Source organism: Amia ocellicauda, chromosome 19 (assembly GCF_036373705.1).
Source record: "Amia ocellicauda isolate fAmiCal2 chromosome 19, fAmiCal2.hap1, whole genome shotgun sequence".
Classification (NCBI taxonomy): Eukaryota; Metazoa; Chordata; class Actinopteri; order Amiiformes; family Amiidae; genus Amia; species Amia ocellicauda.
In genome coordinates, this window is record NC_089868.1 from 13,719,063 (window position 1) to 13,951,883 (window position 232,821).

Genomic DNA, 232,821 nt, shown 5'->3' on the forward strand with positions numbered 1-232,821 from the left:
AAATACAGCATTTAACAATATGGGAGCTGCAAATTGACACATTTTATTATTATTATTATTATTATTATTATTATTATTATTATTATTATTTTCATTTTGTATTTAGGTCAGCATTCATGGTTGTAAAATGTAAATGCATTCTGTGCACTGTTAAGAGATGGGAGTTGAATAAAAGTGTCCTTGACTTTTTCTTTTACTTGCTGTCTACAACAATACAAATAAAATAGACCATACACTCCCTATAAAAAGAAGTAATACACTACAGTCTGCAAACTATTATCCACAGCTGTAAGATTTAAAAAAAAGGTTTACAGTTGAATTACAATAAAAAGAAAACCCCAAGTAATGCATCATTCATATCAATACCCACATTTAGAAATTTAAATCATGATTATGCTGTCAAAAGTTCTTATGTTCTCAATTTCCTTTTTTCGGGGTGTAAATTGTTGCAAGAACCCAGACAAACATAACAAACAAACAAAAACAAAATCGCTCGACATTTTATTGTTTGTTTATTGCTTTTATCTAATCGTTTAAATGGCAGATTTATCGTTAAACGCAGGCCCTGGTGTGCTCTAGACAGAAGGGACTGTACCTGCCTACAGGCTGGAAACGATATGAGTAGATTGTAAAACTGAGATACCAAGGTTTCAGCCTTAAAGAAAAGCTCTGAAATGACAGGGGGGGAAACCCATCTAGATACTTCAAACATCAGGCAATGCATTCTTTATTTCAATCTTTTATTAATTTTAAACTGCTTTATAAGTGTTTTTTGTGCAAGTTAAAAGGCTTATGTTAACAACAGGCAAATATGCAAAATAATTAGTTTCTTTAATCCCAATTTCTTGATAATAAAATACTAAATAAAAAAACATCACTTTGACTCAGCAGCTGTGTATATCACAAACACACTGTGGCATAACATGACTACCTGTGTTTACACTGAAATAAACAGCTCACTCGACTGGCTTGGGGTTCATCCAATAGCTAAACATAGGACCAAACAGAGTACCTGACTGAACAGAGTAACCACATTTACACAGTGGTTATGCAGACAGTGAACGGAATCATTTTAACAAGAAATCAGCTACATTAAATCTAAAAACAAAACCAACAAAGTGTGTATCTGTTTACGTGTGAAAAAGTGATTCATTTGAATCAAAACTGCCCTGTGAAGCTTTTCAAACACAGCTGTTAGTTTCTTGTGTCATGCGTGACTATAAATATTTAAAACAAATTAAACATCCTATATCTTGTACTTCCTTAAGAATAAACATCAGTGATTGTGTTTGATGGGCGATTTGCAACTGTGGTGTCACTGGGTTTAAAACACGCAGTTTGGAAGATGGGGAGAAGTCTCTTTCTCGCTAAACTCCATCACAGCATGAAAAATACAAATATGCATCATTGTTAGAAATAAGAGTAATGTAATTACTGCTCCTTATCTGGGCTTTTTCATTACTATCTTATCAATGAAAATGGTTTTGCATCAAGGCTGTGCGTCTCAGGTCTCGCACATGTGGAAAGGTCTTAAATGTCCTTATAACTTTTCTCAAGAGACTTTTGTAATGATCAGAAAATATCATCCTTGGCCTGTTTCCAATATCACAGTTGGTCTGTTTCCAACTCTCCTTACACTGAATGGTATATAATAATAGTGTTTTCTTATTCAGGATTGAGGTACTTTACAAAAAATCATTATTTATTTTCTTATTTTACTAAGAAAAGGCTTGATGTGATCCCTGCCACTCAGAGTGAAGTAGGAGATTACTGATTAACAAACCGCCATACTTCCTCCTTTTGTTGGTGAGTAAATCAGTAAATCAGATTTCTCATTTCTTTTCACGAGGATCAACAGTTTGTCATAACATAACCTTTTCAGCACAGGCAAGTCAGAGACACTTTGTGTAGATGAATGTAAGATATGAGGGCCTTCCTAGAACTAATGTGTCTGACCCTTGGTAATTCTGTATAAGAAGAAGACTGATTTAAAGTTAAGATATTTGTTTTTAATAGCAAGCATAAAGAAGAGTCAGACATTTAAAGAAGATGAAAGATGTGTTATAATATCCATTATTTGTATTACGGCAATTGTTTGTTGGTTTAACTAAACTTGTCAGGGTAATTAATTGGTCCCTTAACAGCTCTCAAAAGTACTTTGTTTTCCTCACCCAAAGCCAAGCACTGGTGGAGTTTGAAGGTGATGATTGCCTGTTGAAACACTTCCATTGTGAGACAGCGGCTCAACCAGGAACACTTACTTCTCCGCTGCAATGATACAGTATCAATCTTTTCTCTAGTCAGAAAATAAACGTCTTTAGCCTTCTTTTCCCCCCAGGCAACTTCCTGAGACTTAACCCACACCTCATGGCCATTTTGTCTCCTGAGACTGCAGTAATTTACAGTGGCATTCTCTTGCCCTTGAGCTGTGGAATTGCCTGTACGTTGACCTCAGGCCTTTCTGTTTCCAAAACTTCCTGAGCCTCTGTTTTCGCTGAGACGTTGCAATACACTGACTTTTATTTGATTCCATCAGGCTGCCATGGTTATCTGTGAGAAACAGTGGGCTTTAAGATGTTAATGAACCTCCCCTCACCCAAACCTGTGGAATTTTATTCCAATTAATGTCTGGAATGCTGGAATCCTTTAAATCCAGATCAAAGACATTTTTCTTAACATTGAATTAACTGCATTATAAAGTAAGTTTTGCTTCCCAGGACTACTGTCTTTTTAAGAGTGTTGAGCAAATCATTGGCCGGTAACTGAGATGAGCACCTTCAGCCTTTGACTAGATTCAGATGATGTTGGGGGAAATCCCATGCTCTCCACTCCAAATGTTTAATAGATTCTTCACTGGGTGTCCATCTGTGTTTTAGACTATTTGTGGAAGAGGTAAACACAGACAGATGACACACACAGCCGATAGATATGCTGTCTAATGTATTCACTGTCTGGTTTAACACCACAGAAGAAGGGCTTTGACAACAGATTGTCAGTAATATGTGTTTCGTGTGTTCTTGTTTTTGTTGTTATTGTTGTTATTTTTATTACACTATGATTATATGTTCCTTCAGCATCTGATTATTAAACAAGGATATGACTTGGGTAGGCTATCCCTTTGATTGAATGGATCATTCTTTCACATATATTCAATGAGGAGAATTTCCTTGTGTCTTGGATACGGCATAAGTGTCAAAGCAAGTGATTTTCCTCTAATGAGCCGGAGTCTTTGAAAGAGGAAGGAAAAATTTGTTTTGGAGCACCTTGACGCTTTACAAAAATATTGATGTACATTGAAGTTGGCTTTGAGCATCTACACATGCACGTTCAAAGGTTTCAAACGACATTTACAACTCATGCATATATACATTTTTACAGTTATATATCTGTTTGTGTGTTTTTGTTTGTCTGTTTTTCCCATGCACAGGGAAACTGTACAATCTCTGATGAAAATTTAAATAAAGAATAAAACTGAATAGGGTTACCTTTCAAAAGAAAAAAAAAACACTTTTGTTGTTTATTTGATTTAATTAATGTAGGCCTTTGCCAGAAGCAACACCAGAGTGATTAGAACACTGCATTCCTGAAGTTGGATGGATGCAGCAAACTGTTTGTTCTGGCCAGTGGGTTGCAAATAAAAATACAGACCCTTGCCAGTTGTTATGAGCCGAGAGATGAATACTTCACTGTCTTTTGGTCACGTACTGTAGCCACAGGCAATTTGTCATGTTTCATAATCAAGTCAACATTCAACTATCATTTGTGAATATTAAGCATAAGGCCTAAAATGGCATAAAAGCACTTCCAAATGTTTGGCCACCAGCTATTGTGCTAGAATTTAAATTTGGAATATGCAATACACAAGGAAAAGCTAATACGAGAATTAGTACAATGTCTTTGAACCCTGGGATTGTGTGAAATAAGTTTATTTTTGATCAAAAGCTCTAGAGCATATTTATTTCTTTGAAGGATGTTGATGTCTACATGAGCCAGTTTTGTGTTGTGTACAACTGTTTCAGCCTTTATTATTGGATACATTATTATTATTTAAGTATTTATTGATGGAGTTCATGAAGCACCAATGCTGCATGTTGCACTTCATGATCATATGCAGGCAAATAATTTTCCACACCAGTATTACAATACAGCCAGTACAGAATATTAAACAATTTCCCTTTTAAAGGATTTGGTTCAAGCATGGCTAATATCACAGCTTTTTAGATCAATAAACAGAGGCTCAAGGCTGCCATGTCTCCCAGTGTTCCTCACAAACTAAATTATACTTGACTTTGAAATACTTCTTTCATTATGAATGGTTGAAAGCTATTCAAATGACAATAAGACTATGACTCCTCCCCGGAACTAGAACAAATCACTTCGGGTGAAATCGCTACACAATACCATACAAGAGAGTAGATAAAGCAGGAACACTGTGCAGATCTGTGGACTGCTGTCAGCCCCTGTCATTTCCCCAAAAGGCTGTTGAAATACGCTTGCAAATACAACCCAAAGAAAACAAGCGCCCGGCAACAATGCAAGTCCCTTTGGAACACTTTCAAAACAAAGTGGAGGTGCCTGGAGTGCTGGGGGGGAAATCTCTGGTGTGACACTTCCTACCACTGAGGTCCCCCTTTCCCCTCAGTGATGGAGTCCAGGCGGTCTAGGAATCTTGTGCAACCAAGGGGTGTGAGTTCCAGTGTTGTCCCTCTGTGATCTCTGTCTAGAATAGCATTGGTGTTTTAGATTCGCATCGTCAAATTCTTGGCCTCTGCTGGCCTCTCTTTGAGATCTGTACTTATGCTGAAAACAGATCCTGGTTTCTCAATGTTTTTGCTTTGTTTGGTGTGTTTCTTTGTTTATTTGTTTGGCCTGATTCACAGATGTGCCACAAATTATAACAGCAAATGAGGGAGTTGCTGACAAACATTTTTTTAAAGCTTGATTTATGTAACCACATCATTCATTTATATCATGAAAGATACAAAGAGGGGATGCACGACATGTTCTTCGAAACCATCTGGTTTTAGAGGTTCTAGAAATGACTTTGCCTCCAACTTCTGTTTTTGCCCCTGTTGAAAATCACAGATTGAAGTATTCTTGTTATTACTATGACAATGTATTTTCTAACGGGCCTGTTTCTGAAAGTAGTGCACTAGAGTTACGCTTGCAAAAAAAACATCTTGCATCAATGGCTGTGGAAAAAAGGTTTCTCAGCCACCCAGTCAGACTTAGAACTGCGAAGGATCAATTCATGTGTTTTAAATCCGAGACACTGAAAACCCACTACAGGGAGAGTTCTTCACACACAGAGGGGTAGGCGTATGGAATATGTTACATAGACATTTTTCTGTTTCTGAGTAATTAGGAACCAACATGCATAATGTTCTTGCTCTTAAAAAGTGGACTGTGCCAAATATTTATTATACTGGCATTACACTGTTTAATTATTATTATTAGTTTCTTATTCTTATTAATATTCTAATTCGTATTCTTATTTGACTGAAACCATTATATGGTATCACAAGAGATACAACACAACACTCAAGTGAGTAATTTTCTGTATATAGGCTTGATCACTATTTAAATTAAATTGACAAGTGTTTATAAGTCTAACTTTTCAGCAAGCAGCAGCAACAGCAGTCATGATGGTAAATTGCTCAGTTATAGCCAAGAAACAGTATGGAGTAGACATTGGAATCGAATAACAAATTCATATTAATCTTGCTGATATATTTGCAGCTTGCTGTCAATTTGGTTAGCATGCAATAAACAGCAGTGTCCAGACAGCAGCCCCTGAGCTTTCACGGGACAGAGTGCAATCTCCCAGGAGTCATTTCATTCTGGCTAGTGGAGACAGAAGCCAAATCTGAAACACAGGGAGGTGAACTGCAATGGCCTGCTGAAGATTAGCTGAGATCCACAAGGTTTTGATGGTTCTTTAGATGGTTTCTAAGTTCTTTATTCCTGGGAATAAATGCAAGGTATTACTAAATTTACATATGCCATTTCCTTAGCACTAAAAAACATAATTACCTGCCCTCCTCCTTGGCATGTAATGATGATAAGCACAACTGTGACAACTGAGTTAGCTGCAAAATAAACAAATACATCAATTAAATAAATATATAATCACGAATATTGTAAAATCTGAAGCTATATTCTTCTTTTTAAGAATTGGCAAAACAATTTTAACAAATATGGTAAATTTGTTACATACTTGAAGCAGTCTAATTGGTTTGAATTTGTTTGATCAGAAGTAATTCTCAATAATGTTCTTATGGACTCAGGTACAGTTTTTTGGTTTTTGTGTGTGGTTTTGTTTTCAATCTGGCCTTTAAAAAATATTTTCGGAGGAAATCCTGAAGTAGAATTCATTGCAATACATATAATTATTCAATTATATGAGATGATAAATATACCAATTAATAAATCTGTCCACTTGCCAACATAAACGTTAGAATTGTTACCCAAACAAATCAGTTTCATGGCTACTAGCGCCCTCTTCTTGTCACATGTAGTACTGAATGGGCATAAACCACACTATAATAACCCTCATTGTCAGGGCTGAATCTGTACTGTGCGTTGGTATTTTTGGACAAGTAGTGACTTGGGGCACACTGTCTCCGGAGAGGAAGCTGCTTTACTCCCACGGATAAAACTGACCTTAAATGACAGCAATCTGGAAAAAAGGCAAAGTGACATTGGCGTGTCTTAAAATATATTAAATATAACAGTGCCACCTGGCCTACAGGCACATCTCCACATCTCCTGGTGCTCTCAGCTTTCAGGAGTTAAAGAGTGGAGCCCTGGCCAATACCGAGGGAGCCCAGTAGCCATGGGGGCTCAAGAAATGGTACAGGTGTTACAAAAGGGTTTTCAGTCCCAGCACTGGCCTAGTGAATCAAACAGAAATAAAAAAAAACTGAGAAGATTAACATGATGGGAAGTACGAGGCCTAAAATTAGAGCATCAAACCTCAGAATGATTTGTTGTTTGTTTATTTCTCCTTATTTCATTTCTTGCAAAGAAAGCAGTTCAATCATTAGAAGTCAAAAAATATGGTTGTTTCTTTTTAAATGATTGCAGCTCTGTTTTTTTCCTTCCCTGTACTGCTTTAATGGGTGCTGTACATGCCATCAATATGTAATTTTCCATTGCAGCTCCAGCTATAGCACAGACACCATATATGACGTGAAACGTAGCTACTCAAATGCTCTACCAGAGTTAGAGAGGAGAACCAGGGGTAAAAATCACACCCTTATACAGCTGACTGAAGAAAACAAGATGATTAACACCACAAAGCCAATTACCCTGGGCTAATTTATCCTGCTGTAAAGTAAAATATGCCCCACAGGGACCCCTTAACATGAACCTTCTGTTCATCTGTCTTTTCTCTTCTGAGCAAAATACATAGAGACTTCAGGGTGGCACGAAGGGAACAATATAACCTGTACTTAGCTGTAGACTTCAGTCAGAATAAAGTGATTAATATGGGACAGCACAACCAGGGTGTATTTGCCAACCCTACCTCATCTTTTACAGACTTCTCTAGATACTAAAATAACCCTGTTTGTCTAATAATTTATAACTTGCAGGAATTGAATACAGTTTGCACTCTGTAACAATTTCCAAAAGGCTTATCCAACCAGCCAACTCTATTCATTTATTTAACTATCATGTCATTGTCTGCATTGCCCAGAGAGCAACTGAAAGTTCAGAAAACAAACTGGAAAAGAAGGTTGAAGGTTCCTGTTGCTTGTATTGTCTGATATCATCTTTTGTATACTTACAGCACTATCAGTTGTGTCATCATTATTTGCAGCTGTAAACTAATATATCTTTTGGACTATATGTGAAGCTTAACTGTTGATAGCTACAGCTGCATGACACTTCTTCTAACTTTGCAGTATTAACGCAAAATTGCACAGAATGTCCTTGCACGGTTTTCAGATTTGTCTGATGTTATTTAACAGGCCAGAGAAATTAATAAATCTAGCATATAATTCGAGCTGGAAGAGAGTTCAATTTATTTTGTTCTTCTCTGACTGTTTTCCCAGCTGCGAAAGTGAATGTTGTTTGTTTTGATTCATTGAAAATATCTCCGCGTCCAGACTTCCACATAGCTTCAGCACTATTTTATGTCTGTCATCAATTTAAACGGATCAAGATGCCAAACAATGTTAAAACTCCATCTTAACAGACTTTCTGCCTTGGGAATGCACAGAAATAGCATTTGTCATACCGCGCCGTGCTCAAAGTCCCATGCAGACGTCTCCTTGTGTCTCGTTTCGCATTCACTTTGCTAAAGATGTTAATTTGTAGAAGTTGTTTATCCACACAAGATTTCTTTTTCTCAGTCCAATATTACATCAGCACTGTGTATCTGGACGAAGTCTGGGACACTGCAGAATGTTAATTCCTTATCTCTATGACCATCCCATTAAAATGCTTTTGAATCCAATGTGTCAGTGTTTTTTTCCGGCTTATTGACACAGCTGCATGCACTGATCCTTATCTGCAAATTCACACATTATTTCCTCAGCATACTGCAGATTATAAAGGGCATGTAACCACATATAATACACTGTGGACAGCTGTTGCTGAGGGATTCACCGATATTTGCTGGCATTTACAATTTATTGTTTGCCTCATTTACTTTCCCTTTCTTGACTTCTTATTTTTGCCCAACTAATATTTTGTCAGGAAAGAAAGAAAAAAACTAAAAGTAAAAATACAAATAATAATAAAAAAAAATCACCAGGGACAATGTGATCACTGCTTTCTGTATGCACATTCGATACCAATGTTTTAATAATTATTTATCTATATCTATCTATCTATCTATCTATCTATGTGTCTTTCTGTATTTGCAAGTGTGGGAAATCAATTTAAAACAAATGCAATAAGAGTGTAAGTAGTAATAAAGTATTATTAATATCATATTTACAGATAATTTCCATTAAGTTTTCATAGTAAGACTGTCAGAGTATGTTTTTGAAGTTAAGTCACATTTTGGGGAAAAAACAAACAAACAAACAAAAAATGGCATATTTAGAGTTTGGAGGACCCCTAATGGTCAAATAGTAAATTGTAAAATAGTTTATAACAAAAAATCAGGTGCTTTTTAGTAAACATTTCGTTAATAGTGTTCCCGTATACTTGTATAATAAAGAGGCCATGCATTACTGTAGTGGGTGCACACTTTTGTACCACTTTGAATATAGTCCTGAAACTGGGAGTATTTTATGATTCAATTCAAAATTATAAGACTTCCTGTAAGGCAGTGCAGAGTTTCCCCTTGGTGCCACACATCACTGAACTGCTGACATATGTCATTAACAATGAAGGTTTTCACTTCACTTTCTTTACGAATGGATCTTAGTTTTACCCAATGACTCAAATCAACGGAAGCTGTTGTTCATCCGGCATCAGCAGGTTGGCATCAGTAGCTGCCGTTTCTCATATTTTCTGAGGGGCTGGGAGAAAAATCAGGCCTCAAGACTTTTCTGCTTTCTAGGCGCCATCGAGATTCTTCCAGTCAGTTCTCAGACCTAATTAGAAACTATAGGCAAACAAGAAAGAAATGTGAATATATATATTGTGTTGATTGTGAACCACAGCACACTGGTACGCAAGATTGAGTCATTCGGGGGTTTGGTTGTGTACGTTTAGGGAAATTAAAGTGATACCAGGGTACTGAACGTTGCTAAACATGTTTGAATACTGCTGTGCAATATACATAAATACATATATTTTAAACGGGAATTGCATACTGTTTTGCCTACCACTTTCAATAAATACCTTCCTAAGCTGAAACAAATGTAAGTCATGAATACAGTGCTCATTAAAAAACATAGCACCCCCAGGCTCACATTTCTCTTCTCTCAGGCTTACAATGCAGTTGCTGAGAAAAAAACAACAACAACCATACATTTTTTTAATAAAGATCTGTGTTGGGATCCCTGCAGCTGCTCTCCTCAGGCTTCATTCCCAATTACAAATGCTTTGTTGCTGGAACAGACAGCCAATCGTGCAGCGGTCTTGACAAGACGTGATTGTCTCCAGGCCTACCCCTGTCATTTTCTGAAAGCCCACCTTTGGCTGGCAGGGTTTAAGTGTAAGACTGAAGCAGTTTACTGCCCCTCTGATATCATCGGATGGGCCACAGGCAAGTGTCAAAGGTTGTGAAACAAAGAAACAAGAACCAATTGAGGCCAAATGTAGCTATTCTATAACAAAAAGCCCTAAGTGGTTTAAAATTAGAATCAGCCATGCCTTCACCAGTGAATATATAAACTGTAGGGTATTCTAGTTGAGATAAAGGTGTTTGGTTTTTCTCCTATGTCAGGCACTTGTTTTGTTTTTTGTGTTTTTATCTCAGAGAAGCCTGTACAACTGACTCTTATGTGTGTATTCTATTGCATATATATATATATATATATATATATATATATATATATATATATATATATATATATATATATTTAAATCATTATAATCAGGAGACATACATCAGGAGGACAATGGCTTGTGGGATGTTGTTGTAGCTTAACCCTGCTCTTGAGACAAGGCATTGCCCATAGGCTAAAGCAATTGTGTTGTAAAACTTTTTTCTGGGCATTATCCTTGGAATATTTAATACGTGGGTTTCCATTTCCATACATTAGTATCTTGTATGAGGACAGTGTAGAAAAATAACCTCTACACACACACACACACAAACACATCAGAAGCAGAAACCTTTATCGATCCACTGCTGGAATGAAGGCCTCCCCCAGATGTTTCCACTTGTTTCGATATACAGCATTTCTTTTCAGTTCATGCCAGCAAGGCTTCTTATTTCATCTTCCCATCTTTTATGTAGTCTTCTTCTAGGTGTTTTTATGTCTCTTGGGATCCATTCTACAGCTTCTTGTGTCCTTCTTGGGTCTGTGCTTCTTACAATGTGTCTGGCTCATTGCCAGTTTAGCATTTGCACTCTTTCAGTGATGTCACATACCTTTCTTTGCTCTTTGATCCATTTATTTGTTTCTGTCTCTTCCTGTTATTCCAAGCAGACATATGTCCATGCTTCTCTGTGTTGTTTGCAGTTTTTGAGTTTCGTGGCCAGGTTTGGGAGCCATAGGTGTGCAGTGTTAGTGAAGTATTTGATCATTACATACTATTAGGCAAAGAAGTAGATTTCCTTTCAATACTGTGCTATTTCATCAGAATGTACTACATATTATTTCTACTGTTCTTTTGATTTCTTCCGTAAGATCTCCATTTGTGCTGACTGGTTGTCCAAGGTTGACATAATTGTAAATTCAAGTAAGTTTTGATCTACTTCAATTCAAATTCAAACCTCAGTGATATTGACATGAAGCACACACACACACATAAACTGAACAAATACACACTGAAGAAAGATGGGTATGTGTGATATACACTATATTTAAAACAAAACTGTACTTCATTAGTATACTGCAGTTAAATCTAAATGTGTGTGTGTCTTTATGTGTGCAATACATTAACACAATGTGCATTACATAGACGCAAGGCAGGAAATCAATAGAATATTAATTGTTTAAGTAAACCAACACATCATATCATATCATGTGTATTTTCTACATAAGCAACAGAGGGCCCACTTCTCCACAGCGAGCAGAATGACGTCAGCCCCAAAGAACCAGCAGCGTCTGCCCAATAGCGACATACGAGCGACCTGACATGCGCATCATCATGCCCCCTCCTACCTGGGCGCGCTGTAACAGCCGTACGGTCTGCTATTTCACACCGGACTCAGGAAAAGACCGCAGAGGCCGTGTGCGAGGGGTAGCGCCAGGGCTGACTGTGTGGGGACAATCGCGGTCATGGCGCGGTTATATTTGTGTCGAAGGGCCGCGCCTGGGTATCACATGTGCTGGAAAGGGGAGCTTTATTCGGGAGGCGCGGAAAGTTCTGGAAGGGTCACGTGATCTCGCGAGACTAGTGACGTGATGCGTCCGGACGAGAATATGACGTGAGCGCCGTTGTTGTTGTTGTTGTTGTTGTTGTTTTCGCCCGGGGAGAGCCGCAAGTTTATATTCGCATGTTTCAGACCCGAGGAGGAGGCGGACAGGGAGCCGATGTCGACGACGGAGAAGTTAAACAACGGAGAAAGTGAAGATTTAAAAAAACAAAATACCTATAGGGTTTCCGTGAAAAAGGGGCTCTTTTGGAGAAGAGCGGCGAGTGGCGGAACACGTGGAGGGAGCGGGCCAATGGGAGGCCGCGCACCGAGCCGGAGTGTATAAATACCGGGCGGCTGCGGTGGGAGCCGTCCGCCATAGAAGACGAAAAAGAAAAAAAGACTAAGAATTAAGATTTAATTTCGCATAAAATAGCCTTATCGTCGCCTAACGCACCGACAAGAAACGTCGCTTTTCATCCTCCGTGTTGAACATCTTCGGCACAGACCGTCTGTCTCAGTTCTGCAGTTTATTCAATCTTTGTGCCAGAGAGACGGAAAGGTAAATTATATATATAAAAAGCAGATGAGCTGTTCTGAACGAACTATCGGCACAATGTAATTATTCCCTTTTCCTTTACATTGGTTTCAACCCTATTTTGAGACTGGAGGCTGATCTTAAAAAAAATACAATAAATAAGTTGTGATGAAGTGTAGCTGATTACGCGGGAATCATTTCCTGTCGCCATTTTGTGTTGTTGCTGAGTTTGCCAGGCAACCTTATTTTTTTTTATTTATTTTTTTTTTTTTTTCTTTCCATGGACGGCTTAGTGATAAGGTACCGGTATAATCTGGTGTTTGACATCTAGATTGGTACAGACTGTGTTTCCGTTGGACGTGTATCCCCATGGCCTGCGCAGCAATGTTAATGCTAGTCGTGTTGCATAACGAGCCGGCAGTGGGGAGACGCTGCCGCCGATTGCATCATACAGACGTGAGTCACGGGTCGTGTTGCGCAGATGTCCGCAGCTCTGCGCGGCTCCACCAATGGGATTCTGCAGACCTGCGGCAATCTGCGCCACAAGAACGCGTCCGTGTATTTTACACAACGCATCTACGGTAGTCACTTGTGTTATCCCCTCTGTAGACAATGTAAAGCTTAACAATCTCCAGTGCCTACTCTGCGCATATTGTATCTGCCACGCCACGCATGCTGCTGTTTGCAGTGGTGGGCTTGAGTCGTGTGTGCTGTAGTCTGCTGCATGTCGCCGATCTGCTGCAGGGTTTGTCTTGAGTCGCAGCTGGCCGGGTCGTAGCCACGCACGTCAAGTGTAAAGTTGCTGTTTTTTTATTCATCTATTGTGTACATGCAAATTGTAACAAGACAATAATAGTAAATAAAATGTAAATTTATTCCATTTGTTTTCTTTTTGTTTTGTTTCTTTGACACTTTCTTACTGGACAGCTCTGCACCTCGAAGTAGAAAATGATGCCGCTTCCAAACCTTGACATTTGGCAACTTTGTAACTTCTGAAAGCTTCAATCAAATTTGTAACAAAGCAGTAAACATCCACTGTCTATTCCTCCTGACGTGTTTGTTTGTTAATGTATATATTTCTATATGTTCAATTTAACTGTTGAAAGCGGCCACAAAGGGGGCTTGAGGATCCTGTTTATGTACGTTTGAAAATGCCGTTTTGTTTTGATTGACAACAAAACAGATACAAGTCAATATTTATCTTCAAACTAAATTTGATCCGAAGATTACATTATCCTTTATGAAGAAGAGACCATTCATGACTTAATTTTTGGTAAGTGGGGGTCGTATACTTATACATTAATATTTATGGGTCATTGAGTTGGCATAGGTCATTGCTTTGGTAAGTTTCACTTGCTATAAACATCAGCAACGAGATCTAAGTGAAGATCCTAATCTTCTTTAATTGTCAGAATTGTGTAATATACAAATATTAACTAACCAATTTGCTTTTGTATTGTAACTTCAGGTATGACCTTCGACAGTAACTGGGATTCTGTTATGTCCATGTTTTTTGTTTTTAAATGTAGACTTTTTATTTTTAATATTGAATACGTGAACATTGATTTTATCCAAGTGATTTATTAATAAAATATTGGTTTGCAAAGACTTTATTGTAATTACTGGGTGGTATGGGATTTTATCAATGTTCTTTGAAAAAGTTGTCACATGCTGTGAGTTGTGTGTGTACTTTAGGTGTCCCAAGAGAAATGCTATGGCATTGGTTAGACCATCAGTGTGGTTACATCTAAAAGGTATCATGAATTTTCTGAGTTTAGCCATAATTAAAGTGATCTTAAAAATTAGTCTTCATTTTGGTATTGAAATTCCTAACATTTGTTTTAAAGTTAAGATTTAGAAAGTTTATATTATTAGTAAGACCTTGCAGAGCTGGCAACACATTTGAAACAAATTCTGCATAGTTACTGTCAAAATCTGTGACTTCAGTTAGTTCTTTATCCATAAATGAGTACAGCAAACATGCTGTTAAAAGTAGTTTCAATATGTATAATAGTTAATTACAAATTGAAAGCAGTACCTAGGGAGGTGGGGGGCATTGGAGGATACTTAAAGGGTGATGCGCCAAGAAGAGTGGGGAAAAATGTAGGTTAAAGGTGGGAATGGGAATTAACAGAAGTTTAATATTTTTAACAATGCCTTTGCACCCGACAATACCAGTAATAGGTCTAAATTAAATTTGGAAGACTGATTGGATGGCCTCAGAGTTCAACTTCTTTTGTGCAAAACTGAAATTATGGGACACTTGCTATATATTTATATAGTGTGTGTGTATGTATGTATGTATGTGTATATATATATATATATATATATATATATATATATATATAAATGTATAGAAGGATCTTTACCTCCTTCAAGTTCACTGTCCTGGAAGCAATAAAAGGATCCAGTGGAGTAGTCTGGACCTACTTGTTGTGTCCCAATGCTCATTAAACCTAAAGCTCACTATGATCTGGCCCGTAGGTTCAGACTTCAGTTGCTTTTCATTGATGAATATTCTTAGTCAGACTTTTACTAAAATACAGAATGACTGACCAGGTAAGATTAACATTAAATCTTTTTTTATAATGTCCCCCTTACAAATTTACAAAAAATGTTGAACAACTTCCTGTACATTGTAGATGTTGCTGCATGGTCTATGGAGTAAGAGTGTGTTCAGATTAACTTGGCAGGTGACTTTCTAGGCACAGTTTAATTTTTGCCCTAAAAGTCAAATAACTTTTGTGTTAAACATGTGGGCATCTGTGCAAGTAGGTGTTTTATCTCAATGTAAAGAGTTATTTTTATCTATAAAATGGAATTTAACAAATCCACTTCCTGAATTTGAAGGACTTTTTCGAATTAACCTGTAGGTTTCAGTGTGAGCCTTGTAAAGCTGTTCCTCCAGTTTTTATTTTATTTATGTCTTTACAATGTTATGTTGCCTTTAGGAAAGGTAACGCAATTGTGGAAAGTTAAATGTGTTTTCAGTGGTCTGAAATAAAATTGGTCAGCCTCATGGAACCGTCCAAAAATATACAACAACCCCACAATATTGTCACTTCTTATATAATGGTGAAGTTGCTTATGTTGGGTTGGTGTTATGTAAAGTTTTATTTTGTTGAAGTAGGCTTCTGAATAGTTCACAACCATTGCTTTTGAATTCACTGGTATGAAGATTAATCCTGAAGTGTTTGCATGATTTTCCACCAGTCTACACCAGACAATGGTTTGAAAATGTAACCCCCATGTTGATTTTTCTATAGTGGGACTTGCCTTGTGAAGTGAAGGTCCCCGTTATTTAAATGTCATTACTCCATTAGGGATGAATTAGTCCGGTATTTGTATTTGTCAGCTTTAGGTTTGTGTGCATGTTCCTTCTAGCTGCTTAGCATATTGTGAAGATACTTTAGGCTGTTGGCAGTGAGTTCTTTGCAATTCAAGAAGAGGAATACCCAAATTAGTCAGTTGAACAAGTTTGATTAACCTAAACTCAAAAAAGCTGTACTGTATGAATTGCTTGTCTGCTGTATTTTTAAAGTAGGAACAGGGAGTTGTGAACTGGTTAAAATATCTGATTTAGCCCTAAATGTGGCTTGAATGTTCTTACAGATGGGTTAGTTTGAAGAGGATTCAGGGGATATTTATAGTGTTCATTATGACTGGAGGGCTCAGGCACAACTTCTAAGGCTTGATTTGCCAACATTAGAAAAGTGCTTTTGAAGGTGGAATGTAAAATATGAGTGAATTAACTGAAACTTAAAATAATGGAAGACACTCATTAGATGTATATACAAAATGTACTTCTACATTCCAGCAGTTTAGATTTAACTTCAAGTAAGCATTTACCAATTCACCTTTCTCATTTCAGTGTTTTGACTGTGGAAATTAGGTTGGTCTGTTCTTTCTTGCTGTCCTCTGTTAGCCCCTGTGTGAGATCTTTTATTGAAGGTACCACAAGTTTGAAACTTGAATTTAATGTTATTAAATAGGTGATTATTCATAGCTGAGTAGAAACTGTGAAAGTGTCATCAAATATATTACTTTATAGGCAGGTCCGACTCCTTATGTGCACTTCCCCTATTGTCCTACCCAATATGTTAAACAATTTAAATAAAATATCAATTTAAACAAACCAACCAAAATGTTTTGTTTTTAGGTACCCGTCAACAACTTTTTGTTTTGTTTTTTTACTTTTATTTCTGTTTGCAAAGACTTATGGGTACTCACTGAATATTATTGGGTCTTTCAGATAAGAAGGAAGATCTTTTGAGAAATTGAATATGCTGGGAAGGAAGACTATATTCTAATCTCTCAGAAGATGCTGAAACCTCCCAAGATGTCGAGTGTTAAAGGAACAACAAAGACTTTCATTGGAAACCCTCCACCCCCTCAGTATAAAAACCCCAAAAAGCCTGGACGTCTTACCAATCAGCTCCAGTACTTGCAGAAAGTAGTGGTAAAGGCTTTGTGGACACACAACTTTGCATGGCCTTTTCGACAGCCAGTGGATGCTGTGAGGCTAAACCTTCCAGTAAGGACTTTTTAAATATCTGAATTCTTTTTATGGTGTGTAACTGTAAGAGTGTATGCAATATCCAGACACTGCATATGAAACGTGACTAGTAGAAATTCATCATTACACTTCAGTAAGTACTCTGGAACAAACAGTTTGTTTATTTTGGCCCATGATATTTATAACATGTAACGGAGAACAGAGATGCTGCAGTGTAGAACAAAAGGACTCTGAAAGCACCTGTTGTGAGGTTTTGAAAGGTCTGGATTATATTTTTGTGCGTTTCATGCTGTATTTCTAGCATTTACAATGTTTTTGGTTTCTCTGATTCCACAGGATTATTATACGATCATTCACACACCAATGGATTTGAGCACCATAAAGAAGCGGCTTGAGAATAACTATTACTGGAAAGCAATGGAATGTATAGAAGACTTTAATACAATGTTCACAAACTGCTATGTTTATAACAGGGTATGTGTCACTGATCTTGACTTTTGTATGTTCCAGGATGTTAGTTACCCGTGTAAAGTCTTTCTGCTATATGAGAATTGGTTAAATGTAATCCCTTATTTAATTACTCCTGTAGCAATGGTGTACTTTATATATGAAGGAATATCTGGTTTGTAGATTTTGTGTGTCATGGTCATGTAGTGGAATCGAAGAATGGCTTTCATAGGTAGATTTTTAGCACCAGAGTTTAAAAAAAAAAAACTACAAGTAGGCTAACCCTTTATTCTGTAGAGTTATTGTTTAATGGTTTGGTACTTTCCTGATGTCAATTACATTTTTTCATGGAAGTGTTTGAATTAATTGTAAGGTACATTCCTATGATATGTCAAAGTGATTGGAACTGCCATGTTTGAAAACATGTTTCTTGTTCACAGCCTGGAGATGACATTGTTCTAATGGCACAGGCTTTGGAGAAGCTTTTTCTTCAGAAAGTGGCACAAATGCCACAGGAAGAAGTTGAAATCAGTATGATGATGAACAAGGGAGGAGGAAAAGGAAGGAAGCCTTCAGCAGGTAAGACTACAACCAAATGAGTTTCATATCTGAATGGTGTTTCACTTTTCAGTAAGATGAGATTAAATGAAGAGCACTAATCCCATATAGAACAGTGTAAAATGTTGATTTTACTGTATTATCATAGTGTTCGTGCATTTTCTCTCATGGAAAGGTCTGTCCAAGCTGAAGCCTCAGTCTCCGGTCTCTGAAGTTGTGTTTCAGCAGACTGTGACAGTGATTCCTTCAGAGGCCCTCCGTACAATCCCTTCTGCACCTTTAATGTCTGCACATCTGTCATCAAAAGTAAGTTTAGAATGCATGGGTGTTACTTTTCATAGTTCCTTACCGATTCGATGCATAGTAAATATAGAGTGGGTGGGGGGTTTAAAAAAAGAATGTGCTCAATAAAATCTGAAATTTCAGATATTCGCAGTGGGAGATGTATGACGACTGAGGGGATTTATTAATTAAGAGCTTGCAAAGGAGTGAAGTTCTGTATGTTGTCATTCAGTAATCCCCTGCTTTTGGGTTAAAGCAAATGTCTTCCGTTTGTTTGCCAATAACGTTAATGAAGAGTACTGTGCCACTGTTATTTACAATTAGTAGTTAAATGCTTGTGTTTTGCTGCTGAATTCTTAATGACTGGCAGTTCTTTGCTATGCAAATTGAAATGGTGAACAGAACTTCCGTGTTTCATGGTTTCAGGTCAAAAAGGGCATTAAAAGAAAAGCAGACACTACGACTCCAACGGCATCAGTCATCACAAGTGGCGAGTCGTCACCTACTCCTACAGAACAGAGGCCGTGCAAATTATTTTCAAGACGAGGAAGCGGTCGGCCTATTAAACCACCAAGAAAAGACCTACCAGACTCCCAGCAGCAACATCAAGTCGGCAAGAAAGCCAAACTGTCAGAGCAGCTGAAATACTGCAATGGGATTCTGAAAGAGATGTTTGCAAAAAAACATGCAGGGTATGCTTGGCCATTTTACAAGCCTGTTGATGCAGCCATATTGGGACTTCATGATTATCACGATATTATCAAACATCCAATGGACCTTAGTACCATAAAAGTAAGTGCCATACATTGCAGCTAAAAAGTAGGGTGAAAATTAGCGTTAGATTCTAGGGTTTACTGAACAGTTCAAATCGGGGGGAAAAAAAATAAAAAATGTAATCGTAAAACTTAATGTATTAAACATGGTTGTGATTAAAGCAAAATATTTCAAAGATAAACTGACATTTTTGTTTCATTTCCTGCAGAAAAAGATGGATGAAAGAGTATACAAAGATGTACAGGAATTTGCATCAGATTTTAGGTTAATGTTCTTGAATTGTTACAAATACAACCCCCCAGACCACGAGGTTGTAGCAATGGCAAGAAAAATGCAGGTGTGTCTTTTTTTCTTTTAGTTTCTTGTTTTTCTCTATGAAAATACTCTACCACCTATATATAAGCTTCAATCACGTGTTTTTTTTGTTGTCGTTTCTTTTTGTCATGACTAATTAATAGTTCTTTGGATTCATTCATTAGGATGTCTTTGAGATGCGCTTTGCTAAGATGCCAGATTTTGAAAGTGTACAGCTGGAGACTCCTGTCCCAGAGAAGAGGGACCCCTCGCCCAGCAGTGATAGCAGCAGCGAGAGCTCCTCCGACTCGGACAGCTCCTCGGACACCGAGGAGGAACGGGTTCAGCGGCTGGCACGGCTGCAAGAGCAGGCATGTGGCACCATGTTTCTAATCGCCCATGGCCATCTTGCCTCATACACTGCATTTGAGTCACTTCTGGAAAGGAGTGTTAATTCATTGTGTTTTTTTATTTTTTATTTTATTGTTGGTCTGAAGAATAGTCCAAGATTTTCTATTTGACTAACAGATTTTCTTTTTTGTGCAGCTGAAAGAAGTTCGTGAACAATTGCAGATACTTACCCAGGCTCCCTTGCTGAAGCCAAAGAAGAAGAAAGAAAAATCTAAGAAAGAGAAGAAGAAAAAAGAGAGGGACAAAAAGGAAAAAACAAGGAAGAAAGGTGTCGAGGACAAAAGGAAACCGAAATCCAAAGTGCAGAAAAAGTCCAGTAAGGGAGCTCCAGTGGTGTAAGTTAAGACTTTTTTTGTATTTTTAAGAAATTTTCTATGCATTTTGTGTAAATGGAAATAAAAGAACCCGTTTCGTTGTAATTCGGGTATTTTTTTAAATTTGTTGTGTGCTTGAAATGTAAAGCATTATTTGCACAATGCCCGTTTCCAAAATATTAACCCCTTTTATTTACCGTCCTTTACTTTACTTTGCAGTCAAAGTAAGAAAAGCAATTTGCCGATCCTGCCGTGTGACTCTGATGAAGAACCTGCAGTCCCGATGACATATGATGAGAAAAGACAGCTGAGTCTTGACATAAACAAGCTTCCTGGTGACAAGCTTGGAAAAGTAGTTAATATAATCCAGTCAAGAGAGCCATCACTGAGAGACTCCAATCCGGAGGAGATAGAAATTGACTTTGAAACGTTAAAACCGTCAACGCTAAGAGCCCTCGAGAGATACGTCATGGGATGTCTTAAGAAAAGACCGAGAAAACCCAACCGTAAGTAGTTAATGTAGAAACTTGTGTGTATAAAATCTGTGTGCAGTTATAAACTGACAATTATGGGAATTGTTTTTCAGTATTTTCTCTGATCAACTGATGTCATGCCTGCAGAAAATGTCTTAAGCCAAAGTCATGTTTTAATTTGTATATGGCATTTTTTTTTTTTTCATATGTGCAGAGAAAAAAGCCCCCAAATCCAAGGAGGAGCTGCAGTGTGAGAAAAAGCAGGAGCTTGAGAAGCGCTTACACAATGTCAGTGAGCAGTTGAACTCAGTCAAGAAGACGAAAACTAAGTGTACGTATAGTTTATTAAAAGTCAATTTAAAGAGTCCATTAAAGGTTGTTGCTGGTTGTTTTTATAGCTTGTCTTTCGACTAAGTGTTTGTTTCTCCCCCCCCCCCCCCCCCTAGGTGAAAACACTGATGCCACTCAAGTCCTCGGAGGCCCCTCTCGATTAAGCGATAGCAGCAGCTCCTCAAGCTCTGACACCAGTAGTAGTGATTCTAGCACTTCTGATAGCAGTGACTCTGAATCAGGTTAGATGTCCTCTTCGGCACTTAACTGTAAACCCAAGTGCGTCCGCCTTTTAATACCAGGACTGTTTCCCATTCTCTGCCACTAAGGAGTGACAAACACGTTTACCTGGATGCATCATTCAATCACAATATGTAACCGTTAGACCTGCTGACAAACCAAAATACTTGAAATCATTAAAGTACTTTTTTCCTTTTTTGTTGAGATCTAAACACATTGTCCTGTGCCCTGTTACATTACCCCCCCTCCAAACTGAAGCTTCATCTGTGTCAAACCTAACACTCTCGTTTTGTTTAGTCTTTTTGAGTTGTGGGTGCTATGTTCTGGTTTTTTGTTTTTTGCAGTGTTTAAGTTAAGATTACTGAGTTTTTTTTTTTTTAATGTTTTTTTTTTATTAAACATAATAGGTTGAAAATTGTGCAGAGTTTGAAATGAGAGGCCAGCCAGCCAAACATGCAGGGACTTTCTCCTGATTTAAACAAACCACCAGCAAATAGGATTTATAATACAACCATTTATAGGTATCAGTTCTCAATTTTCAGTTCTTCACAAACTATTATCACAACAGATCTTTTCACTTTATTTCTTATTTTCATCTAGTGCCTAACTGTCTCAAAGGAATGTTAATAACATATATAAATTTAGATTTAGATTCTCCTTTTTGTTTTCCCAGTGAAACAAGTTGTGTGTTCACAAGGGCATAAGCTATTTTTTTTGTTTGTTTGTTATATGGGTTATTTTTGTAACATTTAGCTACCGTGCACTGCACTTTAAAGGTCCGTCTCTTTCAACCCCTGCATATAAGGTTTTGCTGGCTCTCAGTTTTAACTGTAGCACCGACGTTCAATGGTATTCAATAATCTGTAGTTCACTAATGATCTCGTTGATTTTAATTGTAATTAAAAACAAATGTACTCAGTTGTGTACCAGGTATCTGTTAAAGGACTTTTATTTGTAAATGCAATTTTTTTGTAATGTTTTCAAATATTTATTTTGTTTATATAAATATATATATTGTATTTGAGATGTTTTCTCCAGATTTGTAAACTGAATGCAGGGATTGAAGGAGTAGGACCAAATTCTACTGTAGGTTACAGTAATTGTCCTGCAACACAACTGCATTCTGTAGCAATAGCACAATAAGTGTTTTGTTTCTTTTTTTTTTTTTTACCGTAACTGGTAGTACGTTTACTCCTTGACCTTGGTGTTTAACACCCAGACAATCAAATAAACAACTTTTATAGAATATTATTGTTGTGGTACATTTTAAAATTAGGGGTTCCCTTTTTAGGACGAATTTTTATTTGTATTTGTTTTTATATCATCTTCAAGCATTTGTGAACTTTTAATATTAATTTCCACAATTCAGACCCCATATCTTTTAACGACTTTCACATTCATTAGTGCCCAACCCCTTTCATGATGTATGATTTCCAATGCCAAAATATATTAACTGTGCAGAGTCTGTGGGGAAACGTAATGCATCAAATCCGATACAGCACAACCCACAGAACAAAGGTTACACAATCAATTTAACATTGTTTATACAAAGGTAAGTTATATTTGTCTTTTGCTGGAGTCCTGCCTTTTGATAATAAGTATGCTGAATTCAATGTAAAAAAATATGTAAACAATAAAAACGCACTACCCACCATTGTTAACTGGAGAGCTTTACTTTAAACCTGCCTTTAATATTGAAAATCTAAGATTAATTCTTATTTTTATTTTTTTAATTTCCTGTCTGGGTTTGGTATTTAGTCCTTTGCTTTTAATTGAAGCTCCACCATAATCTATACAGTGATCAAAACTAAGTCAGCCACTCAATTCCACTTTATTTTTATAGCATTAATTTTTAAGCTTCTCAAAAGTATAACTTGTGGATAGCACTGCTTGGTTTTTAATGTGTTTCATCAAAATTAACAGAAGCCCGTACGCTATCTGTATAATTCAATGGATATTAACGTACAACCTTGGGGTTACGGAGTAGTTCTGTTGTAGGTAGTGAACTTACCCTTTTCCATTCAAAGTGGTTCAGTCCACACAGTGCAGTATTTGCATCGTAAATTGCTTGACTACAACTTAACTGTCGCACCCTTTTTCTTGCAGGACAGAAAACGAAAAGGAAGCAAATGAGAACAGATGTCAAAATCGTAACCAAGGTAAATAAGAAATGATGGCAGCTTGTAAGTTCAGCTTCTACTTCCTGTAAAAAGATTGTACCACACACCACTTGGTGATAGATAATATGTATGAAGAGAACCCTTGTGACTCATTTGAGGTATGCTTTTTATTCTACTTGAAATATGTATTTTAGTATGTAAATTTAGCAGTGCAGGTATTGCATAATAGGTTATGTAATGGAAATGCTTAATTCTACCATACATTCCTGTGTTTCCAAACAGGAAGGAAAGCAGGCCTCGGCTGCTGTGCGAAATTCTGCTCCCGCAGGTCCAATTGAACCTGCAATTGAGACGAGCTTCCAGCCTGCCATTACGGAGCCTCCATTGCCACAGCTGAACCTGTTTAAGCCTTTGCTGCAAGACCGACTGCATCTACCTAAACAAATCATGGTCTCGCCCCCAGGTAAAAGAGCTGCTCTCACAGTTTTACATAGAGTAGGCAGTTTAGAGTGTACTTCAGGAAAAGCAGAGTCATTGTACGTGAAGTGCTGGAGAGAACGTTAAAGAGTTTTTTACTCAAATTAGCCAGGCATGTTGTTAACTGGCAGTTGCTGCATTGGGTGTTGCAGCAATGAGAGGTTTTTCTTGGTCAGTTGAAGTCCTGTCCTTTCGGAGTGGTCAGTGTAGGCTTGGACAGGATGGACCCATTGGTTTTGTTTCTTTTAACCACTTGCCTGTGTAATAAAAACCTAATGTCTCATTAATTTAGGCACATTTTCCAGACTATTGTATGCACTACCTGCAGGCGTTTGACACTCTCTTTACGGATTTGAATTGTTTTCCTTCAGCCTTACACACCCGTCTGCCACCACAGCCATCGAGGCCTAGTGCCAAAGCAGCACCTCTACCTCCTAAACACAGGCCTTCTGCCCAGCAGCCTGACTCAGTCCAGCAACCACAGGCACTTGAAGAGACATTCGGTCAAACCCCGAGCCCCCACTCTCTCTGTCCCGAACACACATTGCCCTCAGAGCCCCCAGATGAGGCCGCTGAGCGACACTCAGATCTCAGTCTGCTCCACTCGGCCGAATTGAACCCCCCGTCACATTCACCTCCACGTGAGCCTGTTCAAATGCGGCACCTCCAGTCTATGCCACAAACACCGGAAGTCCAAGCTGGGCAACCGTTGCTCAGCCGACTACATCTTCTATCCGAGAATCCTCCCACTAGGGTACAAACCGAAGGTAAGACGGTGCCTTTGTTTGCGTCACCAGCATCCTACACATTTGAAGCCTTTTGTGCTGCCTTCAGTCGGGTGCTCTGCTTTTCATCCCCGCTCGAGTTTTTCCATTTGCTGCTTTTCTTAAGGCTATGCTTCAGATGGTCATTGTTTTTTCTTTCTCTTGTTTGAGACCATCGTGCTTCATACCTTCAGCTGCCTGCATGCTTGCGTTGCATGCTTCCACCTTTTTGTGCAAGAAGCCCATCCTGTTGCTACGTCAGAAGCTTCTGGTTTTTAGTTTTTTTTTATTTTTCTTTATGAAAAAAAACATGTGTATCCGTGTTCCTCTTGCAGGCATGTCTACACTCTTGTCTCCTTTGAATTCCCCGTCTGTGTTCTCTCGCAGTGTGTCGTCTTCAAATCCTGCACACAAACACGCAGCCAACGTCACAATGGAGGTCAGTGAGATGGCCTATCTTCAAAGATCAGTTTTGCCATGCGTAAAATGAATGCGTACAATAAGGTTTGCAACATGCACTTGCTATACCAGATGAAATTGATCTTTCTCTGGGTAGTTTGGGATTGGGAAGATGGATCTTTTCTTTCTGCAGAACCAGGAAATACAATCAATCGTTAAACCCAATTTATAGTAAATGTTAATAAAATAAGGGTGAGCTGTTTCAAAAATTGTTCAAGTTATTGCCTATTGATTTTTCATATTCATTAACTGGATTATGTATTTTTCAGTGCCCAGTATTGTCCCCTCTTCAGGACAGCCCATTGTCTCCTGTAATGGATGAACTGAGTTATTCTGCATTGGACTCGGCTACAGCAGAAAATGAATCCAAGACCCCCCCAAAATTATCTAGTGAGTCATAGTAAATAATTTAATCCCTCTACTGAATTATGAGAGGCTCATTCCCATGTGTACACTGTTTCCAATCTAGCCAGGATTTCTCATCATATTCACACTTGAATGCCCGGTACTCTGATTTGGTCTTTCATTTGACATTCGTGGTTTGTTTTTCAGATGTGAGTGGAGCAGCGCAGGAAAACAGTCCTACCAGTCAGTCAGACGCTCAGACCTACACAGCTGATGTAGCTGTTCAAGATCTGAAACCTTTGTTTGGTCCAAAGAAAGTACGTCTTAGTGCAGTCTTCTCTCCCTCTCTCGCCTCTCTCCCTCAGTGTAAGCTTTATTGGCATTACATTTGTATACACGTATTGCCAAAGCATGTGATATAATTGATACATATAAACCGGAAAATATAGATTTATAGAAAATGAAGTAAAACAAAAATAGAATACAAAATACATTAAAATGATTAAATGAATAAATCAAAAGAAAATAATTGAAAATGGTATTATTTAGGTACATTTCAATACATTACTTTTATGTATTGAAAATCATAGTAAATCATATTTATGTTAAAAAAAAAAAAAACATTGGTAAAATGTTCCTCATTCCCAGTATAGTCCACCACTGCCCCCCCTCTGATGCGCTGATCCTATATCAGGCTGTGTGGCTGCCCCCCTCCCTGAAGCAGTGGGCCTGTGTGATTGCAGGCTGTCCACCCACTGTCCACACTGTCCCTACATTGTCCCTATGGCTGTGGCAGGCAGTGTTCTCCTCCTCTCCCAGAAGGATGGGGACCTTTTCAGTATCTGGGAGGAGTGTGCATTTTGAGTAGCAGGCAATCCGATCCCAAGCAATTTTCTAGTCCTGGAATACCGGGATTGAAAACGTGAAATACCCGGGATCACGGGACTGTGGCTAATGAAAAATGTGACGGTGCAGTAATTCTTGTAGTCCGTGCTGTAAGCTATTTATAAAAGAAAATGTGCAAGAATTAATACAGAGGCTCGTCATCTGTTCAAAATGTGAATCTGAAGTACAAGCACCCGCAGATTCAGCCCAAGCTCAGACGATCAGCAGAGGGAAGGCACTGCTGAGGTCTCGCGGACTCCGGCTTGAGCGGCGCAGCAGCAGCAGCATGTGATCATCTGCGTCAACACAGAATTGTTCCTCTTTGAAAGCGCAGGGGACGCGGCTGAACCTGCAATTAACATTAACTTTCTGATAGCAACTCTCCCAAACCAGTGTGGAGTCCGAAATCGCATTTTAGCCGCATGTCTTCCGTACACAATATACGCAATGGTCTGAAAGAGACTTTAGCTTTCTTTGTTCTTTTTTTCTTAATTGCTGTATTAAGAAACATCATAAACACAAAATCTAAAAACCATAGTCCTATCGTGTACTGCTCAGTGTATGTTTTAGTGTATAAAACTTACATTATAGTTTGTCTAATAATGCGTACATCTCATCTTTGTTGTTTTCATTGATTCTATTGGTTGCATTATAATTACTACTAGATTTGAAAATAACCCGGCCACAATGTTGAAACAACGTAATCTATAGGTATGTTATAGGTATGGGAGGCTCTTTTTAAAAACAATCCCAGGATCGAAAAAGCACGCGGTATTGGATTCCCTACTTGTCAATGTTTGCTTTTCTTTTGAGTTCTTGATTTTCAGGTATTCTGCAAATTTAATATTCATATTTAGGGCCCAATAACATTTATGTTTATCTATTAATTTTAATTTGTTTTCCCAAATTTTGCTGTATTTCTCCTTTTAGGTTAATGTCGATCATTTTGGTTTTTGTGGAGATTTGGCCCTGGGGCTCTCCGGTGTCCATGCAGCTCTCTCTCTCTCTCTTTCTCACGCCAGTTATGTGAATTAATGAGACCGTCTCTATTGAACACAATTTGATACTTCCTTTCTGTTGGCTTTTTGTTCTCCTCATGTGGTGTTAGTGTTTGTTATGATTGAATGGCCTTCTTATGTAAAAACCTGTCTTTTCATTTCATTTATGACTTTGTTTCCCTGCGTGATATTTGGGGTCTGTCATCTTAATATAAATCACTCCGGAGAGACTGGATTTAGCTGCAGGGCTGATCGCAATGGCAGTGTTGTCAAGAGCGTTTTCATGGTTTCTGCACTAGGCACTATTTCCTATATGGTGTATAAAGTACTTCTAATAGCATAGTTTATTTATAATAAATAAAACACATTGGCATTTGCTGATGGGGCCCTTCGCTGCGGCCTCATTGTTTTTTATGCTGATGGCAGACTCCTAAAATACCAATTCAGTGTTTGTGATTGTGCTGAACTGTTGGGATTTTCATGCAAGATTGATTTTCACTTTGAAATTCTTAACCAGGTTTAGTTGACCAAATTTATGTAATATCTGTATCATATCTGATTCTAATGATTTCTTTAAAATAAAATAATCTTAGTTAATCTTTTGTTATAGGACATTGTTCTGAAGAATGCTGATTCCTGGGCCAGTTTGGGAAAGATGACGACATTCACTCCATCCATGATCAGATCTTCAAATGAGAGCTTCCAGCAGTTTAGGAAAGCTGCGATGGAGAAGGAGGAGCGCGAGAGGGCCTTGAGGAAGCTGCAGATGGGACAGGCAGGAAGGGAGAAGACAACGGTGGCTGAGAAACCCAGGTATAGCCAGCTTGCAGTGGATACTTCAACAATATCATGCATAGTTAGTTTAAAATGGGAGTCTCTTATTTCAGTTACAGTTTAACTACAATGTGTGCTTTAACAATACCGAAGGCTAAATGGTCAAAACTATATGAACTGTATAGATATATTCATCACTGCAGAGCTGGGTGTATGCTTCTAGAAGTAAATTGAATACCATAATGCTGAAAAGGACTGATGCAATACTTTCAGAGAGCAGGACAGTGAACCATCTGTAGATATTGTACCGCCTGCTTTGGAAGTGGAACCTCCTAAAGCAGAGGAAACGCCAACAACTACAGAGGCCAAACTACAACAACAGGCCTCCGTGGACCGAGAGCGAGAGATGGCCCGTAAACGAGAGCAGGAGCGCAGGAGGAGGGAGGCTGTAAGTTGTGTTGGATGTCTGTGCAATAGAAAGTGTCTGGTTTATTAGGAATCTCATTGTTTCTCCATGTTTGAAATCTGTTGGAAAGATTGGATCTTAATTTTGTATTTAGTTTTCATTGTGTTCCTGTGTGATATGGGATCAGTATTAACAGTACTTTGTTTGATTTATTTTGAGGTTTTGAGCAATAGTATGAATATCTGAAATCGCTTGTGCAACCAAAAATCTAATGTTTCTTTTCCAGATGTCGGGCATCATTGACATGACTCTGCAGAGTGACATCATGGCAACATTTGAAAATAATCTTTATTAATACGAAGCTGGTGGACGGGGGGGAATAACTGGCTGGCATCTTGCATTGTGGGATGCTACTTAGAGCTGTTTATGGCAACAGAAAACGACTTTTTCCAGGCACTGGATGTCTGAGTAATGGATGCTTGTTGAAGGAAACTGGTCATTATTGTCCAAGAAAATGTGCATGACATTGCTTACTATTGTATTATAAAGTTATTGTAATATAATGTACAGTGTAATATACTGTGAACCTGTACACACCGACCACATTGAGGCTGGCTCTTGCCTTCTCCTGTACAGGGCATAGTTTAGTGAAGTTATAAAACACTTGCACTCGAGGTACTGTATGTGTGTTTGTATGCAGATGTTGTAGGAGGGTCTGTAAATTAAGAGAGAAGTGTTGTACGTTTGAAACTGACTTTCAGTCCATGTTTTATAATCAGTTCTAGGTATTTTGTTCAGTTAACTAAAAATGGAGGCTGTCACCCATTTACATTCCACTTTTTCTTGCTGTATACCTTCCCAGTTTACAATATTGTTAATGTGTACTTGATTTTCTCCCACCTTAATCTTCCTCCCTGGCGTTTGCTTCTATACTGCTAATTTAGTATTCAAATACAGATGACTATGCTTTGCTGTTCTGACTAAACTTGAATGCCTGTTAATGAAACAGTTTGATTTAATGAGGACTGTCCTCTGCAATATTGTTTACTGTAATACCAGACTCTATATTGAAGTATTACTTGTTTATTTGTAATAAAATAATCCTTAGCAAATTGTTATCTGGAAGTAGCAGTTAATTTGTTTTTGCCAAATGTTGATATTCACAGTTGGGAGTGTATTTTTCAAGGGTACTGTATGCTTCCCCTGTTGGTTTCCCGAAGACTGCAATGCCACAAATTTGATGTGCTTATTTATGAAAATTTAGGTAATCTGTGCCTAAATTCAGACTGGTGTGAGGAAAAGGAAATGATTATACTTTGAATGTGTCTGTTGTTCTCGGCTGCAATTTAAATGTCACAATGGAAACTTTGAAGTTGTGAAGTTTGAGATTGTTTTTGTTTTTTACGTCTGCTGTCCTGCATACAGTAGCACTTTCTCTTCTGTATACATTTAAGATGTGAGAGAGCATGACTTGACTATATAGAGAGATAATATATAATTTTGAAGATAAAAATCACACTATATGGAAAACTATCATTAAAATATTTTCAGTAAAATGGTGTATTTGTTGTTGTTTCTACCCGGTTCCCACCTGTTACACAAGTAATTTGCTGGGCTTACAAAGGCTTATTCGTGCATAATGTTTTTAGATTCTGTGAGGCATGGGGCTGCCACAGATATTAAGGTCATTTCTCTGCGCCTGCTATGTGTATGCATTACATTTCAGTTTTTTTTTTATACATGGGCTAATGTACTTTCACTAATATGAACCCATATAATTTATGGCTATGATCTGAAATGGACTGGATGGTGGAGGCCTAATGAGAGTTTAGTTGCCCTTCCTGCTTGTGTATTACCTGCACTACAAATGTTATATCAGTAGAAAATAATCCCTCATGAGATATCTAAACTTTTTGAAGGCCTACACAAAGATAATAAAAAAATGTGGACTCAACCCTCAAAAGAATTTAGAAGGTGTTTTATGAAGGAATTATATTTGCCATTTGTCTGTCCCTTTTTATTCATGGCAGTGTTACTGTACATTTCCAGGAAAAGGGGATGCATGTTCATTTTTTTTTTTAATTTGCTGTGTGTGGTGTGTGTGTATAGATGTATAAATTTCCAAAACAACTTAGGCATTTTATTCCATTGCAGATGCACAATATTCCACATTCCTGTACTGTTGGCAGATGCAACTGCATGAAACCTCAAGCTGTAGGCTTTGGCGTGTTTGATGTGCTGGCCTTGTTTGTGATGGGAATGCCAAGTGGCCTATTGTGATTCCAAGGCTTTTTGCATGTTATCAGTATTGTGTGCTGCCAGTACAGACTGCATGTAAGTAGTAGCCCCTCCTCCCGATCTCACACACATGCCATACATACAGCAAAAATTATTTTTTTCTGAGCTGTACAGTGGCTCGACTGTGGGAAGGTGGGTGACAATGAGTTTCAACACCTAGGGCACCCTTAAACACTATTTTTAGTCCACGTTTGAAAACCGAACAAGTCCTATACAGTGATGTTTGAACCACAGGGATTTGTTTTTTCTTTCATGTCGAGATTTGCCACCTGGGGACCAATTGGTTTGCCTGTGGAAAGGGAGTACTTGGCATAGTAATGCCATCTGATTAATTATATATGGTTGTTTTTCTTATTCAACACTTTAGGTTGCTAATTTTGAGATACAGGGATTTGCCTTTCAGTTATTATCAAGTTCTGTTTCTTCATGGAAAAAAATACATATACACCAATCAGCCATAACATTATGACAACTGACAAGTGAAGTGAATAACACTGATAATCTTATCATGGCACCTGTCAGTGGGTGGGATATATTAGGCAGCAAGTGAACATTTTGTCCTCAAAGTTGATGTGTTAGAAGCAGGAAAAATGGGCAAGCGTAAGGATCTGAGCGACTTTGACAAGGGCCAAATTGTGATGGCTAGACGACTGGGTCAGAGCATCTCCAAAATTCCAGCTCTTGTGGGGTGTTCCCGGTCTGCAGTGGTGAGTACCTATCAAAAGTGGTCCACGGAAGGAAAAGTGGTGAACCGGCGACAGGGTCATGGGTGGCCAAGGCTCATTGATGCACGTGGGGAGCGAAGGCTGGCCCGTGTGGTCCGATCCAACATGAGCTACTGTAGCTCAAATTGCTGAAAAAGTGAATGCTGATAGGAAGGTGTCAGAACACACAGAGCATCGCAGTTCGTTGCGTATGGGGCTGCGTAGCTGCAGACCAGTCATGGTGCCCATGCTGACCCCTGTCCACTGCTGAAAGCGCCTACAATGGGCACGTGAGCATCAGAACTGGACCACGGAGCAATGAAAGAAGGTGGCCTGGTCTGATGAATCATGAGTTCAAGGTGTTGACTTGGCCTCCAAGTTCCCCAGATCTCAATCCAATCGAGCATGTGTGGGATGTGCTGGACAAACAAGTCCGATCCATGGAGGCCCCACCTCGCAACTTACTGCTAACGTCTTGGTGCCAGATACCACAGCACACCTTCAGAGGTCTAGTGGAGTCCATGCCTCGACGGGTCAGAGCTGTTTTGGCGGCAAAAGGGGGACCTACACAATATTAGGCAGGTGGTCATAATGTCATGGCTGATCGGTGTATATCATAATCATAAGGATCATAATATTTGCAAAGGTTTTTTACATTATAAAATGTAGATATTTGTGAGAACTAACTTGCACCTTCCTTGGTAGATTTGTTCCAATTAAGTTTCTAATGGGGAAAAAACAAACTACTTTGTATTGCTTAAAACACTATACTACCTATTTCCTTGCAAGGTTTCCTCACAATCCGCTTACTGTTGATAAGCCTGTTAGATCTTAATTAGAAACTGGAATACTTTAACCCCTTCAACCCCTAACTAGCAATTCTAGGTGGAGATTCCGAGTCGAGCAGCATCAATATTGTGAATACTGGGGGACGAAGACGCAGGTCTTGCCAACAGTGGGGATGATTCATCAAACGTCTTGCGCTGCTACCTTCAATAAAAATAGCTGACGGGTTTGCAGAGACAGAAAACCGGCCCAGCCTCCTGCAACACGAACACGTGGCGTGGATTGTGTTTACAGACTGCGTCTCCCGAGCGGGCACGGCTGCCCACCCCTCCCCCCCCACGGCCGAGGTTTAGGCTCATCAGCTTGCAGGCAGTGGTGTAAAAACACCTATTCGCCCATCCGGAGCTCCTGTCACACGCAAGCGTGAGTCCTGACGTGCAGATCGAGGGTGGGGGGGGGGGGTTGCACGGAGTTGACATCCACGGATCTTCCCAGACGCGAGTGCGCTTCTTTACGAGCCCGGTGTGCCATTCGCGCTGGGCATCCTGTACCCCACAGCAGACAACCAAGAACAGCGATCAATACCACTCCGCTATCCATACTGCTTCTCCTGCTGGGATGTAAAGATGGCGAGGCTGCTGCACAACTTACTGTTGTTTACAGTGAGGCTATGGCTGAAGATGAGAGTTTTTGGCTACTGGTTCCTCATCTACAGTGTTTGTGCTCTCCACGCTTTCTGTGCGCTGCTGAAACTTTTGGGCACCGTGATTAGGAGGCCGTCAAAAACCTTTCAATGGGGAATCCGAGAGACCCCCCCAGCCTGCCTGAATGACACGTCCTTGGGAACACACTGCTATGTGAGAATAAAGGTAAGGTGCTGGGCTGTTGCAGTCCGCTGTGAAACTGGGGGTTATGGTGCGGGGGGGCTTGCAGGACTGAAAAGAGGCGAATTTCTGCATAAGACGTTTTATCTATTGCAATCAAATCGATAGAAACGGGCCTGTGCCTCTCACTGAAACATTGATCTTAATGCAGACTGCTCGTAAAGTGATATATTAGTTATTCATTGACGTATGACCTGAAAATGGAGTATTTATGATGATTACTGTAATAACCCGTTAATTACCCCGCTCTTACAATTCAACAGACTTTATTTGCCGGTGGTGCTGAAGACAGCTCCTCCTGTGCTCGCAGCTGCGTGTTGACTTTGACAGTTTATACTAGCCAGTCATCCCAGTACAGTCCTGCAAATCCCAGTGGTGGCACTTCTTAAAGTTTCAATTGGTGCCTTCTCCGTTGATTTGCTGTAAAATCTGTGTTTTTGACGGATCAGGTTGGAAATCACCTGTCCTGCAACGTCACTTTCTCGCAGGTCAGCTCTGTTGAACGTTGTTAGAATAGCAATTGAAGTGCCTGTGGAGATATGTACGCGATGTTTACAAATGCATGTTGTATTTGCTGCGGTTATATCTTCCTGAAGGTGATTTAATTTAAACGCTATAAATATATATCCAGGATGCAAGCACAACAACTATTATAATCTTAGCAGATCCTCAGCTTAGCCTTTTTTCCCCCTCCGTGCACCAGTTAGTACTAGATAGTCACTCATCCCTAAACAGAAGAGACCATTCTCCTTGCAATTGAAATTCAAAGTTAATCTGGTATAAATATACAAAATGAAACCATTCAAATCAGTGTTAAGAGGATTTTCAAATGCTATATATATTCTGTATTGCCATAGATATTAGACCACCACACGAAATGGTGAGTATTACATAAAATGATACAGTACTGATTAAACTAGAGAAGGCTGTGCTGGTGTTGTCAGATGTCCTGCATAAAGACAGTGACTCTTTCCCTGTCTGTGTCTACAGGAGTCTGGGCTGAGATTTCACTATGTGGCGGCCGGAGAACGGGGAAAACCACTGATGCTGTTTCTCCATGGATTTCCAGAGTTCTGGTAAAATTACAGGGACACATGCAACCATTAGTGTCTGGTTAGATACCTATGTACATGTTAAAAGTGGAGGGAAGCACAGACAGATAGATAGGTGTAATATGTAATTAAAAGGAAGAACAATATATCAATTTGGCATATTCACGGCTCTTTCCACTACAGCAGTGTTATGTTCTCATTTGTTTTTAACCTTGTGAACCACCAACATAAAACATCAAGCAATACATGCAGACAGCAGCCAAATCATATTTTTATGGGCGTTTCCTGATGCTCCTGCAGCCTGCCAGATTCCCTTTAATTGACCAGTTATTGAGCTTTCAGCCTCTCAACAGGCTTCAATAAATTATATGGACTGCAGTGCTGGTGTGGAAGGAATTGGGGTAGGATGGATTGTCAAGTGTGCTAAAGTGGTCCATATCTCAGACTGACAAACAGGCTTGTATAGAAGCAGACAGCAGTTAATTATTCAGAGGGAAAATCTGCTGTGCATGGCTGCACATTTGCAGCACAGAAGTTATGAAAAGAGATTAGATTGTGTTTCCCAGTCCAAGATACATTCAAAGTTATTTGGTCTTTATGGCTTGATGGATTTAATCAATTTAAAGTGTCTGTGCCCTGGCTAAGTAATACACAAAAAGCTACTTTATAATTTCACCAGAGTTTCTTATAGCAATCACAGATTATTGTTTTAAATATCTGGTTACAAGCTACTTCATTACTACTGTAAAACCAATGCAGTTTAAGTTGTTGTAACTAAGCAATGCCAAATAAATACGGAAGTGAGTCTGTGAGGTATAGGCCATGGTAGATGGACAAGCACATGTTGAATGGTGATGGAGAAACAATGTCAAGTTGTTCATATTAAGAAATGGATCTCTTATAGTAGTTAATGTTATGTTTAAATACATAGGTTTTCTAAGTATGGCAGCTAGTTCTGCTTGCTGTCCAACCTGCCTTACACAATGTCTCCAGTTGGAAAGTGGATTTAAAGAGCAGCCAAGAAGTAGCATTAGAGTGCTATTTCAGTCCTAACAAGGACAATGGTACTTAACATCGAAGTTAAATCCCCCTATAATTCATATCAAGATTACCTCCTATTGTGTGTAAAGCTAGGGCAGTTCAATTTTAAAAGTAGCAGATTGTGCCATATCATATTTTTCAATCCAGTTTGATGCGGCAGGGGTCTGTGTGTTTTAAATCACTCAGAGTCTGTACACAACTCATAGGCTCGGTAGCTTTGCCTTCATAGTAATTGCATGCATTGTATATGTTGTGCGTCTGGGGTTATGTCCGGCGTGACCAGCTGTCCGGTCCTGCAGGTTCTCCTGGCGTCACCAGCTGCGCGAGTTCAAGAGCGAGTTCCGGGTGGTGGCGGTGGACATGCGGGGCTATGGGGAGTCGGACGTTCCCACCGGGGCTGAAAACTACCGCCTGGACTCCCTCATCACCGACGTCAAAGACATCGTGGAGTACCTGGGTGAGTGCTTATGCAAGGCATGTGTAGAGGAAGAAATAATTCAACATTTTTATTTCTGTATTTCATTTTAACTCACAACATACTACTTGTAGACAACAGCCATCAATGAATCATAGGCCAGGGACTGTTTCTCTGGCTGCACGTAGGAATCCCTTCTCGCCACTTCTTTATTTATTATCCTTTTAGCAGACTTCGTTAAATAATGTGGACTGCAGTGCTGGAGGGGAGGGGAGTAGAGTGGATTGTCAGCTGGACCAAAGCAGTCCATAACTAACAAAACAACCTGTTATACAGCTACACTGCGACAAAAACTCTGCAACAATGAGGAATTCATTCACTTTAAAGATTTATCTAAAAGCTATACAGACACATTATAGTCAATGTCGTCACCCATTAAGCAAAGCCTTTTTGAAAAATCCTCTTAATTCAACCAGAGTGCGCAGTTTCTTCCTACATTTTTTAGTGTGTTCGTTTACTGTACTTCAAGTTCAAGGGATCTGCAGAGCGGCAACAGCTTCTGGTGAGACTGGGAGGTAGAGCTGGAAAGAAGCCAGGGGATCTAGGGAAGTGCTGGAAGAAGAAGGAGTGAAATAATAATGAGATCGGAAAGAGAATGCATTAAAGCAAGGGGTGCCAGAAGAGACTTTCTTCGTTATGACACAAACAAGAAAATAGCGACATACAAGCATCAGTTGTGCAGAGAGGGGGATATCGTATCGTGGACTGAAGGTTGAGACACTGGAAGCCTGAAATGAAGCAGCCTATGGTTTTAAAAGCCGTTCTTGGCCCACTGGCGCATAGCAGGCCGAGCGCTGATGGCTATCCTGCTGTTTCTGAAATCTTCAAGAGGCTTAAGACAGGATAGATTAGCCCTCAATCTTCCAATGTCTCAGCCTTCTGTGTAATAGGCTTTTCTGCGGGAGATGTGAGATAGGGAGTCATTTCTTGCCCTGGTCTTTTTACTTCTTAATTCCCCCGGTGACTACCACTCTTTCCCCCCGCATTTGCTTTTCAAAGGTGGCGGAGAATTATTATTCCGTGCCTCTTCTCTTTTGTAGAGCGATCTCATTTAAAGGGGATACTCGTTAGCGACTGAGAACAAAGCCACCGTATTCCCCTCCATCCGCCATTAAACTCATTAGGATGTGAGTCCAGCTGACTAGATATAGAGAGGAAAGAGATAGTGCTGCTTTCTTCCAAGGGGGGAGGGATGGATCTGTGCTTTTTGAAAAGTTTCAGGATGGCTTCTGAGTTTAACTTTGAAGGAAACTTATTTATTTCTGGCTGTATAACCCCCAATTAAATAAAACTTGCTCATATGTTCATGCATAACATTAATTTCAGGTCATACAATAAAAGCAATAGTAGTTTCAACCAATTGGCATGAGTTGTGTTCAGACCTGTATTCAGATCTCGGATTTCTGCTACAGCAAGCTGCTTTATTATTATATCATAGTCAATGGGAACAAAAATTATACTTCTGGAAGGAAACCAAAAAACAAACAAACCGTGAATCCACCAAATCATAGGTCAATCAAACTGACCCATGGTGTTTTCACTTGTTAACTTCTCCGTGGCTCCCATACGCCTCCAACACATAGCTGCCTGTGCCCAGGGGATGCTGTTTGGCACCTGGCTGGCTTCTCCACTGGGTCTCAGAGAAAAAATTAAACCACAGCAAGAGTTATCTATGGCGCCTGAATGTTTTCTGACTGAACATGACAATCCGTTGACTGTTAAGAAGCTTCTAGTTCTAGTAGGATCTTTTTTCTTGGGTTGAAAGATCCATTTCTTTGGCGATCTTGCAGATGACCCAGATTCAAGTTCAGCTCATTTCACAGTTTCTCCTGCTCAGCCTCCAGGTCCAAATCATAAGACACGCACGCAATCTAACACAGTTGGGTGCGATGAGGCAGACCAGCTTCAGGGCGACCTTGGACTGAATAACACAGAGAGCTGCGGTCACATTAAACTCCTTTAACAAAAACATTTCAGGGTGGGGGGATGATTAAATGTGTTTGTGCTTCGGGTGATCACTGTATCACCACATGGTAGACCTGCAATAACCTAGAAGTGTCTATATAGAAAGGAGTTTGTGAGCCAGACTGGTCTGAAGGGTTTGCCATATTCTTAACAAAAAAACATGCTCCCTGTTAATAATTCAGTACTGCTCTTCATGTATGATACTGTGAGGCTTTTCAATTGGCACCCTGGTTGAATTCCTGTAACAGTAATAAATTGCAGACTGTGGATGTCCGTCGCACAAAAGCTGCATTGTGAATGACAAGACTGACAAGTAACAATACGATCTCTTTCTTCTCCTCTCCCCCCAGGTTATAATCGGTGTTTTCTGGTTGGTCACGACTGGGGTGGGATCATCGCCTGGCTGTTTGCGATCCATTACCCAGAGATGGTGACTAAACTCATCGTCTTAAACTGCCCTCACCCCACTGTGTTTTCAGGTAAGCTCGGCTCAGTTGTCATTTTGAGCATTTGTGACAAACCCCTGGTTGTAAAAGCAGAATTGGCTGGTCAACTTCCTGTTTCTCAGAACGATAGTAATGCTCCTCTGAGAAAGTAGTTCTGAGTGTCTTTTATTGATGTGCTGAGTCCTGTGTTCGTCTACTTGCTCGTAAGCCTCTAATTAGTGTGACATAAGGATCTTATTTCCGGTGTTTCCAGATTACACCCTGCGCAACCCGGCCCAGCTGATGAAGTCCAGTAGCTTCTTCTTCTTCCAGTTGCCACGTTTCCCAGAGTTAATGCTCTCCATCAACGATTTCAAGGTAAGCAGTGCTTTCCGGAGAGGTACACAAACGTCGTGGATATTTTGCTATTGAATGCAGGATCATTTTTGAAAGGAAGTGCTGTCTTCTGAATTACATTTTTATAGCTTCAGACTCTGAGGAAAAGCTAATACACTATCATGAAAACCTTTCAAATGTCTCGAAAGAAAAACGATGCGATAGCTCCTCACGCCGTCTGCTCCCCTGTTCTCGTCACGCTGCGGAAGACTGGAACGCAACTAATCTGCCCATCTTTTGTGTGCTTGTGAAAGTGGGTGTGAGTCTGTCTCCCCGCAGGAGCACCGTGCGAACAATGGCTCCCTGCTGCTTCGTTTCCAAGGCTCGCCCTGTGCCTCCTCACAGCCAAGGACCAATAAACTGCCCATCAGGAGCTTTAATAGTTAATTCCTTTAGATCTCTTCATAGGTTTAATAGAGTTCAATTTGCATTGCTGCAGCAGTTCACCACAGCTGACAGAGACTGCGGCAGCCTCAGGATTCTTCTACAGTTTCCAAGAAGAGCAAAACCACTTAATTACCTTTTTTTTTTGCTTCATTTATTCTCCTCCATTTGACTTATTGTCAGAGTGTCTCTTTAATCACACTTCAGATCAGATTGGCTCCTGAGTGGCTCAATGGCTGAATACTCCTGTGTAGAGTTCAGAAGGGGTGCAGGGGTACAGTTTGGGTCCGGTGGCCCACTTCTGTCTGGAGTCCAGGCTGAGCTACCTCCTGATTCCCAGAGGGCCGTGTGCTATCAGTTGCCAGGGAGGAGCACTTGTGAAGGGACCTCTGTCACTGCCTGGGCACCTGCATGGGAGGGCATCGTCAGTCACGGCTGATAGCCAGGACCCCCATTTAAAACATGGATTTCTATATAAAAGGGTTCTTCCCACGTTAGGGAGTAGCAGCTTTGATTATAATAAGACACCATAACAGGCAATTCAACCTGCAAAATGCCCGAGTCAGCAGTGGGAGAGCTGAGTGCCCCTCCAGAGATGAAACAGTGTCTTCCGTCGGCCTGTGGGTGTTCACACTTAGCATTTCTACTCTCTCAGGCTTTGAAAGGTTTATTCACGAGCAGGAGCACTGGGATCGGGCGGAAGGGCTGCACGCTGACGGCGGAGGACATCGAGGCCTACCTGTATGTCTTCTCACAGCCTGGAGCCCTGACTGGACCTCTCAACTACTACAGGAATGTGTTCAGGTAATACATTTCTCTCTAGGACAGAGCTACTCACATGCTGGGCTCCTAAGTTACTCCACTGCAGGATTCACACAGACACAGACCGCTTGCTAACTGTGTGACCTATACTATGACGTTGGCCTTACAGTCAGGTCTCTTGCCTGTGACTTTTCCCTTGACTAATTGACTAATGTGAAACTGCACGACTGAAAAGTAGGTTAAGACGCAACAACAGACAAAAACGAATCGGGAGAGGGCTGCGAAAACCCTGCCATCGGCCCCTGCTGTCGCGGGGCTGTTGACAGACCGCGGTGCGTGAGTGTGCGGATCTGTGGCAGCTGCTTACAGACATTATGAGTTGGCACACAGACGGGACCCCTCCAGTTCGCTCCGCTCTGCCAGCTGTGCCCGAGGCGCTGCAGCCCTGGTGTGTGTGGGTTATTCAGAAAAATCCTAGGAAAGCGAATTCAATGTCCTGCGCTGAGCATATAGGAGCGATCTCTCACGCTGCTGAATGCACCGTTGAACCCAAGCCTCTCTGTGACATTTGATACAATAGCCTGTTATCAAATATTTACTTTCATGTGATCATGTAGCCAATCAACCTAAACAACAAGTCTGTGGGAAGTGGGGGGTAACAAGAGTACCCAGGGAAAACCCACGCAGACACAGGGAGAACATTCGCTCCACACAGAGACGCCCAGGGCCGAAATACAACCCGTCTAAGCAATTCGCAACCGTGCCCAATAATACATGTACATATATACATACATAGATATATTTCACCCACTAAATTTGTCTTGTGCTCATGGCATTAACAAGTAGGAACATGTCCCACTCTGAGTCAATAGTGTCCTCTAGTGGTGCTGATTAATAATGCACTTTTGATGCCTGGCAATGGAGGTATCACTTTCCTTTAATTAAAAATAAAAATAAGTCGTGCATCAGTGTCTCCTGCTCCTGCACATTCAGAACCCCGTTTTTTGCTGCCTTACAAACTAAATACCAGAGGGCAGCCGCAAGCAGTCAATGTCAAAAGCCTCCTTTCAGCCTTCGCTCTGGTGCTGTGAAAGAGACCCTTGTATCTAGAGAGCCATGTCATTTTAATGACCGCGATCACAGACACCTACAATAGGCCTGCTGTCTACAGAGACTGCATACATAGGGGCTGGTGGGCAGTGCCTACTTGAGATTGGGTGATTAATAGATGCTCTTATCACTCAAATTCATAGTAAGAAAAGCTTGATTATTTACCATTCGAAAACCTCAGTCCCCTCCTAGAAAGCTTCAGAATATGCACGCTTGTTTCCTCCCACAAATGTACCACTTTAATAGTCTGTCCTTTCTGTTGGTTGGATTGTCTGTCTTATACTAATTAACCTCTATATCATCTCAATGTTGTTCTGTAGATGGCAGACAACTCATCAGACACCCACAGGAGTTTGCATTAGCAATAGTGACGGCTTTGGCTTGTTTATATTCAGGTGTTGGAAGGACTGCAAGTATGAATGAACACATTTAGTTTGGTGTCAGACAGCAGATGTTCCCTTAGCTGGTCTAGAAGCACAAACACTGATTTGCTGAGTTAACGGTAGAAATCAAGCCATCAGAAGAAGGCATTTTGATGTAAATACTTTCTTCTTGTTGCATTATAACACATTTACACATTTTGTACTCAACCGTGACTTCTACGTGACAGGGGAGCTGGTGTTGGACTTCAGATGTATTTAATATTTTCCTAATAATGATAATGTTTATTGTTACTGTCTGTCAGGTTGGATGTATTTGTTTGTCTCCTTCATGCCTCTATTTTACTTCACAGTTTTCTCCCTTTGAATGAACTTGAGGTGAAGTCACCCGTGTTGCTTCTCTGGGGGGAGAGGGACGCCTTTCTGGAACCAGACATGGCCGAGACCTCCAGACTCTACATCAAAAATCACTTCAGACTCAACATCATCTCCGGGGCGAGTCACTGGCTGCAGCAGGACCAGCCAGACATCGTCAACACTTTGATATGGACCTTCCTGAAGGAGGGAGAGGGCCGCAAGAACTACAGAAACTGAGTGCGTCTTCCTCTCCAGACTTGGAATTGCTGTGAAAACAACAAAAGAACAAACATAATGCAATCATTATTTGGTTTTTACATAGTTCAAGTATTTTTTAAAAGACGTTTATCAAAACTTAAAAAAAAAAAAGCACATGTTATGAGTTCTGAACATTTGTCCATTTCTTAAACTTTTTGCACATGGCATCCGCCTTAAAATTTGTAAATGACACATTTACAGATGGGGCAAAAGTCTCCTTGTGATTTGTATTGTGTGGTGCCTTTGACTAATTTATTCATGTGATGACTTAAATTGTGCCATTTTTATGAGGTTTACTGAGCCGTGGAGTTGTTTGCTAGATGTCACAGGATGTTTCTTTTTATACAGGAAAAAATATTGGGATACTCCTCTCTTTGCCTTCTAAAACAGGTGGTGTTGTCTTAATAAAAATATTGTTCTTCATATTTGTATTTTTGAAAATCGCTCAGATCTTTCAGAATGTTGTTATCTTCTTTACCTTCCTGTAAAAAAAAAAAAGTGATGGTTAAATATTGTAAACTTTTGTATCTCTTCCTACACACACATTTATTAATTCGCTGAGCCAATCCTGCACCATTTTAATTTTTTAAGCAAATAAATAATAAAGAAAAAACGATGCCTTCAGTATTTTGTGTCTCAGTCAAGTGCGACGTTACGTTAAAAAATAATTATATTTATATATTTAAAGAATTAAAATGTTATACTTTAGCTTCATGTTAAAGCTTCCTAAGACGCTCGTAAGTCCAATAAACCAATGTGAAAATATTTATACATGCAGTGACTATATTTAAATGGTTATAAACCTAGAACAGTGTATATTTGAGCCACTGCATACATATGATAAGATATTAAGTTAATAAAAAAAATACAAAATATCAGCTTTGTTATCCTTTGTGTAATTGAAGTGCACAGCTTCACAGTTCAGCCAATCTGTTCATTTTCCCTTTTTCCAAATTCTGACTTCCCAGGCTTTGACAGTTTCTCTTTTAAATATTCAAGAGGAATGCCATTCTCTTACAGCTATGGTTTGTGCTGTACATCCCGAGCAAACATGTGGCAACATACCGCACCGCATCAAAGCAGGATGTCATTAGCTTGTTCTTCTGTGGCCTAAAACAACCGATTTAAATTAGCCTCTATTCCTCCGTGGCCTTCCCTGTCTGTCATGTAGTGCATAGAGACTCGATGTCTTGCCTTGGGAAATGACAAGTGCCAGAACATTTCAGCGACCGAAAGGCTTTTGAAAGGGTCAGACAATTCCATCTAAGTTTGAGGCTCCTATAATAGCTTCCACTCCGCTGCTGCGAGACAGGGGCTGTGAGTCAACTATACAATTTTTACTATAATGGCAGATAAATAAATAAACCCCACACACAAATAATGTATATCATGAGGAATTTGCAGGGTGTTTCACTGCAAGAGCGACAGTGTAGTCAGACAGTGTCCTGCTGCTTTGTTGATAGCCCCAGATAATGGGTGTCACCTCAGGCAATCCTCTCCCGACTTCACTGAGCCATTCTGTCACTGCTGCCTGTGTGACCCCCAGCAGGAAGCAATTTTGCCCGATAGAAACTGAGGTTATTTTTACATTTCAGCAAAGTACTCTGAGAAGAATCCCCCCCACTCCGACACCAAGCCAAGAGGTCACGTGGGACTTTGTTCTAGGTTTACCAAGCAGAGAAATAAACACCTTAGCCTTTCTCCACAAGCTGGTCTATGAGGTGGGGGGGAAATTGCTTAAATTGCCTATAAACATATCCAGTCTAAATATTGCAGACAGTCTCCATTTTGAAATGCCCAAAATGGAGCTGAGGGAGGTCCACATTTCTGCTCTCTCCTCATTGTGACCTTGACTTAAACCTGATGTAAGACATGTCTGCTGCCCAGCCCTCTTCTGACCAGCCAGCCCTCAGTCATAGCTCAAACCTACAGGCCTGCAGTGATGGAGAAATAATGAGACGTTCCCCTCCGATCAGCGCCGCTATCACCATTCAGATGAATCAGGGGAGGAGCCGTCACTGCAGGGATGAGATGCTCCACCCGTAGAGCATAGAGGAACACTTCACTGCGAATTCACGACTCTCTTACTTCAACAGCGTGTCATCACTGACTCGTGACTCGGGAGGTGATGGGGTCTTTTGGGATGACACGCGGGTTCTCCTGGTCTTTGGACCCTGGAAGATTTGTGCCAGTCACCTCTGCCCCACAGCCCCAGCTGACAGCACTGATAGCTCTTGAGATGGATGGAGCTGGCCGATTTCCATGGCTTGTTCACGCTTGAAAGGTCTGCCTTGCACAGTGGAGGAAGAATACTGTGTAGGTTTTCACAGAGTGGACTGTTAGTCTGAGCTGCAATATTTTCTTGCAAACCTAACCCACACCATCACTCCCACAGATTCATTACTGCTTTTCAGTTCTATTTACACTCCTAATTAGATTTTCCATACAAATGAATTACCTAAATATACCCATAGAGCCCTTTCAACATGCCAGGTTGCTTACTCACCTCCATAAAATGTATTAAAGCCAGGCATTTGAGCATTAGCCTGTTGAGCACGGCTTTGTTATAGTAAATCTAGCTGCTCCCCTTTTCCCTAACCCTGCAATTAATTGATCTTTTCCACAGCAAAGGGATTCTGCACTTAATAAAGGACCTTCTCCCGAAATGCATTGCGCTCTCTCGCAACAACGCCTACCGTATTGTCACGAAACGGGCATATTCTTTTTATTTAAACATCTGGCTCTCATAAAAGTCATTTATGCCTATTTTTTCCTCTCACGGGTTAGAGTTTTATTTAATGGAAAGAACGAATATTTTGACTGTGTGTCAAAACAAGACAGAAACAGACCTTTAATCCCCTTCTCCATTTCAGTTTCCCGCTCTGCCATTACAGGAAATTCTTGGCAAACCGTTATTTTTGTGCTACTGTTTTTTTTTTGTAATGTTATATGTTTTACAACACACACCGCTGTGATCTTACACTTCAAAGCAGGGCCTCACAACACAGTGAAACGTGTTTCTTAAACGTCGATGAGAAAAACGAAGGCGCTTCTCTTCCACGTCGGGCGGTAAACAGGAAGAGTGGAAACACGTGTTCAGTGTGTTGTGAGTGGAGACCGGGGGAAGGCAAGGCACCGGAGAGTGAGTACTGCCAGAGCACGAAACATGTGATTAGAAAACATCCTTGACCTTATAAATATGCATTTTAATACAGCAGCACCATTAGCAGGTTCCCTCAATATATACCGGAAAGCAAAACTTAATTTGCACTGCACTGTTTCAAAAGGGAAGCTTTCTGGACAGGAACAATGAAGCAAAAGTAGATTTGTCTTCTGTTCCTGACGGGGTGATGTAAATAAAGTGATTGGAAAACCCACACGTATGTCAGTGCAGTGTTTCTTTGTATGAATTGCGATGTTTTAGTGCGGTTGCGCGCAGCGGGACGTCTCTGCCGCGCCTTGGCTAACTCTGGAGGCAGTGACGTCAGTGCATTGCTTTTTATCATTGACATGAGCAGTAATAACTAACAGGTGCTTTGAATGCAGTTATTGTGTGTTCATGACAGGCAGACATGAAATCAACAATCCATTGTTCACTAAACAAAGAAGCAGCTTATATATCCAAAAAGGGCGAACCGGTCCAGCGAGCCAATACTGTTTGTATAGCGCCAATTTCGCTGGCTGAGTCAAATGAGTCAAGGATAACTGAGTAAGTTGATTAGATTTCATATTTCTTTCTTACATTATGAAGCTGGCACCTATATCCATATTATAAACTAAACTTTGCGTATTGGCTTGATTTCCAACCCTTTCAACTGGATCAGCGAAGTGAATGCTTGTTTAAAACTCGTCCAAAAGTGCTAACAGTCCATAATGTAAGTTAAAGATGGATGGGTGGCCTGTGATGATAATGAAAATTGAGTTTTCTGCTCCCATCCTGGACCAGCCGAGTATATCATTATCCAGAGCTGAGCAGATCTGTGCATGCACTGTTCGGTGTATCACTTTTAAAGGGTAATATCTACGCAAATATATTGAGCAACTGTGTCATTTAATACTATGTGGGGGGTGGGGGTGGAAAATGAGGTAAATGTTACAAAATTTAAAGGGCAACGTGCAGTAGCTCAAGAAGTGTCTGGTCCTGATGTGCATTGCATCACTAACCTCCCGTGCCCCTCTTTCTCGTCAGAAACCGGCCAGACCAAGCCTCTCCGATGGTGCTTGGGACCGCAGCCTCCTCATGGCTAAAGCAGAAACCACAAAAGAGTTCCAAGCCAAGGAGAGAAAGGCGAAATGGAAACTGAAGAAGTCCCTGGCGTCCGGCTTGTCTGAGGATCTCCACAGGTAAAACCGTCCGTGGAACCAGTCCAGATGACTCCTGCCATTCCCACGTTGGATGGCACTTTTTTGAAATAAACACAGCAGGCGTCATGCTCGGTTTCAGGGCAGACGATTCAGGCTTTCCATAATGAATGTGACTAATGAGACTCATTGTAAACCCTCGCACTGGCCAAACAGCCATGAAATGAGTCTCGGTTCCTTTCTTGGAATGGAATGAGTTTAACCATTAGTTCAATTAGGGCACAGCCGGGCCTCGCTGTGCATTAGTTTAATGTAACGTGATGGGGCTGTATCAACGCGTGGCCCATCCATTGAGCGCCGTTGTTCCCATTGTGTAGATGTCGGTCATATTTTATGTATCCATTATTTTTTGTTGTTTTACAGACGTACTACTAGCAGTTGATTTAATTCTATTGAGTTTTTTCAGTGGGCAGTTGCTATACGTGGTGCTTCCCATAAATCCCTTTCAGAGAGATTGTTTGATATCTCCCCTTGCTGCGGAGACTGGAGCACGCAGTCCGAAACGCTCTTAGTTTCCTGTTCACGTCTGAAGCAGGGAGCTACTGCGTATTAGTGCAGGCGGATTTCTGAGCTATGACAAAGACTTTCCAATCCTTAAGAGACGTGATGGGGGGTTTGTGCACATCAACACAGGAGCCACACTCCTCTCTGTGCCCCAATTGCAGCCGTCAGAGAGGCAGGGCTAAGCGTTGTTGTCCATAAGAGGCACACATTTTGTATAGACTTTTATTTTTATTTGACATATTTAGATCCAGAGTGATATTGCCACAGTGCTTCCTATCCCCCTGCTGGACCTTGTCAGTGAGGGTCCCAGAGGCTCGGTTTGTGTGTGTCAGGTACAGCCTGGTTTGCTTCCTGCTTGCTGCACTGCAGTAGATATGCGCCCTGTTCGCCTCACCTGGTTCAAACCCAGAGATCTGCAAATCCTTTCATCTGTGTCTCCCTCTGACCTAGTTCCCTCCTCTGCTGCCGCTGCTCCGTGGACGTGCGGCACTAGCAGGCAGCTCAGTGCCGTATCCTTGGGGGAGTAGTGTTATTTATGGGTCATACAGCACAGGCAGCACCATCTTATGCACTGTGGCAGAAGGTTTTGGTAGTAATTTCTGCAAGGTAGAAAAAAAACCCCCCTGAAAAATCTGTATGTCCTCAGACTAGATCAGAGTGGGGCTGAATTTGATCATTTCGGAAGTTGTCTCCGCTTCCTTGGCTCTGATGCAGCGTCAGTCAAGTGCTGATGCTTGTTTATTATAGATCTTGTTTGTGTTTTGGCAGGAGGTGACTGCGACTCTGTTGGCAAGCAACGGATCAGGGTGTCATGGGGTTACAGAACGCTGTGGGAGTAGTGTAATAGTAATTGTACATCTGTAATGAGATTATTACCTGGGTTAGTACATTATGATGGATTTTTTATTAATTTAATCATGCTTTTTACTTCCTTGCATTAGATTTTGCTGTGGAAATATATGTAAATTTGAATGTGACTGAAGTCAAAGATAGAAATACAAAAAACATTCAGTAAAAATGAAACTACTCAACAAAAAAACACATTCTTAAGAGAAAGGTGTTATATTGAATACAGATATTTTCATATGCTTTTATTTCATTATGAGTTATTTGGTTCATTGTTCAATCATGCATTAATTCTACACTGTGGTTTCCAGCTATAGAAATTTGCCCATGTTTTACATTACCATCCGCCCAATGTGAACGCACTCAAATTGCCGTTAAGCTTTGTTGATTTTCTATATATAAACAAATGTGAACTCCAGACATATTGTGCTCCTCTAAAGTGTGTCGCTGTCAGCCCCATGTTCACTGGAAACATTAAGGCAGGCATGCAGAAGATTGCGTAGGGCGCCGTTTCAAGGCACTGAATTTCAGAATCGTGTTTTGTTCTATCAGAAGATGTTAACGCAATGCTTCAGAAGTCATAGCAGAGCAAGTACATTGGAACGTGTCCTTTTAATGTATGTGAGAATCTGGAAGGTGTCATTAGAAAACACGCCTGCCTCGCTGAAATACAACCCAATATATGTTTCTTTGGCATGTGGGGGATGCTGTTGTGTTTCTTTTCGTTCCTCACAACTAAAAGACATTCAGAGCCACTCACCTGTACCCTCCTGGCGCTCATGTCAGATGGCACTTGAGCAGGTGAACTAAAAGGCTTTTCTTGACCCTTTTGTGACCCCTTGTGTGTTCCCAGGCTGCTCAAGGAGGGCTCTCTGAGTGACGTGACTCTCTGCGTTGGCTCTGTGACGTTCCAGGCCCACAAGGCCATACTCCTGGCCAGGGCACCACACCTGCTGAAGAACTCTGTGGTCAACTCTCATGTCGTCCACCTCGAAGATGTTGAGCCCTCTGAACTGGAGAGCTTTTTACAGTAAGTGCGTTGTTTTTGGTTGATAAGTACACCTGTGACGGTAGATTGGCCCTGTATCACTGTGCAGAGAGGGCACTGTAGGGTCAGGTTGAATTAGCCTGAGGGGAGATTGCAAGAGAGCAGCGTGAGAATTAGTGATGTTTACAACACCTGCACGTGGCAGGACTGACGAATGAGATCGATAGGGAGGGGTGAGTGGACTTGCTCTCTCTGCGCAGTAATGGCAGAGCTATGGCCAGAACCTAATTAATTTGCCATGACTCAATTTGACCTTATCATTCGCATCTGAATTTATGTTCTACTTAACACTCTGCAAATGGATTCGGGTTTGCTTTACTGGCAGACGAACAAGGCCATAGTGTGGTTGTTTTTGTGTTTGTGTTTATTTGTATTGTTGTTGTGTGATTATTTTTTTACTTTCTGTAGAGAAATAGAACAGACTGCCTTCTGGTAATTTGGTATGCTTTGGTTATTTAGACAAGTGATTTAGTTAGACATTTACCTTATGACATTCCTACCTTATATCCCTGGGACTGTTTAAAAGAGGTCAATCTGTATTAACAGCAAATTAATGTCGTAAAGTCTCTCGCAGTATTAGTATTTGCATCACAATTGCTTGTCCTTAAAGGTTTGTGACTTATGTATTCAGACAGGGGGTGCTAAAATCATTATTTTTGGAAAACTAGTACATTAATTAAGGTGTTCTCAGAGCGGCACTATTTCTGAGAAAGGGGAAATGAGCATTTTTGGTTTGTATTTTAATCCAGCCAGAGCCAGTAGAGCTCAGATGTGCAGGCTTACTGACCCTATGTGTTGCTAAATGCAGCTGTGCAGATAAGCCAACCTCCAGGATTAAGTTGGGGGCGACCTGTTATGTTTACTTTGGCTGTAAAGCACAAAGCGCATTTATGTGTTCTTTGTAATATCCAGTCTGTATTTAACCTTTAAAGTTGTGTTAAGTGTCATCCAATCTGACTGTATATGGTGGATACTTTGTGCGAGAAGTTTTTTTGTTTGTTTGCACTGCCCTACCATGTGCCATATGGACTGTGAGCTTCATTCAGGTGTCTTCAGATCACACTGCTACTACAACTCTGCAGGGCCTGGGCTTAAATGCCTTGAGGGTATGTGTCTGGCTGCCCTCCACTCGACCTGTACAGAGCTAAACCATAAAGAGCAATACTCAGGGGTAGGAAATATATATGATATAGCATGTATGCTTGGATTCTGAGTCAATAAGGCTGAAGGGAAGGGAAGGACACCCAGCTACCCATTCTTGAAGAAAGAAGCAATCTGTTTTAGTTGCACCACACATAAAGAAACTCAAATCCCATTATTGCTCCCATACTATAAGCTCAATGATTGGTATTTATAGTCTGTATTTGGTTCCTGATGCATATGTGTCCTTCTCAATCAAACCTAATGTTAACTATACTAATAATAGTATTCGCTCTCTGGAGCTATAACCCTGCTGCATAGCTCACAGGAAAATTCCACAGCTCATAATGCAAGAGGCAGAAAAATGTAGAGTGACAGAAATCCCTGTCGCCGTTGTTGGATTTTGGTGGGGGTCCCACAACATTCTAGTTGTATTGCCATCTGTTCGCATCTCGAGCTCAGACTGGCAGCCCTCTTAATGCGATCACGCTGCTGTCCCGCAGTGGAAACTGTCTGCTATTTGCTTTTGAATTAGAGGTTAATTCCTTTGCAGCCTCATTCTAATTATCAGAACTTTAAATAAAGCGTTTCTGAATGGTCTGGCTCTGATTTAATTGTAATGACTTCGTAGTTGATGGCTGTATTAATGTCCTGGTGAAAACGCGTTTCGAGGACGACCGTGTCTCCTCAGCCGTGCCTGGAAAAGGCTGTGCGTGCAGCACTGTGCTGAGAGAGGCCCTGGAATACAAATGCTGTGATCGTTTGAACATTTCAGTCAAGCTTCCCCCTTAAACTTTGATGCTTAAGTTTAAATCTGTGACCTGTGACCTGCCATTGATTGGAGATGCCTCCATTTCTCAGGTTGCGAGTGCTTGTGTTGAGATAAAAGTACACACTAGTTAAGAGATGGTCCCCAGCTGGACTTTGAAATGCTAAAAAGCTTTAGAGGAGCAGTTTGGAACACAAATGAAAACGGATTACAGGGATTGCTTTTTCGTTGTTGCGGACTTTTCTTGTAATCCACTTATCAATCATGTGCCTGAATGGTAATGTCTACAAATCCATCACCTGTTACGCTCAAGAGGTATTTTCTCTTTTTCGGTAAAGGAATCATAAATAAATAGTTGCGTCTTGTGTTTATTTTCATATGCATTTGGTTTTGTTCTCAATTTGCATAAACCACAAATGCTTTCGCACGACATCATAAAGCACAACTGATTACTCAGATCTATACAAGTTGTAGGCTACCTACTGTGCAAAGACAAATCACATCTGTGTGGGTATTTGTTTAAGTTAGTTCTTACAAAAATGCTTTGCACCATCAGGCTGGTTTGCTTTTGAAGGACATCTGCAGATGCCACTATTTTGTTTTATGAGTCATTTCCTTCTGTACTGTTCCTCTACATGATCTGCTTTAAGAAAGTGAATCTGATTAATCATCTGGGTCTTCCAAACATCTGTCAGTTCCAGGTATTTTCATTTCACTTTTTATTCATATCGATAGTGCATTAGACTATACAAATCCACAAGATCAGCCACAATGCAAGTCTGGGGTTATCATTGTATTGCCATTCAGTTTTATTTTCTTAATGATCAATAAACTACCTCAAACAGACCGAGTTGTCGAGTTAAGAGAATGTCTTGTGTATCAAATTTAAAATATGTGTAATAAAACCCTATGGTTCAGAAAGTTCTCTGCTTACTATGCTGGTCATAATTGCTTTTCCATTTGTATGCACTTTATTTGATTCTTCTCTCATCTCTCTTATTGTCTGAAAATGTATTTTTGGCTTTTGATATTGTATTATGCAGCATTGATATGTTCTAAAGGAAAACAATCTCTGCCCCGTCTAATACTAATCTTCAGCACAAAGCCTAAGTTATGCAATTGCTCAGTTTGGAAGTGGAAATGCAGGCGTCAAAATGGTAATAAAGATGTGAAAGAGAAAAATAAGCTCTACAATTTGTGTGAAGTTATTAATATATATATACATTGTGATAGAAACAGGATTCTAACATAAATAGCTTTATTTCATTTCCCAGTGGGACAGTGGAGAAAACAGACTGCAGCCTAATTCTGGGATTTATCCAGCACTGCTTTTCATACCTCAGAACTGTGTGTGCTATCCATGCATACTTAGATTTGTGTGTGTCAATTATTGTAACATGCATCGTGCTTGTTTTCACCAAGTAATCCTGGAAACTTTATCTGCTGCCTGTACTTATTTTTTATATGACCCTTTCCGTTTGATTTTTCTTGAGTTAATCTCAATAAAAACTGGTTCTGATCCATATTGTGTCCCCCATGTCTGCTGTAGGCAGGTGTACACAGCAGACACCGATGTGAGCGGTCTTGGGGCGCTTGGTGCAGAAGCAGGAAGGCAAACGGGGCTGGAGTGTCAGGACGAAGCCTGTGGAGAGAATGAGAGGAGATCTGACACCTGCCCTTGGGAAGATCTCCCAGGAGCCAGCTCTCCTTCAGGTGAGCAGCCTCTTGGGAAAGCGGTTGCCGAGCTGGCAGAAGTGCAATCTGATGGCCTTCCTCCCAGATGGGCAGTGGCTGGTTCACATGGGGCCAGCCGCCCATTAATTCGGTCTGGTTCAAGTGGCCCAACTGCTGCATCCAAAGCCCTTTAGCTGTAATCATAATGAGCTCTCGTTATCTGTGGCTGGGGATTCCCCTTTCAGGATGGATTTGACCCGTTATTGGTTATATAAGTTCAGAGAATGTTGTCTGCGTAAACCTTTTGTTTCCTTCTCTGAATTCCCTCCAGACTCCTCCACCCTGGAGCCGGCGTCCATTCTCGGAGCAGATTTGCTTTCGCTGTACAAGAGTGGCGACTCCTCTGATGTCAGCATTCAGGTTGGGACTCAAATATTCAAAGCTCACAGGTACAGTCAAACCTTTTTATTGATATCTAGATTTGGGGAAATAATGAATTCCCTATAGCACTGAAATGTACTGTTCCTATGTACAGCTTTTCATGCTATGTTTAATTGCCTACTACAGGTTAACAGATCAGGGCTCTCTTTTACATAAGCTTACTGCTGACTAGAAAATGAGATCCACATTATTGTGATCTGGGTGGTGAAGTCAGTAACCTGCTTTTCTCTGGACTGTGTCCTTTCCAGGAAATGCAGGCTAGGAGGAGTCTCTTGAAGGTTATTTCCAGTTCCTGTGATTTGCAGGTCTAATTAGTATGTCAGTCCAGCCGCCGCAGCTGTTTCAGTTTGCTCATGCTAATCTCTGGGTTCCACTCCATGTGCATTGAGCTTTATCTGTAAATCAACACGGATTTCCCCAGAATAAACAGATGCATATGTTTCTTTCCTGGAGGAGGAATGCATATGTATTTATGTGAATGTTTAAAGGCTTCTTTGAAGCCAATGTAAATGATTTAATTGCACTTGAAATGTAAAGGCAGGTGTAAAACATCTATGCAAGCTGTACATCACCTTGTTATCTTATGTGCTAGATGACCTACCTTTTCTGACTAGTCATCAACCTTATGGGATCTGTCAGTAAGTGTAATTATTATAATGTATTCTCATATTGCAGAGTGGAACAGAAATGAGCAATACTGCATGCCCAACCTACAGTTTTCAATGGGTGAATGAGTCTATAGTGAGGGGGAATCGTTTTCATATATCTCCTCTTCATCAAGACGGACAAACGCTATCGTTTTGTATTCAAACTGGTATTTCTTCTGCTCGAAATACAAAGCTGGTCGCCTGACTCTCCTGCTGAATTACTCCGCAGCATCCGATAAGATGAATTGTCCTTGTAAGGCACCGGATGCATTTCAGGCTTTGGAGAAATGACTCTGAATGTAAGCTTCCTATGTCTTGATTTGCTACCCAGTGAGTGCACATCCACTGTAAGCTGCTACTGTCCTTTTATAGTAGGCTTAGCCAGTAGGGAGAATAAGTCTTGTTATTGAAGCTGATATAATGTTACTGGACTCCAGAGATGACATTAGACATCTAGAAGAGGTTACAACCGAGTCAGTGCTTCTCATGTTGCTCGAGTATACAAGGCCGAACTCGGTGAACACTAAATTTGCTGTGATGTAGTTCTTTGTTCAGCTAGGCACTCATGCCAGTAGAGGGATTTCCTTTTGTAATAATACAAAAAAAAGAAAACAAAAGTTTGCTTCACCTTAATCAGATCTTCATACACTTGGCCGCTGTGCCAATAGCAATGGCATCAAACAGTTAAGGAAATGTTCAAGGATTGACGGCACCGATATTTGACGCATTGAATTTCTTTCATTGTGTTCCAGGCAGCTGATGAATATGGGGGAAGACTGCACAGTAATCAGTGAAATAAACCCTGCTGAGTGCGACTCATTGCGTGTGAAGCAGTCGGGGGTGGATATACTGTAATTGAAATCCCCAAATATTCACCACACTTATTTTATCATTATTGATTAGTGTTGTGTCAGCTCTGGAGCCTTCTAAATTACTTTCATTATTCCACAGAGCCTGTCTTTGAGCCATAATATGTATTAGCCAATGACTACAAATGAAAGTCCTTGATTCCTTAAAACTGGGTAAGCGGTAAAGACATATTATGTTTTAATAACACGTAGCCTGCAAACTGATTAAAAACACAAGTGTAATGCCTTGAAGGGACTGCTTTAATTATCCGCTTCATCAAAGGTCAACTGGGCAATATGACTTTTTCTTTTCCTTGAGACTCCGTAGGTAGATGACATGACATTTTTGGTTAGAACTCAGAAGGTGTCTTTTAAAACGTTTGCCAAATCACTCTGCGGATGCTTTTTTGAAGTGAATGTTTTTTTAGGCCAGCTTTATAGAGTGTTTTAATTGGTCGGGCTCTTAAACATGGATTGCGTGATGCAGTGATTCTAACGGAACACTTATATAACGGCTGCATTCATCTCTCTCTTGCTTTTTAAACTAAACACACACACACACATATATATATTTCTTCTTAACATGAAGCATTTCAAATAAATTAAACGGATCCCAAAATAGGTCATTTATTCATTTTCTCATTTCACAACAGATTATCCTAAAAAGATTTCTCCTTCCAAATAATGCAGGATCATTCACAGTCTCACTTTGACAATGGTTAGATGTATTTTCTCGCTGGAGGGGGAGAATAGGGGGTGGGTTTGTGGGGTGTGATATTTCACAGTATTATTATTTATTTATTTATTTATTGACAGATGCCCTTATCCATGGGGACTTGTATTGCTCAGGTAAACTACATCATAATTCAAGAGGTAATAACAAGTGGTCTTGAGTGATCGCCGGAGGGTAGTCTGGGACTCATTCCACCACTTTCAGGGTCCAGGGCGGATTTGGTGTATGTTGCTCAGGTACAACCGGCAGGTGCGTGTGGGTGTGGAGATGTGCTGAGAGTAGAAGAGAGCAGGATCGAGGGTGATTCTTAGAGGGGGGATAGTGGTAGATTCCAAGGGAATTGAGATGGAGAGATCAGTAGAAGGTGAGGAGGAGGAGGGAAAGTAGATGTAGCGTTATGTTGGGTGTATTTTGATAAGAGCATTTTGGTTCTGAGCTGAAGCACTGATCTAAAGAAGACCTCTCCCCCCCCAAAGTTATCAGATTTCCTTGGCTCATCAGCTTGGAACTGGTTTGCATCAAAGTGACAGTTTCGGGGAGGATGGCACCGAGAATGGGCCGAATGGTTTGGAGTCCTGCTGTGAAATGTCTGGAGAAAGGGGCCTGTAGGTGATAAAAAGTCTTTGAAGTGGACGAGAGCCGAAATCCCGACATAGAGCTACGAACCTGGGCCAACCGGCATTTCCAAAAGATGGCATGGATTGACATCAGTCATAAATCAAGCCCCCCTCCAATAGGACACGGGGGGCTGAAACCGAAATCCAATCTCAAGAACTCAGGGACCAATCACCTATTGATCTGACAGACTATAAGGAACAGCAGACAGTCTTTCTCTCTCTGTCTCTCTCACCTGAACCAGAAACTCGCTGCCACAGCTCAACCTGTAGCTCTGTTGCCAGAACCGGAACCAGAAACCAACCAAGTCTTTGCCGGCAACAGAAGAGTTCAACTGGGAGAAGGAGATTGAGCCGTACGAAGAATTCTTTTAAAGGACTTTATTAAATAAAGAACTTTACAGACTGCGCTGCCCGCCTGTGCCCACCTGATCAGTGGAGTTTTACAGCTGGACAATTGACTAAGTCGACTGTATACGAAAGTGTCAGTCATTTAAATAGCTATTTGAGTCTTAAGAAACTTGACCCTTGGAACGAACAGGGCCCTGCTTTCCTCAAAGACTTTGTCTTCAAATAAGTACGGTGAGAGACCCTGCTTGCCAAGAAGATTTTGTGCACAACCTTGGAGCCTTCAAACCAGTGGAAAATCTGTTTGGAAACGACTCTACTTTCGCGAAACCCCAACTTCCAGGTGCATCGACTGAGTGGAAGTTCTTGGACAAAGCCGAACCGGACTGCCTTTGTTCCAAAACACACGGACCTCGTGCCGTGTGCTGTTATCTGAGCCCGAAGCCAGAGAGGCCTCTCTGTGACGAAGTTCAGATAAGTTTAACAGTTTGGAGTTCATGATTCATGACATTTGAGAAATCAATTAGAAATGTTAATCTGTGATTCATAACTCTAGAATGTGTAATATCATTTAGTTTTCTTAAATATAAATGTGTGTTGCATTAAACTGTTTTGTTGATAATTTTAGAAATAAAATCTGTCAACTCCGAGAAATATCTTCTCATTCCTGTTTAACTGTTTAGTCTGAAATTGACACAAGTTAATAGACATTAGATTATTGGTGGCCCTGCCTATCCTTAATCATTGAATAATAATCAGTTAAGGGAAATTGTGGTAACAAGTAATGATAGGATCTTTCTCGGCACCTAAACGTAAATGAGACTGATATATATATATATATAACGAGAAGTTACCTGACATAAATACTAACCTGCGTAGTTATTTAATGTCTGACTAATAATACTAACGAGAGACTCACCTTCGTCTTACTAACCGGTATTGTAGTCAATTTGTTTATAACCTTTTTTGTTTAACGATTTGTGTGATATCATATGCGATCCCATGGTCTTTGATTTGGACACGGAAGTGATTTGTCTTTGATTTGTTGATCTAGAGTTGAATTTTAATTAGTTTTTCCCTTTTGTATAATTAGTGTAGTGCTACATTTAGTCTTTGTTTTGAATAAATTTGACAATTTATATCTTTGGAATTGGTGTCTGCGTCCAATTAATACAGAAATTGAGTTCTACAAGATTCCAGGATTCGTGATAAGGTGATACTATAAATTCACTTCTTTAATTGAAATGTATAAGTGTACCTTACGCTACATAGAGGAGACCAGATTTCGAGAGGATAAGCTTGAGGTGATACGAGTGCATCCAGGAGGAGATGGCAGACAGACAGGAAGAGATGCAGGGGGGATGAGGAGGTCAGAAAAGACAGGAAGATCTGGGCATCATCTGCATAGAAACGGTAGGAGAAACCATGGGAGATGATGAGGGGGTCTAGTTTAGGGTATAGAGAGAGAACAGGAGGGGGCCCAGGACAGAGCCTTGGGGCACACCTGTGAGGAGGTTGTGTTGACGTAGATCCACTCCATATGCCTTGGTAGTTGCGGTCGTTGAGGTAGAAGGAGGAACAAAATAGCAGTTCCAGAGATTCCAAGGTTGGAGAGGCAGGAGAAGAGGATGGAGTGATCTATGTTGTCAAAAGCTGCAGAGAGATGGAGGAGGATTAGGATTGGAGAGAGGGAGGCTGCCTGAGCACAGTCAAGGGAGTCTGACCTCTAGGAGAGCAGTTTCAGTGGAATATGTGGGATCAAGGAGTAACTATATGACTTTGTCTTTAGACCTTAAGTATTTCTCAGCCTGCACTGACCGTCTGAGGGATAGAGATGCTCCATAGGGTTTTCTATGGAAAAGTATGCTACGTTCTGTTAATTGAGCAGGGTTCCCTGGGCGATATGTATGTGAATGCAGACATGGGCATTTTCCATTCAGGACTTGCTTGGTGAAAATGCAGAAACACACAAAGCATATAACAAATTGTCTTGCTGCTAGCTGATCTTTTGTCAAATCCTAAAGTTGATGTATTTAATTGTTACAAAAAACAGCAATTTGATGAGGACATGTTTTGCATTAGCATGCAGTTGGTAATAAGAACGGTCCTCCCTATCAATGCTGGTCAAAAAAGGATGGAATCAGTTGTCCATTCTTCGATAACACATGGTTGAAGGAAAATGGCTGGGATAAAGTGTAAATGCTCAGATATAAATATGAAGGTATGTGAACTGCAGCAAATGGTGAGAAATGCTTGCATTGTTTCTTGGCACATTTCTTGTTTGTTTCCTTTGATCCTGAGGGAATGTTGCTGATGTGGTGTATTGACACCAGTGTGATTGATGGCCAGGGTGAAAACATACTTGTCACTCCACTACACCCCCTGACACATGACCAAATGCATCTCGTCTCCATCTCGGAGTGCAGCGGCCGATGACACAATGTTCTGGACCATTACACTGTCATTACAGCCTCTGTCTTGTGACCTGATTATCAATTTTTTTGAAGTAAACATACTCGCTATTTGAATTCTTTACTCACTGTCCTGTCTGCTGTAAACGAAACACCATTGATTTTCTTATGCCAAAGTCCCTGCTACAGTGATGAGACTTTGATCAGCTTTTCCTCTCAAGGGTCCTAAACTACAGGTTGAGTAGATGGCATTCAGAGGCAGCACTTTATTTAAGTTTTATGTTACAATGTACTGTACATTTATGTGTACGCTGTGTGGTGTTTAGTGCTTGTCAGCTTTTTATGCATTGTCATTGGATGAGATATTGAACGCATGCTCTTTGTATCTTTGTAATTTGACACATTTGAGTTACAGAATTTGTATTTAAACTGTTTTCCACAAGCTGCACGTGTCTTGACCTCCAGGACCCTTTTCACACTATTGATTTGCCCGAGAAAGTGGCATTTCTCCAACATAAAATATTGAATATTTTCTTGGCATCCTAAAAGCCGGGATGAGCTCCAGTTTATTTATTTAGTTTCTGCTGCTATTCTTCTGTCTCTGCCTTGTAATGGAAAGTTTTAAACTGTTAGATGCTACTGTTTTACTACATTTATTTGACTCTGCACTCTTGGCATGGTATTTCTATAATATACAGTGAGGGAAATAAGTATTTGATCCCCTATCAATCAGCAAGATTTCTGGCTCCCAGGTGTCTTTTATACAGGTAACGAGCTGAGATTAGGAGCACTCTCTTAAAGGGAGAGCTCCTAATCTCAGCTCGTTACCTGTATAAAAGACACCTGTCCACAGAAGCAATCAATCAATCAGATTCCAAACTCTCCACCATGGTCAAGACCAAAGAGCTGTCCAAGGATGTCAGGGACAAGATTGTAGACCCACACAAGGCTGGAATGGGCTACAAGACCATCGCCAAGCAGCTTGGTGAGAAGGTGACAACAGTTGGTGTGATTATTCGCAAATGGAAGAAACACAAAATAACTGTCAGTCTCCCTCGGTCTGGGGCTCCATGCAAGATCTCACCTCGTGGAGTTTCAATGATCATGAGAACGGTGAGGAATCAACCCAGAACTACACGGGAGGATCTTGTTCATGATCTCAAGGCAGCTGGGACCATAGTCACCAAGAAAACAATTGGTAACACACTACGCCGTGAAGGACTGAAATCCTGCAGCGCCCGCAGGTCCCCCTGCTCAAGAAAGCACATGTACAGGCCCGTCTGAAGTTTGCCAATGAACATCTGAATGATTCAGAGGAGAACTGGGTGAAAGTGTTGTGGTCAGATGAGACCAAAATCGAGCTCTTTGGCATCAACTCAACTAGCCGTGTTTGGAGGAGGAGGAATGACCCCAAGAACACCATCCCCACCGTCAAACATGGAGGTGGAAACATTATGCTTTGGGGGTGTTTTTCTGCTAAGGGGACAGGACAACTGCACCGCATCAAAGGGACGATGAACGGGGCCATGTTCCATCAAATCTTGGGTGAGAACCTCCTTCCCTCAGCCAGGGCATTGAAAATGGGTCGTGGATGGGTATTCCAGCATGACAATGACCCAAAACACACAGCCAAGGCAACAAAGGAGTGGCTCAAGAGGAAGCATATTAAGGTCCTGGAGTGGCCTAGCCAGTCTCCAGACCTTAATCCCATAGAAAATCTGTGGAGGGAGCTGAAGGTTCGAGTTGCCAAACGTCAGCCTCGAAACCTTAATGACTTGGAGAGGATCTGCAAAGAGGAGTGGGACAAAATCCCTCCTGAGATGTGTGCAAACCTGGTGGCCAACTACAAGAAACGTCTGACCTCTGTGATTGCCAACAAGGGTTTTGCCACCAAGTACTAAGTTGAAGGGGTCAAATACTTATTTCCCTCATTAACATGCAAATCAATGTATAACTTTTTTGAAATGCGTTTTTCTGGATTTTTTTGTTGTTATTCTGTCTCTCACTGTTAAAATACACCTACCATTAAAATTATAGACTGATCATTTCTTTGTCAGTGGGAAAATGTACAAAATCAGCAGGGGATCAAATACTTTTTTCCCTCACTGTACATAGTCCTCTTTTTATAGGTCTTTGAGAAATGTATTTATGTATTCAATATTCCTTAATTCATGGTGCAATAACATATCTTTGAGGGGCGTACATAGGGGCCAAGTGCCCTCTTAACATGTTGGATCTGAAGATAATACAAGCCTGCTTTGTGGCACATGTGTTGCCCTTTCTGTCTCCCCAGACTTCAGTGTGTGCAGTGATCTTAAAGGTTTGTTGTTTTCCTCCACAGGGCCATTCTCAGTGTGCGCTCTCACTACTTCTCTGCCATGCTGAGTGGAAACTGGCTGGAAAGCTCCCAGCAGCACATCTCTCTGCACGGGTAGGTTCTGCGGAGGCGTGTGTGTGTGTGGGGGCGGGGGATGGGATGGGTAAGTATGCATATTAGCTAATATTGGGCAATGAACAATGTGGGGCATGATGGGTTCTCTCCTTGGGGTGATTTGGGTGTCTTATTTTAATTAAGCATTCCTAGAATCCGTTTTGAGGTAAAATTAAATTGTAAATCATCAGTACACTGTTGCCTTTGAATGGGTTGTGTGAGGCTTGGCAGGTCTTAATGAAGATCTAATATTCTTTAATTCAATTAAGGAAGGGGTCTTTTGGGGGGCTTCCAAGTTTTGAGTCTGGTAAAGGCACCCCACCTTGGGTTTTGGGGTGTGTTCTGTAGTTGCAGGATTAGGCCGAGTACAGTCACTGGTGATTCCAAATTGGGGGGACATAATTGGAGACTGGAGACTACTTCTCTATTCTCCAATTATTTCCCCCCCAATTTGGGACGGGTGGGAGACGCCCTAGACCTGTTTAAACCAATAGCTTAAATTTATCTGTATTTAGAAACGCCAGTGCCAGTGTAATTTGTTATCTTTGACTCGTACAAGCTTGTGTAGGTGGTGCAGATAATGCAGGAGCCAGCATCACCTAGGGTTGCACTTGATTTATTTTTAATGAGGGATGCTATTAATAAATCATGGCGGGAGCAGGGCTATCCCTTTGTTGCGTTCCACCAACACCGTCAGGAACCCCCTCCCTGCCGGTAGGCATCTGTGCAGCTGAGAGAGGAAAATAATCCTGGACTGTTCTGCAGTTGTTTAACAATGTGGTTTGGAGAAAGTCCATTTCAGTTTTAGTTTTTAATATTTTCCTGGTTTTGTTACAAACCCTGCTTCCAAAGGGCCGCTCTAATGAAGCGTTTTCACAGCACTGGTCAGTGGCCGTGTCCTGAGGCTTCACATCCATATGGTCCTTTATGTGGGAATGAATGAGGAAATCTCTCCTCCCAGAGAGATGTCTGTTTTCCGTCTTACAATTGTATTTTAAATCCTGAACAGAGAAACGAAGCAGGCTCATTCAGAAATCATTACTAGATGTTCAGGGATTTAAATGTAATGAAAGTCCAGATAGAACTGACAACTCTCTGTGATTCGTTGCTAATTACATTTTAAGTTGGTCTTGAATGGTTCATTAGACCTCGACTGCTTTGAGACATTAATGTTTTTATTGTGTGTGTGTTTTTTCAATCCTAGGGAAATGCAGTATGTGTTAATGGACTGGCCATCACTCTGGTTTTGATAATTGTACATAGATTGCATTTCTAAATAAGATTAATCCACCTCTTTGCTTTTGTGGCCTTTGCCATATAGTTAATATTTAATTTCAGCCTACAGTTTGATGCATTAGTGCAGATTCTCTAACAAATTAACGAGTTGCGTGTTCTGAAGGTGGATGTCACACTAATATATTCTTTGTTGTTTTGCTGCTGAAGTATATATGCTTGGCTGGCAGTCTCTTAAAATCCACAGCCGTAGTTTACTGACTAACACTTTCCTGTGCTATAATCAGGCTCCAAACAGCACTGCTAGATGTTTTCACACACAGACTAGCTGCTGAAGCTGATTTTCAACAAGACTGAAATAACAGAAGTGGACATGCTCTGTCACTTGGTTTAAATTCATGTTGAGGAGCTGAAGACGCCTTTGAAATCAGCCATACACCCCCTACTTCAAAGCCACGATGCATTAATAAAGAAGGCGGCTTTAAAAAAAACATGGCGCATTTTAACCTCCTTAGCTCCAGATTTTTCTGTTTGTCTTCAGCAGACGTAAAGTTACATGTATTTCTGCTGGGCATTCACACCCATTTCTGATTAGCAAATTCACATGAAAGTTGCGCTTGATAAGCTCATAATTTAGTCAATAAATGGGCACCTCATGAAATCATTAATTGGCACTTAAAAAACATAAACTAATCATTATTTTAACTGTGGTAATGATTGTGGCCTTCTTGCATACATTTCTGGGTTATAATCATCACATGCGATATGTGCGGAGAGGAATGCTTTTTCGGCGTATAACAACTCGCATCCGAATTTGCTGAATCTTCAGACTGGACTCATTTATACTTCTCCAGACAATCTAGAGCCGTCTGTCGTGCTTTGTTTCAGTGTCGGGCCTGCAGAAATGGATATTGTACTTCAGTTCATTTACGGGGCGGTGCTTGACCTTCCACCAGGGGTACCCATAGGGTAAGTAACAGTGCTTCTGGGTTCACAGTGTTTCCAGCAGGGGATTAAGGGCTGTACTTGCATCATGAACTATGAAATATTTTATATCCTGAATTACAGGGTGGGTGGGGAAGGACTGTATATGATTGTGCAGCAGAGGCAGGGAGAGGTACTCTTTTCTTCCTGTAGAATTGAGGTTGTTTACCCCTGTGGAAGATATAGTGAGTCCCTCATACGGGTAAAAGATCAATCAGGAAGTGCTGCCTCATTTTCATTACTGTTGACAATATCTCGTCCATACAGAATAGCATCCACTCTCCTGAACATATTTAGTGGTACAATTGAGAGGGGGTAGGAAAACTAATTTCGATAATTGATTTCTGGATTATTTTCTTCACAAAGGGCACTGAAAAAGTTGAATTAATCTCTTACGGACTCTTCTGGTTTTCGTGCTTACATGACGTCTTAATGTATCGCTGGCTGCCTGGAAACGGATGTTTTGATGTTTCCGAGGGCTGAGAAGTGAGCAATATTGAAAATGTGGTAGAGCGAGTGATCTTTAATGGATTGATTGAATAACCTTTCATCTCCAAGAAGTGCGTCAAATGATAGATGTGACGACGGCTTGGTTTGTTTCCTCACTGATCAGGTTTTTGAAGCACTCCTGCCCAGCCGGTCACGTAACTTTCTCCTGCACTCTGTCCCCAGTCAGGTGGTGTCGGTGGCTGACATGTACACGCTGGATGGGCTGAGAGATGTAGCCGAGTTTCTGCTGATGAGAGACTACTGCCGATTCTTCCCCAAGGTAGCCCTCTATATTGCACGCTGAAAGATTCATTCACTGGGATGCTGCAGAGGGTGAATTATTAAAGTAACAGTTGTTATGGCATGTGCTGCACAATTCGGTTCTTGGAGGTGTGAGGAGTCGTGGAAGCCATGAAATTAAGCTGCTATACTGGATGCTCATGTCTATATGAACATGCATGTATTTGTTGTCGTCTGCTTGCATAAACATTACTAAGCTTTTAGAGCCCCTCTGTAAGTCTGCAGTCTCTATGCATTTAATGGTAATGCCAGTTGATTATCACCTGGGAGTCGGTAAAGTCTGTGTATATCTGCGAAAATGAATGGAAAGAAAGAAAAGCCACAATATTAGCACAAATGTGAATCATGCCATGTTTAGATGGTACACTGAACCCTTGCTTATTTTGGCACATTTTGAAACACTGCAAGCTGTTCGGTTTCTCTGATTGTTTAACCGGCACTCAAAGGTCACTGCGCTTTTATTAAATGTCATCACTTGAAATGCCTATTTGGTTTCCTGAATGTGTGGGAAGCCAGAGCCAAGGAAACTCGCTACTGATTTGCAATAAATAGTCTATACAAAACATTTGTGTGGCTGCCCCCCCTCCCCTCTTCCCTACACATCCGTCACTCCTTCATTTTAGATAAATGTGCTTTGTGAAAACCGTATTATTCTGGTTCCAGCCTAATGCAGTGTTTCAGAGATTCATTGAAACGGACTACATTGATAGTCAGATTCCAGAGGAAAAAGACAAGTGCATTATTAGGGGTGAACCTCGTGTAAGAATGGTAATTAGCCTCTCAGAGCTTTATACACTGAAGGAATGGGGGGGAACAACAGTATTTCAGCTGAAAAAAACTGCAGTGCTGTATAAACAAACATGTTTCTAGATGCAACGTGCTACATATTTTAGTGGCAAAGCCAAGCCGTGCTTTCAGATGTGCTCAGAGCCTTCTTAGGAAAAGCCGTAAAAGCATGGTCACCATAACGTGAGAGATCAGATGTGAAGTTGCAAGGTGAGCAATTGTGAGATCGCTTACACTGTGTATTTGTGCTTAATTTGATTTCCCAGACAATTGACGGCATCCAGAAGACCGTGTTAGAGTGCCTCTCTCTAACACATGCTTTTGGTCTACGGCGTCTCTATGCTTTATGTTCAAGGTGAGTCTTTAGGGGTAAAACTTTCCTGGAAGCAGCCTTTCTCATTATGCAGAACATCCTGAAGATACAATTAATTTTTTATTTTTTTGGTTTGGTTAAGCACTGTTTCACTAAAGGTTGATGCTGTATTTAGGTCACTCTCAAATCATTGTCTAAAAGAATAGTGGGAAGTCAATTGAATTAATGTATAAAAGCACCCGGGGAATAATGATTGGTGACCTTGTTCAGGGTGGAAGAGGGAAAGAGTTTGGTAGTCTCTGAATTTAGTGTAGCTGCAAGCTACTTTTCTAGCTGTGTGGTAACATAGGGAAGTAATGGGTCTCATCGAAGACTATATTGTAGCGCTCAGTATAAAATGTAATTGACTATCAAACGTACAAGGTTAAAAGTGAATTAATGAAAATGTTTTGGAGGCGGCCCTGATTTTCAAGAGCTATAGGGGGGTGAATAAGGTGCATACATCTTTATTTATATGACTGAACCTGCCCTGTGGTTCAGAAAAGATGCAGGAGGTCACATGTGCAGTGCTCTTACATTACCACGTTAGGAGAGCATCCACCTCAACTATAGACAATATGCCCTAGAAAAAAGAACAGCGCTTGTGGTTAAAGAAAATCGGATTTGGATTTATTTAAATTTAATCTTGCAAATAACAAAGTCTTCAGATCTTTCATGGGGGCGGATTGTTTGATGAGTCACAGTTTTATCTGTGTACTAGTCCTCCGTGCCTGGCTGGTATTAATTGTACAGTAGCGTAAATCTGGCAGTGGGCTCCTCACCCACAGATTCCTACAACCTTTCACAATGTCAATTCTAAGCAACATGTGTGACTGATAAGACCAGGGTCTGGCATCTCGAGGGTTATCTTTCACAGTTAGTAGTGTAGAACTCTCTCAAACGGAAGCAAACGGTGAAAACGAGAGCAAGTGTGGCCAAGAAAACGGGCTTCGGTAAGAGAAATGTGTGGCTAGGTATTGTACGCCACGAGAATCTAATCTTGCAGATTAGACTTTAAATAATCGGTCTAATAAGAAACAATCATTGTGTTTTGTGTTTCTCTGAGGGCTTTGCTTCCCCTGAAAAAGGTTTAAAGAGGTTAAAGTCTTGATGACCTATTTTGTAGCCCATCGCAAAGCATCAGGAAAGCAAGACTAACTCACTGAGGTTGATTGAATTGCAAGTTGTTAAACTCTGATTGTATATATTTGTCCTGGATGAAAGCAGACTTCTTGGTTTATTATTAGTGCCTGTTCACTCACACTCTCATGAACACAGTGTGCAGTTTGTGGCGAGCATTGTTGAAGACGATATACCCTTCGTACTCTGAATCGGCTGCTTTGTGAATGATGGGCTCACCAGCTAAATCACCGCCAAAGTGGACAGTAATTATGGGTCAGCCTTGACTTTAAACAAAATATCATCCACATCCCTATGTCAGGGATTTAATTTACTGCTCCTGCTGATGAGAGTTCATATGTTAAAGCTGCTTTATCACTGCATGTGGGTAAGATATCGTCTGGGGGAGGCAAAATCATTATGAAATGAACAGTGCTTCTGTTTGGTGTTTACATTTGCAGGTGGATTGCAGAACATTTTGTAAAATGCTGGTCGGAAAGATATTTTGCCCTCCTGACGCCTGAAGTACAGAGAGAATGTCTCACCACTATCAAAAACACTGTGGTATGTTTCACACACAACCTCACTGCTGTTCAGCCTTTTAATTTATGACATTTCATGTAGCTAGGGGGAAGGGGGAATCTAATAAATGTATTTTAATTGAAAACATTTATATATTTCTTCTGGCTGCTATGCTGCTGTGCTCACATGGATTCATCATGTAACAAAATTAAAATATTAGTCATTTTAAATTCAAGAAAAGCATGGTTGACTTGGTAGTATGTTTGTTCTTCTCATTATTTCCCACAAAGCGAATTCTAGATAAGCTAAGGTAACACAAGGTCATTTTGGTAGTTGTTTTCTTGTTTTGGGTCTGTGTAAGGACACTGTACACGACTAAGTAATGCAATGTGGTGCCTTCACCAATAATCACAACCTCAATCTCCTTGGAAGCTAATTTATTTGTTTGCGTATTTATTTGTATTAATATTATTTACGTCTTCCTGCCAGCCATATTTTCCTTTTCTGTTCCTCGCACAGCTAAGGAAGAGACCAATGTAACAAATTACATCAGCATAGCTTATTGAATTACAAGTAATGAATGCTTAATCTCTTTCAGAAGCAAAGAGTATTGACAGGGAAAGAAATCACGACTTGTAATTGAGTCTGTCTGTTTTCTTGCTTTTCTTGTCGCTGCAGACTGGCAGGCTGCTCTTGAAATAGGTTTTTCTTTTTTTGTATTTAGTATTGAGCCCCAAATTACACACTGTTCATTTTACAGGTTTTTCTCTGTGAACACTGAGTGCTGTATTAATCCTGTTTCTACTGCACTTCAGTAAGGAGAGACATTTAGTGGTTCTGTAGATGTGTGGCCTCTCAAATACAAGTATTTTGGTTGTATTATAGCCCCTATACTGCAGACCACCATCAGGATAAATGCAGTGAAGGGGGTTTACAGTCAACACATGGAGGTTATTCTTTTTATTTTTTAATAGTACTGCCTAATCTCATATCAGGCCTTATTGGAAGCTTTTTTATTTTATTTATGTTTTATATTATTATTTGTATCTATGTTTTTCATTCGCAACAGATTGAGTGCATATGTCAAAAGCTGACTTCAAGTTGTTGGCTTTTGAACCCCTAAATTGTGGACATACACCGATCGATCAGCCATTACATTATGATAACTGACAGGTGAAGTGAATAACACTGATAATCTCGTTATCATGGCACCTGTCAGTGGGTGGGATATATTAGGCAGCAAGTGAACATTTTGTCCTCAAAGTTGATGTGTTAGAAGCAGGAAAAATGGGCAAGCGTAAGGATCTGAGCGACTGACAAGGGCCAAATTGTGATGGCTAGACGACTGGGTCAGAGCATCTCCAAAATTCCAGCTCTTGTGGGGTGTTCCCGGTCTGCAGTGGTGAGTACCTATCAAAAGTGGTCCACGGAAGGAAAAGTGGTGAACCGGCGACAGGGTCATGGGTGGCCAAGGCTCATTGATGCACGTGGGGAGCGAAGGCTGGCCTGTGTGGTCCGATCCAACAGACGAGCTACTGTAGCTCAAATTGCTGAAAAAGTGAATGCTGATAGAAAGGTGTCAGAACACACAGAGCATCGCAGTTCGTTGCGTATGGGGCTGCGTAGCTGCAGACCAGTCATGGTGCCCATGCTGACCCCTGTCCACTGCTGAAAGCGCCTACAATGGGCACGTGAGCATCAGAACTGGACCACGGAGCAATGAAAGAAGGTGGCCTGGTCTGATGAATCATGAGTTCAAGGTGTTGACTTGGCCTCCAAGTTCCCCAGATCTCAATCCAATCGAGCATGTGTGGGATGTGCTGGACAAACAAGTCCGATCCATGGAGGCCCCACCTCGCAACTTACTGCTAACGTCTTGGTGCCAGATACCACAGCACACCTTCAGAGGTCTAGTGGAGTCCATGTCTCGACAGGTCAGGTCTGTTTTGGGACCTACACAATATTAGGCAGGTGGTCATAATGTTATGGCTGATCGTAACCAGGTCAATTCATGGGGGATTAGTGTCTGTCAATTCAGGAAATGACTCGTCATTGTACAGTCTATAAGGTTTGTGTACGAGTAGCAGGGATGGATTATTATGATTATATACTAGATACTAACTGCTGTGAGGTGTTTGTTGTTTTTTACTTTTTAATTAACCAGCTGTCTGAAATTACTCTGATTTGTAGTTTGTCATGAATATTTTTAAAAAGAAGCACATTATAGTTTGTATAATGTTTCTTCCATTAATAAAATGACTTTTCTGAGCATGCAAATGGGCTTTTCTGTGCTGTTGTAGAACATCATCAACGTGGTGTCGCTGCTGAAGAAAACTGAGCATCTGATCAGCAGCCTGCCCGAGGTGAAGTGGGCAAAACAGGCTCTGGCCCTGGCCACCGAGCTGCAGGAGGACTGCCTGGCCTTCACTGTGGCCCACTTCCGACAGGTCACCTACATGGCCGGATTTGAACTCTTCCATGAGGTAAAACCCGCTGTCGGAGCTTTTTCCAAATATTGTTAATCGTTGTGCGAATGTTGTGTGAGTGCATGTACATACATGTGTGCGTGCCTGTGTGTATCCCATTTGTATTTGTACTAAGAAATATAATACATTACAATTTGTCTCCTTAAAATCACATCAGATATTTCAGAGGTTTATTACTGTAATCAGAAAGTGTTATTGTGTTTATAAAGACCTGGCTGAGACAGCACAATAGCACTATAATGAGCCTGTTTTGCATTACGTTTGTATCTCTCTTATATGTGTGTGTGTATAGTAGAGTAGAGACTAGACCAGAGAGATACAGACCGTTAATGTGTGTTTGTTATCGTGCTGTGATGCCACTGATCACTGTGGGTCTTGTTAACAAAGTATAATGGCTTGTTCAGACAGCTGGTGCCATCTTTTACCCACATGATAACACTTTCTCAAAGCCTCTTACTGAAAGGCATTAACAAAGAGCCTTCATCTGCTAGCCACTAGGATCCAGTGATACTGTCTTTATTAGAGTGAATTACACTGTATTCTTCCAGCTTTTGTGACATGATAAAAGACCCTTTATTCTCGCGGATATTAGCATACTTACATTGCTTTACAATGTAAAAAAAGAAAATGGGGAATACTTGGACTCATGCTCTGCTGCTCTTTTTATACATTAGTAATAATGTGGAGGGTGTGATTGTATGTGCTGTGGGGTGCAGGCAATTACTTAACATGACACTTGTGATTAAGAACATGCAGCACGCAGACTAACTCACTGGGCACAGTGGGTCTCTGGCTTCCTCCTCCACATTTGGTTATGTGAACGGCAACCACAGCAAAAATGGGATCCCTCTGCTCTCATTATCCATGCTGAATGTAACGCACGGGCTAGGAAAAATACCAGAGCGGTGTGGGGGGTTTCAGTTAATCTAGGATTGCAGATGGAGAATTAATATGGCACTTGTAATTCTGCATTAAAATAAAGCTGGAAAATGTGGCCTGTATCATATTCAGAGTGTTGATGTGGTACTGTAGCGTTTTCACATTGGCAACCAGTATGCATGCACTGTGCACCATTACTAGTTTTATTTAGTGTCATGGGAGTATCAGTTGAACCTTTTATTTTTATAATTACTGGACTTGTGCATTTATATAAATTTGGAATTGGTTGTGTGTATTAAAATCAGTGTTACTTAACGTATTGTAACTAAAGTAATGTGTGTAATGTGAAAGGGACCTTTATAGCCTAATAACTTGATATCCTCATTAATTTAAGAGACTTTTGAAATTAAATGATTTATGCAGATGTTTGAAATCCATTGATCAATTCAGCCATACTGTTTTTGGATTGTTTTGTGCTTCTGCAGTATGTGTATATGTCTTTGTTAAATTTGATTGTCCTATTTGTTAGTTTTAGGAAGAGTGCATTTCTTCTTTTTAGCAGAGGAACAAACATATTATATATATATATATATATATATATATACACTCACCTAAAGGATTATTAGGAACACCTGTTCAATTTCACATTAATGCAATTATCTAACCAACCAATCACATGGCAGTTGCTTCAATGCATTTAGGGGTGTGGTCCTGGTCAAGACAATCTCCTGAACTCCAAACTGAATGTCTGAATGGGAAAGAAAGGTGACTTAAGCAATTTTGAGCGTGGCATGGTTGTTGGTGCCAGACGGGCCGGTCTGAGTATTTCACAATCTGCTCAGTTACTGGGATTTTCACGCACAACCATTTCTAGGGTTTACAAAGAATGGTGTGAAAAGGGAAAAACATCCAGTATACGGCAGTCCTGTGGGCGAAAATGCCTTGTTGATGCTAGAGGTCAGAGGAGAATGGGCCGACTGATTCAAGCTGATAGAAGAGCAACTTTGACTGAAATAACCACTCGTTACAACCGAGGTATGCAGCAAAGCATTTGTGAAGCCACAACACGTACAACCTTGAGGCGGATGGGCTACAACAGCAGAAGACCCCACGGGGTACCACTCATCTCCACTACAAATAGGAAAAAGAGGCTACAATTTGCACAAGCTCACCAAAATTGGACAGTTGAAGACTGGAAAAATGTTGCCTGGTCTGATGAGTCTCGATTTCTGTTGAGACATTCAGATGGTAGAGTCAGAATTTGGCGTAAACAGAATGAGAACATGGATCCATCATGCCTTGTTACCACTGTGCAGGCTGGTGGTGGTGGTGTAATGGTGTGGGGGATGTTTTCTTGGCACACTTTAGGCCCCTTAGTGCCAATTGGGCATCGTTTAAATGCCACGGCCTACCTGAGCATTGTTTCTGACAATGTCCATCCCTTTATGACCACCATGTACCCATCCTCTGATGGCTACTTCCAGCAGGATAAGGCAGCATGTCACAAAGGTCGAATCATTTCAAATTGGTTTATTGAACATGACAATGAGTTCACTGTACTAAACTGGCCCCCACAGTCACCAGATCTCAACCCAATAGAGCATCTTTGGGATGTGGTGGAACGGGAGCTTCGTGCCCTGGATGTGCATCCCACAAATCTCCATCAACTGCAAGATGCTATCCTATCAATATGGGCCAACATTTCTAAAGAATGCTTTCAGCACCTTGTTGAATCAATGCCACGTAGAATTAAGGCAGTTCTGAAGGCGAAAGGGGGTCAAACACAGTATTAGTATGGTGTTCCTAATAATCCTTTAGGTGAGTGTGTATATATGTATATATATATATATATATATATATATATATATATATATATATATATATATATATATATATATATATATATATATATATAAAATATGTCTATACATGCTTCAGATTTGATGCATTGTATAATATGAGGTTGTAATATCAATATTGGCATATTAAACATTGATATATATAGTCTTTGTTTGCTCATCTATTCCTGCTCTATTCCTGCTCATTCCACTCTGAATCATAACAACGTCAAGGATAGAGATTAAGCTGCTATTATTGTAACCGTGAAATAACAAAATTATTCTCTTTTTTTATTAATAGTGACCTTTTGCTTCATTTTGTAAAACCATTTTGTTGATTTAATTCTTCTGATGTAGAATTAAAAATAAAACAACATCAGACCTCTGGAAGAAATTACATTGCTAACAAAACTTTTAATTTAATCTTGAGTCTTAAATACAAATGGCACACTATTGATGGAAGGAACAAGACTCACAGGAAATTGCTCCTACAATTTTGCAAGACTTTCCACCTTAAGAGGCTGCAAAAAATTCATAAGCTTTAATTTATTATTTATCTGGCCCTAAAATCTTTCAAGATTAAATGGCCTCAAAATCTTCTTATCACTGTTATGTAAACAGTGCAGAAAACACTTGCTACCTCATCTACTGGTTTCTGATGACTTCAGTACATCTGTGATATAATACCAACACATGACCTTGTTCTTCATGGTTTTACCCAAACCCAATTGGGAAATTAGCAATCAGATGTATAATTTATGGTCAGGTTATAATCTCAAATCATCAGAAACGGTGATAAACACCATTGACATATCTTGGTTCCTTGTCTTTATAGATGGCAGAATTTGACAGTGAGTCAGATTTGATGAAGAAGATGTTTTTGGCCATTAAGAATGGCATCACCATAGAAAACTGCTGTTCTCTCTTCCTTACTGTGGACACCTTGCTTGGTCTGGAGGTTCCTAATGGCGCCGATTGTACAGAAGAGGTAACGGAACCGGGGAATGGAGTTTGACTGTGTGTGTTTTTATGAATGTGTTTTGTGTTGTTCTCCCCTTGAAAATGGCAAAATATAATTATCATTCAGTACACCTTCAATGCAAAGTAAGCTGGACTTGGATGGAATTTCTGAGCTGCTTGTTTGAAAAAGGATGCAGTGTGTTTTTTATTACCGTACCGCTTTCCTTTGAGTTTAATCCGCTACGCCAGAGCCAGCAATGGGTAATGTGATCTGTAAGGTGAGGCTACCCAAGTATGACAAGCTATTAAGTCACGTTGTGGATGAATATGAATAAGGAAAATCCATTATCTTTCCCTCTCCTTGCTGTTCTGTATGTGCATTTTCATAAGTAATTTCGGGTAAGCTTCTTACCCTGTCTGCCCTGAATATTGTATGCCAGCATCAGCATTTTTTAGGTTGCATCACCATGTGGGACTACAGCTGAATTAACTGAAACACTTTTTTGGGGATCAGATATAATGTTTTTGTTTGTTTAGTTATTGTTAAACACTTTAAATTATAAGATAATCAAGATTAGGGGTAAAAGCATAAATACATTTTAATTGAGTGATTATTTTACACACACACACACACACACACACACACACACACACACACACACACACACACACACATTTCTTTCAATCAATTAATTTCTTATAGATTTGTTTTTACTTATTACCTACGAAGCGGTTTTGAGAGCGCTCCTGTGTCAGCTGTCCTCATCAGATCAGAAAGAGGTGACCAAGCAGAACAAATCTCTCTTGCTGTCCCCTCTTATCAGTCAGCCTCTGTGCAGTTGTTTAACCGCCGTGATGAATTTCTCTGCCATATTTTGCTGATTTAATTGCTCCCTTGAGTTTCTGACCTTGGTCTGACACTGCTGACTAATAACGGTTACAGCACTGCACTCCGAAATGGTGGATGGCAGGTAGATTAGAGACGATATGAGGGAGCTACTTTGGTGGGAGTGGTGCAATTTTAATCTGGAGCTCAATCTGTGCTGCTGTTAGACCCTGCTGCTTTTTCTGAACAGCGCCGAGAGGCAGGACAATCTTCAATCTTAGTGATGACATCATTGATTTAGCTTAGGGAGTAAGTAGATTCGGAGAGGAATAATGATTGGTTGCCATGACGATGGGGCTCTAAGCAGCTGCTGATTCGTTCCTTGCAAAACAGGGTTTTAAGTATGAAGTCGGTGCTCTGCGTCTGAAGCTGTGGACATTTCTGGTTCAGTCTTTCTATGCTGTTCGGCACACGGAGGGATGGAACCGCCTGCCGTTGGTGCACAGGGAGGAAATACAAGCAGGTATGTGCCTGGGGAAGACATTTTTACTGAGGGAAAAGCAAGCATTTAATCCTTTTCATGCTGGTCAGATTGTTTTTTTTTCCCTGTGTGTTTTGTTCCCTCTGCGTTGGTCGTCCTCAGTTATGATGTTCAGACAATGTGCAATGCAGGTGTAGACCAGAATGTGTAGCCCTAAAAATGGATTGATTGCTGCTAAAATGGAAGTACATGTAACTGCTGTTTGAATATACTGAAAGGTGAATGGCCGGCCTTAGTATGTGTTTGTAGTTGTAGCCGTCTATTGTCTGACCTACACGTTGACAGTTGGATGTATTTATCCAATTGTTCTGTGCCTGTGTTTGTGTGTCGGACCCACGGGCAGCCTTTGCTGAAGAATAATGTGAAAAGTAGCTTGTAAGGTGCTCAAAATGCAAACCTCAATTATAAATGCATCAATTATTTTGTGTTTTAACGTTTCTTTCCAATAAAAAAAAAAATCTATTGTATTTAGGCTGCTTTTGAAAATTACACGTATAAACACAGAACATTAATTATTAACTATTGTGGGTTCTAATGATTGTTAGCCTTTCCTTTCCATTGCTTTGCTTTTTCAATTTTTTTATCACAGCACAGGGCACACACTTTCTCTCTCTCTCTCTCTCTCTCTCTCACACACACACGCACACGCACACACGCACACACACACACACAGATATGAGGCAGACTATCCATCTTTCTCAATGCTGGTTTATTTCTGCTTCTGTGTGTCTCCTGGGGAGAGAAGTGCTTTGCCCAGACTGCTTTCTAGCCTAGTATTGCCCACTGATCGCTTTCCAGAAAATATTAACAGCTTCACGGTGTGCTTGAATGTTTTTTTGTCTTTATTTTGTCCTGTGGGTAGAACAGGACTAAACACAGAGCTAAACCTGACAGTTTGTCTAATTCTGAAAACCATTTGGTTGATTTTAAACAAGGCAGAGAAATCTAAGACCAAATTCCAAAAAACAAACAATAAACCCCCCAACAGATCATACATGATTGGTGAAAGATCAACAGAGGTGATATTATATCTGAAAAACTGTATCCACCCCCTGGTTTTTAAGATAGAAATTGTCCCTTTATTTATTTTGAAGGCTTAGCTTGTGATTATGTAAATGGTCAAATGAGATTTCATGTGAAAGAGGCTGAAGTGGTTTTAGAGTATTATTGTGCAGTTTTTTTTTTGTCAGTGCAGTGTGTGTTAAACTGCTGTTGTTTTATATGTTTATTATTAAGAGGGTTTGCTTGATCTCTCCACAGCTGCTCTTGACAAAGGGGACAATAGAAGGCTTGCCAAAAAACCCATATTTAGCAGCTCACAGGTAATGAGATTTCAGTTTACATTTTAAAATTACATCTAGTTTTATGTCTGCAAAACTGTGTGCAGAAGAATTGTACTCCTGCAAACATATTCTTAATAATGTCTATAATCATATAAGCACAAGATTCAAGGTATTTATTTTTTCCATACTAGAAATAGTCTCTTTATTCATTTTTGGGTTTGTTTTTGGCTTCACGTGCTGCCATTTTCAGTACAGTAATAATGCATATTGATTCTCTACATCCTTCCTGTGGCACTTTTTTTTTCCCAAGCTGGTGCTTCCCCTCCACAGGAGACCGCAGCCATTTCTTGCTCTGACTGCATTAGTGTAAAACACATTACATCCTTTACAAACCGGGATAAAGCAGTGTGGTCGTCGAAAGGCAGTCCATTTGAATTAGAAAGCTCTGGACAGGAAAGACCTGAATAAGATCTCCCCAAGTTGGCGGGCAGATTAATTTTCTTCTGCTTCAGTAGCCTCTGGAATGGCCAGCTGATGTGCTTGATTATAGGAATAGAAACTGATTTACAACCCTGGTACGATAAACAAATTATTCTGCACGCGTCTGTTTGTAAGTTTGATTTATATGAAGTTATTTAGACATTTCTTGGCAGGGTTGATTTCACTCCAGAAAGATGCATGCCTTGGAAAATAGTTGTGTGCAGTCCAACGTGCTATGTATCTGAGTTAATTGTTTAATACTGTACTTATTGTATAATCCTGTTTCTGCCCACAGCAGCAGCATCTAAAATGTCCTCGGGTTCATCCAATTACATCTGAAAATCCAGTGCCGAGGCCTCTGGAGGGGAGGAACCAGCGAGTAGCCTGGAGTCCCTTATCTAGCAAGTCGGAGAAAATGAAGTCTGATGGATTAGGAGCATCTGGTCACACTGCCACTGCTGCTGCCAGGGGGGCCTGTAATAAGGCAGCAGAGCCCGACAGTGTCAGGGGGAAGAATGGCAAAGAGCGGGCCAAAGGGACGAGGGACGTCATACCCAGCGAGAAGAGCCTGCCCACCAAGATGAAGGCAGCCGTCAAGACCAAAGCAGAAGTCAACAGCAACGGCAAAGCAGAGGGACCCGTGCTCAAACGAGATAACGCTCCCTCGGCAACCGTCAACGGCCCGAGAAACGTGCTCGGTTCCAAGGGGGTCCGAGACCAGGACAGGAAAGCCAATTTAGGCGCCAGGCCCAAAGCCCCTTCTGCGTCCCAGACTAAGCTACAGAAGACTGCCTCAGGGAAGAACTCCCCGCTGGGGCACCCAGACAGTCCGCAGCCGAGCCCCCCGGGAACAGCAGGGAAGACTGCCCGGCCCCAGGGCACACAGCCAGCTGGCCAGGGGGACACCAGCAAGGACCCTGGCAGTGAGGTGACATCCGGGAGTGTGTCGCCAGAGAACAGCTCTGGCAGCCCCAAGAACTCAACCCCAGGTTTGGTTAAGTCTTTTGTTGGCCTCACGCCTGCTGTTGTGTTTCCTTTTGCGTTCATGTTGTAGAAGAATATTAGGAGAATGTGTAGGAGAATATTAATTCAGTATGATTATGGAAAACTGCTGCATATATGAATATTTGTGTTAGCATGACATGCTTACTTTTTTTTCTCCTCCCCAATATTTAATTTTGCTAGTGTCTCATGTGTGCAGAATAAGAAAAGAAAATCTAAATAGTGCGGCAGTGTTGAAGGTCAGAGCTGGGTGTTTAATGTCAGTGTGGAAGTAGTACTGTAGTCAAGAGGCTCAGGTAGGCCTGGTGTTGGCATCATCCTCTACTGACCTCAGGGGGGTGTCCTGCTTACTGTACTGGAGTCTCCAGCACTCCCCAGCCCCTCCTGGCACACCCTGCCACTTTACGTGCCAATCAGAGCCAGCTGTGGTGTAAAGATGCTCTCTGCCAGTATCCAAGCTGAGCATCTGGGATGCAGCCAAAGTAAAGCCTCCCAATTTGGTTCCCTCTTCCCATTCATCAGACACAAATACTGTCACACCTTTCTGGACACTTTGAAAGCCTTATGCCACTGCACAAACAAGGCTGGAAATGGATCACAATTCATGCCATGCCATTCATTTTACATTTCTCTAAGAACAATTTCAATAATGCTCAGAAAGTATAGGTACTTGAAAAACAGACTACGGAAGGAGTTTTATTAATTGTCTTTGGTAATGAGCAAAATATTCCTTATGTGAAATATATAGCCAATTCTGACTATATATTACTTCAGCATTTACTTGTTTATCTAGTTCTAGGTGTTTCTGTTGTTTTATTATTGTCTATTTTAGATTTGAAATAGTGTATCTTTCTATTTCTAGTTTTATATTTGTATGTACTGTTATCACTGATGTTTCTTTGTTTTACCTCTAGAGCTTCCATTAGTCACTCTGTCACTGCCATCAAATGGCTGCAAAAGTCAAGTTGTACTGCATATATAATTGTTCAACAGCAGGTACATCACAGTGAAGAGCAGAGCTTTTTTTTAAGTGTAAAAACCTTGTTGGTTCCTGGTTTATATTGGCTATAAATATGACATTCTATGGCAGATTATTGCCAACATTGTCTGTTATTGACCACATGTCATTTGTTTGTTGGTTGCTTTACATGTGACCAAATTTCAGGTGCTGAATTTCACTTTTCTTTTTAATCTCAAGTCTTTTTTTCTCAGATACTTCAGTTCACCAGTTTTAATCACTGCCCTAAAGTTCGAGGTGACTCATGTTTCAGTAAACAGGCAGGCCTTGCAGAAGCAGAGTGTTTTATGACACACCATTAAGTAGCTGTTGTGGCCAGGCATTGTTGCCTACTTAGTGATAAATACAGTGTAAATCAGATACAAATCTGACATGTTACTTTACCTGAATTGTTATTTAAGAGTTTAATAATGAAATAAAAAAATAGAAATATTTTAAATTATTTATATTTCCAGTAGCTGGTCTTGCCAGAAACCTCAGTAAGTGTTCCACCTTAAAGCTACAGAACCCTATTGGTTTATATACTACTAGTGCAATAAGCCTTATAAAATAACCAGTCCATATTCACTGTTCTGTTTGGTTTGAATCAAGCAATCAAAAAAAATGTTACCACTTCATCAAGGTTAATCTTCAGTCTCTGGTATTTGTGTAAGGTATATAGCAGGCTGCCCCACTGCTATATCCACACAAAACATTTGGTTTGTGCTCCAGTTTCTTTTATTTGACCATGTTTCCTCGCTGTGTTACAGGACACGGGCCAAAGCCTGCCAGCAAGACTGTGAGTCGCCCTGCTGTGAACAAGACTGTGAAAACCGAGCTCACAAAGTCAAACAGGTAAAGCACACCTACTTAACCCTCCATCAAAATCATTTGACTTGCATATACAGCATGTGAAAAAATAGTATTGGTTTTAAATGTACTATATCCTCCCTTTATGGAGCACTTTTGAACAGTTCAGGATTATAACCTATTTGTAGCATTAAGCTACACATTCACAACTGAAACACAGTATTTATTCATTGTTACCTTACTACCTACTTCTAAACCAAAGGCACTGTTGTTTAAAGCTCGTGTTATAAATACTCTGAGAAATGTTACGTCATCCCTGCTACCAGAATCTGCTTAAATTAGATCAATAAGAAAGAAGACGAGTAAGAATTTCAATATTTAGATATTTAATCTTTATTTAAATCACATTCCTTACTGCTTTAGTGTCACAAGCAAACCAGGTCTGAAAGAAAGCAGCAAAGCCAAGCCACCCCTCTCGAGCAGAGCTGCAACAGGAGGCACAGGATTGAAAGCTGACGCCAGAGTGAAAAGCGCCCCGGCGGCCACTGGTGAGAACCACGGTGAGAGCCACAGTCCTTCAGCAAAGACACCAGTGTGGAAAATGTATGATTTGTAGCAGCCAAGTTTGTGACTCTTTCCACTGCTTCCATTTCTTTGTGCTGATGCTGCAATTTCACAGCTCAGCCAGACAGATCAAGGGAGAAATCCTTACCCAACCATTTTTCTTATCTGTGTCAATAGTGCCCTTCATTTCAGCAATGAGTTTTTACTCTTGCTGTTAACTGTAAGATATTATGGTGTAGAAGCTACTTTTATATACCTACTTTTTATATGTTAGAAGTAAAAATATATAAAATATTTAAATGTGTTATTTTGCACATGAATCTTGATCTTCATTTTTCTTTTCTTTTTCAATTCTGTTTTAGGGCCCAAGTCTGCAGCAGCAGTGAGCTCTCAGAAGCCCGCTTCTCCTAGAAAGGAGGATGGCAAGGAAGCTGCGAAGGTGTCAGTGGGAGACAAATCATCCTCTGACGCTTCAGCTGCAGCAACAAAGAGAAAGGCTGGGAAGCACACGAGCGCTGTCAGCGCTGAAGCAAAACCCAACGCCAAACCAACAAAGGCTGCCTCTGCCAGTTCAAAGCAGAGTGCAATAAAGCAGAAAAGTGCTTCCGAACAGCCTGCATTAAAGCCGACTCTGAAATCAATAGGATTGGAAAGAAACGCTCTCTCTGGGCCCAAGAAGCAAGCGTCTAAAGCTAAGGAGGCTTCTAATCAAAAAAGCTGCTCTTCAAAAGGCGCCAGTCCCCAGCGGAACGGCCCTGTATCTGGACCGGAGCTGGGTTCGGAGAGTGCGCAGGCAGAGACGACTCACAGCTCCGCAGAGCAGGACGGCTCCCAGCCATCGCAGTCCACTGACAGAGCGGCGGAAACGGCGGCGCCACCGCTGGCATACCAGCAACCTGACATCATCCACTCCCGGCAAGGTCTCGAAAACAATGACAGGAATTTTATTAGTGCAGCCCTGCCAACAGATGAAGCCAATTCATCTGCTCTTGATAGAACCCGTGATCAATCTGGAATCCAGCTTTCTGTACAGACCCCGGCTGCTGCAGCACAGTCCAGTCAGGAGGGCAAATTATCTGCTAAAGACGGGGCGAGTCCCAGTGCTAATCCGGAGAAAGCTGGGCCGAAGCCTTCACTGCCGGGACAGCCTGGCTTTTCCATCCAGGCACAGAAAGAAGTTGGGAAACCACCCCCTCACATGAGCTCGTCTGCTCTGTGCCCTGCGGTGCCAGCCCGGTCCTGTGCGGGCCAGATGCAAGGACTGAGCTCGCTCAACTCCCCGAAGGATATGGACACCGCGGAGACCCCCGAGGCCAACGAGGATTCGGAAATGCCCCTGGAGGACCCGTGGAACGCGCTGCACCAGAGGGGCAGCCCCGAGTCGGAATCAGGCAGTGCCACCACCTCCTCGGACGACATCAAGCCCCGCTCTGAAGACTACGACGCGGGAGGCTCACAGGATGACGACGGCTCCAACGAGAGGGGAGTGTCCAAGTGCAGCACCATGCTGTGCCACGACTTCCTGGGCCGGAGCAGCAGCGACACGAGCACGCCGGAGGAGCTGAAGATGTACGACAGCGGCCTGAGGATCGAGGTGAGGCTCCGGGGCAGGGAGGTGGCCGATCCCTTCCACGTGCACTCCACCAGCGAGGAAGAGGTGGGCAGGATGCGTGCCAAGACCTGGGACCTGCAAGAGGACGTGCCCATGGAGGAGGAGGCCGGTGAGGAGGAAACCACAGTCACAGTCAAGAATGTCCCCGAGCACCAGATGTCCTCTTCGGAAGAGGAAACGGAGGACGAGCGGTCTGAGGCCGAAATCCCCGAGGAGGTCCTCCCCCCGGCAGACCCATCCCCTCACCAGTTCCAAGGCATCATCAATCTGGCGTTCGAGGATCTTGCGGAACAGGAGAACGACTACCAGTCGGCATCCAACTTCAGACGCTCCGTCCTGCTCTCTGTGGACGAGTGTGAGGAGCTGGGGTCTGAAGAGGGAGGCGGTCAGACACCCCCTCAGCAGTCTGTGGACTCCCTGACCCCCTGTGATGTGTTTGAGTGCGCTTCCAGTGACCCTAAAGCACCCCAGACCACATCCTACTATTCCAGCTGCCCCCTAGAGAACAATGAAGGAATGTCAGACCAGCAGAAAAGCCGCGAAAAGCATCCGTCTCACACTGGTGAAAATAACTGCAGTGGGCAGGGAAATCAAGATGTAGAAACCAAACATACCTTGTTTCTGACTGAAATTGTAGACCCTCTGGAAGAGGAATCAAGATACACTCAGCTGTTACAGGAAAGGGATGATAAAGTGCGAGAAAGATGCAGCCTGCTCCTGGACCCTGACACTAGTGACATTCGCCCCCAGGAGCGGCCGTGCCACCTGGATCTCCAGCAGACCGATCAGTACCGGGACAGTGGGCCACGCAGAAGTGCTGCAGAGCCCGTGGACTGCAAGAAGAGTGACTTGCATCCTAACTTGCATGAACAAGAAGTGAAATCGAGCTCTTTGGCTTCAATCGAGCTCACTGCTACTTCACCAGCAGGTAACGTATAATGTTAGGACTTTGCCCCCCAAAAACTGAAAAAAACAAAGCCATTTCTCCGAAGCTTGTCCTTTTGTACAGCATATCTTCAGCATGATACAATCTTCTTTAGGCCTGCTGTTCAGACACTCTTTGATGTGTTAAACTTGTCCCCGAGCCTCACTAATAGTAGTGTGACAATTAAAAAGAATAAGAAATATATCAGACATACTGCTACTGCAAACTATTTCTAGTTTGTTTCTCATTTTTTAAATAAAACTCTCAATATCGTAACGCAACACTTTGAATATTAAAATTGCTGTTCATACCACCTTAGCATTCTCACAAAATGTTTCCTGCAATAGTTAATTGATAATCTTTTTTTTTTTTTTCATTACATGAGTGTTCTATTTCTGCTTTCATTAAGTATGAATTTGTGCCACTAATCTCCATTTTTAAATGGAGGCTGACTAGTCCAAAATAAAATTATTTATTATAATTAAGCTATACTCATATTCGATAACAAAACTACCTTTGTCAATAGGCACAAACAGCCCTTGAGAACTCGGTTTATACAAAGGGTCAAAGCAATGTTGATTTCAGTGAGACATTTTACTTGTTCTGAATTGCAAAATGTGTCACTGGTTAAAACCATCTGCCTTGTGACAAGGCTGTACTTATAAAGATTAATGATGCACTTTGATGTACATAGAAATACAAGTATATAAGGATTTACATTTTTCTTTTGATAAATACCATGACACTGCACTTCCACTAATACATTGAACATAGAATTGAACATTTAGAGGCCATGTTTTGTCTTTTTTTTAAATCCTTTTTTGAGTACTTTGTCATGTTTATGCAAATAATATCTATAAATGCCTCGTGTGGCTTTATATAAAACCCACTACTACATGTGTACTACTGTGTACAGTGGGAGAGTAACATGGTCATAAATTTGTTTTCGTTGGTGTGTTCAGTAAACCCATTGATCTCTGCTTCTTAATTCTAATTAAATAATAATTCTATATATCGATCAACGTCATACAGCTGTCATTAAGACCAGTTTGCTTTTGAGAAAGGTCTATGTCTATGTGTTTGCCTTGCCTTGGATCAGTGCTATTTACACATCTGATGATCCATTAGACTTGTACATCTCTGAGTTCCTATTTCTAAGTCTGCTGAATTCTCTTGCATGCTTTTTTTAGTCATTTTTGTTTTTTTGCTGTATTCAGAGTCCTGCTAATCTTCCTGTGCTGCCTGAAATTACTTTATTATTGCGTCTACTTTTAATTTATTTGTTTGTTTATTTTTTCTTGGTCATTTTCTTAGGCTGTGGTGTTTCTTTCTAGTCAGTAGGTACTCAGATTTTACCCAACTACAGTTGATTTCCGTGTGTATGCTGTAGCTTTTTTTGTTTCCTTATACTTTTGTAGTGCTTCTAGCTTTGTTTGTATTTGATGTGGTTTTTAGATTAGATATTTTGTGGTTCTGTTTATGTCTCTCTTTTTGTCATATACATATGATACAGCTATTTTCACTAGAGGTAGTGATCTTATAATTTATCTACAAATAAATATTGCGTTTGCAAACAGTGCATTATGTGATACTGTGAGCTAGCATGAGCCTCTATTCTCTTGCAGTTTGTAAAGCATTATAATAAAAGATAAATCTGTACGTACGTGGAACTGATATAGACTCCTACTCTAAAGAGGAATACTCTGTATCACCACTGCAGTTTTACTTGCTCTGCATAAGGCTACTGAAAATGCAGTTTGCTATAATGTTTGGGCATGTGTTTATAAACTAGAACAAATCAAGCATTGTAAAGTTCAGATCAATTTCTGCTTGCAATTCACCATCGTTTAATTTTATCTATTCTTGTTTAGTGTGCGTCCTACATCAGTGCCTGAACAAGCAAAAATAAATGGCTCTGCAGTCCATGTAGGCTATTATAACTGTATCATGTATTGTTGTCTGCGAAGAGAATAAATTGACAAAAGAGACACATTCAGAGAAGCCTCCTGTTACACGTCACCTTCAGGGCAGCTGTTCATCCTTTTGTCTGCACGTCCAGATGATCGAGTTTTACAAATCCACTGGAGACTGTGGGATTGCACGGCTCCAGAACTAGATCAATACCTGGGTGCCACTGAATTTAATTGTTTTTGAAATAAACTAGATCAAATCTTGGTCCTGGCATTTAGGTCATTAATAAGCTTAATATAATAAGCTTTATTATTCCAATATTACTCTCCCCCTTCCCTTAAATAACAAACTAAAACAAAACAGGAGGAAACAGTTGCTTTAAAGGGTAAACCTCTTTGATGTGGGGTCATTGGAAACAAATAAATCAAAATGTATTTATTCTGCACGTAGTCACCTGTCTGTATAACATACAAGTGGAAGTCTGGAGTGGTTTTTTTACATTGTGTAGTATTGTCAATTGTTTCTAGGGGACTTAGATGATTGTGACAGATTGGATCTAAGCAGCATTTATGAACGACGCCCTTCCAAATCCCTCTCTCCCATTTACGAGATGGACGTTGGGGAGGCCTTTGAGCACGGCTCCGATGCGAACAGGCGCCTGGCAGAGCCGGAACCCGAGCCCGAGGAGGAGGACGAGAACAGTCAGTTTGCAGAAAGGGACTGGACACTCCTGAGACAGCTGCTTTCTGATCAAGAGTCCAGCTTAGGCATCATCAACTCGGTCCCTGAGGATCTGAACCTGGCCCAGTACCTCATAAACCAGACGCTTGCATTGTCGCGCGACTGTCTCAAAGCGCAGGCCAAACTGCCCCTGGAGAAGGACACCTTCAAGAAGTGGGCAGAGCTCATGTCCCCGCTGGACGACTCCACGACGAGCATCACCGTCACCAGCTTCTCCCCCGAAGACGCCGCGTCTCCGCAAGGCGAGTGGACCATAGTTGAACTGGAAACGCATCACTGAGACTCCATGCCAGGATTTGAAACTCCTCCCTTTGAATGGTTTTGATTTTCAGCTGGACTGTTTTATATCACCTTGGAATAACTACTCAAGACAACTTTTTTTTGTTTTGTGTTGGTTGGTTTGTTTGAGAATCTCAGATTTAGACTCTAGGGCAGCTCTGAAATTAGATCCTTATTCTTAGACCCTGTTTAAGGTACTGTTACACCTACATACAGAAAAACTAGCTACTAAGCATGTTATAATTTTTTTGTATGATTACATGTTTACTTGATGTTCCTCCGTTCCTCGTAGAAAAGGCATATTTCTTTCTCATGGCTCTTTCTTGATGATGGTTTAACAATTGTGTTTTACCAGGAAATAGATAACATGTTTTTTTGGATCCGTTGGTTTACATTTACTGTTGTGTTTAAGATCAAAATAAAAAACTGTGGTTCTAAACAAAGCAACAAATAATTCCTTATGTGCGGTTTCCTAATGGTCAGGGGTCTCTGTTACATAATAAAGTCACAAAAGGGAGCTCGCATCTCTGCCATTTTTACTTTGCTGTGAGTAATAATTTAAGCAATCTCTGTTTTTAACCTGACAGCTTTAAATAAATGTGTCAGGCTGTTCATTTATAATCTTATTATTTTGCTCCACTAAACACAAATCTGTGTTGTAAGTGAAAACTTCCTGTGATTTAAGCTTTTGTGCCTCTAGTGAAATTCACACAAAATGTATTATTTTGTCTATGTTTTCATATTATTATGAATTTGTAGCAGATTATTTGAACAGGGTGAAAGTAGATGTTTTCAGTTACTAGGTACTGTTTTCCCATTGAATTTTAAATGGGTATTTACTATCTTGCTTTCAGTGATAAACCACTTGATGTATAGGCTTTATTTAATTGTATAGACAAATCCTGGAAGTTAGCAAGTGTTTTATCTCATATAAAACTGCAGACATTTCAATGTTTGTTTTCTTTGTATCAATTTAGTCTCTGACATAATTGTATTTCGTATTTATTTAATCTATTCTACTTCTTAAATAACACAATCCCTGGAAGAGATCTTTTTAAATCCTCTTTCAGTTTCTATAAACGGCTCTGCTGCACGATTGAATGAGCTGAGCTGTGTCTGGACTGCAGTCTTTTACAGTTTCTCTTGCACGTTTCTTTTTGTAGTGTACAGAGCCCAGTGTGTTCTGTTCTTGCAGGAAGTGCAGTTTGACACTTATATTGAATATCTTGGATATATAGTATATTCTAGAATCTCCATCTATTTGTTAGACATGATCTAAATTGCTAAACGGCTTTTGTGACATGGTCAGGGAGGCAGTAGAAATGTGCAGGGGGAAAACGGAAACAAATAACAAAACAATTGTCTTTAATATTGATACTTCCATGGAGGTATTGCAATTTCAAAGTTGTTGTTAAATACTGCAAAGACCGACCAGGAATGGGTAAGTAGGGTTGGGGATGACGACGGACACCATCAGGATTGTTGTGCAGGCAGGGCATGTAAACAGTCGGCCATTCCTTGGACGCATGACACTTGACCTTGAAGGTGCCCCCCACAAAAGTTCTTCGAAGATGGCATTTCCTTGTGAGGATTCGTTCAGGTAGGTTTACAAAATGAAGTCCTAGTTACCTAGTTACTTACATGTAAAAAATGAATGCTGGGCCACCATTTCAAATTTTGACAACAACACAACCAGGTTCAGCCACCACTGACCAAGAACTTGTGACCATAACCGTAATGCTGTAAGGCGGACAATCATGTAGGTGCAGCAATTCGGAGCGTTGCTGATGAACCAACATGTCGGTGACCTGTGTAATGCCAACTACTGTCACATACGTCATTATATACCAAAACATCATGCAAAATAGCTGTATGCAGGCAAACGTGTTGGACTGCAATACAATGTATACTAATCTTAGTTTCAAGTAATTTCATTGTATTTTATGGCAGTAATGTAAAAAAAATGTTTGGAGCAATCAGTCAATTACAGATCTGCACACAACGAATTTTGGTATAGATATAGATATACACACAATGTAGCGTCATGTTTCTTTTTCTTTTTAGTTCAGTGGATTTAACTTTGCTGCAGCCTATGGGCAAGACCCCACTTTACCCACAATCCCTCTCGTTATGCGACCATCAACCGAGACCCGGTTCAAAGGGGGAAATGACGTGTGACCGCCGGATCCATTCACACACAACCCGACGAGCTGCTCACATCCACCAAAACACACAACCACACGACCTGACTGGTCGCAGCGCCAAAACAAAGCCCAGGACGGAGAGACCGCTACTCCGGAGAGCCGGCAGACGAGACCGGCGACATCGACAGTATCAACCCGGGAAACCGCGGCTCCTGATGGCGGGAAGCGGGAAATGGCGGGACAGCATGAAACCCTGGAAGACCACGATCATCATCAGTGCCTGCCTTCAGGTGTGTGCGGACATCATATCCTATTTTTATATATATATATATATACGAGTCTCGATTCAATGTGTTCTTTATACTACAGTTTGTTTCTACCAACACCACCTCTTCAATAAATATAGCACAGACTGCCACGAAACATGTTCTGTCACTTTTTCTTATTCTTATTGAGGCTGTCTTATGTGCCTGCAAAATAGTTCATTCCAGTTTGCTTGTGTAGCCTATATGCATTGCAGTGCCCATTGTCAAGCTCCAGGAATCAATGCAGACATGAATATTGCATGCCCTTCGGTGAATTAAAAACAGTTGTGATCATCTGGACCTGATTTCCTTTTCAGAACCACGAAGCTGCCCTTTCCTTGTCCGCCCAGCAGCACCGGGTTCGGTACTCGGACTCGGTGGAGCGGGGCACCTTCATTTTCCCCCGGTCAGGTACACAGGAAATGAAACCATTAAAAGTTGTGGGTTGACCCTCGCAAGCTGCTGAACAGGTGTGTTAGGCCCATGCAGAAAGGAGAGATGTTCAGTAGCTGTTTGAGATGGGTGCACTGAGGGTCAACCAACCCATCCAACCCATCACCAATGAGCCACCCTTCTAGGGCTCTGCCACTTGTCCGAGCGGCGCATCGCACTCACTCTCCTGTGAATCTGTCAGTCATGGGATCCCGCAGTGTCCCCAGAGACGGGGTCGGGGCTGGAGGTTTTGGCTGTGTTTCAGAGGAGTGATTAAGGGCTGCATATCGCATTGCTGAAACGGGGACACCAGCATGGCAGCTGCCACAGAGCCGGGGCTTCATTACATTTGCATTGGATCAGATTTCTTACTCCAGTGTTGTTTTGAACAAGTCTCACTCAGTTGGTTGACCATAGCTGGTAGCAATGTAATTTCTTGCAATTTGTCCCATAAAAACGTTAAATGTTTCTGCTGAATGAACGTTTGTCAAAGTATAGTTTGTGAAATGTGAGTTTTAGAATAACATTGACTAGAATAAAAAAAAAAAAAAATACTGATTCCGATCCACATGATCTCTTCTTGGAAATGGAAATGTTCTGTATCCGTGTGTATCCATTGGCTTCATCATTTGGGAAATAAATAGCCATGGAATTGTCAGCAAATGTAGGGATTTGGCTTGGCTATTAATTTAAATTTCTGCCATATGCTGCATACTGAAGTCTATTGTATTTGATCCCTTGCAGTGATGCTTGTCTTGGATGTATAACATTGTTACGTTCAAATAGATTTTTGTGAAAACCACTCTTAAACTGTCTCTATTGACATTTTGCTTAATGTTAATGATGCAATTGTATTGTAAGGATTTAAGTACAACATTATCTGACACATTTCTCTTTGTATTTCTCCAGGGATTGCATTCATGATCGTAGATACACAGCAGTTTCCAGAAGAGGCCGGGCTTTTAGAGCAGATCAAGAAGTTCATACATGTTCACAGAAATGGTTTTCTTCTTTTATTAGCTTCACTCCATGGGGAGAAGCAATGGGGGATACTCTCGAGCATTCAGCAGAGGCAAGTATGCTGCCACAGAAACCTGTTATTGTTGGACTCTAACCTGCATCTCTTGCCTCAGACCCACTACAGTGTATTACTATAACTACCCATGAAAAACTGTCCAATAGTGAGTGTCTTGTTTGTTTTCTTAATTGGCTACAGAACTAAATTTATCCTGAAAAGATACAAAATAAGAAAAGAAAATCACACATATAGTTAATGGTTTTAATGAACAAACTGTATAGATATTCTTATTTATGTTTCTATAGCAAAATGTTCTGCTTGGAGCCTTATCGAATTCTCACCTTTCATTTCTTGTAGGTTCTTAGGCAGCAATCTCCGTGTTTTACCAGTGCACAACATTGCAGAGATTGTAAAGAGCATGCTTACTATAGCAAAAGTAAGGAGTATATTGTTGAACATTAAAGAAACGTACGAATACCAGGTTTAATTAACGTTACAAAGGGTGTTCAGTTATGAGTATAAATACTTTGTGGTAATTTGCCTGATGTTTGCCTCAATCTTTGAAAATAAGCTAAAATCTCTTAAATATTCAGATTTTAGTTGATCAAATCTCCCAGAGACATTATTTTTCACAAAAAAGCTTGCTAGTGCCAAAGTATACATTCTTAATTAAAAGTATTAAAACCAGTTATACAGGGACTGTCCACATTATATTTAAAATATGACCATTTCTGGTACATTATATGGGTGTTGTCTTCCAGGCAACAAGTAAACCTCACGTGGACAGTGTGCGGGATCGGATGACTCTGGCGAGGGCCCAGATCATCGAGAGGAGCCCCGTCTGGGAAGTGCTTCGAAAACTGCAGCTCGACTGTGAGTGAAGCCCCCAGACACACCTCCTTTACATGACACCTGAGCTTATACTGTACATTTACATGGTTTATAAGATATTAATTATATGTGAATAAGCTTGAATTGAATGTATCCAGATCTGTTGACACATTTTGCTCGCCTGTACTGCAAATACTTTTTCCATTTGTATTCTGCAGCTGTCTGTTGTCATGTTCTGTTTGATTTTGAGATAATAATTAACACTGTATTGCTGAGAGACTAGTGATTTATTGAAGTCAGACTGTGCAATATCTATACAGTATTGATTTTCTTGCCTAGTACAAAATATACATTTCAAGCATAATACCTGAAGACTTAGTGTTCTGTCTTCAGTGCCTGTTTACAGCTGCAATTTTACACCAGAAAGAACAAATCCAAAATGAATAAATGAAAAGTTACATTTGTAGTTCTAGTTGTTTTTTATTTGAATCCTTTGTTCCATAAATAACACTTAGTATTAAACATGAATTCATACAAAATTCTACTATTCCAGGAAAATGCCCAAAATATAAAAACATGAGAGCGTTGACAATAATGTTCTGCCTGACCCAGTTTTCCTGCTGGCTAGGGTTTTACTTTCACCTCGATGATCTCCTCAATTCGGGCCAGGACGCTCTCAATTAAATCAAACGTGAACAAGGCAGAGTGTAGAACCTAAAACGTCAAAAGAGATTACAGTTATTGACGACAAAGCTCTGTTCTCTGGCTTCAAGCAATCACGTCCTATTCCGGCACGACTCCTTCAGGGCGCAGACACTGCCACAGCCGATCCACAAACGGCTCAGAAGGAGCGAGAAAACTCACCTGGAGCTGCATCTCGGGCGTCATGTTGGGTAGCGTTTCGTTGCCTACTGTTACTGTGCACTTGCTTTCTGCAGACCCTGGAAAAGGGAAACAGATTTACTGAGTAAAGCAAGTAAATGTGTTGTATACTACTTTGTGGTTCTGCTAAAAGAAAAACATATATTCATACTTGTAGATGGAATACAAAATCCCAACCTTTTAACTTTTTATTTTCTTTGGTGCTCTTGAGCTCGGCCTCGTAGTGTGCTCTGGACATGTTCAGCCCCGTGTGGAGAGGCTTCAGGTAGTTCTCTTCAATCTTGTACAGTTCTGTCCATACCCCGGTCTGAAAATCACAAAGCTTTCATGTCTCTCGCCATCTGTAATCCATCTCACAAGCTCCCCAGCTTGCACAATGTACTGGATTGCATAACATAATGAGTTTGGACCTCTAGAGGAAACTGATAATAACGAGATAATGAATCGGAATAGATGGGGCAATTATAAAACATGGAAGGCAGGCAACACACACACACACACACACACACACACACACACACACATGTATTTATATAGAAGTACAATCAGTTTTAATACAAGAAGGAAAGGTGTATAGAAACACTTACTTGATTGTCACACTCCTTGTCCCTAATCAATAAAAATCTGAGAAGGTTAAGAGACTCCATGATCCTAAAAGGAAAAGACACGGCGGGGCGTAAGCGTCAGATCGCCTGATGAAACATCAAAACAGTTCTGTAATCTCATGCTAGATCTTATCTACACTTATCTCATCCATCTTACTTCATAAAACTAATTTACGAAACCAAAGGAAGGGTAGTAATACAGCTGGAGGTGGTGGTATCTAAACATAAGACCTAAAGTAATACCCTGTCACGGCACAATGCAAAATGCTTAATTAAACCTGAGTTCAGAGAAAAAAATTAAATATATCACACACGCAAATTGAGGATGTACTGTCATTGGACCTTTTGTCATTACAGTTATATCTCATTCCAAATATGTGACCATGAGCTAAACTCTCTAACTTGTCCCCCCCAGACTGCGACAGGATCTTTAATTAGAAACGAAAAAACAATGTAGAGAAGAAATTGGAGAGATAGTAGCTTAAATACACACATATATATATTTTAAATCTTCACATTGGCCAATTTAAACATGGAATTAACCTGGTTACAGAATACAACATATTTGAAACTCTTTTTGTTGTTTTGTTTTTCACTATAAAGAGAAGTGAAGCGTGACTTTCGCTGGGTGACCCCTGTGCCTGCTGGTTGAAGGCCATCAATAATAGACCGCTTGCATTATTCAGCAGGGGCTGGTGAGCCTTACCTGTCTAGGTTTTGAAGCAGGTCTGTTTCAGGTCCTTCGGGCAGCGTTAGGATGCAACGCAGCAGGGTAAGCATTTGTGCTCCCGAGAACCACACATTGCTGTTCCCTGGCTGTGGGGAGGAAAGATCTTCACTTACAAACACATTATCGTGAACAGACACCTGCTCCTAATGCCCTGATAGAGATGTGTGGCAAGATAATCATTTCAGAACTGGCTTCAAACCACTATCATTCATTTCCACCTCTGAATCGGTGACTATTCACCTGAGAAGAACTCACTTGGTATCAATAATGCAACTCGCACGATGTGTTCATTATGATCTATTAGAGTACAAATGGTGGAGCTTTATTTATTACTGCTGTGCAAGAACTAAAATATTACATAACTGCTGTAATATATCCGGTACAAAATAATAATTATAATAACATTTCTTTCACACAATACCGTTTGTAAAGAATATCCCTGAGCACCGTGCAATACAAAATAAATCGGACACATACAATACAATAATACTAACTAAAAACTATGTAAACAGAAAACTAGCAATGAGGCAACTGTGCAGCTCCTGCGACAATCAGAAGTGATGTTCATCCTACCTGAAGAGCGTAGTCGATCTGGTTTTTGATGTTCTTAATGATGTAGCCTTCTACTCCTGCATGGTGACTCGTCCGTAAAAGACACCTTTAAGTACAAACAAGAGTCGTTGTTTTTCACTGGAGTTTTTACAAAGCCTCAATTACAAACACTTTACTGTCTGGGAACTGTAGAGTCTCAATATACATTGAAATCAGTGATGCTCACCTGAAGAACTTATATTTGGCCTCAGTATCAAATTTATCTATGCTGAGCTGAAACACAGCAAGTGCCTTTGTTCGCTGAAAAGAAGAAAAACATTGAACAGAAGCAGGAAAGCAGAGCATGGTAGGTACTTATCCAATTTAAAAATATGCACTTACCAGATGCTGAATTGGACATAAAGTCATGACCTTCACCAAGTTCTGTAAATGGTACACAGTAAACAGTTCAGCACAACATGTTATTGTTTCGATTATATTATTACAAATCATACAGATGTAATTGCAGATCTATCTCCGTGTCTCACAATCCAGGTCTCCTATGCTCTCTAATGAATAGATTGGTGATCATTGGTATGGAAATGAAATCAAAACAAGTGGCACCAGCTTGGATTGGGGATCCTAAAAACCCAATATGCCATCTTATATCTGTCCAGTTTTTCCAAAGACATAATTATTATTGACGTTAGCCTCTTACCTAGTGGAGAATGTAAGATCAGAAAATGACGCACCTGTGGCACCGTGAGAAAGAACTTTAAATCCAGAAGATCCACGGGGAGGCTGTTATTTTCTGTCCTAACCAGGCTTTTCTCATACAGTTCCTGAAAAGGGAGAGCAACATAAGACACTCTCTCTTGAATCGAAGTAAAGCACATAGGCCTTGGCTTAAAGACCAGATCTTAACTAAAACTTAAAACAATATGATTCTGATGATGGTCCAAGCATCCCATTAAACTGAGTATCTGGGGGAAGAGGGCAGACCAGGACACTCATTCTTTAGGAGGAGATGACAAGGGATACATTACACTTCAGAGAATTAAGCTTCTGCCACGGAAATAAAAGTCATTCCGAGAGCATCACTGATTAGCATAAAAACTACTTCAATTACGTCAACATTTCATAGTTCGCTTTGAAATCCCCGGAGATATCAACTTTTCCACCACCCTGCTGTGCTAACAGGAGTGACTGGTAATAACAATCCGGCTTCGACCGGGACCAACTTCTGAAAAGCCCTTTGCAGACGTGAAGATGAAAGGCGCAACAGGGGGCAGATAAAGTCCCTGGTGTGATTTAAAGCACAGGCTAGAGAGCTTTCACTGGCACTCAGAAACTTGAGCTTACCATTCCTTTGGAGAGCCGAGACTCTTCTGTCCTGAGGAGGAGAAAACAGACAACAGGTTAGCTTACAGGTTCATTTATAAACTATAATATAAATAAGTTAAACATTCACTTTTTATTAAATCAGCTTGCTTAAAACAAGCAAGATAAAGTATACTAAAGAAAATCAGTTGTATCTCTCTGTATTAATAGTAACCGTACCTGCTCAGCAAAACGTCGATGTACTGCATATTACAATGAAGGACAAATACGGGGCTGAAACAGACAAGGATGCTCATTTTAATGCAAAATACTTTCTTCGATCACAATATTATGTGTGTATTTCCATTGTCCATTTTATTTTTTTAAATATATTTAATAATAATCTTATTTAAACTTCATATGCATCTATATGTAGAAATGATCTACGGTGGCCCTGAAATGCCAAACACAACAATACATTATAAAAATAATAGCAGGTCTTTTTAACCCTTTTTTCCAACACAAAAAACCTTCACAGCACAGGAGAAACGGGCTGCAGTTGTACCTGAACACTGCAGGGAACCTCTCTATGGCGATGTGCTGGACGAATAATAGGTACGCCAGACAGGCCAGAGACTCCCGGGGGTATTTGGCATCTTCCTCCAGAAAGCCCGGTTCTTCCTTCTTCTTCAGGAGGTGATGGAGCAGCAGTCCAGGCAGGGACTCCCCCAGGTTGGACAGAATCGCCTGCATTCAGGGGAAACTCTCTTCAGTGTTTGAACTTTACATCACACCAGTTTTCCATACACTGCACAAGGGGAGGAAAAGTATGCAGGAACTCCTCTGTTGCAAGGGGTTGGTGAAATAGAACCCAAACATCTAGAACATTGTGGAATCCCCGTGAAGATGAGAGCGAGTCCTTACCAGGATTTCGGTGGCAAAATGCCTCAGAGGAGAGCTGTCGGGAGAGTCCAGGTCTGTGCTCAGCTGGGCCTGGAGAAGAGGCTCTCCCAGACTCTTCATACAGCTGCGAACAACAAACACAATCAGTCGACTCAATCCAGTCAAGCCTGACAAAGTAGACTGTGTGGACACACTTTGTTACATAATGTGTTGCTATTGTTTTGTGTTTTTATTATATTTTTTTAAAAACTAGTCCAGTAACACAACAGTTTAATAGCTTTAGCCTTTCTGCCCGACACCCCACACTGAGCAAACCTACAATTTGAGCAGCTCGGTCCGCAGCTCATTCTCGCCGCAGTCTGGGCTGAGCTGGTCTTGCTTCACTTCCTCCACGAAGGGTCCGACAAAGCCCAGCAGGGCGGTACAGCACTGGCACAGCCCGTACGTGTCGTCCTCCTCCTGCTCTTGGGTGTAGGGCACGGGCAGCTGGGACAGCTGGTTGAGAATGGTGGACAGAGACATGCCCACCGAAGATGCCTTCTTCTTGCCCAGTGTGCGGAGGACTGTGGAAACAAACATTAGATCTAAGATCCACGATGCACCATTCCAGCTGACGACAGTTTGCTAAATATCCAGAAGGGGGAGCTAAATTCTTTCTTTAAAAGGGATACTGCATTTCAGTTTGTCCACAGACAGCGGAAGGGTTTTAACTGCCTCTAGGACGAAGACCAAAGACACTCATCTTGAAAACATACAGCTGCGGACCCATTCAAACAGAGAATGGCTCTGTAAACGATATAATGAATATGAAGGGGGAAGAAAATGCTTTGAGGAAGAACTGCTATGTTTTGTCTTTTGAAATATGGGAACACTGATTAACATAACAGCAGGAATAACGGAATAAAATAGTATATTCATAGATTTAAACATACTGCAATGATGTTTTAGTTGATTTCCTTTTTTTGATGAAGTCTAAGGCTCAAAATTACGTTTCACAGTGTAACTGCTCCTGATACGAACTTGCAGTCATATGTAGGATTTGCACAGAGTCATCATTAATAGCAGTTAAGGGGCCTGTCGTAATGCATTCTAATGACAATGCAGGATTATGACATTCTCTAAAACTACCCTGGGTTGGTCCGTGCTTATCAGCCCTCTGGCACTGGTTTGATATTATCCGTGCAGTACCGCAAACCCTGCCATTTAAGGGTAAAGCTTATGGCTCATCACATTATCTCCGAGAATGCATTTGAAGTTAACATCTTGTGAAATGTACAGTGATTAATGTTTGGCGGTAGGTTTCCATGAAAACTGTGCACTTGAAACACTGCGGTGAAGTCCGAAGTACAGACCCAGAATCCTGTCTCGACTTCTAGCAATGCTAGTTCTAAAGCAAGCCGAATTGTCAAGCGGTTGATATTAAATGATTCCATGATTTCAGCCAGCTCAGGCCCCTGGTTACCTGTCTGTAGGGGTTGTAGAAGAAGTAAGACAGTCTCTGCTATTTTGTCGGCATCTGCATCTTCAACCTGTTCAAGTAGACCAACCAGAAGCTCCTTTGGGCTACAAACCTAAAACAGGCCAAGCAAGACATAACGAAATGAAAACAGCTGTAAAACGGAAAGGCAAACTCGTACCCCTTTCTTATTCTACATTAGTTCACATTCATATTCACTGTCACTTTGGCTGACGGTTCATTTCTACTTCCTATCAGTGTTCGATGAATGGTTCCTGTGGTGAGCTGTCAAGTTAAAACAACACGTACACAAAAGAGCTTAAAAAAACGGCAGCCACAGATTTTTGCTTTTTTCTTTACCAGCAACTTAGCTTTTAAACACTCACGTCCATGATGTTGCTGAAGATGGCCAGGCAGTGTTGAAGGCTCCCCTCTTCCTTCTTTAAAATGAGCTGCACCAGGGGACCCAGCAGATTCCACCCCATACACCGCACAATCTCCTGCAAAGAACACAGCAGCCATTACAGACATGCCACCAAATACACCTGCCTACCCATGGCCTGCACGTCGCTCCAGCCTGCCTCTCAGACCATAACCTTTCACGCCTTCACAAGGGACGGCCATCATTCTGTGAATAGCCTCTGACATCTCGGACGTTTCCGGTGTGATTATTTAGCAGAAGCAACTTCATTCAATCGGTGCTACATTGTAGACATTTTGTGTACGGTCCACCATACTTAGGATTTGAAGACGGATAGCAGCAGCAAAAAAAAAACATTTACAAAAAAAAAAGTGACAGACAACAATAACTACTTAACGTTGGAGCATCTTCAAGGGCTACCAGTGGAGCGATAAATTGGACACACTCCCGACCAGCTGTGTTGAAGCACCTTGAGGTCAGGAGTGGGGCTGCAGACACAGACTGAGCCCAGCTTCACAGACTCTCTGGAGGACAATGTCAACAGCTCACTGTGCTTTAGTGCCACTTTGGAAGAGCAATGAAACTTCATGCGATGTTTGCATCAGTGTCCTTCTATCCTCCTTCACACCGAAGTGCGTCTCAGTGTTTGAAACCAGTTCTTTTCACAGACTCTCTCTCTCCACGCAAAACACATTTTAGTCTTAGTCTTTGGCAAAACAGGCAATTATAATTATGCTACAAAAGAAAAACATGTTATTTGGGCCACAGGGAGTCAGATCACCTTGTTTTTGTCATCCTTGATGATGTCCAGGACTTGTGCGGTGTGTCCTTGCTCCAGGGAGGCCCGGCCAGCATTCTGGAATTGATCATAGTCTTCGGGTTTGAAACCGTCACCAGGAACCACCTGCTGCAAAGATAAGGAGCAACAGCATCGTTTACAAAGCTGGACGAAAATGTAGGGGTAACAAAATGAAAGCAGGAAAAACAATCAATCAATCATCTAACTACATTTTTTTTTTTTTTTTACCACCAACTTTCATAGGCTGCACTTCATTCCTCCCAGTGCAAGGTGGCCATGAAGTTTGCTTAATTAAACCACTTATTGATTAACAATCTCTGGAATCCTTTAATTATCTCAATTAGTCATTCTATTGACACACAGTGGCACGTTGATTATGCGGCTTCATCTACGGATGTGTATTTAGTCATGCAATGTGTTGCTTTTCTTGCTTGACTTTACGTTATATATCTGGTGTATTTCTCAGGACAAATTCAAAAAGCTGCAGATTGGTAATATTGGATGGAAAATGGAGGATACATGCAAACCAGACCAAGTGCAATCCTGTTGTTTGTTAATGTTCTTCTATCCTCACATTTCCACCGAGTACTACTTACACATCTCTTTATCATGTCATTCAGCTGCTCGAGAGCCATCTTCAAAGCTGTTATCCCCTAGAGTCTTCCTCAGAAGTCACACCTGGGCAATGAAAATCAAAATACCTACAGACCAAAACTCTGCATTTCAAATCAACTGATAAGGACATTCTCACTGGTTCTCAAAACAAGATTTGCCATTTTAGATACCACCGTTATCAAATAAAATGGAGTATTTCTAAATAGTAGTAATGACAGTAGTGGCAGTAATACAAACAGAGATTAATATATTTCCTGTCTTGATTTAAGCAACTGTGATTATTAATACAAAATATTGGCACAGAGAGAAGCATGTCTTTCCCTTATTTGCAAGTGGGATTATAATGTAATTTCCCTGCAGGCTGGCAACAACAATACAAAAAGATGTTGTTACACTTGACTATAAATGGAGTTTTAGACTGTAAAGTTAATATCAGTGTAATAAAATGAAATAAAAGTATCTATGTTAATATAATCTACCACTTAACATAATGATAAAACGTCATCATAGCTTGCAACAATCTGTGTATACATGTCTGGGTCTAAAATGGCATAACATTACATGCAAAATAATATTATCGGGGGTTTATAGGAAATTGTTTCCACATTCAGGGGAAAAAAAAAGGAAACATTTTTTGAATGAGGTAAATTACCCTACAACAGATTGCATTTTAATTATATGAATGCTGTTAATGTGACTTAGTGTGTATTTATTTATGTTTATTTATATATATTTATGTATTCTCTCTCTCTCTCTCTCTCTCTCTCTCTCCTGTAAGTTGACCATAAAGCAAATGTGTGCAGAATGCGCAGTGTTAAAAGGTCTCTCCTTCCTAAACCTCTTATTGCTCACAGTAATAGGATTTGCCTGGGGCTGCACGCTTCTGGAATGGTCTCTACAGGGAAGACACTTCCAAAACGAGCTACGATTTACACACAACAATACCCAAAGATGTATCCCATAAACTGCAGCATAAGAGGAGACAAGGTCAGCTTTTGCATCACAATAAGACATGCAGATGTCAACACATGCATTCACACATGCGCGCAAAGGTATTGGGCAATCAGAATAAAGCAACCACCCCAGTTACACCCCAGCACAGACACATATACACCATGATTGTGTTTCTTGTGTGTTTCTATTTACAATCTTACAAGAAGGATTCGACTCTATTTCAATCCTATGCATGATGCAGTAAGCAACACTACAGAGGCAAATGCATGTTATAATAAGGCAGACAGATTGATACAATAACTGTTTCACTGACAGAATACAAACTCCGCATTAACTTGATTACATTAATAAAAATGTCGTTTCTATATAGAATTGTACTTACATTTCACCCCCAGACAGACGCGTGAGTATTTAGGAAGTGCTTCCCCCTCTAATGACCCTCCCGGCTTGCTGTAGAAGCGTGACGTCACGGGTCAAAGGTGAGGAGCGCACCGCAAGCATGGAAGATGTACAGAGGAGAAACAGCCGGTCTCCGAGATCTGGGAGGAAAGGTGCGGTGAATTACAGTCTGTTTAATTGACATGCTTGTTGTGAGAAAGCAGAAGAGTGGTTTGAATTGTGCGATTGTATATTATTCATAACAACCATCGCTGGGTTAATAATTCAGAGGAAATAAAACTCTGTTGTTGTCGTGCTGCACTGCGTTTTAAACACACATGAACAAAGTTTACACACCTATTCGGTGCTTCCCCAGTTTCCCTGCAATATACTTTTTATTTTAAAAAACAAAAACGCAACTACATTTTTATTTGAAAGGATTCAAGTATGAATTGAAAGAATGTTAGCCTATTCGGTGATTTGTTTACTTGACTAAATCTGTCGTGATTTAAACTATACTTATTTATGCTTGATGTCTTTTCGGTGTTTATTGACTTTAAATATTGCATTTGATTTCACTGATTTAGTGAAGTCAGGTTTTGTGTAAACCTTTAGCTGCCACTGCATTCACATCTCATACCTTGTGGACTGGCATATTTACATTGTTTAAAGGCTGAATCTGTGTTCATTATATGATTGATAAGTCCTCCTAATTTAATTAGCAATATTATACAAAAACATCCCTAAAATTGTTTCAAATTAAGCTTTTGACTACTTTCAAATAACTATAATCGTAGATTCTGCAAGATGTGATGTGGGTTTTAAGCAGTATTGATTTGCTTTGATAATCATTACCTCATGTTTGTGTTTCACAGGAGGAAAAGCAGCCAAAGCACAGGCAAATATAGAAGTAGCAAAAAGGTAAATTGCATCCTTTTAAAACCACACCATTGTTCTGTGGAGATTTATTCAGTATTCATCTGTGAAATAAAACGGTTTTAAAATGCATACTTTTGTGTCATTCCATAGATGTGCTTGACAATGCCTTGCTTGGTCATTTTGTTCAATAAGTGTTCAGTCCTTGGTGAAATTAATTGCATTCCAGATGTAGGTTGTGTTCCTCTGGAAAAGGGACCCAGATCCCAAGTTTTTGTGAATCACAAACGGAGCAGTATTTTGTTAATCGACAGCACCTTGGAGAGTTATCTTATTCGTGTTCCCCAGAGCCGACCCAAAACATACCTTTCTATCTATTAGTCTGGGACACAGTAGTCTACTCTGCTTTAAATAAGTTGTCACTGTTTATTCTGACCTTCTTAAATTCTCGCAGGAGAGAAGTGGTGAAGGAGACTTTAAGGAAGAAACTAGAACAAGAGCAGAGGGCCCTGCACATCGTGGAAAGGCTACTGGAGGACAATGTTGCAGAAGATTTTCTGGTGGATTGTGTGGGTGTCTGACTTGTTCGCCGACTTTACATCACCAGCCAAGCTCCTCATTCAATTCCCTTTGCTCATGCTGTTTACCTGTATTGTTTTGCTCCTCGTTTATTATGGTGTTATGTTTTTAATAGAAGCGGCTGAAGCGACGTTTGTTTTTAATTGTGGATCCAGACCTATTAATTAAGAGTAATACAGAAAGAGTACAGAATACATGGAGCGATTGAGCCAGTAATACAGAATACAGAAAGTATCCTACAACTTAAGGAAAGCCGAACAATCTAAGATAGTGGTATTTGTTCTTATTTTTGTATTATGTGAAAGCACTGTGTTGCCTTCAAAAGCTAAAAGCTGCACTATGCTCCTAATGGGTTCTGTTTAATCTTTTTAGGTAAAGTTCATCACATCTGAAAACTACAAAGACACGGTGGAAGAGAGATCTATTGCCAAGATGTGTGGATACCCTCTCTGTCAGAACAAACTTGTCAATGTAAGGTCTTTTGTTCCAGTAAACCAGACACTCCCAACCTAATTAGTACAGGTTGTTGCTGTGAACTTAAAGTAGCTTTAATATAATTTAACATATTTGCAATATTCAAATCTATTTGTTTAAAAAAATGTTTTATACTAATTTAGGTTCCTAAACAGCAGTACAGAATTTCAACGAAGACCAATAAGGTGTATGACATCACAGAGCGAAAGGTAAAGTTCAGTTTATTGTTACGTTATCAGTAAATTAGGAATTTGTACTATTGTTACTGTGATTTTAATAAAATTCTGTGTAAGCCAGAAGATTTGGCAGACCTTTCTTCTGTTTCCTGTAATGGAAGACTTCAGGACTGATTGTTTTCAATTGTTTAGAGTTACTATCCCAGCTGATGGTTTGAAGGACAAAAATGCAGGGCTTCTTATTAGAAAGACATACATATTCAGTAAAATACCAATAATTCGCACTGTATGATTGCCTTTTTGATTCCATACACAATTGTTTTGTCCCATTTCAGTGTTTCTGCAGTAACTTTTGTTACAAAGCATCAAAATACTTTGAAGTCCAGATTCCCAAGATTCCCTTGTGGCTGAGAGAGGAAGAAGGGTAATATCAGCTTTATTAATGTCCTTTTCTGCACATGAGTGATCTGCAAGAAATAATATTAGTTTTAATGAAACATGACAGTTTAGTTCTGTATTTTCAATTATTTAAACTAAATATCCATTGTCAGTTTGAACCCAAATGTTCTTCCTATACCATTTCAGATTTTATTTTTAATGAGGTTTGGAGATAGAATCTGTTCTTACTCAGATCTGTTTCTAGTTCTGTGATCTGTTAAAGAAGATGCATTGCTTTGCTTAATATGCTATTTTATGTATGTGTCTTTCCCCAGTTGAACAGCTAGTGGGAAACATAGAAAGTCTACACCCCCTTTCAAAATTTTCACCTGTTGTTGCGTTATTGCTTGGCTGTAAAATGCATTCAAGTATTATTTTTTTCCATTTATCATTCTACCCCCCAAATTCATAGAAAATTTATTATTATTATTATTATTATTATTACTTGATTTCTTAGCAGACACCCTTATCCAGGGTGACTTACAATTGTTACAAAATACCACATTTTTTTCACATTTACACAGCTGGGCATTTAATGGAGCAATCTAGGTAAAGTACCTTGCTCACTGCCCTTACAGTTACAAATAAAAACTGAAATAGCTTTCCCCCCCCCCCTTTAAAATAGCTCACGTATAAGTAATTGCCAAAATCACACAGCAAGTTAAATTGTACTGATTCGCATGATTTCAGGAGTTTCTGCAGCTCCTGTAGGTTCCTTCTGCTGGGTAGTGCATTTCAAGACAAAGTCTCAACCATGAGCACCAAGGAGCCTTCCAAAAGATATCCGGGACCAAGTTGTGGAAAGACACAGATCAGGGGATGGGTATAAACAAATATATCAATGGCCTTGAATATCGCTTGGAGCTCAGTCAAGATAATTAAGAAGTGGCACCACCAAGATCTTTGCTTAGATCCAGCTGTCCTACCAAACTAGATGACCGAGCAAGAAGGAGACTGATCAGAGAGGCTACCAAGAGGCCAATGGCAACTTTGCAAGAGCTACAGGCACAAGTGTGCATGTGACAACAATCCTAAGCACACCACATATCTGGCCTGTATGGTACTCAAGAAGGCCGACATTGAATCCCATTTGAATTATGCAAAAAGAAAGAAAAAAAACACAATCAAGAGATTCTGTAGACATGCGGCAAACAGACTAAACTTTCATGGATCTTTTTGTCCTAAATGCAAAGCGTTATGTTTGTTACGAACCAACACAGCGCATCACCCAAATTACACCATCCCTACTGTGAAGCATGGTGGTGAAGCATGGTGGTGTAGCATCATGTTATGGGGATGTTTCTCATAGGCAGAGACTGGGGCACTTGTCAGGATAGAAGGGAAAATTAATGGAGCAAAGTACAGAAATGTCCTTGAGGAAAAGTGCCTGTATAAGAAAGCTGACTGGGACGGAATTTCACACGGCACACAGCCAAAACTACAATGGAGTGACTAAGGAGCAAAAAGCTAAACGTCATTGAGTGGCTTTCTTATAGCCCCAACCCATATCCAATCAAAAATGTGTGGTATGACTTGAAGATTGTTGTCCATCAATACTTTCCAAGGAACTTGACAGAGCTTGAACAGTTTTTTTAAAAGAAGAATTTTCAATAATTGCCAAATCTAGGTGAGCAAAGTTTGTGGCGACCAATCCCAACTCACTGCAATTGCTACCAAGATGCTTCTACCAATTATTAACTCAGGGGAGTGGAGACCTATCCAATTATGTTTCAGTTTTGTATTTGTAATATATTTTTTTTCACACTAAAAACTTTTTTCCCCTTGACATTGTGGAGTATGTTGTGTAGATAGGTGGAAAATACTCCACAATTGTCAGGCACTGTGTATATAAGAGGCAAAGAGATGCTGTACATTGAAAAGTAGATGTTTTTTATCTAGCAGTGGATCAATACAGGCTAATGATGAAGATATCCTTTTACAAAATGTATTTTCTTTTCATTTAGACCTTCTGATGTCAAATTAATGAAGGAAGGAGAAAGGTATACATTTCCTAACTATTTGATATTTAGGCCAATTTAACAGAATTGAATGAAGAACTGATCTTAGCACAGCATACAGAATGAACTCTAAGTAAATTAATTCAATGTCTTTGTGTTCTGAATGATTAATACAAATAATTATAATTTCTTATAACTCTGAGAAGGTGTAAGTGACTGTGTTTGTTTCCACAGATCCTCCAAATATGATTGATTACATTGGGGTTGTAATAGAGACCTTTAGTACAGCTCTCACACCTGTGGCCTGTCTTCCTTTTCCAGTAGCTTTTGGTAAAGAGAGGTTTCAATAAGAAGGCCAATGCTGGGCTGAATTAATCAATACTGTTGTGTCCAGAGCATGAGGACAGCACAGTGTTGGGTTACCTCCAATGCCTTTTGCCGTAAAAAGGAAATTAAATCTGCCAATTTTTCCCCTGTGTCCGTGTAACATTATATCAAAGCAATCATTGATTTCCTGTGCCGACTTGGTTCTATAGAAAGAGGATTCTGCCTTTTTTATTCAGGAGCATGTAGACTGCAGGTCCTGATTTGCTGGGTGAATGGGGAGACGGACGTGTTTGCACTGTTGGATTTAGCGGACAGCTGCTCGCGGCTTTGCCTGTGTATTGCGACGCGATGACAGCCTTCAACAGAGTCCCACGGCAAACACGTCCCCGAGAGCAATTGCATCACATTTGCGCTCGTTGATCCCGCTCCTAATTGGGGACTGGTGATTTGTTTTTTTAACAGTTTTCAGGACTTTTGACAAACGACTCAGGACGCGGGAGGGTGGTGGTGGGGGGGCTGGGGTTTGGCACTGGCAGTTAATTACCTGCCTGCCTTACAAATGAATCCTGGTTGTGTGATGGAGACTGTGGAAACAAACGCTTTGATCTACATTTGTTTAGTGAGTCGTTCCATTCAGGTGATTTAATTAACTTTTTTTTTTTTTTTCTCTCTCCCCCTCCAATGATGGGTAATGACACCAACTAACTCTTTCCAACTGTAATACTAACTTGATTAGTTTTCATATGACGAATTATTTTTATTCATGTTTATTTTTAATTGGTCTTAATTCATGATATGCCTCTAAATCAAATACATTACACTAACAGATTGAGTATTTATTTTAATGTTTGGTTTTATGTGGCCTTCTTAACTCCTATTTGGTGATCTAACTCTTTTTGTCGCTGTGCTTAGTGGGACCTTGGGAGAGGAGGTGCAGATAGCTGACAAGCCACTATCAGTGTCAGAGATCGAGAATCCCCCCCTGCTGGAGGAGAAGCGCCCTGACTTGCCGTTGTTGGCCACCGAGAGTGACAGCAGCGAGCCCGAGCAAGAGTTCATCTCCAGCATGGTGTCCGCAGGGAGGGTGGGGCCCAGGCACGGAAAGCACCCCCCCACGGATAAGACTGAGCGACACAGGAGTGCACAGGAGAAACCCGGCGGAGGTGTGGGGGTGGTGGAGGAGGCCACGGAGCGATTGAGCAAGTGTGTAATAGCCAGCACTGAAGGTCAGGTCACCACCGCTGGTCTACCAGAGCAGGACAACAGTGTGGGGCTGCCTGTAGCGGACAGACGCACAGACCCAGAGCGTGAAACTAAAAATGACACGCCTGAGGACCTGAACATCACGTGCATCGGCGTCAGCAAGAAAGGAGCAGAGGGCCTGAAGGGTCTCCTCGCGAAACACAGGCTGGACCGGGAGGCGCCTCCGTCTGTGGTGAGAAGGAGCCTGCTGGAGACCTTAAGTCGAACGCTGAGCGAATGGAAGACCCAAGAGACACTGCGTTTCCTGTACGGGCCGGACTATAAACCAACAGATTCCGCGGAGGCTTTGGCCCAGCCGGAGGAAGAGCTGGACGAGGACGACCTGGAGGAGTGGGAGGGGGAGTTGGCGGTGGGCGGCTCTGGTCCTGCCTCACGAGGGGCTCGGCCGTCTGCCCCGCTGCCTGACTACCAAGTGCTGAAAAAAGAGACTGAGCTGCTGACCTCAAGGGTCCTGGAGTTTTTCAGAGGGCAGTATGTCTTGCTGGAAGAAGCTGAGCAAAACCCAGGCCTGCAAACTGAGAGCAGTGTGGTGAGTATGAGCCACGATCGCACCCCGGCCACTCTTGTTGCACTGTGGTTCCTGCAGACAGCTGTGGGCAGCACTGTCATGTCCCGGGGCTCTGAGTCTCTGAGACGGATGTCATAGGTTCCTAGTAAATTCACAGTAAGTGACTCAGAATATCCAGAGTGGACGACTTGCAATAAGTGATGTTTCTATTCTATGTATTTACATATATTTACTATTCTTTGTGAATTCAGTTTTTAAAAGGTTTACAAAAAATTATCTTCAAACTACATAAGCTTTTTTTGTGTGTGTGTGTGTGTGTAGTTCCAGCTGTTTGCACATGTTGTCCAAGTGAGAAGTTGTCAAGCTGCCATGATATGGCTGTTGTGTAGCGTTTCCTGTCAAGATCTCAAAAGGAGCTCGCACCACTTGTATAATTTGTCTGAGCCTTGCAATGCGTGGTGACGGCCTCTCGGTGGTGCTGTTTTTCATAATGTCAGCCACCAAACAAAAAATTTAAATTTAAAAGAGCTTTTTATAGGAGTGATGCATTAAAGGTCAGGAAAGATGCAGAAAGGGATTCGAGTGCAGAAATCCAGAACCCCCTTACCAAAGGTATTATTTTTGCAGAATAATTAACTATATTTATCTGGCTAAATGGTCAAATGTTTTTAACCCGCTTTAAAAATGTGATTCTGCAATTGAAACGATCATTGATCTGAAACTATGAAAGAGACCATATTAATGAGAATACATATTGGAAGATAGATAAAAAGGGGGGGAAAGTAAGACTTTCATGTTGCTATTCCCCTTATTCTGACACTTTATACATTGCTTGATTTCATGTGGTGATTTGAACTGTATCTGAAGATGGTGTCTGGTGGAAACTGGACGTGGGCAGCCCCTCATTTTCATGGGTGTAAGACCTTCAGCCTAATTTGTGCGTGTGCTCTGTCCTGCATTGTGTGAGGCCTCTCGTCTGCATCTGACATTTTAACGCTCATGATTGTGTGTTCAGCAAATCTACTTTTCCGTCATCCCCTGAATAGCAAAGCATTTGACTGTCCCTCACAGCCATTGTGAAAGATGTGTGAGATCTTTGCTTTGCACATTGTTGCTCAGCTCTCGACTCTCTGCGACACTCTTTTGTGTGTCATGGTGTCGGTAATAAGAAACCGCTTGCATTGTCTTCTCTGCTTACAAACCAAGACAGGACCACAGGAGCTCTGTGAGTGATGTCTGATAACTGCAGTCTTTCACATATGCTTTGCAAAACAGAGGTGGTGGTTTATAAGAAGGTATTTTTTCATACACAGCACGATGACTAAAATACATAATTTGTGTTGTTATTCAATCAATCCGGTTGTACTACATCCCAGTATCTCCAAAACCCCCATTCTCTGTTGTGTAGTGATGGCAGTGTATGCGTTGAAAAGCTCTTGCTGTTGTTTTCTCATATTGAATGGTACTTTGAAATAAGGGAGATGTCAAATGGTGAACACAGTACAGTGTGCAGTGCTAATTGGTGCCCTTTGCCTTTTCCAAAAGCTCTTTTGGACTTTAAATTACTTTTTAACCCAGGAAGTTACTCATCACCAAAAACTTTTTTACGAGATGCTGAATAATCCTGTGACAAATCTCTGACTCAACTTTTAGAAGAGCTGTGAACACTGGTGATAAGCAAATTGAATATTTCTCTTTGTAAAAAGTACCAGAGTCTTCATCGTGTATCTCAGCACATCACATTGCTTCACAGACCTCCTGTGAGCTTTAGTTGGAAACTGAAGTCTGAATCGAAAAGAAAAGGAAGTACGCACTTTCATCAGTCGTGTAACTAGGGTTGAAAGTGCTGCGTACAACTTACGAAAAAATGGATCTGAAAAGAATTTGCTGTAAAGGATCCAGCTCATATCAAACCCTCAGGAAAGATTTTTTGACTTCACAACCCCACAAGAATTTTTAAAAGAGAAACGGGAACCTCAAGGTTTAATTACAGAACTTAGACTATCCATTTGAATTAACTCTTAATTTTCCCCTGCTACTTGCCAGATCTAGGTTTGAATCATATTTTTTTCCTCAGGGTTATTCTCAAGACTTGGGTATTCATTTATGACTACTTAGACAATTCGGACTAGTCTAGAGATCTAATTTAATTTTAGTTTGGCATATCTGTAGTAATTCATTTTTTCAAAAACCTCAGTGATTTATCTGTGTAATTCAGTGTTTTTATTTTACTCTGATTTTATTTCCTTTTCTCCATGCAGATGGACAGTAGTAAGGACCCAGCCCTGCCATTGGTCGACTCCACCGCTCAGCACCTGATCCAGAAACGCATTGTAGTAGAACAGTTGAACAGAAGGTTTGTCTGAGGCATTGTGGGAAAAGCTATTTTCAGGTCTTCATTTTGCTACATAACAGGAATGTACAGTTAGGTCCATAAATATTTGGACAGCGACACAGTTATCATCCTTTTGGCTCTGTACATCACCACAATGGATTTGAAAGGAAACGATCAAGATGTCCTTTAAGTGTAGACTTTCATTTTTTATTTGAGGGTAGTTACATCCAAATTGGGTGAACAGTGCAGGAATTACACCCATTTTTATATGTGGTCCCCCCACAAACGTATTTGGACATACTAACATAATCATTAATTCTATTGTGAGTTTCAATACTTGATTTCAAATCCTTTGCAGTCAATGACTCCCTGAAGTCTGGAACCCATAGACATCACCAGATGCTGGGTTTCTTCCCTGGTGATGCTCTGCCAGGCCTGAACTGCAGCTGCCTTTAGTTCCTGCTTGTTCTTAGGGCGTTTTGCCTTCAGTTTTGCCTTCAGCAAGTGAAATGCTGCTCAATTGGATTCAGGTCAGATAATTGACTTGGTCATTGCAGGACATTCCACTTCTTCACCTTAAAAAAGTCTTGGGTTGCTTTGGCAGTATGCTTCAGGTCATTGTCCATCTGCACTGTGAAGTGCCGTCCAATGAGTTTTGAAGCATTTGGCTGAATCTGAGGAGATAATATAGCCCTAAACACCTCAATTCATCCTGCTGCTTTTCTCAGCAGTCACATCATCAATAAATACAAGAGAACCAGGTCCCTTGGCAGCCATACATGCCCATGCCATAACATGCTTCACAGATGAGGTGGTATGCTTCGGATCATGAGCAGTTCCTTCTCTTCTCCATACTCTTCTCTTCCCATCTTTCTTGTACAAGTTGATCTTCGTCTCCTCTGTCCAGAGGATGTTGTTCCAGAACTGTACAGGTTCTTTAAATGTTTTTTGGCAAACTCTAATCTGGTCTTCCAGTTTCCTGTTTACATCTTGTGGTAAACCCTCTGTATTTACTCTGGTGAAGTCTTCTCCTGATTGTTGACTTTGACACAGATACGCCTACCTCCTGGAGGGTGTTCTTGATCTGGCCAACTGTTGTGAAGGGGTTTTTCTTCACCGGGGAAAGAAATCTTCTGTCATTCACCACAATTGTTGTCTGTGGTATTCCAGGCCTTTTGGTGTTCCTGAGCTCACCAGTGCATTCTTTCTTTTTAAGAATTTACAAAATGGTTGATTTGGCCACACCTAACGTTTTTGCTATCTCTCTGATTGGTTTGTTTAGATTTCTAAGGCAAAACGCCCCATTAACAAGCAGGAACTAAAGACAGCTGCAGTCCAGGCCTGGCAGAGCATCACCAGGGAAGAAACCCAGCATCTGGTGATGTCTATGGGATCCAGACTTCAGGCAGTCATTGACTGCAAAGGATTTGCAACCAAGTATTGAAACTCACGATTTAACATAATGATTATGTTAGTTTGTCCAATTACTTTTGAGCCCCTAAAAATGGGGGGACCACATATAACAATGGGTGTAATTCCTAAACTGTTCACCCAATTTGGATGTAACTACCCTCAAATTAAAGATGAAAGTCTACACTTAAAGCACATCTTGATGGTTGCCTTTCCAATCTGTTTTGAGTTAACTGTATTAACTATATTATAAACCCCAGCAAAAAGAAATCCTCTGACAATCTGTCTTGATTATTTCAATTAATTGTTTGGCAAAACAAGTTACAAAAGAAAATTACCACACATTTTCTTATCTTAATCACACCCTGTATAATTTGGTAAAACTTATTTTAAAAATTATAATGTATACAATTAAATTTCTCCTTTTCACAGCTTAAATTGCTTCCATTGATTTAACTGCTCATCTAACTTTTTATTTATTTATTTATTATTTGCAAAAAACATGTAGCAAATTCCCCTCTGGGGTTCAAACCTGTGAAGTTAGTTGCTGCAATAAATGTTTGAACTTGTCGTTTGTTTATCAAGTTTGAACATCATCATAGGACCCTTGCGGCTGGCGATGTGTGACATTTCCACTGACCTGAACAACCTCGTCAGGACATTCAGGTGAGCTTAAAATGAATAATATATACAAAAAACACATTGCAGGTTCTCGCCCACAAAATAATTAAGTTAAGGGTCAACTGAGCATAAACTCTCATAGTTTGGATATGACAAAGACAGAGGTCAAGAATGTGGTGACCATTTGCCTAAGCGTTAGAAGTGTGACTGTTCATGTGGCAGACAGATATGTTGAGCTGCTGAAGAGGTGTGAATGTGCTGAGAGCTCCGCTCATCTCATCTGCTGCAGCTACTGTGGTCCCACGGTGACCAGCTGCCAAAGCATTGTAGCGAAGGATACTGCTCGGATGCAGTGCACACGCAGTCCAGCATATGTTCAGTGGAGGGGAGTTCAGGTGACCTCGTAGGCCAGTCTTAATCTTAATTAAAAAAACAGCGCTGGTCTAACCTCCATATGCCTCAATACCTTCTGAAAACCGATGAGTCATGAGCAGAGCGATGTTCTCTCAAAGCTGGAGCACCGACACTGACACGGAGAGCCGTGCAGCCAATCACAGTGATTCTCCAGCCTGCTGCCATGCCCCCTAAGCTGTAACTGTGTCTTTTGTTTCTGTGGAGAACCCCATTTCTTTTACATACAAAAAGGTCAAACATGCAATTTCACCCAGCAAATATACCTTGACAGTGGCCTCCTTTCTACTGATTCCTCGCATCCTTAAATTAAAACCTCATTCTCGTACAGGCTAACGGAAGATTGTGACTTAGCCTTCGAGAGTAATCTATTGATCATATTCGATTCCCTACTGAGTGTTATTTCCCTTTTATAGTCATGAAGGTAACATTTTGGCAGTCCCCAGAATAAATTATTCAGTTCAGTTCCTTTTTCTCGTTTCGGGGATAATCTTGGCCTAGATGTGAATGAGTTGAACTAAAACAGAAGTGATGGTGCTCCTGTGCACACAAATCACCACAGTCACAAATGGAAATAGAAAGATTGAATATAATAATGGAAAAAAATAATAAGAGCAAAAGGCACGTGCCTAACATGATGGATTTCGGTGGCTGTTGTTAAGTGCTGTTTGGGGCAGGGCGAGGTCTGTGTCAGGGTTAAGTGTGTCCAAATGGAGATAAAGACAGCGTGAGTTTACAGCACATTGTCCCCCCCCCCCCCTTTCTTTCTCCTTCACTGGCTTTTTGAAGAGCACATTTAGTTCAGCTCCTTCTTAGCAAGCAGCCTTTCAGTCAGTGCAGCAGAGAAATGGGCCTTCTGGACCCTGGAGACCTGCTTGGTACAGTTTTAACCCTTCTCACAACCCCCCCCCCCCTTCCACCCCAAGAGCCTATTTGCAGTTGTTAAGAAAAACTGAGATGTCTGAATTATTCCCTCAATGTCAACTGGAACTACAGCGAGTGGGAGGATCTGTAGAATTGGATTTCAATTAAGCAACTTTGACATTGTTTCCATGGTTCTCAGTCTTTTTTTTTTTTTTTGCTACGATTGGTAGTTGAAGATCAGAGGTGAGGATCAGCTCAAATGCTAAGAGTCACACAGCCCGAAAAGGTTTAAACGTGATCTAATTGCAGTGTCCACTACTGCATGACAGATTGAAAGTGAAATAAATAATCTGGGGTCAATTTTTGGTGTCCCCAAAGCACCAAAAATGAAAGCTTTTTATAAAGATTATCTAGTAGTTTTTTCCTTATTTGATTGCATTAATTTAAACAGCTACTTAAGATACCAACAATCTGCATTGATACTCTGTCCACCAGAGTGAAGATTATTCTTATTTCATTTTGTATTTACTTTCACAAACCCGTTATAGTTACACAGAGATAAACAGTCCAATGTCTGCATGATTGTTCTTGCTGCAGACGTGGTTACATGCACATCCAGTCCTGTGACATTTCCTCCTCCCAGTCCAATGTCCAGTGGTTGACGCACCATGTGAAATGGGTTTAAGACCGAGCAGCCAGGGCTGGTATTGGCGGTCAGCATCTGGATTTGTGTTTGTTTTGTTTATTTTATTCCTACTGCCTTGTTGACTTCTCCCTGGAAGAACACTCTCTGCACAGTTTGTAAAGTGTTGAGAGTTTTGCAGAGAAGCGGGCTGCGAATTAATGGAGTGCCTTGTCTCGCTGAGGGAAATCTTTGAGCATTGTAAAAGCTTTGCTCTTCAGACCTTAGCTGCGGAAAGATTGTAGGGGAGTGGGAAAGAGGGATTAACAAAGGTGTGGGTGGGGGGTGCACTAGCAGTGAATGGAAGTAGAGGCAGTCTCTGAAAGCGTCTGACCTTTTTCTGTCACCACACAGGCAAGAGAGCTTCACCTGTAGGTTTTGCATCATTTTTTTTTCCTTATTTTTTCCTCTCGTCTCCTAAAGAGGAGACTGTGTCTGTAGTGGGTGACACCTCCCAGCCCGGGTGTCAGGCCCAGAGGTTAGTTCTTCCCCTGCCATGTCTGCCCGGCTGCCTGGCACTCAGTCGGCTGTGGTAATGCATCAACCGATCTATACTGTCATATCTCTGCCGCCATTCGAGGCCCACTCTCTCTCCGTGTCTCTTTTTGTAAAATGGAATTTTGATGGCAATTACCAGTGTCGAGTTGTTCCCAATCAATACTTACATAGAAGGAGAGTTAATTGACACAGATAACTGCGTCCGCTCTCCGTCGATTTGGGAGAGCGACACACTGCCTTGCTGTAATCAATAACGGCTCCTTGTCGAGCACTGGAGCGCTGCTGCTGTTCCTGGTATTTTGCAGGGTTACCCCCAGTGATTTTGAGCTGTCGCTTCTACACTAACTCGCCACGGCAGATTAGCCAAGATGTAACATGCGAACTGCCTGTCAAAGTGATTTCATCAGCCATGTCACCCTAGTGTTTCTCACTGTCACCACTCCGTCTGTGGGAGAGCAGGGCGGGCTCTTTCTCCGTTTTGGTATCCAGTGTCTTGTTCTAACCGATGGAGTCTTTTAACCTTTTCCTTCAAACTGTTCGATCAGCTGTTCATCTTCCTGCTTTTAACCTGGTGTGGCTGCCATTCGTACAAGGGATTCAAAAACCCAAGATTGATTTGATTAAATGTATATTATACGATATTTATGCAGTGTTATGTGTAATTGAAGTTCAAATCACATGTGAATGTCAATAATACTTATTTACTATACACATACTAAGTTATTACACCATGCCCCGCACCACCACTAGTGAAGAAAATGAAAGTTGATTTAAATTGAAGATTGAGCGGTTGCGGTGTTCCTGAATTCGCTTTATATTTTATAATATCCTCTGCAGACTGCCGAAAGCTGCTTAAATTACACCTTGTGAAAAGACCTAATCTGATTGGCTAACCCTGCCAACAGGAAGAAGTGTCCCCTGCTTTAGTGATTTACTAATGGTATGATTCACAAGCCTCTTGGTATAAGAACACTCAGATTGAATATGTTTCTAGGAATTATTCTAGCGGATGTCGGCTGTTAAATCCCTACTGAGCTTCTAAACCAAATGTTCCTAAACTTGAGAGCTGATTTGACTGTGTTCAGCCTGGGTCTTGCATCTACCGCCATTTGGGGGGATTTTAACCTTATTAGCATGACATCACCAATGTATCTTTTGTGTCCAATGGGAAATGGATTTGAAACATTGTAACATTTTCATCATATAAGTGGTGTTTTTAAAAACACTTGTCATGGTTTTATATGTATAATGCTTTGGTAATATGCTTGATCTAATGTTTGATCACCTGCTGGCCATTGGGACAAATTAAATACAACTAAAAGCAGACATTTATTAAGATGTTCTATGTCTTCATTCTTGTAATCCTTTTCTTTCCGCATGTATTGAAATATATTAATTACTTTAGCTCAGGGCTGTTAACCTAATGAGCTGTTATAGGAAGTCTGGCTTTACGAGCCTTATAAGGAATCGCTATTAACGTACATATATCTCTTGTCCTTTCAGTACAGAAGTAGTATAATATTTGTGTTAAATGTTGTATTATTTTTGTTATAATCTTGGTGTTTCCTCTTTTTTTGTGCCCTGACAGGTTTACAAATTCCAACATTATTCACAAAGGCCCAGAATGGACTTTGATTGCAGTGGTTCTTCTCTCAGTGTAAGTAACTCCCCCTATACAAACATGCAAGAATTTTGTGATTTTATTCAGTGGGACTCCGTGTAAATCGATCTAGCGTCTGCAGCGTTTCTCTAGTGAAGAAGTAAGATGGTGATGTAGTGGTTATATTATCTGCCTCTACTCTGTATCTATATATGCTAGACTGACACCTCTGTGTGGCCTTGTGTCGTTGGAAACCCGCACTCTTGCTTACGCTGTGATCTAAATATCTCAGCAGGCTGTGTGGTCTCGCTTGTAATCATTTTGTGTGCAGATTACTAATCTGTGTGGTTATTGACTAAGAAACAAAAGTCCAGTGTGAAAGAGAAATTCAATGCCTCACCACCTCATTTGTCCAAGCGATGCATTCCGATTCTTTAAAATATAAAAATATACTATGTCTGTTGCAGGTAGCTAGTGGAAATATATATTTGTTTTGCACTGACCAGAGAAATTCTTACGTGTTCTTTGTCAATTGTCATGGGCCAAGTGTCAGATTTGTTTTAAAACACCATGCAAAACAATTGCTTAATGCCACAATAATGAATGCACATTAATTTGAAATAACTTTAATCATTTATTGTCGATTTCCCTTAAAGATGCATTTATACATCTGTATCAGCTGCATCCTGTCACTGGAGTATTTCAGTCTCAGTGCTGGGCGGTTGTGACAGCGTGATTTCCTGCATCACAAATCCTTCGTTAACTACTCTGGCATTGAGTTGTGTGGTATCCAGATCTGCAACCTCAGACTGCAGACTACACATCAGTTATTTTTACCACTGTCACAAAGTCCTGTAAAGAGAAACCCCGTCAGTAGTTTAAATATAAGCTCGATGCTGTTTACTGGCACTTCAGGAGAGCACAATGGTTTGTTTTCTTATCTCAATACCTTTTTCAACACAAAAAGAAAGTTTGTTTGTGTGTAGTGGGAGGAAGTGATATAAAAATAAAATATATATTGCTCAGAGATCTTCTTGAGCTCTAGATGTCTTTATTTGTCCATTGTAAATAAAGTGCTAGCCCTTTTCTTAATGTGCGTTTCCTTTTACTGGTGTCTCATCAGCCTTTTTGAAATCACTGGTTGTTCATGGTGGTGTCGGAGGAATAACATTCAGGTACACAGAGGCAATGATGGCGTGTTTTTCAGCTTGAATTATGAGATTTAAAGAATCTTATTTCAGGGGCTATTTAATAGTGCACCGCTTTTTTTTTTTTTTTTTTTTCTTTTTTACATGCCCACCGGGCGACTGCAGCCTCAAGGGCAGAGAAGTACTTACCAGACATTCTCTGGTCAGGACGTGAGGAGGGCTGGCCCCCATTGAGCAGCTGTCCTGGGCTTGCCTGATTTGATATTACTGTAGTCTGACACATGGTTGTAGCACTGCTGTCCCTGAGAAAGGCTGCCTGAGCAGGCATTAGATCAGGCTTCAGCGAACCGCACATCCGCGTCTCTCAGCCAGATACTGCTCAAACCATTCATTAAATCAGAACATAGAAAGTAACTTTACTTGAATGCTTTGGCATAAATTTTTTATCAACACTGAGAATAAATCTTTTGTCTTTTTTTCTTCTGATACACCCACACGGTAGACCCGGTAATTGGTGAAATAGATCTTATGAATTTTTCAGAAAGTTTCATAGCAGCAATCGGACTTGGTTAAGAGGTGAAAGTATCATGGATCGATATCTAGAAGCTAGGTCTGTGCTTTGCAATGGTGTGTGTGTGTGTGTGTGTGTCACGTGGTATTCGGCTACAAGATTTTTAGCAGTGGTGTGAAAGTATCTAAGTTGGAGGGAAAGACTTACTGGAGCATTAAATGTGAATTGTACAGAATTATTTGATGGTTAAATCAGAGAATGTCTATGTAAAGATTTAGGTTTTTGAGAAGCTCTGATGTTTCACACACACATCATTTTATGTCAACCACAGAGGTATTTTTATAACCATTTTCAGTCTATTAAAAATGTCAGATGCCGTGAATCATGAATGTTACTCTTATATAAAGGATTTTAAAAGTTTGAGCTTGTGTTTCATTAATGTTTTACACGTTGCTTGTCATGTCTTATTTATTTTTTTTTTTTTTAAGAAATCTTTGTTGTAGAGCAGGTTACACACTCAATACTTTTAGTGCTTTATTCCAGACACTCCTAAGTGTTACTTAGAAGAACGAGAAATACAATTTGAGATTTGTAAAAACTGAATGATGGAGATGTATATCTTGGTCAGATTTATTTTTTAAACTGGCATGGTGTGCAAATGTTCCCTAAATTGTTTTCTTTCTATATTTTTTTATTTGTATAAGTTCATTTAAAAATCTGACTGTTAATGTTTAAATACATATATAAGGTATATATAGATTTTTTTTTCTTTACAAAATCCAGGAAACGATCAGGTTCCTTGGCTGTACTGTGGGCCCCCTTTCCAAAAGACAGCCTGTATCCACATAGTGAAATGATACATAATGCTAAATGAAGCAGATAAACATGTCTTTAAATGAGCAGATAACCTAAAGCTCCTGTTTATTCGGTGAGTCGGCTTTCTCTTGGACTCTTGCTGTTTCGGGTTTATACCCTAGATACAGGCTAATGGAAAGCTTTCAAGGCATGCTTGAGAAAAACGTCTGCTTTCATTTTGTTTCTATGCGCTGGCTGATGCCACTGACTTGTGGTCACTTCCAGCAGCCAAACCGAGCTCACCGAGAGCAGCCAAGAGCTTCCCTTTGCAACGCCTGACAGCCTTTTTAGGCTGTACAGGGAGTATGCCTTGAGCTCTGGGACTTGCCATGTTAACAGGCTGAAAACGACGATTTCAGAACAAAAGCATGTAACACGCGTGCAGTCACTTTATTTCATTTTGCCATGTGGAGATATACACAGGAGGGATAGGGCGAAAGTACAGGCCGGCAGCGAGGTGTTATTTTCTCAGGGAGGCAGATGATTACTAAGAGATCTTTTTTTAAATACCTCTGTGTTGGCCATGAACTTGGCACTTATATATATACGCTTTTGACAGTCCCAGAAGATAGATAAATTATAGACGTATGGATAAAATTTATCTTTATTATAATATATAGGAGAGAGAGAGATTAAATACGATACATTTGAATTTGTATCCCTTGTTTAAAAACATTTCTTATTTAAACTGGCCACTGTGACTGGTATGTACAATGAAGAAAAAATTGATTGTTCTATAATTGTTGGTCACCCTGGGTAAGGGTGTCTGCTAATAAATAAACAAGAATAATAATATACAACATAAAAGCCATTGATTTGAATTGTTTTGCAGTGCTACAGCCTGGCCTCTATTATGAAGCCCCATTAGCCTGGCCTCCTGCGAGCTTTGCATGAGTGAGGATAAGGAGACTCTGCCGATGGAGATGGGATCTGTGTTACTCATTCATGCAGGATAATTTGGCAGCAGTTAGATTCCAGAGCAGATGAAAATTGTGTCCTGATTAGTCTTGTTCGGAACAGGATTTAGAAAATCTGCAAGCAGTGCTCTCATTTGCAGTCCACCCACTCCGCAAACTCATTAACTGTTAAAGATTTATAACTGTCGAGAGGAAGCCTTAGGTAAATATTGGTTTCTCTTGTTCTTTTCTTTTTTTTAACCATCCTACTTGTTTTGTTTTTCAATACTATTGTACTCTCCCTTTAACAAGGCTCAATTTGAGCTAGTGCAGAAAATGCTCGGTTTCCGTGTTAAAAACGGGTCTGGAGATTACGATCATTTCTAAGTTGCAATAAGATGCAATAAACACCCCAGTATGGAAATAAAAAGGGAAAGTCCTATGGGGATTCATTTGCAGTGCCAAAATAGACCTTATTTGGACCCATGCACAGACAGACTGAAAGACTGACGCACGGGGCCAGAATGTAACGACAAACAAAAAATATATATTTGAATGTTTAGTGTGCAGCGCGTTGTTGACCCGTGTGGAAGAAGTCTGCTTGTTGTGTTTGAGCTGATTCAGACAGCAGGTGCGTGGCACAGGTTTATGAAGTTATCCAGTGATTTCCGTGCTGCTCCCGTCTGTGTCAATAAACGGTCTTATCTTCACCTGCTAATTATTATCCTCTCAACGCACTTGAGAGAACAGGCTGAAGCTGAAGAGTTTTACTATAGAACTGTTATAACAGTTGTATCTGCAAGGATTTATTTTAAACGCTAACGCTTTTGTCCGTGTTTTTTTAGTTTTATTATCCTGTACCTGAAGAACTCTCAGTCCGTGGAGAGCTTTTTGAGTCTGATCCACAGTATTTTTCTAAGGAAGTTGTATGCTAAATAAACATGCTGAATACCTTGCTGGTCTAAAAAGATTAAGTTAACCAGAAATGCATATCTGGTGAGGAATCAGGTTGACACTTCCAGATCTCGCTGCGTATTGATGCACAGAAGAGCAGCAACCGTAAACTCCTGACAGGAAGAGGGATGGGTCAGAAAAGTGTTGACGCACAGTGGAGAATGGTTTCAGTCGATTGGTTTCAGGCTTAACAGCTCATCAAAGTGTAGTGTTGCCGTCGGACGCTAGCTTGCACGGAATGGGCCTTGTTTCAGTGCCGTCAGTGATCATGGCTGCTGCCAGGCTGAACAACAAGCTGTGGGTGCCAGTGACAAACCACATGTTAATGATATACACAGTATCAGAAATGCACTTCATGTGTTTTTTTTTTTTTTAAGAAACACGCCTGCTATCTGTTCAATCTGTGTTATTTCCCTACCAGCTTCTGGTTCTGGTTCCAGCGCTTGGAATTCATAGAGGCTTGATCATCTTTGGCTTTACGAAAACAGATGGTGCATGCCAGTCAAATACAAATGTGATAACCACGTGAAACCCACATTCCGACAATTTGTCGAAAAGTAGGGATGGGTTTATTGATTTGCTCTGCAGGGTGTCTCCTCAATTTCCATCATCTCTATAATTGGCCACAGGAGCCTGAGAAATTAAACTTTGTGTGTTGATTGCAATTTAGACTACTACAGAAAGGCTTGGTCGGTGCAATTTGCCATCAAGCAATTATTTAATATTCTGGGTCATATTTTGTTTATCTTACTATAAGACATAGATGCTCTAAGCCACTGAATGAGCAAACCTAACAAGCCGATTTAACTTTCTGAAGGATGTGCGGCTGCCCTTCCTACCCTTCAGTTGAACTATTGACCCTTCCCCACACCCTCGTGCTACCGCTCCACCCTCTCTCAGCCCCTTCTCTGCAAAACATGTCTCAATACATTTACAAACCTTAAACATTATTAAAAAAATATTTATAATTATGGTAAAATCAGCAGCTCAACAGAAATCTAAAAATCCCACTTTCCAAACTGTGTGTATTTGATAAGATTTAAAACCTTGCAGGCTTAGGTCACTATCGTAATTTACCATCTCATTTCCCACAATGCTGTTGGTGGCCTCCATGTATTGTTATGAAAGCTGTGTTTTAAAACCTGCTCTCTCTAGTTCTCATATAGATTATTTAGGTTCAGTATTTAAAAGCGTTATAATGTTGAAAAACACTGTTTGCTCAAATTGCCTTCATGACAGCAATGATTTAGTGACGCAATACTATATTTCCTTGTTTGTGCACTAGCTAATAAACCCTAAACCTCGACAACTCCACCTCTGTGCTGTACTGTTTGCATTACTTGAAAGTGGGCCATAAATGTACCAGTGTGGCCAAAAATAGTGCAGCATCTGAACCAATTCTCTACTTGCTCCTGATTTTAACTACCACTTCAAACCTCACTCTATCAAAGGATACTTTTAGGAAGCTTATATGGGGAAGAATAGCACATCGGATAACTTCATTTAATATTGAACTTATTAAAAATTATTTGTGATTTTAGGCCACACAATCGGCACATATTTATGTTTTATGTATTTGTACTTCTCCAGCAATTGCGATGTTTGAGATGGATCCGATTAAAGTCCTCAAAACTAAATCAGAGTCCGATGTTTGTACCTGTGTGTAGAGAAGGAATTATGACTGCGTGATTTTAGATTTTCTCCTGTGTGAAGATCAAGTATGTAACAATGTAACATAACACATAAACATAAATCTATTCTTTCTTTATTTCACCAAGCCTGACTATCTTCAACACGTCTGTAAGTTATTGGTGCACAGATAGGTACTGCTACTTCAGGACTTCTCATGAAATATTGATAAGTATTAATGGAAAAAAAAAACGCTGGACTCCAGGGGCCGTCTACATAGAAACAAATCCACACTCAACCACAAATACACAGCTGTAGTCAAAGGTATTCACACTCTTTGTTTAAAATGTTATTTGATTGAGTTTAATAAATATTCTCAATTAAATTCTATTTATCAATGATGTCTTTTCAGAGTTTGAGAAACTGTAGAGATTCCAGTTGATTAATCAGAGTTAAAACCAGGGGTACAAACTTTGGACAGACACGCCATTGATTTCTATACATTGGCAGTGTAAAGTGTACACCCCCTGTCACGGCCTGGCCAGTCACTGCTTATAGACACACTGAGCAGAACTGTCACCAAGACTTTGTGCACAAGATCGGCATTCCAGGTAGAATTGTGACCCTTTCCTGGTACTCAATCTTTGAACATGCTGCTGCCTTGTATAAACCAAAGGTTGGCACCACAAAGCAACAACACCAAAACAAAGTGATAAAGGGTATTCATCTGTTTTACTTTTCATTTGTATTTGTTCGTTTGCATTGCATGAACATCTACGTCTCTTAACTGTAGAGATGTAGATATTCAATGGCGGTGAACCCACTGGCAAGATGCATATTAATTCCAGTACTGAAGGAGCAGTGTGTAGAGAATTTTTGTATCACTCGTCTTCACACCATCGTGTGGTTTAACCAGGGTGTATTGATGTTCTTCCTTTGTCAATTCTTCCTTTCTTTCATTAGTGTGAAAGTAATATTTTTCTGTAGCCACCGTATTGTCCAGATAAATTGTGCATATATTTAGAAAGATGTTTGTGTGTGTATGTAGAAATATCAATTAATCAAAACCTCTACACTAACTACTGTTTTTTTTTTAAATGTTTTTAAATATTGTTGTATTCTCAGGCCAATCATTGTGCTTCTGTAAATTACAAACCACATTATAGTTTGTATGTATCACCTTTTTACCATGTCCAATGCAAAACGTCAGGTGGACTAATGTGAACTACAAGTTCTGTTTTAATACACGCCTATAACTATCCAGGATAGTTTTAGTTTGGTTTGATGCTGTGTGATAGGTGTGCTGTGGAATTATCACCAATGGTACATTATATGTACTCTATTAAAAAATATATTTATCGAATAGCTCTTTGGTAACAATTGTTAATTGGAAACATACAAGTTAAATTAAATGTCAGTAAACAGGCCGATTTATAATTTAATTTTAGCATTTTTACATATTAGTCTTGGTCTAATATCTTAATCTGTGGATGATTTGGCAGCTGAGGGCAGGCAATGTGGTAAATTGTTCAATAGTACTCTGTGCACATTTATCTGCAGACTTACTGAGTAAAGCAGAGGGAAGAAATTGAAATGTTGGTAGTTTAAGACAGCTTTTCTAAAAACACATTTTGTAGCACATTATGGTCTGGTTTCACAGATCAAATTAGCACTAGTCACAGACTGTTATTTTATGTAGTTATTATCCACGACTAGTTCTAATCAGGTTCTGAGAAACCAGCCATATATGTGATTTTCTGAAAGGAATTTGTAGACTGGGCTCTGGAGGCTTTTGTTGAGGTGTGTGTGTTTTAAGAGTTTCTTCCAGAGATGTGCTTTTGTTTATTTAAAATCAACGGGAATCCAGTTTTAATCTGAGCGTTTTAACGCTACTTATTGTGTGTGTGTGTATGTGTGTAAATATATATATATATAGTGTTGTTGTTATTTTCCCTTTCTTTCGTTTTCTTTTTGTTCCAAAATCATGAATAATTTGTGTTTCAGCTCCACTGGTTGCTGACAGATGTGCAGTTGGCTTACGGTCTTTTGTTAAGATCAGGTGAATAATGAATAACCCCTGCAACAAAAGAACCGCTCTCTTTACCCATCTCTGTGCCTTCTCAGTGCGAAAGAGAATCAAGTTGGAGGGGGAATGAAGAAATACACGAGGGCCAGTCGAGGCCAAAAAGTTGCTGCTTTGCCTTCGCTGGCTCATCTACTAACTTTGCACACACCCCCCCTTAGAGACAGAGTGGCACCCCTCTCTTTTGAGAACACTTGTCTTCAAACACATGATAGGTAGAACCTCTATGCTTAGATCAAGCCATTATGGTTTGTTCTGTGTGTGTATATATATGTGTGTGTGTGTGTGTGTGTGTATATATATATATATATATATATGTGTGTGTGTGTGTGTGTGTATGTGTATGTATATATATATATATATATATATATATATATATATAAACTGTAGCTGCATGCAGAAAGGCGTAGTGCTTAATAGTTCTATTCTGAATGTATGTGCGTAGATTACAAAGCCAGTTATAATGTACAAAGTTAGAGTGGTTCACAACAAGTTTAGCTGATATTGATCTGCTCCTTGTATAGACCTTGAATTGTCACTTATCCTAGTGGTGCACCAGCCCAGAGGATGCACATATCTAGGACTATGGGAGTGCCTCATAGGGACAGCTTGTAAAACTCTGAATCTAGGTGGACTGGGATTGCTTGACCTTCAGCCTTTTAGACCTGTTAGTTTCTTTTTTTCTTTTTTTATATGCCAGCTTTATAGTCGTTCTCGGAAGGACCCCCCCAGGTGATCTGCGCATTGTATGCGAGACAAGCTAGCATGTTTTAAAAACGTTTTACTATTGTTCTGCAAACCTGCTTTCCAATCAAAATAAATCCTTTCTTTATTTTTCAGTAAGTGTGTTCATTTTTCCCCCTCATCTGTTTGCTTTAAATCTAGCCATTACTTTATTGGAAGAAAAAAAAAAGACACAATGCATTGTATAGTGCCTGTCAACACCTGGAGGGATTTGTAGAGTAGCCCCTTCCCTTTCTCTCTCTGTTTTGTTTTCTCTTCTCTGGCAGTTCAAAACATGTAATTCTGCTGTTTATCATATTGCATTTGCCAGATGCTGTGGATCCTTGATTGGTGCCTAGAGGGTTTGTCTTATCTTTTAAAGCACTGTCAAACAGGGATGTGTGATTTTTTTCATTGCAACAGATTGTCTGTGCCTGCACTGTGAATTAAGCGAGTGCATTACGGATTACAGGTAGCATATGGTAATTATGAATCTTGTGCAGGAGCATGTCTGCACAGAACCCAGAACCGACATTCAGATAATGTATGTGGTTCTGCAGATCCCGTCAACTTTATTTTCTAAGCAGAACAGTTGGTGCTTTTTCACCTTTTTGTCATGGTGTACCCTGTCTGTTGTCAGGCTTTAGCTTTACGTTTCCTATCTGTATCCCCCTGAATACTGTTTCTTCACCATAATTGTAAAGCACAGCATAAGATAATCTCCTGTAAATTTGGGGAGACATTTGGTAACCAGAACTGTACTTTTGCAGAAAGGAGGAATTGTAGCATTTCAGTTCACCAATGTCCTTGTTGCTTTTTTACAGATTGCTTTGTCTGTCTGTCTGTAACATACTGCATGTTACTCCACAATGTTAAGAGGTCTTATGTCTTTCTGACGAGTCTCCTTTCCAGAGGTCAGCAGGTAATTCGCTGCAGTCTAAAGGCTGCTATTTGTCTGCCGTCTCTCGGAGCTGGTGTAGAAACCCCTCCGGGCTCTTCAGTCATGTTGCAGATTGGATATAGGTGTGAATCTTGCAGCTGCTTGTGACATCAGAACGACCGAGACCTTGAGGAAACACTCCCTGTGTGAATGTAACAACATGAAATACATTTGAGTTGATCACCTCAAGAGGAATTGTTTGTGTGGTACTTAAACCGTTAAAATGCATGCTTACGTATGACCCATATTGACCCATATTTGCATAATTTCTGTTAATTGTCACAGGTACACATCTCTGGTGTTAAATGTCATTTTTTTTCCTGAGGTATAGTTTGATGACTCGGTATACTGTAGTAGAGTACGGTATGAAGCAACATTATAACACTCCTGCCAACGAAATGCCTCCAAGCTCACCCTGATATACTGGCCTGGTTTTGTTGGTGTGTGTCCGTTTGGTGTGTCAAATATAATATGTTAATAAATAATTTTACTGGAAGGAGATGATGACCTCATTACCTTGCATGAAATTCAGCAATTACGTGACCATGTGGTCAAATTTATAATGTAAAAGATTCTGACTTTTATTTAAAAGAAAAAGAAAGCTGTGCTCCAGAAATGGTGAGGGCTGATGAATAATTAGATGTTTTTTGTCATTGTGCGTCTCCTCTCTGTGCATTAGGAAAAGGCAGTGGGTTTTTCCACAAGCTCGGAGGACAGAAAATGCACTGCTCTGATTATTCACCCACATGTATTGATTGATCTGTATGTTTTTGAGAGTTCTTTTATTCATATTTGATGTGCCCAGTGGCAGTATATTGAAGGGTTTTATTTATTTTTTTTAAATCATTTGGGTCTCGGTGGAAAACCAGGTCAGGTTAATGACTGAGTAGAAGACTGTGCTTGAAAGGCCTCTTACAGAGTGCCGTGTACAAGATTGGAGTGGAGACGAGATTTACTGTTCTCCAAACCTGTGACTAACCCACACAAGGTCGCAGTGCCAGAGCCGTCGATCCATCTGTGCTCTAAAGGAGCACTAATTATAGTTAATTTGATCATTTTTAAATGAACAGGTCTGGGATGGTACAGTGAGGGGAAAAAAGTATTTGATCCCCTGCTGATTTTTTGCATTTGCCCACTGACAAAGAATTGATCAGTCTATAATTGTAATGGTAGGTGTATTTTAACAGTGAGAGACAGAATAACAAGAAAATCCAGAAAAACGCATTTCAAAAAAGTTATACATTGATTTGCATGTTAATGAGTGAAATAAGTATTTGATCCCCTATCAATCAGCAAGATTTCTGGCTCTCAGGTGTCTTTTATACAGGTAACGAGCTGAGATTAGGAGCACTCTCTTAAAGGGAGTGCTCCTAATCTCAGCTCGTTACCTGTATAAAAGACACCTGTCCACAGAAGCAATCATTCAATCAGATTCCGAACTCTCCACCATGGCCAAGACCAAAGAGCTGTCCAAGGATGTCAGGGACAAGATTGTAGACCCACACAAGGCTGGAATGGGCTACAAGACCATCGCCAAGCAGCTTGGTGAGAAGGTGACAACAGTGGGTGCGATTATTAGCAAATGGAAGAAACACAAAATAACTGTCAGTCTCCCTCGGTCTGGGGCTCCATGCAAGATCTCACCTCGTGGAGTTTCAATGATCATGAGAACGGTGAGGAATCGGCGAGGAATAATGATCTCAAGGCAGCTGGGACCATATTCACCAAGAAAACAATTGGTAACACACTACGCCGTGAAGGACTGAAATCCTGCAGCGCCCACAAGGTCCCCCTGCTCAAGAAAGCACATGTACAGGCCCGTCTGAAGTTTGCCAATGAACATCTGAATGATTCAGAGGAGAACTGGTTGAAAGTGTTGTGGTCAGATGAGACCAAAATCGAGCTCTTTGGCATCAACTCAACTCGCCGTGTTTGGAGGAGGAGGAATGACCCCAAGAACACCATCCCCACTGTCAAACATGGAGGTGGAAACATTATGCTTCGGGGGTGTTTTTCTACTAAGGGGACAGGACAACTGCACCGCATCAAAGGGACGATGGACGGGGCCATGTACCGTCAAATCTTGGGTGAGAACCTCCTTCCCTCAGCCAGGGCATTGAAAATGGGTCGTGGATGGGTATTCCAGCATGACAATGACCCAAAACACACAGCCAAGGCAACAAAGGAGTGGCTCAAGAGGAAGCACATTAAGGTCCTGGAGTGGCCTAGCCAGTCTCCAGACCTTAATCCCATAGAAAATCTGTGGAGGGAGCTGAAGGTTCGAGTTGCCAAACGTCAGCCTCGAAACCTTAATGACTTGGAGAGGATCAGCAAAGAGGACTGGGACAAAATCCCTCCTGAGATGTAGTTGGCCACCAGGTTTGCACACAAGAAACGTCTGACCTCTGTGATTGCCAACAAGGGTTTTGCCACCAAGTACTAAGTTGAAGGGGTCAAATACTTATTTCCCTCATTAACATGCAAATCCATTTATAACTTTTTTTAAATGTGTTTTTCTTGATTTTTGTTGTTGTTATTCTGTCTCTCACTGTTAAAATACACCTACCATTAAAATGATAGACTGATAATTTCTGTCAGTGGGCAAACGTACAAAATCAGCAGAGGATCAAATACTTTTTTCCCTCACTGTACATGTTTTAGAGACATCTTGTGAACATGTTGGTATTTACATCTGAAGGGCAGGAGTTAAGAACAGCTGGACAGTGTATGTGTGTCTCATAATGTGCAGATGTGTAGAATGAGAGGAATACCTGAAATACATACATTTTATATTAGAATGTGGCCTTTTTTGGAAAGGACTGAAATTACCATTGTTCACATTGGCTCAAGTCATTGGCTTTATTCATTTTATGCTTTGTTTTGTGTGTTTTTGTAAACCGCTTTAGTTTATTGGTTAATATATTAATTGTCTAAATCTGTCCCATAGGACAACATGTGATATTCAATACTTTTCGGACGTATAACGATCCTTGTCATTATTTCAGCTTGACCGGCATATCTCCAGTGCTGCAGGCCTCTCTGGAGAGCCCCACGTCCATCGCCTACATCTCGGCCCTCATGAAGGAGCTACGGCTGACGGATCATGATCTCCAGAGCCTAGTGCAGGTCTTCCAACACCAGGCCGACTGACCGGGCCCTGACCAGGTGTGTGACACGCCCAGTTTCTACACGGCACAAATGATTCTTACACAGCTGTAACTGGTAGTCCAGCAACCTAGAATTATGACCCCAGTAAAAATGACTCGTGGCTGTGATTGAATACTGTAAATGACAGCAGACGGACTCCATCCTGGATTCATAAATATTTTTCTAAGGCAGCTGTTTAGTGGGAAAGGTGCACAAAGCAGCCAGAAAAGTAGTTCAGTTACACAATGTAGTATTCCCTTTTACCTGGAGTTTTGTTCAAACAAAGCTGAGCATTAACTTGTCAACGGCTATGCTTCTGTATTCTTTCAACCTGTCTCATCTTATACCTTAATTGTATTTGCTATAATGTGTAGACTTTCTTTTACATCGATGTTGTTACTCTTGTATATGTAGTGATTGTTTAGTCATGTAAGTAGCCTTGAGTAAAGGTTTATGTGGTAGAACTTACCAGTAATTATAAAGAGGGTGATTATTTGCAGTTAGCGCTGGATGAGCCCATCTGGCCTACACAACAATTAAAATGTCCACTTAATGAAGTGAAATAAAATGTGCACACCAGCATAAAACGCTGTTCACTCTCGGCATGATTCATCAAAACCAATTGTCATAACAGAAGTTGAAGGAGATCTTGGGAAATCTTACATTCAGCAAAATGTGTAAAGGGAACTACAGTGATATCTGGATCTCACGTACAGCTAGTCACTGGTATCTCATCAAAGGTCTACAGAAATTGTCTGGTATGTTTTTGCAAGATCACAATTGACAGTTGTACGGTATTTTTTTTATTAACGATATATGCATAGCTCTTACTGGCTTAAAAAGAACAACAATGATTCGGAAATTAAATGACAACAAAACACGAAGCACAAAACGGAGTAGACACAAACTCATCTGTGTGTATGTTTGTGTATTTATATTTATTTTTATATAATGTGTGTGTATATGTATGTATGTATGTATGTATGTATATATAAGTAGTCCTGCACAGTTAATACAAACGCACGTTCATACGTTGCTCTATCTTCCGCAGAATGAAAGAAGACTTGGTGGCCTGGTAGCTGATGTCTATTCATCTAGGATGAGTTGCACACAGTATCTGTAGAAGATGTGGATTCTTCCCAGGGCTGCAGGTGTCCCATGTTGAGGGCCGACTCTAAACGCACTGCTCTCAACTGCAATCCTGGCTGCTATAGCAGATCACACTGGAGGGAGGGTGGTCTTTTTGCTTCAACTTCAATGGACATAAAAAACAAATAATTAAAACTGACTCTTATTCAGCTATTTCAATCTTATGGTCTGCATGACTTTTTCCATGACCCCTTTACCAACCGTTTGAAGTATGAGAAGAGGTTTTAAGATGGACACCAACACACAAATAACTCCATATTTACATTATTACACATTTTGTTTGTGATGTGTTGGGAACAGAGGAAGAATGCTGCCTCTTTATAGTTCAACAAGGGTTGATGCTTATTTAAATGTAAATGTAGATTTCCAGCCATGTACATATTATCACAAGAGGGATGTATATGCAGGACTGCACATGGTGTTACATTAAGAAGGCTCCCCTGGAAACAAAATAAATCTATAGCAGCCCAATTTCCATTGATAATCCGGTAGGAAATGCTTTGTAAAATTATCAGTTTCTGGTTAAACCTGATTCTAGTCTATTTAATTGGTCCAGATGATAAAGAACATGTACATTTTAATTATTTTCTCATTCTTTATTTAGTCCACTACAAGTTTCTACACCTTGGCATAATATTTCTCACATAGACTACAGACTAAAGTGGATCGCAGCTTCCCCTGAAAATGTATCCACTTCACCTTTTGTTTACTTACCGTGGGTGAATATAGAATTTATATTTGTAAGCATCGCTGGTGGTGGTGTTGAAAAAATAGACATTTTGCACAGAGAAGTTTCACTGGATCCAGAGGAACTGAAAACAAAATCATTGTGAGTCAGTGATTTCAATCAATATACAAACCTCTGGGAGAACTTTGGTACCGGTTTCTCTTTCCCCAGAAGTTTCAGAATGAGTAAAAATGACCGAACGGTGGCAATATTGAATATTAAGATACCAATAATGAGAGGGGAGGGGGTGTTTAAAGAATGATGTTTGTGATTTTCTTCATAGAAATATGTTCTTGTATAAACTTTAAAGATTGCGCTTTATCATAAACAGACTTTTGATAATATTTGTACATGACGTGAGTACAGTGCTTTCAAATGGACTCAAAAGGCATTGGTGTTTGTTTTCAATCCAAAGAGTTTTAAAACTTTTCAAATTTAACTTTAAGAAGTCAGATTTCTGTGGAATCACAATGAACGTCAATTTGTCAATGAATAGCAATTTTTCTTTCAACAGAAGTTTGACCTGTATTAACATTAAAACAGAAATTATATTTTATGTAATATATACACACGTACTTGTACTTGGCCACCATTGACTGCTGTTGTGAAAGATAGTGTTCAGCAAACAGGATAGCATAGAAACATCGCAAACGTTACTGATCAGAATCTCGGCCTAGATTGCTGGCTGTGCAGGCTGAGATCATGTGATACTGATCTGGTGACTGTGCCCTTCTGCATATGTGCACGGGACCTGTGGTAGACCATGGGTGGGTGTTTTCAATTCATGCCACCCACCCTGATCAGAGGTTTACTGCAGGAGTATTTCTGAAGTGGATAATAGGCTTTTATCAAAAATTAAAACCAAATTAAAAGGAAGGAATACCATTAAAATATTTTCCCAATCTTCTCATAACTGCTTGATGTTTTTTGCAGCTTTGATTCCTGGCCTTCATATCTCTTGCCAAACAATGTTCTTTGGCCAACCAATTCATGGAGGGAATATTTCCAGGAGGACCATTTTAGAGAAGGCAAGGCAATTATCATAATAATCAAATGACTGCATTCTATTTCACAGTGCTGTCCTCACCACAAATGAATTAATTAATTTTGGAAGAGCTTTCAGTTTGTCTTGAACCCTTGCTGTATTACCTTTTAAAAAAAAAAATCAAATATGGACTATTAAATGTACGGTTAATTGTATTTTATTTTAAAGTGATTGTACCTATATGATAGGGGATTACATCAGCTTGTTTTGAAATTAGTAAATATGACGAAAAGTATTAATCTAATAATTTGTACTGCCTGCGCAATGTAGCGCAAAACAGCTATGAGTCTCCCGCGAAAAACGCTTATCGGTTATGATTGGATAATTCCATATCAATGAATGGCCAATCAGGAGAGCGCATGGTCGGTAGCGACGTCTGTGAAACCCGGAAGTTTCAGATGAAAATACACAACAGTTTGTGTGAGGTGATAATTAGGGTAAAATAAATACATAAACATAACTTACAGGTACAACATTTTATGAGTAGTGGGAAACGAGCTCGCCCGTAACCTTTGCTGCACTATTTTGGAAATGACGTTAACAAAAAATAAAATGGAGGACTTTGCGTAGCTGGACATCAACCGCAACTGAGGCCGACAGGGAGGAGACCGCAACACTGCAGATGACGTCAGAGTCCATGGCCCAACATCTGGACTTCAGAGGTGGGTGAAGAAAAGAGAAACTACACTTTCCTTCATGTGCAGATGGCAATCCGGGCTGTCATGGGTGTAGACGTTTTTTAACCAGTTGACAACCCGTCAACTGCAGAAGTTTAATTAAAATGCACTTAGGTCTTTTGTGATGTGTTTTTGTGATAATAATTGTAAGGTGTTGCTTTAACACATCTGTTGGTAAATAAACAATACAAATAGACGAATATCTGAAATGAATGTATTGTCACTCTTTAATTCCCCCTCCCCTGCTGGTTTTTATTCCAGCAGAGCTGTCAGTTACTTAATTGTAAGCAAATGATTAGTTCAATTACGTGGTCAATGTACTTTTTAAATTGTGCAACTGATAAAAAGGTTGGTTGGTTCCTTAATAAGGAAAGTTCTAGGAAAGCCTACATGTTATTCAAAACAACAACTGTATATAATATTAATAATAATAATATGAATAATAATGCTCTGAAAACATTAAACCCCCGAGAGCCACAGTGTTCAGGGAGGGTCACTGACCTACAGCGGACAGTAAGGCCGGGGCAGAGCGGAGCCCAGTCTGTCTCCTGCCTCCAGGCCATGCTTACTGGTGTGAAGTCAATTATGCGCTCTGGACATAAAGAAAAAAACACTGGTGTGAAAATATTTTAAATGAGCATAATCGTGTTCAGTAAAGACCAAAATTAGTGTTAAAAATAGGAGGATAATTTAAATTAAGTAAAACATTCAAGGACATGACAAGTCGGATATCTTTGAGAATCGAGTGTTATGCCTTGCAACTCGGTTTCATTTACTTTCAGTAGTTCCATCTTCTTTCATACAGAAAACGAGGTAACATGGTTTTAATGAACGCTGAAAAGTTCTAGCTTACACCTTGCTATTAATGATTACTTTATTCAACGATTTAATTAACAAATGTTATCAAGGAAGGTAATATGTCTACTCACTGTCAATCCCTAAATAATATAGCACATGCTACACGATTCTTAATAAGACTACACACTCCGTAGCATTTCATAATCAAGGTTTACCAGGTTTTAAAAACTAAGAGGATATTATTATTATTATTAACATTGATTGCATTATGTTTTATGCATAAAAATGTGTTAAAATAAACGGAGTCTGATTAAAAACAACACGCAGTTCAGTTTTAGTTGAGCTCTAAGATATATTTTACGGGCAATAGATTATAATTTGTTTTAACGAATTGTGATGGACAGCCTATCCAGTGATTGTGTACAATCTACACAAAATACGTGTTAATGACGCATTCTGTATAGCATTGCAACACAATTTCGTTTTGATTTTTACAATATTACAATACACAGCCGTTTAACGGTGTATTCTTCATATGGCTATGCATTTTATTTTAACATAGAAAACCATATTCGTATATTTAAATATCTTTCCTAGAAAAAGTGATGTCAACAGTTTCAGTGAAGGATACATACTAATAATTGTCAAGATTGTCACACCTTTATTGGAACAATATTTTTTTTAAAAGCAAGAATGATACAACCATTTATGAACTTGAGTTTCTATCAGCCCTGTGGAAAAAATAGTCAAACTGCATTTGCTGAATAAATAATAAAAGCACACAAAACCTTCCTCTCATCCTTTCCAGACCCAGAGACACTTGAAGACAGTGTTTGTGACACTCGGCTCATCCTGTGGTTTCTCTCAGATTTCACTCAAATAGCCAAGGGCAAGAAAGCACTTTGAGGAGCCATTACACTGAGGCAGGGTCTCCTCAAACCGCTGCCTGCCTTGTGCTTTTCCCTTTTCCCCTGCAGTCTCTAAAGTGAAGAGTCAATCTGGGCTCATTCAAGACTTTCACCATCAACGGCGTTTAGAAACTGTGGAAACTGGCACAAAATGCATCTGGAAAATCAGCTACCACGGTATCCGATATTACGCGCATTCGGATATAAGGTGGCAAAGCAACAACAAGCGCATTTCATTATTAAATATTTCATTCGATCTTCATTGGATAAAACAGTCTTGTCTGCAGGTCTTAAACTGTGAGCGTTACACTTTAATTAAATCCTTTTACGCTTAATTTTAACATTTTCTATAAGTAAAAACTCCCGTTTTCAAACTATTCCTCAGTTTAAAAGTATTACTTAACAGCCTATAACAGTGGTCTCAGTGACAAAGTGGCCAATGCTCCTCTTTGCTTAAATACCAAAATTATTTTTTACAACAATGTGTAAGGGTGTGTAATTTAAAGCGCTGTCTGATATTTGATGTGGATTTTGCATTTTCCTAAGCATTACAGTGTTTAGTACCACTGTTGTTAATGCACTGTATGTTTTCAGTAAGCTTACACATTGTGTTGTAATTAAAGAAAGGAGACACAATTCAACCATTTTAGACCAGATGTATTTACTGTACACACCGTGTAATCTCTACATTATTTGCTGACTCTTAATAGCGGACGTGCTGGCGGCCGATGCAAGTCCGATATAAGGCGGTTTCAGCGGCAGGGGGACCCGTTACATCCTGGCAGCTCTGCCAGTACACGTTTCCACAGAGGGGTCTAGAAAGGTCACACTGTCGGGCAGGGCTGCCACGGCGCACCTTGACCCCTCGCTCAGAGTCGTGAGCAGCTCCGCTGGGACCCCAGGCGGGACCCCAGGCCGCCCCCCAGACGCCGCGACCCGCAGTGTGTCCGATCCCAATCGGACGCGCCTCGGGGGGCAGGAGAAGCAAATTATGAATTGCAGGTGAAACCTACGTGAGAGAATCGTGACTTTACATGTTAATGTTATATTTGTTTTCAGTGCCAATTAGCAGAATGGCAATGGGCTGCATATACATATGTGTAAGTCTGTAAAGGCATCGCCTACCAAAGGTACCTTAAAATAAAAATATTCATGTAAATGTACTAAGCACATGCTTAATTTAAATGAATATAGCTCATTATTCGTTTTGAACATGTAATTACGAAACATGCATTTTGACGTAGCACCCAAAGCAAGATATTTGAATGTATTTATTTCCGTTTTGATTAACTTTACATTATAGATTATAGGCATACATTGTGTGTGTGTGTGTGTGTGTGTGTGTGTGTATATATATATATATATATATATATATACACACACACACACACACATCTTAACTGGATAAGAATGTTGTCTAACTAAATTAAAGACCTCTCAAAAACGTCCATCATCACTTAAATACTAGAAAGTTTGACCTTTAAACATACAGGTGTTTTGATGTATGGAAACAACATGATGCCATTGTATTAATTGCTAAACATCATATTGCATCGAATATGCGCGGTTTACAACTAGAAATTGTTAGAAACAAAATGGTACATTTCTCCCTTTCAACGAGATAAATCAATCATGAAAGTTTCTCTGAAAATAAAAAAATGATTGCAATCTTTCACTCACTATTGAAAGCGCATTAAAAAAAAAGTAATTTAAAGAAACGTCCAACAGTCATTATTGACTTTGATTTGTTTGTTCAATATTTGTTTAAATAACCTGTAAACAGCAAGTCTTTGGTTACACCAGATGTTTGGCGTGGAAACCGTAGGATTGATGTAAAGTTCGGTACAAACACTGGACTTCCATAGCACCTGCTACTAAATTCATATGTCCGCAAAATCAGGTCAGTTAATATTGTTGTTGTTGTTATTGCCGCAATAATGTGATTGTATCATTCTTCAATTATATATAACCTAGTATATGCACAGAGAAAGAGAAAGAAAGAAAGACAGAAAGACTAAGAGTTAAATATCAATATAACTTTTTTTTATTTAGCTTTGTTCTATGAAATCCGCTCAGTGAAAATGATGGAGGGTATTGAAGCAACAATTTCACATCATTAAAGAACACAATATATGTATATATCCCTGTACACTTGATAAGTAATTTAATCCGCAATGAGATGGACGATGGAAAACTACACGCATCCCTTGAAAGGTTTATCTTTCAGCGAGAAAGCCAAGCCTTTGCTCTTCTGTGCATTGAGTTGCGCTTCACCAAATGGCTGCTAGAGGGGCTATTAAACATTTACACCCGAAACAAAGGTGAGCTCCTCTTTCCTGGGTGTCTATTACCCTAGACCAAGATCACACACATTTTACCTTAATGAATAATTTGACTGCAATCCGCACCATGCATTTTAATAACAAGCTTGGAAATCGATTCAGGAACAAACTAAATCTGGATTGACAAATGCAAGAATAAACAACTTGAAAATATGTAGTATTCTTTGCCTAAAAAGTCGTGATAAGAAGTCGCTTACAAAAGCATATTTTGGTTAATTCAATGTTGTGTAATTTCCTGCTGAAAGGCATATATAATCTTCGACATAAAGTTAAATTAAAACGTAATTTATTATATATGTTATATGTGTGCGTGTGTATACATGTTGAATAAATGGTATTAGATATTGGTGGAATACAAACATATTTGAAACTGAAAATACACTTAAAGAATGCCCTTGTCTGATTCTTTTTTTTAACCCCGATTTAATTTTCGATTATACCTTTTCTTTTAGAAAGTAAGAAAATACATTACCATTTTAAAAAGTGAAAGAACATTAATTATATATATATATATATATATATAATTAATGTTTAAAATTGTATTTGTTCAGCCCTCCGATTTGTTAATGAATACATCTATTCGTAGTATTAAGGAGTAGCAGTAGGGGTATTACAGCGCAGTTAATAGTGTTGTAATATCACTCCACTGCAAAGCTGGTGAGGAGGATAACTACATGAATAAACAAGGATTTGACTTCGCAACCTTGAGAAGAATTAGTGATGCAGATTGATGTCCAATTATTGGACCAGAAAGAGGCATGTGAAGTCTGTCTTAATATTTATTTAAAAGTATATTTAATCAATAAATAAAGGTTAGGAAATATAGTATCATACATCAAATAGCATTAGTATATAAAACTGACGAGAACAGAAATTCAAAATTACCACTCCATATTTATTTTATGTTCCTTTTTTATCATCCCTTATATTATATATTTCGTTAACTAACACATGCCTCGCTGGAGGAAATACATATTTCCTCCAGCGAGGCATGTGTTAGGTAATTACATTAAATCTAAAGTCCAGTAAAAATGACAAAGTACAAATGTGCAAATATTTTCCTCTTCAATGTATATAATTCATAATTTAAAAAAATGATAATAGTATAATCAGTAACACCGTACATAAAAGCGTTGACAAAAGTCGTATAATTATTTATGGTCCAATATTTGTACACAATACATTACACGTCCCCTTGTTTGTAAAACCAGTCCCTATGTTCTGTAGTGCTTATTTTGCCAGCACCTGCAGGGTTCAGCTCAAAACAATGCGACTCTTTGGGAAAGCGGTGATTTAGTTTCTCACAGCATCGCCGCTCACTGTTTAAGGGCACACAGGACCTCCTTTATTCTCTGGTTATATTGCCAGTCCTATTATTTATGTAACAATATTTTGGTGTCAGATAAGCTCCCTTGGGACGTTACCCTGCTGTCCCTGGGGTCATCATGGCAATATGCTTCACTAATTCTCCGGCCGGCAGGAGGTGCAGCAGTAGCGCTGCCACAAAACACAGCGCAGCAAACGTCCGGCGCAGTGAGCATGTATATTACTCTGGCCAAGGGATGCAAGACTGGGGCAGTGGGGATGCTCTGGTCCATGAGTCCTTTCAATAGTGTTGATTGTGGTTTTAGATCCGTTCCTGTTGCCAGCTGACGGAGAGGAGCTGGTTAAACGCCTTTGTTGTCCAAGATTTATTTGAGTCCATGCTGTGTCTCCTTGTGTCTCCTTAAATCCACTTTCCTCTGGAAGCCCTTCCCGCAGAGGTCGCAGCCGAAGGGCTTGAAGCCGGTGTGTTTGCGGCTGTGGGTGATGAGGTTGGAGCTCTGGCTGAAGGCCTTCCCGCACACCTGACACTTATGGGGCTTCTCTCCTGTAGGATGCAGGGGGAAAAGGTAAAACAATGGCTTCAAATGAGCATCGCCATGACAGGCCAGTCACACTACCTATCCCAATAATTAAGTGATTGATATAGTACCATAATAGCATTTGCATAGGTCTGTAAATTTTGTTAAGCAAAGCATAATATTTAGAATATGTCAACTTTCATTTTAACGATCATGGTATAGGCCTGTGTGTGTGTGTCTTTTGGCATACACAAAACTAATGCAATATTCATTTTCTATCGATTTAATTTTGCCACAGATTATGACCCACTGTTGGGTTTAATGCTACAGCAAATATTTATCCAATAGAAATCAGATCAAGCGCGGCCTCGGTCCTTTATTCTAATCCTGTCGTCTTTTGTCCGATGTATGTATCTGGGAATTATAAACAGGCTTTGTCCGAGACTCTTCCCTTTTGAACTGTCAGCTCGATTTCAGTGGCCCTTTAAATCAAGGCCACGTATATAATACCCTCAAATCATCTTATCGGCAAAGCCTCTCTAAATAAACACAGAACGGATCATATTAAAGCAACACTGATTGGATTGCCAATTCAATTAGCAAACAGATGTCTTTAATTGTTTCATTGTCAAATAGCTTTCCTTCTGACAGATATGGCTGGTTGTTTTTTAATATTGTCAAGTTGAGATGCATCAGACTCGTTTTTGTATATATCATCCGTTTTTAACCGAGTTATTAACTAAATCTGTGTCGGCTGCATAGTAAGTAATTACACACAACCTGAATATACGTAGGTTTCCAGTCACCTTCTTTGAATGTATGACGTTTTAAACTATTAGATCACGCATTGCAGTTTGTTTAGTTTAGACACAAACAGCCTTAGTGCAACAATGCAGCTCTCCAAATAGAAAAACAAACTAATTAATGATCCAGACATTCATACTCCATGTTTTGCGTGTGGGTGTGCCGTATATGAGCCGCTTAACTGAAAATCCCCTCTGTGGTATCTAAATGGAGTCTGCCAGCACTGTAATAACGAGCGATGCGCAGTCTCACCTGTGTGGATGAAAGTGTGTTTCTTCATGTCCGACTTCTGATGAAACCTCTTCCCGCAGTACTGGCACGGATAAGGTCGCGTATCGGAGTGGATCAGCAAGTGTGTGGACAGAGTCGATGACCTTTTAAAGCTTTTACCGCAAATTTTGCAATCAAAACTCCTTTCCTAAACAAATACAATAAAAAATTAATGAAGTTACTAGTGTTAAAGCCTATTTTTAAAAAGTCATATTGTGGTTCATTTAACAGTAGACTAAAATTCACATAAACCCAACCGTCTAACCTTATAGGGTCTATTAGTGTTTATTTTATGGACAATATTTTTTTTAATGAAACCGGTGATGCATATAAAGTGTTTTCTTTGTTAAAGCGAAAGAAACAATTAAGCAATAATGAGATATTGTGGTTTACATGGGAATGGACTGCTTTATAATCACTAAATGGAGATTTTACCTGGGAATGCACTGCTTTGTGCTGCTCCAGACTCACTGCATGGCCAAAGGTCTTCCCGCATATCTCACAGGCGAAGGGTCTGGTCCCGCTGTGGGACCTGCGGACGTGCACCTCCAGGCCGTGCGGGGTGGAGAACACCTGCGGGGACACGGGGTCAGTAAGCGGGGGGATTCAGAACCGGGCCCCCAAGAGCGCCGACTGATACTGGTTAAACGTAGTTCAAATGAATACAATCACCGCAGCTAACTACAGATCCACAGAGAAACAGCGCAGATAGTCTGTATGTTACATTTTACTAGGCTCTCTTCAGTTGCTATAGGGTCTATGTCACTTCCCTATTTGGCAAGCTTTGGAACTGGGTTTAATTTCTCTTTGGGGAAAAAAACAAGATTATTCTAATTTTAAAAAACACGTGTCATTATCGGAACCCCTGATTCGAAGTCCAAGCGAACCGATTCCATAACTGCAGAGATGCTTGATGCCCTAATCCGTACCTTACTGCATTTTATGCACTTGTACGAGCCGTTGTTCAAGAGCAGACGGGTGCAGAGCAGGTCCGACTCGGCCTTGATGTCGGGGCCCTTGACGTGCAGGCCGTGGTCGGGGTATCCCCCGGGGGCAGATCCGCGCTCAAAGAGCCCCGCTGCAGGGCTGTAGTCCCGGTACAGGCCCGCCGACGAGGCGCGCTCGCTGAAGAGGGGGGTGTCCGCACCCCTGTCCCCGTACAGACCCAGCGAAGAGCCCCGGTCCAGCGGTACCGCGGGGTGGTGATAGGACTGCTGCACCAAGTGCCTCAGTTCAGAGCTGGTGTAGCTACTCCATGCGTAAGGTCTGAAGGGGATGGAGAAAGGATGGCTCTCGTCCACTGAAGGTGTCAGGGACTTCTCCGAGTCTGCTGAGGAAAGACACACATTGAAGAAATGAATGCCTTCCAAAACACACAATAATAATGATAATAATATTAATGTTTAGAGATTGACATATTCATCACCGTGGATTGGGTTGAATATGAAATAAATATAAATACTGTATATAAATAAATACATGGAACAGAATATTTTTTGCTTTGAAAATGGCAGTGCTGGCCACGTTGCTTAAAGACTGATTATGGTTTTATAGCGTCCTGTGACTTCTGTTATCTAGCTCAATCAGAGCAGTATCTTATGAGGCGCTGTGAGGATGTTATCAGAGCTGGTTAACCCTCTTCTCCTGAAGCCATACCTGTGGTCCTCCGATTGCATACGATTAAATAAAAACCTACACAAACCAAAACATAACTGATCGAGAGGCACCGTTGATGTAATTTATTTTTACAGTAAACATAACATTTAGTGCGGAAAAGAAAAGGTTAATTAAACTAATATATGCAGGAATAGCACACGTAGAAAAATGTATTGGGGTCCTCATACCAGTTATTAGTTTGATTATTTTACCGTTTGACCTGCCATAAATGATGATTTATGAACTGATTTTATTTTGAAATGACTAAGTATAATTGTGCGTCTGTGGCCTCAGTGTGATCATGCGGTCTGTCCAGTTTAAACTGTTATCTGCCCTCCGAGTGTGAAAGATCAGATCAGCCCCAAACACGCAGCCCACCTGGCGACGCAGACGGGGACGGGGGCCTCCAGAGGTCCTCACAGTCGCAGGACCTCCCGCAGACACTGCCCTCGCAGCTCGGCGGAGACCTGGAGGACAAGTCGGCCGTGTCTACGAGGTGGGACTCTGGGGAAAAGCGACCTCTGGCATCCGAGCAACACCCTGCCTCTTCTGGAGTCTTACTTTCTATTAAGAGACAAATGGATTGATTCATTAACAGGATGCACTCACCACAGGAGACATTTTAAACGTGTTTCACCAGATATATAAATATGTGCCTTAAGAGATCCTTCTAAACGCCTCTGTATAGGTATGTGATGTCCCGCATGTAGAATTACAAAAATCATCATAAATATAAATAATAATATTAATAATAACATTATTCATATTGTTTAAAAAAATTAAGGATAAATTAAATATTTTCAAGTGGGATTTGAAGGAATGAATCATTAGTCAATCATTTTCAAAAGAAAACGAAATGTTTTTGTAATGGCTCATGTATAAGGGAGTTTTTATTTTTATATATTTGTTTCAAATACAGAATGGCACATTAACTAGCATATTAAAATAGGTCAATTTGACAGAAACAAATACAATTACATTTGCGCAGTGTGCATATTGGAACATTAAATGAGATTAAGAAAAATCCGATTTTCGAGTTCGAAAATAAAGCATTCAGATTCAGCGCAGATTTTATTCTCAGGAATACGGGCGTCTAAAGCCTTTTACATTTAATGACAATCTGAAAACTATAATTCTTTTAAAATGTATGAGCATTAAAAAGCAAATCATATAAAAACGAAATACAAACATTGTATGAACTATAGTTAAACAGGTCGTGTAAATAATACGACAGGAAAGGAATATTAAGCACCGAAATAAAATTGGGATGTCGCGGTTTAGAATAAAATAACACAGCACATCGTATATTACCTAATCTAAGTAAATATATATTTACATCTACATTTTTAATAATACATTTAAATACATTTACACTTATTATAATGTTATAAAAAAATACTGTACGCATTACATGTTGCTATGTTTGGGGATGATGAAGATAATAATAACTTTGCATACCTGCACATATGTCAGCTAAAATATTATCTAGTTTGTTGTTGTTGTCATCTTCCATGGACCTTGGCTGATGGTAGCTATGAGCCTTCTTGCTCTTCACCAAAAAGGACCTCGGCATGGTCAATCCTTCCTCCTGCGCTCCCGTTATAGACTCCCAAATCACTCGCGGTTCCTCAATCTGGCTGCTGGTCCTTGAAACAGGGAGCTCTGTGTTATCTCTGGAAAGATTTGAAGACCATGGCTTGATCCTGCTCCAATATAAGGGATGTTTTGGCACAGCGGGGAGCATGCGCAGCGCGCCCTGCTCGTTCACCAGGTGTTACCGGACAGGTGCCTGCAGACACCACTATCCCACAGACCCGGGGACTGCTGATTGGCTCCTCTGAGAACAAACACGGGTCAGCTTCTCCTCAGATCTGACAGCATTTTCTACGGGGAATTCAAGCTGATGGCAATCAGGATAAGTAGCACACAGCTTTATCACTGTGTTACCCAATACCCCGCCACTGAGGGGGGAGGAAATGGCCCGACTGGCACCGGAGTGCTGCTATGGATGTGGTCAACCCACAGGCCACGTCTCTCCCAATCATGCCCGTATTCTGTAAAAGTGTTGGTCAACATTGTGTGTGTGTTAGTGTGTTGCTCTTCATGAATATCAAATATCAAAGCTCCAGTCATGTGATGTTATGGAATATTAATAATATTGATGGACCAATGGTATATACCCTTATGTGAGTTAAATATACAATTATAGATATTATTACTCTCTTCCATAGAAATAAGAAATACTAGAAAACAACCCTATCCAAATATATTATCAAAATATTAAGGATAAGGTTGCTTAAATGAGATGAACTTCCACTAGTGGCGTAACGCATATGATTGAGGGGCAGACACTGATGCTGAGCATTGGAAGCGAAACCTGCGCCTATGACTTACACAGATTGCCTTAACGCATGTCTGAGATTCTCCTTTTGCTTTTCATATCTTGTAAAAGCAGAATACCTGTAAGTGCCCAAGCATTAGCACACGTATTGCGCAGGGCTGTAATCGCTATAGACACTCGCTGCCCACACGCCAGCCCAGCCTCCGCAGTGTCCAGTTTCTTACTGGGATTACCTGTGCGCTCAATGGGAAATAGAGCCGGCCTGTCCGCTGATAATACCCTCTCATTATACACACAACAGTGAGTGCATTGACTCCGCACAGCAGCCTGCCGGTGGGGCCGCCGCTATTCGCTTACACCCCGCATTAACACAGCAGTGAAGTGTGCCTCCGAAACGGGCACTGATGCATTTATTTTAAAACGCATATTTTACAGTAGATTTTAGTAAACGAACTCGATGAATCTGTATCATGAACATAAATGATCATTTCCTCGGTGCTATCACGACATATGGCGATTCTTATTCTAGTATCCATCATTCAACTGAAACATCCAAAGTGACTACAAAAAAGATTAATAATTAGTGTGAAATCAATATGTGCTTGGACATTGATATAAATTAAATTGTAGTTACAGAGAGGAGTTTATTTTTATGTTTTATATGTATGTAGGTATCCATTTGAAAATAACAAAAGTGAACCGCTGGATTTAAGTTTACGTGTCATTGTTAAAGTATGTACATTTAGTTTGCATTGTCTGTTGTAATCAGAAGATCAAGAACAAAATGAACTGCAGCTGCAATTAATCAATTAACGATTGATTTGAATTTGATATGTTATTATCCTATAGAATGATATTCTTTGTCCAAAGCTTGGGCAGATATAATATGCTTTTCCGAGTTTATGGTTTTCAATGAGCTAATAAACTTGGCCTCCTTTAATCTGCTTTCCCGGGATTTATAGTTTTATCAGTTCAGCTGTTGGTCTTGTGGATAGCCTATTTGATGTTGCAGGGCCAGTGTCATAATAATACAGACTAGTGGGAATTTAACATACTAATCCACCTGCCCGAGCAATTCAAACTTTTCTTTGGCCTTGAGAAAAGGACTGCGTTAGCCACCGGAGAGCTCTATAAGAAATCAAAACAGCTCGATATGTGTGCATGTTTCCACTAACAGCGCCGTGTGCCCTCTGTCGATAAAACCAAGACATCACCGTACGACATGCAGGCCAAAGTTATACTCATACACAATTTTGGTGTATATAGAGATCAAGGAAAAATATATACAATTTAGTCTAATAAAATATAACAATTTGAACGAAGTGGATTGAGTTTCTGCAAATGTACTATTTCAATAAAGCTATCCTTCCTTAAAAAATGTTTTATTATTATTATTATTATTATTATTATTATTATTATTATTATTTTGTTGGAATTTCCATTACAAAGCACTGTTTCAATATAGACTACATTAGACGACTGTTTACCCTCAAATCAGACCTGTGGACAAACCTAAAATCATTTCTTAGGTGTTTGGCTCTAATCCGCTGAGCTCAAGGACCCTTGCAAGCAACACGCATCTCCACACAAAGAGACCCATTGCACTAAACGTGGGAAAGGGAACTGGGTGTGCCACCTGCAAGCACACATTTTATAGATAAACATTGGGAACACATGTCTGGGACTCACACCTTTACTTAAATGTTCCCAAATTCCCATTTTCATGCGTAAAAGGCACCGTTCACAGATTTCCGAATGAAATCAATTATGTCTGAACGAATCTGAGGTGAATCTCATTAAAATTCAGAGATTATATACACCTATTGAAAAAGCGGCAGGAATGTGTGAGTACATTTTATGAATAAATAAAGTACACACATACATAAAAATATCACTTGTAGCCTGTAGCCGGTTATTAGTTTGTCAAATCATAAAACGGCAACAATATTCAAGGCAGTTAATACAATGACTCATAATTCAGCAATCAAAGACGCACTTATTTATCTTCCTGCTATAGCGGCCAAAACTCTCGAGATCCAGTCGATGACCATAAAAAGTAGGCAAATTTAAGATGAATCCTGTATTGAGATATTTATAAAAGTTGATTACAAGTTGTAGTAGTATTAATATTCATGTTGTTATTCAGCGATACTTAAACCAGAAATTAACTGATGCAACGCTTTTGAGATTTGCTTTAAGAATAAAGTTAATAACATTTTGTGAATATAAATATGGACTCCAGAGCTAATGACATGTGCTAGCAATACATTTAGTAACGGTATTCTTCATCCACACTGTGCCATAAGATGAGTAGAGGACGTGTGTCTGTTAGATACACATGGGGACCCCAGCACTTAATGAAGCCCAGTTCCCCTGCAGTGAAAGCGCGCAGGGCCAACATCAGTGTCCATCATACATTGAGCCAGTCTATACAGTGCGGCTTAAACAACCATGCAAGCAAAACCCCCGTCGGCTTGCCCGCTGCGTCAGCCCTACTTATATATACATATATATTGCACTGGGCTAACACTTACATTGTTAACGCGCGGCTGAATGTATGTGTATATACACACACAGATACATGTATGTTAGCCCTACTGCTATATATATGCGCATACACGCACATATACATACGTTAGCCATATTGTAATGCATATGTAGTCTATAGTGTATAGAATACATATAAATTCAACACTTACCAGTTTTTCGGGGTCCCTGGTGATAGAGATGGGTTTAAAGACCTGAATCCTCTAACATGCGAGTGAATGTGCTACGACGTACTGTTGCGAGAAGTCCCCCGAGTGTCCCATCTGAAGTTTGCAATGTTTTAGCTCCAATAGTTCAGCCCCAAAACCGCAAGATAACTTCCTGAACGTTAGAAACAACTTCTGCATCGCGTTTCATAAGCATATATAAGTGGAAGAGAGGATAACTTTGCCAAACGTTTTACATTTGCAAAGCTCCATCCGTAGTTGTGCTGGCGATACTCTTAAACCACGCCAGTGACTGGTGGTGGGGAAGGCACTATATGATGATTTTGTGTTTGTTTAGCTTCCGCTGCCTTATGATGCAGTGGGGGGGTTGAGGACCAGATTCATAAACGCATATAAAATAGCCTACGATTAAAATACGATTCAAATCAGTGAAGTATGAAGACAAAGGATTCACTCATATTATATTCAAATCATCACAATAAAATTATATATAACATTTTGATATATTTTATTTATATATAATTTGATATATGCGCCAGCTATGCGAGAACACCGAAACATGCCGATTTAAAGTTATCATAGTAAATGTGACAAATTGTACACACCTATTTATGGTTTAAAATGATTTCAATGAAATTAGTTTTTTCAAATATGCATCTTGGAAGAATATATTCAGACACCTTGAAGTTTGGATGTTTCCAAATAAATTAGTACAATCAGTATATAGATTTCGTTCTCCCTCGCAGGCTTTAGGTTGCGCAGACGGAGGGGTGTCCAGTGACCGTTGTATAAAGTTGGATGTGGACTGTTGTGTTTGCGCTGTCCTGCGTGTGGCCAACTCGCTGTGTGCACCTGTGTTTATACACCCAGGTCCTGCAGGATAGTGTCCATCACAGCCTTCCTCCCTTCCCATCTGGTCTTAAATACAGTCTATAGCTCTGGTAATAATGGGATTTCACCTTGAAACCCATACCGTTTCTGTGAAACTGTTAGTGGTGTCAGTGGTGGGATGAAATGGGACAATACAGACTGAAGAAAGCTAATTTGCATAAACAGCACATCCAGGTATGGATGACTGAGGCAGGGAAGCACAGCCCTATGCTTCAGGAGGAGCAACATGAGCAAACAAGATGGGAAGCCCCTCCTGTGACACAGAGAAGGAAGGGAAGATGCTGCCTTACTCAGGAAGCCTGAGCAACTCCCGCAGGGGGCCAGCAAAAACCCAACTCTTGCCAGAAGGTCCAACAAGCCTGAGCAACACCACCGTGAGGGAGCCAAGCCTGACCTGATTCAGCACACTGATGCAGCATCTGTCCCCAGGAGACCCAAGACCCTCCTGCAGGGGGTAGATGAGGAAAGAGGCCAGGCTGGGGGCCCCACTGAGCGGCGGGCCAGGGACATGGCTGAGCTGCAGACGCTGGGGAGGGCAAAGTTAAAGCTTTACTGGGCTGATCTAACAACTTAATCCCCACAGAGGCTGGGCCACTCCCCAGGTGGAAACCGGTGCGGCTGGGAGAGCCTCAATGCCCTTGCACCCGTCTAACTTCATGCGTCTGGGCCCCTGTAATGCTGAGGCCCCCTGGGAGACTTATGAAGCTCAGTTAGCAGTACGACCTGGACAAATTGCTGGACACTTGAGATGAAAGACTTATAACTTTCCTTGGTGCTGCATGGCCAAATCTGTCAGGCCCTCTTGGCCATGCCACTGGGAAATTACGATAGCCTGATGGCAGCGATGCTTTGAAGGAGGCGGGGCGGCTGCAGACACTCAGGACGAGCTGGCAGAGAGGACAGCAGTGTGAGGAGAGCGTGGGCATCATGGCAACAGACTTGAGGTACCTGGCTCAACCAGCCTATGCAAAGGAGTCAGGAGTGGTCGCTGGGACGTCTCTTTCTGGAGAGGGGGCAGTGTTACACATTCTGCTGGTGTGAGAGACTGCAACCCACAGGCACAGCCACAGGGGGGGCACAGCCTCGCAGGCTTAGGCAGGACAGAGTGCGGACAGAGTGGCCAGTGTCTTGTCAATTAGTTGTGAGCGCGTGTGTGTTCCTGCGTATCCCCATCCCTCTATGTGCATGTTCTGCAGGTTAGTACCCGTTACAGCCTTTCCCCATTATATGTTTTGTCTTGGATATAGTCTATAGCGCTTGCAAAAGTGGTGTAAGAGCACTCCTATATATATATATATATATATAATGTGTATATAGTATTGTTATTTATTTCTTAGAAGACGCCATATACATTATATTGCTTTCAACATCAACATTTTCCCGTGTTCCTATAGTTCACATTGAACCTGTTCGTACATTAGTTTTGCAAGCGGGCTGTGCTGCAGCCGTTGCAGTAAGCGGAAGGCTCTGGCAGACAGCCTGCACTCCCACTGGCCGTCCTGCGCGGAGAGGCTGGCTTGGTGCCTCTGTCACTTCCTCAGCAGGTTAGGTCATGTTTAAACTCGGACTCTCTGGGTGGGGTAATATTATTCAAATTAACTTGACAATTCCCAAGTTATTCTTAACCATACATCTACCCACACTGCTACTCAAAATGTCAAGCAGATTCTTAGCTAATTTCCTAGTCCTAAAATACAGCCCAAGGTATTACTATAACAATTCAATTGTCGCCTGCATGTCGCTGGTGCTATTGCTTTTAATCACTGGGGCTGTGTGTGTGTGTATATGTGTGTGTGTGTGTGTATATATGCGTGGGTATGTATGTGTGTGTATATGTGTGTGTATGTGCGTGTGTATATGCGTGTGTGGGTATGTGTGTGTGTGTATATATATATGCGTGTGTGTATGTGTGTGTGTATATGTGTGTGTGTATATATATGCGTGTGTGTGTATGTGTGTATATGCGTGTGCGTCTGTGTGTGTGTGTATATGCCTGTGTATGTGTGTGTATATATATGTGTGTGTGTATATGCGTGTGTATGCGTGTGCATGTGTGTGTATATATATGTGTGTGTGTATATGCGTGTATGTGTGTGTGTCTATGTGTGTGTATATGCGTGTGTATGTGTATATGCGTGTGTGTGTATGTGTGTATATGCGTGTGTATGTGTGTATGTGTATATGCGTGTATGTGTATATGCGTGTGTGTGTATATGCGTGTATATGTGTGTCTGTGTGTGTATATGCGTGTGTGTATGTGTGTCTGTGTGTGTGTATATGCGTGTGTATGTGTGTCTGTGTGTGTGTGTATATGCGTGTGTGTGTATGTGTGTGTGTGTATATGCGTGTGTGTGTATGTGTGTATATGCGTGTGTGTGTGTGTGTGTGCGTGTGTGTATATGCGTGTGTGTGTATGCGTGTGTGTGTATATGCGTGTGTGTGTATGTGTATATGCGTGTGTGTGTGTGTGTGTGTATGTGTGTGTGTGTATATGCGTGTGTGTGTGTATGTGTATATGCGTGTGTGTGTATGTGTGTGTATATGCGTGTGTGTGTGTATGTGTGTGTGTGTGTATGTGTGTGTGTGTGTATGTGTATATGCGTGTGTGTGTATGTATATGTGTGTGTGTGTATGCGTGTGTGTGTGTGTATATGCGTGTGTGTGTGTGTGTATATGCGTGTGTGTGTATGTGTGTGTGTATGTGTGTGTATGTGTATATGCGTGTGTGTGTATGTGTGTGTCTGTTTGTTTGTCTGTTTGTCGTCTTAGTGACCGGTTGCGTTTCCACAATCAAACTTTCACAAAAGCCAATCCAACGTGTGATTTCAGATATTCGATCTAATATATTGCTTCCTTTTCGTTAAGGATTAGTCATTAGAAAAACTCTGTCGACTTAAATGAAACTAATTAATGAATGTGAGAAGTCGAGATTTGCCCCAGCCTCCATTCCCCTTCACCCATGTCCACACGGCGAGTGCGCTGCGTGTTGCTGCGCGTTGCTGCGCTCGGCGTCGGCGCAGTGGAGCTGCTGGGCGCTACAGCTCTGCTAAATTAGGACTGTTACACACTGCGCGATTTCTCTGGGTTCCGGTGTGAAAATCTCTCACTGAGGAAACTGCGCTTGATTAGAGAAAAGCTACAGATTAGCAGCCTAAAATGCACTTTGCCACCAGTGATATCATTTCGGTTTAAAACACAAATCTCAGGTCGTGCCTAAGTTTCTACATCAAAAGCACAAGACGGAAACAACATTTAGGGTATGTTTGTGAGCTGCAGCCTAATCGCTGTTTATAGTTGATCAACCTGCATCCACGCAGAAAACATTAAACCAGTTTGTTAAAAATAAATAAATAAATCATGCAGGCTGTGATAAAACCGACAAATAACATTTTCTAAAGACAAGCCAATGAACTAAATCACTTAATTCTAAAACATTTTGCCACAAGACAACTTTAATATAATAAAACATTGTGTGTGTGTGTTTGTGTGTGTATATATGTGTGTGTGTGTATAATCATGGTATTAGACTATTTGGAGAATATGCCCTGACTACTTCCGAAGGTACATTTTTGTATGAGATAAACTAATGCAATGTGTAATTATTTACTTGTGCCAAATACGCTAAAATGTCCCTTCAAACCAATATCATGGAAAACAAAAAATCTGAGCAGGTCTATATATCAATGTAATGACTACAGTTATGAAAGGTATGGAGCCCGTCACCCCTTCAATTCAGAGCCAACACCAAAGGAGTGCATGATTATGGATTTATTGCTTACATTTCAAACTGATGAATGAAACACATTAGAATTCAACTAGTTAATTAGTAAATAATTAGTCATGTTTAACGATCAGGAAAGGTCAGGCCTAAACTCTTAGGCTGTAAACAGTATAACTGCCCGTCTGATGCAACAACCCAGACAAATACAATTTAATAAACCATGCAATACAAAAATATACTATACTACTATACTATACTATAAATGTATTACATTTAGACTGAACTAGAACATTTTAGAGATTGCTTTGGGGAAATAATTGTATTATACACTCACCTAAAGGATTATTAGGAACACCTGTTCAATTTCTCATTAATGCAATTATCTAACCAACCAATCACATGGCAGTTGCTTCAATGCATTTAGGGGTGTGGTCCTGGTCAAGACAATCTCCTGAACTCCAAACTGAATGTCTGAATGGGAAAGAAAGGTGATTTAAGCAATTTTGAGCGTGGCATGGTTGTTGGTGCCAGACGGGCCAGTCTGAGTATTTCACAATCTGCTCAGTTACTGGGATTTTCACGCACAACCATTACAAAGAATGGTGTGAAAAGGGAAAAACATCCAGTATGCGGCAGTCCTGTGGGCGAAAATGCCTTGTTGATGCTAGAGGTCAGAGGAGAATGGGCCGACTGATTCAAGCTGATAGAAGAGCAACTTTGACTGAAATAACCACTCGTTACAACCGAGGTATGCAGCAAAGCATTTGTGAAGCCACAACACGTACAACCTTGAGGCGGATGGGCTACAACAGCAGAAGACCCCACCGGGTACCACTCATCTCCACTACAAATAGGAAAAAGAGGCTACAATTTGCACAAGCTCACCAAAATTGGACAGTTGAAGACTGGAAAATGTTGCCTGGTCTGATGAGTCTCGATTTCTGTTGAGACATTCAGATGGTAGAGTCAGGATTTGGCGTAAACAGAATGAGAACATGGATCCATCATGCCTTGTTACCACTGTGCAGGCTGGTGGTGGTGGTGTAATGGTGTGGGGGATGTTTTCTTGGCACACTTTAGGCCCCTTAGTGCCAATTGGGCATCGTTTAAATGCCACGGCCTACCTGAGCATTGTTTCTGACCATGTCCATCCCTTTATGACCACCATGTACCCATCCTCTGATGGCTACTTCCAGCAGGATAATGCACCATGTCACAAAGGTCAAATCATTTCAAATTGGTTTCTTGAACATGACAATGAGTTCACTGTACTAAACTGGCCCCACAGTCACCAGATCTCAACCCAATAGAGCATCTTTGGGATGTGGTGGAACGGGAGCTTCATGCCCTGGATGTGCATCCCACAAATCTCCATCAACTGCAAGATGCTATCCTATCAATATGGGCCAACATTTCTAAAGAATGCTTTCAGCACCTTGTTGAATCAATGCCACGTAGAATTAAGGCAGTTCTGAAGGCGAAAGGGGGTCAAACACAGTATTAGTATGGTGTTCCTAATAATCCTTTAGGTGAGTGTATATAAAATGTAAGAAAAGTTTTTAAGAAAATTTTGAAAGATGCCAGAACTGTCCCTTCCAGTGAAAAAGTATTAAAGGTTGTTTTTCTTGTATTGGAGTAAAAATGAACGTGGCCAGAGATACACATACACAAACACACACACAATATAAATGTAATATACACACATTCATCATAGTTTAATTACTTACCTTAAAACCAGAAGTGCAGGTCTCCGCTCGCGTCTCTTCTGTTGGCCTCTTGAGGTGGTTGAGCGAAAATGAGCTGAAAACACAGTGAGGCCTACAGAGCCATCAAGTCTCAACAACTCATAGAAATGCACGGTCAGGTGAACCATCACACTCATATGGGTCTCGCTTACTGGGGAAATAAAACCCATCTGTGACTGTGACATGATGATGGACAGGAATAAAAATCAGTTCTTCCAAAGACTGCACAGAAAATCAAATTATTTTATTAAATCATGAAAAGTTTATTTAGAACACACACATCTAATATATATTTATATATATATATATAGATGTGACACACATACATTTCAAGTTAAGAACTCAATAGTGTTTTGTCATTATGATTTAGATTGTGATGTTAAACTGCTAGTGTTAACAGCAAAGCATGTCTACCACACCATGAGCTGGTGCCCTCAATCCTGTGCCAGTTCTATGGATGCATTGTTCAGAGTTGCTCAGTGCCCTGCCAACCCCACACAGTCCACAGTGGGCAGAGCTCATCTCACCCAGCTCTCCAGATCCCATTGATTGGTTACATTCTTAAAAATACTAGACCGAAAAATGATAGAGAAATATAGTGCCACTATAGTGTATTGCATTTGGATTAGTTTCATTACTCTTTGGAAATATTTCTGGGAGGGGAAAAATAAACATTTTTTGCTACAGAGCTAAGCTGGTTGCCATTTTCTGAATATTATTCTAAATTTAAAGTTGAAAACCAAGCAACAGACACAGAAAACAGAAATCGAATGGTTGTTTTGTTTTCTGTTAATCTTCCCAGGCCTTACTCTCTGAAGAAGCCCTTTCACCAGGAGACGTGAAGGAGGAGAGCAGACTCTGAGGCTCTGCGTGTGGCCACTGTGTGCGGTCTGGAAAGCTCAGGCAATGCAATGGACACGTACAGGTCTCAGCTCTGGGGCAGAGGAACAAGAAGCTGACATTTCCAGAATAAAAAACATCTTTAAAAACAATGGTGAAGTATAGATGAAACCAGACCAAAGAGTTAGAAACGCGACTGTTCTTACAGCATACAGTTTCTGTCTACAATTATTCACATCTGCATTACGCAAGATTTCCAGGTAGAGTGGATAAAACGGCAACAAAAATATTTACATATATATTCATATATATATAGAGAGAAATAAAACAAGCTTTAAAAGCTTTGACTATTTAGTATTTATTAGTATAAGTGTTCTTGTACCATCTGTTGGTCTGATTTGTGTCTCCCTTTGTCACAGCAGACGTTCACTCTGCCATATAGGACATAACCAGCACAACATACCACACACACAGCACACTGATGCATGCGTGTATAGGGCTGGCTGGCACGTCACGTATAGTAGCTGACATACGTGACATGCATTTACATACACATACATAAACAGACATTTTCTCTTCCATTATCATCCAATTGTTCCTTATACATACTGGTGAAAAGACCCATAAATAACATTTGTTTGTAAAAACTTTTTTCCTGTCAAGTTTCACCATCTTGACGAAAGAACATCTCACATTTACAAATGAAATACCCTTTTCAGCTGAATGATACAGATCTACAGAATAGCAAGCTTCCTGCAATATCAATAAAAGGCATATCTTCAAGTGAATGTAAAGATATAATGAAAAAGAAATAAGGAAAGTATAACATATACATATATATACACACACACTCACATACAAATTCTACTTGACCGACTTGGTTAACACAAATGCATTTAGAAAAGAAAAAAATTACATTAAAAAGCCTATTGGACTTGCATTTTTAATTGAGTTTTCATATTGGTGAGACACTGAAAAGCACCGGCTGTTCTTTGATGTGATCCTTACTTTTCTTTCCCGATCAATAAATAAAATTTGAGAGGTCCAAAAGAGATCGTATTGATGTCCTGCTGTGAGCATTGCTCCATGGTGAAAAGGGAAAGAAAAAGAAAATCTAATAAGATGTGAAAAATTTGTTCTGTTGAGCATAAAACAATATTGCACAAAGTTTCTTGCTGTACTGTACCTCATAAGGTCACTAAACCCCAGAGCCTCCGCTTCCATTTATCTTCCCCAGGGTTTTCTAACCAGGCTTGGAAAGGGTCTGAGGGCCACGTTCAGGAGAAGCACATTAATTAATACTGCCAGCGTCCAAGTGTCCCTGCTCTCTGATCAAGGTGCAGTCTATTGAATGGCAAAGATATGTACACTGGACTGATTTTGGCAACAGTAAGGCAGACGAAATGAACCAAAACAAAAAAACATGTTACAGTCTCTTAGGTTACTCTCCTCAGTTTATTAAAAGATGCCCGACTCCAAAGCTCTTCCTGTTGGAACATCACATATCCATCTAAAGGAAGGAAATCTAGAACAACCCCCCAACAATCCACTGATGAATTATATATAAAAAAAAAAAAAAAGCATAGAAAAACCGAGACGCAACAATTCCCAAAAGCCTCCTGGCCGCCTGTGCCCTCCGCGCCATCACACCGTGGTGGAGTACGACTCCTTCTTGTGGTTTTGCTGCAGCTGGCCCTCCGTGGGCACAGACAGGCTGAGACTCTCATCATCATTGTCGCTGTCTGTGTCTCCGAGGTTGGGGTGCAGCACGATCCGGGGGATCTCCCGCCGGTGGTCAAAGGGGTGAGAAACGGCACGCAGCATGTCCTTGCCGATGGAGTTGGACATAACGTCTTCGTCCGAGGAATGGTAGGACTCGTCGTCCCCTATATAGTGGTTGACTATATGGATTCCATCAAAAGTGGGTTGGTCTGACAAGCCCCTCTGGCCGTTTAAGCAACGAATCTGTAGAGAGAAACGTTTAAAAAAAAAAAAAAAGATATTTAAAATGAATAGGACTTGACTCTCTTCACCAAGAGCTTCACTCCTGACATGCAGCATTGGGATGATACCGTTTAAATCAAGACTGGGTGCTAGAAACCATAAAAAGGAATTTCAATGAAAGTGATCACTTCAAAACCAGAGGGAGTTGAGGTTAAATTCCACCTGAAAGACACTTATCACCTCAAAACAATTCAACACACGTGCAATGGGCTGGACTTCGGATGATCGATATTTGTTGACATTACACACCAAATGTAAACCGTACATGACAACAGCAAGGCCAAAAAACAGGACGCAAATAAAATCAAATAAAAAACGTTAATGGAAGTGCAGTGCAGTGAGTGTAGTACTATCGAGGCTGAAAGTGCGCCATGTTCACAACCAGTTAGGATTCTGTTCACACACTTCCGGACAGTAAAGACAGCAGGTGTGCCGATGGCTAAGTTAGCCTCCATCTCTTACCTGATACAGACTGCCTCACCAAGACAGACATGTGGGAGAGAGGCAGTGAAAAGAGCAGTTTAGATACACCACCACAAACCACATTTCACACAAGACGAGCATGCCATGTTTCTCTGTGGGGCCTGGCCGATTTCTACACAACAGCGCCATGCCACAATGACTAACTTCAGAACTGAGCACAATGAAAGTGCCACACGAGAATGCATGTCTGTATCTACATTGTTCACTTATTTATTTGCTTGTTTTACAGGAAAACTTCAGAAAGACATCTTCATAAACGTCCTTGAGCACACGCTCCAGTGGGAAGACTTGTCTGCAAACTACCGAAATCAAAGATCAAGACCAAAAATGTCAAGCTGTGAAGGGAAGAGGAACTACCATAATGGTGAGCCTTAACATTATGGTTCCATCTAAAATGACTCAACACAGAGAATTCAAACTCAGTCATGTTTATTTTGAAATCTGACCGTCAGAAAACTACCAACAATCCCATCACTTACTACAAGTAAGTACAAAACACACTCTTTTAAAACCATATTCATGAATAGGAAAAATTGATCAACAGCACTAAAAACAAATCAGCAGTACCAATAATGCCAGAAGAGTAGTGGAGCTACATTACCACAGTATGCAAAACTGCTGTAGATCAAACAAGGAAGCCAAAGCTGCAGCAACGACCCGACAGGTAGACTGTTAAAGAGGTCAAATGTTTTTTTTATTTTTTACACCACACCTCTCAGGGCAGTTGCAAATCCACTACCAGCTCAGACACCATCAGGGAACCTCTTAGGTCCTTCCAGGATTATAAGAAACGAGTTCATAGTCCAGAGCTGAGAAACGGATTGTGCAGACACGTGCACCAAGAATCACAGAACACATGGTATTGACACCTTCTTCCCAGCTCGAGCAGTATTTGCATCGATATCGATGGAGTCCCGCTCCTGCTCTGAAGTCATGGCCTAACGGTTTTGCAACACCGTGAAAACCACAGGACTTCATTTTAACTGCTGTGGCTGACTCTGCCCCCGACCCCTACAGTCAAAAAGGTTCTGGATCACAGATTTCTTGACACCAGCTTTATAAGCAACATGTTTGAGAATCTCACTCTTCCCCCTAACTAATTACTATTCACATCAGAGAAGCAGACAAACCTAATTTCTGATATTTTGTGTCATATTGCATCATACACTCCATTCACAACAAGGTATGTAACCTACTGAATCATTCTCCTTTTTATATTCATATATACAGTACTGTGCAAAAGTTTTAGGCAGGTGTGAAAAAATGCTGTAAAGTAAGAATGCTTTCAAAAATAGAGATGTTAATAGATTACATTTATCAATTAACTAAATGCAAAGTGAGTGAACAGAAGAAAAATCCATATTTGGTGTGACCAGCCTTTGCCTTCAAAACAGCATCAATTCTTCTAGGTACACTGGCAGTTTTTGAAGCAACTCGGCAGGTAGGTTGGCCCAACCATCTTGGAGAACTAACCACAGTTCTTCTGCGGATTTAGGCAGCCTCAGTTGCTTCTCTCTCTTCATGTAAACCCAGAGACTCGATGATGTTGAGATCAGGGCTCTGTGGGGGCCATACCATCACTTCCAGGACTCCTTGTTCTTCTTTACGCTGAAGATAGTTCTAAATGACATTCGCTGTATGTTTGGGGTCCTCGTCATGCTGCAGAATAAATGTGGGGCCAATCAGATGCCTACCTGATGGTATTGCATGATGGAAAAGCATCTGCCTGTACTTCTCAGCATTGAGGAGACCATTCATTCTGACCAAGTCCCCAACTCCATTTGCAGAAATGCAGCCCCAAACTTGCAAGGAACCTCCACCGTGCTTCACTGTTGCCTGCAGACACTCATTCGTGTACCGCTCTCCAGCCCTTCAGCGAACAAACTGCTTTCTGCTACAGCCAGATATTTCACATTTTGACTCATCAGTCCAGAGCACCTGCCGCCATTTTTCTGCACCCCAGTTCCTGTGTTTTCGTGCATAGTTGAGTTGCTTGGCCTTGTTTCCACGTCGGAGGTATGGCTTTTTGGCCACAAGTCTTCCATGAAGGCCACTTCTGACCAGACTTCTCCGGACAGTAGATGGGTGTACCAGGGTCCCACTGTTTTCTGCCAATTCTGAGCTGATGGCACTGCTGGACATCTTCCGATTGCGAAGGGAAGTAAGCATGATGTGTCTTTCATCTGCTGCAGTAAGTTTCCTTGGCCGACCACTGCGTCTGCGGTCCTCAATGTTGCCCATTTCTTTGTGCTTCTTCATAAGAGCTTGGACATCACATCTGGAAACCCCGGTCTGCCTTGAAATGTCTGCCTGGGAGAGACCTTGCTGATGCAGTAGAACTACCTTGTGTCTTGTTGCTGCGCTCAGTCTTGCCATGGTGTATGACTTTTGACAGTAAACGGTCTTCAGCAGCCTCACCTTGTTAGCTGAGTTTGGCTGTTCCTCACCCAGTTTTATTCCTCCTACACAGCTGTTTCTGTTTCAGTTAATGATTGTGTTTCAACCCACATATTGAATTGATGATCATTAGATCATTAGTTTGGTATAATTGTTTAATCACACACCTGATTATATGCCTACAAAATCCTGACTGTGTGCAAGTGTACCTAGAAGAATTGATGCTGTATTGAAAGGCAAAGGGTGGTCATACCAAATATTGATTTGATTTAAATTTTTCTTCTGTTCACTCACTTTGCATTTACTTAATTGATAAATATAATCTATTAACATGTCTATTTTTGAAAGCATTCTTACTTTACAGCATTTTTTCACACCTGCCTAAAACGTTTGCACAGTACTGTAAATGCTTACATATCATACATATTAAGGGAAGGCTGTTTCTTACTTCAACTCAATTTTCATGCCTGTGTCAGAGTCCAAGGGGTTTGAATGTAAACGTGACAACTGGAGAAAGATGCAAAGCCGAAGGTTTCCAGTGAGTCAGAACAGGAAACCAACTACAAAATACAAAAGAAGCGATCATTGACAGGTCATGACTTCTTGATCTTGTCAGATTAGTGAAGTATGGTTTTGCTCTGAGCTGTGGCTGAACATAACTTTCTAGCTCTTTAGAAAATACGTGATTGAAATAGAAGCAGCCAGGCGCAGTGATAACCGCTTACTTACTGTGACTTTGAACTGTGTATGCACAGCTAGGCTGAGCTGCGGGGATTCAGAAATAAACACATCAGAAAAAACACACAGCTAGAAATCTTCAATCTATTTCTGTGCTTCTCACAAATGTATATTTTTGCCTTTATAAAATGCATCCTATTGACCTCAAAGGAAATACGTGACTACATCTACTCTAAAAAAGAAAAACAAAGAAAATAAATCGGTATAAATAGAGGTATTCGTTTGAGCAGAGGGCCATACTATAATCTCATCAGAATAACCACATATGTAACTGCAATATACAATACCAACTGGTATTTTTCTTACTGCTGTCAGGGCTACTTCCTTTATGTAGATACTGTCGATTTTTCAGTTTGTCCGTTTACATTTACATACATATTTGTTTTTATATTTTACATTCTTCTTACTTCAATCATAGGAGATACTTTATCCCAAACTGTTACATTAAAATGCATTAATAAAGAAGACTATCTTGACTAAATAAACTCCACAGATGGCATAGGAGGTGACAGATAAAGCACTGCTGAAGATCAGTGTATCTCGACCCGTGCACTAGATGGTTGGCTGTGTTTGTTGCTCTTGTACTGTATTAACAGTGAGCGCTGCCTCACGCCTCCACCTAAACCACCGCTCTGCTGTTTTGTGGGGAAAATTGATTTTCTCTCGCAGGCAGAGAGGATTGGCAGGTAGCGGCGAGGCAGCTTGACGATACTGAGGATGAACAGCAAAGGAAAATTACACAAAATGAAAAATACAAATGATACAAATGACTGAGGCAGAAGCAGTGGTAGGGTGCAGATGTGCATCTGTTCAGAAAACTGTGATTTCTGTAGCTGCTCACTTTCTGTGTATGAATTGCATTTTTTTTTTTTTTTTTTTTAATACGAGGCCCCTTTCCCCTCCCACAGTATGATTATAAAGCCATTTCGAGTTCGGAAGAGGAGAGAAAAAAAAGTTACAGGAGCTGCTAAACTGAAGTACGGTGTCTGTAAACCACATGACCTCTCTGTTAGTGCTATCTTATCACATCACAGGTTCCTTACACCGACCACAACCACTTAAATCAGACTGAGCCAGCGAGGTGACTCGGGATCTGTGACACGTACTGACAATCTGATAGTGCGTTCAGAAGCCCCAGTAAACCTCGGTTTGCAAGGGACTGCAAATCTGATCGTCTCTGCTTTGCCCAACTGCACTTCAGTGATAGGGTGGAAGGAGAAACAATGCATGATTTACTACATTGCAATTTAACCACAAGCCACTATGTGTGTAGGTGTGTATATGTATATATATATATACACCTCTGGAAAAAATTAAGAGACCACTCCAAGTTCAGAAATCAATGTTCAATGGTCTCAATTTTTTCCAGAGCAGTATATACACATCTCCTCCGCCACCCCATTTTTAAATCCTTCTGCATGCCCCTCCATTAATTAATGACCTGGGAAAACTTTATTTTTGACTCTCAATGAACAGCAGGCAACAGGAGACGCAGAAGCTGCAGTGTGATAGTTTATATATGACAGAGCAAGACGGAGACGGAGACGGATCAGAAAGGTTACCAAGAGGCCAATGTCACTTTGCAAGAGCTACAGGCGTTTATGGCCAAGACTGGTCAAAGTGTGCATGTGACAACAATATCCCAAGCACTCCACAAATCTGGCCTGTATGGTACTCAAGAAAGCCCACATTGAATACTGTTTGAAATATATACAAAAAAAACTAAAAACCTAATATGATTCTGTAAAACTGTGGCAAAACGTTTTGTGCTCTGAAGAAACTAAAATCTCAGAGCGAAAAGTTGGTAGAGACCGATCCCAACAGACTCACAGCTGTAATTGCTGCCAAAGGTGCTTACACTAAGTATTATCTCAAAGGGGTGGACACTTATCCAATATATTTTACTTTTGTATTTTTAAATATATACATTTTTTTCCACAATATTTTTACCCACTTAAAAGTATGGAGTATGGGGTGTAGATAAGCGGAAAAGAATATCATTTAAAATTCAGGAAACTTGAGTCACTGTCAACATTTTAAAACGTTCAAGGGAGTGTAGACTTTCTATAGACACCCTGTGCATATTCACATAAAAAAAAGAAAAGGGAGAGTCTCTGATGCAAAACATTTCAACACTATCTTGCACAATACAGAGATTCTCAAATAGGAGTCACTTTAACCAAACCAAATACAAACACATGCACTGCTAACATAAGGAGAAGCAAAAGTACACATACCTTTTATATTGGTAATGTATACAAAAATATCAGACTTTCACCTGATTGGACAAAGAGGTTTAAGTTCTATTTCATATATATTTTTTATCATATTCTTTTTCAAGATAAGATTATAAAAAGAGTTGACATTATAAATCAATGACTTGCAAACAGAGGAAAAGGGCTGTGGAACAGACAAGCCCATCTTATTCTGCCTCCATATGAGGCAAACACATCACGCTTTGACATGAGATGACGCAACTGTCCGACTGGCTGCTTCAACTGCCCCGGCCGTGCGATTCCCTCCGGGCGGTTTGCTCCTAAGACATTCCTGCTGCTCTGTAGGAAGGATATTGCAAACCGTTTTCATTTCTCAATGGGCCATCTGCACTAAGGAAAGACGACAAACGCTTATCTTGAGAGGCTTTTAGACTAACGCTTTCCAAACCACAACAGTTTTTTTTGGTCTTCATTTTTTATTTTTTTTATTCAATACTTGAAGAGATTTTATTTATTTTTCACAAAAACAGAAGTAATAAGTTAAACTTGATTTTTACATAACAATACTCCTGCAAATGATCGACATCAGCATTGCCAGCTCCTTTACAATCTTGGAAAAAGGACCTAGGCAGTTGAGCTGAGGCAATTCTTGATGACATAAAACATTTGTAAACTGGGTAACCCTTAATAAGTTTAACTCTGTGAACATATGATTTACATGGCATTTGAATGCTAATGCTCATTTTCTGTTGACAGCTTTTTAAATTATGTTTTAAATATGAAAATAAAACATGGCTTCTGCAGCTGACTTATGTAGGGAACATTTACATTTTGCAGAACTTTGATAAGGGTCCAATAAAGATTTGGAAAGTTGTTATTTTTTCTTTTTAATTCTGAATTTGACAGACTCTGTTTACTTTCCAGTGCTTATTCCACCCTACTCTGCTTTTAATATTTTACTATGAATCAACTTTACTTCCTCCTTATGAAATTTACTGCAAAAGGCATGCAGTTAGAAAGATTTGTAATGTGACACTCATAATAAAACCAGCGGGAGTGAAAGGTCAAAAGGGTGCTGAAAACCTCACACATCAGCAAAGTGACTAAAAAACAAACAAACCCCCCCCCCTCCCAAGGACTGATTTACGTTTTCAGACGTTTTGTATTTATTTTTCAACCAAAGACTCAACCCTGCCACAATGAGAATGACTGTCATACTAAATCACAATGTGGCAGGAAGTGATAGACCAGCTCAGCTTCTGGTGCATTACTTTTCAAACTCCTCTTTCACAACCGATATGGTTCAAGTCCCACTGGTGTCAGTACATGGCATTGGTGCCTCTTGGATGAGAGGATGGTTACCTGACCTGGAGCGTGATCCTCCTGCTCATTTCCACTGTAGATGATGCCTAATCTAGGATGCCTGGCCAGGCTTCAGGGCTCCTACATGCCTTTCCCCTCCAGAGCCCATGGCTAGGAGGCCAGTATCAAGTATTTGAACATTTGGCAAACGTTGTGAATGCGTCTGAAAACTAACGGTTGTACGCACTGTGCGGAAAGCACCCTCCTGGAGAACCAGTGGTATATGACACACACGGACTGTTTTGTTTTTGCCCAATTTCCATTTTTAGGGCTGCTGCTGGAAGGTTGTGGTTAGGTCTGTGAGTGTGCAGGTGAGTGTGGGCCTCTTGAGTTTCCATAAATAGGCTGAGCAGTCAAAATCTCAGATTGGCCTGCTGATAGAGATAAGCAAAGGCCGCGAGCGAGCAGAAATAGCTTGATGTGGCAGATACGCTGCACCCACTGTGAACAAGACCAGAGTCGGCCGCACTGCAATGGCTGTGCCACAACACTGCTGGGAAACAAACGTTTACATGCAGAAGGAAAATAACTAATGAAAACAAAAACCCTCGTGACAGTGTTTATTCCTCATGTCTGGCAGTTCTCTCCCTAGTCTAAAACCTGCAAAGCACTACAGATAAGTGAGCTGATGAGCTAGGAGATCCTCTTAAATAAAAGTCTAGCAGACATAATGAATGTGTACAGGCACCTTACTTTCAGAGGGTGGTGTACACTACCCTACACTACTCAGGCAATCTCTTGCGAAAACTTTATTTTAGAAGTCTAAAATTTGTGCAGATATATCCATGTGGAAAAGTAATTTGCCTTTCTTAGATCACTTTACACTTAATTTAAAATTGAAAAACCTAAAGCATTCTTATGGAAGTGCAGTAAAACGGTCTCGTGAATTAAACATTCAAAGATCTCCGCTCCTCAGGTTAAAACGCACCAAGCGCTCTGATGTAAAAAACTTGTTTACAGCACAAGGCGACTTAACACCCCACCCAAAGCAAAGCACGCTGTCCCAGTCTGTGCTCGTGATTGTGGTGTTTCATACAAAAACACCAGACTATGTTGATGTTAGATAGCCGTATTTTCTCGCTGCAACTACACGTACACATTTCAATTCAACTCACAGTCACAGAACTACTGAAGATGGTAGAGACGTCTACATTTTGAGTGCTTCCCAAATATTTCCACCAGCAATAATTCAATCTCCTCTCTCTATTTACAAGCAATATCAGCCACAAAACACTGACTGGTTTCAGAACTCATAGTAAACTCTGTGAATTGTCCGGTGTAAACTCAATGCACTATTTTGTTTCAATTAGTTTGGCGTAATAAGCGGCGTCATGAAATTGCCCCTGAGGAGAGACCTGCTGAGCTCTGTGCCCAAAACTAAAAAAAGCTAAAAACATGGTTCCAATAGTTTTTTTTAATTAAAATCTGTTTCTTCGTGATAAAAGCTACACCTTCGACATTTTATAGAAAACGGTCAATGTCGTCTGAGGAGATCGGTGTTTGTGTCGGACCTGAGCTGACACGGTTAAACCTACGAGCGAATTATTCTCTTAAAATATGTAACATACTAAGTTACTGGGCGTCAGGCCTGTATTTTCAAAGAATAAAGATATAGGGGTGTGCTGGCACATCCCACACCCTTTTTGTCAGGAAATGTACCACTGCAGGGCGTAGTTAACACTTATATTAAAAACGCAGGTGGCCTCAAAATACAAACAGAAAAGCAAGTCAAAGAAACACAAAAAGGAAAATGTGAAAAGAAAAAACAAACCAAAAAACACACACAAAAAAAGATTAAAACATCCAAGAAATAACTGGAGGCCCATTCATCTGTACTAAAACAGACGCACAGGCAGCATTTGACATCACGTCAAGAAGAGATGCAGTCGCTTCCAGCCCAAAAGCACTTTAGCTTAAAGAAAAATAAATCTTAACACTTAACAAGTTTGCGCCCACAGACTCCGCTTCAAACTCGCAATCTTAAACTGCAGCTCATTTACCGACTTCATTAAAAACATGTCAAAGCAGCTCTACTGGAAGGCAAAAAAAAAAAAAGTTTAAAATTGTAGAAATGCAATGTAAGAAGTGGGCAGCCACCTTCAGAGGCAGACTTTCATTATTAGCACATTAAAGCAGACTTGTCAATTCATTAGACCTGCAGAGGCGTACTTGGGACACATTACTAAAATATCATTATTTTTTTGCATATGAAATTAATTTCTTAATTTGTATTTAGTTTGAACATGAATGCTCTTTTCCCCATTTCAGACTATGTAGATGAGACTTTCACAAGTGACTGGTTCCTATTCGTGCCGCAGAATGAGAAATCCTGGTGGAGCTCCTACAGATGAAATGTCCGTCTAGAATGAACAGTGGGCGTTACTCCTACATGCCAGTCACTATGAGCAAGGCGTGATCTACTGGCAGTCTGGGTATAAATGGAAATCTACGTGTTTTCGAGCTATAAATCACAGACGGAGAATGCAGGTGGTGGAAATGGGAGGCTGATTCGAGACAGAGGTGCTTAAAAATACCGTCTGTTGACTGTGGGTGTATTTAGGAACATCGCAAAAGCCTCTAACAGATAAGGCACTCTGGTAGAAGGCAGACCTATTGAACGAGGGTTAGGATGCTGTCAGTTTGATAGTGAGCACATGTCCAAGTGCACCATCTACTTCAGATGCAGATGCTGATGCTGTCCAAGCAGAGAAGCCCTGCGTGTTAACAGTCGTTCATGGTGACGGAGAATGTGCTGCCGGAGAGCGGAGCCCTTACCTCGTGCTTGAGCTCTGATATCTGGTCCTTCAGCTCTCGTATGTACTGGCTGGAGTCAGAGTTGTTCAGCTGGCCCTGGACCTTCCCTTCTTCTTTCTGTGCCGCCACAACGACAAGTCACAAGACAGTTTTCATAAATACTTAAAGCATAGCATAAAAAGTCACATTTCAAGAAAGAAAATGGACCACATGAATATGAAACATGATGCTATGGACACATAAACACACGTAAATCCTAACTATCCTTTATTTGTATATTATATTCTTGTGCAATATTTGGCATGAGTTCTCCAACTTGATAAAAAGAGCAACCCCTTTAATATGATGATTATTTAGATTTACTGATAAACTGCAGCACTGGAGTAAACACCTGTATTAGTTTCTCTTAAAAGTTTTTTTTTCTGGATTATACTAATTTGAGTTAATTTTGTTTTGTATGTAGCTGTGGTGGTGACCTTATCTATATCATACAATACTGTAAATAAAAACAAGTCGGGGTTGAGGAGGGGAGAGAGAGAAAATGAAACCCTTAAAAAAGGTGACTGAGTTAGCAAAAAGCACATAACCCCAAAAAAAGACTTGTGTGAGGAAACTGCACTGTGGATAAACCATAGATAACTGCAGAGAGAAAAGCTGAAGCAATGAATCTGGCTTTGGATGGAAACTAACCTCATAATTGTTTTACATTTAACATAAAAGAGAAGAAAAACAACAACTTGAGGCCTCTCATTGTGGGTGATTCATTCGGTCTATCACAAAATACTCCTGCTAGTAAATGAAAATTAAATCACAATTCTGAGCAACATCATACATGAGTAAGTCAGTTAGACACAAACAGCTCTGTTTGTCACCCACTAGAACACCTCTGGGATTAACAGTCCTCTCCTTTAACAGCCAGCCTGGAACACATGCTGTTTATCCCACTGAGAGACTTTCAAAGACATCTGGAGGTGTCTGCTTAACTTTAAGTCACTTGTAAAACATGGAGCGAAGCAAGACCTCAGAACGGTATTACAGTAGGGTTATAATTCTGGCTACTATTTCTTTTTTTTTTTAATAAAGAAAATCAACCTGTCCCCAAACAAGCAGCTCTCGTCTACCCTTTCACATTGAAGAGCTGAAAGGTTCACGGGGGAAGGGAAAGGGGGTTGGGAGATAAGAATCCACACTCGAACATTTCTCACTGTTTGTAAGCTGAGAACAAAATAAGTTGGGGGTGATATTTTAAACTAATCTCATATGGTTAACTAGTCTCCAGTGTGTTTGGTCCTGATAGGATACTCAGAATATGGATCTGAACAAATGCATTCTTCCAAGAATCTGTGTTTTTCTTGAGGTTTTCCCTAGTGTGTCTGATAACAAAAAGCAGTTAACACGCTTCCTATGTTCAGCTGTATGAATCAACAGGTGCCAAGCTGTGGAGAGAGATGTCAAACGTCTGTAAGTAATGGCTTCCTAGTCTGTCTGAACCCGTTGTTGCAGAGCGTCAGGGTAGCACTTATTTACTTATAGCGCTGGTATTTTCTCCTGACTCAACAATGCTGCGTTCACACTGTCAGGCACACACATTGCAGAGCACTGAAGGATACACACAATGCCTTGAGGGAAATGAACAACACTGTGTTGCAAAGCAATGTAAAACAGCATGCGTTAAGCGATATTGTTTAAAGTTAGATCCCAAATCAAATAAATAATATCACTGTTTAAAGACAGACAATTCTAAAATATAATTTACTAAAAACAACTTTGGGAAATCTATTAAGTATTCAGTTTTAAACACATCCCTTTACATAACTCCAGGTTTAGACAGAGTATATGCTTAAATCAGTCTTAGGCATATAGGGTGATGTTTGAAACTTCTTTACATTGTATGCTCCTGTTTTCTGCAGGGCTAAATCAAGTAAAACAGACTCAATTCAATCCAATCCAATCCATCATGTCAGGGAATATTTATCAGTGAAGGCAGGCTGCAGCCAGTCATTCGGTTATTCAATTCATATTTGTCAAGGAACCTCTGTGCTGGTTTCACAAAGCAATTGTTTTTTGGTTTCATCTTAGTCATAACTATACTATTGGCTTTTTGATCTCTGTAAAACCCAGTGCTTTGCTTTCATCTTATTGACATTGCTGGCTGCAGGAATGGTGCTCACTGATCATTAAAAAAAAAAAAAAAAATACAAACAAACAAATAAATATGTTCTTGCAATTTCAGCACTTTTGCTATACACATACAATCAAGAGCACATAACTGGGGACAGACTAGCATTAAATAAACAGGCACAGAAACAAACAGGAAGTTTGACTTTATAGGCTTCCCCTAGAAGCCTTTGTGAATTAAAGGTAAAAACATCTATGCTGGTTACTGCTAAGTACATTTTTGTATTTATTACTCTGAGGACAGGTTTCTGGGGAAAAAAATATAAAATTATATATATATATATATATATATATATTCACACACAAATTAAAAGCTTTTTAAGTAAATATCAGGTTGACATTCGCTCTGCTACTAGTCAACAATTTATGGATATAGCAGACTGACCATTGCATTTAAAAAAAAAAAAAAGGGAAAGGCAATGACTGGATAAATACCAGGTTGAAGTTTTTCGGTGGTTTGAATTCTTCATTTTAGTAATATAAAAGGAAGTACTAAGTGGCGTCAAAGACAAAAAAATATGTTCCCGTTAAGTCTGACCTACAAGTAAGGATTATTTTCTAATTCAAACCGCATTTATTTTAAACTGGTTTTCCCATTTTAAGACTCTTTTTAGGACAGAATGAGATAAAATCACTGCCTAAACTCACACCAAATTTGTTTTCCCTCCCCCCAAATCCCCCCATTTACATTTTAAGGGTATGTAAAGGAAATAAATGCTAGCAAAACAGCTTAAATTTTTATCTTTTCTTCACCTTTTACTCCCTTCGTAAGTAACTTTGAGGCAGATAGGATGTGGTTTCTCATTCTGTAGTGAACACAACCTGAGCTGTGGTCTGAGCATGGGTCATGCACAGAGCAAGCTTTCTTGAAAACTATTTGTCACAGCACTGAACAAAAAAACAATAATAAAAGGGCCTGTTTTTCACTACAGAAACCATTCCTTAAAAATACACCTTTCTTTGCAATGGTTTCGATCTTATTTGCTCTGCAAGTCATTTAAATAATGAGGTCTGGTATTTGAACATGTCAGAGATGGTGCCCTTGTCAAAAAAATTATTTAACAACGTGGACCCAAAAACACAAAGGACCAAACAAGGTCTAGCTTTGAAACATATCCACTTCCTACTATATTAAATTACCAGGACCAGAAGTGAATGGGCAAAAGTGCTTAAAACTCCCTTTACTTGAAAAGTGACTAAAGATAGAAGAATCACTGTTGTAGCACTCCATATACATTTTAATAACCAAGTTAAAATGTACTGTTAATTAATAATATGAATTCTAATAATGAGGAAACCGCTCTTACAAGAGCAATTATGATAATTTATACAACTAATTTTATGATTATAATAACACCTACACAATTTTGCTTAATTTGCTCTCTTTTAATGAATTAAAAGTGCTGCAAAAAGGGTTCTACTTATAATAACATACTTGGAGAAAGAGTAATAATTTGACATGCTTTTTAAGTCGAGTGATCGTTTAGCTTCAAGTGGCATTTAACCATTAACGTCTTGAATAGTGTTACTGTTATTTGAAACAGTTGCTATGGAAGTGACATCACGCTGTGGTAACTGAGTGAATGGTGATGGTACTTTACCCATAGCGCCCAACTGAGTACTATGTATTTTCATAAAAGTGTGATATGATAAAGTAAAGATGATCATTTAACTGATGGACTATCACTCAAATGGATCTCGCAAAATATTGAGTTCCTTTGTATTCACTGCGTTTGCACAGTTTTATATCTGAAGTATGTTAATAAAGATCTAATCACAATCCATAAATAAATAATAGAACAGTGGCCAAAAATATACTATGCTATCACAGAATGTGAAGGAAGGTGTTGGCAGACTTTTCTGAAAAGTTAAATTGAAAGAATCAGTTAGATTTCATGTTATAGACAGTTTAAGAAAAAGTAAAAATATTTTATCCTAAAGGTATGGTTTAAAATAATAATAAAGTAAAGCCATTGTAGTTACTTTCATTTCCCAACTGTTTTTAAGATCATGCCATTAAAAGGATAAATGGAGAGTTGATGGAAAAGTTGTTGCATCAGTTTCCATAAATATATTTTCTATATCCCGTGTCACAAATATAATAGGTTTCACTTCATGATAATAAAGGATTTAGAATAATGCAAATACATGTCTAGAGGCCTACAACCACTGGTGAAAACAATGTTTTCCAGTGGAGTTTCCTGCCACACACACAGTCATGGGCCAGTGGACTGCAGGGTGGAGGTCACTTCAGTCCATTGTGTGGAGCTCCTGGTACTTGTGTCTATAGATCTACACTACTCAAATCTGTGGTCTGATAGAGGCAAAGGTACAGATTTCCTACTGAAAACGAAACCCTTCTGCAAACGTGTGAAACACTGTGGTTATGAGTGTCTCCTAGCGAGCATGTAGCTGACTCATTTTAACCTTCTCGAACAAGTGATGAAAACCTTGACTACATCACTTCGATTTGTGACATTTTCCAGTAACTCTAAGAAAAGCAAAAAGAACCATAGATGCATGAACGGGAAGTCCTTTATAGTTAAACCTTTAGCACAGAGCAAGTAGTATAAATGTCAATTAGGTAGTGCCTTGGTTGGACAAAATCCTCAGAGATAGATCTGCCTTCTAGGCTAAAATTTGGTAGCCAAAATATAGGGGCCAAGTAAAATATTCTTAGTTCCAGGTATTCAGTACTGTGCTGTGCTGTTCTACTAACCATAGTAGAGTACTTAAATCATTTTTATGCAATTTATTTTTGGTGATTACGGCTAAGAACACTGGAGCACTTCAACAGGTATTTTGGGATCTACAATTGATCTACTGCCTACAATTGATTAATTTGCAAAAACAGGGTGAAGTTCTTGCAAATGAGGGTTACCAAAATTGAAATGAGATGCAACACAGTGGAGGACAATTATGACACACAGAATTGTGTCATTGTTTTAAAACATCTGAGAGCAGGTTTGAAAAGCAATTGGGCCCTTGACAAAAAAATACTTTGAGTTCCCGGTGTCCAGCCCCAGTACATCACCTTGTTTATGTGCTTGCTCGGCAACAAAGGATGTTTAATGGCCATTTCCAACTATGCGTAGGGATGAAGGTTGGCATTTCTTCGCAGCACACTTGTCGTCATCATTTGTTTTTTTACAGTGAACGTACATTTCGTATCTTGTATCAATCACCGGTGACTAGCAAAAATGTATAAATGATTACGGAGATCAAATTTGCATTGTCCTTTTGAACCTTGTTAAACAGCTACTATGTGCCCATCTCAAGATGTAGAATAATATCAACGTAGGGGAAGTGCAACAGCTGTGGTTGTGATATTTGTGTGATAGACATGGTCAAAAAGACAGACAAACTTATCTGAGTACAAGTTACCAAACTGACATTTTAACTGTATACATTAGAAAGGCTGGTCTGAGAAAAATAAAAAAGCTACTTAAAGTCACTTATGTCCACATATGTGTTTCAGTGTCGGTGCTGAATCATTTGCCTGCTACACTGCGCAGCTGTACTGTGATTTATTACAAGGGCTTTATATTCATTCTCTCACAGATGTTGCTGTGTATTTTAAATCTCATTCACTGCATTATTAATTCCTGTTAGGGAAATTTCTTTCAGAGGGCTCTTTCAAAATTGGTCACAGATAAATCACATGATGGCCTGATTAGTCCCACTGGAGTCTTTTTTTTTTTTTTTTGGGTCAATGTTGTCACAATGGGGAGAAACCTTTGATCTGAACACTACATAGTGAAAGTGGTCTGATTGAAAATTACTTAATTTCCCTTAAACACCCTGATTGCTAGCCCCCTTTTATTTAAATAAAGTAAGGGGGAGAGGGACAAAGAAACAAGAACAATATGTCATTATGGCCTTGGGGATAATACTGTACAGAGACTGGCGCAGTCGAAGATATTCACTTACATAAATCTGAGCTAGAATGCTGTGCCGATGTAGTTTTTTGCTCTTTACAAGTTAGGTAGTAGGTGTCTGCCATTTCTTTAGTGAAGATGACTAAGGTTTAATAACCGCGACGACAGGACTGTCATGACATGCAGGGCAGGGAACTCGAAAAGAAGGGTGGGGTCTCTGCATGTTGAACCCACCCTCCAAACATATGGCAAGCAAGGTCACATCCCTACCAGTTTAGATCGCATCTGTGCTGTTGAGATGATGTTGCAACCCGGGAAACGGTTATTAGCCGAGCTGGCAGGATCCTGCCTCCTCCAGCCCCTGTTGAGCACTGGGCGGGTGAGCCAGGGAGACTCCCTTTGATAAGCTCAGGCTCCAGGCCACAGATAGGCACCCTAACCACAGTCAAACTTGCACCCCGCACCGCCCACATACCAGAGCGCTGGGTACACACTTCTGATTCAAAGTGTCTACCAAACCACTTTTCCCAACTTTAATTACTAGTCAGTTAAAAGTATTGAAAATATAGGGGAAGCTAAACAAAATGTCCTAGTCAACATTCAGTCTAAACTGCTCGTACTGCTGTGCACCACAGATAACACATCTCGGCCAAAGATGAATGTGTCGCCTCCTCACACTAACTACTTAATAGGATGTGCAGTAGAAACCTGTGAAGATCTAAACAACATCCTCTGGTATACGTAAACCACTTGAAGCAGTCTAATGTACTGATGAAATTGACCAAGCGTAAAAGCAGTACCTGAGGAACTGATTCTTTTACACAGCAACGTGTTCTTGTTTTTGAATAATTCCCGGTTATAATGACCTGTGTATGACCTGGTGGCTGCATCTTTCAGTGATTTAAATGTGTAATTTCTATATCTAAGTACTGAGATCAGTAGTAATGTGGGCGTACTAGTATGTGTACCTTCTTAAAAACTAGACATCTACTGTCTCACACTTTTTTTTTTTTTTCTGCTTCAAACATATAAGGCAATACACTAGGATGGCGTGGTGCAGCGTCAAAACTGATGTTACCCACCATCTCTGATACAGATGGAAAAAACAGATACTGGGTGTGAGCCTCATCTGCTTCCTTGTAAATGCTTGATTTCCTACAAATCAAAACTGAAGTGTATTTACCGCTTTCAAATAACTCACTTGAATCCTGCCATGTTAATATAAAGATGCAAGACTCAAGAGTACTGCTGTTCTAGACTCCACAGATCTCAACCAAATATATCCAATACAACAGCTGCCTCATAGACGTATTATTGTTAGTCTTGGTAAAAGTAGTATTGCCCTATTATTTATACCGCTATTAACACACACACACATATATATATACTCCTACTATCACAGCAGCTAACTAAATAAAACAAAAACACATTGCCCTGCTGATTACATGTAGAAAAATGTTAAATAAATCCTGAAACTAAATAAACCCAACTGATAAAAAAAAAAAACTGCAAGAGCTACAGTGCTGAACAGACGTTGTTTGACTATGGTTGTAATTTCTTTTCTGGATTCAATTAAGTATTGTCATGCTGCTGCATACATTTGATCTGTAAAACATATTTACTAATATAATTATAAGTAATTGCAGATCTTGAAATGTCAAATATTAGATTGGGCAAGGAATGAAATCAAGTTGTTGTAGCTCAATAAATGTTCATATTGTAACTGCTTACATATATGCTGTACTACATATTGAGTAACAGCAGGAAGCCCAGCATTGAATGTACTATTACATGAAAAACACATTTCAGATTTGGCCTTTATCTCCACGTTTTCATGAACTGTAATTCAATTGTTCACCTACAGGTGTCTCTGTAGGCAACTGACTTGGTAGTCAAACAGGTTATGAAGAAATTGACACATGAAGCTCTGACTAATGAAAAAGAAAGAAAGACATTATGATGATGCGTAGCTGTGGCGATTCAACGGACTGATGTGTTCAAAGAAAGCGAGAGACTGCGGTCCCTGTAGCTGTGGCGTCACAGAAGCAGATTTAAGCACTACTTTATTTTTGATACGGGCTAAATATATAGCGCATTAAGCAGTACAAGTTTTTACATTCTCACTGTGGCGAAATGAACATGTATCAAACAAACATTGTTACAAAATGACTGATTAATAATAATGATCACTATTATCCTTTGACTTATTATAATAATGAAGAGGGAAAGCAATTGGCACGCTTCTATAACTGCTTCTTTCTGAATACATAACCAGGATCAATTAAAAAAACAAAACACGTTTTATTCAACCAGCTCACAACTTTCTAAAAAAAGATACTCAACTTGCAACAAATGCAATCTGGATCTGGAAGCCCTCCTGTTAAATTCTATTCCAGGGTTTAATTAGAAATGTACAAACACCGATCATATGCAAAATATGTATGTCATGTTTATAAGTTGTTACAAATTCTTCATATGGGCACATTTTCACACACAAACCTCATATTTATCAAAGAAGAGCAGATGACGATTCCTCAGAACTCACATTTAGCTCACCGGTGAGATTTACTCATTTTTTTTTAAATTAGCTTGTTTTCTGATTAAAATCAAATTTTAAAAATGCTGAGGAGAATAACCTAAAAAATATTTAAAAAAAACACGATGCTACAGCTAAAATTAGCTTCCACAGGCATTAAATAAACTGACAAGATTTAAGCTAGTTAGCATTTTCATGTTTTTTTTTTTTTTTTACCATAGAGAAGAGAGATAAGACAATTTAGCACGATATGAGAGTCAAGTGACTCGATGATAGGTTAATCGTAAAATCAGTTATGCTTCACTCTGCCTGAGCTCGGAGTAGGAACCTGTAGTGTTAAAGTGTACATGTTTCTAAGTTTGTATATTATCATGACATCAGTGCCCACAAGCACTTCTCCACTCCCACAGGCAACCATGCTCCTGCTGCTTTCAGATGCCTCGCAACAGGAGGCAACGAATGTCATCATTCACACCAGCGCTTCATCTGGTAAACAAAATTAGTTTCATTATTGTCCATTTTGTTTTAAAACAACATGGGCATCTTTTTTCATGATAGATAAGCCGGTGTGAGGGTTGGTGAGCATCAAATAAGTGGATTTTACACTTTACTCAAATCCGATCACTACAAGATGCGACACACATGCAGGCCAATTAAATGTAAGAATGAATTTAGTCCAGAGAAATCACCATTTCCTGCACGTACACAGATGTTAAATAGACATGGGCGTGCCTGTGAACTGAGTTGGGCTCTAGGCTGCCACAGGTGATTGCGTAAACAGACGACTAACAAAAAACTAACAAATCTCCACCCTGTGCTGTTTTGCTTGTGAAGAGATAACAGGGACCTGCTGTCCCTATCTCGTGCTGTACAGACTGTCATGGGTTGTGCACTATTCATCTCCAGCAGGGCACTGACTCCTGGGCCTGTCTAAGCTCGACACCTGTTGGCCTCGGTGTTCTCGAGTCTTATCAGCGCCTGCCAGCAGCTCTGCATGAACACAGCACTGAGCAAACGACACCCTCCTGTGGTGACCAGGAAAAGGAAAAGCAAGATAAGAGTTTCATTTGGTGGTGGTTTTTTTTTTTGTTATATTTCATTTGCTAAATCATGAAGGCGAAAAAGTTCTCAGCTTCTAAGAAGTGTTTTGTGCTATGAAAACACCTCACAAACCCCAGACAGAGCCCCGCCCAAATACACGCCATCCAAACTTCTGATTTGTCAACAAAGCTGCTGGATACATTTGACACTGAGAGCATATTTCTGTGACTAGAGACATTGGTTTAAAGGGGTCTTCTAACGTGGACCGAGATAGATTCTGCAAAATGCAACCATGGATAAGATGAACCACTGCAGAAAAACTGAAGGTGTAAATGGAGAAAACAGCATACACCGAGTGTTTACTTGCATGGTACCTGTATCTCTAGCTCTGCAATCTGCTGCTGTAGTTCCGCCATGGCGGCGATGTTGTCTGCTTCTCGGAGCCTCACTGCCATCACTTCTTCTTTATTCTGAAAGAAGAAATAACCCATGAGGTTTTTGACACTTGAAGAACTGAGGCAGAATGGTAGCTGTTGAGAAAGTGCTTTATGAAAAGAAAAAAGAAAAAAAGGTGTCGAGAGGGATCGAGGCTCTCAGACCTTGTGCTCCACTACATGTACACTGTGGCCGTGCAGCGCTGTAGATCTTATCAGCACTATGTGAGTCGTTTTACAGCAAACAGCTATGTGAACAGAAGAAAACGAATCAAATTAATGCTTACTGTGTTTCTTCACAAGAGAAACCACATAAGTCAAGTTGTACGTTCAGTTTTGTAATTCCCAACCTCAACACAACTACAACCAGATGGCTTATTCATTTTCTAGTCTGCACAGCAATTGTGTTAGAAATCACACCCTAGAAGCAGCAAACCATTTACCAAAACTTGCTGTTTTAAGAATTTAATTGCAGTGTTACCCTAACAGGACTGAGACAATGCTAGTTTCAATCCTAGTAAAAGCCTTCCACTTGTGACCCTGATAGAGTAGGATTCACTGAAATTGCACTGAAGTTCAACAGAGGAGTTCAGAAGTCACACAAGTGTGAAAAACACCCCTGCAAGAATGAAACCTTAACAATAAAAGCACGATTTAAGTTTTCTACTGGTATAATGTAGAGCTAGTGACCACTGAGCAGCCACTTTCTTTAAACACTACACCTGCACAACCAAGGGGATATGCCAGCATCACCAAGTAGTGGTCCAATATAAAACATAACCATCTTAAGCTGAAGCATTTTTAAGAAGTGTTATTTTGTATCTGTCCAGGTAAGTTAAAATTGCATGTTATATGTAAATAAACTAATTAAGGCTGGGGGATTTATGTCCAAAATGTACTTTCCTTTTATTGTTGTTCCAAGGGGAAAGGTTGTATTTATGTTTATGGATTTATTGCAGTACTGTAACAAAGAAAACCGCAATGACACACACAATATTAATTAACTGTGTTGAAATACTTCAGCTTGTGATAATAATCAGACAACACAAACTGACATGCAAAAAAAAAAAAAAAAAAACAGGAAAGGTCAACCAGTTGTCAAAAACATAAATTTATGGTTAAAGGGATTTTTTTTTTCCTAGTAGAAGTGTTTCTTAAGAAAAATATCAAACAGTGGAAATCAGCTAGTGTTTAACAATCAGTCGAACAATCTTTGAAATAATTTATCTCACTATTTTCACAAATTCAGTAGAAAAGAAGTGTCAAAATTGAATCTGAAAATGTTGCATGTGTGATTATAATTGAACAAAGACTGGATTACTTTATCAATCTGGCAACGTTCGGCTGCAGCTTAGCAACACCTGTGTTGGTAACCGATTCTCAATACAATGGGAAAGATTAGTCACTGAATGGAAAATAAAAAAATAATAGTACCAGACATTGGTGGGTGTGTATGGAACAAGTTAATAGCCTGTGTTGTTAATCTGTGTTATAAAGAGTCTAGGCAATGGTATCTGTTTGAGGGGACAATTCACAGGACAAACCACTGCAAGGCCTCTTCTGCTTTGTACTGCCGGTGTTAAACTGTTAACCTAAAGTCTGACATGAACAGCAAATTGTGAAACCTGTGAAGTTAATTTGAAATAATTTTTTCTTGAGTCCTTCACTTTGGTGACTTCTGCAGAAACCAAGTATACTTTGAGTATATAGCTCCAAGTTAAGTTGGAAGCTTTGACCATGTAACATTAACCTCTTGCTTAACTACTTCTCTCACAATTGCCTCATTGCCCCGAGAGAAACAAAGCCCCGAAACAAACTAACCTATGTACAGTTAGCTATGTACAGTTTGACAACATCAAGAGAAGACATTAACAAGCAGATGTTATCTCCAGCAGTCTTGATGGCAAAACTCTCACCACAGCGAAAAGCAGAAGAAACTGGTTCCTGTTAACACTATGCTTTTGGGTTTTGGGGGATGATGATCTGATATGGCCCTGTTTAGGTAACTCATTGCTCTAATGATGAAGAAATACAGTTCTTTTACCCCTAAGCATTCAACACGTACTGCAAACCCCACATACGTTTCAGATAACTTTGTATAAAAGGATATCTTGATTATTCACTAGTGTGATATTCAGCCACATAGTTCATGCAGCCCAAATTTGGTGAACAAAATATGACCCCTGTGAAGTTGATGGAGAAGAAGAAGAAACTTCCAGAAATTGGTACCTAAAAGAATTGTGACACCAGCTGGTAAACTTGATCACAATAAGGCCGGATAAACAAACTTCAATGTGGTCAGTAAAGGGCTTTATACGTTCTCAGCAACACAAAGTCACAAAGACAATAAAGAAATCTCACTTGGAGGCCAAAAAGACAAAATATGATGAGGGGAAGACATCAGTTACACTATTTTGCATTTTAAACAGATAAGTGCCAAAGCCTGCTCAGCTGCTTGCGTAACAGTGGTTTCAGCACAAGGCGGTGAAGCTCTCAGTTCTGTCACACTGGAGACACACACTCCAGTTGAGATTGAAGCACATTTTGGCTAAAAACATGGCAACATGTCGCAATGCTCTTTAGTTGGCTGTCCCAAAGCCTTCATTGTTCTATAAAATCAACTTCTATCCACCGAGAAATTCCTCAATGGGAAAGGGCCGCATGCAGTATATATTTTTTCTTCGTCTTTAGTATAATACCCTGCCGTGTTGAGCAGATCACAGTTAAACTTTGCATTTCGACCGTGTTGCATCTGAAAGTATTCCTGAAGGTCACCTGTGCACAGAGAAGGTTATAGGAAAGGTTTGGTGTAAGGACCCACACTGTTCAACAATGGGAAGACTTGCTTTGCCAGGAAGATTTTTAAAAGACTTCATATTGCATACAGATGGCCAAGGAAGTTGTGCAGTGAGGAAGAAAGGAAACGTTGACGGTTGAGGTGCGTCTGTCCGTACCTTGCACTCAATCTCGGCCTGCTTGCGCTTGATCTCCTGCAGCTGCGATGACAGGCCCTTGTTCTGCATGCTGAGGAGCTGCACCTTCTCCCGCAGGCTCTTCACCTCCTGATCGGCCCTGCGCAAATGGTTGTTGTTGATTTGATTCTGTAGATAAAAAAAAAAAATGGAAAGAAGATAAGAAGGGAGGTTCCAATAATCCCTCCCATGAAACACTTCACACCCTCTGTCTGTCCTTGCCAGGGATGAAAGAGAGTCTATGAATATGCAGTGTGTGGGTATGTTTTTACCAAGATGAAGACATTTTCCTGTAGTATATTTGCATGAGACACTTTTAGTGACAGTTTTGCAAAGTCAGACCTGACTTGCTATCAAGCATTCGATCTGCATTCATTTTCCATCCAGAAGATGCACTTCTACACGACAAAGGACTTGCATTTATTTTTCCAAATCTACTTAAATGTTAGTCAGAATGAACTATAGTTTCACTCTAGTTCTCTATATTCTGGATAAATAAATGGAGTCCGCCTTTAAAGAAATGACTCTAAAGGGGGGAAGGGAGGACTTCACGTCACAGGCTTTACATCATTACCAAAGTGTAATTTTAGGTTTACATTACATATCTTTTTAACTGTGTGTTTTATTAATTTATTTAAAATAGAATAACAAAACTTTAATGTTTTGAAAAACTTTTAGATTGCATTGCAAGTCTTCTTGACCACAAAGTTTGAATGCATACTTAATAACATTGCAGAAAAGATGATGCATTCTAAACAAACTCTAAACTTTGATCATTGGATATATCGCATCACTTTGTACCCATAGAACAACATTTTTAAGCATGTTTAAGAAATTATCTTTCGTCAGCCTTCAGTGATTGATTTAGAGGGACCATTAAAACTTGCAGGACTGTCTCTACAGTCAGACAGCGATATGACAGATTACCACTGCCCTCTGGTGCTCATTCCCCCATACTACAAACAAAGGTTAAATCTAACCCTGTGGATGTGTCCAATTAATATTGTATTAAATTGGTAAAATCATTTAAGTTATACAAAATACATAGGGATACACTGTGCACTCGTTTTATTCTCATGACATAAAATACTGCATTAAGTGACTGTGTAAAATAATCTTTACAGCTATTCATTTTATTCATGTTTATTCTAAAATAGGAATAGGTCAATGTTTTATCTCAGGGCAAGCTTGCAAACTCGTGTCTGCCTTGACCTGGCACCAACGTTTTGCATCTGTAGAAACATCTGCCCCAGTTCACCTGCGTCTCCAGCTCCATTGCCCTCTGCTTCATCTCCTTCAGCTCTGCCTGAGACTCGGCCTCTCGTAGCCGCACGCTCATCAGCTCGTCCTGCAACTCGTTCACCGTGTTCTTCTTGGGGCTGTCTTTCCACCGGCCCGACGTGCGTATCATGTGCCGCTGGGAAAGACACACCGCAGTCCGGATGTTAAATAATGTACACAATGTCCCTTCTTCTCTGACAGCTCGAGCGAACGCACAGTTGCACGGCAGCTGCTTTGCACGGGGAGAATCCCTTTGATGTCGGCCCAGGTATTCAAGCAGCCCCATTTAGGGATCGTCTGGGGACAGCAGGACTGGAAACTGAACGCCACATACCTGCCAGTGCTCCTCCAGGTCTCTGATTTGCTGTCGCAGCTCCTTTAGGCCTGTCAGCGCCTCGGCCTCCCTCAGCTTCACACCTATCAACTCTTCCTGGAGTTGCACCACATTGTTCTCGTCGGGCAGGGAGCTGTTCCTCTGTGAGACAAAACACAAATCATCACTCAAGAGAAGTTGTGACCCCAAGCAATGGCTGGAAATGCCTTGTGTGAAAATAGAACTACAACCCCAATTCCGAAAAAGTTGGGACATTATGGAAAATGCAAAAAATAAAAGTCATTTGAAAATTCAATTCACCCTGTACTATATTGAAAACGCATTAACACATTATTTGATGTTTTACTTTGTGAATTTAATTTATTTTTGAAAATATACACTCATTTAAAATCTGATGACTGCAACACACTCCAAAAAAGTTGGCACAGTCGACTGTTTACCACTGTGTAACATCACCTTTTCTTTTAATAACACTTATTAAGCGTTTGGGCACTGAAGACACCAGTTTGTTAAGTTTAGCAAGCGAAATTTTCCCCCATTCATCCATTATCCATTTCTTCAGCTGCACAACTGTACCGGGCCTTCGTTGCCTTATTTTGCGCTTCATAATGCGCCACACATTCTCAAACGGAGACAGGTCAGGACTGCAGGCAGGCCATGCCAGCACCCGCACTCTCTGCTTACGCAACCATGCGCTTGTAATCCGGGCAGAATGTGGTTTGGCGTTGTCCTGCTGGAAAATGCAGGGACACTGGATGTCAGCATATGTTGCTCCAAAATGTGTACATATCTTTCTGCATTAATGGTGCCCTCATAGATGGGCAAGTTACACATGCCATGGGCACTGACACACCCCCATACCATGACAGACGCTGGCTTTTGGACCCGACACTGATAACGGCTTGGATGGTCCTTTTCCTCTTTGGCCTGGAGAACACGACGGCTGTTTTGTTGACTCGTCGGACCACAAAACACAATTCCACTGTGCTACTGTCCATCTCAGACGAGACCGAGCCCAGAGAAGTCGGCGGCGCTTCTGGACAGTGTTGATGTATGGCTTCTGCTTTGCATAGTAAAGCCTTAACTTGCATCTGTGGATGCAGTGGTGAATGGTGTTGACTGACAAAGGTTTACCAAAGTATTCCTGAGCCCATGTCAGGATATCCATTACAGACTCATGACTGTTTTTAAGACAGTGACGTCTGAGGGATCGGAGATCACAAGCATTTAGAAGTGGTTTTCAGCCTTGCCCTTTACGCACCGAGATTTGACCAGATTCCTTGAATCTTTTAATTATATTGTGCACTGTAGAAGATGAAATGCCCAAAATCCTACTGATTTGTCTTTGGGGAATGTTGTTCTCAAAGTGTTGTATTATTCGCTGACAAATCTGCTGGCAGATTGGCGAGCCTCGACCCATCCTTGCTCTTGAAGGACTAGGCCTTTTTTGGAGGCTCCTTATATACTATGATTACACGATTGCCTCACCTGTTTCACATCACCTTATTTCAACTTGTCACATCGCTATTAGTCCTAAAATGCCCCTGTACCAACTTTTTTGGAACGTGTTGCCTGCATCAATTTCAAAATAAACGTTTACCTTAACAAAAAAAAAACGATGCAGTTGATTAGGTAAAACATCAAATACCTTGTCTTTATACGTTTTCTGTTTAAATACAAGTCAAAGTACATTTACAAATCAGTCCTCTTTGTTTTTATTAGCATTTTCCATATTGTCCCAACTTTTTCAGAATTGGGGTTGTAATCTGGTGTGGGGAATATTGATGAGGATGCCACCTGGGCTCATTAACTATGCCACTTTTAGATTGCATTAAATTTTAAATATGCAGAGGAGGGGGGAGTATTGTTTCTTTGAAAGAACCCTGGTATCGAGTAGACTTGCCAATACAGCAGTGATATGATCAGAACAAGGTGAAATAGCACTCTGCAATAAAGCACTGAGCACATGTCCTATGCAGGCGAATGCAGAGGTTGTTTAAGTTGTTTTTACGGTTGTCAGCTTGACAAGTTGTTTAAAGTGATGAATAGAGATACTTATGCAGATAGTAGCAATCACATGGCAGTCACAATCACACATTCTTACATATGGGCATAAGCATGGTATGTACAGTGCCCTTACACTGTTCCTTTGCCAACACCATACTTGATTGTTTTGTGTTTGTTTCTCTGTAAATCTTGGATTGAGACATTACTTCAATTGTTAAATAAACAAACAAAACAAATCTTTTGTCCTGCAGAAACATGGATAGAAAACCTTTTCCATGTCGAGCACTTTGTCTTGCATCTCCTTCATAGCACACTGAGACTCAGCCTCCTTCAGCCTGGCCTGCACCAGCTCCTTCTCCAGCTGCAAGATGGAGTCCTCTGAGTAGCGGGTATGGGTTTTTTGCTGGAAGGAGGACACAAGGGCAACTTCAACACTGCGTACACTGCACTGTCTGAAATGTACGAGGCAACCTCTCACATACTGGCTTCCCTGACTTCTAGAACAGCTTCAGAATGAACCTAGGCAGTTAAATGTACTGTGCTGGCTTGGGTTTCTGGTTCGGGAAAGCATTTGTCATGGAACAGTTTTTGGAAAGTTTCCAAAGTGATAACTGAAAGGTTGAGAAGCATCAGGAGACAATTGCTACTGTCCATGTGTGCCGTTCAGTGAGGAAACATTTCACAGGGAATTTGTGGCAAGAATTGTAATGCTATGTGTTCCATGGAAGCAAAATAAATAAAATGTTCAGCTGTAACAGTTTGCAAAGACATGGCTAGACAACTGGCATTCTGGCAACTATTATATCTAAGTGAGATATTATGGCTTACAATCTTTTCTGGGAAAGTCTTTCAGGCCTACCCAAGAATGTTTCCCTGTAAATGGGTTGTTACATTAATGCATTTTTCCACTTATCAATAGACAGCTAACAGAAATGGAGTGAATGAGCTCTTAACATTTATATGAATGTTTTATAAAAGTTAAATGTAGGAACCATGAAAACACATTATGTAAAACACTAAATCATACCATAAGTCTGCATACTAAAAAAGCTCATAAATAGTTAAACCATTTCATATTCTTTTGCAAATGGAAATATGCCTGGAGTTGTCTGAAGGCTTGAAACACAGCTGAGAACTCAACTCAGTGTGAGCAGGAGTCAGAGAGACACCTATTTATAATTCAGTACAGAAGTCATCTGCATCACAAAAGCGTGTAAATGAGTAGAGTGATTATGAAGCTTCCAGAATCTGTCCATTTAGGGTCATGTGTGTATAGGGGGTCTTAGCAATGAACAGGGGCTTGTGAAAGCCATAGATAAAAACAGTAACAGTATTGTTCTTTTAAGTTTAAGGCAAGTCAGCTTTCAAAATAAATTAAATACTGAAAATCGTGACTCCAAGGACTTGGCAAATAAACTTTGACAATTAACTGAATATTAGTCCAGAAATAAGTGTGCTGAATGTTTTTAGTTTGTTTTTTACAAAGCAAATCCTGATCAATCCTATCAGATAAAAATTCTCAGAAAACAAGTGCAAAAGGCAATTCTGAAGCAATTTTCATTGTGAGTCAACCATTTTTCTTATTATTTTTCTTCAACTTAAAGTTATATAGTGTACAGACAACAAATCACACAAATAGAGATTCACTGGAGCTGAAGTCTGTACTTAGATCTGTGGATAACAAGTGGAAAAGAACAAGACAGCATATGCACCTGAGCACAAGTGTTGGAAAACACTGATGTAACACTGTCTGAAAAGAAACAAGAGACTGCAGACACGGTTTCCTGCTTTTAAAAATTTAACTAATGGTTTGAAACCTTTTATACGCCTGTTCTATTTTTAACACAAATTAGTTCCTGTTTCTGTAAATAACCCAAAATTGTCTGTGCCAGAGTTAGCTGGGTAAAATTACACATTTCCAAATGCCAACCTTCATACATTACGAATACATTACATTCAACCCACTGATTCAATCACTATGGTTTTAAATACTATATCTTAAATGTTTATAAACTTTGGTTAAGAAAGGAATATGCCTGTATTGTCATTTATCTATATGGTAAGCAATGCAAATAACAAAACAATTACCAGCTCTTTGTCTCATTTAAGTTTACTAAGGTAATAAACATACTATATATTTGTCAAAGACCCTTGCAAATTAAATGTAATGAGAATAATTTTTAACCAAGTCTGAATGATTGGTTAATTCTTCACCTTTCTTCATTGATGGTGGCTCTTCATTCGTGAAGACTTTAGCCCTTTCATTTGTCTAAATCTGATGATAGCTGTCCCAACACACGGCTCTTTGAATGTCCCACTCACATTCACAATGTACAATTGCTATGATACTATCTATTCAAATCAAGTGTGGGTTCTCTGAAACACAGTGCATGAGGACGGTCACAACACATACAGATCATAACCATTCAAAATGTCCACCTTTTAAGATGAAATGTACTATAGCCCAAACAAATACTCAGGAAGTCTAAATTGCCAGAAGGAATAACTTATTTCTGCCTTAACTTTTGGGAATATACATCTCTGGAGAAAATTAAGAGACCACTGCATTTTTTTCTTAAATCAGCATCTCTGCATGTATGGCAGCCATTCCATTCCAGTGTCTGTTGAATTCCAACACAGGCACAGCTCCTCCTACTGAATGAGCTACTGAGTAGGTGATCACCTGAACCAAATCTTATTTAACGAGGAAAAGTATAAAAACCACTGCTGTGGTCATCACTATCCTCTTGCAATAGGACCAGCTGGATGCCAAAAACATTGGAATTGGAAGTAATTGGAATAAAAAAATAACTATTGACCATGCCAAAAGAGTTGAAAAGGAAAGTTTTAAGTGAGGAAAAGAAGGGTTCAATTCTGGCTTTACTGGAAGAGGGATACAGTGAGCGTTGGGTTGCTTCCATCCTAAAAATTTCAAAGACGGCAGTTCATAAGAACAAGGTCAAGCAGCAGACATTGTGGACAACGGATCAGCAGTGGGCGAAAACGACTCTCCACTGACCGGGATGACCGCCAACTCATTCGAATGTCACTCAACAAAGAATGGCAAACGGCAGCTGGGGTGAAGTGCACATGTCACCCAATGTCCAGACCTGAACCCCATTGAAAACCTCTGGAATGTGATCAAGAGGAAGATGGATGCTGCTTGAATGTTTGCGGCAGGAGTGGCATAAAGTCACCCAACATCAATGTGAAAGACTGGTGGAGAGCATGCCAAGACCCATGAAAGCTGAAAATCAGGGTTATTCCACCAAATATTGATTTCTGAAGTTAAAACATTAGTATTGTGTTGTTGAAAAATGAATATGAAATTATTTTCTTTGCATTATTTGAGGTCTGACAACACTGCATCTTTTTTTGTTATTTTGACCAGTTGTCATTTTCTGCAAGTAAATGCTCTAAATGACAATATTTTTATTTGGAATTTAGGAGAAATGTTGTCAGTAGTTTATAGAATAAAACAAAAGCATACCTATAAATAGTAAAACCAGAGAAACTGATAATTTTGCAGTGGTCTAACATTTTTTCCAGAGCTGTATTTTAGGGAAGGGAATTTTTTTTGGAGGATAATTTATTTTGGCAGGTTAATTCAATATGAAAACCACACCATCTTGAGCTGAGGCCGTGACTTAGCACGGAGAGACAGAAAGAAGTAAATGCAAATAAGATGTGAAGAAGGATTTGGGGACAGTTTCTAAATCCTGAAGTGATCCTATCCGAGAGAAGTTCTGGCTGAGGCAGGAATATCTGCAAGGCTGACTTTTTTTTGTAAACTGTTCTTGAATATACAATCAAGTCACTTTAACCAAACTTCCCCCGTTTAGCTTTCTCTAAAAGGTATTTCCTGCTGACAAAGATCTCCAGAATGTCTTTGATCCATCCTCCCTGCACACATAACTCAAACAACGTGGTGACGGATTGACTTCTCTATAGCCGAAGCTTGGTATCAACATGTGAGGGTACTTACATAGCAGCAGTCACACCAGAGGTTTCTGGTAACACACCAGCATTGTGGTCTACAGGGTACAACTGTCAGCAACGGAGCACACACATAGGGAAACACATCTGCCATTTCCCCTGGCAAATCACTCATGCTGGGTAAACGGAAACATTTTGTATGGTGGCTTCCAAGACGTCCATTGTCGGGCAGAGTAAAATACAACACACCAGGACATAGCAGGGAAAGCAAAAACCTGTCTGGCAAGAAGGCTGGTAGCCGACCCGTGGGAGGGCTGTTACACGAGGGCTATCCAGGACCCTGCAGTGGAAAGGTAAGAGAAAAGGCTGTGCTCCTTCCCAGGCTCCTTACCCCGTGCCGCTGCTGTTGCTGAAGCTCCCTGATGGTATTCTGGGCCTGTTCCAGCATAGCACTGGCCTCATCACTCTGCTGTTTGACGGTGGCCAGCTCCCGTTTTATGAGGTAGTTTTCCTCAGCCTCTTGTGCCCTTGTCACTTGTCCCTTGGGACATAATTATTGCGTGAGGATCGAGGAATGCAAGCAGGACGCAATGTGGATGCTTGACTACATCGGGAGGCATGCCGTCTAATGACTAGGTGTGATAAGGGCCACATTTCTTTTCAATCGTTCAGGTTTCGCTAATTTCTTTTCAATCGTTCGGGTTTCTTTAAAATGAAATTAAAAGGGCATGCGGATGTGTCATTGTTCATGCACTTCTCAGTGTTGAGTTCTCAATGATATGGATTTGTATCCTTTTTAAATGGTAGGGAGGATTACTTCAAATCTAACTGAGGAGCAATACAATCCCTGCCAACATCAAATAGGACAATTACATTTAGGAATGTAGGAATTTAGGAAGACATGCACATGTAAGGGGGAGCTAGAGAGGTCTTCAGGAGAAGAGGTGCAGCATTTCTATCGAACAGAGGGATGAGGAGAGTGTAAAGGTATACCTGGATCAATCTATCTGCCAAGGAAGCACTTTCCTATAAAAGGGAAAAAATCCACACAGAAGCATAAGAGAGAAAAACCAAGGAATCAATTAACAAAACGTGACAATATTGATTTTGACAGAAAAACATGGCATGTTCATATTTCTACCACTTGATTCACTGCATTAAAGAAAACAGATTTGATTTTAATTGGATTTGATTTTAATTTTTTGGTCAATGAATTGTAAATTTGGCAATCAAGGCAGTAGAAAAAGAACAGCAGCTGCAGTTTGGTAACATTTAGAAGTATAAGTACAGCAGTGGCAAAGCATAGACGTGTCATTAGCAAAAGGGTCCAGAGAGGCAAAGCAAAGGACAAAGGTCAGGAAAAAAGACTACGCCTTCAGGTCAGTTCGGAGGTTTGACATGTATTCGGACGCCATGCAACCATACTGGTTCAGCTTTCAAGACTCCACTTTCTAAGAATTACTTCTAACCACCAGCACCCTGAAAAGCAGCATTCAGTTTAGGGTTGCAATGTTTTTTTGCGATCTTGTGGTGGCAGCGAAAGGTCTTGTGGTGACCGGTGCAGATACAGTCCTCAGCGCGTTGACCCTCCTTCCTTCACAGACTGCTCTTCTACCCAAAGCGAGACACGTGCTCACGTGCACATCATGCAGGGAAGAGCCCTATCCCCAGGTTTGGCAGCACATAGACGTGTGTGCTTCGCGGAGCTGGGAATCTGCATGCACAATACTAGAGCCATTGCTGCAGTCAATGAAACACACGGGACCGTGGATCTCTGAATGCTTACCCGTCCCTCTATAATAATAATGTGCCAGGCTTGCGTTTGCTCTCTTAATATGTGGTGCAAGGAATGTAATTCACACAGCATCATGTCAGTGTACTACAAAACCCCATTTTCTACCAAGATATGCATTACTACATAGCAGCAGAATTTCTGGTTCAGGTCTTTACAAATGTCAGTGAATTATGAACCTATTAATGGTCGCCACTGAAAAACCCCAATGAATAAAATGTCATTACTGGTTGGTGATAAAGCAATAGTGAGATTGTGAAGCTACTGTCTGTCAAGATTTTCTTTTGCTACTTAGTGACCCACAACAGGAATTTAAACCCCAAATATCTCCATAGCCCAATATCTCTGTGCTTCCCCACACACTGTTACTTAACTTATAAATATTGCTAACACATGTAACTGCTGATCATTACTTTGGGGTGTTATTTAATATCTAAAATAAATACATCTTAAGTCTACATTTAGTGTACTTATACCATTTGGATATCCTACCAATCACCATCAATACTTGATTATTATAAACAGCTGAGTATAGCATTCTTCACACGCTGCCCTCTGCTCTGAACGTGCAATGGCGGCCATTGCTTGTTAATCAATTCATGTGTGTGCAAAGCCCAGTTAGTGAACAAGACCAATACGTCTTAGTTACCCCCAAACCAAAAAACACATATATTAAACCTAATGAGTTAATACAGATTAAACTCTTAGTGAATTACCAGGACAAGTGTTACAGTACACAGATTGACATAAAGAGTGATGCGGGTCACCGGTTCGAGCTCACAGCGGACGGTCCGCACCAGCGTAGCAGGACGGGACTCACCTTCTCTAGCGTGTCAATGCGCTGCTTCAGGAGACGGTTTTCTGTGCGCAGTCTCTGGAAAAGGACCAGTGACAAGAGAAAACATCAAACACTGGGACAGACCAGTCAAGCTATTACCATCACTAATAATGAAAGTTAAATTTATCAACATCAAGCTTAATTCAATAAAATCATCATTATCCCAGTGCTGCATTGCATTTAGATGCACTGTTAAAACTTTTGACAGAAGAGCATAGTGTAAATGTTCAATTAAACCTCTTATTTCATTACGGTTGCACAAAAAATACTTTTGAATGACTAATACAATGCATTTTAAACAAAAATATGCATGAATTACTGAGTGCTTATGACATTATTAATAAACCTACCTTGATTTCTACTTGTTCTTCCATCTCCTTAGTTTTAATGGTAGTGTATTCCTTTTCTAACCTAGAATGATAAGAAGAGTAATCCAGTTTTAATGTGGGAAATGGGAAATGTCAAAGTCCAGATCTTCAATCTTATTCAAATAATATTAGGGTGAAATTCGAATTTGCCTGTGGCTTTTTGACATGAAAGAATGATACTTACTTCTTCATTTTCTTTGCATTGTATTTGACTTGATATGCTGCCTGGATCACCTTATCAGGACCGCTGTCCAGCTGATGAGGAATGACCTTCTGAAAGTGCTGCAAAAAATAAAATGGGGAGCATAGCCTCAATGCACAGTTCTGATGACTCGCTTATATATATATATATATATATATACACACACACACACACATATACACACATACTGTACCAAAACCATCTTTTTTTTTGTCCCCTTTAACATGCTGATACCCACACAAGATAATGATTAATGAAGAAATGTCAGAAGATGCTTTTATAGCTGGTATATACATTTAGCAGATCAAACTGGAAGACAAAGCTATTAATAAAACAACAAGTTAAAAATCTCATGAAGGAAGAGTTCCTCTCGATTCTTAATGCCGAAGTAGCAGCATTTCCTGGACACTGAGATGGTGCGTTCGGTTACAGGAACCTAGGACGAGGCAAAGTGTGATTGATTAATGACAGAGGATCTTACCTGTAACATCCCCTCCATGTCAAGCTGCATTAGTTCTGCCTGATTCATCTGGAGAATCGCTAATCCTACACGGAACACAATCTCTAATCCCTGCCAACAGAGAAGTGCACAGGTGTGTTTACAATGCTGCAGTCATTCACTCTGCTCACAACTCACAATCAATTACAGCCGTCTGCCACTAGATGGCCACCTTTGATTTAAGAAAAGAAAAAAGGACCAGCATGGCACTGATTATTCATCTGGAACAACAGCTCAATTAATATCGGACTCCTCTCCTGAGGAGGAAATAAATGTTCACCTATATAAAGATGGAGCAGCAGACAGACATAGCTTGTATGACACAAGGCAATATCATAGCTATACTGGCTGACCTAGGAGCTGAAAATTAATCAGGAGAAACACAGAACCAGTACTGAAGACATCCTAAGGTAGTGACACACTCGGCCAGGGTTGTGTGCAAACTCACCTCACACATAAAAATATCAAAGATTCTGGTGGCGACGGGCAGTGGAAAGGAGGTGAGGAAGATGGTGAGAAACCAGGAGGAAGCATACATGGAGGTGTGGAAACTCTGGGCCTGGAAGTGCACGTGGAGCTCGGGTAGCTGCTCCTGAGGGAGAGAGCACATTCATGGGCAAGGGCTTGAACGCTCTCTTCTCCTTTTTGTTTTTAAAATCAATGTCTGGTCAAAAAACAGTCCCTTAAAAACTGCAAATAGGGTTGTCCTTTTAGGTTCAGGTTGATGGTACTGCTGTGTCTTACCTGAATCATGCTCTCAAACTGGTACATGCAGAGGCCCAGCTCAGCCATGGTGGGCTTGAAGAGCTCCCTCAGTCGATAGTCTTGCATTAGTTTGACAAACACACAGAAGGCTTCCTCTTCTGGCATCTGTGAAGAAAACAACACCCAGCTTAAATCAGCAGATGCTTTAGGTTTCTACTGCCACCTGTAGTGCTCATGACGCAACAGTCTGCAGGCCGATAGAGTCGCTTGTACTGCTCAGATCAAAGCACAGAGCTCTGATCTGCAATTCAATTGATTCAGCTGCAGAATCAGCTGGTATTAGAACAGAAGCCATTGTAAAAACATAATACATTTATAAAGTTGAGCTTAAGGAAGATTAATAATACTGTAAGAGCTGGCTAGCAGGATTTGGGGAAAGAAAAACAGAAAACAATCAAATATTCTCACCTGCATTAGCAGCAGTCCCACAATAAATGCACTTCCCTGACAGTAGCCAACCTCACGATCAACCAGAGAGTATGCCTGGAACAGGAAGGACCATCATGCACATCAGCAGGGCAATTACAGTCGCATGCTGCAGCACATATTGCGGTGTTAAACTGTAACACTGCATCACGTACACACCAATCAGTAAAGCACAAATAGTTTAACTGCAGAACTGTCATTTTTTCCAGTTCAGTTTGTTACAGCACAGCTTAGAAATGTGTTCCCTGGTGAGGGAGTCCGTTCTGAGGTGTTCACAAGCGTCTGGGCTTATCCAGTAGTCTGTGTAATCAGCTTGCACCTGAAATAGTCTTTTACTCAACCTTTAAAAAAATCATTTATCTTCTATCAGCTAACTATTTCTCTTTCTCAAGGCAGTGTCCAAGAGGAAACCGTTTCTCTTGAATTGGCAGTCTTTTATCCGGCCAGACATAGTGAATGAAGTTGGCAGCAGCTACAGAAAACTGATTTTGTTTCAGACAAAACGGTTTTCACTTAACCATATTGTGCCAAATATCTCCACATATAACCGAGAGTAGTTAATAGGTTTTCATAATCTGAGCCTGACGAAGTTTAGAATACATTTATATTAATGAAGCTGATGTAATTGCCTTTAGTTAAACAATGTTGAGCAGTAAAGGGATATTTGAAAAGGCCTCGAGCTAGCACATATATTTCAGAATCCCTTACTGAATTCTGATGCCCATTGCTTTGGGACATAGTGTCTTCTACCCAGAAGTTATGAAACTAATTCAATTTGAAAGTGCCTCAGAGTGATACCTTAATACATTTAGTGTGAACTGAAACCTGAATGGCTTTAACTACACTCTACAGCAGCCACTGATCAATTAGAAAGTGAATTCACCTCTTTCTGCCTCCATCTCTGTGTATATTACTATTACTGTCATATGAGAAGACAGACTTCAGAGTTTTTTTTAATTTATTTACATATCAAGAAAATAACAAGCTGCTAAGATGTGATTAACATTTTAACATTGTAAAAGACGGGCAATAGTAGTTGGATCCAGCATCAGATATTGATGGCACCGTCCTTTCAGTTTTGACAAAGATTGGAAAAGCAAACAAAGACAGGGCAGAGGAGATAGTGGAGTCAGTAACAATGAGGCCTTTGCAAAACTAATGGTACTCAAGAGTTTGTAAAGCAGTTACCTTCATTACGTTAAATAGCACCTCTTGTCCGAGGCTATCCTTCTCTTTAAAAAACTCGTGCTCAGGATATGTCCGTGCAATGTCCCTGCGGATGAGTTTCTCGCAGGGCGATGTCATCTTCAACAGGTCTGAATACTGGTCTTTGATTGGCATGTTCTGGGCATTACATAACAGCTGCCAGACTATCGCTCTGAAGTGGTGGGGAATCCCTTTTCTAACCAGCTCCTGCAGATTAGAGAAAATAATGACATTACTATTGGTCCAAAGCAGCCGAGACAGCAAGGAAATAATGGTCCGACTGTCATAATGCGTGACCTCTGCCTTACTTTTATTACAAACAAAATGCCGTTCTAAATACAGCTAAAGCCAAACTCTTAATCCTTTGTTATGTAATTCTTGATGGGAAACACTATTTCAAACAGTCTATACCAGTAATAAAAACAAAATAACTGATCAACAATACATATAGCCTCTCTTAGAATATCAATTTTCAAGGATTAGGCTTTCCACAGCAAAGTGAAGATTTTCTGTTCCTGAAATCACTCTCCCAGAATGCTTTTCTAGCAGAAGCACTTGAAAAGCACAAACTCAAATTTCTCAAAGTGTTTTCAGATATTTAAGCAGGTTTTAAATCGTGTTTAAAGAGCCATTGCAAAAACACAAATTGAAATAAAATCAAATGGAACATATAAGTGCTCATGAATCAGCTTATTAGCAACACTTGGGGGAAAAGTTATATCACCAAAAGTGATATTTACATAAAATTGCAAAGGTTCAGAGCATAAAAGGCTCTAGTTCCTAATTATAGAAACTGTATAAACTAGAAGCTGCCCTGAAGCATGTACAAAAACAAGTGATACGTAGGACACTATTCTAGGAATTCATAAAGTAGAACATTTTTAAGTTTAAAGTTTTTAAAAGTGACTTTCACCGATACTTTCCCAGATCCAATAGCACTACAGATTAACATCTTCGTTGAATGAAAACAGGGAAAGGAAAAACACATCCTGTTTATCTCCCTATTTTCCCCAAAACAGTCCTCTGATCTCTCCTGCGGGCTTCTCACCTTTCATTGTCATGGGACAGTGTACTGTAATGTGTCACCGGGGCTTGGAGCTATCGCCAGGGTGCAGCACAGTGCATGACTAGAAAGTGTAGTCAAATTGTCCCAACTAAAGCTCTCATCAACCCAGCGAATGTCACATACTAGGACACTGCTTCAGATGTATATGCAGTATTTAAGACAGCCATGTGTGGTATTGCTAAATATAGACAAACTCTCAAAAAAAGCCTGTTCATTGTACCCAGTGGGTTAGGCTGCCCCCTCCCCAACGCTCCTCTTACCTTGAGCTGCTTCTCCTTCTTCTTCCGCACGTCTTCCCATTCATTGACGATGCGGCCCCAGAGGATCCAGGAGTCCTCCTCCAGGTGGCTGAGGTTGCTGGAGGCCGAGGAGCTGGAGACCAGGGAGGAGCCACTGTTCCTGCGCGAGCCGTTCACCGAGCGCAGGGACTTACTGTCCGTCTCCAGCAGCCTGCGGACCAAACACACAACGCACTGCTCACTCTACGTGCCCAGAGAAACACTGTGCACAATGCAGCACGCGTGCAGCAATAGAGTAATCTTGAATAAACATTAAACAAAAGTAGTTTGTGATCGTAGTTACAGTATTTGAGTACCATTGGTTTATCAATTTGATTTCCACAGCCTGAAACCAACAATAGTACACAATTTGAATGTATTCAAATATCATTTAGTAAATAACTACAGTAAGCTTCAATTGCTTTTGAAGAGGTTTTGCACTGACTGACTATACTAATCAAATGGTTCCTCCATTCAGGCTACATCAAGTTACTCTGGCAAACTTCCTTATTGTCACCTAACTGAATAGAGTCCCTGTAGTCAGATACACAGCTTCCATTCTTTGAACTTCAGGATAGAACTTCACTTTGCAGTACACTTTGTGGCAGAAGAAAGTGATTTGTTTTCACGGTAATGGCTGTCGTCCACACAGCTGTTTGTTTTGAGTCGCCTTGGATGTGTCATTGAAACGTCAGCAAAATAAATAAGCAAGCATTGACACCTGATCACAGTGGATCAGTGATCAACATTAACAGCCACAGGGGATCGTTTCTGACAGATATACGAAGTGCCCGCTTTCTATTAGTTTGAAAAATATCACCACCACAGACATTTGGCTAGAAAATGTACTTCTCTCATACCCATTTAACAGATGTGATTGTTTTTTTAAATCTTTCATGAGACTAATAAATTGTTCTAAATGTGCCAAGTTATTCGAGCAAGATAGACTTCCTAGTTTCCCCAGTGACGTAACTGGCTGCAGACAGCCCTGGCACTGGACAATGGCAGGGTATGTTTCTGCTGGTACAAAACTCCCTTTGAGAAAGTAGCTGAGGTAATGCTGTGGAAGCCAAGCACTAAAATGAATACTGATGTTGCCGTTTTCAGCACTAGAGTATGAATGGGCGTTGAAATTAGGCATTTCACACACATTGTGTAAAGCAGTACTTCAACAGGTAAAAACATACTGATCTGACACTTCTTAGTGCCAACAACATGCGGTTTCCTTCTCCTATTAAATGTTAGAACAAAGATGCAAGGCAAGAACACTACCTCTCGCAAAGTGGAGAATGGAGAAATCTCAAGGACAAGGCATCAAACACAGAGGGGTTACAACAGCAGGACTTGAAGTAGCGCACAGGATTATGATAATGAACAATTATACTTAGAGGATGGTTCATTATTGCAAATGCAGCATGAAACACTTTGAAATTAAAGCACCAGCAAGAGCAAGCTGGGATCACACAGACTGTGACTGGCATCACATCAGCAGGGTTTATTTGGCTGGTTAACGTGTTCCTCCATGTAGTAAATTACATATTTAGCATTCCAAACAGCAGTGTCGTTCTATAAATATACAGACTTATATAATGAGAATGCACAAATTCCAAGATTGTTTTTTTGATTGATTGTGTTTTGAGGCTCCTTATTTTCTTTACTACACAGACCCCATTAATGTAGTTGGGCGTCAGAGGGGGAGGAGGCACTGTTAATACACAACACAATTAGACATTATGGACAGGAATCTCAAATCAAAACGCCTAAAATCTTAAATGACAGACCAGCTTTTCAGAAAATAATTCTCTCATTTTATCTATACGCCCCCCAGTCAGACCAAACAGGAACTCATCCTGAATTAAGACTCAGAGAGGAGAAGGACAGCTGCCCTCAGGAAACAGGATTCACACAGTGCGATTCCCACATTTTACACATTTGGATATATTCTGCAGCAGAGGTCTAATTATCGCATGATTCCAGCGCTAAGAGCTTGCCCAGAGTCGCACTGAAATGGCTTTGGAAGTAAAGCACCCCCTGGCACCAGCATTGAAGAGTGCATACGTGTGGAAGGGCCAGATCTGCACCCTGAGGCCGTGCATCTGACAATGTCTTGTGCATCACGAAGGTCATGCAAGCAAGGCTGAAACTGCAATAGATCACACAAATCAGATTTTGTCGTCGACAGCTAGGCCCACTTTCAACCAGACAGCGAAGAAAGGCTACCAGTTCTGCAGGTGTATCATACAATTGCCCATAATTGCATGGATTGGATAGTTTCAGCCACAATTGTCATACGGTGCAAAAATATGTAGGTGAAAAAAGGAAAATAATTTATCTTGGAGCTGCAAAGACGTATAGGTCCCGTCTACACAGTGTTATGCAGTAGGCAGTCATTAAAGAAGCAGCATGCATAAAGTAACTCAATATTACACAAGGGAGGGAGGAAATGTTTTACAGCTTTTGTGGCATAAAAGAGCCAATCACAGGGAGTTTCTTTTACAGGCTTCGTGAAACCTGATCTGGGAAAAGAAAGCCCTGTGCCTGGGAGCTGTGTCACACTGGGGCAGGACTGGAGGGGTGAGCGCAGCTGGGGGTTGTGCTAGTAAGACACAGCAGCTCCCACACAGATTTCCTCCCCCCCCCCAAGCACAGTGGAAGAATTTAATGTGGCAGAGTGGATTCATTCTCTAAAGGCTCATGGTTTGAAGTGTTCAAACTGGCTTCTGGGTAACTAGAATCAATATGCTTCAAAATCTAGTTTGGTAACTACATTTGAAATGACAGTGGTGGACCAGTGGAAGAACACAGTAATGAATGGGATGCAAATCTTCAACACCATATCAATACTGTTTGTTTTCATAATTTTATTTATGGCTTGCAACATTGTGCGTTGTATAAGAGACCTATTCCCCAGTAAATCAATATTTTTCTCTTGGCTTTAGAAACTGTAATACACAAAGTTATTCCAACCTTATCATAATACATCTGCAAGTCAGAAAGTATAACTATATTTTAGGATTTCTTCTCTTTTACAAGTGCTCTAAGATTTTTTATTTTTTTATTTTTTTAACAATCTTTCAGGAAATATCTGTGCATGTGAGCAGACCAGAACTGACACACAAGCTTCAGGACATGTCAAGAAGATAAACAGACATACTCCAGTATTGTTGTTTTATTAATGTAAAAAGACAATGATAAAACTTACTGGATAATGAAAATAACAGGATGTGACCTAACTTGCACTTGAAATTCATCCATAACAGAATAGGTTAGAACACAATGTTAAACCAGAGATTTGAGATAAAGGCTGTTCTTGACCGGTACTCTTCACTAAGATTATTTTTGGGAGTAATCTTCCACTTAAACAGAACTTCTCCTGACAAATGGCTTTAAATGTAGTCAGGGAGTCCAAACATCCCCCTCCACAGAGACCTCCCTTTGGGGCTCCTACGCACCAGAGACAAGCGTCATTCCCAGGACATCTTTGCCACAGAGCTCACTTTCAAATGCATTTTCCAGGAAACATGCAGGATAGGACGAAGAGAGCGCAATCTCACTCGGAGTGCTGCATGCAAGAAGCTGCACCACTCGACTCAGGCCTCCGATTTATCCCCATCTACAAATCACCAAGGCAGCTGGTACAGAGAGAAAACTCAATCCGACTGCGCTAATTACTTTAGCTGGCTGTGCAGGTGATCCTCAAGGGGGCCCTGGTAACATATACTGGTGACTAATGGATTCACAAGTGCAAAGAAAAGATGCACTCCCCAGAGGCAAATACGGTTAGGTGGACAGACACAAACCTTTCCACCCACTCCTGTACCCGTGAACTGGACTTGCAATGCAATTCTATGAAATGTGTCTAATTCCAGCCGTTTTATCTGCCACATGCCGCAGTGTGAACCCATGAGAGCAGTACACCGGAGACACTGATCATGTGCGTTTCAGACTGCATGTGTTATGCCATCCTCTGAGGACACGAGCTCAAGGACTACACTGTGAGGTATGTTCAAATGAGAAGGCCACATTGAATCAACATGGAAAAAATAAGCTCCAGCAAGGGCAGACTGTTGTACATAAATGTTTAAGGAGTGATGAAAAAACTGATTATGTGGTCATGTCCCCATATATTTAATTATATATTTATATCATAATTTGATTCAATTGGTTATGAAACAGTCCTATTAATGTTAAAAAAACAAAACAAGTATGATGTCATGTGCGTTCAATGTCCTCCAGTGGAATACTTATTAACCAGCAACACAACTCGTGTGATGGGTGGCTGAAGATAATTTGACTGGCCAGGGTTACCGAACAGTGAGAGACAAAGAAGTTCTACTGTCCTAATGGCAGGAGGACTGTTCCCACAAACTCATTTGTGTACAGTTTACTTCAGTTAGAGATGTAGCCTTACAGATGCAATACCTGGCTCAGAAAAGGGCAGAAAACCTATAACCTGAAAACCCTGATCCATGAAAATCAATTCTAAGTTTTATTTTCATTTTGAAAACTAAGCAGGGATTTATGGCAGTAATATCTCGGCAGGATTGTTTCTATTTACAACATCAAATGATGGACCATGAGGTTTAATCTTAAGATCTGTGTGATGGTTGCTGCCCAGTATTTATTCTTAATTGAATGGTTACTATGAAAAGCAACCTAAAGGCATTTCAAGAATTGAGTAAATAAAGAAACTAGAATTCTAATGGTCATTTCTAGGAATATTTATTGTCTCAATACTTTGTACTCTGACATTTACAGCAATAAGAATTAAAATGTCAGACTGACTAGCTATGAAATATACCTTAAACTATTGTATTCTGTGCAATTTACACTTTGTCTACAGATTAATACAGGCCAAAAATACCACTTTTTTTTCTTTTTTTCTTTTTTAAGGATGAGGCATGGCAAAACATGCTTTATTTTATTTTAAGTTAAAACCTAAAATATAGATTTCCATTGTGATTTTTTTGCAGCTGTATTTTTAGAATTCATTGTATATGAACACAATCCTATCCAAAGAGGATATGAAGACAAGGAACATTTTAAGAATGGGATAATATTCTGCAGAATATTAAGCAAGTCAGCAGCAGCAAGATAAACTTATCTACTGGCACCTTCACAAACATTTGAGTAATTACTGATAGCATACAATACAACCACAAGAAGGTATTATGTTCTTCATTACAGATTGAGTATCAAATGCACCTTATATGAACAAAATCTTTCATCTGCACACGCTGAGCACACTCATGAACACAAGGCCTGTTATGCTGTCTTTCCCTGCTAATTATTTACCAGTAGGTAAACAACAGACAAAAGTTTGTTTTCAACATCCTAAGAGAAAAGAAAGTCTGTTGTTCCTGCTTTACCCCCCTAGAAATGACAAATGCCTGTACAATGATCAATGTGCCTTAACAGGTTTGCAGAGGCTGAAGAAGAATGTACCGGAAGAAGAATCCACAGTTTCTACTGGGGGATCTCAGCTGCTTTCTATTTTTTCCATTACTGCAGACAGAGGTTTTTTCAGTCTCGCCTGTGTTCTCCATTAAATATGGTGTTTTTTCCCCTCAGCTTGTACTCCTAATTCTGCCTTAATCCTTAACAAGAAGTCCTTTTGGCTGGAAAGAAAAATCAGTTGCAATGCTTACCAGGAGAAACTCATCTTTCCTCATGCCATTGTTTACCTGCAGCCGGCGTGCGAGAGGAGTGCTCAGGTAGGCTGTGACGCTGACACTGCGCCACCTCAGCAATACAGGCTAAACCACAGAGCATAGTCTGTTGGGGTGGGAACGAGGCTCACACACACACACACACACACACACACACAGCTCTTATCATCACCAGCGCAGTACAAAGGCCTTTCTCCAACACACACACAGCAACACCTGCAGCTATACTGACATCCTCATTTCCTCCCCCAAACCTAGTTCATGGTTTTCTTGTTCTTTCCACCTGCGTTACTCTATAATGGACGTTGTCACAGTCAGTATGCAAGCTACATTGTAAGAGTGGGGCTATAGGCACATTCGCATCCCAACCTTTTTACGGTTAAACTGCACTGTATTTCAGCACATACTGGCCACTGCTATGGATTTACAGTGATGTAATCACTCAAAACATTTCAAAGCTAGTCATGACAAAGTAGAATGTTTTAATTTTAATACTGAAATAACAATAAATAAAAAACAATCTGACAGTTATTATAAAAAACTAAGATTTCCTCTACACTACTTTCTGCAGTCTAACATTGTGATTAAGGTAAGGAAACATTTGTAGCTGGATAGATATCAAGCTTTGAAAAACAATGTTTCCAGTGAAACCATACTGAATAGTATAAAACCGCACCTATCTTCGATTATACCACCGAGAACTACTACCAATCTACATCTAAACTCACAAAAATGTAAAATACTGTCCATCTTTATCCATAAGGGTGTGCTGTAGTCCTTATCATGCAGGTATTGTAAATTTGTGTTATTTTTCAAAGGAAGCTGTCAACAGGTCCTTGCTTCAGCCTGTCCCGTGGACTTTGTGGTAAGACCATGTGATGACACTCCGGGAGAGTGACTGAAGGGACAGAAAAACACCTAACAAATCTCTCTCTCACATATGGGGACCTTAGTAAAACTTGTAATATTTGTGAAGTGAAAGACTACATCTGTGTCCCATAGCGACCTTTTGGAAGCGTGAATGTGAAAAGGTCAGGGAACTGGCGTCAGCCCCCTGAACAGATTGACTACCCTGCCTTCTGCTCCCGGTGCGTTTCCCCTTGCTCCCTAGGGTCACTGCAAATTAATGAAAAGAAAGAGGCACACTCTGGAAGACTGCAAATCAACACAGACCAGATCTAGACCAGCGTGGCCAATCAATGTGCTCGACCCTTGACCTGCCCACAGTGGGCATCCCACTCTGCTGGAGCCTTGGCCTACCCTCTCGGAGAGGAGGACAGCCTGACCCTGCAAGCACACCCCCGAAGCAGCCAGGCAGGCAGCAGGCCGCCCACATCTCTGCTCACAAGCCACTGACAGTGTTGTCAGGAGATCAGACAAGACTAACAGTGAAAAGGTTATTAACATCCCATGAGTAATAATACTAATGTACAAATAATAAATGGGTTAATTAAATTAGAAAGTACTGAAGGAAACTATAGGGAAACCAAAGTTTGCTACACGGAATATAAATATGCCAAAGTTATATAAAGATATGCCTGATTAGCTATACCTTTGTCAAGCTTTACAGCTGCTTCAGCTATATAGGCAGATTAATGTTAAAGCAGTATTCATGCTCCTTAATTAAATAAATATTGAAGAGGTGGAGAAAAAAGCTGAGGCATGGAAAAGCATTGTACATGCAGCACAGGGGACAACTATTGTGCATTTCTGACACCTTTGTTTCTCAACTGAATTAATGAGAGATTCCAATATGCACGGGCTGCCTCCCCTTTGAAATAAGGATGGAAATGGGAATCCAAGTGATTTCACAACTTTCAACTTCTGTTGAAGAATGCCAAGAATAAAGCTGAACCATTTCCTGTCAGGCTAGACCAAGAAACACTTCTTCTTTGCCTGTCTAAACACAGAACAATGAACACCTTCCAAAACCCCTTAATGGACTGCCTTAGGTACCCCTCTGGAGCAAACGGCTGCAGATGTTGAAAACTCAAACATGAACTCAGTGGAATGGAAATTCATAGCTCCAGTCATCTGGGGCAGGTTGTACTAACGGGATCCGATCTTGATCTTGATCTCAATTGTGTTGTAATAAATGGATCAGGGCTCAATCTGAGCTCAGATCCGAGATCATAAATGATTTTTAGCAGGATTAGAGCTTGATCCGACTTTTTAAAATGCAGGAAGTCTGTATACTTCATCTAGTTCTCTGGCGTCAAACATGCCGACCGTAGGTATTTAAAGACAGGCAAAAGCCTTTAGAGGTTTTTCGGGAGGAAAACGTATGACAGCGGTATAGATTAACAGCATGAAGCATATTCAACCTCACAGACAGATCGAAGCGCAATCATGCCTTACCAAAACGTTTGAAGCTGCATTTACCATTGAGATATTTTGCAACCAAATAGTAGGTAACATTGTCGATGCAGACAAGTCTGGTTAAGCACAGATAAACAATGAAAATGTGACAGTATTACAAAGATTTGCACTTTCAAATGAACAATATAATGTTTCTACTTTTGTGTCTTTATGGCGAGTTGTAAAAAAATATGTAAAAGCTCTTATTTCTTCAGCACCCCATTGCAAACTGAAGACGAAAGGTGACGGAGCCAACTGTAGCAGCTCCTCTATGGCTGTGCAATGCTTTGAGAAGCGCCCCTACAATCCATAGTTTTAAGATTTCTTAAAACTCACCTTTATTTTTAAATACTCTCAAGCTGCCAATGCTGTGTTGCTGTGTTTGATCTTGTCTGTTTTTACTGTTTGACCCTATTGGGTATGAGAAAAGCGCATTATAAATACAATTGATTACTGGCTAATTATTATTGTTTTTGTAGTTGAGGAGTTAAAGAAACGCACACCAATGCAAGAAACTAAAGGTTTAACGGATCCAATGTGCCCTGTCCTTGACGGACAACTTTTCAGATGACGGACTACAAATGATCGTGTCAGATCCAGTGGCAACGTTAAGCAGACTGACATTAACATGCATTGGGGAATGTAGTGAACAACTAAGCTTATTTAATTAATATACTCATCAGCAATAGCACAGTAAAGTTTTCTGAAAGGCTTATGATTGTCATTGAGTCATTAGAGCGGTAGAAGTTCAAACAGCCGCACCAGAGACTGACGAGCCAGTTCATGTCAATAGGAAACTGCTTAGTTACCGCCCGAGCTGTTTAATAATCGGATCAAAAAAATGGGATCAGCGGAGCCGGATCTTGATCTGCTTCGTACAACAGTGAGCCTGGATCCGATCCTGTTTTCTGATCCCGTTAGTACAACCGGTCCCTGGTAAACATCTCGTTCTACACTATGCCTTCCATCGTCTGCCTTTACCTTCAGATCTTCTCCTGTCCTTCAAGACGTAGAGACTGTTGGCATCGGTAGAGAACAGAGATGGAATTTCTCTACTTTATCAGATCCTGCTCCATTCCTGCTGCTCTGCCCTTGCCACAAGAGATATCTGCTTCACTAAAGACTGTTCACTCCCACACACCTGGGGATAGCTGCCCTTGGTAAACTTAAAGACATAAGGCTTGAAAGCGAGTGAGAAACACAATGTTTTGTACACCGTGGGCTGCTTTCCGTTTCTTTTTAAATAAATCTACAGAAATGGACACTGGTAAAAGCTTTGACTGATCAATTCCGCAACAACCCTCCCCCCCAATCTTACCGGTTCTGCTCCTCGAGCTTGGCGAGCAGTTCCACCTCGTCGGGGCTGAGCTGCGAGGGCGAGGAGGGCGAGAGGGCGGGGGTGGATGTGGAGGAGGAGGTGGTGTGCAGGGAGGAGGCGGAGGGGCTGGCCACCTGACTAGCCATTTGACTGACGGTGTGTGACACTGTGTTCTTCACCCATGAGAGAGTAGAACTCAGCTTTCCTGCAACCTTTTCTGTCGCCACCTATAGAAAGAGAGGAAAGAAACACTAAAATCAACAAGTTTCAATTGCAGAGTGCTGCACTGAAAAGGCAGGACAGAGAAAAAAAAAAAAAAACATTGCGGACTTAAACGGTGACCAAATGTCAAATGCCCATATGTGAAGCATTTGGATAAAATAGCCAACAAATGACCCATTTACTGTACTTAATGTCAAAACCATATTTACAAATAAATCACAATTGCTTTAATCTCAGTTAACAGCGGGCCAAAGGTAAAATGTTAACACAGTTCAAGTCTAACAGCCGGTGTGATTGTGACCCAATAAATCTGTATGTAATCCCTCCTGCATCGTGGATTTTATCTCTGTGCCATGCGCTGCGTTGGGAAAGTAGTATTCTCCACCCAACAGCCCGGCCAGTAAAGCCTCTGAATTACATTCGAAGATATCCTTTAGGAAGAGATTGACAGAGGGAGATCCTGTGGATAATTACCTACTTTATGAAGTCCAGTACATCATGTTTTTCTGATCTAAGGCAGCTTTAGTAGTACTGCATAAAAACAGTTATATAATCTTCTTAGAGACTCTCTTATCATGGCATTCTTCAGCATTAGTTTGTAGATCCAATATGTAATTAATGATCATAATCTAGTTCTAAATCTATGTTGGCTTGCAAAATGGCACAAACAAAATATAAAAGGGTATATACATTTAGGCAAAATTTTAAAGTCAATCACACGTGTGTTATGCTCTGAATTGTGAATTGATTAATTTAACCCACTGCTCAGGATACTCATCATCCACAAGATATATATTTTTTTGTTTACATTTTGCACATACATAATATCCCTGCAAATACAAGAACGATGGTAATCTGATCTTTAAAACCTATGAGCCACTATGCACTACACACTATGCACCAGGGGCCATGCAGTGAGAAGTCTCTGGTTCTGCTGCTCACACTCCGGATCAACCCCCTCACCGCTAACAGGAAGTAAGAGGAAATCCCCAGCAAGAGGGCTGCAGCGACCCGCCAGTGTCTGATCTGAATTACTTCAATGCACCAGTTGCACGCTTGCAGAGAACAAGTCAGTGTGGGCCAACACAGAAAATCAATTGCCCATCAACTGGAAGCCAATCCAATTTGGGCTATTTCACACTTGACCTGTTTCACATATCCCTGCACCGCACTGAGGGGTCACTCAGTGTCAAACCAGCAGAGCCCCAATAACACCAGAGGCCCAGGGCCGCAGAAGCTACGGAGGGGGTTCAAAAGCCTCGCCGCTCTCTTCCCCTATGAGCTCAGCCGCAAATATGACTCTCTAAATACCCTGGATCATCCATCATTACAAAAAAATCTGGACTACAGCCTTGGTATCTGGTATCAAATGCTGCAGCTATTATGGGTAACAGACAGCAATTCAACCAAAGGAAATGAACAGCCCTGTTTTTGTTATGTTTTTTTAACACCACCATATTACCATGCTTTTCAGCCTTGCTTTGGCAAACACTTTTAACTGACTGAATGATGTACATTAAATAAGCTGGAATCTGTGTTATTTTAAACAGTTGGAGCAGTTGCTTTAGGGATAGAAAATAAACAGTTAAATAAAGGAGGCAGAGCTGATTTTATTGAGCAATTCAGATTAAATGGGTGTGGAGCTTTAATTATGAGCTTTGCACAGAGACAACATAAAAATCCAGATTACTTACCACTGTCTTATTTCAGGCTTTCCTTATCAGACTGTTCACTTTATATTGACTATTAAAATGAAGAGTTTCGTCTTTAAATTCTGTAGACTGTACTCCAAAAGCACAGCCTACAATCAAGCACTATTTACATCTGACAAGTGCTAATCATTTTGGACGGATCGCGTTCTTGAGAGAACACCTGGTTGCTGCTTTTTGTCACTTCATAGAAGAACTTGTGTGAAGTCAGGTCAGAGAAGCTCTGGTTAAAATACAACCAAGAAGTTATAAAGATCCATTTAATTTTTGACCAGTGTCTCATCTAACCAGCAGTAAACTGTACATGATACTCATGTATGAAGACTAATTAAACACTGTCCAGGAAAGCAGTACAAGGAGTGAGGAAGATCGGGTGTATTAGATTAACCCAGAATGCTGTATAATGGCATTTTCCATTCTACAACAACAGGCAACAAGTTTGTTTGGGAAATACCATTACATATGTAAACATGGTATCCGAACAACACAAGAAAATGTTTCACATGCCTTAAAGCTTTCTATTTCTGCATGATTTACTAATGCATGAGCTTGAAAGATCTCAGTTCCTGTACAGCAAAGAAAAAACAAACAAAAACAAAACACACAAACCTGACTTCAGAGGGGAAACTGCAGTGCACAAAGCACTGATGTGTAAAAAATTAGCCAGCGAGTGCTGTATTGGTAGAGGACAGCAGGAACCTTGTGGCAGCTGTGGTTACACACTGCGCACTGTACGACAGCAGTGCTGAAGTAGAGTAGGAGGTAAATCCAGTTTAAAATGCCTAACTTGCAGCTTCTACCACAACAATTAGAGGAAAAAAATAAAAGAGGTTACATTTGGTGCGTCAGCCAAATCACTAGAAGTCAAGTTCAGAATTGTGCAGCTGAGGTTGCTGGTCTGCTGGCGACATCGATAAGAAATATCACTAGTATTCAGTGATCATCAGTTATACAGTTTCCATCACGTATTTACTTCCCCAATTAGACTCCATGTCAGCAAAACCACTTCTGCTCCTGAAGGCCTGTGCCCATGGTCCTGACCCACGCTTGTTTATTCAGACCTAGGCTGTTTGACAAGAGCAACTCCACCCAGATCTGAGATGGTCAAGATGTCCTGTAAGAAAACATCTTCACAGCCAACACGGATGACCAAAAACAGCCAATACAACAAGGAGGAGGAAAACAGACACAAATTTTACCAAGGCAGGTAATATTCTTTTACTGGCATCTGACATTAACCCAGCCTGATAAATGAGTTCAATAATGACCAGATATGTCTGAGCTTCCAGTACAGAAGAAACCAAACCAAATTGATGTCTGTACACTTGTTTACAAATGACAAATACAGTACACTTACAATGAGATTCAGACACTCCACTATAAATTAGCTGGATAACCATTAAGCACATTTTCTACATCTCCTTAAGAGTATGCAAAGCACACTGCACACAACATCCCATAGGATCTGTCACACTTCATTATGTTCTATAATACATGCAAATAATTTATGCATCTTGGCTCTTGCCATTAATAATTTACTCCATATCATTGCATACATACAGAATGCTGCAGTTGGCCTCCTTAACTTAATATACACACAGCCCAATAATTTATGCATACAATCATCTTCTGCACAATTACATCTACAAGATTAAAGTCTCCGTGGACAGTAAGCCATCAATCAAGCTTCCATAGACTACACATTGCATAATCCCACAATAAGCACCAAGTGCCTTTCATTGTAATTCACAGCAAAACACCCGGGATTTTTAGGAAATGAATCTGAGAATAAAGAAAGACTAACCAGGATGTGAAAAATCTCACTGTCCAGTTATCCTAAATCACACAAAATGCAACATAATTCTGTTTTCAAAGTTTACTTACTTGTTTTTTGAGTCCAAAATACCTATCAAAGCTGGCTAAGATCTTGAGACACAGAAAATACCCAAGTTAGACATTTACTGTTCTGAGCGTCATTTAGGGTCAAAGTGCTTAACTAGCTATTGTAAAGACCAATGACAAATCTGCACCTCCGTCTCCCATGAACTGTCACCATCCCAGCTCAGCAACCTACAATCTCATGCCTCTAAAACAGCTTCCTGAACTGAAACAGGAATTTACCCTCATATTACAACAACCACAAACCCCTGCCTAGCTTAAGAACCACACAATCATTGCAAAACTCAGACCAGCAACTGATTACCACAAAGAAAACAAAACACCTTTTTTGGGTGGCGCTGGCCTTGTGCTGGTTTGCAGTGACTGCAATAATATTCCAGGAGAAAATAAACCAGTGTACTTATTTTTTGTCATGCTGATGGTTTTCTACCAGCATATAAAAGTACACTATCTATATTGATCTGAAGACATTGATGTACATTAGTTTTGGCATTTTTCAGACTAAACCCACAGTCTTAAGTCTGCAGAAAAGCTTAAACTCCAAGCTGCCACTACAATGATGAAGCATGAAAGGAAGATCAAATAAAATAAAGCCATGCTCCAGGAGTCCAGTCCCACCTCTTCCATTACTTCCCAATGTGCCTGTTCCCCTTCATAAAAGCTCTGTGGGCCTTCTTGTTTCCCAGCACAGAGACCATCTTCAGTTTCCGGATGCCCGGGAAACATGACTGACCTTTCAATTCTCCCAGCTCCATGCAGGCCAAGAGGGAGCACTGACTAGACTCAGTAATGAGGAAATGGGAGCACTTCAGGTTATCCTCCACACAGCTCCCTTTAAACTATCGGAGAAACAAAGAACTAGAAGAAAGTCTCCACTCAGAACGCTTCTTTTTGCGAAATAATAAAAATTGATCCCACAGTCTTTCTGCAGAGTATTCAACTGCACCGCAGAAATTAGATTAAAATGAAGATGGAAGATGATAGGATTTGTCTGTGTTTCACTTCCACTAACCCCTGTACTGGTATATTGCATGAATGTCAGCTGGCATTAAATCACTTTAAAACAGAGGTCCGTTCATTCAGGCCAGTGCAGACCATGGTGATCATATCACGGGCTGCTTATTGCCATTGCTTGCCTTATTCTATTAATTGAGCATAGCATTGTTTTATTGAGACACAAACATTCAAAAGGACACACACACACTCACACACACAAAAGTAATATGCTTAAGTATTCATAGAGGGAAAAAATAACATACGACTTGTTTTTGCATAGCTGGAAAAAATAAATTGATAAGAAACGCAAATAAGTCGGGAAATGTTTATCTGTGTTTAATGATCGCCACAGAAACATTCATGTGGAGGGCGGTGGAACATGCCTATTAGAGCTGGCATACCCAAGCTAAGTCCCTCTTTCCTCTCACCCCTTTCCTGTCGTTATCATTCCTTACTATCACAGAGTGCTCAAAAAACAGCTCGGTGATGGCTATACACAAGAGCACCCATCCCAATTACTTATGTACCAATTGGAACAAAGGTGTGTGTGTGTGTGTGTGTGTGTGTGAGAGAGTGTGGGTGGGGGGGTGTGTGTGTGTGTGGGGGGGGGGGGGATGACATCAGAGTGTCAGGCAGCTGTGGTAACTTCTACGTGCTGATGTCATAAGGTTTCCATGTATTTAATTATATCAAGTTTACAAAGGCCTGCTGTATTGTGACACACATACAGTGATTTCTAAAGCATCTGAGGGATACACACAATAACACCCAGTGGTCCTCTGTAACAATGAGCAGCCTCCTCATGGCAACAGCTGCTGGCAGTCTATTAAACAGTTACAGATGTAGTGTGTTGTGGGCTGCTTTTAGTACCCATAAGAATGCCAATAGGTTTCATGTCTAGACTTTATGCTTCTTTTTAGGTCGTTCTGGTTTTAAATCAGGCTACCCTCCAAATGCAAGACAGCACAAAATCAGCTCTACTGACCAAAGCAGAGTTCTAGTAGTAATTGTACCTAGATATGCTTCAATTGGGTACCGGACCCCCAAGCAATACAAACTACTGACAGGGTGCACCAGGGTAGTTCACATTCTTTACTGAAACTGATTTTAAGAATAGAGCAAGACATGTGGCCGCAACTTTTACACCCACCGGCAGTATCAGTTTCATAAACAAAAATAAAGTTCCTCTCATGTAAAAAGCTCATGCTGAACTACACTGCTGTATAGCATTGTACTGCCCCAGGACCTTCAATTCACAAGCATCACATCAGTGTCACTCCCCCAGATATAGAGAAGACCGGCTGAGAGCCATCGGATTTAAATATATGGAGGACTTCATGCTAATCTCGAGCTGTTCACAGAAACATTCCTCCCTAGTACACACCACCCACGCTAGTCTCCGTTTCCCTTTCCAGCACTAAAAGCTACAGAGGAAACGTATGGTATGCTGTACTAATGTGCTATGGTGTTACAGGCTGTAGAGATTTGCTGCAAACCCTCCACACACAATGGAACCAGCACTGTGTTGTCTGCAGAGACAACACAGTATTGAGTAGCAAATCAATTTTATAATTCTTGGAATCTAGTTTCTATATAAATTTAAGTCATACTGGGTCCCTTTAAGGACAAAAAACATGTTGGAATGCTCTGTGAAATGCACAGAGCTGTTAAGTAAAACTTCTCTCTGCTGTCCACAGTGACTGGCTGGCCCTGGGAACGCCGCACAGCCCTGAGCAACAGCCGCTGCAGATGGCCTTGCGCTGTGATGCAAATAGCAGCAGCTGTTCCTACAGGGAGGGCTTGGCCGTCCTTTTCTTTTGCAACAAGTTTCTTTTACAAGGGAGGAGTAAAACAAAGTTACGACATATTATTTGTATTACAAATAGTCAAGATCTATTAAAATCACCCCACTCCCATGGCAATTTCAGAGAGAATCATAAAGTTTCAAGCAGGCCTCGCTCACGTCAGTCCCAAAACAATGGCCACCCTCTTCAGTAATGGCCATCTGTGTTTATAGAAATACTCGACAGAAAGAACAGGAAGTCGCACTCAAAGTTCATTCATTCGCATTCATGGCACTGTAAGTATTTAAGAATGAAAATGTTTTTAAACTAGACATATGCAGGTTAAACCTTTCAAACAGTAAATGACCTGTGAGAGAACTTTGATTTCAGAGCTGACCTTTAAAACAAAAAAATGCAAGGCATGCCTTGATTAATATTTGTGGAAGAGAAAAATAAACAGCCCCAAAAAATGCATAATACAAAAAAGTAATATGTAAAATCATGCATCAATTAAGTAGCTCCACTTAGAAAACTGAGCAAAGTACTAAAGCAGATGTACTGAAACCAAGTAGTCTCCTGAGATATACAGTAAATACAACCTATAAGACTGCTGTATTATGTAGATGGAAAGTTACTGCATTACCTGTGTTAGAATGAAATAAACAAATAAAATAAAATAGGCTTTTATCATAATGTGTTGACAGGTCTTAATAATCCCCTTCATGTTTTTTTTTTAATGGGCACCTACACTAACAACACCAACCTATTGGAACGGTGACTGAAGAAAACCCTCCTTGCTGATTCAAGACAAAGGTGAACTGTGTTTTTTCCATTAGGAAGGCAATAGGCAATTTTCAAGCTTCGCTTCGGCTAATTTAAAGGACAAGCTTAAATCACTAGAGGCGGGCGCTGAGGCACTTTGTGCAGCTCCTGATTTTACTCTGCCACCGGGAAGCCATTTATATTGGGACTTGTTAGAATCATTATTTCTTGTATCTATATTTGTCACCAACCTCTCTTCCATATTAACAAACAAACAGATGGTTACTGAATCCACCCACTCTTAAAGCAGTAGAAAAGGCAATTAAATCGAGCTGCATAGAGTCCAGAGCAATGCAAGTGTTAAGAGCAGTACTTACTGAGAAACTAGTAAACTGGGCGTACATTTCTACAGCTTATATTATTACCAAATCAGAGGGAAGGGCCTAGTTTGGAAAGATGAGGCACTTATAGAAGTTCCAGGAATGCATCTCATAACTGTACTTTCCTGCAGTTTTATTTAATACCTGCTGTGACTTATATTACTTCTCTTTTAAGGGATTTGGTTGTTCTTCTGTTTAACACTATAGTGACTAGGTATTCCTTTGAATATCTTATCTTCAAAAGGCTCCACAGACCCAAAAATTAAGTGGGGAAGAACAGGTTTCTTGGACTAAATATCAGTTCTTTCCAGCAGGCTGTTTAGCACTGTTACACATTTCCTTTCCCTGTTCGTGTTTTTGTTTTGTTTTTTCTTTTTCCTGTGAGTGGTGACATTTACAGGAACATACAGTCAATAAGATGGATGATACTACAAGGATGAACAACAGAACACCACGCAGAATGAATAGATTAGGGCACACAGGAAGTTAGAAACTTGGCACCAGAAGTGCAGAAAATATACTATATACACAAGGCCTTGAGATCTGCTCAAAAGTTAAGGTTATAAAACTGCATCAGTCAGCAACATTTTGGATTCACACAGTCACAGTCAGAGGTTACACAACATCACATGCTGAAGGTCAGTGTCAGATCCATTACTGCAACTTGTGTCTCTCTGCAGTATAATATATTCTATGTTATGTTAGTAATCCTTCTTTTAGTTTAGTTGTTTGCACACAATGTCACTATGATAGACTACAAAGACTGCATTTGTAATCTACGTGAGATTTAATTAATGTAGTGTCCAGAAGTACAAATATATAGGCTACCAACCCACTATTATGGTGGCTTTTGTGAATAGTCCAGACAGAGACTTTATTTTTGGGTGTTACCTTAAGATAGGTGTGACCTTTACTGAAAACAATTACTATATACTATTTTCTTCAGTAACTGAAAGAATCATTTGAGAGGGTGTCCAAACCACAGCTGAATCAGCAACATTACATGGGACTACATCGAACCCCATACTTATCTTTGAGGGTATCTTCATAAAATGTGCACATTCACAAATGTGGCCATTACACAATGTCTAGTGGAGGTGAACACAGTAATTTGTGACTCAAACACACACTTTACTGTATTATCTGTAAAACCTAGCAATAAATACTGTAATGACACTAATATCTTAAAAAAAACAAACTAAAAAAAAACATTAAAATAACTGACAAAGAGAGATCACCACCCGGTTTCCTTCTGCTTCAGGTGAAAATGTATTTCAAGAAATGAAATTAGACCCTACAACATATTCAAATACACATCCTATACACTTTTTGCAAAGTTGATACATGTTTGCATGTGTACATATACCAACAGATAAAGTAAAATCTGGAACTATTTCCTACTGCAGGGGTTATGCAGTATGGGGTTTGAGCCTGATATTTCTTAAAAGTAAGACAATAACCACTATGGCTCCCAAGGGAATACATGTTTTTAAAATGTAACAAATTGGCGGCTTGTACAGAAACATAATGTCATCATTTACTGTGGTCTGTCCTTTTCAATCATTCATGCAGAAACTGTCTCACTGGGCTTATGAGAGCTGGAATAGAGTTATCAACCTCCACACATTTTTATTAACTTTAGTACAGAGGTTAAGAAAACCTTTTTCATAATGGAAGGTGTGCTGGCTACGTGCTTTATGTTGGTTGAAATCCAATTAACTAAACCCTGTGTGATACTGACATTTCCTGGAATTCAGCCCATTCGCCCAGCCTCCAATTCCTGCAGGAGCCAGTAACACAAGTGAGCTGGCATCACCTTGTACTGCCACTTCTACTGTGCTGCTTCTGCGCCAATCTATTCTCAAGTGTTACTGGAACTAAAGAGAGAGTCTTTAAACTAGGAACCAGGGGGGCAGGGAGCTCTGACAATGGGAGATGTTCCACTAAGGAAAGAAAACCAAGGGAAACTGCTAGTAGGAAAGTCCTGAAATGTTTGTACCTCAATGCCAGGAGTATAAGAAACAAGATGTTAGACTTGGAAGCCACACTGCTAGCATGTGACTATGATGTTGTAGGAGTGACAGAAACATGGCTTACAGAAAATGATGGGGATGAATACAAGTTGGAAGGATACACACAGTTTAGGAGAGACAGGCAAAATCAAAGAGGTGGTGGGGTAGCATTATATGTGAAAAATGAAATTGAGGCAGAAGAACTTGTATTAGATCCCAGTAACGGAACAGAATCTTTGTGGGTGAAACTTTTGAACAAGAGATCTGGAGGATTAGCGGTAGGGGTGTGTTACAGGCCACCAAACTCAGATATTCAGAAAGATGCTGCATTGTACAGTGTAATCAGGACTGCATGTAGCAAGGATGTGGCTGTTATAATGGGGGGTTTCAATTTCCCAAACTTAGACTGGGAAAGCCCAGTGGGGACTACAGAAGCAGAAATAGAAATGGTTGAGATGGTAAATGACTGCTTTCTAACTCAATTTGTCAGGGAACCAACCAGAGAGAGCATGCATTGACTTGATCTTTTCAAATGACCAAGATAGAGTCAGGGGGACACTAGTTAGAGATCCACTGGCAAATTGTGATCACAATATGGTTAGCTTTGAGGCATTCTTTCAAAAAACAAGGTCCAAATCTAAAACAATGGTCTACAATTTTAGAAAAGCAAACCTTGAAGGTATGAAACAGCACAGCACAGTAGACTGGAGCACATTGGATACAGAGTCAGTTGAAAATGGATGGGTATATTATAAGAATATACTACTTGAGGCTCAGGAGCAATTTGCACCAAAACTTAGCAAATTGAGGACCAAAAATCACTGGCCAAAATTGTTTAATAGAGGTACGCAAAAAAAAAATCAAGAGAAAGAAAATGTTGTATAGCGCATACAAAAGGGATGGTGACGAAACAAAATACATAGAATATGTTGAGCTGCAAAGAGATCTTATGAAAGGGATCAGGAAAGCAAAGAGGGAAATAGAAAGAAACATAGCTCTTGGAGCTAAAACCAATGCAAAGAGCTTTTTTCAATATTACAACAGCAAGCAGTCAATAAAGGAGGAAGTGAAACAGCTAAAGGGCAAAAATGGAGGTATCTTGGAAAACGAACAAGATGTGGCAAATATTCTAAATGAGTATTTCACAGAGGTTTATACAAAAGAAAAAACAGATAACATGCCACAGGTTGACAATCAGTCCAGTCAAACCCTAAGAGAGATCAGGATAAATGAGGAGGAGGTACTAAAGGGACTAGCAGAATTAAAAACAAACCAATCACCTGGGCCAAATGGGATATTTCCAACAGTACTTAAAGAAATGAGGGAAATTATTTACAGGCCGCTAACTCAAATATTCCAAATGACACTTAGAACAGGGGATGTGCCCACTGACTGGAAGACAGCAAATGTCATACCAATCCACAAGAAAGAGGACAAAACTGAGCCAGGAAATTACAGACCAATCAGTCTCACCTGCATAACTTGTACAATGTTGGAAAAAATTATTAGACAGAAAATAGAAGAGCATCTTAATGAAAACCATATTCTTGGAGATAGTCAACATGGGTTTAGACGAGGCAGATCATGTCTTACTAATTTATTAGAATTTTTTGAACATGCAACTGCAGCTGTAGATCACGTGAAAGCATTTGATATGATATACTTAGATTTCCAAAAAGCTTTTGATAAGGTTCCACACCAAAGACTGATCCTCAAATTGAAAGCTGTAGGCATTCAGGGTAATGTAAGTAGATGGATTATGAACTGGTTGATGTGTAGGAAACAGAGGGTGTCAATTAGAGGAGTTGCTTCTAACTGGAGTGAGGTTGTTAGTGGAGGTCCACAGGGATCAGTACTAGGGCCTTTGCTTTTTCTAATCTATATTAATGATCTGGACTCTGGGATCGTTAGCAAGCTTGTCCAATTTGTAGATTATACTAAAATAGGTGGCTCAGCAGATACAATCTCGGCAGCACAGGCTATTCAGAGGGACTTGGATAACATTCAGTTGTGGGCCAACACCTGGCAAATGAAATTAAATGTGGACAAGTGCAAGGTAATACATGCAGGTATCACAAATGTCCACTATAATTACACTATGGGAGGAATTGAACTAGATGAAGTCACGCATGAGAAAGACCTAGGAGTCTATGTGGACTCCTCACTTTCTCCATCCAAGCAATGTGGGGAAGCAATAAAAAAGGCAAACACAATGTTAGGGTATATTGTCAAAAGTGTAGAATTGAGAACAAGGGCAGTAATGTTCAGACTGTACAATGCACTAGTTAGAGCTCATCTGGATACTGTGCACAGTTCTGGGCTCCACACTTCAAGAAAGATATCACTGCTCTAGCGGCAGTTCAGAGGAGATCAGCCAGACTTATTCCAGGTCTGAAGGGAATGTCCTACTGAGAGACTTAGGGAACTGAACCTTTTCACCCTGGAACAGAGGAGACTATGTGGGGACTTGATCCAAGTCTTCAAAATCATGAAAGGCATCGACCACATCAAACCAGAGGAGCTTTTCCAGATCAGCAGGGACACACGCACCCGGGGACACAAATGGAAATTGGGCTTCAAGGCATTCAAGATGGAAAACAGGAGACACTTCTTCACACGGAGAGTAGTCACAATCTGGAATAAACTACCCAGCGATGTGGTAGAAGCTGAAAGTTTGGGAACATTTAAAAATAGACTGGATAGGATCCTTGGATCACTTAGATATTAATGGACACCAAACGAGCACGATGGGTCGAATGGCCTCCTCTCGTTTGTAAACTTTCTTCTGTTCTTAAAACAAGAATGTATTCACACCACCGACATACATTTCTTTCTTCTCCGCCTTTACTGACTTTTTCCTCACTTCTGGTATAATGTCTGCAACTGCATTACTGTTGCAATGGCAGCAACACAAAGAACTTATTGCAAAAAAATGTAGCCCTGGCAGTGCCCATCTTGTAATGTTAGGTCACTAAATAAATAATTCACGCTGTGATTGGATTCTTATTGACACTACTGCACCACTGCAGACATGAAGGTCTATTGGAAGCTATAGAGAGGCCATTTGGACTACCATAGCTTGGAGATTAGCATCAGATGGCAACAACTGAGTTTCTAGCATTCCAAATGGGATGTGAAAAAAGGGAAAATTAAACACTCTATGAACTGAAGATAAACAGTTACTGTACTATATGTTATTTATAGTATTGTGATCAAGACAAATGTATATGAGCCCCACTGTGTCTAGGGCTCAAACATTCAGCTTTTCCATATATATTATTTTTATTATGTACACTTAAATGGGGGTAACAAGAACACTTTTCTACATTAAGGACCATTCTTACACAGTCTGCATTCGAGTGAGTCACTTGTAAGCTAATGTAACCTTTAACTAAACTGGAAGGCATAACATGAGTAGGCATGGTAACTTAATTATTGCAATCTGGTTTATACCACAAAGGTCCAAGATGACAAATTGTGCTTTAAACAGTACACTGAATGAAAGCACAGCACTTGGACCAGTTCATTTCAGATTATAATTATTATGTATTGTGCCTCCTGGACACATGCTGCCAATACTGCTGTTCTTTGCTTCTCTGTCCATGCAGTAGTTACATCCTCCTTTACACCAATAACAGGAAACGGTGCCCAGAGACCTGCTCAGTTTTTTAACACACACCCTCCCCTTCCACACAACGCAGCAGGGTGACAGTCTCTTCCTCTCCAGAAAACAAACACCACAGTTTCTGCCACCAGCATGTAAACCAAAAACAAAGTTATCATCTATGTAGGTGAGTGACAGGCACAAAAAGAACTAAAAGTGGATATTTACAATTTCCTTTAAACAAACGAAAGCAGAATGAATGTTTAAAAAGCACATAGAGGGAAGTTTGGCATCTGAGCAACAAACGGAACCATTTCCTTAACGTAGGATGCAGGGGGCCAGGCTTCATCTATGCAGTACTTATCAAGGGTCTAGTAAGGGGAGCTTAATCTTACTCTAGTTTACAGTAATTGTGATAGATACCTATTGTGCATTTCTGCATTAAGTTCCTCATAATTAATTCTGAAAAAGCTAGAAGACAGCCAAATTTCATATTTTTGATAACACTGTACTGTAATACATTTGTACTTTTTATGGTGCACACAGATTCAGTGGGAGATGCATAAAATGTCTTGTTTGCATTCCACTTAAAACAATGCTTTTCATTGTTGTATGTATGGTGACCAAATGCTTATCCTATGTTATGTGGCAGCAACTAATCCATTTTAAATTAACAAAACAATAGACTTATGAATGCACACTTAAAATTGCTTGTTTTAATCTTTCCCCTTGAGTGAAAAGCTCAGTTTTTCAAATAGGTCATATCTTTTCAGCCTTATCAGTCGCTTTTGTTTGAGTTCTCCTCAAGCGACTTAAGAAAATACCAAGTACCCTGCAGTATCAACATATGGCTTTCAGTGTAATGGACGAAAACAAATACTTAACCCCCACTTTTCTTAACCTATACATCCACAGTCCATAAACTACATTATAATTGAATACAAGATAAGCTGTGATTGGTCAGTTCAAAGCAGTTTGTTTTAATTAGTAGTAGTTGCCTCCTCAAAACATGCACATTATTCCGAGAGCTACAGTACACTGAAAACATCACACTGTGGACTCACACTCATCAGTATTCAGCCCTTTCAGTCCATTAATGGCATGAGCCCCCCAAAACCATTACTGCTGCACATCCCCCGAGTCCTGACACTTCCTAGTGTAATCAATAAAGAGAAAAGCATGCAATTTGGACTAGCAAACATCTCCAGTGAAAGGGAGGAATTAACCTGATTACAGTGTTCTCTTGGGCAGCTAGTTCTGCGTGGTGAACAAGCGGCTCTAAAGCTGGATTACTTTTGGCCCCTGAGTGGCCTACCTGCTGAACACAATAAGTAAATCATCAAATATATAAAATAACATTTAAGTGCCCGCTACAGGCAGAAGTGCTCTATCTTTTCCAGGAAGGAGAGAAGAGATGAGATTTTGTACTGCTGTAGGTAACAGCTGACAGTGCTGTAAGTGCCTAATTAAGGCACATTCAGATAATAACAGTAAGTCTGATACAGTTACATGAAATATGGTAAAAACAGAGGGACATTTCTTACCAGTGTGTTTTCTTTCTTTCTTTTTTTTTTTTAATAACCTAACCTGATAGTCACTGTTGGACAAGACAGTCAGGGGAAGTGAAAGAAAAGTGAAAGCTTACTGCTTCAGTAATGTGTCCCCAATCTGTCAAACTGGGGAGGGGACTGACAGGTATACTGAGGACTTTCACAGATTAAGACAGTACAGAACAATGTTCTCAAATCCACAGAACAGTGAAATCACATTAGATGAAAAAAATGCCCTAGTCTGTAAGAGAGGTATGCAAAGCAAATACATTTTGACCCAAGATAACAATTTACCTTTAATTTAAATAACTCTTATCATCACTACTGTTGAAAAGATGTACAGCAGGCCATTAACGTTGAATTAGTCACATACACAGCCTGATCTCTCAGCATGAGACAGAGAAAGTTTGACCTTTTATTCAGGGTAAAGCCCAGACCAACAGATTTGGAGTGTCATGACATTTGTAACAAAGTGAGTTTCTTTGTGGTTCTGAAAGAAATCCCTAAAGCAGCCACGGGACAACCGAGGTTTTCTGGTTTAGCTGAAATTAACAAAATATCACAAGTTTCCAATTTATAATTCCCTCTAAGTACACTATTTTCCAACATGACACCCCTTCCACCCTGAAATTTGTAAAATCGTAAGTACAAATCATAAGCAAAGGCACAGAAGCTCCTTAAATCAATTAATCAGGATATGAAAAACTACATTTACAAATGTAAGCAGTGAAAATAAGAATGTTCTAAATGCACTACTGCACATCTGAGACTTCCAAAAAAGCGCTAGTAGCCAGAAAATAACATAATTAATCTAACGCCATCAAAGGGCTTGAAGGGCAATTCAATTTAAATTTAAGTAATGAAGTGCAAAATACCGTGTAGAAGGCTGCCACAAAGTAGGCCTCGCTGTAATGACAATGTAAGTCTTCGAATGTAGAAAGCTCTGAGTAGCTGCGATTCAATGGCAGGTCATGAATTACTGCTGCCCAAAGCGTGAGCAGCTGAGCCCCTGTCTTGGCGAGGCTTCATTGGCAGTAAGATCTAGAGGATTAGTTATCATCTCGCTAGTGATTTTCAGAACGGCCTGGCCATCTCTCTCCTCCTTGATACTGTCAGACACAAAGGCCTTCATTCAACACTCTCCAAAGCTGCCATCTGAGATTGCCAGGAAGCTCCATCCACACAGAGAAGTGGAAGATCTCAGCTGAACTGCAGAGACACAGGCCTACATCTATGTTACAATAAATACGAAGGACGTTGCATTTTCTATTACACGCACACACCTCTTAATTAAAAAACTATAAAACATTTCACTTAGGCCTTTATCCATTCCTGACATGCCTTCTGTCTGCAGTGTGGGAAGGAAAAAGGCCAAAAGCTGACAGATGGAAAAAGCCTTTCTGAGGGAAAAGGATTTTTTTTCTACTTCTAGAGAAGATTTAGCCTCTTTGTGCTGGTTGCTTTTGTGTGTCAAACACAAATAAACGACAGAATGAACGGAGCATGTCTCTGTACAACTCTGGTAGAAGGATGAAAGCAACTTTTCAAGTGTAGATGTTGAAGCTCCAACAGCAAACAGACAGCTACACAGGAAGGTCCACACAATTAATAGAAGTGGTGTAAACTGGGAGTTAAAGGCACAATATCCAGGTCAGCCTACCTCATAATCAGTTGTCTGCAAGTACAGAACTTTGTGTGTGAAGCGCCGAGTAGAGAAAACTTCACTTGTGCACAAAGGCAGACAACTGCGGCCCTCTGTTGCTCTGTTCAGCTGAGCAGCAGCTGATGCTATCCATGGCCCCTGCAGTCAATCCAGCCCTCATTGAAAACACCAGGCAGGAGCAACAGAAGGCTATTACACGACTGGTGTTTGTGCAAGACAGTTCTGTTGGTAAACTGCCACCTGTTCTCCTCCCCCCACCTCTTCCTCTAGGGGAAAAAATAATTTTCAACAGCTACATGCATGTGCTGTAGATGGTTAATTGCCATTCAAAGCCATTATACATATTTCTAAATTAGAAAAGCTAAATCATTTTTATATGATTTACTTCTGCTTTTGCATGTATTCAGGTCTGGATGTCTTTTTTTTTTTTTTTTAAACCAAAACAGCGGAGCTCTGATGTAATTAGTGACAATTACTGCCAAAACATGAAAATTAAGCCAAGACTCATGGATATTATACATCTTTGGTCATCTGAAGCTACATTACAGATACTGAAAGATCTGGGACTGTTTTTGAATGCTTAGAGTACTGCCCCAACCTGTTGTGAAGATTTTTGGTCTCCGGATAATTGAAATGCAAATTCCATATCTCACTTTTTATTTTCTTCATAATCTACCATCAAACAGAACTTACACTCCAAGCAGGCCAGCAAATTATAAAAGTTGTACACTGAAGCCACAAACTAAGCACACCATATAAAAGAAGGCAATTGGCAAACCCCAATACAAGTTCTATGAAACAACATACCTTGCCATCCATAAGACCACAATTTCACATTGAAACTGGATTATCTCCCCATAACATTAACTTCCTAATTGCAAGCAAGCATGTTTTTCCATACAGGATATAACCCTGATCCTACACAGGATGAAATCATGAGAAAAAGAGCGTCATTAAAAACAGCAATTGAGAAGTAGAGTGCTGATCCTAAAGGCTACAGTTTATGGTTTGTTTTGTTTGCTACCACAAACCATTGCATTACTGTAGGGAAAGACACTACAGTACAATGTACAATCACACAGTGGCACTCGGCAGGTACATTAAAAAAAAAAAATACTAATAAAAAGCTCCCTATTGTTCCTGGAACAGAAATTACACAGATTTCCCTTCCTCTGAAATTTCGGCTACGCTGCTCTTCCATAGATAGGACTCTCTTGGACACAGATAACATCAACCAGATAGTATGGTGGAGTATAGAAAATGTACTTGTTTGGGGTCTGTGTGATTACAGTCAAGCAGCGTTGCTGTAAGAAGCATCACTAAAGCCCCACAGGGGGCTGTCTCCCATTAAGTTTGGGAGTGGGTTAAAGTTCAAACTTTTTCAAAATGGTTGTGCCTGTTTATAGCAACAGGGTGTTTAAAAAAAAAAAAAAGCAGCCAGCAACATGAGCAAGTCATAAAGGGGCTGGAGAAGCTGCACAGCAACACGTTCCTGCTGACTACACTTCTGTGAAGTTCACAGAGTAGTGATCCCATAAAAGAGAGAGGAATGCAGAGCAAAGCTGATGGTTCCTTCGTGCTGAACACAGAAAGTCTGCTTCTTTGAGGGCTCCACACTTCAGGGTCATTGATCCAGAGGGTTGTAAATTGGTTACCACAGTCTGCAGCCCTTCAGTCCAACAATTAAAGCCTTTGCAGAGGCAAAACCAGGAACACAAACGCAAGCGCAAAGCCATAAAGAACAGAAGTGCTTCAGTGTCTACGTGAATACAATGAATGCTCAACATCAGCTCAAAACCTTGCGACTGGACTCGGATATAATAAAGAGGGTTACAAGCGTCGAAAAACAAGCGCGTGGTGCTGACAGATTAACAAGGCCATTACCTGGTAGGAATGCACTGTGGCATGTGAGATTAGATAACTGTACCACACTTAGTTCTCAAACCCTGATTTTCAGTTCACATTTTAGGATACGGCACAATACTCAATGCACACAAGGTTAAAGCTTTTGGGGGGTTTCCCTGTCTTAGTCAAAATCTCAGCATATTCATATTCCTTTTCTTTTGATCACTGTCATGATTAAAGGAATGCCTTATTAGAAATGACAAAATACCCAGCTATATGATTGAGCATCAATATAGAATACGCTCGAACACTTTCTAAACTCTCTCGTCCTGTATATTGACAAAAGATATATATATTTATCTTCAGACAAACACTACTCTTAGGCAAAAAACAAATACAATTCCAATTCAGTTGTTAAAAACAGTAATCCAAATATATTTCTCAGTTAGCAAGGTAAGTGTCATATTGTCATGTGCATACAAAAAATATATAATTATAGTTATCTCGCAATTTGGACAGATGTAATTTGAAGACCACTGCTCAGAGTAAACAGCAGCTTTCGCCTGCATATAAACTGACAGGCTGTCATTAACTACCACCTTCAATCTCAAAGCTATGAGAGGTTCAGTAAGCTGCATTCTTAGACATGTACCAACAGCATCACTAGGGCAAAAATAAAACAATAGAGAAAGTCTACCCCACCTGTAAGTAAATATTTGCATGCTGCTGTGCCAGACTTTGGCTGAGTTTGTCATGCCAAAACAACTCTATTCATGATATCAGGAACAAGAAGTAAACATTCACTTCCCCCGGCTGAAGCATGGTTTTCAGCTCCAACCCACCCCCCGAAAATTTACGAGAAAATTTCCCTGGCCTTCCCTATGCTGAATCATAAGGTGGGAAAACACCACAGCATACACTGATTGTTAATATAAAACTCCATATCGCAAATAACAGTGCAGTACTCTTATCAGATAGAATCTAATGTGTGACCACATGGTGAAACAAATGATAAACACACTCATTCTGAAACTTTTTGGTCTAGGTCTGAATTAAATACACTGGGATGTACTTAAATAACAGATATTTGCTTTTTGCATATATTAATCATGATCAACAGCTTATGTCTTCCTAAAGGTGATCACAGAATACTGTATCTTACAGAATTAACCATGTAAAAAAACAACTAGGCAGGCTAAACTACAGAAAGAAAAGGGTGTCAACCAGTTACAGCTAAAACGTTAAGCCTCCTGAATGAGTATGTTTTGTTGTGCTGTATTTTTATTAAAACGCCCAAGCCACATGGAGTAACCATCATATTAAATTGTGGATTACTTTATGGGGGCAGAAACCTTTAAATTACTGCAATTCATTTCATAGTCAGTGAAAATTAAGTGTTGGGGGTGCATATGATTCAGTCTGCTCACCCCAACATTGTCAATCACTATAACAGATAACATCAGAATAATTAATGTGTATATATAATTATTTTAAAAAGGAGAGGACTGAATGGAAAAAGTTGTTTTTTTAATGCATGAAAAAGAACCACCACTTGAAAATGAAAACAGAATTAAATATTGTGTAGCCAGTGCCGATTCACACTGATCGCTCTCTAAATGTGCATTTCCTTACCCGTTGTCTGACTGAACAGGCCTGATTTCTTAAAATAAATACAGCAATTTGAGATTCTTTTCCGTGATCCTTTTAAGCAGCTAACACAATTTCAAAACTCTTCAGCCCATTTCAACTGCTGCATTTCAGACCACAACACTTTGAGGAAAACCCAAAAATAGATATAGAAATCTAAATTTAAATAATATATTGAATTCCCAATTCTGAAGCCTTGACAAAACAAATGTCAACATAAACCTCAACTGGATTTAATCACTCTTGAGAAAACAGGCCACAAGATGTTTTAAAACATGAATTACCAGTGATTGACCAGGTGCTACATCATGAAGTCACTGAGTAATTAATTCGGAAAAAACAGTAACCCAACACACTATGACAGGCCTCTCTTCGCTTGTAAGAGGATCTGCTTTAATCCAGGCAACAGAAGAAAACAAACACACAAACAAAACTGTCTATCACCGAGTATACATCCATTGTATGCAGAATTCCTATGTGGGATGTGCAGCCGCATATACGAGACAACTCCATATTTAGCCTGGAGATAAATCCCCAGGGACAGATAGGTCGTCAGCTGTTCATTCCAACAGAATTCTCAATTACTTAATTGATCTAATTATTGAATTATTTGAACATTTGTCCAAGACCGACCCACCCACCCACTTAGGAAATGGTGAACTTCTGTATATATTTAAAACGTCTAGGCCCACAGCTCAGTTGGGACACATGCCTGATGGCTCTGCAGCTCACACAGACAGGAAGGAGACTGACACCCCTGACACACAACAACTCAGAGTTATAAGCAGCTTTGTGAAACACGAAGGTACATTGGGTCTGTTAAGAATAGGAGCCAATTCAAAACATGGGTTCCTTTCTTTTGTTAAGAGGCAGTAACACAATGGTGGCCTTGATAATTAGAAACATGTACAAATCTGATGTCTGAAAGTATTTTACTCTTGGTTATATAGGAAACTTTCTGCAGAATACCATTCATGGTATCATGTAGCCTAGATACAGTCACTGGTTTGTGAGGGAATCCCCGTAATACTGAGCAACCCAGGAGGAAACTGCTTTTCAGCTTTTTTTTTTCTGTGTGTAAGCAATCATAAGCCTTCTTCTATTACTTGATACAGAAACACACATGTAAATACTGTAATATTGCACTGTATCACTTCCCAAAAAAGTAAAAGGTCTGCACATAATGAGCTGGCTTCACAGACCTTGATTGGCACTAGTCTAGGTCTACTAAAATAACACTGGGCATCACTAAAGCTAACTTATCTAGTTTATCTATATTTCACACATGTTGGCAGGTGGATTTTTTTTTTTTTTTTAATTTAAATAAATTGTTGTGTTACTGTTATGAAAACAGGATTTTAATGATAACCTCAACATCACAATTAAACTGTTCTCCTATGTGGAGCTGATGGAGAACACTATGCTAGAAAAAAAAGGGTCACATTTCCCAGTCTCCCTTGTGCTGCCTCTATTAACTTCAAAGCCCACTAATTATCAGGACAATAGCGGAAAATGACCTGCAGACTTGAAAAGCCATTAAATAAATGCATCAAGGCTACATGAATGACAGTGTAAACAAGTGCATGCAAAGCATGGCTAAGCCTGAGGCCTGGTATTGGAGCGTGTAAAAGTATTTCTTCATTCTATGGCTTACCCCACTTATGCACTTATCCCTCTGGTGCTAAACACTACTGACTATCCTACAATCATTGTCATCTAAAATAGCTGTTTCTCACTGATAAAAACATTAAGAGTGCTGGCTTGCAAAGAGCTTATTTAAACAAGAAATGTAGCTGTCATACAAGATAAAAATCATTTACGGTTTTAACTGAAGATTATAATGTATTCGTCACTGGAAATCTCAGTGTAAACAATATTTTCATACCCAGCAATCTCCTTATCCAATAATATGTACAGCCAGATCAATTTACAGAATTGCAGGACTCAAACTGAATTCTCAGGCTACTGATGTTTTGTCTGCTACTTTGTTGTGTTGCCATTTACTTCTATTACATTCTGTACATAACGGTGTGCTGACATGTTTCTTAAATAAGCATGCAAAGAACAGATTAAAAAGTAATCATAAACATTTGAAAACATGAGTTTTCTTTAAACTAAAAAATGTCAGCCTATTGCCATGTTGAGTTTATCATAATATTTATCATCATAAAATGAGAAGGAATCTCAAATATCATGCCCGTTTAAGCATTTTACAACAGCATAGCAAGTGTTCTTTTAAGGAGAGAGTTAGCTGGAGAGCTAAAATCAAATCCTATATTGGAATTAAATTATTTATTTCAAAGTAATGAAACACAGCCACTGGGGGATTCCTATGAACTGTGGACAGATCTGAACAAATTGAACAGGTGCTGTGAAAGTAATAAATGTTTTCATACCGTTGTGAATTAAAGGTCTAGAAGTAAAGGGCTAGTTACTTATTTATTTCAAATCGTATAAGACCATGGTCTATGGTACTGAACCTAGACAGGCTTTCTGATGTCTGAGTGAAACTGTTTCGATCAATGATGACTAATAGTGGTAACAACTGACGTGGTATATTTAATATGAATCACTTCCAGGTAATTCCCTTGTTCCTTAGGGTTTATCTGGAGCTAATCTACATGAGATATGATTCCTATAAGAGACTGGAGAGAGGAAAGAAAAAAGAAAAAAAAAAAAAAAACATTTGTATGAGGGAACCATGCTTAACTGATGAATTATCTATGTCACGATAACCACGAGCAGCCGAGTGACCCCCCTCTGTTGCCCGGTACGGTCAGTGAACATGGGGACATAAATCTGTCCCCTTCCCCCTTGCTCTCATCTGGTAACTTCATGATTTGTGTGCATCTGTAAGCTTTTAATCTCCATTCCAAAAAAATCAAGATATGGCCTCTCACTTCACTAAATACTCTTATATCATGCACAAACAGACTTTGTTTTAGATCACTAAATAGGTTTTTAAGGCATCAGTCAAGACAGCAATTGTCTTCTCAATATGGAAAACAGTCACTATTCCCCAGACAAACTCTGCATCAGCAAACTGGAACGAGCATCTGGAACTGAAGCCTTACCAACTGTTTACAGTGGAATAGACTACTCACTCCATCACATTTTCCATTAAATATGAGAATGTGATGAACAGGCTAATTTATTTTCTGTTCACTTTTGTCCTGGGGGTTTTACATTTATGGAAATGACAACTACAAGGGAGGAACCCGCACTAGCTTGTATTTTCTGTATGTATTTATGTTGTAGTTAGCCAATTGTGTGAAAGGTACTTGACAATCTGCTCATAAATAAAATATTAATGTCATTAAATGTACTAAGGGATTACATATAACCACCATATGTACCCTGACAACATTGATATCTTTAGCTCTACTCCAGGACAACCTTCTCTTGAGCTGCATTGAGAGAAGATGCAACCTTTATTCCAAGTAGGCCTAATTCTAAAACACAGCACCTTGGAAAATCCATTTCAGTCCTTGCCTATCTTTTGCTAAAGATGTCATCCATTGATTTAAATAAAATGTCCAGTTTATGACACTACAATATAATACAAGGAAAAAGCAAACGTACATAAGAACATAAGAAAGTTTACAAACGAGAGGAGGCCATTCGACCCATCGTGCTCGTTTGGTGTCCATTAATAACTAAGTGATCCAAGGATCCTATCCAGTCTATTTTTAAACATTCCCAAATTTTCAGCTTCAACCACATCGCTGGGGAGTTTGTTCAGATTGTGACGCCTCTCCGTGTGAAGAAGTGTCTCCTGTCCATCTTGAATGCCTTGAAGCCCAATTTCCATTTGTGTCCCCGGTTGCATGTGTCCCTGCTGATCTGGAAAAGCTCCTCTGGTTTGATGTGGTCGATGCCTTTCATAATTTTGAAGACTTGAATAAAGTCCCCACAGTCTCCTCTGTTCCAGGGTGAAAAGGTTCAGTTCCCCAAGTCTTTCCGAGTAAGACATTCCCTTCAGACCTGGAATAAGTCTGGTTGCTCTCCTCTGAACTGCCGCTAGAGCAGTGATATCTTTCTTGAAGTGTGGAGCCCAGAACTGTCCACAGTATCCAGATGAGCTCTAACTAGTGCATTGTACAGTCTGAACATCACTGCCCTTGTTTTAAATTCTACACTTTTGACAATATACCCTAACATTGTGTTTGACTTTTTTATTGCTTCCCCACATTGTTTGAATGGAGAAAGTGAGGAGTCCACATAGACTCTCTCATGCGTTACTTCATCTAGTTCAATTCCTCCCATAGTGTAATTATAGTGGACATTTGTGTTACCTGCACGTAATACCTTTCACTTGTCCACATTGAATTTCATCTGCCAGGTGTCAGCCCACAAATGAATATTATCTAAGTCCCTTTGAATAGCCTGTGCTGCCGACATTGTATCTGCTGAGCCACCTATTTTAGTATAATCTACAAATTGGACAAGTTTGCTAACGATCCCAGAGTCCAGATCATTAATATAGATTAGAAAAACCAAAGGCCCTAATACTGATCCCTGTGGAACTCCACTAACAACCTCACTCGTTAGAAGCAACTCCTCTTATCGACACCCTCTGTTTCCTATACATCAACCAGTTCATAATCCATCTACTTACATTACCCTGAATGCCTACAACTTCCAATTTGAGGATCAGTCTTTGGTGTGGAACCTTATCAAAAGCTTTTTGAAAATCTAAGTATATCATATCATATGCTTTTACATGAACTACAGCTGCAGAATATTCAAACAATTCTAATTGAGATCTAATGAGATCTGTCTCATTTAAACTCATGTTGACTATCTCCAAGAATATGGTTTTCATTAAGATGCTCCTCTATTTTCTGTCTAATCATTTTTTTCCAACATTGTACAAGTAATGCAGGTGAGACTGATTGGTCTGTAATTTCCTGGCTCAGTTTTGTCCTCTTTCTTGTGGATTGGTATGACATTTGCTGTCTTCCAGTCAGCTGGCACATCCCCTGTTCTAAGTGTCATTTGGAATATTTGAGTTAGCGGCCTATACATAATTTCCCCGATTTCTTTAAGTACTGTCGGAGATGTACAAGACTCACTGTTTTGTTTCACCTGTATTCAAAGACTCTATATTTATTTGTATTAATGCAAACCATGGCCAAGTACACTTTTATATCGATTTGCCATTCATGGCAGGTACAATCCTTGCAGGCCTAAGCCAAGGGGCATCAAACAGATTCTGCCAACTTGCACATGTTGTTTATCCTGGAAATAGTATGACAATCTTGTCATGGTTTTCTCTAGATTGAACCAACACCTAACATATGCAACTGACGGAAAAATAAAAATTGTTCAATTAAGAAAAATCATGAAACAAATATCTATTGCTTTAGACTAAAACTGCAAATCGGGGGGTGCTTATAAAAATACGTACTATTAATAAGTAATATTTAACCAAAAAGCCAATATGATTCATATGTTGGCTTTGCGTGGGGGCTGTATAAAATATGGTGTTATGGGGAGATCAAAATTAATGAAACTGCATACTTTTACTGCATTATATGTTAAAGCTTCAAAGACATTTGGAAACCTGTTTCCATTTATTTTCTCTTAACTAATGAGTGTGTTGACCATTATGCTACTGCACCACACCACTGCGGAGAATATATCCATATGCCTGCTGCAGATATGACATTTAAGTACCCAAAAATGTGATTGATTACGTTATTTTACAAAAGCAATAGCAAAAGCAATGCAAACGTACAGACAGGACAGGAGTGAGGTGAAACGCTGCAGCTTTAAAACAAAAAACAATTATTCCCCGTCCGATATCAGACACGTCACTTTGATCCAGCCGGACCTCCTCTACATAATGATTGTGACATCATTCAGACTTATCTTTAAACGATCACGATAATCCGCAGCATATTGGGTAGTTGGGTTTGTAATTAAGAGTCATAATAGGCAATGTTACAAAACAAAACGCCATGCTGGTTACTGCTGACGAAAGCATTGGCTACACCAGCAGAGCAAAGTAAAACCGACCCAGTAAACACTGCACCATTGCATTGCTCAGCTTTGCGGTTTACAGGTTTATTTGAGAAACTGTAATATTGTTGCACACTGAACTAATACTAAATACTTAATACTAAATCACATCACACTGCGTGGCTTCACAGCCGCTTCTGCATCAATACGACTAACTAGGCTGCTTAGATCTGCCAAGCTGGTCATCTATAGCCTGCTCCACCATGGCTTAGCAATGGATACAGCTGCCCAGGTTTATATAATCAAGGGAAATCTATAGTGTGAAGCATGTGTGCAAGTATCCACCTCTACTGGATCAAGTTCAATCTAAAGATGTCCAGAGCCTGTATTGCTAATAACTACGAGGAACTTAATAGTGAAGAAAAGGGAATAGCACTGTTTTTAATAATGTACGGTCTCTTGTGGGCAAAGCTTTACAGTATCTCAAATGTCACCCCAGACCCAGTGAGGAGCTACAGACTGGGATTGGGGCCTAGGAGGACCCGATCCGGACTGCAGCCAGGCTGGGCTTTCGGGCTCACTTGTAACGGTCGGGTTCGGGACTTTTTCCCGGCGGTCCCGGGTCGGATTCCGCTTCGGGTTACATGAGGCCAACCTCTCAGTCCACACGGGGAGTACATTTTCAAACCCAGCGGCACCACGAAGTAGGAAAAGAAGTCAACTCGGGATACCAAAAAAAAAAACTAGAAAAACAGCCGCTCTCTGCCGGGCGAAACACACACACAGAAAAGCACAAGCCGCCGCCGTCTGAGCTCGCCTTACCTTGGCACCGTTTTACAACCGCCGCTTTCAAGCATTAACGTCCCATGGAGCAAAGTGCAAGCGTCCCGGGTGTGCGGATGAAATCACGGGGTTGGGCGGCTCAACCCCTCCGGTTGTGGTTTATTTCCCACTATCTCCGGACTGTATGCCCCACAGCCTCCCACAGGCAACAGTAACAACTCTCTCCACGGCGGCAGACATCAACACTACCCCAGCCGCCTCTCCGCGTCAGGCCGGTCTGGCACGGCGCATGCGCTTTGGAGAGGGCTGAGTTGGGATACGTCTCGGGGGGTTTCAATAGTCCTTCCAAAGCCCCCTAGACAAGAGTGAAGATAAAGACAACTCACCCCTTCATCCGTGAGCCACACTGGTCTAAGGCTTAGGCATGGTTTGTACACTCAAAGGTGAATGGCTGAGGTGCACAGCAAAGCGGAAATGGTTGCGATCACCCCGCCTGGCGAGTCGCATTGTTACAGAGTAGGTGTTGCAGCCTACTTTTCCAGTTTTACACGGAAGCGCTGTGTTGCGGTGGCTGTACAGACATGCACACTTGGGATTACTCACGCCCTGGTCTAGACACACCTTGGCTTTTAGGGATCAAGGGCAAGGATCCATTGTTAGACACGTCAGTCGAGACTAGGTCGCTTCCCATTTGGGTATAGAAGTGCCAGCTCCAAAGTAAACAGAAGCATGTGCTGCTGGATGCAGGGATGTGCACATGTGTCCCACAGCATCAATAAGGTGTGCCGTGCGACATGATTTAGTGAGCTTATCAGGAAAACAAACACGTTTTCAGACTAATTATTCATGTATTCTTCTTGTGTGTTTTGTAGAGTCGGTCATTTCCTCCTTTTCATACATTTTTCAACATGGGAACCTATCCGTGCATCATACAGTTTAACACTTTGACAGCTCTTTAATTAAACTCTACTGCAGTACTTCAACATATCAGCAAAAGCAGAATGCATTGCACCAGTCTGTATTGTTTATAATTGTAGTAGATTTAATGAAGATGCTGCTAGCAAGAGCATGACACCAGTAATAATGATTAAATATGTATCTCATCTATAAGCTTAGCCAATTACATTTAAATAGTGTGCTGCAGGTATGACTGTAAGGATTTAATACATGTTTTAAAGTGCACAACATTCCTTAAAACAAAGTGTATATGAAGAAATTGAAAAAAAAAAGTTTTTTGTGCAATGGCATTGAACCATAGCAGGGCGATAACTGATATCCATATATCCATATATTGATATTGATTACATGTTTCGTAATCAAAATGTATAATGGTCACCTACATATTCCACGCAGTCTGATTCACATCATGTTTTGTTCCAGGCGTTGCTAAATGACATTGCGTCACAGTTAGAAAACTGCTTCATCAGTGGATTTAAAAAACTCTTTATGTCTTCATTATTTGTGCACCCTGTCATTAGACACATTTATAAAACTATGTAGCTTTGTACCACAACTAAGAAAGGAGGGCCTGCCACATAAGATTAATGTATTGGGTTCTTTATTTAAAAAATTCCACATCTGTATGAAGGGGAATTTACTGTAATATTTTGCTCAAGATGGATAAAGATGAAATAACCCCCTCTGCTGTCCATTGCGGCAATGCAAAACCTAAAGCATCTCTCTTTTTTTTCTTTTTTCTTTCTCATAGAAAATCACGTCCCCTCTCTATGGAGTACAGGACCGTATTAGGGCCACGTAGGGGGGCCTGAGAAAAAAGTCTGAATTTTACATTTTACAGGTATCGCTGTAAAGTTGGTTTGACTTTTGGTATTAATTTGATATTCAACATGAATGAAAAGAGCTGTATCTCCCCAACCATGACAACTAGCGTTTTCAAACCAATTTTCACATAAAGAAGACCAAGTGTGCATTGTTTCACAACCTTTGTTTTAATTCCAAACTTTAAAAATCACTTAGACTGACATGCGTTATGGCTGTATGTCCCCCAACAGCAGTTAGAGTGTTCAAACCAGCTATAATATTAAACATCCCAATTGTGAAATGTTTCACAAAGCCCTCAATTACATGTAAATCGTACAAATAATTTGTGGAAAACAGTGTGCTATACATCATACCACATAGGCCTATATGCACAGAGACTGCACGCATAACATGGCTTTACCGGTTGTGAATGGTTTCTCTGTTTTACCCTGTAAACCTGAAGAATAATTACTTTGTTTTCTTTTTAAACAGATGTTGTGCCCTTTTCCCGATACATCAATAAATGTACTCTTTTCCAAAACTTAATTAGGTAAAAAGAGGTAAATAAGTGCTGTGTAAGACATTATCTTAGTTAATTTGTGGAATACACACACACATATATAAATATATATGTATCTATGTATGTATATAGGCTATACATACATTCATATATATTTATGTATTTATGTATATGCAAATTATTCTTATGATTCACAATAAATAAATTAATAAATACATGTTGAAATCAATCAATCAATGTTGAAATAATTAATTACATGGACATTTATTTATTTATCATGTTTATTTCGTTATTTAGTTAGTTATTTATGTATTTATTATTTTCACTATGTAATAATAATAGTATATACAGACAGGTGACAAATTAAAGTAAAAACCTGAATAAATCAGTGGAGGAACATAATTAATGCAGATGCAGGTGACCAAACAGGTGTAATGCTTGATTTAATTAAGCAATTAACATTGTATAATGTTCTGTGGCATGTATGAAAATGTTAAGAAGTCCCAGTTGACCTCGATTTTGGATCAAGATGGCAAGAAGAAAGGATCTAAGTGACTTTGAAAGATGGGTCATTATTGGGGAACAAATGGCAGAGACTGCTCAAAAGGCTAGTGTTTTAATAGGAACGGTGACTAAAGTTACATCTGCGTTTAGATCTATGGGAAAGACATCAGTAAATAGGGTTGGAAATTGTGGTTGAAATCACACATTCGATGACAGTGATGCTCGTACATTACTGCGATATACAAGGAAAAACAGAAGAGCAACTCTTTCCCAGGTGACTGAGAATGTCAATGATCAATGAACGTGATCAGACTGTGTCAGCAAGAACAGTCCGTTGAGAACTACACAGAGAGGGATATTATAGTAGGGTTGCAGTGCAGAAACCCCTCATTACAAAGACACATGCACATTTGAGAGTTCAGTGGTGTAAAAAAACAAAGATGTGGAATAAAGTGATATGGTCAGATGAGTGGGCGAGTGCATGTGTAGTGACACCAAGAGAACAGTACAGGCCTGACTGCTTGACCCCTACAGTGAGGGGGTCTGGAGGCTCTGTTATGCTGTGGGGGGCATTTTCCTGGCAAGGTTTGAGTCCATTTGTCCCCTTAGAGGGAAGGGTCACTGCAAATCATTACAAAGTTATTCTGAGTGATTATCTTTATCCTGTGGTGACACATTTCTATCCTGATGGGAGTGGTCTCTTCCAGGATGACAATGCCCCCATCCACAGGGCACGAGGCCTCACTGAGTGGTTTAATGAGTAGGAAAATGATGTGAATCACATGCTATGGCCTTCATAGTCACCAGATCTCAACCCAATTGAACACCTATGGGAGATTTTGGACCGACGTGTTAGTCAGCATTCTCCACCACCATCATCAAAACACCAAATGAGGGAATATCTTTTGGAAGAATGGTGTTCCATCCCTCCAGAGATGCGTAGAGTCTGTGCCAAGAGCATTGAAGCTCTTCTGGTGGCTCATGGTGATCAACACCATACTGAGACACTTCACGTTTCCTTTAAAATAGGCACTCATGGGCACTCAGTGATGTTGCTTGTCAATATCTTCCCCAGGAGATATAATTCATAAGCCTTTACATCTCCAAGGATTTCACTAAAAGTAACTATCAAAAGGGCCTGAGCAGCCAATGAGGGATGATATGCTTTTCAGACAAGTGACCATTAGAAGAGAACTGATTGGTCATTGTTTAGCCTGGAGATTCTCAAGGGTCACTCTCTATGGCAGTGGTTCTCAACCCTGGACCTGGAGGAGCCCCTACCCTGCTGGCTTTTGTTCCAGCAGATCTCTCAATTACCTAATTGAACCCTTAATTGAACTAATAATTTCCTAAATCAGAGCCATTTTGTTATCTTGAACAATAGGTTTGTTTTAGTTAAATATAGAATTGTATACATAACTTATTAAAGAACCACCTCTTTTATTACACAATTTAAAAAGTAAAATCTTAGCAGATTGTTGCTTCAATTAAGGTTCTATTAAGTAATTGAGAGCTTGGTTGGAACAAACACCAGCAGGGTAGGGGGTCCCCCAGGACCAGGGTGGGATCCCTTGCTCTATGGGACTGGGCTACAATTGGAGACTCTGGTTTTTCTGTATTCTATTAAGCTGGAAAGAGAGATGATGTTTTCAAGAGGACTTTGAGTGACTTTGAGTGAATGAAATGCCTAATAGCCAGCAAAAACACGAGAGGATCAACATTATGTTGGTCTGACCTGTGTCTCTGCATCTATTTCTTATGATGTGTTAGAACTGTATCAGTGTCAGGTGACAAAGAGATAGCTTTGTTATAATGTCAGTGCTTTAGAGTTACATAGTTTAATAAAGGCCACTATTATGAAACAGTGTTGTACTTTGATACAGCTAGACTTCCATTACAAAATTCCTTATACATGTTGTAATTAATACTATTTCACATTATCACAGCACTCTGGGTGGATGTAATCGCCACACAAATCCCATACCTCATAGTATTGCTTTACTCAGGGAAATGTGAAGAAAACTCTAATTTATCATAATGATAAAAAGAACATCCATGGCTCTTCTATGTGGTTGTATAAAATATGTATTTACTTGCATGGAACATTTCTATTAAAGCAAAAACATAACATAACCCACAAACAAATAAATAGCAATGACTGTCAGTGCAACTGGAGAAAATATCAGCTATTACATTGACGCAGAGGTTGGTTAGCAAAATTCATGAACAGGGTAATAATATGAAAAATACATAATAATAGCAGTGTTTTCCTTTTTTCCTTGGGTACGTCATAGTGTGCAATGTACATATTTTTAATATCAGTTTCACATAGTCCCAATCCCATTGATACTGACAAGAGCTGCACCAGAACTATCCTTGTTACTGAATTTAACTGAGCTTTTGAATGGAGAAATTGAACATATCAGTTGTGAGAACATTTCAGAATCAAGACCAAATGGCTTTTTATATGATGTAACGGTTTGAAACAGACAATGCCTAGTCCTAGAATCTCCAAATACATTTCATTCAGCAGGTAATCGGAACAGCAGTGATAATTAATTAGTCACCTACTAATTATTGTTCTAGATCAGGGGTTTTCAAACCAGTCCTGGAGTACCCCATGCTCTGCTAGTTTTTGTTCCAACTTAGGTCTTAATTACGTAATTGAATGGTATATTGCTTTGTTAGGTCAATTAAGCAATTAAGACCTTAGTTGGAACAAAAACCAGCTAGGCACGGGGTACTCCAGGACCGGTTTGAAACCCCCTGTTCTAGATAATTAAATACAAGATGTGGCTACTTATATATAGGATAATGTTGCACAATACGATC

The 232,821-nt window shown here is 40.3% G+C and overlaps 8 protein-coding genes across 16 annotated transcripts; 5 read left to right on the top strand and 3 right to left on the bottom strand.

Moving 5' to 3' along the window:
- The first annotated feature begins 11,726 nt into the window (after positions 1-11,726).
- Positions 11,727-29,890, top strand: brdt (bromodomain, testis-specific). 2 transcript variants are annotated; one of them, XM_066692583.1, is made up of 22 exons: positions 11,727-12,491; positions 13,395-13,740; positions 16,720-17,001; positions 17,320-17,457; positions 17,871-18,009; positions 18,164-18,294; positions 18,697-19,062; positions 19,253-19,381; positions 19,524-19,709; positions 19,885-20,084; positions 20,283-20,569; positions 20,751-20,867; positions 20,983-21,108; positions 23,213-23,265; positions 23,509-23,689; positions 24,075-24,470; positions 24,803-24,906; positions 25,196-25,316; positions 25,479-25,588; positions 27,765-27,967; positions 28,202-28,376; positions 28,621-29,890. In XM_066692583.1, the coding sequence occupies exons 3-22, from the start codon at positions 16,789-16,791 to the stop codon at positions 28,687-28,689; spliced, it is 3,444 nt and encodes a 1,147-aa protein (XP_066548680.1). In that variant the 5' UTR covers positions 11,727-12,491; positions 13,395-13,740; positions 16,720-16,788; the 3' UTR covers positions 28,690-29,890. The 2 variants fall into 2 exon arrangements, with proteins under 2 accessions (XP_066548680.1, XP_066548679.1); XM_066692582.1 differs by lacking the exon at positions 13,395-13,740.
- A 2,705-nt stretch (positions 29,891-32,595) lies between these two features.
- ephx4 (epoxide hydrolase 4) lies at positions 32,596-42,435 on the top strand. The gene is made up of 7 exons (XM_066692400.1): positions 32,596-32,991; positions 33,997-34,082; positions 35,399-35,556; positions 37,890-38,018; positions 38,239-38,342; positions 39,400-39,548; positions 41,350-42,435. The coding sequence occupies exons 1-7, from the start codon at positions 32,749-32,751 to the stop codon at positions 41,588-41,590; spliced, it is 1,110 nt and encodes a 369-aa protein (XP_066548497.1). The 5' UTR covers positions 32,596-32,748; the 3' UTR covers positions 41,591-42,435.
- A 2,288-nt stretch (positions 42,436-44,723) lies between these two features.
- On the top strand, positions 44,724-85,297 carry btbd8 (BTB domain containing 8). Its single transcript, XM_066691689.1, has 19 exons — positions 44,724-44,753; positions 45,801-45,955; positions 48,177-48,353; positions 51,830-51,993; positions 52,286-52,403; positions 60,338-60,427; positions 62,549-62,629; positions 63,317-63,413; positions 64,486-64,574; positions 66,152-66,254; positions 68,513-68,695; positions 72,251-72,403; positions 73,595-73,724; positions 75,003-75,064; positions 75,801-76,494; positions 78,275-78,359; positions 78,738-78,874; positions 79,241-81,418; positions 83,854-85,297. The coding sequence occupies exons 2-19, from the start codon at positions 45,852-45,854 to the stop codon at positions 84,345-84,347; spliced, it is 5,139 nt and encodes a 1,712-aa protein (XP_066547786.1). The 5' UTR covers positions 44,724-44,753; positions 45,801-45,851; the 3' UTR covers positions 84,348-85,297.
- A 1,123-nt stretch (positions 85,298-86,420) lies between these two features.
- c19h1orf146 (chromosome 19 C1orf146 homolog) lies at positions 86,421-89,542 on the top strand. The gene is made up of 5 exons (XM_066692214.1): positions 86,421-86,780; positions 87,113-87,206; positions 88,137-88,299; positions 88,603-88,681; positions 89,007-89,542. Exons 1-5 carry the CDS (start codon positions 86,439-86,441, stop codon positions 89,124-89,126), a joined length of 798 nt encoding a protein of 265 aa, XP_066548311.1. The 5' UTR covers positions 86,421-86,438; the 3' UTR covers positions 89,127-89,542.
- Positions 89,537-98,757, bottom strand: glmna (glomulin, FKBP associated protein a). Of its 2 annotated transcripts, none has more exons than XM_066692212.1 (19): positions 98,675-98,757; positions 97,320-97,401; positions 96,706-96,831; positions 95,890-96,003; positions 95,510-95,618; positions 94,367-94,610; positions 94,069-94,171; positions 93,710-93,891; positions 93,385-93,438; positions 93,187-93,217; positions 92,577-92,666; positions 92,227-92,268; positions 92,072-92,145; positions 91,867-91,951; positions 91,270-91,379; positions 90,546-90,609; positions 90,136-90,265; positions 89,941-90,017; positions 89,537-89,790 (listed from the first exon to the last, which is right to left on the bottom strand). In XM_066692212.1, the coding sequence occupies exons 2-19, from the start codon at positions 97,356-97,358 to the stop codon at positions 89,701-89,703; spliced, it is 1,764 nt and encodes a 587-aa protein (XP_066548309.1). In that variant the 5' UTR covers positions 97,359-97,401; positions 98,675-98,757; the 3' UTR covers positions 89,537-89,700. The 2 variants fall into 2 exon arrangements, with proteins under 2 accessions (XP_066548309.1, XP_066548310.1); XM_066692213.1 differs by having other exon boundaries at positions 97,320-97,424; positions 98,675-98,724.
- Positions 98,752-129,328, top strand: rpap2 (RNA polymerase II associated protein 2). The gene is made up of 13 exons (XM_066692211.1): positions 98,752-98,843; positions 99,546-99,591; positions 100,001-100,115; positions 100,498-100,596; positions 100,743-100,808; positions 101,111-101,199; positions 103,178-103,213; positions 104,411-105,290; positions 107,531-107,625; positions 109,600-109,680; positions 113,679-113,747; positions 126,435-126,594; positions 127,628-129,328. The coding sequence occupies exons 1-12, from the start codon at positions 98,792-98,794 to the stop codon at positions 126,577-126,579; spliced, it is 1,773 nt and encodes a 590-aa protein (XP_066548308.1). The 5' UTR covers positions 98,752-98,791; the 3' UTR covers positions 126,580-126,594; positions 127,628-129,328.
- Positions 129,329-135,096: 5,768 nt separating this feature from the next.
- Positions 135,097-144,126, bottom strand: LOC136714625 (zinc finger protein Gfi-1). Of its 3 annotated transcripts, none has more exons than XM_066692221.1 (7): positions 143,837-144,126; positions 140,255-140,442; positions 139,175-139,360; positions 138,070-138,470; positions 137,576-137,713; positions 137,123-137,288; positions 135,097-136,092 (listed from the first exon to the last, which is right to left on the bottom strand). In XM_066692221.1, exons 2-7 carry the CDS (start codon positions 140,367-140,369, stop codon positions 135,914-135,916), a joined length of 1,185 nt encoding a protein of 394 aa, XP_066548318.1. In that variant the 5' UTR covers positions 140,370-140,442; positions 143,837-144,126; the 3' UTR covers positions 135,097-135,913. The 3 variants fall into 3 exon arrangements, with proteins under 3 accessions (XP_066548318.1, XP_066548319.1, XP_066548317.1); XM_066692222.1 differs by having other exon boundaries at positions 138,070-138,467; positions 140,255-140,469; XM_066692220.1 differs by having other exon boundaries at positions 140,255-140,469.
- Positions 144,127-150,431: 6,305 nt separating this feature from the next.
- LOC136714624 (ecotropic viral integration site 5 protein homolog) lies at positions 150,432-227,737 on the bottom strand. Of its 5 annotated transcripts, XM_066692219.1 has the most exons (21): positions 227,244-227,584; positions 200,385-200,611; positions 191,022-191,211; positions 189,678-189,902; positions 188,472-188,546; positions 188,043-188,168; positions 187,747-187,890; positions 187,281-187,370; positions 186,782-186,879; positions 186,580-186,640; positions 186,212-186,265; positions 184,593-184,625; positions 183,991-184,140; positions 179,932-180,066; positions 177,657-177,797; positions 177,300-177,458; positions 176,024-176,170; positions 173,010-173,105; positions 163,024-163,119; positions 156,381-156,492; positions 152,924-153,013 (listed from the first exon to the last, which is right to left on the bottom strand). In XM_066692219.1, exons 2-20 carry the CDS (start codon positions 200,528-200,530, stop codon positions 156,394-156,396), a joined length of 2,265 nt encoding a protein of 754 aa, XP_066548316.1. In that variant the 5' UTR covers positions 200,531-200,611; positions 227,244-227,584; the 3' UTR covers positions 152,924-153,013; positions 156,381-156,393. The 5 variants fall into 5 exon arrangements, with proteins under 5 accessions (XP_066548313.1, XP_066548312.1, XP_066548314.1 ...); XM_066692216.1 differs by lacking the exons at positions 156,381-156,492; positions 227,244-227,584 and adding an exon at positions 227,591-227,737 and having other exon boundaries at positions 150,432-153,013; XM_066692215.1 differs by lacking the exon at positions 156,381-156,492 and having other exon boundaries at positions 150,432-153,013.
- Between the last annotated feature and the right edge of the window lie 5,084 nt (positions 227,738-232,821).

Bases quoted from the DNA above. Each gene is read 5' to 3' on its own strand.
- brdt (XM_066692583.1), top strand. From the start codon at position 16,789: ATGCTGAAACCTCCCAAGATGTCGAGTGTTAAAGGAACAACAAAGACT. The intron at 17,002-17,319 runs GTAAGGACTTTT...CTGATTCCACAG, and splicing joins CTGTGAGGCTAAACCTTCCA to GATTATTATACGATCATTCA. The intron at 25,589-27,764 runs GTACGTCTTAGT...CTTTTGTTATAG, and splicing joins CTTTGTTTGGTCCAAAGAAA to GACATTGTTCTGAAGAATGC.
- ephx4 (XM_066692400.1), top strand. From the start codon at position 32,749: ATGGCGAGGCTGCTGCACAACTTACTGTTGTTTACAGTGAGGCTATGG. The intron at 34,083-35,398 runs GTAAAATTACAG...CCGGTCCTGCAG, and splicing joins CATGGATTTCCAGAGTTCTG to GTTCTCCTGGCGTCACCAGC. The intron at 38,343-39,399 runs GTAAGCAGTGCT...CTACTCTCTCAG, and splicing joins TCTCCATCAACGATTTCAAG to GCTTTGAAAGGTTTATTCAC.
- btbd8 (XM_066691689.1), top strand. From the start codon at position 45,852: ATGGCTAAAGCAGAAACCACAAAAGAGTTCCAAGCCAAGGAGAGAAAG. The intron at 68,696-72,250 runs GTAAAACCCGCT...TTGTCTTTATAG, and splicing joins GATTTGAACTCTTCCATGAG to ATGGCAGAATTTGACAGTGA. The intron at 76,495-78,274 runs GTTTGGTTAAGT...GCTGTGTTACAG, and splicing joins CCCCAAGAACTCAACCCCAG to GACACGGGCCAAAGCCTGCC.
- c19h1orf146 (XM_066692214.1), top strand. From the start codon at position 86,439: ATGGGCAAGACCCCACTTTACCCACAATCCCTCTCGTTATGCGACCAT. The intron at 86,781-87,112 runs GTGTGTGCGGAC...TTTCCTTTTCAG, and splicing joins TCATCAGTGCCTGCCTTCAG to AACCACGAAGCTGCCCTTTC. The intron at 88,682-89,006 runs GTAAGGAGTATA...GTTGTCTTCCAG, and splicing joins GCATGCTTACTATAGCAAAA to GCAACAAGTAAACCTCACGT.
- glmna (XM_066692212.1), bottom strand. From the start codon at position 97,358: ATGGCTCTCGAGCAGCTGAATGACATGATAAAGAGATGT. The intron at 94,611-95,509 runs GTAACCAGGGGC...TTGTTTCCACAG, and splicing joins TCTACAACCCCTACAGACAG to TCCTCCGCACACTGGGCAAG. The intron at 92,269-92,576 runs GTGCGTCATTTT...TACCATTTACAG, and splicing joins TCTTTCTCACGGTGCCACAG to AACTTGGTGAAGGTCATGAC.
- rpap2 (XM_066692211.1), top strand. From the start codon at position 98,792: ATGGAAGATGTACAGAGGAGAAACAGCCGGTCTCCGAGATCTGGGAGG. The intron at 98,844-99,545 runs GTGCGGTGAATT...TGTGTTTCACAG, and splicing joins TCCGAGATCTGGGAGGAAAG to GAGGAAAAGCAGCCAAAGCA. The intron at 100,809-101,110 runs GTAAAGTTCAGT...GTCCCATTTCAG, and splicing joins ATGACATCACAGAGCGAAAG to TGTTTCTGCAGTAACTTTTG.
- LOC136714625 (XM_066692221.1), bottom strand. From the start codon at position 140,369: ATGCCGAGGTCCTTTTTGGTGAAGAGCAAGAAGGCTCATAGCTACCAT. The intron at 137,714-138,069 runs GTACGGATTAGG...GTGTCCCCGCAG, and splicing joins AGTGCATAAAATGCAGTAAG to GTGTTCTCCACCCCGCACGG. The intron at 136,093-137,122 runs GTGAGACTGCGC...TGCATCCTACAG, and splicing joins ACACACTTTCATCCACACAG to GAGAGAAGCCCCATAAGTGT.
- LOC136714624 (XM_066692216.1), bottom strand. From the start codon at position 200,530: ATGGCTAGTCAGGTGGCCAGCCCCTCCGCCTCCTCCCTGCACACCACC. The intron at 184,626-186,211 runs GTGAGTCCCGTC...TCCCTTTTATAG, and splicing joins GCATTGACACGCTAGAGAAG to GAAAGTGCTTCCTTGGCAGA. The intron at 177,798-179,931 runs GTTTTCTATCCA...TTTGTCTCACAG, and splicing joins AAGTGCTCGACATGGAAAAG to AGGAACAGCTCCCTGCCCGA.